This window comes from Martes martes (assembly GCF_963455335.1).
Source record: "Martes martes genome assembly, chromosome: 2".
Taxonomy (NCBI): Eukaryota; Metazoa; Chordata; class Mammalia; order Carnivora; family Mustelidae; genus Martes; species Martes martes.
The window spans coordinates 85182308-85470665 of NC_137889.1; the positions used below are offsets into that span (position 1 = coordinate 85182308).

Sequence of the window (288358 nt, forward strand, 5' to 3'; positions counted from 1 at the left end):
TCCACTGTTCTAAACACTGTTCACACATGTTCACACATCACACACCACTGTTCTAAACACTGTTCACACATGTTCACACATCACTTGTGACAGGCAGAAAAATGGCCCCCACACCAAATAAGTCTACATTCTACACACTGGAACCTGTAAAAACAGTTAGAAGGACTTTGAAGATGGGATAAATGAAGGACCTTGAAATGGGAGATGATCTGGGTGGGTCCAATCTAATCACATGGATCCCGAAATTAGGAGAATCTTTCCCAGTTAAGCTCATATAAGAGATGTGACAATGGAAGCAGTTACCAGAGAGATGCTACATTGCTGACTTTGAAGATGGAGAAAGGGGGCCATGAGCAGAGGACGTGGGTGGCCTCAAGAAGCTGGAGAGGTCAAGGGAGAAGGCCGATTCTCTCCTAGAGCCTCCACATGGGAATAAATACAGTGACACCAACATGCTTTTAGACCGGTGAGACTTGCGTTGGATTTCTGACCTACCACACTCTAAGATGATAAATTTGTGTTGTTTTAAGTAACTAAGTTTGTGGGAATTTATTTTTTAAAGACTTTATTTGACAGAGAGAGAGAGAGAGAGAGAGAGAAACAGTGGGAGAGGGAACACAAGCAGGGGGAGTGGGAGAGGGGAAAGTAGGCTTCCCGCTGAGCAGGGGGCCCGATGTGGGGCTCGATCCTAGAACCCCAGGGTCATGACCTGAGCTGAAGGGAGACGCTTAACCAACTGAGCTACCCAGGTGCCCCAAGTTTGTGGGAATTTTTAATGGCAGCAAGAGAAAACTAACATCTGATTTTTGTGCACATCTTTTACTATTTTTGTAGGAGTCGATTCCTAGAAGAGTCTTCAAGTTCCCTGATTGCCAACAATTTTATAATCACATCAGCAACATGAAACGTGTCTGCCTCACTTGCCCCCATCAACCCTCAGACTTCATTTCCTATGCATCCTGTTGTTTCATTGAAATTGACAATAGTAATTATACCAAATAATTGCAGCCAGCCAAGGGTTTACTATCTACACACTCATTTAATCCTCACAACTACTCTAGGAGGTATGTTACCACTGTCATCCCCATCTTACAGAAGAGGAAACTAAGGCATGGAGGAGCTAAGAATGTGGTGAAGCTGGAATTAGACCCCAGGAAGACTGGCCCCAAAGGGCCGGCTCTTTGGTGAATTCTCCATTCAAACTGAAGGTCCTGGAAGGCAGGGTCAGTCTTTCCCTCTACCTCCTTGATTACTCAAGTGATTATCAAGTCTTCCCCAGTGTTACTGTAATCCAGGGTGACAACGGTGGTCATGAAGAGCTCTTGGCATGGAGATTGATATCTCAAAGTTCACTCATATGTGAAGAATTGTGGTAACATTTTCTCCTCCGTTGGCTGCTTTGCTGGTGGCCCTCGCTTCTCTCTCAACCACAGAACTGGATTATTCTTTATTAATTAAGACTCACTCCAACTGCCAGATAATTGTAAGCCGTCTTCCCCCTATTCCTTTACACTCCCTACTATATACCAGATCCCATGACAGGTGCTAGAGACAACAGGGAACCAGACAAGTGGGGAAAGCTATGTTGGGTCTGATGCTATGACACAGACCCTAAGCTGAGTCAGGAGTCCAAGCCATGATGCCCATGGGAGAACAAAGGAAGAGAAAGCCACGCCCCTTCCATTAGGGGCACACCCGAGTTGGCCTCTCATGCTTGCACACATGTCACACAGCCATTGATTTTGGTCTTAGGGCTAAAGATAATCTTCCAGTCAAAGTGAAGACTTTTACTTTTTCCTCATATGGAGTGAAATAAAAGCTTTGGTTTCTCACATTTTCCTGATGGAGAATTGGGGGATGGATGAAAGTAGAAAAATAAAGTAGATCAGCAATCACACTGAACAGAACGTACTGCTAACATCTCCCACCCTCTCCTCTGACAGTTTTGAGTTTGATTCTGAAAATGCTTTGGGGCTTTTTCATCAACCTCAATTATTTTGTATGTAGGAAAATAAGACTTAATGCAAAACTTCCCATTTTAATCATTTTTAAGTGTGCAAGTCAGTGGCACGAAGGACATCCACACTGTCGTGCAACTGTCACCACCATCCATTCCAGAACGTTTTCATCTTCCCCAACGGAAAGTGTACACATGAAACAATAACCCCCTACCCCCTCCCTTCAGTCCCAGTGACCATCCTACTGTCTCTGTGAATCTGACCACCCTACGTACCTCATTCAAGAAGAATCAGATGGTAGCTGTCCTGTGACTGGCTTAGTTCACTGAGGGTCGAGTTTTCATGGTCCCTCCACGTTATGGCATGGATCAGAATTGTCTTCCTTTTTGAGGTTGAATATCCCATTCTGTGTATATATCATGTTTTGATTTTCCACCTGTCAATGGACAATTAGGTTGTTCTTACCTTTCAGCTATTGTAAACAATGTGGCTATGGACACGGGTATGCAAACATTTCTCTAAGTCCTTGCTTTCTATTCTTTTGGGTATATACCTAGAATCCAAATTATTTTAACATTATTCACCATTGGGGGTGGGAGGTCTGCTTTACCCAAATCAGGATTTGAACTTGGCCACCTGAGTCGTCTCTGGCAGCTGTGCATGCCGGGAAGCAGTCTCACGGAAGGGCAGTCCCAGGTCTGCAGTACGAGCGCCCTCCTTGTCCCAGCCCTCCCCCACCACGCCCCCCACCCTGCCCCCCAGCCCCGGCAGCCCTGGCCAAGAGAAATCCAAAGCCAGCATACCCAGCACTCTACTCGAAACACTCTCCTACTGAGTTTCCAATAAAGACGAGACAAAATGAAAGATCAGACGTTTTTATTAAAAGTTAAAAATGTTTCCAAAGTTTACACATGCACATAGACTCTTCCACCATCTTACGGATTTCTAAAATCACTGACAAGCAGATACACACTGGTCTGGCAAACCTGCTTTGGTTACCTAACTCTCCTAAGTTTTTGCATTTGGAGAAAGCCTGCTCACTCAGGGGGAAAGCAAACACTTACCAGAACGTGCCCGCTGCTGCTGTTGCCCCCACACCGGCAGGACGGAGGGGAGGGAACATTCTCGCTCAGCTGAACAGGCAGGGCAGTGCTTGGTTCTCTGCTTCGCCCAGCTGCCATGACCACTGGGCCTGGAAAGAGCCACCGTCCACCCAGAGCAGGGTCTGTCCAGGCAGTGGAGCAAGCTGTTCAGCGGGCGTCCCGACCCGGCTGCGTGTTGCAGTCCGTGGAGAACGTGAAGCCAAATCTGGATGGCTCGAGCCCTGGGTCAGTTCCATCAGAATCTCTGGGAATGTCACCAGATAAAGGTTATTTTGGAAGTTCCCCGGGAGTGGGGGTGGGGGGTGGGGGGAGGATTCTGATGCCCAAGGAGGGAGAACCATAGCAGCCCCTCCGTTCTCAACTCTTACCTTCTTAGAAGTCCCCCTTTTCCCAATTTAAAACATTTGGTATATCTGACACCCTTCTTGAGTTATGAAGAAATTATGACATATGGATGCTGAAGTTCCTACCAGTGATTTGTAATGGGTCAAAAAAAAAAAATAGAGGACCCAGATTTCATTAAAAAAATTTATTTTCATATAAAAGTGCCAAAATATCCACCAATGTCATAATCTATCTCAACAACCAGTTTACGCTAATAATCAAAACACAAGCCTCTTTATTCACATTGTTTAAAAATCAAATTCTTTTCACACATTCCCACAGTAGCTTGAGTCTCTAGACAATGGGAAGCTTGCATTCCTGTTTGCCGTGGTAGTCCATATGTCCAGGTTCATATAGGCACGAAACGGATTAAACCCTGGGTAGTATTCCTTGCACATGACAGCTTGGTTTTCCATGTGAGTCGAATGTTCCGTGGTGGGACTGATGGGGCAGCAACTTTCATATACGTCACTTTGTGGGGCCCAGATGGAACCAAAAAGTCCAGACATTGGAGACAAGCTTCGGGTGCTTGTGAGGTAGGGCTGAGGTGTACATGAGGAGGGGGAAAAAGAGAAATTTTTTAAGAAAGGCAACATCAAAGTTGGATACCACAGTGCTACCCATCCAAGTCACTGGGAAGTCATTAAACTATTCTCAACCCTCTGGGTTGCCTCAAAGCCATTTTTCTCAGAGTATTGTGAAATCTTCGTCTTCCTGGATAAACTTATTTTCAACCCAAGAAAGAACCCTTAGGTCAAATGCCCTTGATCCGTAAAACATGTCTTGAGTGGATGCCAGAGTGAGGAGGCAAGGGGCTCCTGGGTGCTGACAGGCAGGAAGCCCTCAGGACTCATGGGCCAGTGAGCGACCCTCTCTGAGCACAGAGGAAAATGTCAACACGACCACAGATACACAGCTGGGTCACAGGCTTCCCAGCCCGAATTCAATGTTATCGACCCATCACTGCTCCTCCGTGTCCTCTGGGTGGCCTTTCTCATTCACAGCGGCTAGACAACCCATGTCCGCGAGCCCCACCTGTCTGACTACACCTAAGGCTCTTTCAGAGGGTAGCTAGCCTGGCTTCTGAGATCTAAAGGACACAAGCCAGGCTTTGGCCAATCTGAACCTGACCCTGAAGTGAAGTGAGACCAGGATTAAAGAAGGACCAGAAAGAACTCGGAGCTGCCCCGGGTCACGGCACTGACCGGAGAATTGAGGAGACCCGCGTGTCCCCAGGCAGTCGGCATGTTGGGCGGGGGGCTCCAGGTAGATGGAGAGCTGTGATCCATAAAGTCTGTCTGAATTTCGGCAGGACAAGGGAAGCCATTGGGGTAATTCATGTTTTCTACAAAAAGTGGAAGATAACACAGGTAAACATTTTAACGGTGAGATCTGAATTCTCACTCTCAGACCAAAAGTTTTCAAGGCCTTCCCATACTTCTGAGGTAAAGACTGGTGTAGTTTACACTGTTATTCTTAAGGTTAAAACTATTTAGCAGATAAGATAGGCTACCTGGGAAGCCTTCAGGAAGGAAGGTCCTTCCTCTGGGCTTGATGTTCTGTATTTGACGATTTTGACGGGAGGCTTTCTAATAAAGACTCCTGCACACTGGACCCGTGTCAGGATTCTTACCAGCTCTTAACACTTGCTTTTATTACCTGTTGGGCCGTCCTCAGCTTCCTGCAACGTACACTGTACGGAGACACCAGAGCAATATGAAACCAGCACTTCTTAGCTAAGTAGGAAGGTACAGCTGTCCCTGCTTTAGCCACGGGAGATATGTTCCAGGACCCCCAGAGGATGCCTGAAGCCGAGGACCCTCCCGAACCCTATGTATGTTATGTTTTCTTCCTATACGTAAATACCTGGGGTAAAGTGCAATTTGTAAAGTAGGCACAGGAAGAGATTAACTAATAAAATATAAAATAACAACACACTGTAACAGAAGTTATGAGAATGTGCCTTCCTTTTCTTTCCCTCTCAGAGTATCCTGTACCACACCCACCCTTCTTGGGATGCTGAGAGATAGTAAACTGCCTACATGAGGAGGTGAGGGGAGGTGAAGGAAAGACCTTGTGATAGAGCATCAGGCTACTAGAGAGCTTCCGACAACACATGAGCAGGAGGCTCATCTGTTGTGGAAGGCAGCTGACTGCGGTAACCAAAACCAAAGAAAGCACAACCTGGGGTTAACGGGGCGCTGCTGTGATACACAGGAGCCTCCCAAGCCCGGGAAGGAAGTCACCACAGCATACCCCTGTGGTTAGCATGGAGCAAGGCAGGTATCAAACTCTAGTGAGGGCCATCTCCTCAGGCCACTTAGAGCTTCCCTGAACAGGTAACCCCACTATGAGAAACCGTGATCACTCTGTAATATATAAGAAGAACATTCTGCAGCTTATCAGGGAAATCTCATAGCTATTATTGTTTATCATTACTGATGCTTGAGCCCAAGTACCAGCCATTTCCCCCAGTTTCCCCTCCTGGCTCTCCACTCCATCCTTCTGCAGCACTACTCAGGGTCAGAAGAGTTGGACCCCGCTGAGGATCAAGCATGTGCTTGTTTCCACTTCACACAGGACTTGTATGCCTGGAAAGTATAGCAAACATCTAAAGCCTCAGCCTCCCGAAGGATAATTTACAATCTTAGGTCCATGGAAATCCAAGGGACCCAGGTCTACCAAATCTGAAGGACTGAATAGATCGGGGTTGCTTGCGGAAGCTCCAAGACAGCCAGGTTGAGAGGGCTTTTTGAGGCCATCTGAAATTACACATGGCAGGCCTGCACAACTGAACCCGCATGAAGCTATTCGGCAGCTTCCTGTAAGGTCATTCTCAAAGGTTCTCACTGTTAAAGGCGCATTCTTATTTTTTAAAAAAATTCAATGTAATTAACATACATTGTATAATTAGTTTCAGGGGTAGAATTTAGTGATTCACCAGCTGCACATAACACCCAGTGCTCATCACATCACCTGCCCTCCTTAATGCCCATCACCCATTCACCCCATCCCCCCCGCGACGTCCCCTCCAGCAGCCCTCAGTTGGTTTCCTAGAGTTAAGAGTCTTCATGGCTTGTCTCCCTCTCTGATTTCGTCTTATTTTTCCTTCTCTTCCCCTATGCTCATCTGTTTTGTTTTTAAAGGCACATTCCTAGCAGACATGTAACAACCAAAAACCAAGCTTATGAATATGGAGAATGGACTGGGTTCTCAGAGGCAGGGGTCAGGGGTGGAGGAGAGTGGGATGTATGCAAAATGGGCAAAGGTGCTCGAGCGGTACAAACTCCCCGTGATAAGATGAGTCAGGACTGGAGATATAATGTAAGGTCGTGGTGAGCAGAGTTATTAACGATATCCTCTCATGTATTTGTAAGATGCTCTAAGAGAGATCTTAAAAGTTTTCCTCACAAGAGAGAACATTTGCGACCATGTTCGAGGATGAGTGATGACTAGACTAGACTGCAGCCGTCACTTCCCAGTACGTACCAAAGGTCAATCATTGTGTTGTACACCTAAAACTAATACAATGTTCTGTGTCAATTACATCTAAGTCATTTTAAGAAAGTACGTTCTTCTACAGTTAATGCCTCAGGTCCATACGATTCCTGCTTTGACTTTTCTGAGAGTAAAATAATGGCATCAGATCATTCAAGTAGCTTTTACCTTCCGGAAAGGCATTATAGTCATTCAGTTCCAACGGACAGTACACGCTGGGGAACTGGCCTTCGCAGGCTGCGCTCCAGTCAATAAAACTGCTACAAAACACAAGAGGTCTCATTTCAGAAACAGGACATCAAAAGACCGTGTAAAGAAAGAGGAAAACGATTTTGTGGCCCAGTACCCTAACAACTGCTCATTCCTCAGTTTTGGAAGAGAAAAGATGTACATTCTTGAGTCATGGGATCAAAGACTTCCTGACCGACAAAACGCTCCCTACCAACGACTTGGCCTGGTAGGATGGACGGCTCAGGTGAGGAGCTTGCTTCCTTGGTCACCCGGGTGGGCTAACTCTAACCCGAGGCAGATCCAAGGCCGTGGCTTTTGGAGCACTCTGGGAGAGGACTGCACTACCCCGAGGCTCTTGGCCAACACCTGCAGGTACTACTCTAAAGTGCCCCACCCCCCAGCAGGGTCAGTGTTTGTCTGGGGGTTGGGGGGGTAGGACCACAACCATCAAGACTGATTCGCAACAGATACTTTGATCACAGTTACAAACCTGAGTCTCATGACAGATAGAAAAGAGTAAATACCACTGTAATAAAGGAACCAAAAAAGAAAACTTCAGATTCTGTGATGAGACAGAGATGCCAACATTTTCTCACGTTCTCACCGCTGAACGTCTTTGACATCCAACAGCGAATTAAAGAAACAGCTCAAGTGGAACGGCCTCTCAATACGCAAACTATCTGATCTTTCTTAATGTTTTAAATGTGTTCATGATGGATGCCATGGAAAAGTGGAAAGCACTGCTCCATCAGGTGGTAGGAATTGTGAGTGACTGTGTTTTCAAACCAGCCTCTATTAACAGACCATCTTTTCAGCCTGAGGAAAGTAATGCCGTGGTCAACAGCTCTGTTATTCTTCTTTCCTTTCATGTTTCTCTCCCTCCTGCTTTGTTGTTTTCTAAGACATCACAGTGCAACTCCAAGAGGCAGATGGAGACACCCAGCTGAGGTGCACTAGGGAAGGAAGCCTGGCCCCCAGTTTTGTAAGGCCCACATAACAGACTGAACTCCAATCCCTTCGGCAAGTCCTTGGGCTAAACGAGGCAATGGCCGGAGAAGGGAGTCCGTACCTATTATGCACGGGGGCCGGGCCCTGCATCACGCCAGGCACGCTGTTCTCCACAGCACAGCTGAAGCTGCTTGTCATGCACACGGGCTGCGTGGGCCACAGGTCTCCAGCTGGGTAAAGACCTGAGGAAGAGAACAAGTCCTCTCAATCTACCCTCTTCCCTCCTCAGCCCACATCCCATCCTTCCTACAACATTCCTTCTCTACTTCTAGAAAACACTTCCTGCAAGTCACCCACACATGCTGACCATTTCTGCCTTCCCTGATCCCTTTTGGGGTATACTTTCAGAATATACAGCAGGAAGAGGGGGTCTAAGGAGAATGCCACTGTTCCACTGACAATTCAACCATAGCAAGTCCAAAATGTATCCAAAGAACGGCACAGAAGCCCATGCTTTCAAAGTCGGCTCCAAGATGGATGGCAGTTTTCACATCTAGCAGAATTTATACATGCAAAAACAAGTGTATTAGAGCTCAATGAAGCCATCGGGAGTAAGCACCAAGCTTAACTTGCCACAATCCCTGACCTTAGCCATGCGGGAAGCAGGCACTAGAAGAGACAGGAGATGCAAGAGCCTTGCCTACAAGGCAGGGGCAGTGCAGTCAGAGGCCCCTGATGACACGGGTCCTGAGGGCCGGTGCACGGAAGGCCTTTAACATGGCTTGGACCAGAGGGCCCGGCCCCTGCCCCCAACCTGCTCGTATCCACAAGCTCCCTGTTCTGCCATGTGGAGGAACCCCTGGCTGGTGTCTGGAGTGAGAGTCTGCCCTACCTTTATCTTCTTCAACACCTGTAGGCCCAACAGGAAGGTTGGGACAGGGAGGTTCTGCGTACTGTGGCAGATCATTCATGTTTCTGTGGAGAAAGCCAGAAAATGAGGATCTACGATTTCTTCTGTAAAAGGATGTACCAACTCTATTCAACCATGTCTTGAGTTTTACAGGCATTCTTCCCTCAAGAAACATAAATGCTAGAGACACAAAGGTACATGGCCAGAAAAGGGTTAAGGTTACCAAACTTCCAAGACCCAGCAAAGCCTGTTCTTAATAAACAACAAAATCAGCGTAACTGAGGCCCACTGCAGGCTCCCGTCTGGCCAGCACCGGCCAGCAGCTGGCATCAATCCCTAGTTAGTGTAGGTTCCCTGCTCTCAGTCAGTCCACAGACAGCTTGCCTCGCCCCCTCTGCTGAACCTCCTTTTTCACACGTGCATCTATTTAATGGTAACAACAGCCCCCTGTCCTCTCACCACGTGACTGGAGCCCAGGGAAATGTGATCATGTTCTCCCTCGAAAACCCTCTGCTTACTGTGTCCCTTCCTCTTGTCCTGCTCAGTAAGAGCCACTTGTCTATTTTGTCTGATGGGGTAGCAACCATCACACAGTGGAGTCCTAACCACGTGAGTACCTGCTTGGTTCTTGTAAAACTCCCTGCACCTTCAGGACTCCATTTTATTTCAAGTCCCAGAGGAGGGGATGATGCCCATCCCTACAATAACTGCTGTTTCTCTTTCTGCTTTCAGGAATGAGATGGGTTCTTTTTTTTTTTTTTCTTTTTAAGATTTTATTTATTTGTATGAGAGAGAGCACAGGCACACAAGCTAGGGGAGGGGCAGAGGAAGAAGGACAAGCAGACTCCCCGCTGAGCCTGAGCTTGGAGCCCATTGGAGCCCCAATGTGGAACTCAATCCCAGGACCTTGAGATCATGACCTGAGCCGAAGGCAGATGCTTTACCAACTGTGCCACTCAGGCCCCCCAGAAAGGGGATGTGTTCTAATGTGGCTATATCACTGGCAGCAATGGGGCCCCCAGAGACATCTCCACAAAGAACGTATGTACCCAGAAGGATCCCACTTGCTAAATTATTAGCAAAATTGGAGGTTACTTTCTCTCATTCTTAAAAATCTTTCCTATTTCCACTGCAGAACCAACTACAAAGCAGCAGCACAATGAGAGAAAAAACAGTAAGTATATAAAACACACTGTCAAAGCAAGGGAGTAAGAAACTTACGTGGGATTGCAGATGTTATGAGAAAGATTCAAGGAGATGGAAGTTTCTGAAGAAAAGTCGTTTTGTGGAACACTGTCTCCTGTGTAAAAGCAAAAACAATTATCACAAGGTTTTACAAGTGTAATTCAACTGTACTATGTGTTGAAAGTGCACACTGTTAATATCACAAACCCCAAATGAGTGACTTATTTCTCACTTCTGACTGATTTTCATATTCAGTAATTTCATTTTTAAAAAAAAATCTCTATTATATTTCTCTTTTCATTGAAAACTTACTAAAAACTCAACATTTAAATCTATGAATTTCGGATCCACAGTGTTTTAATTGTGGAAAAAAGCTGAAACCATTAGTATTATGTAAGTTTCTCATAGGGATTTTTCTGATAAAAGAAATCTTGCTATATAAATTGACTCCTGCAGTTTGTAAGTGACACTGTAGGAAGTCTATGGAAGTAAACATAAGTTTAGAGAAGAAACATGGAAGTCATCTGCAATCATGCTGCCGTTCAGCATGAGGTATATTTTCTTACAAACTCTTTTATGTGTACACATGTGTGGAAAGCTGGGGTTCATGCTTCATACGTACTTTGTCTTTACGGTCTCTTACACCATAAATTATACTGGGGACATTTTCCCGATAGTGCATAACCTTCAGACAACTTACAAACTACATGTTAAGCCATTGTACAGCAACACTATCAATAATTATTATTATCATCTTGCTCCCGTTGGCCTTCCTCAAGCTAAAGCAGCACTTCTATTCTTTGTCACTATGGACTGATTTTTAAAAACCTTGAGTTATGCTTTGTCTGGCATCCTTTGTCTTCAGTGGTGGATGGAGCTGTGCTTGGTGTAGGCTGTGAAAACCAAGCTCCCTCAGGCCACATGCATCCCCGCTCTCACAGCACGTGGGCCTGCCCGCCTTCATCGGAGCCTGTGCGTGTCTCCATGTGGGAGACAGCAGCATTCCTCAGAGGGGGCAGGACTGCTGTGTTTCTTGGGCACCAATATCTTATTTTTTGTGCCTAAAGCACAGTACCCAGTAATAAACAGTGCATATCAGTGATATTAAAATTTTATGGAGGATCATTAAGAAAACAATGTCTCAAAGTCTCCTGGGGGGTGGGGAAGCTGATAATGAAACACAGCCTGAAGATACACGTGGGTTCCTAGGTTTTTATGGCTATTGTGCCCCAACTCTCAGATAAGACCTTCTTTTATTGGTCTCACCACTGGGAGGAGACAGAGAAGAGAGACAGCCCAGAGGCTGCTGAAGGGAGCTGCTGGTGGCCTGAAGCAGCCTATCTGGGAAGAGAAGACAGGGTTTGAGCCACAGACCCTGGGTGGTGAGCAAACTGGAGTGTGGAACAAGCCGCCAAGCTCTCTGAGCCCAGGGCCACTGGCTCTCCCTCTCAAGGCTGTGTGGGAGCCATGCCAGTGTAACCGGCAAATGAAGGCCTCACACTTGTGAGCTTCACAATCTCATCACCGTTTCCTCACACAAAGACTAAGTTTACTATTTTGAAAACAACAGTGAAAAGGAATGACCTCCATCTTCATATGGTCATGGAGCTTAAAAAATACCGAATGAAAGAAGCAAGACACAGAATGATATACTGAAGTACGATTTCCTTTATGTAAGTAACAAACGTTCTATACTCTGTTGATGGACGTATGCAGGTAAACAAAATATAGACTAAAAGAATACATGCCAAGTTCATGAGACTGGACAGTGATTCTCTTGAGGAGGCCAAAGTGGGACAGACTATAAGGATTAAATAAAAAACCTAATGAATGGGTATTATAGAAGACCAATGAATCACAGACCTGTACCCATGAAACAAATAATACATTCTAGGTTAATTAATTGAATTTAAATTTTAAAAAATAAAAAAAGAGGGTAAATATAACAAAAGTAAGTTAATTCTCTGAATTTTCCCAAATCTTCAAATTTCTCAAAAATAAGAGAGGACATCAATGTTCATAGCAGCATTGTTCAAAGAGTTAAAATGTGGAAACACCCCAAGTGGTTATCAACAGATGAATGGATAATTTAAATGCTGCATGTACCTGCAATGGAGTATTACTGGGCCTTGAAAAAAAGGACGGATGAACCTTGAAGAAATTACACTAAGTGAAATGAGCCAGATACAAAAGGACAACCACTGTGTGATTCTACTTAGACAGCAGAGTGATCACTGGAGATAGGAAGATAGGAGATAGGAAGTAGTGGAGAGGTTTCAGGGGCTGGGGGAGTGGGGATGGCCCTTGTTTAAAGGTGCGGAGTCTGTCTGGGCTGATGAGAAGATCCAGGAATGGATGGTGGTGATGGTTACACATCAGGAGTGCTCTTAACGCCACTGAATGGTACACTTAAAAATGGTAAATTCTGTTACAACTATTTTACCGTAATAAAAATGTGCAAGTACTAAAACAAATGCGGACGTTCTTTGAACCAGTTCAAAGACAGACATGAAGATGATGATGATGATGGGATGCAGAGGGGAGAAAAAGGAAGGAGGAAAAAACAAGAGAGTTAATCAAATCCACAGCTAAGTCAATACTCCAATCAGCGGTCCTGCGTGTGCTCCATGCTTGGAAGGCAGATCCAGGCCTGGTACGGGGCTCAGGGGCAGGGGGGGAGGCAGGCCAGTGGGGAGGTCTGCTCGGAGGGCCCGGGCAGCCCCTAGGACTCACCAGCTTGCAGGAAGTGCGGAGGGCCCACCGCAGGCTTCTTGTCCCCATCAGAGCTGCTGCTGCTCCAGCTGCCCCAGCTGCCCCGGCTGGCCCGCACACTGCCTGAGGAGCTGCCACAGTCTGAGCTAGAGTCAGAGCAAGGCTTCTCCACACACTTCTTCCCAGGCTTCGGGTAGTAGCCCTCTGTAGGAAGGCAGACAGACATCACGTTCATTTAAACAATTTTCCACTAGCTGCCATGTCTCCTCAAAGGAGAGAGGTGACGTTATGACAAAGGCCACATTCAGCTTCGGGGTTGGCTCCCTCTGCTCATCCAGGGAGAAGAAAGAAGTTACCTGAGACCAATGAGGGGACCTGAAGGGACGGTGGGTGATGAGCTCTGTGTACTCTGCCTATGGGATGGACACTCCCACCTGTCCGGGGCTCAGGCCATCCATACCAATGATAACCATGATTTAACGATGGTTCTGGAAATAAACACTCCGGGGAGGCAAACAGCTGCTCAACCAGACTGGAAATTTATAGCTAATATCCCCCTCGCTTTTATGAAGATTTCCACGAAGAGCTTCCGAGTATTATTTACGTGTGGGTAGAAAGAACTTCCAGTAAGACCAAAAAGGCACAGGTGTGTCAAGGGAATGAATGAGAGGACAGAGAGAGAAACTCACTAATTCTGTCAGCTTGTGTGTCTGCCAGCCTGCTCGCACTGACATGGACATGTGTCTGGAGACACAGGTGCTAGCCGGGAGGATGACAACTTCCCTACCACTTCCCCCACATGTACGGTCAGCTTCAATGGCCCTTGGACCTAGCTCAGGGGGCCTTCTACCTCCCACTCCCAGAGACACTGCCCAGCCGTTCTTGGGCAGGCCAGCAGCCTGGTCTATAGGAACCACCTGGCTCAGGTGTGTGAGAAGAAGACAGTTCTCTCCTGGTCAACCCCTGAGAGTAAGCAAGCACTGTGCCTTCAGCACTCTGCATGGGGAGAGTGGAGAATGGCCAGGTTTTAGGGGAAGGGGGAGGTAGGAGGGGGTAACACTCGAGGCTGTCCAGATTCAAAACAATCTCAGGTTTCCAGTCTCATCCTGACAGCAGTCCATTCGGGCTTCCATAAGCTAAGGTGCCTGTAAAGTGATAATCTCCTCAACACCCACGGCTTTACACGGGATACTTCCTGGAGGAACCGAACTTCTGACAGAAGCATTCACTGCTCACTGTAGTTACATACCTGCCTCTCCCTGTGTAGCCGGTAAGCTGCTTCCAATGCCAGCATCTGGCTTACAGACTTCCCCAGGATTTTCCTGTATACACCAGTTTCTGACATTGATGTCACCGCTCAGCTCAGACCTTTCAAATTCACTACACACAAGTTTTAATTCACTCTGCTCAGAAGGCCTACAAGAATCACAAAAAGATCACATCCGAATGTTAGCATCCAACGATCCTTGATATTCAGACTTATCAGAGCTGAAAATATGAACCTAGGACAACTCAAGACCTCTTTTCTTAGGGTTTTGGGGGAGAAGACACTGAGTTAGAGAGGGATTAAAAAAAGACTAAGATTTTGCTGTTTTATTATTTTTTTTAAAGATTTTATTGGAGCAGCTGACTGTTCTCCAGCAGCGCATACAACACGACAATGCCGAATCACTGGCTCTCAGCTCCAGGCTGCAGCCACCTTGGGGACCTAGGGACAGCCCCGTGAGCAGCACCATATGTGCTTCCCATGTGGTGGTCCTTGCCTCCACGTGGGCTGCGCTGCGGAGTCCCCTTCCCACCACAAGCGCGACTACAGCAAGGTGGGGCCCCTTCCACAGGAAGATTTGGAGCCACTAGAGAACAGTTGGGCAGAAACACATGCAAATACCTAGCTGAGCCTACAAGAAAGAAATCCCCAGATGACAGAACTCAAAAGGAGCAAAAGCCAGAGCAGTGAGGATGGAGGGACTACTCAGGAGGAAAGAGGCTTTCAAGCCCAGGGGCTAGGTTTTAATTCCCTGCTGAAGGACAGTCACACACAGGAGTCAGGGAGCCAGAATTGTTTTCCTAAATTAAACTATGGTCCTTGAAGGAGTCCTGTCAGTGCAAGAGACACCAGGAAAGCTCCATCCGTGGACTCAGGGAGGAAAAGCCAGGAGAAAGCATCTCTACTGGAGTCTCTCGACTTGGGCACATGTTGAGTGTTTAGAAGTCTAACCCAAGAAATCAAAATTCAGAGACTATACCCCCAGGTGGATTTGAAGTCAAAATGTGTGCACTACTGGGGCACCTGAGCTGAGCATCTGCCTTCAGCTCAGGTCATGATCTCAGGGCCCTGGGATGGAGCCTGGCACAGGGGCAGGGCTCCCTGATCAGCGGCGAGTCTGCTTCTTCCTTCTTCTGTGACTCCCCCCACTTCCCGGGCGCCATTTGTGCTAATAAGTAAATAAAATCTAAAAAAAAAATGTTGGTACTGCTGACCTGTTAAAAAAAAAAAAATACAGGGGATTCCCGCATAAACACTACCCAGGGCTTTCATTTTACTGATAAGCAAACAAAAGCTCAGGGAGATTGAGTGACCTAAGGAAGCAAGGTTTCCAAAGGAGAATACCAATTCCGGCTTGTCCCTTACCAAGTGTGTAAGAACCTAGCTTCTGCGGGACTGAACCTCAGGTTCTGGGAATGGTGACTCTTCTCTTTGACTACATGGGCGAGGGTAACGCAGGAAAGGGGAGGCCTGCTGGCACCCAGGTGATCTCACCCTCACCTGCCGCAGGAACGCTCCGGCCCTTCACGGGCCGGGTGAAAGCCAGGGCACAGAGGAGGCCTTGTGCTCTTTCTTTAAAACCTCCTATAGCTTTAAGCGTTTTTTAAGGTTAAAAACACAAAAAATCTATTCACTTTCAGGTAGTTAATAATATAAAGGAAAATACAACCAGAATACATATTAATTTTAATAACAGACTTTTTCGTCAATAATCTAGTCTCAGTATCCAACATCACCAAAATAAGACCAAAAGATAACAGCTAGGTGTAAAATTATAGAATAAAAAAAAACAGAGGAACATTTTAAAGGGACTGTAAAAATGAACACACCTCAAGACCTGAGCAGCACCCCGTTTCTTGTTTTTTCTACATGTTCGAGTTTTATTCCAACTTAAATTTTGTAAATTTCCTTCTTTTTTCTCCTGAAGCTTCTTCTTCCCATAAGGATCTTCTTGCTACAGAAAAAAAAGAAACCTTAAATAAAGGTTTAAACTGACTAAATGTACATTTAAAAAACTTTTTTTTTTTTTTAAACTTTTGAAGACCAACTCTATACAAATTCAGAATGTTCCAACACTGGTGAAAATGGAGACATACATTTCTCAATCTCCAGTCTGTTTTCATTCCCCTGCGTTCTCTACCTCTCTCCTTCTCGGCAAAAAGAAGAAACAATTGTTGCCTACAGAATTCCAAAGGGGCTAAAAAGGAAAAACATCTGTTAGCAATTTAGGGTCAGCTTGCTGTTAACTTCGGCAGCAATAAATTCTCCGACTTCACCTGTTAATTTGGTATGTGCAATTCACATGAGTTACTACCGAAGAAAAGTCATGTAAAAACTCAATGGAGGGATAATTCGTCCATTGCTGTTTTTATTTGTTTACGGAAAAACTTTCGGAGACAGCCGATATCCACTGAATGCGTCAAATAGTTTAAGCTTTTGTAAATAAGAATATGTTTGATGTTTTTTAAATGTGGTTTTGCAAATCTTAATTTAGCATGAAATACATATCTATCTATCCATTCTATATGTGTGTGTGTACACAAATTTTAAAAAATTACATATGTGTGTATATATTCATGCATATTTATACACACACACACACACACACTTAATTGTTTTTTTAATTTGGGCCTTTTCCTTTTATGTTAGGCACAATCTGTTAACTGGCCCAAGGGGAGAAGTCCCCTGCCCGAGAGCATTCTGAAGCAGCTCCTGCCTTCGAGTCCTCTTATACTCTCGTTTCCTTCCACCCCTCTGCCCCTTTAAAGCTCAGGTACTGTTGTCACGTGGGAGGTGGTACAGAGCTCACAAATGGAGACCCCGAGAAATGCATCCTCGGGGACCTCCCAGAAGTAAATCCCCCAACTCAGTGAGTATATTCCTATGGACCCTTAGGATTCACATTTCATAAAGAATAAAGCCCAGCTCATTTTACCTTCTCTTTTGAGAAGGTTGGTCCAAGAAACAGAGCTGGAAAATGCAGGATGTTCTAACATACACTTGCCTGACACACATGACTTGGAAGAAGAAAAATAAGAGGTTTCAAATGCCTACATGTTACAGATCTGAGGTACCCAAAGCCTCAGTTATCTATTAAAGCAGGAGGCTTACTACAATAAATACTAGACAGAAAATGAAATTATAACTGCACATGTGGCAGACGAATGGAATTTTCGTTTTTTTCTTAATACTCCTTTAGTTTCTCCCCCAGTATGTATTAACTTTTTTCTGATTCTGAAGGTATTCTAAAAACAAGACAGGTTAAACACACAAAGCCCTATCTTGGAGGAACTTAATGCTAACTGCTGAAGTTTGAGGCTCAACAAACACATTAATAACATATGATCAGACATTCTCCAAAGTTAAACATTGGCTATCTACCATATTTATTCATGTACTCGTCCTTGTATATTTCCAGATTTGGGAGAGAAAAGGATTCCCCTCTCCTGCAGCCAAGAAAGACTGTTCATCACAGAAGTCCTTGAGCTTTTCTGTCCCTCGAGAGTCACATACAAAGAAAGGACCTGTTTCTAAGAGGGGTCAGAGAAAGAGTGAACTGGTCAGCGGCCACTATGACACTTGCCTGCCTCTCTCCAATCAGTCTGGTGAAAGATGCCATTCTGTGCAAACTAGAGGGACTACAGAAACGTGGAACAGGGCGGTCCGAGGCATGGCTGCTGTCTCTGAATATGAGCCAGAGTGATTACCCCAAGAGTGCTCAGCATGCTGGACTCGGGTGTGTGGCATGACCGAGAAGCAACATCCATGAGCAAACAAACTGGGGCACAGAAAAAGAGTGTGGACAAAAGGGGGAAGAGACAGAGGACATATGGAAGAATGAAAAACGAATGAATGGCCTTTGTGTTTGTGTGCACATGTGCGTGTGGCAGGGGAAAGCAAGGGAAGGAAGAACAGCAGTGAGGAAGAAGGGCCCCGGTTGGGCTTGAGGTGAACAGGCCAGCCCTGGATGTAGCAGATGGTGGCGGGGGGGTGGGAGGTGGCAGGGGAGGACACCAGAGACCCAAAGCAACAGACCTGTCAAGAAATAAAAGGAGACTCTGGCTCTTTGCTTTTTGGTGGAGAGGGAGTCACACAGAGGGGGAGGCGGGCCCAACCAGGGGACGAGCCCAGGGAAAGTTGCAAGTAAGATTGCCGCTCTGAGGTCAAACAGCCTGGACTGAAGCTCACCCCACGCTTTTTACTGGCTGTGCCATCTTGAGCAAGTCACTCAGCTTCTCTCTGCCTCCATTTCCTGCATCTTCTTCAACAGGCTGTTGTGAGAAGCAAACAACCTGACACAGAGCCAGCACTTTATAGAAGATGTCCTATTCTCACGTTATTGAATTACTTGAACTCGTGAAGTTCTCGGAAATTCCTGCTAGAAGGAACAGTTTCATTGATTACGCAGTGGGCAAATAAAAAGATTTCCCGAAACTTCAATAAAAGCAAACAAAGAAATCAAAGGAGAGAAATCACTGACTCCACAAAACATTCTTCGAGCTGCTGTAGAGAAGTAACAGCAAATAAAAAATAAGAGGGAAGGGCAGAATAAGGAAAAAAACCACACACTCCTTCTGATAGGCAGAGTCAATACTGTGCCATATGTTCTGATGGAAAGTAAGAAAAACGGGCAACAGAAAAGTGGGCAAAGCACATGACATGCAAATTTGCAAAAGAAATATAAAAGGCTAAAAACCATGAAGACTCCATCCAAAATATTTAATAATAAAGTATGCTTTTAGGAAAGGAAAATTATAGATCAGTTTGTAGCTCATCTTTCCGTGCTGGTTTTAAAAAACACAAGTGTGTTGGGGCACCTGGGTGGCTCAGTGGGTTAAGCCTCTGCCTTTGGCTCGGGTCATGATCCCAGAGTCCTGGGATCGAGCCCCACATCGGGCTCTCTGCTCAGCAGGGAGCCTGCTTCTCCCTTCCTATCTGCCTGCCTCTCTGCCTACTTGTGATTTCTCTCTCTGTCAAATAAAAAATTAAATAATTTAAAAAACAAAACAAAACAAAACAAAAAAAACACAAGTGTGTTTATACAGCCTGTTTGTGTCTGCAGACACTAGGAGAGGGCTGGGGAGGGAGAGGACTAGGGAGCCAGGGCTCTTAACAGAGTCTGCCCCTGGGCAGCATAAGTGGAACTGAGTGAGACATTCACTTCCGAATTATAAAAAAGAAAGAAGGTAAGGAAGAAGGATGCGAGGGAGGGAGAGATTTCAGGGGTAGGATTTTGGATGGATGACTGTTTTACTTGTTTTTTTAGAATTTTGCAAAAAAAGGAAAGGAAGGAAAGCACTCACTTTTCCCTGGTAAGAGATGCAAATTGCAATGAAAATGAAAACTTTCTTCCATCACACTGACCAAGACTTTGCAAGGAACAATGCACAGTGCTGGTGGGAAGCCAGTGTTGTCCCACGGCACTGATATGAATGAGAATTGGGACCACCTTTCCAGAAAGCAATCTGGGGCATGCAGGAAGACACTCTTTAATTCTACTTCTAGAAATCTCTAACAAGGATTCTTCAGGTATTCAGGGAAGACTTAAGAACAATGTAAATCATCACAGTGCTATTTATGAAAATAAAAAGCTGTAAATAACTTTAATGTCTGACTGCAAGAGAATGGTTTAGGATTAGAGCATAGTTAAATGATGGAATGTTATATAACCACTGGAAACAAAGTTCCCCTTGTTCTGAACATGAGAAAGTATAGAATTATAACATTATTAACAAAGCTACCTATACATAATGATGGTCCTGAGTTTTTTAAAAAGTTGCATGAAAAATACAGAAAAATGTACAAAGTATTTCATTCTGTATAGACTTTTCTCACCCCCTTTTCCATGCTTTTGTAATAATCATGAGTTCCTTTTCTAAGAGAAAGAAAAATCTGCTTTAAAAAAATAAAACAGCAGGGTTAGGGTTAAAATTTAGTTTGTAGCTCTCAAATCTGGGCTTCAACCTTCTTTGCCAATAAATCTAGAGGAATGTTTCCACATACTATAGACAGATTTATATAATTTTCTAAGCTGCAAAGTTAGGCCCTAAGAATGTACAAGAAAAACAAACATTGAGTACTGCCCTTGGGAATGTGTTTATTGAGAACGATTTCTCCAAATGAACAATGAAATGGAAAGCATACTCGCAGGGTTTTAAAGAAGAGCTTTTAGCAAAACTGGGAGTCACGGAGACAGCCAAAAAAAAAAAAAAAAGATGGGGTCTACGGTCCCCCAGATCCTCCAACTTCCCACAGCTTTCCTGCAGGGCTGGCTGCCATCTTTAGATGTACGGGCTCCGGACCAGAAAAGAAAGGAGGAGCTTACCCAATCACTGGGACTGTGTACAAGCCGAGTCTGCGCTCCTGGGATAGAAAAAAGAGAAGGCCCATGACCCCAAAGGTCGAATGGTGACAACACCCAGAGAAGAAAACAACAGGAAGAAATTAAGAAATGTGCCATGAGTCAGGGCACAAGCGTAGAGGGCTGAGTCTGGCGTGGGGGTGGGGGTGGGAGGCGGTGTCAAGTCCAGGAATGGCGCCCACTCCTGGAAGCACCACAGGGCAGGGCTCCTCGGGGGCCCCATCCTCCTGAGGGCCCTCAGAAGGACCTGCGGACTTGGCGTGAGTTCTGCCTGCTCCATGCATGCAGGCTGTGCAGCCACCGCGTGGTCACACCTCAGGGCTGGTTTCCATCTCACAGCAGGGCCACATGGAAGTTTTGAAGCCCCTGGCAAGAGGCTGCTGAGGTTCACTTCTTTACTTCACCCATTCCCTCCTCCCCCAAATTCACAGACTTTCTTTCTGCTCCTGAGAGCATGGCCCTTCACAGTCTCAAGGGCCTCGCTTTCTGTACATCTGCTACACCTGCACCCTCGGGCCACCTGCAGCTTCACCACCACCGGGCATCATGGTCGGGCCCCGCTCTCCCTGTGCACACACACCGCAGAGAACTCAGTGCTGGCTCTCAGTTCTAACCTCCACAGCTCCCAAATCTCAAACTCTAGGCCCAAGTTTGCCATGTAAGACCTAGTTCTCTGGTTCCGTATCTCCCGCTGTCGGTCGCAATCACACAGTCACTCCCTTTGGACTGACCCCTTGTCAGCGCTTGGTACATGAGCTACTCCAAGCATTTATCTTGTTAACTCAGCTGTTCCTCCCAACTCTAGGAGGTAGGCATGCTCTTAGTACCCTCATGTGTCAGATAAGGAAACTGCAGCATTAAGTAACTCACCCAATGTTACAGAGCAAATAAATGATGACCAGGATTCAAACCCAACAAGTCTGGCTGCAAAGTCCATGCTCTTAACATGCAACACAACTTTGGTAAACAGAAAAATGAATTCGTTGTGTAAGTCAGAATTCCCCATCTTCTCATTAGCTGGACTTAAAACTTAGGAGTTATTTTTGCAAATAGTTATGTAAGAGAAGATAGTTCTTCTCCATATGCAATTAGGGACAGGGAAATCCTGTTAGTTTTTCTTCTAGACTCTTACCTACTCTTCCTGTCCTTCCCCCTTGCTCCTGCCCAAGCGCAGCCTTACGTCACACCTCCCAGTAGAGTAACAGCCTCCTTGTTAGAAGAGAGCTGGTGTCCATTCCTGCCCCCTCCAGCCCAGCCTCCAAAACGCTCACACTGATCCTCCAAAAATCCATTATTCACACATTCATTCAAGCATTTACAAAACTGCGCTGTATGATCTCTGTAATAGGCATTCTGCCCATCTTTGTAAACCTGAATTGAAAAACATTATTATGACCTTCAAGAAAATCTCAGCCTCAAGGCTGTTTTCCAATTTTTACCCACCCTCACTCCATCCACCCCCCAGTCCAGAAACCTTCCCTACTCCCTGTCCTTTGCACCAGAGTCCCCTAAACTGGCCACCCTGAAGCCAAATCTTCCAAAAAGATGTTCTGTTTGGACACATGTGCTTTTAAGACTCGGACTCTGAAGTTCCTTAGCAGACAAGCAACCATGCTCTGGTTCTCTACAGACATCGTCACTTCTGACTCCCGGGCTCGCCGAGTTCACTGTCTGCGCTTCAAGGTGAGAAGGAGCGGAGAAGGTCCAAACTTGAAATTGGTGAGCCAAGGCCTTTGCCATTTGGAATGACTCCCACTCTTCCCTCACATTACTCCCCATTCCTGACTGAGCCTCTTCCCAAAGATGATTTCCTACTCCTCCTGATTATGCCGTGGGGCTCAGTGGGGCCACTGCCCACCTTCCCTTCTCTGCCTGTCCACATTTCTCTCTCCTCTAGGAGCTTTCTGTGCCCGCTGCAGGCTCACCTGACTTTTCGCTCTCTGAAATTCCTTCCACTCTGTACTGATTGGGGCACTTAACTACTGGACATGTCTTGTCCTTAAAAGACTACAAATTCCCAGTTTGAGATGTCTAGGATATATTTATTTTGCATCATTTTCATGTTATTTAAATGAAAAATTGGTGTTTGTTATAAAGTTTAAGCAAAAATACAGAAATATAAAGAAGGAAAAAGATCACTGCAACACCACTACTCGGAATGACCACAGTCTGCCACTGATTTTTTGGCAGATCTTGTTTTTGCCATCTCTCTATGAACCTGCAGACACGTTTGGGTGGCAAGACAGATGATGGGAATAATTTATAATACTGGGACAACGTATTATTATTATTTTTAGTATATGTGCTGCTGAAGTGAACACGACAATGTATTATTTTTTTTGACAATGTATTATTTTTAAATAAAAGTTTAATGTTCAGTTTTATTTGAATTTAACATAAGAAACTGAAGTAGAATCCAGGGAACTGCCAACTTTCAAATAATTGTTTCTTCTCCACATGCTATATTAGTGCTTTAAGGATCTCTCTAAGGTTAGGCAAAAGACCATGAAAGACATTTTCCCAAGTTTTCACCCTGTTAAATATGTTCAGTTTTACACAGTATTGACTCTCTACCAAGAAAAATAGAATTAAAACTCATTGTCACCTACCATTCAATACCACCTCCTGTTTCTGCAGCTTATGTTACTTTTTTGCTTTATTAAAGTTGTAATATATGCAATCTGTTCTGCAATTATAATTGCCAACTGTTTCGTCTTAGATCTGGATATAAAATGGAGAGAAATCTCAACAACAGACCACTAACACAACTTCTGTAGTCCTGGGTCTTTATTTTTACATCTATCTTGGTCGGCTAAATTTCATTAACTTCATTTTTTAAGAAAGGCTCATGATGAGTTCACTTGTGTTTAAGGATGCCTCTTCCTTGCTGCCTTTGTACTTGAGTGTTTCCTTGGCTGCAATATTCCTGTTCACATTTTTATTCTCTGAATGGTATGGCTCCACTGTTCCCTGGATCAGATGTTTCCACGAAGTTGGAGTGAGCCTGAGTGGATGTTTCTCCATCTTCCTAACTTTGCACCATTGTTTATGTTTTAAGATCAGTAATTTAGCCTATATCCATTATTATATATCAATATTACATATCATATTACATATCAATTTTTCCTCTATTTACAGTGTGCCCTTCCATTCCATAAATTCAGTTCTGCCCTCCTACCAGGACAGTATTCTTCTACTACCTCTCTGAATACCTTCAGACCCATTTGTTGGGCCATTTACTGAAATACTCATTATTCTTACATTGGACTGCTTTGTCTTTCTTTGTCCCATATCTAAATGCTTCCAGCTCTTCAATTTTTTCCTTCACACTCACCCTGATGATCTCAAAGCCTTTCTCAGGGTCAGCAATACCATTTTTGGCAGCTGTCTGTAAAATGTCATTTGGGTCTTCATTTAGTTACTTAGCTTTATAATATCTCTTTTGATCTAGAATCTTAATTTGCCTTTTAAAAAAACTCTTATTTTACTGAGTACATTATCTAAAGTATGAAGTATTCTCAAAGTTAGGCTTTCTTCTAGATTAGGATCTTTCCCTGTCTTCCGTGTTCTACTCCTTTCATTCACTTTTACTCGGCGTGTGTGTGTGTGTGTGTGTGTGTGTAGTACACGGTAAGTATCAATACCAGCATAGTTAGAATGCTATTTTTTTTCACTGGGCTTATACTAATACATGAATACCTCTGTTCTGATGTAAACTAGATAAATTCTCCTAAATACCTTTCCCACCTTGATCGTGGACCTGTCTGTTTTCACCTTCGAGATACAGGGCTCAGTTCTGCTCTCCAGCACAGTGTGCAAAAATGTGTGCAACTTTGCGCTCTCTTCTGAGATTCTGTTGTACTAAGGCCCACTCACCTGAGCCAGACAGGCATTCCTCTCCTGTGCATTTGGCTTATGCTTCCAACTAAGCAAGAGCAGACCCTAAAATGGGTGTTGGGTGACAACTGGAGAGAAGAGACAGGTGATCTGCTTCTACTCTACCATTTTTGCCAGGAGATAACCCATTTGCTCAAGAACAGTTTCCTTTGAGAATAAAAGCTATCTGATGTTACTATAAATTATTTTAGTATCTCCTATATAATTAGAAGATAAATAAAACTTTCCAAGCACCTCAAACTCATAATTTATAAATGCAGATTCAAATGCATGATAACTAGCCCCATTTGAGAGGTATGAAATACACATGTACAATTACTAGACTGATAACTGCACTCTCAGCCCTAAATCTGGGTTTTGTTCTAAGAGGCAAGAGAAAAAGGAATACAGACCTCGACTGAAGTTACATCCTGTTTCTCAAAACAAATGTCTTCTTTTGATGCTTTGTGAATCTTCTTTTCTGAGGAAGACTTTGTGTCAGCCTTCTTTAAACTTTCACAGTTGTCTACTTCATTCTTGACAGGCACTTGCTGGTTATTCCCTTGAATAAATAAAAATGATTGAATCTCTGGCTAATTATTTCCATTCATGTTTCCACAATTAAATCTCTTTCCTACACCAAGCCATCTACCCTAATGAGATTTAGACTTGAGGACTGTTCCTGACATTCATGATGTTCTAGGTATGTTTACCAGTAAAAATGTGCTTACATGAAGAGTTCTACAGTCTTTAAAAGAGGTCAGGGAAAAAAGGTGAGGAGGTACCCCATTATTCACAGTACCATCATTCATAACAACCAAAAGGTAGAAACAACCCAAATGTCCATGGATGGATGGACAGAAGTATAGAAATGTGGTACACATAAAATGGAATACCACTCAGCCTTAAAGAGGAACAAATCAGTGCCGAACACCATGACTATACTTAACACTACTGAACTGGACACTCAAAAACGACAGAGATGGAAAAGACAAAGCAATGAGATTCTGAGACATGCCACAACATGGATGAACCCAGAAGACATTATGCTAAGTGAAATGAGCCAGTCTCCAAAAGACTAACATTGAATGTTTCCACTTGTTTGAGGGAGCTCGAGTCATCAGAGAGATGAAGAGTAGAATGGTGGTTACCAGAGGCTGGGGGGAGGAAATATAAATACTTACTGTTTAATGGGTACAGAGTTTCTTCTTGGGATGGCGAAAAGGTGCTGAAAATGGATGATGGTAATGGCTGTACAACACTGTGAATGTGCTTTAGGATTACAATGGCAAATTTTATGTTATGTCTATTTTATCACAATTTTTTTTTAAAGTTGGAGCGGGGAGAGGGATTAAGGACTTGCCTTCTAGTAATGACTACATGACTACATAGCTACAAATTAGTTTTCAAAGTAAATCTCAAGCTGCCTGAGCTGCTTCGGTTTCCTAATTTATAAAATGCAAATGCCACCTTCTCTGCCTACTCTGACTGTTACAAAGATGAAACCAGAGGACATATACACAGAAAAGTCCCCATCAAAAACAAAGGACTTATTTCCGGGCAGGCCCTCTTTCCAAAGTCTGTGCTCACCTGCCCCGGGTGACCAGTGCCTACAAGCTGACAATGACCAGCAGGCCAATCACATGGCAAAAGCTGGTGCAGGTAGAAATTTCACCTGAAAACAATGATTCTCCCGCTTTCCTTTCAAGTGACTTCACTCATCAGTGTATTTCTTCTTCAATCCCTTACTTCAAAATAAAGTCAGATAAACTTCAACCCCACCCCACAGTAACTGGCTTCAGGGTCCTAATAGGAAACAAAGTATTGCAACACCTGCTCCTTTTTTCTTTAACTGAGAATTCCCTTACCATACCTGTGCAGTCTGAGAAAGTTTAGATGACCACAGTACAAAGATTTCACAGCAAAGCAGGCTGCAGGCTCTGGTATGACCAGACCTTCCACAGAGGCTCCAATCTGGCCCTGCTTGGGGCCCTAGGGCGGGGAAGGTCTCTGCCCACAGAATGAAAGGAGCAGTCAAATCCCCTCCAATTCTGAAACTCCGAAGCCATCCTCACTCAAAGCAAGATCCATACATTTTGCCAGTAACACTGACAAGTAAGCATACTTTTATTTTGTTAATGGAAAATTGTGTAAGTATTATGTAACTATAAAAACACTGGGAAGCATTAATTCCTCTATGACACAAATTGGGTATTAAGACACCTACAGAGGAAAATATCCACCAGGATGAAGTGGTAAGGGAAAGAGCCGAGAGCCAAGGTGACAGGGTCCGAATCAGAAAAATAAATCATAACTAAGGACATCACTTTGGATTTTGGAAACCATACATATGAAACAGAACACATATATTCTCCCCAAAAAATGTGCCACTACATTTCCTAGAGTCTTAATTCATGAAAAAATGGATTTCCTTGAGCTCTTTTCAGGCCAAGAACAGCACTAAAAGTATTAGTCATTAAACTTTTTCAGGAAGGACCTGAACTTAATATCCAATACTGAACTACCCTTCAAAAGTGGTAAAACACAAACTCTAAGTAACACCTTCCATGGGGCTGGGAATCAGGACCAATAGTAAAAGGAATTCTAACAAGTTCTTCATTAAGTCTTTGACAAAGTCTAGCATGACAATATCTAAGAATTTAGAAATTTCTTGAGTACATCCTTTGTTTAATAAATGGAAGCCAAGCCATGTCGTCTTATTAAGCATGATTACTTATGGCGTTATCTTATCCAATTTTCTCACACCCATCTCACAGAGTCAGTGTTTGAGCCATAAAGATAAAAAAGGGAATAAAACAAATAACAAGTGAACTCACCAGAATCCTGCTTAAATTGCTATGGTATCAAATCCAATCAAGTTTATTTTGAGCAAACTGCTAATCTTCAAGTTATTAGTCTCTATAAGACAATGAGGCTATATTTTTTAATTTCTCAAATACTGGTATTTCAGAATTTGGAGGTATCTATCGAATGCAGTGAAATCTTTCATGTATTGTTAATTCCAAGACTCAGGGCATCATTAAATTTAAAAGTTTATTATCCTTCACATTAATATAAGCAGAAAGCAAGAAAATAATCTAACTATTCCTCTATTCCTCTTTTGTAATGCTGAGGCCAGCTGCTTATCTTTAGCCTTAATTCCAGAGCTAATTACTCTTTAATTATGTGATCAAAATAATACAGATCTAAAATTTTAACAATTAGAAATTTTTACAATTTTTACTAATTTTTTACTAATTTTACTAATTTCTAGTTTTTACAATTAGAAAATAGTAAGTATTTGAAAAGAGACATATTTAAATGATCATTTACATGACATATAAAGTTTAACTCTTGTCAGATGCTCAACAGACTCTGGAACACGTAATAAATGTTTGAAAAACTGAACTGTTGTTTGACAGGTGGATGCCAAAAACAAGTGTGTGAAAACAGAGCTCTGAAGCATCTGTCAACAGACTTCATTTCTATGGGAATTTTAATTTATGATTTATCACAGGCCTCTCAGAAGAAGGGCAGAGAAAGCACAGGAAAGGGATGAGCACATTTCTGTTATTCAGAAAATATTCTGTTTCTCAACAAAAAAAATGAGCAAGTAGCACCAGGCCCACTAATACATGCTTTGGAACGTTTTTTTCTCACATGATATATTACCCTCAGGAAAAATAAAAAAGACTCAGAATAGAAGACACAGTTCATCAGGTGCCTCAAGGACATCTGTCAGGTTAATAAAATAACTTCAGGCACTCTTAGGAAAGCGACCTCCCGCCCTCTTCCCCTTTTTCCAAAGGCAATCTTATCACTAGACTTGTTTCTATGGGAAGATTTGTGTCATTTAGGAGAAACAGCTAGGATGTGGCAAACACGCTGGCTGGTTTCCCCTGAGCAAAGTGAAGATCCACGTTCTGGTGAGGGACATGGAAAACAAAGTGCAGGAACTGAGGATTCCTGCCATCGGCTGGGACAAGTTCAGCTACTAAGACTGAATCTATTTTCTTCAGATTCTAGAATGATTTTAACATGGAAACACGTTTTTCACAAAGTAAAACACTTCTCAAAATAAAAAAAAGAACTAAAGCTCAAAGTTGGAAGCGAAAACTTGGAAAGTTCTCATGTATAAATGGTTTCCTCATCCTTGAGCATTCTTCACACATTATGGATTCCCTGCCGATTATATATGCCTGTTCACCATCTGCCAGTTTATGACAATGCTTTCCTTTAAAATGTGAAAAAAGAACCCCAGATCCTTGATGTTACTGAAAAAAAAAAAAAGAAAGAAAAAGAAAAAACTCCTCCACATCCTGCCTTCAAACTATTCCTCTATTCAGTCCTTTCTTATTTTTAACATTGCCAATTCTTTAAAATGTTTAAATTGTAAAATGATGGCAGGCAATATGTTTAGTTTTTTAAACTCTTTGATATTTCCTAGACTAGTGCTGTGAATGGAAAACAGAACAAAATGCATGTCAGTGAGCGGCTTTCCCTGTGAGGACTCTCCTGCCGACACTTTCATTCTGGAGAGAAACACAGCCCTGTGAATTAGCACCTTTGAATGCGTTGGCCTGAACCTGGTAGGAAGCCAAAGTTCTTTCAACGATTCTTATTTGATCTGATCAACAATCACTCTGACAGCACTTAACGTGCTACCGATATTTTAAAAGACTACCTATGGGGAGATACGTGTTTCCATTTAAAACACAAAGAGGCTAGTAATCTGTGCCGGAGGGGAAGATTCTGGGCAGAACCGCCATCTATGGTGATAAAAGCAAATCCTGTGTTTCTGGACTCCCATATTAAGTTTACTCACACTTGCGGAAGTGCTAATACATAGGGTCATCAAGGATCAACTCTGGGCATTAAATATCGGTGTTGGACGGGAAAGTCTCGAAGCACAAATTCAAACCCTCAGACCCACTGCGGGCCTCCAACTCAGGTCCACGCCTCTACATTTCAACCACTTCAGTGTACTACAACGCAGCAGAAGGTCCTTCTCCCGCAACTGTCCACAATGCCACGGCCATGGTGTTCAGAGGCACACTTATGCAGACAACTCAGGGATGCAATGGATCATAGGAGCACCCCAAACAACTATGATTTTAAATCTGTGTCAAGGCAGCTGAGGTCAGATTCCGTGGCAGAAAACAAGGAAAAACCCAGAAGGACTCGCCCGCTAATTTCACTCTTTCACAAAGGTTTTGTGGTCTGGGACCTACAGAAACAGAATGAGAGGCACCCTGTGTGCCCCACTGTGAAACATGCTTGGACAACGTATGCTAGGATGTCATTTGAATATCTCGTTCAAAGTATCACTCCGAGTGTCTCCTCCCACGCTGAGTGGAGAGAACACGGCGGGGGCGGGGGTGGAGGGGGCAGTTGACTCGCAGACGGGAGTCCTCCTCGAACATACACTGAGGCTGGGGAAATGGTGCAAGCCAGCTGGAACAAGAGGCACCAGGAATACAGGTGCAGCTGCCTAAACCATGTTCCACTGAGGGCACTCCAGCTTTCTTTCCAACAAGAGAGGTCCTCTTATGGAACACTTACAATTCAGTTTGGGTTTTTAGTTAAATGCCTAAAGCTCATCAGAATTGGCCCATCCATAACACTTTTGTACATTCTCTCCAATAACAGGGAGTATAAATACAAAGCTATTTATACTTAGATGTTTCAAATAAGAGCAAAGGTAACTGGCTTTTCCAGATTAAAAAGTGTCAAAAATCTGACTTTTAAAAAAAATATTTATTTGTCGGGGGGTGCAAAGGGACAGGGAGAGAGAGAATCCCAAGCAGATTCCCACTGAGCATGGAGTCCGACATAGGGCTTGATCCTAAGGCCCTGAGATCATGACTTGAGCCAAAATCAAGAGTCGGATGCTTAAATGACTGAGCTACCCAGGTATCCCCCAAATCTTTTAATGGGTGCAGAAGTGTGCCTATTAAAACGGTCAGAATGACCAAGAAAAATAAGCACCGGCTCTCATGCCAAAGGCCAAAGGGGTCAGTTACAGCTTAATGACGATTTTACATATGGGTGGTTTTCTGAGTCTTGTCCTGCTTATGCCTTCACTAACTGTATTTGTTGTGAGAGAACATCTGTCTTCTTTTAACCAAGGGACACAATCAGAGAAGCACCAGAGCCAGGAAACATGAGATGGTAGCAGCTGTTAAATATAGAAAGTTGGTAAGTTTTGTTCGGTCAGAAATATTTTATGGGCTGATTAATTTTCACCAAGAGTCTGCAAATCCATGATAGAAAATAATTAAAAACAGCGTCCATATCCTCCCAACAATAAAATACGACATTCACATCCCTCTCAACATATGTACTAAAAATAAAAAGTAAGCTTCTTTACCCACGACATTCTAAAACTGTGGTGCCTCGTCCTCAACTTCTCATTTTACAAACTGTATTTCAACATTTTTACCTTTGCTAAAACTTTGTGCATGAACTAAAAATGCAGCATTCGGGATTAAAATTGAAGTCACAGGTGAGATCAAATTCTGTAACAAACAGATGGAAGACAAACCGGAAAAAAAGAATCATCCAGGAGGATGAAAAGATTACCATTATTTTTCCTGGAAATCTCTGGCAAGTCTGACTGGTACTGAGGTGAATTTCTTGGCAAGTGATTTTCAGGTAGTTTCTTAGAGGTCTTCAGAGGACAGAGCTCTCGTTCCTTGAGCTCAGCTATGTTTTCTGAAATTTTAATGTCCGTTTCCTTAGGAAACATACATGTCTGTATTCCCTCCTTCATGTGACATTCTGAAGAAGTGTTATTGATAACAATTGTGTTTTTCAGTGTGTTTTCCTCTTTATTCAGTAAGTTTTTAGAAAGGGTTAAATTCTTTTGCAGGTCGACGCTGATGCTACTTGCATACTTGAGGCTGATCCAGTTCTCACCCATGACTTCAGTGCACACGTCCTCCTTCGGGGCAGACAGGGAGCTGCCCAGGGCTGGAGTCTGTTTCTCCTCAGTAGTAGCGTTGGCACTGCTGGTGACGGACGGGCTGGGTTTGTGTTTGCTGTAATAGACTGAGCACTTATGCTTCTTCTGAGAATGACCGTAGGTAGCTGGGCTCCTCTTTGGGGCGTTCTGGATCCTGCTTTGTGGAGTGTTCACTGGAAGGCAGCTTTTTCCTCTGCCTTTATCAGAGGTGCCGTAGGTATCGAGAAAGTTTTTACAGTTGCTTCTGAATTAAAAAGAAAGACATTTAACAGAAAGCCAAATGGAATCAAACCCTACCCTTCTGGTTCGAGACCCAGAAGAAAGAAGTATATTAAGGGGTCCAAGCTCTCCTTCTTCCAAAGGCCCATGAGTTTAACAAACTAAGTCCGTCTATGAAGTCTATCTTTTTTTTTTTTTAAGATGTTATTTATTTATTTATTTGACAGAGAGAGATTGCAAGTAGGCAGAGAGGCAGGCAGAGAAAGGCAGAGAGAGAGAGAGAGAGAGAAGCAGGCTCCCTGCTGAGCAGAGAGCCCGATGCGGGACTCAATCCCAGGACCCCTGAGATCATGACCTGAGCCGAAGGCAGGGGCCCAACCCACTGAGCCACCCAGGTGCCCTATGAAGTCTACCTTATTGTAAAAACGGTTATAGCTTAAAACAAAACAAAACAAAACAAAACATGGTTATAGCTGCCACACCATGACTTCAAGAAAATTTTATGAAGACAAACCTGCAATCAGAGTATTATTTATATTCTCTCAAAATCAGAACCGAGTAATATCAAAGGATGAACACACACACATACACACACAACAAGAATTCTTACTTGTGAGAATGGGAGCTAATTACATCCATCGGATTATTATTTTGCTGTGAAGATGAGCTAGCATTTTGCCTCTGTCTTGTTTTCATGAATTCCATAAGAATGTACTGTGCTTGTTGGAAGGCTATTAAAATTACACCCAACAGGGACAAACTGAGGAAGAAAGCAAGGAGATTCATTACTGCATGGTCCTGACCGACATTAAAAAGACCAGCTCTCTTACAGAGGAGCAATGAGTGGTTGATGCAAAAGATCTAAAAATAGAGCACTGAATTCCATAAAATGTATCACATCATAATTCTGATGTGACTTACAGATTTAAAAAGCTCCGAGTTCCTAAAAATGTGCACATTTATAAGTTTGACATTCCAATTCCATTTTCAAAGGCATTTTCATGATAAAATCACTCCAGAAAGGTCATCCTAGTCTTCCAATCTCAAATTGCCACTGCACCAAGCCAACAGCAGTAACATCCATATTTTCCACTGCAACTGCTAAGGGAAGTATAGGGAGCACAGTGATCTCTTACACTTCTAGGTCCTATGACTCTCCTACAGTAAGTTTACTATTGTCTTAAAGTTTATCAGTTACTACTCTACTTCACGTATGTTGAGGTTCACAAAGCTATGTAAATTCCACTCACTTCACAGGCTTTGAATATGCTGTTTGATGATTCATATGCTTTTTACACCCAAGCAAAATACATTTTCATGCGGCTCTCCTGAAGGTTGTAGCATACCTGACAAAGAAGACCGTAAGCCTCCAAAATGACTCCTCCCAGCTGGGTCCTGGAACCACATCTGCACACAAGGGCAACAGGTGATGAGGGAGGGTCACATTGAGAGTGAAGCGAAACTCAAGGTCTGCTGCCGTTACAAGCGTCAGCTCGCGGATGACCCAGGAAGAGGTAAAGTCTGGAGTAAACCTGGTAAGCAAAGATGCATCTTTATGAACTTAAATTGTTTTAATTTTAGGCACAAAACAAAATAATCGCAACAGCAGCCATATTCCTTACTTACAATAAACATTTATATAAAAACAACTTAACATGTCTTACCAATGTAAAAAAAGGTTTTCTTCCCCCACATTATTAAATGCACCACAAAACCTAAGTGAGGTTAAAACCCAATGCTTACACAATGCTGATATCCCGGGATGTGTTTGGGGCCAAGGAGAACTGATGACAATCTAGCACTTCGAATCCATAACCTTGGCAATTATACCCATTAATTTTCAGAGATGTCACAGTTATAGGAAGTGGTCCAATATTCTCAACTTTAAAGTTCTTTGTAATAGATAAAATTTGCTTGCTGTCTTTCAGTTCTAGTGAGGATAAAAAGTGATATTTAGGATGTATGAACTGCAAAATTTATTCAGAATAATTTACTGAATTAACATTTACTGAATCAATAAACTATGACCTATATTATTAAAATGTGAAAAAAAATTCAATGTAAGCTCAAAGTATGACTTCTATCTAATTTCTAGAACAGTCATAGATTCTCTTAACACTACCAGGATACAATAAAAACATTTAACAAGCTAAGATTTTTCTTAAGTTAAAAGACCTTCTTAGGTACCAAAAGTAATTAGAATTTCTTCTTTGTTCTTGTACTTATTAAAAGTTAAGGTTACAAGTTTATTCTTCTCAGAAGCCAAGTAATTGGGATACCCCTAGATACCATGCACACTTCACTCCTGGGATCTTCATACTGAACAGGGACCGGTTAAGGGCACGGGTCTGTGCTTCTAGAAACACAGTTCAAATACCCACTACATTCAGAGGGTAAGTCACTAAGTCCCTGCAAAAAAGTGAGACCATATTTTATATGGGAAGTTTAAAAAAAAAATTACCACAATTTTAAATTATTCCTATAAATTTATAACCTGCAATCTTTTCCATATAAAAACTAAAATTTTATCTAGTTCTGTAGTTTTTGTAATTTTCCTTAATATCATCTTTCAAGGTCAACTCTAAATTACTGAATGAATGAATAAAAAAGTAAATACTCTGAATTTTGAACGCAAAAGGTCAGTAAATCTTTTCAAACTCAATGCTCAATTAGCATAGTTTTCTTAAAAAAGAAATTCCCATCAGGCATTAGATAGTGCTACAAACTATCCAATACTTTCACCAACCAGCTTTCTCCATAGGATGCATGGTGTTACACTAAAATGTTTTCAGTGTGTTCCAGAAATTCAAGATAATACGAAAACAAGGAATTTACCAAAAACATTTTACATCTATTGTTTGATTTTTGTCTTGGTTCCTGAGGAAGTTCTTGAAACTAATATAAATAATTTAGAAGCATTTGATTTAAATACATGCACAATTTGGAAATTTCTAATGCAATGTTTAGGTAAGTTTCCAAATCTGCAATATCTAATACAGTAGCCACTAGATATACATGGCTAAAATTAAAATTAAGTAAATTTAACAGCTCACACCAGCTATATATTTTTATATGCTCATTAACCACATGTGTCTGCTGTTCTGGGTGACACAGATAAGGAAAATTTGCATTACTGCATAAATTCTACCAGTTAGCAGATCTTTACTCTTCTTGACATTCATCATTTTGGTGTGATTTTTTTTTTATGAAGATGTAGCTGATAAACTGACATTTCATGCTATTTATCTTAAATATCCATCACTATGCTGATAATTTAGCAATTATACTTCTTATATAGGTACCATTTAAGTTGGATTAAATATCTAAGGCTATTTTTCTAAGTAGTACTAGCCTATCATATATGCTCGAATGTTCGCCTGATTTAATTATCTGGATCAATGCCATGAATTTACTGTCAATTATGGAATCCTTTTGCCCTTGCCTTCAGCACCAAGCCTTCCCCATCGAAGGGCCACACGCATGAACTCACGTCGCCGGCAGTCCATCAGCGTGGACTCAGGCACCTTGAATCGGAGTGAACCTCCTGCACCTGGAAGCCTTCCACCCACTTTCAGTAACTCTCTGGCTCCGAACCCTTCCACAGCAATCATGTCAATAACCGTCAAGTTATTCCTATTAGGGCAACACATACAAACACAAAGGCATTACAACAGAATCACAAGACACAGTGCATTTGGACTTAAACATTCCTTGCTGACAAGAACAGTTGTAACATTGTGAAAGAGGAAATCAGTTTAAATAGCGTGGTACCTCTGGCTATCTCCTGGAATTAGAGGGTGTCCATAGGCAACAGAAGCTGCCTGAGCACAGGCAGGTTGAGGCTGCCCACAGCAAGCATGAGTGAATGCTCTTCATCACTCTCCTACCGTGTTTTTCTAATAATCAGCTACCAGGATGGTGATTGGACTTCCAAGAGGGAAAATAAAAAACCAAAAAACAAAAACAAAAACAAACGGGGGAAAAAAAAAACCTGAAAAATTGGAGACCTCTGAGAAATATTATGAAATTTAGAATAACTGACCAAAAGTGCTTACAAGAGTGAATGAAGGAGTTTACACTGTAATCGTGACTATAGGAAATTCTGCTTTTGGGATAATTCTAGAAATAGAATCCTACTGTTTCTATTGAACCAAAGATTTATAATGTCTCCCACAAATAACCTATATCTACTCGAGTTCTTAGTTATCAAACACAAATTCAGACTAGCTTTGCCTTCTCAGTAACTCAAAACATGATTGCTAGGACAAAAAAGTTAAATGGACAGATGTTTAAATGATGCAGACTAGAGTGAAAGCCAGTCCTCATTAACATAAATACTGTAGAAGCAAAGAAGGAATTCATGCCTAATTATGCAAAATACACCAATATCTGTGTATCTTTACCTAAAGAATTAAGAATCTTTCACCATTAAAAAGGTTTTAAGTTATGTTATGTTATTGTCCACAGAAAAATACTATCAATACAGAAACATCAAAAATAAATTAAGTACTCTAAATAATTTAGACTTTTCAAAGCCAGGATAGTTTAACCTGGGATGAGGTAAAGTTGATCTCTGCACTTCCCCAGACCTTAGTTTTTCAATGAAGAGTGGGTTTAAAATGAAAGACACTACAGGGCATGAGAAGTTAAAATGCTTAACAGAACACACTCCTTTAAAAACTTTAGTACATTTTCCTTTTTCAGGGCACTCACTTGTAGAAAAAACTCAGGTGCTATATTAAAGGAAGCTCAGAATAAGAAAGTCTTTGCCAGCTGATCTGATACTAGAAAAGCTTTAAAAAGAAACTAAAACGTCATTTATTAAAAATTAGACTTCTCACCAATGCAGAGAACATCAACATAGATCTGTATTTACTGTAAATTTTTGAAAGAAGACTCTCAATACAGACTACCTAAAGATAAAAAAGATTTAACAATGAAAAACATCAGGTGCTTAAATCAGTTAGCAACCTCCGTCATTTAAAAGAAAGAAAAAGAAGTTTAAAAAAGCCAATGGGCTCAATAATCCTTAGTCCATTGTCCTTTGGGGTTACAGAGAATTGCACAAGCAAGGCAGCTATGAGAGTGGAGTAAATCCAAACACTGTGGAATGAAAACGTACACAGCAGTGTTTCAATTACTTTTCCAAGCTAAGGTCAGAGACGTGTGTGTGTGTGTGTGTGTGTGTGTGTGTGTGTTCTGCCCTTGGAGATAGCAGCAGAGGAGATGGTAAACAAAATACATTGTGACTCTTGGGGAGAAGGGCATGCGGACTCCACCTTACAAGGCCAGAGGCCCCACGGAAGTAAGCACAGGCCTCAGGCAGCCTTTATTCTTCCTGCCTTGCAACATGGCCTCATCCCTACCCACCTGACTGAGACACTAATGTCAGCCCTTAACTAAAGAGACTACGTATTCTTGAGACAACGAGACTTGGATGGATGAAGGGATGGGAAAGAAACGGGCTCCGGGATGGGGAAACACCTACCGGATTAGTATGAGTGATGTAACTTTCCCATAGTCAGCTGGCATGAACACGACACCGACCCTTTTCATCTCCAGAGGCTGCAAATGTAAGTGGAGGATACCAGCCCTGGACTCCTCAGAATGCATGCCCTGCAAATTTAATATGTGCAAGTCAGTGAATCCTGTAAGACAAGCTTCTGTCTACGTGCATTTTGAGGATGACCATGACGGCTCTTCTTTTAATATCCAGATGACGACTACTCCCAATGACCTACTGAGCTTGTTTACCCTGACAGCTCACACCAATAAGCAGCTCCCGAAACCACAGCTGAGAAGTGTAGGTAGAGGCTGCAGGACAACTGGCCATGGATGTCAGAAAGGGGATTTGCTTCCTGGCTCGGAGGGGACTTGTGGCCAGAAGCAGCCTTCTCTGCCAAGATGCTCTGACTATAACACATCCCTCAGAAAACAGACCAAACAGCCTCTGCTTGAACGCTACGGGGAGAGGACCAGATACCTCTCTGCTGCTGGACACCCCTACATTTCTCTTTCATACTGAGCTTCAGTTTATCCAGAAACCATCTTTTATTACATTTGGTCTCTGCACTCAGGAGAAAGATCTCTCTTCACATCCTCCTTGACTTTCCCCAAGATTAACTCTGACTAGATCTTGTGTTCTGAATTTATTAGTATCCAAGATTGAGTTCTTCATTATTTTTCTTCTTTCCACTGCTTTCCCCAGCTCCTTCTCACTAAAAACAATTTATTAGTTTCTTAGGGCTACAATCATACAATCTGCACGGTAACAACGTATTCTTCCTTTTTCAATGTGTTTTATCCTGAAACTGTTGCTGGCATGTTCCCATGCTATCTGAGAGAAGAAATAGTGATGGTACTTGATTCGTGCCCATTAGAATTATAAACTTCATGAGGGGAGAAACCCGGCTTTACATAGATCTAATATAAATATTGAATAAAAAGCTGCTGATTTTTAGTATTAAAACTCTAATAAAAACATTCTTTATTAAATAGTTCTTATATGCTGGGCACGAGAATATGATAAGGTCTGTAAGATGCTGAACATTCCATAAACCTTACTGAATCTTCTAGCATTATTGTAAGCAAGAGAGAGGAGGCTATAGAGAGGTTAAGGAATCTGCTCAGGGCCACATAGCACGCCCATGTTATGACCCTGGGTACGGAATCCTGACTGTGCAATTCCCCCTGCTTTTCACTAAAGGCATTACATTTCTAAAAGCATACCAACATCATAAAAACATGTGCCTTTCTTTACATGACAGAGTTCTAATAAGAATTTTGAGTTAAACTTCTAAGTGTCTCAAAGGCATTCATATTATTCTTGATGGTAATAGAGTCCTTGATGGCAAAAGGTGTGCCTTTTGTTTCCTTGGGGAACCTTTGATTAGAGATGGAAAACGTTTTCCAAATGAGTTGCACCATTTGTTCAAATTTGAACAGAACATTTATATGTAAAAGGAATTTGGCATTATTTTTGGAATCCTAAATTATATATGGTTCAACCAGTGAGGCAAAAGATGTCTTAGTATTTTGGACAAATTTACCTCCCAATGGCTCTGGGAGACTGCTCGGTGCAAAGGAGAATGAGAGGGAATGAGCACCGGCAGGCTTGCTAACAAAAACAAGACCGTGCTGCCGCCTAGACCACTTACGAAGAGAAAGAACATTTGCTATAATGTATTTCCCATTTTAAGTCTCTGTTAAAAATCCACTTAAAACTTGCTTTGATGAGTTTTAACTCTGAGTTGGAGGTTATCTGTTTTCCCTCTTTCTGTTATCCAAGTTCACCTAGAGCAAGAGTGTATCTTCAGAGGGTTAAGTGCAGAGAAAGAAGCAAATACCCAAGGCATTTAAATATGTGTGTGTTAGAAATATAGTTGTGTGCCTGTGTGTGCTTGCATGTGCGTTTGTACTCATTTAACAGATGCTCTGTGTCTGACTTGATCTCACACATAAGATACTTGTAAGGAAAACACTCAGGTCCGTACAAAGAGCCACAGAACTACTGAGTGGAAACTAAGAAACAAGGCTGCCAAGTCCCCAGACAACATCCTCACCATGTGACATGTTTACTCCTCCTCCTAAGTACTTGTGCAAGACCTCATGAGTGCCCAGGGGCTTAAGTATTTCAGAGAAATCCTTTTTTACAGATGAGGTGAACATCACAGAAACTGGGTGACTTGCTCAAAACATGAAGCCAGTTTGGTGGGAGAAGATTTTTTTTAAGTGTATTTTTACCTTATGCGGCCCTAAAAAAAATTGTATGGGGAATCTAAAAGAACTGTAAATTCCCAGGTCTCAAGTTTTATGGTTTTCTACATAGACCTGATTCAACTGTTATTCCTTCAGTCACATGAATCCAAACTATCAAATTAAAATGATTTACAGGCTAACATGAGCCGTGCAGCTCCTGCTGCAGTCGTTAATTGGAAAAATCTGCTATGTATGCTTTATGTCTAGAATATAAAAATAAGAAAGCCACATATATTATTTAAAGACACTTGAAACACAAATCAGTAAAGCCCATACACTATGTGTATAGTTTGTTTAGCATTCCTTTTCTATTTAAAGAGGACATCCTACCCGGTAAGGGCAAGCTTTGGTGAGCTGGAATTCACCAGTTGTGAAATTAATCATCTGCATATCGGTGCCAAACCTATAAAGAGAAAAAAGGTTTGAAATAACATTCAGATTGCCAATAAAGAAAGACTAGGATGTGTGCACATACACCTATTATGTGAGCCCATCTATTTGCATACACAATTCACCCCGTCCTGGCACTACCATGTCCCACCCCCGAAATTGTACCTGGTGTACTGTGAGTGCTCAATAAATATTGTTGGATGAATGACTTTGGCAGCACAGAAAGTAAAGAAGCATGCGGTAAAAAAGTTCTAAATATGAAGCATTTTTTTTCTCCAAATGGTCCATTCGGAACCTGACAGGAAGTGACTCTCAACCAAGGACAATTTTATCTCCCGGGGGACGACTGGCAGTATCTAGAGACATTTTTGTTTACCACAGCTGGGGAGGTCCCACTGGCACCAATTGGGGAGAAGCCAGGGGAGCTCCTAAACATCCTCCGAAACACAGGACAACCCCTCCTCCCCCAAACAGAAAATCATCTTGTCCAAAATGTCAGTAGTGCTGAAATTGAGAAACCCTGGGATCAGAGTAGGTTCTACTAAGCCAAGGAGGGAAACATTCTAAGTGAAACTGTGATTGCTTCATAAAAATCACGTAGAACATGAATATCTAACATCTTTCAACCATGAATGAAAAGGATTATCATCTTTTCTTTTTTAACACTCAATTAAAATGTACTAACACGCCACCCCCATTTTCTTGAATTGCCCAGAGATCATTGTAATTTAGATTCTAAATTTTAGGAGTATATGTGGGAATATCACAGTTGTAAAGATTCCCTGGCCAAAGAAAATAGTATCTGCTCCGAACTAGCCTTGACATAGTAACAGTGAAGCTGCCACATGGTGTCACATGCTGACAAAGGGAAGTGGCCATTTCCATTGAGGCCTATGCCCCGAGGAGGTGGGGATCCAGGTACCGGGATTAATACTATTTACACCCACATACAGGTTCCAGGTGAAAAATGTGAAGGACTTGGAATAATCCTGAGTTGTAACAGCATTTCCCAAACCCTGTCAGAAAGTCTTCTACAGGGCACTTTACCATTTATGGAGCAGGCGCACTACAGCCTCAGGCTTAGGATACGAGGAGAGAGGCAGGAGCTGCATGGAGACTGGCCAAGAGGAAGGGTTCTTCACCACAAAGTACTTCACCTAGATATGGGGAAAGGCAAATCAAAACCCAGAGAAGGACATGGCATTGCCCCTGAAATAAGCCTGCAAAAAATTCATAACCTGAATCTGCTCATAAGGCACCATCATGTAAATCAAATCGAGGGACATTTTAGAAAATAAAGAGCCTGCCCACTTCAACCACGTTTCTGCTATGAAAGACAACAAAAGGTTCAGGAGGACGACAGGTGACAAAAAAGACACGATTACACAATTCAAGATCCTGAACTGGATCCTGAACTGGGGGAAAAAAACCAAAAAAACAAAAAACATACCATAAAGTATGTGAGTGGGATAACTGGGAAAATCTGAATATAGACTGCAGACCAGGTAACATTATGCTGATTGATGTCACATTTTCCAATTCTGATAATTACACTCTGGCATGTGGGAAGATGCTCCTGTCCTTAGGAAAATCCCATGGAAGTGGAGATAAGAGGGGCACAGCATCTGACACTCTCAAGTAGCTCACAAAAGTGCGTGTGGTATGTATGTGCAGAGAGAGAGAAGCAATGATAAAGCAAATGTGGCAAACATAGAAAACTGTGAATCCTGGTGAAGCATGATCGGGAGTTCTTGATACTATTCTGGAAACTTTTAAGTTGAAATGGTTTCAAAATGAACATCTTTTTGAGAGCCTTCAGATGCCACCCCTAAGAAACCCAGTGAGTGCCTCACAGCGTGGAAATTATCACCCAGACCACATGTGACGCATGCGGCTCTTTGGCAGTGAGACTGGGGACACACATGGAAGCCTGCTGCTGTCCCTTCATTGCCTGGGCCTTCCTCTGGGCCTCCCTAGCTCCTCAAGGGAGACACACACGAGGGAGGGAGTCGGCACACTAAGGACAGAGAGCAACATGATAGTGGAGAAATGACTTAAGAAAATAAAAAAAGGCACCTGGGTGGCTCAATCAGTTAAGCATCTGCCTTTGGCTTAGGTCATGATCCCAGGGTCCTGGGATCGAGCCCTGCATCAGGCTCTCTGCTCGGCAGGAAGCCTACTTCTCCCCCTGTCTGCTGCTCCCCCTGCTTGCACACTCTCTCTCCCTCTCTCTCTCTGACAAATAAATAAATAAAATCTTAAAAAAAAATTTTAAAATAAAAAAAAATAAAGTCTTAAAAAAAAGATTTATTCTGTTGTTCATAGTTGAACACTTTCTTGGCAGATAGATTTTGAATTGAAAACAAATTTCAGAAAGTGTATTTGTTTAATGCATTTTCAGCCTGTTTTGACTTTTACTCATTTTGTTCTTCTGGTATCTCCCTACTAAATGCACTAAACAGCTTACGTGTGCCACTTAAAATGAATTTAAATTATCTTTGGTTCTGGGACAGTATTCTCAAGGTGGAAAGACTGGTAACTCAAGAACCCAAGAGCTGAGGCGTCCCTGACAAGGAGACCCGCGACCCTCACCACGGTGCTCCTCAGGGCAGTTGCGCTGAAGTTTAACACCAGGCTGGGCTCTGCAATCAAACGAGGCAGAAGGAAAACAAAGGGTTCTGACTCCTTGGATTTCTTCAAGCGACCAAACCGAGTCATTCCTAAAACAGTCCTCCTGTGTAATTCATAAAGAAAGAAATTACTTTGAAAAATCATTTTGACATAGAAAAAAATGAAGTCACTAAATATCAATCCCACTAAAAGGATCAAGGGCTCTTGGGGGGAAAACAGGGCTTATTCTGAGTCTGGGGAAGAGAAAGTACAAAATGATCCTGAAACATCCTGTCTTACTGGAAAGCAAGGGAGTGCTCAAAGAATGAATGATAAGAATGTTTAAGGGACCCCAAGCTAGCCTGAAGGGGCTCTCATCCGCCAAATCTGGGACAACTTAGCAGCAGAAATAATAATGGTGGTAGATGGTGCTAATGAACAAAGAATCCACAGGGATGCTCAAAAAGAATGTAGAATGAACAAAATAATTAGAAACATCACCATTTTGCAGCCATCACTCTAACAACTAACGAATCCACACAAGAATTATCAGTGACATGCTCTTAGGGAATAGGAAATTTATTATTTTAAATTAGCATAGCATGTATTACTTATTTAATTACTTATTAAAGGAAAAATCCATCAATAACGCAGAGAGCTCTATCACACATACAATGGGGAGAGTCAAGTGATTCAACTTATCACCAACAGTGGGACAAATTGACATGTATGTCCTTTCCGAGGATATGCAAGGACAAGGACATAAGACCAACCAAGCAGTCAACAGTCTTCCCCAAAACTGTTTAATTTGAGTGTAAACTTGAAGAAACAATTCACAAAACCCACGGTGCTGAAGTTTCTATAAGACAACTGGCTAAGACTCTCTCTAAAGTATCAACATTATGAAACTGAAGAAGGGGGGGCAGTGATACATATCTAAAGAAAATTAAGAAAACATGACAACCAAATGCAATGCATGACCCTTGAATGGGTCCTGGATTTTAAAAAAGGAACAAGAAAAAGACAGCTATAATGGATATTTGTGGGTCAAACAGAGAAATCTGAATACAGACTGTGTAACTAGGTGATTTGACTGTATCACTGTTAAGTTTGTGGGGTATGTAATGGTAGTGTAGTTCTATGTAGGAGGATATTCTCCTGAGGAAATAAAATATTCCCTAATAAACTATTGAGGGTTGAAGTACGATATGTGCAGCTTACTTTCAAATGATTCAGCAAAAAGAAAACGTGTGTGTATACAAAGATATAGAGGTCAAGAGAGAAGTAAAACAAGAGTGGTAAAATGTGAACAATGGCTGAATCCAGATGAGGAATATTTGAGTATTCACAGCCCTACAGTTGCAACATTTCTGAGACTGGAAATTTGTCAAAATAAAAGCCTGAAGAGAAATACTAATTACTGAAAACTCAGTCATGCAATTTCAATAAAGTACTACGTAGCAGTGTCCTCCTCCCCAGGCCGGTGCTGAAGGAAAGGTGAACACAGAAGACATACTTGCAGCCGTCACCAGTTTTAAATTTCTTCCATCTTTCATACAATTTATTGGCAAGTTCCGAATCCACGTCCCAAGTAGACTGATCCAGAGAAAGACTCCCTTCCCAATTAGGATTTTCTACAAGTTAGATCAGATGTAACATTTAGATGTACAGAAAATGCAGTTCAGTTAGGAAAGAACACTGTCAAACTTCTCAAACTGAGAGGACTGCCAAGCAAATCAACACCCACCCCTTTCCTCTGACTGGTTTACTAGGAGTCCCTCTAACCCAATGGCAGATGATATATCAAATCAAACAAACATGTATAAAACAAAACTAAATTGAATTATGTAAAGGTAATAACATAAAAGACACATGGCTCATGAATACAGCCTGAAACAAGTTAAAATTACTCTTGGGACATTTTTAACAGCTTTCAGTCTAACAGGCTAAACTGCTTCCCTGTAAACAGAGCTGGTCATCACCCAACTGTTTCAGTTACTATGTTCAGTGCTGCTGGACCAATGGCGGTCCTCCTAAAGAAGGGCACAGACCAGGGGCTGGGCCTGGAGAAGGTGCGTGTTTATATTTACAATCTGGCCTCCCATTCACCTCGCTCTCTCTGCTTATCCGTTCTGTCTGATCTGTGCTAAAGATCGTACCAGGATGAACAAGTGGGAATCTCCCCAAAGACATCTTGTACTATACTATAACAGTCTCCTTACATTAAATATTTTAATCAACCAGAAGGCAGGAAAAGGCTTAGAAAGAGCTTCTATATCAACACTGTGCATTTCAGTCCCATACCACAACTAGCACTGCCCGTGAGATGTTTAGGCTCCTATAACTAAAGTCTTCAAACACAATTCCAACAGGTTATTTTTACTGACTTGTAGTCAGCCCTTTTATAAAAGAACCAGGACCTTCCATTTTTTCCTGGACACAAGGTTGCTGTGACCATCAAATTATGTGTATGGGAAAAAAATCCCTTACAAAAAATTCAAGCTCTTGAAGGGGACATTATTTACCCAAGTACCTTGGGGGATTTTTTGGAGGATTCTTAACAATTTCAAGTCATTCTGTGAATGATCGTGCTCTTTAAGAATAAAATATGATACAATTATGTTTACAGTATTGATTATTCCATCTACAAATGCTATTTTTCCTCACTACTTCCCACCCAGCCCCAAACTAGATTTCTACAGAAAGCCTAAGGGCAAAATACTTACCTGTTTTTGATTTTCCCATGAAATAATGCATGCCACAATGTGCTATCACTTCAAAACCCAGACTCCCTTCCTAGATTGAAAAGTAATATATGAATAACTTAAAACACAACACTAAACATAAAAATCCTAATGCACTCAAATGTGAAGCAGACAAGGGCCTCCACCTCGGCGAATTTCTCTTTAACTGGAAGCCAAACAACAAGAAAGTGAGTTCTTGGCTTCCCTTCTCCTTGAATGAGAGCGCTGAACTCCCTCTTATAGGAAGATCACAGCAGGGGATTCTGCACAGACATCAATGCCCCTAGTGTCAATCCTTGGGTCCCAAAAACATAAAGGTGCCTTCTGAAGTAGAGGTTAATTTCAGGACACTCCTGATAGGTTTTTCTGGGTTTTTTTGTTTTTGTTTTTGTTTTTTTAAACTGTAATTTTCTGAAAAGCAGTATACCAATCTATAGTAACTCCTAAGCCACTTGGGACATTTAAACTGATGTTTCACTTCCTACAGGTTGGGAAAACACAGACTTGCTACTTCCAAATATATGTGAAACCTGCCTCCTCCCTCCCACAAGTAGCTCTTCTTAAAATGCAACTCTTGATCAGAAAAAGGAAGTTTCTAAGAAATCTCCCCTGCTCGAAATACAGATGAATGGAATTAACCTCACATCTTGTGTAGTTTAATTTTAGAGGTCCTATCTTTAAGCCTGTAGCTAAGCATGAGGCATTTCTACCTATGAAACACCAATGCTAATAAGTGAGAAAAATCATAAAGATGGTTGCATGAATGTCTCATAGTGAAAAATTAGAACCCAGCGTTATACAGTAAGAGCTTGGATCAAAAAGAAGCAATAACAGTAACCAAATGAAAATAAATAAACATTAAGAAAAAAATGAGACATGTTTAAGATAAGATCTAAATTAAATACGGCTTACCCAGATTTTAGAAAGCGTTTAAATTGAGAACCCTTTCAGGTTTTAGGCTTGGCCCACTAAAGAAATGTAAGGATTATAAGCAACTGAGAGTCACTTACCAGAGGCCTAACTAAAGCATTTAACCATCTAGTTTGCTTGAATTCATTGCTGATATGCAATAAAAGCTCAACTGTGCCTTCTATACCAAGCATATATTCCTTGCTCTTCAAATTTTGGAAACAAATGGAAATGAGATTTATCTATTTGTATTATCTTATTTTATTCAAAAAACCTCAAATTACTTTATGAAAAATAGAAACTTTTTCCAAATAAAGAGTTCCCTATCTAAACAACTGACCATCTAAAAATGGCCTGGTACTACCCTTCAAATTTCTTAGACAGTCTTAGAGAACATAAGCTTAACTCTGCCAATAAAACCCAAGCACCGTAAGTTCACAGACAGTAATTATTACGAAAGTTATAACACACAGTGTTGTAAACGATACCTTGGTTGGGGCTGAGTAAATCTGTAGAGGTATTGCAAAAACAGCACCTATGTTTGTAGTCAAAAACACATTGGTGAATAGGTTTATGGCAATGTCTTTAACAGCAAGTTTCAAAGAAAATATATTCCAACAGCCTGGAGGTAGAAATAAAGGGCCAGTGAAATTCAGAATCTAAAAGGAAAAAAAAGTAAGAGAAATTACTTTTCCTAACACTAATTATGATTGAGACCCTTAGAAAGCATGATACTAAAGTTCTTCTGTACTTTTAAAAATATAATCTTACTCACTTATTTCCAGGTCAAAGACTGAAATTTCTTTTATACAAATGACATGTTTTAAATGTTTTATATGCTACTCTTTTTAAATTTTACGAAAGCGATCTTGAAATTTTCATGTGTGGTATTTTGAAAAAGTTTACTTTGTCATTAATTAGGCTTACTTTTAATAAATATCATCTTTTTAGTATAAGTTACATATTGTAATCTTTTTGAACAACGCTAAGAGCAAATATCATTCAGAATATATCTTGAACAACAGTTTAAAAAAATAAAGGAGATCCCAGAAGTAACTCTGAAAACATTAAAAGAAAAATACCTGCTTTAAAAATCAGAAGTAAAATGGTATTTTATAAATATTAATTCCACAGCATCTGACCTTATACAAAGCTTCAAATAGGCTAAAACCTGGATAAAAATACCATTCGTACCTTTACAACATGCTTGGTCTCCTTGGAAACAAACACATCCTTTAATACAACACTGCGGTCAAAATGGTTGAGGTACCACACTGACCAAACTCCCGAGGTATTCTCGTGAGCCTCTATGTGAAACTGGGTTGCAGAGGAGTCCATTCTAAAATACCTGTGAACACAGGACATGCATGCCATCAGCCCGGAGTGTGAGACGGCCGTCAGCATTCACCGTGCCTCTAAGTGCAGAAAGAAGAGCATCATAAAATGTCAGAGAATGAAGGTTAGGAGTGCTAGGAAACGAGCTTCGAGATGGCCTTCTTCAACCTTCATGCCCACAAGGGGAGCATCCGAAGGCCAGAGGATAAGGGAGCAGGCCAGGACCAGGCCAGCTCATGGAGGCCACCAGGGCAAAGCCAGGACCCAAAGGCACATCCTCTTCCTTTTCCCACACCTGGCTCCCTGGCCCAGAACCTGGGCCACAAACTGACCATTCATTTCCTCTCTCCCATTCTGCAGCCAGCTCCCCCACTGCTTGTTAGCAGGGTTAATACATGGAAGGCAAGTCCCGAGAGAGAGACTCATACACATCTTATGAGTTATATTTTCAAATTCCTGTGAGATGAAAGCAAATAAATGAACCTATGATTTGAGGGAAAGTGGAATCACCCTACCCTTGAACCACAGGAGAGGACAGACATGCTTTTAGTGTTGAAGTCTTTTTTATTTTCTTCATGTCTTCTTTAACTCCACTGTCACATGACGCAGCTGTTTCGAGACACAAAGAAATAAATGTGAAGCGTAACCCTCTTTTCTTTCCTTACCCTGAATGAAAACAACATCTATGTTTTATTTATAACTTCCTAATTACTCCACTTTTCAGCCTCCATTAAAACCGTGCATCAGATTATCAGTGGTAAAATCCTTTCTCAACACGCCTATCTTTTTCTCCACTGGCTGATTGCCAATCGTCTGGAACATGGTGTCTTCCACCCTCCCCCCACATCCACCCCTTTTTTTTTTTTTTTTTTTTTTTTTTTTAAGATTTTACTTATTTATTTGTCAGAGAGAGAGGGAGAGAGAGAGGGCGAGCACGCACAGGCAGACAGAGTGGCAGGCAGCAGGCAGAGGGAGAAGCAGGCTCCCTGCCAAGCAAGGAGCCCGATGTGGGACTCGATCCCAGGACGCTGGGATCATGACCTGAGCCGAAGGCAGCCGCTTAACCAACTGAGCCACCCAGGCGTCCCCATCCACCCCTTTTTTAAACCAACCTCTCATTTCTTCTTCTGGGGGAAAAAAGAGAGAGAGAGAGAGAGAGAAAGAGTGAACTTCTCTTTACAAAGATCTGAATTCTCCTTAAATATAGAAAAGTAGTGGCTTCTCTTTACAAAGATCTGCATTCACCTTAAATATAGGAAAGTAGTTCTGCCAGGATGACAAAAGTGAGAAATGACGCTCCACTGGGTGGGGTGAAGAGAAGCACGTGGAGACATGAGCAAGAAAGCAAGACAACCAAAATAGCAAGAAGGAGCTTCGCAGTGAAAGTAGGAACGAAGTCCAAAACATTGTGAATTATCAAAACACCATTTAAGCTTTCCATGAGCTAGGCTGTAATAGTAAGGCACTGGTACAGAATTCTTATAATACTCAAGTCTTTTATTTGAGAGAGACAAGAGAGACAGAGAGATGAAGCACGAGGGGGGAGAGGGGCAGAGGGAGAGGGATAGGCAGACTCCGTGCTGAGCAGGGAGCCCTACTTAGGGCTTGACCTGAGTTGAAAGCAGATGCTTACCCGACTGAGCCACCCGGGATTCCCTAGTCTTTTTTTTTTTTTTCTTTTCTTAAGTTACATACATGGCTCCAAAAAGTATTCAAACACTAACAAAAATGTGAAAGTAGAGTCTACCGTTCACCCCTGAGTCCCCAATCATCGTAAACAACTGCTAGCAGGTTCTTATGCATTCACCCAGTGTTCTGTGCACACACAAGTACACAGACACCCTTTAAACAACACCCAGTGTGCACACAATGCTTGCACGTGTGTCTCCTAAAAGCTGCGGAGCACACCCTCCCGGAGATGCATGACAATTTCACCAGCCCCCTACCGATGGATGGTGACAAAGCTCTGCTTCCCCGGCAGTGCCCATTTCTGCAGGTACAGTTGTGCATACGTGCATGAGTGTATCTGTAGATGGTTCCTTAATGGAGAAGGATCAAAGAGCATCTATGTGCATTTTAAAAGTTCACAGATTGTCAATTTTCCCTCCAAAAAAGCCTGTGTTGGTTTATACTCTTGTTAAAAATATCTGTTTTTTCCACTAATCACTACCAACACAGAATATTGACAATGTTTTTATCTTTATTGATCTAAGTAATAAATTATATTTCACTCGCTGCTTTAATTAACAGTTCTTGAAATATAAGTGAAGCAGGGCATGTTTTCATATGCTTAAAACCATCTGCATTTCTTTACAGAATTCTGCCATAAATAAATAAGAACTCAAAGCAAGGACTGGGTTTATGCTCACTAGATCTGTACTGCGTTCTACACCAAGAAACACAATGAGGGCAGCAGAACTCTCAATATGTGAAAGCAGCCCCTCCACCAAACACATGTACATCCGGCTCTCTCAAATCACCAACTCAGTTAACCTTTAAATGCAAAATCTTACACGTGTGGCAGAATAAAAGTTGAATCCATAATCATTTTTTCCATCATTCTCTCTCTTAGACCTCTGAAGGCTGCAGTATTTTAATCAAACCCATTGACTTTCTGAAAACCTCGCTTATTACTCTGTAGCTCTAAGTCATTTCCCAGAAAGAATGATCATAACTGGATAATGAAAATAAAAAAGACAATCTCTGATATTCTTAAAAACTGTACCTTTGCAAGTGAAAGAGGCAATTTTTGTAAAGTTGGTCGTAGAAGTAGGTAGGAGGACTGGTTCAAACTGCAGGGACAGAGCATCTCTCTGTGAGAAATGATGTACATCCTACAGGAAAAAAAAAATCCAAGTTACTATTCTCAGCTGGGTATTTATCCAATTTGAATCAAATCTGTTCAAAGAGCTAAGTAGCTCAGACTGGCGTAGGAGCAACTGCTCAGCATATGTGTCTATAAGAGTATGAAGAGGGTGCTGACAACCTTCATCCTAATATGGGGTCCAGCAAGGGAAAATGGGTGTAAATTAAAGCAAAGGAGAATTGAGACAAGTGTTCCTGTATCTCTTCCTGAAAAATTCTCACATTCTGCAATTAAACACACACTTCTCAGTTTAAAGTTTACTCTCTGTAAGCATTTACAATTACCTGTATCCAAATAAGGCTGTTTCCTGAATGTAGTATATACATATTTACTGCCGAATCATCTGTCCAAAAGAATCAGAGCAACGAGATTAAAACAAAGAGGCAACTCATTCTTGCACCTTAATATAGCAGTTAAAATACCATATTACACATTTCTATACAAAATAGGACTCGTTTTTCAACACTACAATTGAAACTGGGAGCTATTTTCTATTGGGTATCCTTATAAGTCACAAGAGAAAAAGATCCACACAAAAAGACTGACTTACCAATATAGGATCCCTCAATGATGAACTGCCAGTGGAGAAATGAGGTCATACTATTACTCCTGTAGATGAGACTAACTAATCGGATAGCTTTATAAAAGCTATATCCTCCTGTTGCTTAGACAGCCCCTCATTTCCTTATTTAGATGGTCACATTTGAGGAAAAGCAAAACCCTCAGATCCCAAAGCACAGTCTTCCTTTTCACCTTCTTCAAAAGTACTCCCCATGGGACAGGGGTCTTCTCTCCATTGTTGTCCACCTGGCCATTCTGAGAATCACCAAAACTATGAACCCAAGGACAGGGCAGCTTTCCTGCTGAACCATTACTACTATAACCAATTCTGAGGAATGGAAAGTAAATGAGGCTTGACCAACAATTAAGACTCCCAAATAAAAGCACACTTTGCTACCAATTCTTTCTCTGAATATGTATATGGTATGTGTTTATATGTGTGTGCATGTGTGTATGTATATATATATATATACAGACAAGTACATATATATACATATATACCAGCACAGCCTTGCTAACCAATGGATAATATAAATGTCAAGGACCATATAGTATGTGTTGCCTAACAAAGTTCTTAGAAATTTAAAGTGATGAACTAGGCAATTTCTGGTACACAGGACAAACATTTTCCAAGACAAAATTCACAGAAATTAACACAAAAATTCACACTATCCTAACTTGCCAGGCATCTAGGAACAACCAGCACCCAATCAACTATTAAAAGAATGAAACAGCGTGATTTAACTGAGCTTCTGCAAATCAGTAACAATGGAACGTGAGATGCGAGACTTAAAATACTCTGTGAATATTTATATTAGATTGTTGTGCCTGTTTAACTTATTCACAATCTCCAGAATGCCGAAAAAAGTTATTCCCAAGGAAATTCAGAATGGTTCCCGGTTGCCACTTAAGGTACTCCAAAATAATACAGCCTCACTAGCAGCTGCAGGTTGAGGATCACTTACTGTTTCAACCTCTTAAGAGTGAAAGCAAAGGCTCTTTGTTTTGCACTGCAATGATACAATCTTCAGGTAAATGATGATGCAGGCTAATCAAAATGTATCATAATAAAAATTTTAAAAGACTCCACCTTACCTGAGGTCTCAGATTTATCTGTAGCTACATAAATAATAGAAAGATGATCTAACAAATCTTGTGTGTTTTCTTCAAATTCTTTCGAGAAGTTTTCCATGGTGACAATTATGCTCATTTGTAGCCGTAGAACATCATCGGATTCCATATAACAACTCTGAGATTGGAGGGATGGGAAAAAAAGGAAGAACTCAAAAAAAAAAAAAAAAAATCATCCAAAGCTTTGTGATTTCAAATTTTAGAAAAAGAAAAGCACTATGGTAAGGACGTGTATTTCTGAAGAGAGGATGTGTCATTTTCTTTTTGGTTTCCAAATCAAAAGTTAGGAAAGGAAAGATAAAAACACTGAATTTTTTATTTTACCTTTAATTGCTGACACACTTTATTATGTAAACTGCATTCCAGCTGCACTTGCAAGAGGCTAGTATTAGTGGTTTCCGCCTAAAAGAAGAAGGTGGTTAAAAACTTAAAAGAGGCAAAAATGTTCAATCTCATATTCATAGTAAGCAATCTATCATTTATTCAGGAAATTCATTGATTCATTTAATAAATATTTGAGTATCTACTAAATGCTGGGTATTATCCTAGTAGCTGGAAATGAACATGAGTAAGACATAAAAATCTGTCACTGAGCTTACATTCTAATGGAAATCATAAGCTCTCCCTTGGGCAACATGAAAATTCCTATTATGGCAGTAAGGAGATAAATATGTTCTAAATATACACAGGAACACTGTAGTTTGGCATTTCATACACTTTTTGAACATTCTGTTTCAACATAGGAGTCTTTCATTTCAAAGTAGGTTCACCCAGTAACAGCCAATTAGCTGTTCTTATGCCTGCCTTCCATTAGTGGAATGACGTTACAAGTGGTAACAAGACACCAGAGGGGTCTAACATTCCACTGGCCATCATCATCCTTTTTAATATGTGAAAGAGCTACGGATGGAAGAGACCAAAGCAAAGGAAAAGAATGCAGAATTTCATCAAGCTCAGAGATCATAACAGCTGCTTGGGATGATAACGGGTGTATCTTTAAGAGGAGGGAATGCAAACCCCAATCCAGGAATACAGCCGTGTGGGTGGGAGTGAGGGGGCTGCAGACAGTGAAGGCACAGGGCAGTCAGGTAGTGAGGCATGTAAATCCAAATGGCCTAGGCTATGAGAGTTCCTGTTTTGCTCAGTCTGATGTGTTTGGCATAGTGATTATAAAATTTAAAAAGGCACTCGTCTTGGCAGCCACAGTCAGGACACCAGGAAATCTCAGTACAGTAAGAGGCATTCCCCAAATCCTTGGCTGACTTAATTGTGGGTAAGCATTTATTCACTCCAGGAAGATTCAGTATCAAGTAGAAGAACCACAGTGGTGTTTGACTTGTCAGATTTATTAAGAATTACCTAAGTTTATTACGTTAAAAAACACATTTTTAACAACTGCAATTGTCTTTCAGTGATTAAAGTAGCCAAACTGGAGTCAAATATAATGCATTTTAAAATGCAGTGAAGATAGTTAAGAAGTTTAACCAAGCTTATAAGTGGGACCAAATATTAACCAGAAGTTCTTTTAGAAAGTAATTGCTAGTACCTGCTAGACTTAAACAGAACAATACCATTTGTAAACGGAACCTAAAATCTTAAGGAAGAACTAGATTTCTGAATTTGTCTTTCTGTAAATGAGTCCCACCATCAAAGACATAAAAAGAAAAAGCCCACCACTTCTGAAACTGCTTTAGCCAGTTATAAAAGACCTCCTCACACACCAATCCAATAGACACTTTTCATTTTGCCCAACTCGTCTGCTAATTTAACCCCATTATCCACATCTCTTGGTTCTTCTTCTTCCTCTTTGAGGCTCTTCCCTCTCTCCTCTCAAGATGTTAGAGTTGTTCTGGATTCTGTCTTTCGCCCTCTTCACTCTCTCCCGCCAGGGAAGAGACACGGAAGCTGTCTGCACTTCTCTCTCCAGCTCGGCCCTCTCCGCATACCCATGTCCACTACTCCTCAATGCTCACACTTGCCAAGACAGCTACCCTTGCTGTGCGTGTTGTCCTGGCACCATTATTCATACAGTTATTTATGACAGAAACCTGAAAACCAACTTCGCTCTACCTCCTCACTTACCATTCTCAAACAAACCCATAACCAAGTTATACTGCCCCCACCTCCCTCAGTACCCTTGAATCCATTCACTTCTCTTCATTCCTAATACCCTGGAGATCAAGGGTTGGCAAACTATGCCCATGGGCCAAATCCAGCCTACTGCCTGTGTCTGTAAATAAAGCTTTATTGGAAGCCAGCTATGTTCATTCTTTTGTGGATTGTCTATGGCTGCTTTCATGCTACAACTGCAGAGATGACTACTTGGAACAGAAATCATATGGCCTGCAAAGCCAAAATTTACTCTCTAGGCCTTTACAGAAAAAAGTTTAGAGACACTTGTCCTCGTGGAAGGGAGGGGAGGGAGGGAGGAGACAGGTAGGCTAGTGTTCTCCCTGTGTCTACCTCTGTCCTCTCCATTCCAGTCTCCACACTGCATCAAGAGTGAGTTTATAAATATGCAAATCAGGTAACACCACTATCTGCTCAAAAGCCCATCAAAGACCAAATCCTTTACTGTAGCCTCAAAACTCAGGCACCTCCCCAGTCTCCACCACCTTATTTATGCTCCAGCCTCACTAGTCTACTTTCTGCTCTGTTTTGCCTTCAACCTCTGAATTTATCATTCTGCTGTGAACTCACATCCCCAAATCCAGCCTTCCTCTACCGAGCTAAACCTTCATGTCCAGCTTAAACATCCCCTTCACCAAGGTTGTCCCATAGCTGGTGTAACTGCCCATTACTTACACCCACCGCACCTTTCCCCTGACAACCTGCCCAAGGTCTGTCTTCCCCAGAAGACTGCAAGCACCTTTGTGATGCTTTTACCGTAGGGCCTACCACTAAATTCAATATGCAGTTAGTGAATAAAGAGAAGTGGGCACACGGCCACAGATGCTTGCTTGAAAAAGGTAAGCTTGAAATAGGCAAGAAACGAAAAATAATAAACGGCTACAAAATAAAAGAATATACCAAAACCTGTCTCTTGACATGTACTTCTGACCTAAAACTCCCCTCCACAAAAAAAGTTTAAAGAAAAACCCATATCAACACATTTTTAACATATGCATTTATAATAGTTGTGTGTTTTGAAAATTTACAGCAATTTAACTATAAGCCTTAACCTCACAAGGTAATTCTCTTACCTAAAATATTTCTTCAAATGTTGAAATATTATAAGTTCAGAATTAGGATTTTTGAACACGATGAAACAATCCAATTTGCAGGGTGATCTGATGTAATATAAAGCCCAGTATTTGGTCATTCTTGGTAAGTTTCTGGATGAATTTCTTATTTACCATTTTAAGTAAGATTTCTCTCTTAGTTGGAAGGGCAACAAAAATAAACCACCGTATTGTTTCATTTGTTGTAGAACATTTCAGAGTCCCACAAGGGGGAGTCCCAACACCTCCAAACTGTCCTTGAAGCAGGCCAATTTTTCTCAAAGAGCAACTTAAAGGCTCATGTCTTCATCAAAAGAACAAAACTAATGTAATCCTGATTTAAGAAAGTAAACTATAACCAAAACATGAGCCACCTGGGGCAAACACACACACACACACACACACACACACACACACATTAAATTCTCTCTGAAAGGACCCCAGCTGAGCACATGTGTTAAGATGGTAGGACATCCCCTTATTCAAGAGTGTGCCTGGGCAGATTATAAAAGGAAAAGAGAAACCTACTTCTTTACTTTTCAAACCCTCCAAAATCACTTTAACAAATTAGTTCATAAATTTCACAGCCAAAAAATAAAATAATTTCTTGGTTGTTTCATACAGTATATGGTATTATTCCCGGGGGGAAATGTGGTTTGGCAGGGTTAAATGACTTATCAAAGGTCCTAAGGTTAGCTAGTGGAAACCAGGAAAAAAAAAAATAGCAGGTCTTTAACACAGGTCAGTACTTTTTTCTAAGTAAATCAGAACAGACCAAGTATACTCCTAAATTTAAAAGTTGGAAAGTTCTTCACCATGGAAACATGTATTAGAAAACCCTACCAGGAGAAAATGCAACAGTCCAGAAAACGGCAGGGTTAAAAACTCCCTTTTGTAATGGCTTATATTCCCATGATTTTGTGTTATTACTCTAGCTGACTGGATCTGAGAGAGAACAAATCACCTAGTTCTCTTCTAGCTAAGAAACTGGTCTTAGGGCAGCAGGCCTGGGCAGAGTGTGATCTGGGGGTATCGTGTACAAGTAAAGAGGAAAGGAAATGATAGACTTCAAATCCGGCCCTCTTAGATGACTTCTACTAACAAGAATAAACCAATATCCTAGCAAAAATATGTGAGAATCTATAATACACTGATCCAGACAGAGTGATCAAGAGCCTTGAAATCAGGGCGTTCGCAGTAATGACCACACACAGAAACCTTGCATTTAAGGAATATTTGAGGAATATATAAAAGAATTATAGATAAATTCCAATATTAGGTCTCACTTTTCTCCCCTTCTACAACTTTTAATGCTAAATTTTAAAGGTTCTTTTCCAGGTAAATGTTTATCAGCAGGAACCCAGATTCTGTATAAGCCACGTGACCATTCCAGACAGCGGCCCCATCTACAGTGCTAGGTACAACACAATCTATACAGCAAGTGAGTTTGCATAAAACAGGCCCTTTCTTGGGTCCCTTCCACACAACAGCCATGCTCTGTAACCCAACTCCTAATTTAGTGTTTCCTGTACAACAGCCGGGCTCAGTGGAGTTATTAGTCAGCCCTGTAGGGTTGCTTTCTCCCCTCTCTAGCAACTGGGCTTCAGCCCTCCCCTTAACCACTGCCCTGCTAATCCTCAGATATTTAACCACTGAAACAAAATTCACCTACCTTGCCAGACCCCTTGCTAAAATATCTGTAAAAACCTAGGAAATGGCTGAAATTCGTTTTTGTTTTAAGGGAAGGGGATGAAAGCACATGTGCTGCATTTTCTCTTATCCACATCTTTTCCAGAAAAGGCTTTGCTGTTAACTCAGCTGGAGATGAAACCCCGGCCACAAAACCTTAGGGGTGGGGCACCTGCATGGCTCAGTGGGTTAAACCTCTGTCTTCGGCTCAGGTCATGATCTCAGGGTCCTGGGATGGAGCCCCGCATCAGGCTCTCTGCTCAGCGGGGAGCCTACTTCCCCCTCTCTGCCTGCCTCTCTGCCGACTCGTGACCTCTCTGTCAAACAAATAAATAAAATCTTAAACAAACAAACAAACAAAAAACCTTAGGGGCATCCTCTACCCTGCCTAAGACTCAGTTTCCTCTTCGATAAAACAGAGTTAGTGAGGTCACAGCCATGTTATGAGACCTAAATGAGACCCACAGGACACACAGAGAGCACACGGTAGACCTTCCAAAGGGAGTGTTGTTGTTTTCACTTGGTCATTCACAATTAATGCATTAAATGAGTAAAACTTCACAAAAAATAAATGCTTCTGGGAAGCGGTTTTTCCCACATCAAGGTTGTAAGAGGGGGAAACTCCTCTTCCACACTCTTTTGGCTTCTAAGAGAAGAGGATTGGTGGTGGTGGTGGTGTTGTTTCTGAAACACTTTGAGTTCTTTTTGTCTTATTTTACATTTGGTTTAGAACCCAAGAAAAGAGAAGAGCCATGTGTTGCCCACAAGCTTCCACCCTCCTGAAATGCGCCAGAAACCTTGAAAGCAAGTTAGCAAAAAGGAATGTGGAAAGCAAGTTAGCATTTAGATACTGAGACTTGTCATTGGACCAAGTGCCAGTGGCCTATATGGTGCAGTACTCCAGCTTTTGCACTCGGGGAGCTGGCTTTTCGCTGTTACAAGCTGGGTTGGCAGTTTCAGGAGAGCTTTGTGGGATTTTCACCTTGGTAGGTCATGTGGCATATGATGACTTGATCCAAAGGCAAGCAGCTATTTTTATACAATTGGATGCTGTGGGCCTTGAGCAAATGGCAAGCAGGTCCTGAAGGCCTGGCTCAGGCCTTGACCTTGGGCCCAGGTTCCGCAGAAGTTCGGGCTTTCATGATGCAGGCAGTGGAAGCTAGACCTTGAGCGATGTGGGTGTAGCTTTTACCTAAATAGGAGTAGCCATGGCAAAAATCAGCCATGGCTATGGAAGAAAGGATGACGCAGTGGTAAACAGTATAGTGGTTCCTCAAAAAAATCAAACATGGAATTACTGAGTGATCCAGTAATTCTATTTCTAGGTACATGCCCAAAAGTGATAGGAGGAACTCGAACAGATATCTGTACACCCAAGTCCATAGCTGCATTACATACAGTAGTCAGAAGTTGAAACAACCCAAAATCCATCCATGGATGAATGACTAAACAAAACATGGGGTATCCATACAATGGCATGTTACCCAGTCTTAAAAGAGAAGGAAGATCTGACACATATACTAGAACACGGATGGACCCTGAAAACATTATAACAGAGTGAAATAGGCCAGACACAAAAGGACAAATATTCTGTGATTCCACTTATATGAGGGGGCCTAGAATAGTCAAATTCATAGAGACAGAAAGCAGACTAATGGTCCTGGGGGGGACTGAGAAGAGAGGTTAATGGGGTGTTGCTATGTAGTGGGTGTAAGAGCTTCAGTTGGGGAAGATGAGAAAGTTCTAGAATGGATGATGGTGATGATCACATGACAGTGTGAAGTACTTCATCCCACTCAACTATACACTTAAAATGGTAGTTTATGGTGCATATACTTCACCACTAGAAAAGGAAAGGGAAGGGGAGAAGGGAAAAGGAAAAGGAAAAGTTGTCCTAGTCGGGACTCCTCTCCCAATAGAGAGAGCTTCCAGAGCTGGACCATCTGCTTTTATTGCCAGATCTTGAAGAAACTGTTGGGTCCAACTCCAGGCAGACAGTACAGACAGGCTGCTCCAAATTCTGTTCCTTTTTTATGCATTATCTTCATGGCTAAGAGCTGGAACTATGAAAGAGTTTAAATTCTCATTTAAATTCATGTGGGCCAGTCCACAGACTCAGAAGTTCCTCCCAATCACATTGGCTCCAGATTTATTAATCATCTAAATGTTAACCACTGTTTTAGATGCTCAAGATCCAAAATGACAGATACACAGATGGCAGATTTTATAAATAAAGAAGCAATAAGCTAATCAGATAGAAGGGATGCTCTCATCTTGGGTTGAGGTAGACAAGCAATTTGACAGAATTAGCTGCATGCACAAAGAAAGCAACCACTAAGGTTAGAACAATCTGGTTCACTCTGGACATCAGAGAAGTGCTGGAAGGTTAGGGACACATGATTTAGTTTTCCTATCAGAGCAAGATGAACGAAAAAGGCAGATGGAAGAAGAAGGAGGAAGAGAGAGCTCCCCTTAAGAGAAAGACTAACCTCTTAGAGAACAATTAGAACATGACTGAGAAAACGAGGCCTCAAAAGTCCAGCTCAACAGAATACAGAGAGATGGACATAGCCTGGTAGCTAACTGAAGTGAGGGAGAGAGACCTTTGTGCTCATTGGAGAATTTAAAAAATGGAATAGGGTGCCTGGGTGGCTCAGTTGGTTAAGCGTCTGCCTTCGGCTCGGGTCACGATCCTGGGGTCTCAGGATCGAGTCCCATATAAGGCTCCCTGCTCAGTGGGGAGCGTACTTCTCCCTCTGCTCTTCACCCTGCTTGCGATCGCTCTCACTTGTGCTCTCTCTCTCTCAAATAAATAAATCTTTAAAAAGAAAATTCTAAAAAATAATAATAAAAAAATAAAAAATAAAAAATAAATGTAATAAAAGGAGAAAAGCAGGGCCTTAGCAGATAGGAACTGCTCCCCTTGAAGGAACCAGGTTTCCATTACAGGAGGTATGGAGAAAGACACCTGTAAAGCCAGGTGCAGAATCCACAGTAAGAACAGCTAAGGACTGAGACAGCTATACCCAGGACGACTACATAAGACCTGGAGAGGTTCAGGGGTACAGGGGACAGGAGGTTCAGAGCAGAATGCTCAGAGAATACAAGGTGGAGACACAGTTACGGCCCATGCCCTGGGGGAACGTGTTTGCAAAGTTCATAGAAGTAGGACTCAGTCTAAGAGAAGGCACAGCAAGAAGATGAAACCCATTCAAAGGGAGCCAGGCAAGACTATGGAGACAGACTGACCCCCAGGCCTGATTTAGATGTTGGTATGATAGGAGCATCTCCGGAGGGAGACTCTCCAACACAGGGAAGAGAAGATTTGTTTGAACAGCAGATGCTTTTAGCAGACCCAGAACTCACTGATTTACTCTCTCTTCCTTTAGGAGAACTCACAAGAAAGCATCTAAAGAAACATCTAGAGGAAAAAAAAATATATATATATAATATATTCACACATGTACATGTATATGTATGTGTGTGTGTGTGTATATATATATATATACACACACACACACACACACATATATATATATATACACACACACATATATATATATACACACACACACACACATATATAATGTAGATCAAAAAGAACAAGAAAAAAAAAGGACTTAGCCAATTCTAAAGAAACATCTAGAGGAAAAAAAAAATATATATATAATATATTCACACATGTACATGTATATGTATGTGTGTGTGTATATATATATATACACACACACACATATATAATGTAGATCAAAAAGAACAAGAAAAAAAAAGGACTTAGCCAATTCCAGAAAACAGTAGCAGCCTTACAGATGTTCGAGAAAGAAAAAGACCAACAAAAGAAACTGGTTAAATAGCTAGAAACTCAACTGAGCCTTCCTGAGAGAAAGAGAGGCCAGGAGAAGCCAAGCACATCCTGGAGGAATAGCCCCGAATGGCAGAGAAAGGCGCAAGCTCACAACCTGGGGGAGACCGTGAGTGGCTCATGGCCAACACGCTATCCCCACCAGGCCCCAAGCTTCCTAAATGTCAGTAGCAGCTCCCCTCCAGGAATCTGGTGAGAACAATGCTCCACTGGAAACAGGTGGGGCTGAAAGGGAAAAGCCTTCTCTAAGAAGTAGGTTCCAGGGTGATGAACGGTGGGGAGGATGTGCTATGGTGAGCGCTGTGAATTGTGTAAGGCTGATGAATCACAGACCTGTACCCCTGAAACAAATAATACATTCTATGTTAATTAAAAACAAAAAAAAACTCACATTGTGAAGTCAAAACTGCCACGACTAACAAGTTAATGCTGGAATCCTACCATGTTATGACTGACTTGTTAAAAAAAAAAAAAGAAGAAGAAGAAGTAGGTTCCAGAAGCCTAAGTGAGTCTATTGTAAGAAGCTGTGGAAACCAGGGCGCCTGGGTAGCTCGGTGGCTTAAAGCCTCTGCCTTCAGCTCAGGTCATGATCCCAGGGTCCTGGGATCGAGCCCCGCATCGGGCTCTCTGCTCAGCAGGAAGCCTGCTTACTCCTCCCCTCTTTCTCTGCCTGCCTCTCTGCCTACTTGTGATCTCTGTCTGTCAAATAAATAAAATCTTTAACAAACAAACAAAAAAAGAAGCAGCTGTGGAAACCAGTGTGCACACAGATCCCAGTGCCCCTGCCCAGGCACTGTAGCCCTCCGTCCTCAACAAGGTGTCCCCACCTTTCATGGCAGAGGTTCCAGAAACAAGGGCTTCTTGCAGGAAGGAGAACAAAGACACACCTGTCACCACGCTGCCACCATTGCCAAGTGCTCACTCGGAGGGAAGACCAGAGTGCCTCTGGGGCTCCCTCCTGAGAGGAGCTGGTCTGTGAAAGCGGCACTTCCCCAAGCCCCTGAGGTCCCAAGGCAGCCTCCTGATGGGCAATCTCTCCTCACTGAGTTTAAATACAAAGGTCTTGGAATCAAAACAACTGGCATAAACTGAAGCCAAAACGAAGGTGATGCTCTCCATCCTCCATCCCTCTTTTTGGCAAAAAGAAGTGTTGGGAATCATTCTGCTTAGAATTAGTCCCTTGAGGGCTGACATGAGATGCATGTTTTCCAAATCTGGTGGATGGAAGGTTGATATCTGATATTCCTGTGTATCTTAAGAGTCTAGACTCAAGCAAGGCTCAAGAGAGACTTGATACATTTTGAGATTTTATTCTTTTTAATTTTTAAACAATCTCTACACCCAACATGGGCTTTGAACTCAAATCCTAAGATCAAGAGTCGCATGGTCTACCGACTGAGCCAGCCAGGAGCCCGGAGTGACTTAATATTAAGCCAGTATAACTTGGGGAAGACTCATGCGTTCTAACAAGAGGAGGCCTGGGCTCTAGCTGCTGAAGGCTCCCCAGCTCACACAGGCATGGAAAACCTCTCGGGCTAAGACCAAAAAAATAAGAAATTGGGGAGGGCTTCAAATTCTTTTGATGTTAACTCACAAGCCAAGATAATTTGATATGGGACTATAGACTTGAATTTTCACATCTTGCCAGAGGACTGAATCTCTGAATTTAAAAATTCTCCAAGAGTTTCATAACAGGAGAAGGTTTATAGTCAAAATTTCTTTTTTTTTTTTTAAGTTAAGTGATGAATGCAAATTTTAGTTAGGGTTCAGGTACTCGTTCTAAGCATTTTATAAGCATGAATTTAGTCAACAGCTACAGCAATCCTATGAAGTACTCTATTATTATTTATTTTAGATAAATTAAGACACAAAGAGGTTAGGTAACTTGGCCAAGGTCACTCAGAGGCGACCAAGATTTTTACCCAGGTGGTGTGGTTTTAGAATTCACCTTATTCAATACACTATAATCTCTATGATGGGACATACTTATATGGCTGGTATTTTTTTATTGGAGTATCTTAATTCTGTTATTTGATACCACTGCAAAAACTCTGATAAGCTGTATTCAATATCATACTTGAAAAGAATTCAGAATGGGAAACAGATGAGGACATGAACTTTCAACCTTGACTGCAGTGTGCCTTGGAACGGACTATTAGTGAATTATTCTAATCTGTCTCAGAGCTTTCAAGAGGCAAACTCAGCACTGCTCCCCAACAGTCTGAGGAGGATCAAAGAAATGGGGGTTTGGTTCCAGTGGGAGGAGGAACAGACTAAGGACAGTGGGAGCACAGTTGCCGGGAGTCTGCTGATCTCCTTGCCAGGGGAAAGGAGAACCCCATCTTGATAACAGGCAAGCCCAGTGGGTCACAGGTACAAAAACTGAGGAATGTTACAAGGAAAGGATTGTCTTTCCCTAAATTCACCTGTCCTGTTACCCCAACTCTTCCTCTTCCCTTGGAGGTAGAAGGGGCTGCCTGTCATGGGCAACAGAACATGATGCTGTGCTGAGGACAGTGCAGAGAAGGGTAGGGGCTCACAGAGGAGCTGGTTTCTTTCCTCTCTACTCTCAAGAAGACTGTCTGTCCTTCAGACTCAAAACCCCCTTCTGATGGGCCACCCTGTGATCTACCCAATGGAACAGAGAGTTGGTAACTTGCTCTCTGAGCTCAGCTGATACACAAGAATGTGGCTTATCAGCAATATGACAGTGGCATTTTGGTTCCCTGACTTCTCATTTTCTTTTTTTAAGTATTATCCATGCCTGGCATGAAGCCCAGTGTGTGGCTTGAACTCACAATCCTGCGATCAAGACCTGAACTAAGATCGCTTATCTTACTGAGCCACCCAGGGACCACCCCTAACTACATGTCCACTAGTTTAGAACTTGGTGAGGAATACAGGCGTTATTTGTTGGGCATCTTCAAATACCCCAACAAAAGTTTCTAGAATATTCTAACATAACGAATGTTTGAAAGAAGTCAAAAAAGATTCTTGTCTCTTAAGTTCATAAATAGCTGAAATTATAGTTTTTTCCTTTGAAGGTCATTTATTCACCGCGTGTTATATGGCCAGACTGCGCTAGGTAGTAAGAAAACAAATACTGGCTAAGACAGGATTCCTGCTCTTGAGGAGCTTATAATCTTGGTGAAGGAAAATACACATTTAAAAACAGAAACTTCTGAATACTGTATTTATTATGCTAGGAATCTCTCGGGTTTTCCGTAAGGCGCCAGCCAATTCTCCTGGGAGGCAGAAAAGAAACAAGGTAAGCACTGAGTTAAAGAATCGACCAGGTAACTGCTCTCCAAGAACACTGTTCGCTCCTGCCAATACAGCAGAGATTTTAGAGAAGCAACAGGGAGAAGACGGAGGGGAGGGACTCCCTGCTCTGTCGAACAGAAGGAAGAGATACCCACCCCCACACATCTAGGCATTTCTCCCTCCAGTCTTTCCCTTCCCTTCCCTTCCTTTCCCTCCCCTTCCTTCCACTCACCGGCCCCCTATTCTCCACTTCCCACAGTCCCATCCCCTTAAATCATCCTCACTGGGATGAGATGAAAAAAGTATAAAATTAAGCGATTCCTTGCTTTTTTCCCCCAATTCCCTTGCTTTTAAAAGCCATATTCATTCATGCAAATGTTCCTCACTTGCTCCCTAAATGTACTATTTTCTATAGCACTGTATTCATTATTGATATATTAGTACTCTTTTGTCCTTCTCTTAATGTCCAGTATCAATTTTAAAAATGCACACATCCCTTATAAAGATTCTTTTTCCAAAAAATAAAAACAAAATAAAAGCCATATTCAGAGGCAAGTATACAGACAAAAATTAAGTAATGGCATTTACCTAACACATAGTAATACTTTTGCAGAGACTGACACTGTATCGTATTACGTAAAAAAAAAAAAAAAAATCAAATAACTTTTATCACACAATATATTAAATACATTATTGATGACACATAGATTTGTAGGCATTCTCGGCTATCACATTCAGAAAATCTGTTTCTTCCATTTAACTAATTACAGAAGCCCATCAAGAAAACAGGGCCGCTAGAGAGGTTACATTTCCCCGTTCTCTATCTTCCATCTCCAAATCCTAGATCAGACTCTTGCAACTTAGTGAGAAATGTGCCCCCTTCTCTTTTGTGGAATTGTGACTGAAAAGACTTTCCTTTGGTCCCCTCCCCATGGTGATTTTGGATTCCTTTTCAGATTGCCACACTTAATTAACAGGGATCAGCATCTTGGAGGTGAGAAGCAGGAAAGCACCCCGGGGCACCCTCCCCCAGCCTGGCAGGCATGGGGCCCCAAGCAACACTTGCCTGACACCTGTCCCAGGCAGGCACAAGGGCCTGACATCACCACTCCAAAAGTGAGGGCTGTGTCCATCTGAAAAGGCTAGGAACTCTGGGTCTGAAGCGCATTAGGTATCACATTGCACACCCAGAGAGAAGCTCTCCTTCACACTGTCCAGCAACACTAGACTGTGGTGGGGAAGGGGAACCCTCATCACAGGCATGCACACTCAGAAAGCACACTGAGAGCAGATGATAAAACATTTGTCCTGGTTCTCATTGCCAAGGATAACCGTGGTCTTGGGTCTTACCTCTTAGTTTTCAGTCCTCTTGGTCCCCTCCACCTTATCTAATGATTACATTGTAATTGTTTGTAACCACAATCTCACTTTTAGATAATTTGGTAATATGATACCATGTTAGGACACACATACCCCTTTAATTGGTGAGACTGTGTGTCATGGGCTTTCTTCTCACTTCAAAACTTCTCTGGGTTTCCCAGTTTGACTTACCATTTTATTTTTAGCAACAAACATTATTTTACAACGATCCTAATAACAATAACTCAAGTCCTTGTAAATCTCGGAGACAAGCCTATTGCGACAGTGAGACTCTAGGCCAGATTCTGAGACAATGCCAGTTTCAAATATTCTTTGAATTATGCCCAAATAAACCACAGAAACACTCCTCAAATCTCAGTGGTTTAGAACCAAAATAGCACTGTAAAAAATTTTAAAAATATAAACTTTCACTTTTCACAAGCCTAACACAGCTCTATTTATGTATTCTATTCCACCTTCTATCTTACAAGTTACAATCATCAAGTAGAGCCTACCTTCTATTCTACTATTCACTTGTCAGATTAAGCACCATGATTATAACTTCGAAGAATCACTTAATAGTCTGCCATACTGATGTAATCAAACTCATCAAATCCTCCCTCTATTGTTGAGCCTTTAAGGTGTTTCTACGGTTTTATTACCATTATAAAAATGTGGCCCAAAACAACATTTCACTTGCTGTTTGTGTTTTGTGGACCATGAATTACAGACTCCATAGATATGAGAGTCATCACAATGCTTCCTACATCTGAGAAAATCCTACAGCAGACTGAGCTGTGCTATGGATCCCTATTCTGCTCTCAGCCTCCACCAAGTAACCTAAATTCTGAGTCTCTTCTACAGTTTCTAAAATAAGAATATTACCACCTGCCCTGGGAGTAAGTCTGGTGAAGGTCAGCGTGCCTGATGTGGTGAAAAGGTGAAGTCATACAAATCTTACAGGAACGACAGGTAGATACGTTATTTGGGGATCTCAAGTCAGATGCCCACTGACTCACCTACCTATTAAAAACTCTGGGGCCCTCAGTGCACTAAACACTACACTGATGGTGAGATTGTAAAAAGGAAAAGGAAACAGGCCCTGTCCCAGACAGGCTCATGGAAGAGCACGGGAGAGAGACGATAGAGGGCCAGGGCCCTAAATGTTCAAGCAAGGGCCTGGAAAAAGTGCCGTGGGGCCTGGAGCACGGGTTCACCTGGGACCCTGGGAAGCCTGCAGAGGGGGTGATACCCGAACTGAGTCTCAAAGGATGGAATGAGAAGGACCATGAGAGTTAGAGGGGGTGAGAGCTTATGAAGGGAAGACAGTATGTAAGAAGGGATGGCATATTCTGACAGTGAGCAGTTTTGGAGGCCAGCATGGAGGAGGAAAGTGGGGGACATCTGGGGCTGGCAAGGAAGCTGGAGCAGAGGCCAAGGGCCTCCTACGCCAAGCTCTGGGAGTCAGCTAGTACAGAGCCCAGGGAAGTGTTGAGCGACATTGCTTTGGAGAACGCTGGAGCAGTGGTGTGGCACATGCACTGGAGCAAAGAATGACCAGAAAAAGCCAAGGGCCAAATAATGACAAGACTGCAACAAAAGGAGAGGGACGTCAGACTCTTACTGGGACCCACTGTAACAGTGACTTCTCACCTGCTAGGAACCCTTACTTCCTAAAGGGCAAAATAAATGAAAAAGAAGGGCCAGATGAGAAAGTTTAAAAAGTTGAAAGCAATCTCAAGTCCTCATGTTCCACTACTTTCTTCCTAAGAGCAGACACACATGTGCAGCAGACTGACAGAAACATACACCCTCCTCTCCACAGAACTCGGCAGCCACTACAACACACCAGGCCAGTAAGAATCTAGAAAGAAGATGAATCACACACACACACTTCTGTTTCCAGAAGTGAGCGAGCCATTTCATCTGATTCAACTGAGCAGGACAAATGCAAAAGTCAGATACCAATAGGTGAAAGACACAAACAAAAAAGACCAAAATGAGCCCATATTGCAAAAAAAAATGAGGTAACAGTTGTTCACTTACACCCTAGTTGATTCCATGAGATAGACCCATTTTTTGTTATTCCAAGAAATAAACTGGTATCTTAAGCTTAGGATATTCATATTAGAAGGGCAGAAGCAGGGGTTCCCCAGGTGGCACTCTCAGTTAAGCACCCAACTCTTGGTTTCAGCTCAGTCATGATCTCAGGGTCATGGGATTGAGCCCCGCATCGGGCTCCACGCTCAATGGCGAGTCTGCTGGTGGATTCTCTCTCTCCCTATCCCTCTGCCCCTCCCCCACTGCACTGTCTTGCTCTCTCTAAAATAAATTAAATCTTCAAAAAAAAAAGAGGGCAGAAGCAAGTATGATCTATATGACAATACAAATATGAACACTGTTTTTCCCCTAATAGTAGACAGAAGATTAAATAAAATGGACAGTTTGACCAATTTTCCTAAACATATGCTCTTTTAGAAAAGGAGGATAAAATACCAAATAATGCCCTTTTCAGAGTACTTTAACAAAATTATACTCTGGAGGTTAAGCTCTGTCCTATATGCTTTACAGACACTCATTTAATGCTTCCAACAAAAGGTAGTGTGGCTCACTGGAAAGATCCAAGGCTTCTTGGAAACACACAGAGGTATAAGATTGGCTTTTTGATCTCATACAAGAAATTAATTTTTCCTCCAGCTTGTATCCCTAAAATAAATCCATAATTCTGGGGCATTACCTAAACCTGACTTTTGTCACAGCTATCTGAATCTTATTTGTTAATTTATTAATAAATAAATAAATGCTGGGCATGGAGCCTAATGTGGGGCTTGAACTCACGACCAAGAGACCTGAGCTGAAATCAAGAGCTGAACATTTAGGGGCACCTGGGTGGCTCAGTGGGTTAAAGCCTCTGCCTTCAGCTCAGGTCATGATCCCAGGGTCCTGGGATCGAGCCCCACATCGGGCTCTCTGCTCAGCGGGGAGCCTGCTTCCTCCTCTCTCTCTGTCTGCCTCTCTGCCTACTTGTGATCTCTGTCTCTGTCAAATAAATAAATAAAATCTTTAAAAAAAAAAAAAAAAGAGCTGAACATTTAATTAACTGAGCCACCCAGTTGCCCAAGCTACCTGAATCTTTCAATGGTTTTGGTGAGAGTAACACTGACTGCCGTCACAGTGTATTTGCATGAGGTAATCTGCAGCGAGTGGCAAGGATATGGGAGCAAAGGTGTTCTGATGCCATAAAATTTCTAGTTGCTACCCCAAGAAGCAATTTTAAGGAAGTGTGAGAAAAGAGCCATGACAACTGCCTGTATCTGAAAAACTCAGTATAGCTAGCAGATCCCCAGTGGAAAGAGCTCCCCTGTCTTCTATCAACATTCACTTCTTCATACGCATATACACAGTTTGTAAGAATGCAGAGAAAAGGGAGACTTAGTGCACCATTGGTGGTTGGTGGGAATGTAAACTGGGGCAGCCACTATGGAAACAATACAACCATTCTCTAAAATACTAAAAACAGAACTACCCTGTGATCCAGCAGTTCGACTTATGAGTATTTATCCAAAGGAAACGAAAACACCAACTGGGAAAAATATCTGTACTTTCATGTTCATTGTAGCATTTTCTTTTAAGTAGGCTCCATGCCCAGGGTGGGGCCCAACACATGGGGCTTGAACTCATGACTGTGAGACCAAGACCAGAGCTGAGATCAAGAGTTGGATGCTTAACCGACTGAGCCACCCGAGCATTTTTTTTTAAAATCATGGGTAAGACAGGGAAACCATCTAAGTGTCCGTCAATGAATGAATGGATAAGAAAATGTGATATGTATATACAATGGAATATTATTCAGTCAAAAAAAAGAAGGAAAGCCTGCCATTTGCAACAACATGGATGGACCCGGAGAGCATTATACTAAGTGAAATAAAACAGAGAAAAACAAATATGGTCTCACTTATATGTGGACTCTATGGGGAAAAAGAAAAAAACAAAAACAAAAACAAAAACAAAAACCACACACACACACGCAACTGAACTCAGAGAGAACAGATTCATGATTGCCCAAGGTGGGATATGTAGGGGGAGCAGAGTGGGTGACAGTGTTCAAAAGGTACAAACTCCTGATTATAAAAGGGATAAGTCCTGGAGATGTAATGCACAGCATGTTGGGAAAAATGGTTTATAATCATGCAATTTAACCCAAATGTTCCAGAAGCCTCCCTGTGTAGCCCTAGCTCTCCATTAATGACCTATTTAAATACTTTCTTTCTAACAATCTCCCTAAAGCCTCCTTGAAACTATGTACATTTTTGTACTCCATAATCTTATTTGGTAAGAATTTTCCTGTTTATCCCTGGATGTGTAAAAATGACTTTCACACAGTCATGCCGATGCCTGTTATTTGAGCACCTATGATGGGTTGGTAAAGCAATGGTCTCTGCCCTGTGGAGCTGAGGTTCTAAGTGAGGGACAGGCACGAACAGCTTTCACTATTCGTACTGAGCTCCCCATGCTCCTAGCCATCCTGGCACATGACCAAAACCTCATTCTGCTTCTTGACGTCTGAGTTACAGTGGAGGCACCTGCATCAGGTATATGAGGCCATACACATGTCACAGTGCTCTGCAACTGTACATAGCTGTCTCTTGATTACTTCCAACTTAATTTCTCACCATGGAACTGTGTTGGGTTTGCAGCCGCAAAACAGCTGATGCCTTCCGTGATCCTCCTGACAACTCAGAATGTCAACAACTCAAATTTCTTTCACATTTTGAAGCAACAGCTCATGGTCATGTTAAAAATGCCGTTTCATTTGTGTCTCCTCCACACAGCACCAGAAGCGCATTTGCTGAACAACGCTCCTAGCTTTGCAAAATACTCCTGCTGTTTTTCCTTCTCTGATCAGCAAGTCTATAGCTCAGCAGAACAAAGCAGCATCTGCTCATTTTGGAGCCTTCACCTTCTAGACACTTTATATTCAGGAATCCTTGGGTGAATCCTTCTGTGCATGTCTTTGTCTCCTGTTACCTATGTTTGAGCCAGGTAATTTTTTTTAATACGCAGTTAAACTGAAATCCAACTCTATTTAGGCTCAGATGTGACATGAACCGGAACGTATAAGCAGGTTGTACCTTTTATTCAAATAAAGAAATCAAAAGTTATTTGGCCCTCTTATTGTTTGAGTGAGAATTCTTTTAAATGGTTATTATCACCTTAGTCTCAGTTCTCTTAGGATTCAATGGACTCACATGAAGCAGTTGTATTTCTTTTCTCAACTTCAAATTTTATTCCTAAACACAATAAAGTTATTTCTTTTCATCTGGAGCGAAGGAGGTAAGTGAAAGCAAAGTTGAGCACATCTTAATTTCTGCCTAAGCCTTCTTACTCCCCAGCCTTCTAGCAGATCTACCTTCCAGCTCTAAACTGAGCCAGAGGTGATTTTATGAGTACCTTCTCATAAAAAGACCCTCTATTCCCTTTTGAAGGAAGCTGAACTCAACCACTACCCAGATGTTGGGTTCTCGACCAAAAAAACAGAATGAAGAAAACTTGAGACAGAGAGAATATCAAAATGAAGACATTTCTTTCTGAGGAAGGTTAGCTGGCAATTTTATGCCCACTTAAAACACAACACACAAATATATGTATGCAGTTTCCATGCAGAAATATCACAGTCAGAATTTTTTCTGAGGAATGCCATAGTGATTTCTTTAGTCTAATGTTGTAGGGTTTGTTTTTTTTTTTATATAGTAAGCCTTGAAAAATAGTTTCCTTTTTTCTGAATCACAATAAAAATAGAAGATTAAAATAGTTGCCTTTTAAGAGATATTTTTTGACATTCAGATCTTCAAAATACTGGTTTCTAACAAACGATCAGCCCCCCAAATTTGAGTTTTAGCTACAAACTCTTAAATGTAGTGCATTTTATCACATCCCATGTGTGGTCCAATTTGCATTTGGGGGACAGAGACTTTTGAAAAGGCCAGAGTAGACACTGGCAGGTCTGTTACAGGTCCATCAGAGTTGCCTGGGAGAGAGATGATGACAGCCTGGACCCAGGAAAGGGCAGTGGGCATCATGGCTAGCAGACAAGGTCTGCCAGGTACAGCGCCTAACGTGCAAGCTCTCTTCATAACAAACTCTCCAGCAGATCTCATGGAGAGGCCACTAGGGTCACTGCCTCTCTCCCTTACTTACCCCCTAGTCCTCCTTCAATTAACCCCTATTAACTAAGATATCTGAACACCTGTCTCTGTTTCAATACTTTTACTACCACTAATACGGAATCTGGCATTCAAAGCTTCCAGTCTTAGTAACCAGAGAAACCTGGCCATTCGCAGGGGGCCCCCTTTGCTGAAGGAGGGCCCTGAGATAAGGCTAAAAATGTTCAGCAGGAAAAACCTACCCTATCAGCATATGCAAGTAACATTTACTCCAGTCTTTCAACCCCTACAAAAATGCAAGTCAGATCATGCTATTCTTATGCTTGAAACCTTTCAATAGATCCCCACTGTTTTTAGGATTTAAACCAAATCCAAATTTGCAAACCTTAAGTAATTGTACTTAAAATCCTAGGAAGGGGTGTTATTCAATTTTATAAAAATAAAAATAATACTAAAAATCCCCAAGAATTATCTAAAATGATGACAAATCTCCCAGACATTCCAGGTAAATTAGTTTTGCTTGTCTTCCCACTGGGATGGAAGCTCCAGGAAGATGGAAATGCTAAAACAGTGCATGCCCATAGCAGAGGCTCAAGAAGACTACTGAATGAAGGAAAGCCCCAGGTACTACTGTGACCCACACAAAGTTCTAAGCAATGTTCTTTATTCACTAATCAGAAAAAAAAAAGGGTAGGTAAGGTGGAAAAGTTCATCCTACATTGGTTCAAGAGTTTTCTCCATTTCCGAAGTTATCGGTAGTCACCAGGAAATAAGTCAAGGGGGAAAACTGATCAAAATCTATACCCTATTAATGAAATGCATATTGAAAGAACATTATATTATCATTACACTTGACCCTTGAACAACAGAAGTTGAACTATATAGGTCCACTTACATGCAAATTCTTTTTTGATAGAGTACAGTACCGTAAATGGATTTTCTTTTATGATTTTAATAACATTTTCTCTAGCTTACTTTTTTGTAAGAATACAGTATATAACATCTACATCACAGAATACATGTTAGTCAACTATGTTATCTGTAGGGCTTCTCGTCAACAGTAGGCTATTAGTAGTTAAGTTTCTAGGGAGTCAAAAGTTATACACAGATTTTTGAACTGCATATGGGGTAGGCCCCCAGAACCCCTGCACTGTTCAAGGGTCGACTGGATACACATTCTAAAACATCAACAACGTTTCTTTCCACTAAGATCCACTCAGGAAAGACTGGAAGCAGGGAGAGGGGAAGACAGTAAGACATTCCTGAAAAAAATACCATTACTGGTGACCACAGAGGTTCTGTCTTCCTGAAAAGCAACCTGGCAAGATTTAACAAGCTCTATAAAATGGTTCATACTCTTTAACTATGGAATCTCTCCTTACAAAACATACCCCAAGGAAATAGGTAAGCCAAAAAGGAAATAAAGAAACTTATAAAACTTGTACATGGCCTAATGGTAATAATAATGAGAAACTGGAAACATTTCAAATGATCAAAAACAAGATTAAGCGAACTATGGGAAAGCAACACCATAGATTATACAGCCTTTCACAAGAAGTATGTGGATTCCACCGACACTTCACATATGTATATTATTTCTATATATATCAGGATTTTTTTTTCAAAAAAGCAAAATATAGTAAAATCCCAATTCTGCAACCTGGTGAGTTTAACATCTCTAACAATCCTATATAAAAAGGGCAGCAAAAGATACCTCAATTTAGAGGACTACAAAGTTTAGTGCATACCAGAATTTAAAATAAATCTATTAAAATTACCTGTGTCTGTGAAAGTCGAATGCTCTGGACCTGTGGAAGCAGAAAGTAAGCGTTTGGTAGCTGCTTTGCAGACCCTTCTGTAGAGACTCTTCGAGTGCCAATTCCAGATACCTTCAGAAAAAAAAAAAAAAAAGTTAATTACTCCCCTACTTATTCTGAAACATTTTTGCCATAATGTTAAAATACCTTTCGAAAGGAAATCTGTATCCACCACTGTGGCCTGTAAGACTCTATTAATCCAATTATTATATGTATTTTTGTTTACAAAAGAAAGCAACAAAAGTCGCTATATTTAAGCTGAATGTTCCTCACTGTAGCAAACCTTTGCAGAAATAAACAATTTTTCTGATATGGGGCCAAGTGTTTAATGGAAACCAGTAAGAACTAACCATAAAAATGATAGATCTTGGCTTGATGTCACATCCTATTAAAGATGTCAGATACCACTTAAGATAAATATTCCTAACTACTTCGTGAACAACAACAAAAAGATTCTTCACCCTCCATTCCTGGTGCCTCGATATGAGGCAAGCTCCCTGAGAACTGGCCCCCCCAAAACATGAAATCCATATCCCCTGATCAGAAATATTCCCGAGCCCAGGAGGGAAGGAGGCAGAAGCACTAGGGACTGCCTTTACAGCTCCTCCCTCTGGACTGTGCATGAGGTCAGGACAGAGCTCTGAAAGCCCACTCGATTTTATAATAAAAATATAATATGGTGGACTTCTTGGTTTTGTTCCAATGCCCTTCAAAGATCCTTAGTGGGAGTTACAGCTCTGTGCTCTGGGCCCAAGACAGCCAACTGTGTATAGCAGGGCAGGCAGAAGAAGCAGGAAAGCTGGTGAGTTTACATCACTAACAATCTTGTATTCTAATGACATAAACCAGGCAGCAATATTTACAAAAGTCTTTTATAAAATACCCAAACCCTCCCTGTTAAATCAACAACCAAATCAAGGGACGAGAGGGGAAAGTTACTTACGTGATAGGGAAGGACTCCATAGGAGGAGGTATTAATAAATAAAGAACTTTCAATGCTTCCTTCTTCAGTAGGTAAGAAAATAATTCTGAAGGATGTTTTCCCCATTGCTGGAATTACCTGAAAGGAAGGTACCAAATTAGCCATTTGGAATGAACCTCTGTAAAAAATGTCTTTTGGAGACTTCCTTTTTGATAATTTAACAGATGCCTATTCTGTACCCTTGATTCAGAAGTATCGTGAATCCCTGAGAATCACCAAATGGATCAAAATCCAACAATCAAAGAGAATGTTATCAAAGAACACACCACAGACTGACCACAGGGCAGCTGCCGAGTCCGTTCACTTCAGATTGGGAATCCTAAGCCCTCACCTTCTTCCTTTTCCTTCCTCTTCTGCACCCGTGTGTTCAACGGCCTTTACCAAACACGGTTCTAACTCCCCTTAAATAAAAGGAGCCACCAATGTACAAACTTGCCAATTCCTAATGAAAGTCAGGAGCTGCGTTTATCTGGACTATCATAAACAAAATACTGGGCTCCCTGCTGCACCATCTCCTTGGTCCCATATTTAAAAGGAAAAAAAGTGTATCGGGTAGACATAAGTAAGCTAAATAAACAAATAAAACCCACTAGCAACTGGGATCTTCACTCAAAGTTAAAGACCACTGAAATCTAAACAACCAGGAAGAACAGGGATTGGCAGCTCTCTGCTGCCTATTAACTTTATAAGGAGCCATTTACTCCTTCCTATTCCTACATTTAGAAAGGAGTCCTGTTCTAGTAGGTTCGCCAGGCAGAGATCACAACTCTAAAACTTGTAATGATTACTAAACGGTTCAGCATTTGCCATCATTTCAAGACCCATAATATTAAGTTTCTTTAACCATGAAAAAGTCCTATTAGATACACAACATTATACCTTGTTTAGACTCTAAACTTTTTTTTTTCCCATGGAGATATCAAGAGCCACCAAAATTATGGACAACTGAAAAAATAAATGCTAAAGCAAACACGCAGAAGGAAAGAGTGTGGGTAGCAGGAAAAGGGGAGACAGGGAGCAGAAAGTCAAAACTGCAGGCCAAAGAAAGCAAGAAAGCCTGGCAGCCTGCCACAGCATAGTTTCCAAGAGTATATCAACACTTACCCTGCAATGAACAGGAGGCACATGAAAATGTCTAGCAGCTGTAAACACTGAATTCACCACGACCTCCCTATCCCTACTAGGGTTATAAGCATAGAGAATCTTTGCTGCAGGGTGACCCAGGAACCTAGGAGGGGAACAAGGAGAAAAAAACCAATGGACTGTGTGGTCGTAAATACGGCCATCCACCCACCCCTCCACCCACGCAACATGTATATGCTTTCAACCCAGAAAGCTGTTGGTGTTCATTAAAGCTAAAAGCAGCAGTGATTAAATCAGGCTATTAATAAAACATTTATTTAATTCACAAGTCAAAGCCTTTTAAAAGAACCCTTTCTTTTACGAGACACTTATGCTGACCAATGGTAACACCTCCCCGACTTTGGTGTTGGAAGAATTCGACCCGCAGAGGCCGTTAAATGCTTGCAAATACGGAGTAGAAACTAGGTACTCACCTAATGGGGCTCTAATTCAAATGAAAACAGGTTTGGATAAGAAACTGTACTCATAGAAAAACCCAGGTTTTTTGAGAGTTTCTTTTCTCAGTGGTAAGTTTAAAGAGGCTTTTGGGGGGGAATGGATTTCTACTCACAAAGAGACTTTATCCTGTCTCATGAAAGGAAAACTTAACTGTTACTAAACACCATTCTTCTGAGAACCAAACTCAGCAGCACTTTCCAGTGCTTGCTCTTATCCGTTTGAATCATGAGTCTTCTAGAAAATTCTGATGAAAGCTCTGGCTCCTCCCTCCACAGACAAGCACATAGAAGTTTCAGACATAATTTCAAAACATTCATGTACTAAGGTAAGGATATATGCTTTCCAGCAAACACCCTCACTAATGAGGATGCTCACGCTGATTTTTTCCTTCCTCCTCTTTTCCACTCGCTGCAAGGAGAGCAAAGGAACTGCAAAGGAATGGAGCTATCACTGGCGCACCTGGGCCCTCCTCCCTGCCATGGTCCCTGGAATCCTTCCGCTCAGATTCCTACCAGTTAAGTCACATGGTCATACACAGAGAGCCACACACATTTCACTGAAGCCCCTTCTCCAGACTTAATGCCCTCAGAGGCAGAGACCCAAATATACCGCTCTCCTTAACATGGCCGAGAAATAAAACTATATTCTATATTAAAAATTCATCTACATTATACTTGTATTTCTCTGATTTTATTCTGATTTCTCTGATACTAAGAATTGTGTGTTTTAGAGAAAATGAAGTACATGTTGTCTTATGGACAATGGGATTTCCAAACTACCATATCCCACCATCAAATCCCTCATATTCCTCTTCCAGCTTTTCCTCTTCCTTTTTTTCCTCTTAAGTAAGCTTCATGCCCAGGACAGAGGCTAGTGCGGGGCTTGAATTCATGACCCTCAGATCAAGACCTGAGGCCGATATTAAGAGTTGGATGTTTAACCGATGGAGCCACTCAGGTACCCCACACTTCCTACTTATAATCACAAGTCTCTACTGAAGATCTAATACAACCAATGTGTATTTTAAAAAATAAGTCCTTTACATCCAGTTATAAATAAAATACACACTAATGTGATTCTTGATTTTTAAACTTTTTATTATTATTATTTTTTTAATGTTCTTACCTAATACAACTAAAATTTTTTATATTTCCGTAAAGGGTTACCTCTGAGAGCTCTGCTTTGGGAGTAGTGGGCTTACATTTGCCTTCTCCCTTCACTAAGTTAAGTTAAATAAACAAAGACTCCATCATTTAAGGTTTTACGTAAATAATAGACTCAATCAGCGAAGTTATTACTACTTATCCTCAAAGCTTTGTATCATTGGAATACAAGACGTTTAGTTTAAAAAAATACAGATGTTGCCCAAACAAAAACATTTTAGAAAATCAGACCCCAAACTGCAATTCTACAGAGCCCCATGACTGCATCCACCAGAAACCTCACCAGACCTAGCGCAGACCTAGTTACCACTGCGCTATTTTTATTCTATTTTTAATTCTATTTTTAAAAGTGTTATGAGGATAAGAATTTCAGCCACTAGTAACAACTGGAAGATACTCTACTAATTTAATACTACAAAAGAATGATTAAAATCTCTTATGAATGATTAGCACTTTTAATCTCTGGACCAGCGGAATATTAACCCTTATAATAAACCCTAAGAAGTGGGCAGAACGCAGGTGAGTAACAAGATCCTGATACTACATCCCAGAGGGAAACCGCAGTGATGAAAAGGGATGGGGTTTGCCCAAGGTCAATTTTGAAATAAACAATAGCAACAGCTGAACAAAGGCAGTGAAGAAATCAGGAGGAGAACTCTCTGGCTGAAGTTTGAATATAATGCCTATAAAATAGACCATTTGTAAAAAGTAAGGAAGAATTTAACTAATTTTAGAAATGTTCTGGGATGCCTGGGTGGCTCAGTCGGTTAAGCATCTGCCTTCAGCTCAGGTCAAGATCCCAGGACCTGACTGAGTCCCACATTGGGCTCTCTGCTCAGTGGGCAGCCGGCTTCTTCCTCTACCCTTCACCCCACTCATGTTCGCTCTTTTTCAAATAAATAAATAAAATCTTAAAAAAAAAAAGAAGAAGAAGAAGAAGCGTTCTAATTTAGGTTACCATTTGTTCTTACCGAGATTTTTAAAAAACTTCAGCAAAAATAATTTATTCCCATAATCATATCCTAGAGCTACCAAAAAAAACAAAAAAAGGGTATGTGCTGGCTTAGAAATCAGAAGACTTATTCTGTCACTTCTAGTGAAATGCCCTTGGGCAAAAAACATTACTGCTCAGCACCAAATTCATAAGCATCTGTAGTTTATGCTCAAGTACAATTTGAAAATGACACACACACAACTCTCTGCCTCTCTCTCTCTCAGATAATGCCTGCCCCCACTATTCCACTATCCTTCTAGGATTGATAGAAGACTCAGCTGACAAGAGATACAACTGTACTTTGAGAACTATAAAGTACTATACAAACAAAACTGAATCATCCAAAGGTGAGACCAGGCTAAAGTGTGATAACCTTTGTAAATAAAACATTTAAAACATTTGCTTTTCAACCTGCTTCCAGTTATCAGAGCCAAAAATGGATGCATATAGCCAGTTAACATTTGTAGCCAAGACATCCATCCATCCATGTGCACTGTTCTCAGGACTTTTATCTTACTGAGGAGGAAATATATCATAGCCAGCGTCCCATCAACTGGAGTTGTTACCCTCATCTAACTGTACTTACTACTATTCATTTTACTATGTCTACCAGACTGTTATAATTTTTTCTTTTTTCTCTTCCATATCTTTATTTAAATTTGTTAGTTAACATACAATGTAATAGACAATGTTGTATTTGTATGTAATAGACAACGTATATATTTGTAAAGTTAGGTCCTGCATTAAAATTCCCGTTTACAATAAAGACATTTCACCTAAGTAAAGCGATCTCTCAGAATCTCAAACCAGTGAAGTTTTATCATAAATTCAGCTTTGAACATTTCTTTACTGAACAGTAAAAATGTGCAAATTCAAACACAAAGAGGCAGACACCTAGAATATTGTAAAGACAGCCAGCACCCTTCCCACTTTCCTCTCTTCTTCCTTTTACAGAATCACCATTAAAAGCTCAACAAGGTACTTTTACATTTAATATTCCTTCTCCTTTACTGCAGCTCTAACCTTTTGCTGACCAGAAGGAAAGGGCAAGAAGGCAATCCAGATGAGTCAAGGAGGGCATCCCAGATGCACTCCCAGCACCATGCCTACTTCATTCACCTAACTCTTCTTGTAACTCAAAACAGCTCTTCATGAAATTAATGTCCCAGGCTGCTGAAGCAAGCGGGGCTCTGACACCTGAAACACCGTCACTTCCATACTTGAAACTCTACGAACGTGACGCAGTATCTCCTCAGAGCCAAGACATTCTACATCCAGGGTGTTTAACACCCGAGGTTTCCAACTTCAACCACTGTAAGCATTACAGCCTATAAGAGTCCTTAAGTTCTCCCTTCTGCTCAGCATCGCCCTTCTCCTAACTTCTCCAAGTTCCCAGATTCCTCCCTCTACCAACACTCAAGTCACGTTCCCTTTGTCTTCACGGTTCTGAATGTGATGAGGGCATCACCGAGGATGAGTAAGTAACTGCAGCTTATATGCTGTCTTTCCCACTTTGTTCCAGAGTCTTAAATGGAGCAACTAATGTCTGTCCGGTACATAACAAAGCATAACAAGCAGTAAAAACAAGCAAATGGATCTAAGGCAAAGAATTCCAAAACCATCAATATTTAGTGTTTTTTACTATAAAATAACTTGATTTGTTATAGAAAAACAATATTGACTTCTTATTAAATTCCAGTCGCTTAATATTGACTTCTTATTAAATTTCAATCCCTTCTTATTAAATTCCAATCACATTATAAGGAGTATTTATTAAAAACTGAAGAATCGGGGTGCCTAGGTGGCTCAGTGGGTTAAAGCCTCTGCCTTCGGCTCAGGTCATGATCTCAGGGTCCTGGGATTGAGCCCCACGTCAGGCTCTATGCTCAGCAGCAGGGAGCCTGCTTCCCTTCCTCTCTCTCTGACTGCCTCTTTGCCTACTTGTGATCTCTGTCTGTCAAATGAATAAATAAAATCTTAAAAAAAAACAAAACTGAAGAAATGGCTAAAACAATCTTACATTCTCCCTTCCACAAAAATATTCCTCTGAACAAGTCCCAGGATCAATATCCCTCATATTACTAATATACCTAAAATGTATTTAACATTTTATATATAGATATATAAATATGCTATATATAAGTACATCTTAAATATATTAATATATTTAAGTATATATAAATGATATCCTGAAAGCAAAAAATTGCAAATAAAATAAGTTATTAAGAATTATAAAGAAAAGATACTTACTGAATTCCAAAATCTAGAACTGACGGCTGAAAATGTAAGCCCTTTCCACTGAATAGTTTGTCTGAAAAGCTAAAAAAGAAAAGACAAGACAGATTAATTTTGTTGTAGTTTTGAGATTTAAATGCTGAGTTAAGAATATATACTTGGGCCAATGGTTCTCATGAGCTATAATTTTCCTTCCTTACAGATGAGTCTAAATTGGTTTTAAATGTAAAAACTGAGTTATGAGAAGTCTAATATAATTCTACAGCTGCAAAAATTTAAGATACTTTCAGATGATGGTTAATATAACTTCATATCAAATGTACAGATTTTATAAGCATTCAACAAAAAATGGGACTGCATATAAGTTTTAATAGGCTTCATTTCTGGATGAATTTGAATAACATGACTATTTTCATAAACTTTAAATCAAGACAAGACATACATGTAAGGTGGGTGGGGGTGAGGGGCTGGAGAGGGAAAGGGATTTGGTCTCTAAATTAGTAGACTATTTGTAGTAGGGAAAGGATGGGGGAGTGTAGACAGGGTCGCTCCTCAATGCTGAAACCATCACCAAATCTGTATTTGTAAGAATAATCATTACATAAAACCTCATATGGCAGGTCATATTCTTCTGCAGTTCTTAATCATTATGATGATTTTTCTTTAGAACCAAGACATAAATTAACATACCAAAAAACATATAAAGAAAACAAACAGAAGAAAAAACATACATATAACATAATAATACAATATACATACACATACACATACATAAATACACTTAATGACATAAAATTCAAAGCACGTGTATATGTATGTGTGTGTGGGTATGTGTGATATATACACCAAGAAACTATCAGTCATCATATGACATTTTCTTTTCTTTTTTTTTTTTAAAGATTTTATTCATTTATTTGACAGAGAGAGATCACAAGTAGGCAGAGAGGCAGGCAGAGAGAGAGAGGAGGAAGCAGGCTCCCTGCTGAGCAGAGAGCCCGATGTGGGGCTCGATCCCAGGACCCTGGGATCATGACCTGAGCCGAAGGCAGAGGCTTTAACCCACTGAGCCACCCAGGAGCCCCGACATTTTATTTTCTAAAAAATAGTTATTTCTTTGAGAGAGAGAGAGATAGAGCATGCACACATGGTGGGGGAGGGGGAGACACAGAGAGAGAATCTCAAGCAGACTCCATGCTGAGCACAGAGTCCAACTCAGGGCTCAATCTCATGACCCAGAGATAATGACCCGAACCAAAATCAAGAGTTAGACGCTTAGCCAACTGAGCCACCCAGGCACCTGGTTTATATGACCTTCTAAAAGCCATGTAATCCAAAAACATTTAACCGAAGAAGCCCCAAAATGTAACAAGTGTAGCTATTTTCAAAAACTCCAGCAAACTTTCCAAAATACAATCTTTCCACCTAGCGCTCCACCAAACATGGTCCCAAGACTGGGTCCAGGAGTGGACATCTGAGTTTCAGAGCCACTGGCCAATAGAAGCTTTGTGACCTTCAGCAAGCGGGTTTCCCATTTTCCCTTAAGGTGCAGACAACACAGAGACCAGAGAACCCCTCCCAAACCCTCATCTGACAGGGAGAATCCTGGCTGCAATCTTCCCTTCCTCCCTCCACTTCACTGCCCCTATCTAAATCAAGGTGACAGCTCAGTCTTCACCAGCCCAACTTCTGCCACTTCTCCACTTGTGCTGAACTTGAGCAGAGAAGAGGCATGCTGACTACTGGTCTCCCTCCAACCCCAAAAGGCCAGGACTCCCTCCATAACTTTCGTACAAAAAGGCCACTAACTCACCTAGTTGCCTCCAGAAATGTTTTGGAGAATCCCAGAAGTGACAGATGTAAAGAAATGTGAACATCAGATCGAGCTGGCCAGGGAAGAGCATCCCAGAAGAAAAAGAAAACAGGCAACTTCACATGCCAAAAACTGTCTTAGAAAAGTCAGGCTACTGCGTAAGTATTAAGCAAAATAACTATAGTCCCTTCTGTCCTGTGCACTGAAAGTGGACTTACACTGGATTTCACACCCAACTTCAGAATGAAGACGAGGTTTTAAGGATTTAAGCAATTCACTCAAGATCACATAGCTACTAAGAGAGCCAGAATTCCAATGCAGGTCTGTTGAGGTCAGAAACTTGAAGCTAGTATGTAGTTCAGGCTTATCCAAGTTCACAGGACCCACCCAAGGAACCAGGGCAGTCTAGTGGCTGGCTGAGGGTTTGGGCTTCAGAATGCAGACAAACTTAAATTCCAGGCCCAAGGTCACCACTCTCTGGTCCTGAGCAGGTCAATCACTTCTCACAAGTCCCAGCCTTACGATTTTAAAATGAAGATGGCAACAGTATCTACCATGTAATTATCCTGAGGTTAAAATGAGATAATAATGCCTTTGCTTCGTGCCTGGCACATAGTTAAAAGTGCAATAAATATTAGATCATGTTACTAAGAGGAAGACTGTCACCTGACAAGAAAAGTAATGAGAGCAGATGGAGAAGCCAATCGAGTTTGAGTCAGAGCTGACCTGGGGATTTAAAAGTCCCAAATGGGTAGCAGTAATTATCTCTGAATAGAACAAATGAAACATAAACCTGGGCCATCTCATAACAGAGATTTTTAAATCCCACAATCGGGAAGTTTTACAAACCCAACAGAAGTCAGCTATGTACAGTCCACCTTAAAGCAATAAACTACACATGGTCAGCATTTCCCTAACTTCAGAAAGCAAAAACCCTATTTTAATGTCATCATTGAGAAGTAAAATCATGTCACTATTTCTCTCTAAAACTCAGAACAGATTCATTTTTTCTCTTTGGTCAGTTTCAGCTCACTTGACTTTGACAATTTGGAAAGGAGATCAAGTTATAAGGAGCTTTAACATCACTGTCTTAAGTTAAAAAGTTACTTCTCAAAGATTAAACTGCTTTAGTGTAGATATTGCCCTGGACAATACCCGCTCATGCACACACACCCTGAAGTATTTGTTAAAGACTGAAGGGGGAAAAGACATAGCAAACTGCCAAAATTAAGCCAACTGTGGACATCAAAAACCATCCTCAAATATCACTGGTGGCAAAGAAATTATACTGTGTTTAAAGATGCCAAAGTTTTCATTTCCAACTCGATGACATCCAAGTAACTTAAGCCTTAGGAGTTACAGCAGTAAAAGACAAAATTCCCTCCTTTTTCTCCCTTACTCAAAAAGTCAGCATTAACCTTTTCATATGTGTGTCCTCAATAGCGTGAATGCTTCCTTTAAGCCACAGCTCACCTGCCCTCTTTCACTCTTAGGATTCCCCTCATCTGGCATAAAAGAAACTCAGATATCTTACAAAAACAAATGATAAATTCATGCCACATATTTCTAATGTTCACCCCAGTCCCACCAACAAGATAATTCTAAGGAAAGGCCCTTTATGAGAAGAGAAAAATAAACGAAGAGCCATTTTGCTTCCCTAACAGGAGCACAGGGAGAGGACGTTGAGGTGACGGTTATTTGAGGTGAGGGAGCTCTTGTTTATACGAACCCTGCCCCCCACACTCTCTTAGCCCTTCTGAGGACACCGGCTGTCCCCGGTGTTGACTCCTCCCTCAGCGGCAGGACATGTGGACAAGGAATTCTACACATGATATTTGGAAAGAGTATTGTCGCCTAAGATTATCTGAGTTTTTTCCTCTTTTATCTTCTTCTTTTTTCAGAAACTTCAGCTAACTCTTTTCTCTTTCTATAAAAAATAAACAACACAACAACAAAAATAGTTCCAAAAAGTGGGTAGAGTAAGAGAAAAGCAATTTCTGTGGAAAAGAGAAGACCTTGGTTCAGGTCCCAGGTCTGCTTTGAGTTTCCTCTTTGGCAAACTGCAGGAGCACGGCTCTGACACCCTTACAGGAGCACGCAGGTGCCCGGTACTCTGTACTCCTAGAAAAATTAAATCTATCTGCTGACATCAGACACACCCACTGAAACATTTCAGTCCAGTGACTTTGATAGGGAAATGGATTAACTATAGCCAACTGTTCTGGCCATCCAGAAATGCTATCTGACCAACAAACACATCGGGGCAAACGTAGTGCTCCACCTCTCTGGAATGAGAAACAGGGCCCAGCAGCTGCAGACCCGGCCTCGTGGCCTACACTCAGTATGGACTGGCTGCCCTGGGGCAGGGGCTTAGCTCGAGGAAGATTCTCCCCTCAAGCTTATGATCCAGGACGCCAGACAAGGCTTGTAGGCCAATAAGCCAAACTCAAAGATCAAGAAAATTCAAAGAGAAGAACAGAAATCTCTGAAATGGTCAGGAAAGTTCGGGGCTGGGGGTGGGAGGAGTCAGGGGCCTCAAAGAACAGTGACCTCGAATGGAGACTGAAGGGAGGCCACTTGAACAAAGCTAACAGCAGGAGGGAAGACACAGAGGCTAAGGACAGCACTGGCCACATCTGGAGCACACCATCCGAGCGAGGAAAACACACTAGACAGTTGGCCTGGCAGCTCTGAATGGTGGAGTGCTGAGCAGGAACAGTGAGGACAGGAGGGAGCAGAAAGGGGGGCAGCCAACGATGAGGTCTTGCTGGAGGACGAGAACGCTGGGTGGGAACACGAGCCTAACATGCGCCACGATGTGCCCTGAAAAGAGTCTCGTGCACTGTGGGTCTGTGCTGGGCCTTTACTCCTAAAGGGAACTGAAGGTTTAATCAGTTTCTGGAGAAGACAAATGTGTTTCCGAAAACAGCCCACACAGGCTGTTGTCATCCTTGCTGAACAGGTAAAAATCAACCTCTGGCAGGGATCTGAGAAACAATGGTGACCAGCTCCAGGGAGGATGGAACGGTCTGGTTTTCCACACTCCTAAATGGTCTGGTTTTCCTTAGTCTCCCAAAGCCCTAACAGCTACAGCTCTCTGCCTTTTCCATGCAAACTCTTTCAGTCCCTCGAGAGAGGCCATCACCAGGCTTTAGCTACTGGATGAGCACCAGGACAAGAGGACTGGCTTCCCACATGTTCTGCAAAACCCTCTCTGCCTCAGAAAGGTAACAAAGGAGACTGTAGCAAAATAACACTATTGTCTAGACTCTGAAACATTCAAGGAAAGACCTGTTATGCTACTGAGCTACCTCCTGGGCTGTTCTCCCTAGCCGGGAGAACTGGGAGTGCCCATCAGAGACCAGTGCTGCCAAAGCTGGAAAAGACCTACAGATTCGCAAAGGAAGGGATTCGTGCACTGTCAGTCTCCTTGGACCCTGAGCCAACAGCAGGTATTTTCAGGACTCAGCTGTTATTCCCATGAACCTGGAGGGATTTCAGTACTTTTCCGTTATACAGCAGAACTGGGAAGGACCCCTGCACAGACAGAAGCAGCTCCTGCCTAGGGCAGCCTTTACAGAAGCCTGCCAACACCAGCGCAAGACCTCCACAGGTCCCCACGGACAAGAAGCCCAGAAGCGGCCCTCCCTGATTCACTCCTGTGATTCAATGGTGCCCAGCTTTACAGGCCAAGGTGAAAAAGCCCAAACTGCATGATTTATGAAGTAAGTTCTAGAACTACATGAGTTATGAAATTCCACATCATAATATTAGTACTACAAACTGCTTTCAGCTCTTTTAACTTAAAAAATACTTCTCCCAGAAGTTTACAGAAGAAAAATATGAGAGACACACGCACATCTCCTAAGGTCAGAACTGCCATTCTTCCTGGCGAAGTAACTACTGGCGAAGAACCACCTGACAGTGAAGGCAGAAACCAGTATTTTCCCCCTGGAATTCCCAAGATGGGGGGAAAAATCATGTGGTTGGACGTGATTTTCCTAGCTTCTATTACAGAAAGCCTCAGACTTCAAGGTCAAAGTCAAGAGGAAAGTCCTTGGAGCAATAATACCAGCAGTGGTCTGTCAGAGACACTCTCACTGGTAATGGGATATCCGCGTGTTGATGGGCAGGCCTTCTCAAGGCTAGGACAAAAGTTGTGCACACCAATCTGTCCCTCGAGTTGCAAAGATGTTCTCCCAGTTCATACCACCCATGGATGAGGCAGGCAGGCATTCCTTCTCTCAAAGACTAAGGTTCTAAGGCACCTTTCTGGATGGAACCAGGTTTGATGACAGGTCCTTACCCACCCTGCCCTCTCCAGGATGTTCAGCGTCCCCTCCTGCTGTCCTCCTTCTCCACTTAGACACAGGAGAGACTCACGCTCCTGTCACTTGGGAAAACCCTTTGACCTTCATCCCTTTAGCTCTGGGCAAAGGTAACAACAGCAAGTACACTTATTAAGCACTCACAGTGTACCAGATACTAAGCCCAGCACTGTCCCACGTTAATCCTCAGAACCCTGTGTGGACACCATTATTATTGCATTTCCATACCCAAAGAAACCGACGTTTTGGGCGTTTAAACAACCAGCCAAAGCCCACTCCGCTGCCAGGTGGCTGACCGGGAAGAAGCCGCTGTGTTACACTGTCTCTCACCCATGTCTCTGGTGTCCTGACCCCTCACTCTCCCAGAAATGCTATGCTGAGGTCATCAGTGAGGACATGCCAGGAAGGCAAGTGCTGAGGTTACTCAATCTGCCTCGCTCTTCTCCTGAAGGGTCCCTCCTTGGTTTCTAGGAAATCTCACCCAGTCTTCCTCTTTCCTCTGTGCTGCTCCTTCTCAGCTCCCTGTCAAGCTCCTCTCCCCCACATGACTGTCCCCTCAGTGCTCCCTAAACTCTCCCTCTGGCCTGTCACACCCACCCCTCAAGTTTCAGCTATCACCAGCTAGGTGACGGTTTCCTATATGGACATCTGTCATCTCCTTGTGCAGCATCCAGGTTTCCTTACTTTAACCACAGACTTCCCAGTGTCACCCCTCCTGGATTCTGAAAGGGCCAGTTACTCACTTTTATAGCCCTGCTTGTAGTCAAGGTGCTGACATGTGACCAGGACTTGGCCAGATTCGCCTGCCAGAAGCAGGGCATCGGGAGCTGGGGTCACATGGAACGGAAGGAAGCAGAGAATCATTCTGGGAACGAGCTCGGCAGCCAGGCAGTGGGGCAGGAGTCAAGGACAGCAGTGTCCTCGGCATCTGCTTCCATGGCACAATCCTGGCTGTGCTTCTATCTGCTACAACCCGCTTCCTTGATTTCCTTTGTTTTCTGAGCCTGGTTCTTCAGTCTTCCTAGAGATTCTAAGAGCTGCCCAACATCTTTTCAATAAATTCCTTTTCTGCTTCAATCAGCCAGAACTGGTTTCTGTGGTTTGACTGATTCATTTCCCAAGACTGTGTATCTGTGGCCTAGACCCCTCTGCTGAGCTCCTGCCTTGGGTTTCCAAATGTACCAGACACCATCCCACAGACGGCCTCCAGCCCTGTCCCAATGGAATCCACGGCGGAGTTCAGCATCTGTCTCCGACTCCCGTCGGATCACACGGCACCGCCCACTAGTCTCCCCCAGGCCACGGTTGCCCTTGCTGTGGTTTCAGTCACCTGCCATCAACCCCAGTCCAGAAACAGATAATCATTCTTCTGATACACAGCCAGAAAGTTAATAGGAGCCTAAGGCTAAGTCACAAAGCCTATAGAGCTCACCTCCTTCATCTCACTAGGTCAGCATTTGACATCTCACATCATCACAAGAAGGGTGAGTGCAGTACAATAAGGTATTTTGAAAGAGATCACATTCATATAACTTTTATGTATACTGTCATAACTGTTCTATTTTATTACTATTGGTGTTAATCTGCTATTGTGCCTAATTCATAAATTAAACTTTATCATAGGTATGTATGATTAGGAATAAAAACAGCACAGCTGATCCCTGAACACAGGTTTGAAGTGCATGGGTCCACTTGTACACAAATTTTTTTCAATAAATACAATACTGTAAATGAATTTTCTCTTCCTTATGATTTTCTTAACATTTTCCCCTTCCAGCTTACTTTATGGTAAGAATACAGTATGCAATTCACAGAACCTACAAAATGTGTTAACAGCCTATTTAGGTTATCAATAAGGCTTCCAGTCAATCGTGGGCTATCTGTAGTGAAGATCTGGGAGAATCAAAAGTTATACATGGATTTTCAGCTGCACCAAGAGTAAGTACCTCCAGCCCCATTATGTTCAAGGGTCAACTGCACAGATAGGGCTCAGTACTACCTGCAGTTTCAGGCATCCACGGGGCTCTTAAAATTTATCCTCAGTGGATATAGGACTGTGGTATGCCCATCTTGGTGACTGATGGCCTACCTGCCCGCGGGGAGACTTGAGATTCTGACTCCTGTACTCTTCTTAACTCCCCATGCAATGGATGCTGAAGGCCCTACGGGGACCTGACACATTCACACCCCTCAGATCTGTCCCTGCCTTCTAGTGGCACTTACAGGACCTTATGTTCAAAAGGCATTTGCAATATTGTTGTTTGTCACTATTTATTTCTCATATATATTTGGTCTTTGTCCACAATTTATGGATCACAGCTCCCAAAACTCTTGGGATTTCCCAAGTGTTAAGGGTGATAAAGGAGTCTTCTGTTATGTTAATGAATGCTGGACCCCAACCAAGGTGGGGGGGTGCTGGTTGCCAGGGAAAACAACCTTGTGATCAGAGACTTGGAACCTTCTTTCTCTGCCCCAACCTCCTCTTGTAGGGGTGGGATACAGGACTGGAGATTGGTTCAGCTGATGGCCAATGACTTAGTCTATCTTTATTTTGGAGCACTGGGTGTGGTGCATAAACAATGAATTCTGATACACTGAAATTTAAAAAATAAAAAATTAAAAAAAAAAAGAAAGCCTCCACAAAAAACCAGAGACTACTTCCTAGGGCTTCTGGGTTGGTGAACTGGTAGGGAGGCAGAAAGAGTGGAAGGTGTGGAGAGGGCATGGAAGCTCAGCGCCCTTTCCCCAGACCCAGCCCTATGCATCTCTTCCTTTGGCTGTTGATTCATATCCTTTATCATATCCTTTAAAAAATTTATGAATCTGTTTCCCTGATTTCTGACAGCATTCTAGTAAATTAATCAAACCTAAGGAGAAGGTCATTGGAACCGCCAATCTGAACCTGTCAGTCAGAAGCACAAGTAACAGTCACAATGCCAACAGGCTTGTGACTGGCATCTGAAGAGGGGGCCAGCGGAAAGAGCTGTCTTGTAGGTCTGACCCCTTAATTTATGCGATCTCTGAGTCAGAACTGAGTTGAATTCTTGGACATCCTGCTGGTGTCCTAGAATTGCTTGGTGTTATATGTGGGGGAACACCCACACACATTGGAATTGGGTCTGGGAACCCTCAAAGAGCACTGTATTCTCATTTCAAATAGTTTTAAAATATATTATTGTATTTACATCACAATCCACATACCATAAAGAACTCCTTTAGCTAAGTGACTAAATTTGAAAAAAAAAAAAAAAAAAAGAAAGAAAGAAAAGAAAAGGCAAAATAAATATATAAATAAATGAAAGAGAAGGCCAGTAATTAAGCCCATGTTTCCTAACTCCTGTTCCAACTTAAGCCTTAGTGCAATTTATGGCTTCCCATCTACAGTTTAAAGATGTAATAACATATTTTCCTAGATTCTACTATATGTTAAAATAATTGTGACTTTTTTATCTGCAGAATACCAAATGCATTTTGCACTACCTTTCATTTCTAGGACACCAAGTTAGGATGAAAAAGGAATTCAGTCTCTAAGCAGCATAAGAGTTGGCCAGATGCTACAATCAGAAGTGGAAGCCAAGGCAGAAATTCACACGAACACTAAGGGAATGGGGAGACTCAGGATGAAGGACTTTTCCTTCTCAGTCACAGGTAGACAATCCAAGTTTCTGCAATACTGTGGCTATTTCTAAAATAGCCAAAATTTGAGCTAAATTTGAGCTACTGAAGTATCCATATAACTTTAGATATTAGTTCTCTGAACATAAGACCCAGCTATTTTTTAAAGCTCATCTACCACCCTTTCAGCAACTGGGTACCTATACTTATTCACATGATGAAAGCAGCAATGCCAAACCACACTGCCATTAATTTCTTCAGTTTCCCTGCATTAAGAGATTACAACAGCCAAAGCAGTTTGAATCAAAGGCTTATGGTCTTGCATATAAGACAAGGTGGAGCACAGTCCCTGACATGGAAAAACTGGGTGTGGAGTAGGTTAGGAAGTGTTCTGGAAGAGGCGGCACAGAGTAGGGCTTGGAAAGCTGGATGTGCTGTCTTCAGGTGAAATAAAGGAGGAATTCCAGACAAGGGGAGAAACAGAAATGAAGGCACACAGACCTCAAAAAGGCAAAGAAGGAAAAACACTGATATATGCAAAGCAATTTCTTAGTTTCTTGGTAGAATGAAAGAATAATACTATGTCATTTCACATCCCAGAGCAACACTTTAATTCAAACACAATGAACTCATTTTTTAAAAAAAAAATTTAAGTTTTATTTAAGTGATCTCTACATCCAGCACAGGTCTTGAACTCATGACCCCGAGATCAAGAGTCAGATGCTCTACCAACTGAGTCGGCTAGGTGCCCCAGTTTTTTTTTTTAATTCCCAATGTGAGCAATATATCAAAATCATCTTCAGGCAATTACAGAGACTATTAGTAATCCCGTTGGAAAACTCTAATGAAAAATGTCAGCGCTTTTTAACTGTTCCTCGTGGCCTTCTCGGCCAGAGCAAGTGAAGGACTCATGGCATCAGCTTACTGGCAAGGCAAGGCGATGGTTAGTCTTGCCCAATACTAACTTGTGTGTCCAGGCATTCCTGTTTCTCAGAATACCTGGACAAGTCACTCTCCAACAAGGTCAAGTCTTCTTTAAAAGCGAAACAAAAAGTGAAACTGCCCTCTGATTTTTTGGTTTGTTTTTTGTTGTTTTTGTTGTTGTTGTTGTTGTTAATGTAGCAGCAGCTCTTTTAACTGGCCTGTCAAGACGTCTACGAAACACTGTGGCACACCACACGCTTGCCCACAGAGCATCGCTTACGATTGCCAAGCTCACATCTTGTAGGATAGAATTCCACTGTCAGAATGGCTCAAGCACTGATTTTTCTCATGTGAAATCCAAGTAATACTGACACTGGAGAAACTAGACTAGAATGTTCCCAGAAAGACAAGTACGCCTTACTACAAATCAGAGGGGCTGGGTTATTCTTTTTCCCTAGGGACTGCAGCGGGTGAGTGGGTGAGGCTTAAAAATGTGTTGTTCAAAAACAATCTCCCCGGGGGCGCCTGGGTGGCTCAGTGGGTTAAAGCCTCTGCCTTCGGCTCAGGTCATGATCTCAGGGTCCTGGGATCGAGCCCCACATCGGGCTCTCTGCTCAGCAGGGAGCCTGCTTCCCCCTCTCTCTCTGCCTGCCTCTCTGCCTACTTGTGATCTCTCTCTCTGTCAAATAAATAAATAAAACCTTTAAAAAACAAAAAAAACAAAAAAAAACAAAAACAAAAAAATCTCCCCTGGAGAGATAATGGTAAAGGTTTCATGGTTTCTTTCCCAGGGTTCTGTGTGACAGGAATTTATTCTTTGGCCCTTACTATCTCTTCTCTCCCTCTTGCATATAATTTTTTGCTGGGCACCTTTCCCAGGCTCCCTTGCAGCTGGGTATGGCTATGGGACCAAGTTCCAACAAATGGGAGGTAAGCCGGAGTATTGTGCAGCAGCTTCCAGGAACCCTCTGGACCTCTCCTTCATTCCTTCCTCCTACCTGCTGTCATGGACACAAGTGTCTCCACCCTGCATCCTGAGAACCAGGCCCAGGACCCTAGGGAAGGCAATGCATGATCTGGAGGGAGCAGGGGTCCCTGAACACTTTCTGGCGCCAAAGGCTGTGGAAATCCAGACTCACATAGAAGAGACAAAAACCATCTCTCTTTTTTTTTTTTTTGCCTTATTTTTTAAAATTTATATAAAATCAATTAATCAATATATTGTGTATTATTAGTTTCAGAGGTAGAGTTTGTGATTCATCAGTTGTACACAACACCCAGTGCTCATCACATCAGCTGCTCTCCTTAATGCCCATCACCCAGTTACCCCATCCCAAACCCACCTCCCCTCCAGTAACTCTCAGTTTATTTCCTGGAGTTAAGAGTCTCTATTATTTGCCTCAGTCTCTGTTTTTATCTTATTTTATTTTTCCTTCCCTTCCCCTATGTTCATCTATTGTTTTTCAAATTCCACATATGAATGAAATCATATGGTATTTGTCTTTCCCCAACTGACTTATTTTGCTTAGCATAATACCCTCTAGTTCCATCTATGTTGTTGCAAATGGCAAGATTTCATTCCCTTTGATGGTTGAGTAATATTCCATTGTGTGTATAGATCTCACGTCTTCTCTATCCATTCATCTGTTGATGGACATCTGGGCTCTTTCCGTAGTTTGGCTATTGTGGACATTGCTGCTATAAATATTCGGGTGCACATGCCCCTTCAGGTCACTCTGTTTGTATTTCTGGGGTAAATACCCAGTAGTGCAATTGCTGGGTTGTAGGGTAGCTCTATTTTCAGCTTTTTGAGGAACCTCCATGCTGTTTTCCAGAATGGCTGCACCAGCTTTCATTTCCCACCAACAGTGTAGGAGGGTTCCCCTTTCTCTGGATCCTCGCCAACATCTCTTGTTTCCTAACTTGTTAATTTTAGCCATTCTGACTGGTATGAGGTGGTATCTAATTGTGGTTTTGATTTGTATTTCCCTGATGCCGAGTGATGTGGAGCATTTTTCATGTGTCTGTTAACCATCTGGATATCTTCTTAGCAGAAATGTCTGTTCATGTCCTCTGCCCATATCTTGATTGGATTACTTGGGTTTTGGGGGGTGTTGAGTCTGATAAGTTCTTCATAGATTTTTGATCTATCTTATTTTAAACCACTGGCATCTTAAAATTCTGTTACCTAAAAACTTAATTCTAACTAAAACAGCTTCTCAACCTTCTCAAACACCAGAAATGGCAGGAGCCACTGCTGAACAGAACTAATACCAGGTAACTTAGCGACCCTTCCAGCCTCTGCTGGCCCAGGGGGAGATAGGCTCCCAGTGCCGCCTCCCTTTCATGTGTTCCAGAACCACAGCTTCCTAATAAATCAGAAAGCTACATAGTTAAAGCAATAAAAGTAACCCAAATCTGATGGCAAAACAAAGAAACTTCTAAGTAAAGAAAGGATAGCTCCTGGCCGCCTTTTACTGGGAAAAGTCATTGACTGTGGTAGTAGCCTTCGGTAGCTTTGTTCACAAGCTGGTATAAAATGAGAAATGCTTGCGTATGAACCACTTTTAGGATTGGGCACACAGAAACTACCTTATAGTGTAGAACCTATCGTTCTGCTCCTAAGCACACACGAAGGGACAATCCCATGCAGGGACGTGGAAGGACCCGTATGATACACTTCAGGGAACCCAGGTTAGGAGGGCATTCCCTACTGATGTGACCACACCAGAAATATAAGATGTGCTAGAAGGAACACACAGGTGCTGTCCCCATCTGATCTGCTAGGAATAAGTCCTCGAAGGGGCCTTGCCAATAAGAGCCCAACACCACTTACATTGCCATGAAGGCAAGGAATAAAAACTAGCCTACTTTTCAAAGACTGCTTGAAACACACTCAATTATTGACATGCACTGCCTTCTTCCCTGGGGATGCATGTCGGGAGCCCCAGGTCAGAAAGCAATAACCCTCCTGCTGAACCCAAAGTCCTTCAACCCTGTGACAAACTGTGGAGCTCTTGCAAAGCCAGAAGAGGAAGAACTGAGATAATGGTGTCCTGCTTCCTACTCTGTCCTGGGAGGAAGGACTCCAAGGATCAAGAAGGTTTTAGCAATGAAAGAAGGTTGTATTCCCAAGGCCTACAGGTAGGTGACTGGATCTCCAACAGAAACCAACACACAAGAGCGGAATTAACTAGAAAGATGAGTATAAAGATCATCTACTGTTCTTGTGGCCAGAATTCAGTTTTCATTATTATAAAATTAAGATAGGTAGGTAGGTCCACTGCAAGGATTAAATGAAATTTACATGTAAAGAGCTTGCAAAGCACCCAGCAGAGTGTTTGCCTAGTGAGTAGAGAAGTGTCAGTTCTAAGGTCGGAAGAAAAGCAAAATAGTAAAGACTGATATTCTGATTTCCATAGACTCCAGAGAAACAAATCAGGACAAGGCTAAAAAAAAGTCTGTTTTAGAATTGAATTTATTGTGTCTGTGTGTGTGTGTGTGTGTGGGTGGACGGGTGGGTGGGGGGTTACGTGGCTGGGGGAGGCAGGCAGGCAGAATGCCTCCAACTTAATTCAAGAGAGCTGACAGCTCCAGGCTGCACTCCCCTGGAACAGCAGCAAAAGTAGCTGCAGCTACCCTTTCATTTCAGCCCAGGGAATTTAATTGTTCTTAATTATACAGGCGCCACTCACATGCAAATAGTGCATGAGGGGTTTTCCTTTTAAATTGTAATTTTTCTTTCAAACCTCTGAGGCACTCAAGTGTTATTGCTGAAGATGTCATGAAGAAAGAGCGGCCCTGTGGTCACTCAAGCCCAGGAGAGAGGCCCCTCTTCATGGGCCCTCCCTCCCTTTGTCTGGCCCTGCAGGCTTGTTACCCTCCCACTGGTCAGAACTGGCCCCATCATTGCAGCCTGGCTCCATCTCTAACATCTCCCCCTCTGCTTCAGGCATTCTCCACCCCTAGACAAAGCCCAGGATGAATCCAAAGCAGACTCCAGGGCCCAGCAGACTCCAGCAGAGAAGGGAGGGGAAAGCAGTGATAACCAGTGCCAACAGTTTGGCCCACTCCATCCTTTTATCAAGGTGCTCTCATCCCCAAAAGAGTGGAGTGCCCTAATCAAAACTGTGTTTTGCAGGTAATAATAGCACCACGAAAAAAATGCTGCCAACAAATAAAGAGAAACAAAACTGTCCCATGCACAATGATTACAACTAAAGAATGCACAGAGAGGGCACCTGGTTTGCTAAGTGAGTTAAGCCTCTGCCTTGGGCTCAGGTCATGATCTCAGGATCCTGGGACTGAGTACCCCCCAACCTCCCGCCACCGCCTGCCTACTTCTGATCTCTCTCTGCCAAATAAATAAACAAAATCTTAAAAAAAAAAAAAATACACAGAAGAACAGGAGAAGGCAGGACTAAAATTAAGGGCAATGTCAGGAACATCTCCCTCTCCCCCGATTCTCCAAAACCGTTAAGCGGCTTAACGTCTCTGAGAATAGTGAAGATTTTTCAGTTATGTGGTTTTAGGAAACTCAAGAGCAAAAGGAAGGCATTCTTTTTAAACATCACTTATGATCATTCTTTTGATCAATTCCAAGAACACATTTCCACATTTATAAGTTATTTAAAAGCTAACAGAAGCTTCAATTCCAGAACACTTGGTTGTTACTTTGTTCTACTTCCCTAAGTCACTGGTTAGATTCCACAATCCCCCAGGGACTCCTCTTCCTTCATTACTTCATCAAGACAGAGACCCCCAGGCTGAAAGCCTTCTCTCTCCCGCCTATGTGCCCTTACTGGCTGATCTGGTCCAATCTCAGGATCCAAACATCACCCCAAGCTTACATCTCCAGCCCAGCCCTCTCTCCAGTCCCAGCCCCTTGACTATGCACCCCCAGGTCAACTGGATGTCTACAAGACATTAAAAAAAAAAAAAAAAAAAAGTCTGAAACAAAACTCTTTACCCCACTGGCTCCGTCGATAGCCATCTCAGCTCCGTTGTTCGAGCCAATACTCTTGGAATCATCCTGGACTGTTCTCCGCCTCTCCCCCCACATCAGTCTGTTGGAAATCTTCTGAGTTCTGCTTTCAAAGCATATCCAGAGCCTCACCACCTTCACCACCTCCGGGATGGCCAGAGGATGCTCATCTCCCTGTCTTGATTCCTGGCTGCAAGGCCTCAACTGACCTCCAGGGCTCTCCCTGCTGTCGAGGCCCCACACCAGCCTTTACACATCTAACTCAGATCATCCCACTGGGTTCTGATCAGAATCCCCGCAAAGACTGCCCACTGCTAATGTCTCCCCTGAACCCTACACCACATCCTCCCCCACCTCATTGCCTTCAATTCCCTCCCCTCCTTGGTAGGTGGTCTCCTCTGTGAGCACTCCGGGGCCTAAGCTCCCACGGTCAAGAGCCTCTGGAGGGGCTCGTCTGTCAGCAAGTTCTTCCCTCACACAACTTCATGGCCAACCCCATGACCTCCTCCAAATCTGTATTAAAAAATCTCTCCCTCTGAAAAGCCTCCCCACTCTAATGACAGTCCCCACCCCACCCACGTCCGCATCTTCTCCCTTGCCTTTGCCCAACCTCCTCCATACCACGGAGGGTCTTCAAACACCCATTAGTTTCAGCTGTTTATTGTATTTAGGTTTGCTGCCTCCTTCCCATCCCCGATCTGAAGGCAAGTTCCACCAGGACAGGGATTTTGGTCTGTCTTGTGGGCCAACGTGTCCCAAGTGTTTAGAGAACAGCTGCTGGATAGGACTTGGTAAGTAAAAGAAAACCTTTTCAGCTGATGCCACGGATTTATAAAATCACAGTTCAGGCCTCAGAATACCTTTTTAATTATCCAGTATAAAGTCAGCCTCACCATAACACAGCAGAACCACAGGATCATTAAAAAAAATTTTTTTTTTCCAAATTTCAATTTAAACCTTTACTGAATTTCATTCTAAGGAAAAGAAAGAACAAATGAATGAACGATGTATACAACAGTCTTAGAAACCAGTTAAGTTGTATTAGAAATCAGTTAAGTTGTATTTTTTATTCATCTTAAAAAAAAAGTCAGGCCTTGTCATGTCAAGGGTATATAAAATGTCTAGATGTCAAGACAACTAAGAAATTTAATGTGCACCTGGATGGTTTAGTTGGTTGAGAGGTTGAGCATCTATCTGTCTGCCTTCCACTCAGGTCATGATCCTGGAGTCCTGGGATTGAGCCCTGCACTGGGTTCCCTGCTCAGTGGGGAGCCTACTTCTACCTCCCCCATTTGGCCCTTCCCCTACTCTTGTTCTCTCTCAAATAGATAAAATCATAAAAAGAAGACAACTAAGAAATTTTAAAAAACAGGATAGTGAACCTTTCGAGGAAAATAAGGCAGTGGATCACGCACAGAACATCTTGGAAGAGTAAAGCTAGTATCATAAGAGACCCGCTTTGTTCACCGGTGGCTGGGCAGAATCTTTTAGAAGGCAGCATCCAGGGCCTGGGCCTGCTTCAAATCCCTGACACCATCCGAATCAGCATCACTAATTACCACAGCATGCCTGAGATGGCTGTTATGTCCCGCTGCTTAAACGAGTAGATTCGTAATTCCAGAATGAAGAAATCAAAACCTACTGTATTTATAAATCCCGGGTACACAAAACCCAAGTCAAGCTGAGGTGAGCCCTAAAACCACACCCTCAGCTTCAGCCCTGGATCAGCACCAGTGGGGAATCCAGGTGCACCCCAGCCCCACACTAGTCCTCCATGAGGCTAACATGGAGGTAAAAGATCCAAGAGAAGGAGGGAGAATCCTGAAATTCACTTACTCCTTGGAGCCAACAACCCTCCTTCTTCCGGATTAAAAGGACTAACAAATTCCCTTAATGCTTAACCAAATGATTGGCGTCTGAGGCTGAAAAGGTCCCAACTAGTAGTTAGACAAATCCAGTAACTAAAATGTAACTCATGAGGTTGGGTCCAAAGTCAGAAAAGCAAGTAACCTTTGGAACATTAAAATCTATTTTATGACTATATATAAAAACACATGCTTTCTGAGAAACAGGCTGATTCTGCAGAGGGCCTAAGATCATCTGCATCCCCACGAAAGAAAAAACAACAACAACAACAACAAAAAAAAACAGAAAAAAAGTGTCTCTTAAAAAGTGCAAACTACCTTTTCTTTAAAAAAGAACCAATAGCTTCTTTTAAGAGGGACAGAAATGTTCTAAAATTAGATTGTGGTGACGGCTGCCCAGTCTTGCAGATAGACTAAAAACCGTGAATAGTGTACTTTAAATGGTTGAATCGTACTGTATATGAATTATGTCTCAATAAAGCTGTGCTTTTGTTAAGAACCTAAGCAACCGCACAGTGCCAGCCTCCTTGTTCAGTCATTCCATCAGGATTCAGGGTGGCAAGGGAAAGAGGAGGCCCCTTCCTCTTCCCCAACATACACCCACCCAAGCCCTCCAAGCTGATTTCCTTTCTGCGCACACAGATGCCTCTTATACATAATGAGAATGCCATATGCAGATGCATTTGATTAGCGCTCTCCACATTTCCCATCATTATGCAGCACTTGGTGAGCTGCAGTTAATTCCTGCCCATTATCCAAGTGCAAAATCATTCTGCCTAATTTCGAGCAGCCCGGCAGCTGCAGAGGAAAAGCAGTCTTGCCCATCCGTGGAGGCCCATTTGACATATAGCCCCCGCTGCTATGAGGACTCCAGTCTTCTAGGGCTAATCAATTTCAATCAAGTAGGCACTATTAGACTACAGAATAATGGTGACTTCCTTCTTCATCTGTTAGCGTGTACCTTCAAAAAGCCAGCATGAGAGGATGAAGGACAAGTGCAGAAATCAGGACTGGTGTTTTTTTTTTTTCCTGGGGGTGGGGGTGGGTGCCGGGTGAAGAAATCAAATAAGAACAGAACACTATTTACACCAAGAAAGGTCCTCTACCCGCCTGCTATCTCCATCCCCACGTGGACATGTGAGTCCTGATCCTTAAATCACCTGGTCTACAGAGCTCAGTGAACCCCGAAACCACTAAATTATTCCTAATTTGCCAGTTCTCCAAATAATCCTTTGACCTCTCTTCTGAGGAGGCACTTCTGCATTTTAAATAGCTTTCATTGTGATTTTCCTTTAACTATAAACAGAGATAAGAAAATGTACTAATAGTATTTTATATAAAGAAATGGTGGTATTACACTGTAAAATACCATAGTTATACAATAAATAAAATACGGAAACTTCACACTTAAATTGTTAACTCTTGCTAGAAACAACTCAATTTTTATCCTACATTCAGTAACACTTCAGAAATAAATTTCTTTCCTCTAGTAATAACAAAAGAAGGAAATCCTGTGCACTCCACTCTAGAAATACTACCACATTCTGGTGGTAGACACAGAATTAATCCTGTTAAACTCAAGAAAAGGTTAATCCTCAGCAGTGGAATCTTTAAAAACGTCTTAACTCCTAAACATTTCCTCCTTTTTAAAAAGGATCATGATGGGGTACATCGGTGGCTCAGTCAATTGAGCCTTGGACTCTGGGTTTCTGCTCAGGTCATGGTCTCAGGGTGGTGCGATCAGCCCCACCCACCTCAGTCTCCGAACTCAGCAGGAGTCAGCTTGAAGATTCTCTCTTGAAGATTCTCCCTCTACCCTACCCCTCTAGCACACAGCAGGCACAAGCAAACGTGCTCTCTCTCAAATAAATAAATAATTCTAAAAACAAAACAAAAAAAGGGATCATCATGAGCACAGCTCCCAGACTCAAGAAATTAGTCCACTGGTATCCAATTTATGCATCCTTCAGAGATAACCAGGAACAGCTTTTTTAAAAATATGGACTTCAGGACTCCATCACCTCTTCCTGGGTCAGAATCTCAGGAGATAGAGCCCGGAAATCCCCATTGTTAGAACTCCCTCTGGCAACTCCAGTCTTCTTGCCCCCATTAGGAAAGCAGAAGTAGCATGTGCATGACAGAACCACAGATCCGTTTACCCATCTCTCTGCTGCTCATTCTGGGATTCTTCCAGGGAAACGTCTGTTTCCAATGCAGCTCATTCATTCTCATCATAAAATTCTTCGGTCTCATTGAGAATCAGGAAATAAGCTAGCTATTTTAAGCAGAGAGAGATTTTCACATAGGGAATTAAATGCTTATGAGCTTGCTGGAACGTTCAAGGGAGCAGTCTCTCCACTGGGCCTCTAGAAGGGACTACCAGAACAAGAGGAAAGCGGCCCCAGGAAGAATATTGGTCACACTGGGGAGGTGTGCCACCTGTCACAATGGGGAGGTGTACCACTCCAGGAAGCAGTTCTAGGACTACCCAGTCAGGAACATCCCATCAGCTGGGACCACAGGACCTGAGAGCTATCTCTGCCACCACTGTTGGTCCTACACCACACAGCCACTAAGTCAAAGTAGGGAAGACTCATTCACTTTTTGCTACCTCCCAGACGCCAACTTCCATGAGCTAAACGTGCTTCTGATGCTACTGCAGTCAACAGTGATCACCAGAGCCGAGTCCACCATGCCAGCCTCGCCCTGAGCAGAGGACCTCAGCTCCGCAGCCAACTGAGAAGGCACTCCCCCACTCCACAGTCCTCAACACTCTCTGTCTCCCTCACCCACAGGACCTCCTCTGGCCTTTCTTCTCTCCATGTCCCCTTCCTCTGGGGATGACAGCTCACTCAGATCCCAGTACCGAACCTAATATCTTTCTTCTTTTCTGATTCCACTCATAATGCAGCCTTCTCTAGATATTTTATAGGGTCCTGATTTTTGTCATCCAATAAACTGGACTTTGACCCCAAATCCTGTCATTTACCAAATCAATGCCACTTAAACCAAGCAGATAGGATTAACAAAAAATACGCTACCACCACCTTCACAAGAAAACACTAGTAATCACATCATCAAGATCTGCCCAAATTAAACCAGTACTTTTCATGCAGTATTTTCTAAACCTTAAGCCCATCACAGCACGAGTGCTATGAATGGATAAAGGCCTCTGACCACGAGGAGCTGCTATCCTCGGAGGAGCAGCAGAGACCTAAGGAAAAAGAACAACACACACAGCAAGAATTTTAATGCTGGAACTAAAATATTTGACCCCAATATTAACTACAAACTACTCGGATTTGAAAGAAAAACGTTTGTTCTTTTCTTGAAGCATGTGTGAGGTCTCGTGGAATGAACATATGGTAACATCTTGTGTAACAGCCTACAGTGTCCATTTTTGCAATCAGATCTTACTTAATACAATACCACCGTGTGACTTCAAAACATGGGCATATGTCGAATAACGGAAAATCTCCCACAGTTATCTGGCCAGGGTGAGGAGTGAAGGGAGAGCTTTAAAGCAAATAAAATCATTCCTAACACAAGGAGTCAGGCCAGACAGCACACTATAGTGTAAGATGCACATGCATCCTTAATTTCTTAATTTATTTTCTCCTGTGAGCAAACTACTTGTACTCCTAGATTTAACTTGGTGTCATATTTGTGCTTACATGAAGATCCTCCCCCACCCCACCCCGCCCAAGGGTTTCAGTTTTCTCTTCTCATTGTCTTTTCACATCTTTTGGCCTACTGCCTTCCAAAGCAGCAGCACCGGTTTCTGAATAAGGAGTGCACATAAGTTATCTCACTGTACACATTCACTTTCAGTAAGTGGAAACATATACATAGAGTAAGTTTCTCTTCAAGTTATGCTCAAGGTAGAAGAGGCACAACCACGAAAACTTGCTAATTTGTTTTAAGTGGAAACTTTACTTCCATTTCTTTTGTAAAAGGATTCCATCTCATCCTCCACATTTTATAAGCATGCTGTATGCAATTTCCTTAAATAGAAAATTCAGAGTCATCAATCATTTCTTTTACTACTGCAAATACAACCAACTCAATACGGAAGAGAACAGTCCCTCTTTATTATTGTTGTTATTATTTTTTTTTTTTTCAGTTAGCCAACATATAGTACATTTCCACCTTCTGTAGATGAAAGTCAAAGTTCACGGGCACTGGATTAAATGTCATTCCTCATAAGCATCAAGGTACAATTAATTACAAACTACCCAGCAGATCACTAAAGATAATGGAACAGATGACTGATGAATGGTCTCAGAAGCCATCTGGACAGTGGGGTAAAAGCAATGGGAGGTTCTTCTTTACCTCACAGAACCCTACTTCCAGGCAATGTGATCCTCCCAGATCAGACTAAATGCAAAGCTGCCCTATAGAAAGGGAGCAACAATCCATACCTTGTGTGACCTATAGCATATATCATCAGATAAGGACTATGGCTGTCATTTCTCTTGAGTTTCTAACCTATCTCTAGGCCAGACTCTTTGAGGGAGGGGTCAGCTCCCCCAAGCCCAAACCAATTCCTTTTTCCCCATGCTACTTCCCTTAGTCTTGGAAACTCTAAAACTGAAGCGTGCATAATCAACTGCTTTGCTTGATACACAGCAACTTCAATACAAACATTTTATGAGACAGGTCCAGGAAGGGAACCAACAGAGACAAGACCAGTATTTTAAAGAAAGAACAAATAAGAGAAAACGGAAGCGACAGTTATTTCCTCCTTAAGTTCCAAAATAAGTCTTTTCCTTCTCTACCTGCTTTTAAGCTGACGCTTGTTCTCACCTTGTTTTTAACTGTCTTGTTGTTTTTAAACCTAGAGGTTTCCCCCTAAATTTCCATAGGTGGATGGGTTTATCTGCATTACTGCAACCAGACTGGACATTCCTTATTTTAAAACTGGTCCTCTTTTTTCAGTATTTTAAAACATGCCACATAGTTTCCTCCAGTCACTGGAAAAGGATACACTAAATTTAAAACTTATGTTTTCAACCCACACAAATCTACCAAGGCCAATTGCTAGGAGCTCAAATACAGCCTTACTCTCCATTCTGTTTTCATCTAGTAGATTCTCCCTATCAATACATTTCCATTTTTACAACTCAACAATATAGTTTTCAAAGAGGCAGGCTGCAATATATCTTATATTATCTAATGCCAAATTCTCGAAGTAAGCTGAGGCTACAATATTTCACTCCCAGTTCTACAGCTCCATCCGTAGCCACAATGCTCTCCATTTCACAGAGACAAGATAATCTCAATGAGTGAATGGATGTCACAGCCCTAGTATGCAATGTCTTTCAGCATGGCCAGGAAATTCAGAATAGACCACAGGAAAAAGCAGCTGCTCACACTAATGGTACGGCTAACACCCTAAAATAAACAAGATCAAAAATCAAAGCCTCTCAGATTATAAAAATGTGGTACCAAAAAGATGAAACTAGAAAGAAATAAATGTAAGGTGCTCCACTAAGGCAGGAAAAACTAACACAAGGGACGGTAAAAAGCCACCTGTCAAATACTTGGAGAGCCATGCTGTTTTAGCATGCTAAGTGTGTGTCACTACCCAAATACTGTTGTCTTCATCAGAAGAGCCACCCAATGAAGTTTCTTACCCAGAGACAATCCCTGCTTTACTTTCACAGCACATTCCTAGAAACCATAACATAAAGCCTACCATATCTTCCCATGGGAAGTGCAGTAAAATCGAAGGGTCACATCCTGGCCAAAGACACCAAATAAATCACAGTAATGACCATGTTGCACAAAATCTATGACACAACTCCAAACCCTCTAAATAATATAAAGTGATAAAATCAAGCTGTAGCATTGGAATTTGATGTTAAATTTCTCTAAATCTCTCCTTCTCTCGGCCAGTAAATGAAAACCCAAGTGACCGCTTGCCCAACATCAGAAATGTCGTTAGAAGCCAACTGAGAAACAAACCCGGGCCTCCTATTAACCAATCCTTGTACTACCACACAAGCTTACTTTCTTTACAAAATCCCTTAACATAGACAAGAAGCATACACTGTTATTAAGCTATCTCTAAAATAAGACAACGATAAAGCAAAAAAAGTATAACACCCACATAACACATTTTACCCGCAAACAATGCCAGCCATTAAAGATGCCATATCTGTGTGCTCGTTATTAACAACGATTTTTTTTGGGGGGGTGTTTTTAAAATTTACAAAGTATTGTGGGAGAATACTTAACTGCTAACCCAGAGGATCCATGACTTTTGGCCATTCCCTCCTTCCAGTTAGAGACCCAGTCTTCCCTGCCACAGGACTTGCATGTGATCCAATGCAGGTTCATCAGTGCCCTTCCCCAGACCACACGAACTGTAAGGGAGTCCTTGGCGTGCAAAGCTTTGAGAAGGGTTGAGAAGGGCACTCCTGTGCAGCCAGTGACCAAATTCCCCATTAGACTCTGTGCAGGAGGGACAGAAAAAGTCAAACAGAAGTGAAATCTGGGAAGGACAAAAGGACAGCCTTGCGTACCTAAAGTGAGAGGTGCAGGCAAGACAGTATTACTGAGCAGAGTGGGGCTGACAGAATGATTTCTATCCTTTTTGTTCTTTTCTGAATTACCTAAGCTTACTATCACAAACATGAATTTGGTAATGAGAAATATAATGGGAAAACTCTGTCAGGAAGGAAGGGCAGGGATGATATTCAACTAGAATGAATTCCCTTGCCTAAGACTTCTGAATAGAACCTTGGGTATCACCCTGAGCAAGGGGTAAAAAACAAATAAAACACTGCCTATAATCTAGGTGATAGCTTCATTTCTGGGTGTGGTCCTGATTTGGAGGTAAGTTTTAATTTTCTTTTAACACTAGCTAACTGTAGACATTTCCCACAATCCTATCAACAGTAATATGTTAAACAATGATCACCTGAGAACTCCACTACAAAACCTGAGGTGAGTTAGAAGCATACAGCCAACCTCCCTTTGACTGCTCTCCTCAGCACACCCTGCAAAACAGCCAACCAACTCTGCAAATGTCTGCCTCTGCATTTGTAAAGCCTCAATTCCTCTTCCTCAAACACTTCCGCCTCTCCTGGCCCCAAGTGTTACTTGCACGTGTGCATCAGATTTGGTTTCCTCCTACACAAGGCAATGATGTTTTCCTTCAAATTTTTAATTTTTTGTTTGTTATGCTTCTCTCTGCTGTCCATTTCATTTTTGAGACAACTATACCCCCTTCCCTAAGCTAAGGCAAAGCTCCTAACCTTGCATCTTACAGAAGGAATTCCATTCAAAGGACAGCAAAAGAGAGACAAACACAGAAAATACTTAAGGCTCAAAACTACTACTTAAAAAGCAACATAATTCTGGTACTTTTAATTAATAGGGTTTGCCAATGCCTGCCATAACATTTGGGAATTACACTCACAGGAGACTTCAGGTCTTATTTTGACATAGAACACTAAAGGCATGACAAATGTAAAAGGCAAAAATACAGGTCATCCTACAGTCACATGGTCTTTAAGCACTTTTCCAGACCAAAGAAAAGCACAGGACCATGGAAATATTACACGATGGTTAAGTTAATTAGACGACGCCACAAAAACCTACTCAATCCCTAAGTCCTGTCTAGTCCCAGTCTAACTACCAAGTATCACAGAGGGCTGAGGGAAAACCCAGGAGCTCTGCAGCCCTGAGGCAGAGGTGATGGGGATTTCCTCCGCCTTTTTTAAATCACTTAACTCACCAAAGGCAGGGCTCCTAGCAAAGTTGGTGCTGAAGGGGCGCAGTGGGGAAGCAGGGAGCCCTGGGAGACAGAAGGATTGTGGTGACAATCAAGACAGCAGAGCCCCATGTGAGACCCAGGAGCAGACACCTTCTGGGCAGGCTCTCCATTCACTGGAGGGAACACTCATGAAAGACCATCTCAGGCTCTGGCACCCAGCTAAGCACACCAGGGACACCAAAATAAGAAAGTAACAGGACTGTGCTCTTAAAGAACTCCATCTCACCACGTGGAGGCAAACTAAAGACTAGAGAACCAGGCAGGCAGAGCACCAGAAGTTCTGGCAGAAGGAGCAAGGCTCTGGGACTTCCTGGAAGTGACTGGGGGGCTGAGTCTCAGGGGACCCAGAGAGCACAGCCTCTCAGCACCGCATTTATCCTTCCTTCCATGCTGGATCTCTTCCCTTGCCGTGCTTGTTAGCACAGAGCTCTTCTCCCAACCCGCCCACCTTGGAGGGAAAAGATTGCTCTTCCGAGGAGGTCTCCTTCATATTTGCACATAATGAAAGCCAGGGCATCTATTTATTACAAACTGATGAACTTAGAAAGTTGAAATTAAAGGGCACAAACAGGAACTCAAAACCCACAAGCTGAAGCTTCAAAGATGAGAATGTCCCATTTCATAAAAGGTGGTTGCGGGTTCCCACCTCACCCCTCCACATTCTCCCCCACCACCCCCCTGTCACCACAGCTCGACAGACACTTAAACGCTTCATTTCTCATTGTCTTTCAAATTTACATTCAACAGCTTCCCTCACATCCAAAGAGGCCAGAGGCCCCAGCAGAGGCGGGATTTCACTCTAGACTGTTCTGCTTTAAGAGGCAGCCTTAGCAGAAGCACGTACTGAAACACAGCAAGACTTATGTCAGGTAGGAGAATCATGGAACGTTTTTCTTCTCTATACTGCTGAAAGACTGTAAAGTAAACGTGTATTTCTTCTGTAATAGCATAAGGAATAAAAGACAAGGAACAATCAGAACAAGGGACACATGCTACAACATGGATGAACCCTGAGGACATTATGCTAAGTGAAATAAATCTCCCCTTACATGTGGGGCTTAGAGTATCATCTATAATGACAGAAAGTGGCTGTCCGGGGCTGGGGGAGGGGGAATGATGAAGAGAGTCCTGTGGATAGCTGACGGTGCTGGTAGCCCAGTGATGTGGCTGGTTAATGGTGATTTTATAGTATATATACATATATTTTATCACAGTTAAATAATTTAAAAAAAAAAAAAACAATCTTCAGGGCACCTGGGAGCCTCAGTCAGTTAAGTGTCTGCCTTCAGCTCAGGTCATGATCCCAGGGTCCTGGGTTCGAGCCCTACATTGGGCTCTCAGCTCAGTGGAGAGCCTGCTTCTCCCTCTCCCTCTGCCCCTCCTCCCAACTTGTGTGTGCACTTGCTCTCTCTCTCTCAAATAAATTAATTAATTAAATATTGAAAAGAAAAACAGTCTTCAGAAATTTATTGTATCTAAACTAGGGCCCATCTATATTTAACAACACACATACCCTTTTTTGAATGGCACACAATGGAGGTGGCAATTATAATGGAAACTATCTAATTCCTAACTAGGACATCAAGAGTGCACACACATATTGAGAGAGTCCTGCCTGGAAGACAAGGGCCCAAAACTTTCCCTGGAGCAAGAGTCACCCTCAACCCTCCCAATGACATGAGCACTGTTATCCTCAACACAGACATCACCACCATTAGCTGAGTCCCTAACACATAGTTACTTACTAACCCGCTACCTCCAGCCTCCCTGTTACCCTAGAAAAGGAGGCATCATCCTCTTTCTACACATGAAGAAAAGAAGGCCCAAGATTACACACTTCCAAGTGGCTCAAGTCTATGCATCGCCCGCCTGGAGGCAGTGCTGCTCCCTCATAGGGACTCCCCACTACTGCCTTTCCCCCTAAAGTCATACACGCAAAGCACTGGCTTCCAAGTGTGGGTGGCAAGTCATTCCACCCACCCTGCACCCCACCTCCAGCACAGACACAGTGAACACCTGCTCTGTAACCGCAGGGCATTATTATAAACGCTGGATCCAAACTCCTCAGCTGAAAAAGCAGGAGGTATAGAGGCCGCTTTTAGGCAACAGGCTTGAGCACTGGAAAGCTGAGTAAGATAGGAGGACCCTCAGTGACCACCAGGTGAACACAAGCAGGCTCATTAGGCAAATGACCTCAAAATAGCCATAAGCCCTACATGACCAATGGGTGACTGACAACCAGGCACAGGTCCCAGAAAAGGAAAATTCCACAGGTTCCTAGAGCTCCTCACTCCACCCCTTAACAACAGCAGCCCCCCACCCCCACCCCGCCTCCTGGCAGACTGTCTATCCTCTCTGTCCTGCCTGCTGCTCTCTTGCAGTGTATTCAATGAATTTCTGTCTCCATGGTTCTGTTGTGGGTGAATCCTTTCACCACCAGGGCCCCTGGCCTCCACCTGATAGGGCCACACAGCAGAAGGTTCTACAGTGCTTCCCATCAACTCACTCTAAAGACAAAATACTTCAAGTAGTGCTGAATTCTTTGCATTTTTTAAGATTTTATTTATTTGTGGGTGCCTGGGTGGCTCAGTTGTTAAGCATCTGCCTTTGGCTCAGGTCATGATCCCAGAGTCCTGGGATCGGGCCCCACATTGGGCTCCCTACTTGGTGGGAAGCCTGCTTCTACCTCCCCCACTCCCCCTGCATGTGTTTCCTCTCTTGCTGTGTCTCTCTGTCAAATAAATAAATAAAATCTTTAAAAATTTTTTTCATTTATATGACAGAGAGGGAGAGAGAGCACACAAGCATGGGAGCTGCAGGCAAAGCGAGAGGGAAAAGCAGCCTTCCCCGCTGAGCAGGGAGACCTGAGCCGAAGGAAGACGCTTAACCGACTGAGCCACCCAGGTGCCCCTGAATTCTTTGCATTTAATAATGAATCCATCCAAGGACCCCAGCACAACAAAGTCCTCTATCACCCAACCAAAACCACTGCTCCCTAAACCCACTGAGTCATTGGGGAAAGGAGAGACTTCAGGAGCTGATCCTTCTCAATCTCTCATCAGCGCTTCTCAAACTTTCCCCACTAACCACCCCTGACAGTGGGGAATGAAATGCAACAGGGATCTAGGGTCTTCCCAGTTTCCCGCCTGATGTGTGACAAATATTTAAAGGCTAGTCGTCTATTTTTAAGATGGATGCAAACTGACCACTATACTCTGGACTTTTGGGTTTATTTTATTCTAAAAATCTTCCTTCTGAGTCTTAAGAAAAACTGGCAACAGAGAAAGATGAACCATGTATGTTCAAGGCCTCCAGAGACCCCAAAGCCCCTGAGTTAGCCCAGATGAGGAAATGGGCCCTGGTTGTCCCCACACATGAGTTCTCACTGTGGGCCCCCACGTAGTGTACGCCTGACAATACCTCCCCCTGAGCAAATGGCAGCTGTACCATTCGCTTGGCATTTACAGACTGGGCTTTACCCTGGTGGGTTTTTTTCACATGCATAAATGTGTAAACTCCCTGTGATCAAGGAAGGCCACACTTCCCTATCTGTCCACCACACTGAATCCTGTTTCTGACACATCACAGAGTCCCAGTACAGCAGGCTCTCCAAGGCCTTGTGTAAAAAAGTGTGTAAGGAGCCAACGGGCCATCTTCCTAGAGACTCACAGTGAATTTCTGTCTGAAAGCCTGATAAGCCCCTTACTTCTGACAGGAAGAACAGCCATTTACCCAATTGTTGGATGGAGCCCTTTTTCCTTTGTCCCTGCCAAAGGGAACTGGCCAAATTACGTGTGTACTAAATTCATGCATCTGTTTTAAAATTCCATGCACCTGTTGTTCCCCTCCTATGTAGAGCCAAGGATAAAAGTTTAAAATTACTCATTCTCCATAGTCTAAATGTGTTGGCTAATAAGAATTGGACAGGTACATATACTCAAACTCCTTCCATGGCAATTTAAAGTGTCTGCATAATCTTATCTCAGCTTTTCTCGTTCTACGGTATTAATGTAACCTGAAGTTTGAGGAAAACTTTACATTCCCTGTGTCAAGAATAAAAAGTGAGAGACCAGGGCGCCTGGGTGACTCAGTCAGTTAAGCATCTGCCTTTGGTTCAGGTCATAATCCCGGGGTCCTGGGATGGAGCCCCAGGTGAGGCTCCCTTCTCAGCAGGGAGTCTGCTTCTCCCTCTGCCTCTCCCCTCCGCTTGTGCTTCCTCTCTCTCTAATGTATAAATGAAATATTTTTTTTAAAAAGTGAGAGACCTAAGTATAGAGATTCAAGTTCAAAAATAAGTATGCAATGCCAGTAAATAATTTTCTATCTCGGCCTCTATCACTTCAGCAACTTTCACTGAAAGCTTGGCCCCAAGCAAGCAACTCAAAAAGACAATATTTACATATGACATCAGAACAACTGCTGTAGAAATCCCAGAGAACTTTCCCTACCAAAGCTTTCAACTGACGAGGAACAAAAGGTAGCCCACACAGCCACAACACCTCTCTGGCTCACCAGCACATGCTTCGTGTGTTCCTAAGACTGTCTGACCATAACACCAATTCAGCAAGTCCTTTACATATAGAATTCTCCCCCCAGGAGGGCAGGGACAAGAGTACTACACACGGAGGCTAAAAACTGATCACAGGAAATGTAAGAAAGGTGTTCAAAAGTTTCAACTATACCAAGTAAACCACAGGTTAAAGTCTCTTGAGATCTGTAATGGCCTTAACATTCAGGATTTCCAGGTGCCTGCCCTGCAAGGGAGCAAAAAAGAGAGAGGAGGCCCAATCGACTTGTAGCTAAGTACTGTCCCCTGGAGTCACAGCTTCCTTCTGAAAGCTGAAAACTACCACTGGTATATCCTAGGAATACTGAAAAGAGAGTCTGAACACCAAGTGAGGCTACTCATTTTTATAGTCAACATATGCCAACATATACCAAAGCCTGGTATGATTTTTTGAAACTGTCACACATGACTTTAATCATGAGGAAATTTCTTAATAATTTACCCGATTTTCCCTTACCATGTGTCACACTAGACTCTCGCTAGTCTACACCCTGACCCTCCAACGTCACACTTGTTACGTACATTTTTCTCCCCAGAAGGATCTAGTGCTGAAACAAAAACTAATTTATTCACCGTTTTCAAGCTCTTCTATTCCATTAACAGTTTCTCAGCTAATTGTGTCTGCTCCCTATTTTCACAGACTTTGACATAAGCTCAGCTTCTTCTGAGTCAGTTTTCTCTTTGGATCTGCTCTTGGACATCCAGCCTCGCTGCTGGCTGCCACAGTCTTCTCTTATACCCCAAACACTGTCTTTTGAAATACTCTGCAGAATCCACCACAGCTCTCTCCCCAGAGGTGTTCAGGAAAATGAGAGGAGGCATTCTAAAGTTTATGTGTTCAATCCTCCAGTCATAGGGTACAGCATGTTCTAGGGAACCCGTGAGATTTCAAACACCTGCTGACCAATCTCACTTCTAAAAGCGAACCAGACTGGAGTCCACAGAAAGCCCTGGGTGTTTGCCCCCAAGCTCCAGGTCTCAGGTCTCACTGAAAGCAAGTCAGAAATTTTCTGTTCAAGTTTACTGAATTTTTTTCACCCCATTAGTCAATACACACACATGGTTAGCTTAGGAAATGTGGAAAACTAGTAAAGTTAATCACATTGAAGCCCCATCACTCAAGTTGGGCAAATTTTCAAGACCTAAAAAATAGGGTTCTAAAAGATTCCTACTCTGTTTAAAGGCTTTAAAAGAGGTGAATCAGAGTGAGTTAAGATAGAGGCTATACGGACAATGAGTAATTTGACTGGGTTATCACAGGAAATCAGGAATGTACCAAAATAGATTTCTGACTTCTGGTTAACAAGGTTTGGGAACACATGATTGCATAAACACACATACCGCCCACAAAATTAATCTTAACTATTAAAAACCTTCAGAGCATATTTCTTTCACTGCTACCATATTTTTCATGACCCTACTAGGAACCAAGGCTCTCTGATGAACAAAAGTTCCTTTGCAAATACTAAAGAAGCTAATGAGCACTAAACTTCACGGATGCCATTCAACCCAACTTTGTATTGAACATGTAACATGTCCCAGGCAGGGAGATCCAGCTTTTATGGGGTTTTGAAAGTTACTGGAGGGACTCAAGGAAGAAAAAATATACAATATATCTCACTTCTGAAAATTTAATTAAAAAATGTTAACTGTGTGAACACCTTCATCCGATCCCTCCCAGGGCTTTGGGAAGGATGTGGGCAATTGAGAATAAGAGAGAGAGAAGGTATTTGGGTCTGTGCAGGTGGGGGAAGAGGTAGGAAAATTTCCTAGATCGGGGGGCCCAGCCAGAGAGCTATCTGGAAGAGGCACAGAAGGAAATCTCCAGGCTCAGGGAACAATGGTGGGAAACAAAGACTGCAACCAACTTCATTAATAAATACATGCAAATTTAAAGAAGTATGGAATACCCATTGGGGCCCTTAGACTCAAAATTAACAAAACTACTGATAGCGTTAGGTAGGTTGTGTGGAAACCAGCAGAGTATAAACTGGAACCCAATGTTCGTGGAGGGCACTTAGGGAATTTTTTTTTTCTTTTAAAGATTTTATTTATTTATTTGACAGTGAAAGACAAGGAGAGAGGGAACACAGCAGGGGGAGTGGGAGAGGGAGAAGCAGGCTCCCAACTGAGCAGAGAGTCTGATACGGGGCTCCATCTCAGGACCCTGGGATCATGACCTGAGCCGAAGGCAGCCCCTTAACCAACTGAGCCACCCAGGTGCCCCAGGGAATATTTTTCAAAGGCTTTAAAACCTGCCCACCTTTTGACTCAGCAATTCCAGTTCTAGTAAGGAAGGTATCCTAAAGAAATGACTGCATAAGTGCTCAAAGCTGGAGATGCAGTGTCATGGGTTTTTTTTTTTTTTTTCCTTTCAAATACATCCCATATATAAAGTATGTGACTTTAAATTATGGAACATTCATATAATGAACGACAAAGCAGTCATTACAAGTGACGTGATCAGATACAGACACGAAAAGATGGTCACAATATATTAAGGTTAAAATCAAGTTACACTAACTCAAAAAGATATTTGCACCCCCATGTTCCTAGTAGCACTACTTACAAGAGCCAAGACATAAAAACAACCTGAGTGTCCACTGATGGATAAAGAAGTTGTGACACACATAACACACACAAATGCAATAGGATTCAGCCTTAAACAAACAAACAAACCCCCAAGGAAATCCTGCCATTTGTGATAACATACATGGACCTTGAGGGCATTATGCTAAAGTGAAATAAGTGAGACAGAGAAAGACAAATGCTGTATGATCTCACTTATATGTGGAATCTAAAACAGGAAAACAAACCAAACTCACAGAAAAAGAGAGATCAGATTTGTGGTTACCAGAGGTGGGGGGAACTGGAGGAAGGTGTTTAAAAGATACAAACTTCTAGTTATAAGATAAATAACTAGGAGGCATGTAATATACAGTGTGATGACTATAGTCAACACTGCTGTACAGTAAGATATGGGAAAGTTGTTAAGATTGGAAATCCTAAAAGTTATTCTCATCACAAGGAAAAAAAATTTTGTTGTTCTTTTTTTTTTTTGCTTTTTCTTTTTATTTTATCTACATGAAATGATGGACACTAATTAGACCTACTGCAGTAATCACAACATACAGAAAGTCAAGCCATCATGCTGCACACCTTGAATTTGTATAAACAGTGGCATATGTCAGTTCCTTCTCAATACAACTGGAGAAAGAAAAAAAATTACAAAACTGTACATGTCAAATAATCCCATTTAAAAATATACAGTAAAAACAATACACACTACTAATGGAAAAAAAAGTTCTGGCAGGATACATTAAAACCTCACAATATATGGCTAACTCCTGAACAATGTGGGGCTTGTTCCCACACAATGAAAATCCACAGGTAATTTCTGACTACCCAAAAACTTAACTACTAACAGTCTATTGTTGACCTTACCGCTAACATAAACCGTTGATCAGGATGTATTTTATATGTTGTATATATTATACTATATTCTCACCAAAAAAGTAAGCTAGGGAAAAGAAAATGTTACTAAGAAAATCATAAGGAAAATATAGTTATGGTACTGAACTGGGTTTCCTGAAAAAATCCACACATCAGTGGGCCTGTGCATTTCAAATCCAAGTCATTCAAGGGTCAACTGTATAGCTAAACAATATACAATTAATCCAATTAAAAATGGGCAAAAGGTTTGAATAGATATTTCTCCAAAGAAAATAACACAAACGGGCCCTAGGCACATGAAAAGATGCTAAACATGACTTGTCCTTAAGGAAATGCAAAACCAAACCACAATGAGATGTCACTTCACAGCACATCTAGCAAGGCTAGAATCAAAATGTCCAGTAATTAAGTGCTGGTGAGGATGGGGAGACTGGAACCTCCCCGACCTTGCTGGTGGGAATGTAAAATGGTGCAGACACTTTGGCAAAGGGTTTAACACTTCCTCTAAATGTTACACAGAAACTTACACTGGAGCCAGCAAAGCTACTCTTAGATACATAGCCAACAGAATTGAAAACATACGTCCACACCAAAACCTATACACCAATCAATGTTCATAGCAGCATTATTCATAACGGCCAAAAAACTGGAAACATCCCAAATGCACAAAATCCGTACATCCAAACAATGACATATTAGTTCGTAATACAAAGGAACAAAGTACAGATATATGTCACAATGTGGGTAAACCTCAAAAATATGATGCTAAGTGAAACAGGCCTGTCACAGAAGACTGCCTATTGTACAATCCCATGCCTGTGAAATATTCAGAATAAGCAAATCCAGAGAGACAGAAAACAGAGTAGTGCTTGCCAGGGACTGCAGCGGAGGTAATGGGAAGTGGCTGGAGGTGGGTATGAGATTTCTTTCCGGGGCAATGAAATTGTTCTAAATTGAGATTGTGGCGATAGTTGCACAAGGGCCAATATGCTAAAACCACCGAACTGTATACCATAACAGGTACATTTACACAGGACTGTGTGAACTGTGAATTCTATCTAAATAAAGCTATTTTTTAAAACAGTGATCTCAGTACTCTATGGTGGCTTTAGTTTTCTTCTTTATGTAGTATTTCCTGAGAAAACTTTTTTAACACCAGGCATTACACTTGCCAGGTGGGCCTGAGGAAGTACTCCCTTTGACTTCCTAGTCTTAAATAGGGTTAGTGATGGGTACCCATCTCAATGGCATTTAACTCCCAGTTGTATTCGAAGAGTTATATGAGCTTCCATTTGTCGAGGGCTGTAAAGAGTATCCAGCACAAAGCAAGCACTCAAAAATTAGCCATTATAACCTTTAAAATAAAAACAACTACTGTATTTCCACTTTGAAAACAGAAACACGCCCTCCTACTTCCATTACTTCTCATTCCTGATTTGTTTCACATCATTAAGAAGCAATTCCCAGGGTGCCTGTGGGGCTCAGTCATTAAGCGTCTGCCTTCAGCTCAGGTCACGATCCAGCGGTCCTGGGATCAAGCCCTGCATTGGGCTCCCAGCTCAGCGGGGAGACTGCTTCTCCCTCTCCCACTTCCCCTTGCTTGTGTTCCCTCTGGCTATGTCTCTCTCTGTCAAATAAATAAATAAAATCTTAAAAAAAAAAAAAGAAGAAGAAGAAGCAGCAGCAATTCTTGCCACAGCTGAGACGAATGCCAAGCCCAAAGGGACGGAGATACCAAAGTAACATGGCCAGTACCTCATGGCAGCCTCTGGTCCCAGCATGGAGCCCTGGCTATCACATAGGCCCTCACTAAGCGCCTTACACGCATGCTGTTGGGAAACCTTCTCAACAACACTCTGAGAAAGCTACAGCTAGTCTCACTTTACAGAGTAGGAAATCAAAGCTTGCACAGATTTACTCGGCCAAGGCTCACCATGGGCAGGGGGTGAGCCAGGATTCAAACCAATGTACATGGTGCCAAAGCCTGTGTGGTGCTGTATTTGAGGGAAAATTAGTACCTGGGGGGAAAAAAAGCTACTCAAAGGAAGCCACTTAAAATCCACAACAGTATGAGAGAGAGAGAAGAGAATTATGAATTATTTGGGGCTTCACATCTTAAAAAACAAAACTAAGTTATGAAAATAAGCATTTTATATTTAACAACCGTTGTTATAATCCCAACTGTACCCTAAGTAAGTCTCAACAGGAACAAAGAATGAGTCAAGAGTTGAGAATTTCTAGCACAATTCTTGACAAAAACTAGTATGACAGGACACAGGAGTTACATTTGCTAAAACATTTAAGGGCCTTAGTAATTTTCATAATGGTATCTCCTAATGTTTTGATATTTAAACGGCTGTCTTTTGAAGCATCAAATAATCACTCTTTGTCAATGTTCTCGTCTTCAACTGCCAACACAAAGATATTAGCTACCTACCAGATGGGAAATCAGTGAACATAAGCTAATACTAAGTAGCAAGACATGTTTGAATGGAGACCAATTTTACAAGGGTTATATTATTAAATATTTTTATGTTACGACAGCTACTGAAACATCAGTACAGGAATTCAGAATAAATATAAGAAAACAAGATGATCTATACTGTTTCCCCAATACCCAATCTGCCCACAAAATATAAAAACCAAACCAAATCTGCCATATTTCAATCTTCAGTCTACTCATTCAATAAATATTTTCTGATTCTGTCTTTTTGAAACTGTCAACCCCAAAATGATAGAGTAGAGCTCCTCATCTATCCAGTGTGGAGACCTAGAACCAACAGAAATAAGCTTTTGTAGTTAAGTCTTTCAATTTTCCCTATTAAGTACACAAATGTGCTCTGGCCAAGGCAACAAGAAAGGCAAACACCGATTTCCCCCCCTTAGGCTAACAAGGCAGTCTGCAAAGTAACTATAAATTCAAGCAGATTGCTGACAACAGGGCCACAATTACACCACGGTATATCCGAATTCTTTCTCCAGGGGCTCCAGCTACTTCCTTTGGCATTCCCAATCTCTCTAGACTGTTTGATAACTGAAACCAGCAGATAAAAAATGGAAATTAGCAGAACAGGAAGACGTATCTGCATGTGACAAACTGGTAAGTTAAAACCCGTTAACTGATGGTTAACACTTGTGGTGAACATAGCATGACGGATACACTCGTGGAATCACTACGTCGTACACCTGAAACTCATAGTATAACATTGTGTGTCAGTGTTACAACCTCAAAAATAAATGTAAAAAAATGAAGTTTTTGTTTAGAAAAACAAAACAAAAGCCATTAACATCTACTGATAACACAAATGGCCTGCTTATCTAAATAAGGCCTCTAAAAGAGATTCATCTTATAGTAGGAGGAGGGCGGAAGACATGGAGATGTCAGGAATGGCCTAAAGACTCTGGGACTAAGAAGTTAAGGGATCTTAGAAAAGAGAGTGCATTTTTGGATGTCCTGTTTAGAATCTGGCAACTATCTTCTTTTGTTAAATTATTGCTGAGAAGCTTAAAAATGCACAGCCATATCCTCTTTCCAGGTATTTCAACCAAGGAAAAAAACAATAACCCTGTCTTCCTCATTACCGCTGCCCCCACAATAAGCCTGGCCAGGGTTCTTCGCATTTTTGTTTGCATAATCCCAAAAAGGTTTCTGAAAAACTATGTACTCTACACCATTTGAAGTTAACATTCAAAATTGCACGCTGAAACGGATGCAAAGAATATAATTTCTGGCATTTTGTAAATACTGAGTTTTAGATAAAACGATTACATCACTTTTAAATGTATCTATTCTAGTCTAAATTCCGTCAGCATTTTTCACATACCAACATTCATTTAAAAAAATAAATGAATAAACTCTTCAAAACTTGGAAATTGTGTATCATATCCCTTTCTCCTTGAGCTCATCTTTCCATTTTACTTTCCCTACAGTAGTCTTACCATATACTTTTATGCCTAAGTCTATCCTACCTCTCTGTAACAAAAATCTGTAAACAAACTGAGATTTGGGTATTTAACCATAAAATTCAACGTTAAAAGTTTCTTTTAAATTGAGTTTGATACAGTTACTATTGTAAGGACAAAAGTGACCAAAAAATAATACAATTATTCAATATAATTGAAAATAATTATTCAATATATAATCAATAATGTCTATCTTAATGACATGGATGGGACTTTCCCTCATATTAGTTCATTCTTTGTAGATTATTATTGGATCGAGACAAGATTCCACATGATATCTATTAGGTTTAGTTCTTACAGATGTAGGCATTGAGAAAAGGGGTTCAAATAAATAGGTAGATGGAGGTGGAAGATTTTTGTAGCAAAGAGTAATAATATGCATCCATGGGTGTGATATTTAATAACTTATCAGCTGAACACTCAATAAATCTTCTCTCAATTTTATGGACAGTAAAGAATAGGAAACTTATTTGCAAAAGGACCATTTTCTATTAGAGTCATTCCCTTTCTCAGCAGCCACACCAATATTCTCCTCATCCCTCTGCTTGGCACCTTGATGATTAGGGGAAGTGTGAAGTTGTCTTTCCTTTAAAGACAGGTAATTCTGAAAGGGGAGGTATGAAAGGAGAACCAGAAAACCACCTGGGCCAAGAGCATTTTTCTGAGGCAGGTCAGTTTTAGGACTGATTACTTTCAAGGTCTAAGAATCTGAAATGGATTCTCTTTCAATTACAGGTGCATGCATATTCGCTGGAAAAGGCTTCCAAGTATCCCCAGATGTGCATCATCTTGGATCTGAAGGCCACTGTTCTTAAGACTCCTACATGGATAGACCTCAAGGTCAAAGGCAGATGGGAATGACAGGGAAGCACAGGATAAAAATTAAGAAAAAATTATGCAAAGCCAGATTCTAATTTGGCTGTTCCATACACATACTTTTCGGAAAATGAGAATCAGGTATCAAAATCTTAATATCAAAAGGTATTGTCATACCTTTTCACATCATCAGATGTGTTTTCATTTTATTTATTTATTTATTTATTTAATTTATTTATTTGATAAAGAGAGAGAGATCACAAGTAGGCAGAGAGGCAGGCAGAGAGAGAGGGGGAAGCAGGCTCCCCGCCGAGCAGAGAGCCCGATGCAGGCCTCGATCCCAGGACCCTGAGATCATGACCCGAGCTGAAGGCAAAGGCCCAACCCACTGAGCCACCCAGGCGCCCCGTGTTTTTATTTTAAAATGAAAATTTGGGCTTCTTCAAAATGAACACTGTCATTCCTTTCCTGACAGATCATGTTCCAGTCAGCAAGATCAAAACAAGGGCACCATAGAAGCAGCTGTCAGTCTATTACAAAAGCAATCTGATGCAGCAATCTCAACTCTGGCTGTCCATATTCTGATTCGATCAATTTAGGCTAGCGCCAGTAACATCAGTATTAAAACAAACCAACCAACCAACAAACAAAAAACAAAAAACTGCCCAGATGATTCTATAGTATGATGAGGGTTGAGAACCACTGAACTAATTACTATCTAAATATTAAAATTAGTTTTTAATGTTTATTTCTGATCTATAGATTAACCCAAGGTTAACCTATTTTAATTTTTAAGATCTATTACTAATGATTTTTCTTCCCCCAAACCAAGACACTTTTATTAACATATAATGTATTATATGCCCCAGAGGTACAGGTCGGTGAATCGTCAGGCTTACACATTTCACAGCACTCACCATAGCACATACCCTCCTCAATGTCCATAACCCAACCACCCTCTCCCTGACCCCCTCCCCCCAGTTTGTTTTGTGAGATTAAGAGTCTCTTATGGTACGTCTCCCTCCCAATCCCGTCTTGTTTAATTTTTTCCTTCCCTACCCCCCAAACCCCCCACTTTGCCTCTCAAATTCCTCCTATCAGGGAGATCATATGATAATTGTCTTTCTCTGATTGACTTATTTCGCTCAGCATAATACCCTCTAGTTCCATCCACATCGTTGCAAATGGCAAGATTTCATTTCTTTTGATGGCTGCATAGTAGTATTCCATTGGGAAAAAAAAAATATATATATATATACACACCACTTCTTTATACATTCATCTGTTGATGGACATCTAGGTTCTTTCCATAGTTTGGCTATTGTGGACATTGCTGCTATAACATTTGGGTGCATGTACCCCTTCGGATCACTACATTTGTATCTTTAGGGTAAATACCCAGTAGTGCGATTGCTGGGTCATAGGGTGGCTCTATTTTCAACTTTTTGCGGAACCACCATGCTGTTATCCAGAGTGGCTGCACCAGCTTGCATTCCCACCAACAGTATTACCAATGGTTTAAAAAGCATTACAGGTGGTAGAGTTCTATGCAGATAAAATGCACCATCTTTTTGACTTATGAAAAGAGGCCTCTTCTCTCTCTTTTCTTTTTTTTTTTTTTTTTTGGTAGAGTTGACACACAGTATTACATTAGTTTCAGGTGTACAACTTCTTTGACAAAGTTTATGCACTAAGCTATGTTCATCACACTTCTCCCATTTCATCACTATTACAGTATCACCAACTATATTCTTTAGGCTGTACCTTTTATTCTTGTGACTTAATTCATTCCATACCTGGAAGCCTGTATCTCCCACTCCCCTTCAACCCATGTTCCTACCTCTTTGGCAACCATCAGTTTGTTCTCTGTATTTATAGGCCTGATTCTGCTTAAAAAGGCCATCTAAAGCAAACATTAAATAAATAACATTCCTCAATTCAAGGAAACCAATGAGATACACCATTAATCAATCTCCACTGGGAATCTGTTTAGTGGATGATATTATCTACAATGCAGATGTGAGAAGAAAACATTTAAGGACCCTAGCACACTGTGCTTTATAAGTTCTGAATGGAAGATTCAGATGGAACATGTATCTAATTTTCTAACTTTACATTTCTGGTCTTCATAGCCTTCCTTCATCTGACTTATTGTGACTTCTCCTATTAGAAAAAAATAGGTTCAAACACATGCACAATATACATACCAAAATTTGACATCTGAACACTACCATGTTTCTAATCTTCCTGGTTCAAAACTTAGAGCTTTTTTAAACCATAAAAATATTTTAAGCATATAATAAATACAGTACGGTAGGGTATAAATTGAAAAGTATGTCTGCCTATTATTTACACACACCCAATCATCTCTATGTCACACCCAAATCCATTCCCCAGAGGTAATGCTGAATGAGATCTGATTTTCCCCATCATTTCCTTATCCAAACCATTTTAATTGTGATTCATTCCTTCTTTTACACTCTTCTTAAATCCATTCTTATGGTCTACTAAGCCTATTCTAGTTCAGGCCTTCACTAGTTCCTACCTGGACTATGCAGTGGTCTTTTAACTGTTTCCCCAGCCTCTAGGATGTTTTCCACACAATCCGTTCTACACATGTGTTAAGTTCTTAGTTGCCAATTATAGAATCCATTCTGCATGTTTTATTTTTTTTTTTTTTAAAGATTTTCCTTATTTATCTGAGAGACAGGGCACAAAGGGGGAGGGAAAGAGGCAGAGGGAGAAGCAGGCTCCCTACTGACCAGCGAGCCCGACGTGAGGCTCGATCCCAGAACACCGGGATCACACCCTGAGCAGAAGGCAGACGTTTAACTGAGCCACCCAGGTGCCCCTCGAGTCTACAAGTTTTAAAGGCATTCACTGCAGCAGGATACTAAGTTACAGCCAGTCCTAGGATCAAGGCTGAATCATGTTTAGAACTGGTCTGGTAAGGGAGCGGCTACCATCACCAATGAGAAGAAATTCATCTTCTGAATGACTGCTTTGACAACTGTCTTCCTACTAAAGAAAAAGCAAGCATGGCAGACCTGGAGATGTGCTGCCCACATGGCTATGGGCAGAGAGCCTCTACCAGGCAGCTCCTTCAAGGTGTGGCTCGGCCACAGACCGCCACCCACCCAAAAACATGCCCTTCAAAGGGCAGTCCACACTGAATGACTGATGAAGACAAGGATATAAAAGCCCAACAATTTGCACCCAACACTGGACAGCCCTGACGGGCCATAAACACTCCGAAGCTCCCCATGGTACTGGACTCATGCAGACCTATACTGCAATTTGACCTCTCCATCCGCCCAACCCTGCCTCTGCCCCCTCCCTTCCCCAGGTGTTAATCCTTCATAAATACCCTGCACAACAAACTCTGTCTCAGCAATCGCTTCTAAGGAACACACACTGAGGCGGAAAACAAGTCAATTACAGTTACAGGGAAGGTTTTCATTCTCCCATCCCTGGCCCTTCCGAAGATTTTATTATTTATTTATTTATTTATTTTTTTAAAAAAGATTTTATTTATTTGAGAGGGAGAGAGAGAGAATGAGAGAGATCCTGAGAGGAGAGAGGTCAGTGGGAGAAGCAGACTCGCTGCAGAGCAGGGAGTCCAATGTGGAACTCGATCCTGGGACTCCAGGATCATGACTTGAGCTGAAGGCCGTCGCTTAACCAACTGAACCACCCAGGCGCCCCCTTCCAAAGATTTTAGTCTTAGGATCTGCAAACAAAACGTGAAATGCTGGGGCTCAGTCACCTTGCTGACGTTTCCCTAGTCGTTCTTGCTTAAATGAAGTCCATCCTCTAACAGATTCCTCAACAACGGCTCCAAAGTAGACTCTTCCCTGAGGTGATGTATGTGTAAAGCTGGTTTTCTAGCCTTGATACTTGAGGGACTGAGGGCCCGGCGGGCTGGATTTAACTGCGTGGTTATCAATTTCCATAAGCTCTTCTGAAAAGGCATCTCCACAGTGACCTCGCTTTGAAAGTCATTTTGAGGAAAGTGAGGGTGGTCAAATTTGTTTTGCCTTTGCATATTATTTAATCTTTTTGCAAGTAATCCTTGGGACTATTGTTTCCTTTTCTCTGAAGTCTAATGCTTTAATTAGACAGCATCTCCAAGCTGGTCATTTTGGGTTAATTTGCCCAAGTACTTCATGGGCATTCAAGTCTTCTTTTCTTTTCTGAACGTTTGTTGGATTTTAAATATTAGTACCACTGGGGTGCCTGAGTGGCACAGTTGGTTAAAGCGTCTGACTCTTGGTTTTAGCTCAGGTCGTGATCTCAGGGTCATGAGATCAAGCCCCATGTGGGGCTCCATGCTTAGAGCTAAGTCTGCTTAAGACTTTCCCTCTCCACTCCCCCATGTGTATGTTCTCTCTCTAAAAATGAATACAATCTATAAATAAATAAGAGTACCACCGCACAATTCTGTTTTTCTTCTTCACAGCTCAATCATAAATAAGTTCTTGTTACTTTGTTACCATCTTCTATTTCCAACACTTTCCCTCTGATCCTTTTTGCTTCCTGGAATAGTTTCATTCCCCAGGCAAGAATTCAAGCTATAGAAATCTGGTATGACCTCTCCAGGAGACTTATGTTTGAAACCACAAAATGTGCCCCATGCTCTCTGGCCAGGCACCATTCTCACCCCAAACTGGTTCCCTTCTTCTGAATTCTTATAATTTTACCACCAACTCATTTCAGGGATATAAGACATTTTAGCTGGGTGATAAAATTGTAGTACTATCCCACATCCACTAACAGGTCATGAGCTCAAAACTTATCCTCCAAACAGAACACGAGCTTGAATACTGACAAACAGGACATTTTTCTTTTTCCCTTCAGTACATAATATGCTTTCAAACACTAATTCAAATGATGCACCAACATGTTTTTACTCACACTGTAGTTTAAGACTGAAGTTATAGTGCTGGAGTTCATGACAGTCTAGCGTACTTTATTTGCAAATATCTATGAGCACAAATTATACCTAAGTTGTCTTTATCCTCCTACCAGGGTTCCTGACACTCGCCCTACATCCTTGTATCTTACACCTAGCCAACCTTGACCTCTCCTCCCACATGGCTGCCTGAACCCTAACCTCTCTTAGCTGGTCACTCTGGAAAAACTAGCTGAGATTCAAGGGAATGCATCCATCCTTGAAGTGGCATGTTGCCAGTGGTAAAGAGGCAAAAAGTCAAGGATTCTACTTCTCATATATGCTAAATTTCACTCATTCATTTAAAAAAAAAAAAAAAGCCTTTTTGTAGAGACAAATCTTATAACCCAGCTAAAAGAATCACAATATTTTGCTAGTTCTAGGGTATAAATGAAAAAAGTTATCATTAATAAGAAAGTTTATACTACACTAGCCAAGCAACACAATAATTATCATTGAAATAAGCCAATTTTTCTCTTGGGTAGGATAAAACACAAAGAACCAAAACATTTAGCCTTCGTTCTACATTTAAAAGCAAAGGCTTCAATATGTGTAGTGAAAACAATGTATTTTGAAAAGTAGTGAGTTTTCTGTTTTCTTATTAAAGATTTGCTTTTAGTCTCAGTTATGACTCTTTCATAACATAACCTTACTTTTATGACCCTTAATCATTTTCAAAGCACTTTACAACCAGTTTCTTATTACATTCTTGCAATGAGGCTGGCAGGACAGACATCAGCCTTATTTTGCTTCTTGTAATGAAATACTCAGAAGTCAAATGACATGCCCCAAACCACTTTACTAGTAACCTGCAGGACCCAGGTTCTCTAACCCCTGGTCCTGGCTCTGGCCACAAACCGAATTAAGGCACTGATTTCCTATATACTCAAAGTTTTTTTCTTACCTATTAATATTTCGGTGTATCCAATGAGACATCCTAACGGATTTTTCAAAGCTGTATCCTAGCAGTTGCATAATGTCTCAATTTGAAAAATGATAGTAACTCATAGAATTTACTCATTTTGTCTACATTTCAAATAGCTGCCCATTTGTGCCACCGAACCTTAATTCTTTCCTATTTAATTAGGTTAATTCCATCCTAGTTTATGTTTAAAAGCTAGGTTATGGGGCACCTGGGTGGCTGAATGGGTTGGGCCTCTGTCTTCGGCTCAGGTCATGGTCTCAGGGTCCTGGGATAGAGCCCCGCATCGGGCTCTTTGCTCGGCGAGGAGCCTGCTTCCCCCTCTTTCTCTGCCTGCCTCTCTGCCTACTTGTGATCTCTCTCTCTCTCTGTAAAATAAATAAATAAAATCTTTAAATAAATAAATACATACATACATCATACATACACAAAAATAAAAGCTAGGTTATGCTCCAAGGGTGGGAAGGAATAATAACCAGATCCCTGAAATGTGAGAATTCCCTTGCATTTTAAAAATGATTAATGGGAAAAAGTGAATTAAACAAGAAAAATTACAGCAATGGAAAACATCACATGAACATTTGCTAAGTGTGAAGCCTCTTGAAAAGTTTCCTAAGTGAGAAAGCATTCTCCAAGTTAAGTGTGAGAAGCTGAAATTATGTCTTTGTTTTAATGTACAATTTATAGAGTTTAAGACTAACCTTTAGGCATCTGAGTTGTTCCAACTAAAAATAAATCTCAAGTATTTGGGTCAATAGAAATAAACATGGTCAGAAAGATTAGGGGAAAAAAATCATCCAGCAAGATGAGACTTCACAATAACTGGCTTTCTAGAAATTTCATGTCTAGGAATAAGGTCACGGACCCCATAGCTATCCTCCAAACACAAGGGAATAATGTGAAAAATCTAAGATGTACATTTCCCAGGAGTGACGGCAGAGTTAGCACTCTCAGGGCAGAGAGATCAAGTAACAAGCTATGAACACCAAATGCTGCTAACAGTCAAAGCAATCTGCAGGAATTGCCTCCATACCAGAGGGGAATGTCTGACTATTACCAGCCGCACAAGATAGCGTTAGTGATTTCCAGTGTTTCCCTTATCTGCAGATCTTTTCAAAAGTAATGTTAAGCTTTTTCAGCAGGGTACGTTTAAAGGCACGTTAGCCATTTTAAAATCTTCTGCGGTTCAATGCCCAGTCTAACACATAATAATTCACAGGCCAACCAAAGTCAACGTTTCTGGGTTAATGGACCTTTGTGTTAAATCCCAAAGAGTTGGAGCAAATCTTATATTCCAGAAGTTGAGGTCCTAACATATTGGTAAGTAAAGGCTTGTTGTGACAAAGGGAATGGCTAGCTGCCAACATCAATAGTTGTCTTCCCTTCCTCCTTTTTTAAAAAATTACTTTTATTAACATATATTGTATTATTTGCCCCAGGGGTACAGGTCTGTGAGTCATCAGGCTTACACATTTCACAGCACTCACCATAGCACATACCCTCCCCAATGTCCATAACCCAACTACCCTCTCCCTACATTCTTAAACCAGGCACATGGTGGCAGAGTAGACTCCTTTTCCCAGCTGACCCTGCACCGAAGAGGCCATCATGTTGACTAAGTTCTGGAAATGAAATGTGTATTAGAATTCTGGGGCTATTTCCAGGAAGTGACCTTAAAGGGAAGTTGAAGGCCAAATGCCACTGAAGCTCCTTCCTCTTTCCTGGAAGCCACAGGAACAGGATCCTGCAGGTTGAGCAGTCATTTTGAAGTGGGAGACAGAAGGAGCCAAACCTTGACAACCATGGACCATGGAGCTTGACGACTTGATGAGTGGTCCAGAAGCAAACTCCTTTCCCATTCACTCCACTTCTACCTTGTTTATGCCACCAGGTTTTCTGTCTCATGAAGCTGATCCTAATCCTAAGTGATCCGCTTCTTCACCTTCGTAGTAGTAGCAGGTATGGTCAGGAGAGGCGTTAACACCTGCACACACATCCTGAGAGTTCCTACCATGTGCCAGAAAACAAACTACATACATTACTTACTTTAATATTGGCAACAACCTTGGGAGGTGGGAGTGCTAAGCCCCTATCCCCAGTCAAGCATCCAGTTCCCACTGTGGTGTCTTCATTAGCGAACTGCACCCTGCCAAACCCTGCCCACTCTCCCCCTAAAACCTTGGAGAATCTTCTCTTTATCCTGTCATGCTTGGTAGATCCCCTTATATTTCACATTGTATGTAGGCTTTTCTCTGGTTCCTCTGTCAGCTACCATCTTCACCCCTTTTTGATTCTCCAGAATTTTTTTCGACATTCCTTAACAACTTAAGAGCTCCTCTCCCAAACATTTATTCATTATGAGCTTTTCCTACCTTTTAAATTCCTGTCCTGTCATATCAGATGAGGTCTTGGGAGTGAGAGGAGACTAAGTCATGTGGTTAGTCTGGAATTGATTTCACAATGAGAAATAAAAGAGCGTGTGTGTGTGTGTGTGTGTGCATGTGTGTGTCTTCCTTTGGTCACAACAGGCTAAGGTAGGTCTGAATCAACAAAATGGAATCCTAACAAGACCAAATGTAAATACTTGAAGGCTTTTTTTTTTTTTTTGAGAAGACAATTAAATACTTAAGTCTGTGTTGAGAAAGAGAACCTAACAGTTCCTGATAAAAAGAAGAAAAAGAAAAAGAGAAAAAGAAAATCTTAAGGGGTTGTTTTGTTTTGGTTTTTGTTCTTGGTTTTGTCGGGCCAAAAAATCAACACAGACCCTGTGGGAAGAGACTGATACAAGTATTAATGAAATCTTAGTCCTCATTAAAATAAGCAGAGTCGAGACCCAAAAAAAGGAAGAAAAAAAGAATTCTTTGCATATGGCACCCTTTTGATCTCAACTGAATCATTTTATCCAGTATTGGCCAAACTTACACTAAAAAAAAAAATTCAGATCAAAATAACAGTACTGGGAAAAAAGTGAGGAATAATTTAGCCTGAAGTATCAAAATAATAATTGGATATAATCAACCTAGGATGAGATTTGATAATGGTCTCCAGATCTGTGTGGAACTGCCATCTGTCTGGTGGCAGAGCGAGTGGACTCATTCTGTGTTGCTGCAGAGGGCAGGCTGGAATCAACTGCTGGAAGGCCTCTGACGGCAAATGTGAAATCATAGTCGAACATCAGCTTAACAAAGCGACAGGCTCCAAAATGGAAAGTGAGTTTCCAAGGTGGTGAACTCCCCGTCACATGAAGTATTCAAGCTGAAGTTGAACCATCAATCAAGTGCGAAGGGTGTCATCAAAGGGCACCATTTCTTCACTGGCAGGGCTAGATGACTCCTGTCTAGACCGTTGCACCAGAGAACGATATGCCACAGCCTGGCCTAACCCTGCTGTCTCTGTGGGAAAGTCACTGCCCAGGACCAGGGCTCAGAAGATAAAACAATGAGTTCAGGTCTAACCCACCTCTCTAAATACTAAAGGAGGGAAAAAATGGGTTGTGTCTAGGATAAGTCAGGTAAAGGTTTCAGAAAATGAGAGGAAGCCTAAGTTCTCCACGTTAAGACTGCATTCAAAGCCAAAAAACAACCCAGTCCAGACTTACACACCACATACATGCTACCAATGCAGAATGAGCTATGCTGTGCAGTACGGTGAGCTTTCACTTAATTCCAGTGGGCATGAGAGGTTGGGAAAGCTCAAAGTGGACATAACTGCAAAGTCTGGAATAGACTCTCTCTTGCATATGTTGTATAAACTTCTAAACAGCAACTTCTCAATTTCCAGCTTCTAACTAGTTTCCAAAGGGACTGAAACAGAAAAAGAAGAGGCCCAGCTTTGCCCAGAAGGGCCAAGTGAGAAGACCCTGGGGATCCAGAGGGTCAAGGGATCCCAACTCTTCATTGTTCACCCTCGGCATAAGTGCTAAGGGAAAAAACATATTGTATCTTGTGAAGAGAGAGTTTAAAAGAACTGTCTTCACCCTCTACCTCCCTATCCACCTCCAAAAATACAATCTACATACACACACTCTGTCTCTGTCCCTTTCTCATACATACACACACACACACACTCACACAGTGCAATTATCCATGTATGGCATACTAAAGAATGCACAGCCTCTATTCTAGAACCCTGCAAAAACATTTTTATGAACCGATTCACTAAAACACATGTTCCAGGATTTCAAATTAAACAGCGAGCCGGAAATGAGTGGGAGAGCAGGGAAGGCTGGCCTCGGCCCTCCTCGGCTCTGTGGCTGTAATCTGCTTCTCTACCCAAAGTGGACTTTTAGGAAGAGTTCCCAGGAGGGGAGGGCCCCTCAGTCTCTTCATTCTCATGGGGAGCAGCAAAACCATATACAGGGCTGAAGGAAAGGGCCTGCTGCACAAGACTCCTCAAAACTCCTGGCTCCATCCACAACCCACTGAGCAATGTCTGTGAAGAAAGAAAGATGCTCATTTTCCATCCTCCTACACCTTCTCCCACCCGCCTCCTCAAACTCACAAAGCCACAGGGAACGGCAGGCAGGCTGAAAGGGAGCTGTGCCTTCAAGCTGACAAAATGAAAAGAGAAGGCAACATAACGTTTTTCTTTTTTTAGCCAAAAACTTCAAAATGCTCAGACATGGGCCCCTGCTCGTGAAAGCTCTAAGGATGTCAGGAGAAGCTGAATCCAGGAGATGTGTGTCTCGGTGCTCATTGCATAGTCTTTTCAAGTTCTCTTTATTTTTGAAATGTTTCATAAAAAAAAGAATGCACTTTTAAGTATTTCTGTATCTGTAAAAACAGAAAGAACAGTAAAGAGTGGAAAGAATACAGGTGCTCCTGGGTGGCTCAGTCTGTTAAGCATCTGCCTCCAGCTCAGGTCATGATCTCGGGGTGCTGGGATTGAGTCTTGCATCAGGGGAAAGACTGCTTCTCCCTCTCTCTGCTCCTCCCTATTCATACAGCCATGTTCTCTCCCTCTGTCTCTCCCTCTCTCTCAAATAAATAAATAAAATCTAACAAAAAAAAAAAAAAAAAAAGGAGTAGAAAGAATGCAGTCCATGACAAGAAGAGCCAGTTTTTCTGGGGAGCACGTTTATTGTCCATGCATGGTGTGTGCCTGTCTTCTGTGGGTATGCGTGTGTTGTGGGCTGTGTGTGCTGTGCTTGCTATGTACAGGTTGTGTGTGAGGTTTGCGTGGTTCGTTTGGTGGTTGTTCTGGTGAGGTATTTGTGTCATCATGCTATAACTTCAAATCTGTGTATTCAGCACACAAATAACTCTCTTTTCCAGAACAGGACAAAGCAGCTCCAACAGACCAGCAATTCAACTATAATATGGAAAATGCTTTACCTGAGATGAAGACTTTAAAAACATGTCTTTGAAAATATGAATAACAAAATGGGAGACCCAATTTAGTGAAATTAACTCTCTAGGTCAATGACTCCATGGAGCAAAAAGCTTTAAACTGGGTTAGACTCACAGTTTTCTCTCAAGGACATGACAGGGTGCCTAAGACACAGGAGTAACAGGATGTTTTCAGCTGCAGGCAGCATGAGGCCTAACTCAGAAGAAGGTAAATAAGAGGATGTCTCTCACATGACTCCCAGGACATGAAGTCCTAGACAGTTCAGGACAGGCAGGTCCAGCTGTGGAAATGTCCCACCTTGCCATCCACTCGGCAGCATACTCTCACTGGTGCTGAGGTGAGGAAAACCTTCCCTCAGGTCCTCAAATGACACTGCCTTCAAAACTGTCATTCATGGGGGCACCTGGGTGGCTCAGTGGGTTAAAGCCTCTGCCTTCGGCCTAGGTCATGATCCCAGGGTCCTGGGATCAAGCCCCATATCGGGCTCTCTGCTCAGCGGGGAGCCTGCTTCTCCCTCTCTCTGTCTGCTACTCTGCCTACTTGTGATTTCTCTCTGTCAAATAAATAAATAAAAATCTTAAAAAAAAAAAAAAAAAAAAAAAAAAAAAAAACTGTCATTCATAAACATCTAACCCAAATTATTTGCTGGCAAAATGGAGGGGACAACCATGACAACGTCATGGTCACACAAGACATACAACTATGCAAAAGGGGATGACTTAGACGGGAATACATCTCTGGGGCTGGGGGTAGGGTTAGTCCTCCCTGCCATGCATGGCCATTGCAGCTGAATAATAAGATGGGGGGGGGGGTTTCTTGGAAGGTAACCGTCCCTTTGGCTCAGTGGGTCTCCCCATCCCCACTGTAACAGAGTGGCCTAAATAAAGTGTTCAGTGATTTAAGAAGTGTTTCCTTTTTTGAAACTGTAGTTTAGACCAGTCTTCTGAAGTAATGCCTGGACAAGTACTGGTTGATCCTTTTTAAAGAACTTCTATCCATTAAATCTATAGCCCAATCTACTTTGATACCCTGACTCTGCACGGGATTCTCTTCCACCAACCACCTCTCCAGTTCTTAGGGACACCCCTTGCAGTGAGGCTGGCTTGGCACTCTAGGAATTCATCTTCAGACTTCTTTTCTGGCTTGGGCTGACATCCACTCCCTAAGCACCCGTCCAGACACCCTCATTAACATGCCGAGATGCTTTCCTACGTGTTTGCCAAGGAGCTACTTCTCCTCTCCTAGGACCCCCTCACACCTTGCCAGGATTGAGCAACTAATGGGTAAACAACTAGCAGAGCTCCACCCCCCTCACTGGCTCGCTCCCAGCACCCTGGCTCAGAGCTGGGTCTAGACTTTCGCCAGAATCCGCCCACAGCTGTCAGCCGGGTCACAGCTCCTCCCACAGCTCCACCTCCACCCTCCTCAATGCCTGCTATCGATGTAGGCCTTCCCAGGGTTCTCTTCTCCACCCCACAGTCACTCCTCATGTCCAAGAAGACGACTTCCCAGTCTTCAGGTCACACTACCTGAAGCAAGGACCTCCCATGGATAAACACCACCTTGGCGGAAAGGCTCTCCCTGGCTCCCAGCACTCAAGAGTATCAAGGATCACAAGTCATTATTTCTTTATCAGTTTCCTCTTTTTATTGTGAATTTCCCTTATTCAAGATGTCTTATTTTTTTTAGTAATGTACCTTATGGCAGAATAAGCAAAAATAAAAATAATCTTTTAGTCCCAAACAAAAACACGACCATTGCCCAGGGTGTCCTCGCAGACTGCCCGTGTGTCCTGTGGCATACCGGTCATTCTGAGTTCTGAGCTGCATCCCTGGGAGCCATTATGAGGAAAAGACAAAGCAGTATGTGGGGAACTCTATCACAGAACCTGGCCCAGGCTCGGTCAACATTAGTACCTTTTGTTACCCTTGCTTCGGGTAGAGTCACCTGAAGAGTGGGAAGTGGTCTTCTCGGACAAGAGTGACTATGGGTCTGGAGAAGGGAACCCTAGGAAGGGCTATGTCGTTAGCAGCCGTTCTGGAGGGTGGAGACGGAACTGTCGGAGGGGCCATGACAAGATTTCATTACGAGATTTTTTTTTTTATTGAGATAAAACTGACATATAGCATCAGTTTCGGGTGTACCATATAACGATTCAATATTTGTACACGCGGCAAAATGATCACCCCAGTAATCTGTCCATATTTTTCTGTCAAAAATTCAGTGTCATGAACATCTTTCTCCAATACTTTATTATAACGTTATCTACATGGATGTCCTTGGTATAACTGTTTCTACTTCTTTCCCAACATAAAATAGGTTGATTATATAAATAGGGGAAAATAAGTTTTTTATATATGGGGAAAATATATTTTTATATGTTTTTTATAAATAGGGGAAAATAAGTTTTTACCCATGTAAATATACATTTACATCTTTGTAAACATATCCTACTGTCTCCTCAAGAAACTCTTGAGAGCATAGTATCTTTATTTTTTTTTAAGGTTTTTTTTTTTTTTAATTTATTTGACACACACAGAGAGAGAGAGAGAGCACAAGTAGGCAGAGAGGCAGGCAGAGAGAGAGGGGGAAGCAGGCTCCCTGCTGAGCAGAGAGCCCGATGTGGGGCTTGATCCCAGGACCCTGAGATCATGACCCGAGCCGAAGGCAGAGGCTTAATCCACTGAGCCACCCAGGCGCCCAGAGCATAGTATCTTTAAAGCACACACACACTTTGATAGATGCTGCCAACGTACATGTAACCCCTTTAAAGAATTCTCACAATCTTGTGAGGTGGTGCTCGGTTTTACAGATGAGAGAACAGAGGCTCAAGAACACGCAGCTGGGAAGCTAGCTACTACAGAGATGGGGTCACACCCTGAGCCCAGGGCCTTCCCCACACTAGTTCCAGCTTTTCAAATGCAACAATTCCTGAAAAGAGCAGTCTCCCCTGGAAGCCAGGGAAGTGTGTGGGCCAGAGCCACCCACTGATGTTCCAGCACAGCCCCTGCCCACCAGGTGAGGGCCATCTCAGTCCCACCCCCAGCCGTGTAGGGTGGCTCTGTGCCCCCATCTGTCCTGAATGCCTTACGTATCTTTATTTAACTTTTAAAACAAACTCCGCCACCAGGTACTACTAAGAATATCCACATTTTAAAGAAGGGAAACTAAGGCACAGGGCATGTTGGCAACTTGCCAAAGGCAGCCAGCCGAGAAGTAGGATGTCTGATTCAGATCAAGGTGGTCTGGCCCCAAGCACATCATTTTGCACATCATTTGAGTGACTTCCTACCTTGAGGTTGGAAAAAATACCCGACCTCAGGTAAATATTACCATATCCGCCTATGTCTCACCATAGTATTTCACAGCCCTGCCCACGTGAACACTTCAGGTTCCTGACCTTGGCTCATTTCTTTAGCTTCCTGTGAAGTGGAGGTAGGAGGAAGACAGGGACTCCAGTCCAGCCATCTCCTCCTTACCTCTGCCTGCTGCTCATCTCCCATCCACCACTCTTCCACTCACCTATCCTCATCCCATTTTCTCTTCGGCTCTTTTCCACCTTGCCCCCAGCCCTCACCCAACATTATAGGTATAAAGCCCAAAAAAAGACAAGTAAAAAGAACTAAAAACTTTGCTCAAACATACATTAGTTCATGTGCCACCAAAATCATGTGTTCTTTCTCTTCAAACTATACATTCCTTGAGACTAGAGCCTGTGTTTTTAAGCTACTAGTTAACCAGTACGCTTCTGGGGGCTTTCTAGTAACCATGCAATTCCAGTTTCCTATTACGAGCATATTGCCTTTTAATCAGTAATTACAGCAAAACATTCATTTTCCCCAGTCTAATTTGGCAAGCTTGAGATATTTTATGCATAACCTTAAGACTCAGACCATGATTTAAGCAAAATTTTGTACATATTTATTATTTAATATAAATTCAAAATAGTCACTGAAGATCTGTCCAATTGAAGCATCATTAATTTGGAAAATGTAAATGATTTGGACAGAGGTGAGTAAAAAATTCAAATTTTCAACAAGGTCCCTCTATTTTTAATCCAGGGTGAACTCAAAAGAAAAATATTTTAGTATTAGGCATTTAACAATTAAGAATTATCTACAATCAAACCATCATGTTAATTACAGGTTACCATCATCATGGATGTTTTGATCAGCCCCCTTCAGCTAACTTATATACTTTTACTAAAAACTGTTCTTTTTTAGGGGCACCTGGGTAGCTCAGTAGGTTAAGTGTGCAACTCTTGATTTCGGCTCAGGTTGTGATCTCAGGGTTGTGAGATCCAGCCCCATGTCAGGGCTCCGTGCTCGGCTGGGAATTTGGAGTCTACTTGAGGATTCTCTCTCTCCCTCCCCGCCCCCACATCCTGCCTGGCTGGCACCTGCACTATCTCTCACATAAAAAAATCTCTTAGAAAAAAAAAATGTTCTTTTTAATAACCTTTAGGTCAAAGTTTCCATAACTCCATTCTGCCTTTTCCCCAGTTTACATGAATTAACATTTCAGTATATGTAATTAGATGGTACTATTCTATCTTGTTTTTTTTTCTACTCATCTCAGAATAGAGGGAAACTAAAGGAGGAAATGAGAGCAAGTGAGAATTTTCTAATCACTTCAACTAACATCACACCCATGAGTGTGAGAAATTCAAAGTCTGGTGGCTTGATCCCTGGACTCTGGTCTCAGCCCCAACACCTCTCATTTGTGGTGAGAACTGAAACCTTGAGAGGCATGAGACTCAAAAGTCAGGGTAAAATTGAAAGAAGGCTATTTTCTCCTGGGAGGTTCCTATGAATTAAATAAGCTAGTACTTACTTTAAAAAAAAAAAAAAAAGAAATGTTAAATGTTAGTAAATGTTTCTACACCCAGAATCTTGGTTTCATTATCCCCCTTTTCCAGATGAGATACGATCTACAAGCTTAGTCAGAGCACATGGCCATGTGCTTTAAACTAAAAAGTGTAGTATGTTAGTCTGCATAGAAAACCCAGTATGTGAAGGCATACTTAGTTTTAATAATTAACATTTTAACTTAATTTCTAAATGAATTGTTTAGGCTCCAAAAGAAACACATGCTTAGTATAATAAAACTGGAGCAGGCAGAGTTAAGTTTGGGACTGGCCCATATGGTGCTTTTGTACAAATGTGAGTAAGACACCCTCTCTGGGAGGATGTCACTCCAAGTGCAGCAGGCCAGTCTGACAACCCATGTACAGTGGCATAAAGCAAAATGCTCAAGTCAGCCTGTCCCTCCTAGCACCCCTCCCTGAAGGCCAGAACAGACTTAACATTCCAGGGCTTCAACGTCTATGAAAATTTTAGGATTCCGATTTCCATAAAAATTAAAAGCTAGCTATTTCTCATTTATTTGCTATAATCAGTATGCTAAAGTCTCTTAATCAGGTTTCTACTTTATGGTAGAAATACCATCTATTGAGTTCTGCCAAATATATCCAAAACTAGCCATTACAAGAAAAAATACTCCAAAAGTTATATTGGTATAGAAAACTAATATTGTAATAGCTTAAATAATTTTTTGGTATTAAAAGTCTTTACTCAGAAGACCAAAAGAAACCTTAAAAAAAAAAAAAAAGGTACTGAACTGATTGGGTTAGAGGGGGAAAAAAAGGTAAGATTTTAGGGCACCTGACTGGCCCACTTGGTAAAGCACATGACTCCTGATTTGGAGTTGTGAGTTTGAGCCCCACAGTGAGTGTAGATATCACTTAAAGAAACTTTTTAAAAAGCATTACTTTTCCTTGAAAGATTTTTATTATTTATTTATTTATTCATGAGATAAAGTGAGGCATAGGGAGAACTGGCCTCCCCATAGAACAAGGAGCCCAATGCAGGGCTCCATCTCAGGACCCTGGGATCATGACCTGATCACTCATGGGATCATGACCTGACCTCACTCAACCGACTGGGCCACACAGGGACCCCCAAAAAACATTATATTAAAAAAATAAATACACAAACCATACAAATTGGAATAAAATGACTAATGGAAAAAAATATTTATAAAGTTGTCCCTAAACAGATTTAGAGGAGTAAAAGTGATTTTTACTAATCACCTGAATGATTACAGAGGACAGAAAAATGACATGGACGACTGAGAAGATAACACATAACACTGGTGACTTAATTTCATAAGATTAACACTATAGTCACCATCTATCTGATCAAAATCCCTAACGAAGGGTGTAAACAAAAAACGCGATCAAAATCCCTAACGAAGGGTGTAAACAAAAAACGCCCGCAATCCAGACTCTCCTTTTCTTTAACCACTTTCCTGATGCACTTACTTCCTACCTACTCCCCCTTCTCTTTTATTAGTCACTATTACAGGTGCTCAGGTCTCCTGGAGCATCTCTCTCCTTCTCCAGTTTTCCCTTTTATCCCCAATTCAAAAGCAGGAATAAAAAGACATTGTAAAGAATGCATGTTAAGTGACAGACCTTGAACTCAGCAAGAAACTGATGTGTGTTACTTGGTATCTGTGTGTCCATAAACCCTAGTCCACGTGCCACGGATACACTACGGAACTCATGAGGACCATACCCACGTAAAATCTCTGAACTGGGGTTTGGTTTTGCTATGCTTGTTTTGTTTGCTTTTAGCCTCATTTCTTTTTTTAAACTAGAATTTTGGTTTCCAACAAAGAGAAGTATAACTTTAAGGGAACCTTACTGAATCCACGGTAACTTTAAGAAATGTAGGCAATTGGGGATAACCTTCCTCCCTTAATTATGGTCTAAATGTGGTGAGTAAATGAAACCCCTTCCCAACTACCTTAGCATACTTTCAAATTAAAACGAAGCCCACACTGACAACCCAGGTTAAATGGATTAAAAGATTAAGGCATGGGGAGCCAGTGCTTTCTCCCTCTCTCCCAGTGCCACCACAAACCACCCCAGCCCTCTAATGATGGGAGGAGTCACAGTGAAGGCGCCCAATTACCCATGAATTACACCAACCGTAACCAATTTCAAGATCACAGATCAGACTTTCCCAAAACACAAATCTGCTAATTAAGTTACATGAAAGCCAAACTCACAGGCAATTTGGATGTGCCACTCATCCACCTGAAAGTGAATGATAGAAGTGTCTAGGTTCACGATGACACAGCTACTCTTCAGGGTTACACTGTGAGACACCTAGCCACCTGCCATTAAAATATATAGAAGCAGAAAGGGACTCATCTTCAGGCACCTGCTTCCAGGAAACAGCAAAAGGATTCCCCCACCAAACCCTTAAACGGCTCCCGGGAATCTGCTTCGGCTTGTGAGGCAACCCACAGGCACTCCTCTGTGCTGAGCTGAAACCGATGAGGAAACAGTCGCAGGCAAGGCCACACACAGACCCAGCACAGCGTACACAGCCTGCCAGGGGTCTCAGAAACCACATGTTTCTGGATTCTCATCAAAGGAGTGCAGCTTGATTTCAAGGCTTTGCCCGTGAAGCTTCGGTACATACTGAAATGCTCATCAATCTTCCCACTTACTTCCCACAAGGCAAAAAAAAAAAAAAAAAAAAAAAAATCTATTAGAGAAGATACTTGTTCCTGACACTCGTGACTGCGTAAATAGCATACAGAATTCCCCTGGATAGGCTCTTGCAGATGTGCAAAAAAAAATAAAAGAAATAAAGTCCACTGGAACAAAAGGCCAGGTTCAATGAGCTGGGTCAGAAAACGCACGGGGCCTGCAGCTGCCCCTGGAGCTCTGGCAATCTCAAGCCCCCACGGGTCCGGAAGAGCAGCTCCAGGAAACCAAAAATCACCACCAATCAATTAGAGCACCAGCCCAACAACAGTTATTTCCCAGGAACCCCAGACTTGGGGGAGAGCAGAAAAGGAGATGAGGAGACCCTTACATGAGCCTACAAATGAGTGTGTGTTACAAGTGTACAACTCCCCCGTACTTAAGAACGTGACCTTATTTGAAAATAGGGCCTTGTAGACATAATTTGTTAAGAACAGGCCACTGTGGAGAAGAGGGGGCCCCTCCTTTAAGACAACTGCTGTCCCTCTAAACAGATGGCCACGAGAGTACATGGAGAGACATGGGGAGGATGTTGTGTGATGACAAAGGCAGAGACCAGAATGATGTATGCAAGCGGCAAGACAAGGAACACCGAAGGCTACCAGTAAATGAGCAGAAGCAGAGGCAAGGAAAATTCCCCTACAGGTTTCAGAGGGAACGCAGCCCTGCCAACACCTTACTTCCACACTCCTGGCCTCCAGAGCTGGGAGACAACAAGCCTCTGTTGTTTTGAGCCACCCAGTTTGTGGTACTTTGTTATGGCAGCCCCAGGAAAAGGAATACACTGCACCTGAACTTGGGTTTCCTTCTCTTGCCTTCCGCCATCCGCCCCTCAGCCGGCAAATCCTCCCATGGCACCATGAAAGGGCTGCAGGGAAACCCCAGTCTGTGGTTTGGTTAGGGAATCTCTCTTAAAGGGTCACAGGACAAGCGACGCTATCCTAGGCCCTCATCCAGACTTTATTCCTTCCCTCCAGCTCCCGCCATGTCCCTGGGGCGCCACCCTCTCCCGTCCAAGTGTCCGTGACCAGCGGTGGGGAAGTTCCCTTCCCTGTAGGCGGTGCCGGTTCTGCTTCCACCCACCACCGTTTCTCACAGAATTCTCAGCACAGTTCTTTCAGTTTTTACTTCAATAATATCCTTCCTCATGCCCCAACATCCCCCCTTCGGGCTTACGCACTCTCACTGTCTCACACACACAGCCACGTGCCCAGAGGGAGCAGGGCCAGGAGGCAGATCTGAGTACACACACCAGCCTGTACTGTGAGTGGCCACTCCCATCCAATAACTGAGACTTTCTGTTACAGGGCCAAGGTTTTCTGCCAGACTCACTTCCCTTATAATGAATGAATTATCCCTGAGAAAGTTCCTCCGTTCTCTCCTGGAAGCTGACCTGCAATGGCCTCACCCACCTGTTTACTAGGCGTGCCAGAGCACGGCAGACTCGAAGAGTGGAACCCCACCTTCTAGCCCCATACCCATGATAGAGCTCTTTTAGAAAAATTGGATCAACTGGCTGAAACTTGATACCATCTGAAAAGAATATGTATTCTAGGTTTGCTCAAATACTGGGCCAGTAACAGTAAGCCAGGCTGGAGAGGAAGAAAAAAAAAAAGTAACCTCTGTCTCCCAACTTCCACCCCACTGTTTTACCAACAAGACCGTTTCTGCTGCTCATTATTTAATCTTGAGCCAAAGTAGATTTTGGAATGTTCTTCCTCAGATGCCTTACACTGGACCAAGGATTCCCAAACTTGAACACGCAGTGTAATCATCTGGAGGGCTTGTTAAAACAAGATCACAGGCCCCTCCCCTGGAGCTTCTGATTCAGTAGGCCCGGGGGTAGGCTCTGGGAACTGGTCTAACAGGTTCCCAAGCTGAGCTGATTCTGCTGGTCCAGAACTCCTCTTTGAGAAACACTGCCTGTCACTCCTCCCTGACAAGCCCCAGGCTGGAGCCAGCCGGCACCTCCACGGGCCTTCACACCATCCACCCCCTTTTCCCACACAGGGACAGCCTCAGCAGGGTCAGTAAGCACCACTCCCTGGCGACTGTGTAAACCCTGCGGACCAGGTTGGGTAGTTCACGGCATAGTTCAAGGTGAGCATGGACCATTTTTTGACCTGTGAGATGAAAAGGGAGGTCAGCTGAGGGGCGCTCCTGAGAAAGAGGCACAGGATGAAGGTTCTTTGAACCTGCCTTTGGTGATTTCAGAGGAGGACTCGAGGCTGTGAGGCCTCAGCCCTCCGGCAACCTTGAAGGGAGCTGGGCAGCACCTTGAGCTAGCCACAGAACAGGGAGTTGGAAGAAGCCGGCTGCCTGGTGCTGACGCTCACCTGCTTAGTAAACCAGTCTAGACCCACCCAGCCTCTGGGCTTCTTGTTAGGTGACAAAACACATTCTTCATTGTTTGAGCTGGTTGAGTCAGGGTTTTCTGTTACTTGAAGCCGAAAATATCTAATCACAAAGCAATGCAAACAGGATAACATGCCCATCCAGAGGGCTAAAGATGTCTCTGCGCACATTGCAGTTGTATGTGTTCCACAGAGTAATTCTAAAATACCAGATTTATATTTTCCAATGATTTCAAAAGCCATGCCGCTGAAATGTCAGGGGATAAGCAGCACTTAGAACAGGACAGAAAATGGTGCGGCACCTCGATGGCCCTGACAGGTAAGCCTCCAGCTCTCGATGTCGGCTGAGGTCATGATCTCAGCATCATGGGATCAAGCCCAGCTTAGGGCTCCAAGCTCAGTAGGGTGTCTGCTTGAGATTCTCCCTCTCCCCCTCCCCCTGCTTCTATGCGTGTGTGTGCATGCATGCATGCACATGATCTTTCTCTCTCTCTCTCTCTCTCTCTAATAATTCTTTTAAAAAGAAGAACAGAAAATGAAAGAAACTCTCTAACACACAGTAAAGTGTTATTGTACTCGAGTCTCAATTCTGGGTCTCCTTTACAAGAGGTAGACTCATTTTTCTCAGCAGTTTGCTAGGAACCATATAATACCAGGGAATTTAGTTACTTAAAAAAAAAAAAATCAGTTGCTTCCACATATCAATCTTAGATTTGGTCTCCTTCTACAGAGAGCAGACTAATTGGGAAAATCATGTTCCAACCTGTAACAGTTTTGTTTTTTTTTTAAGATTTTATTTATTATTTATTTGGGAGAGCACACAAGGGAGGGCGAGGGTAGGGAAGGGGCAGAGGGAGAGGGACAAGCAGGTCTCCCCCCACCAAGGGGGAGGGGGAGAGGGAGCTGAAAACAGAGGCTTAACTGACTGAGCCACCCAGGCACCCCCTATATCACTTTAGATGAAGGTAAACAAGTGTTTCTTGAGAGAGGACACCTCAGATTATGTGCTTTTCTGCCACTTTGTAGCTCTGTAATCTTAAACTGATTTGCTTTTTTCAATCTGTTTCCTCGTCTATAAAATGGGACTTCCTAGTTAACTAAGGACAATGCATGTAAAAATACTTTGTGAACTATAAAGTATAATACAAGGGCAACCACTTATATCCAGGTTTTAATGGATTAACTGGATTAGTGAAACCTGGTTTTGGGCGAGATAGATCAGTCTTGATCCCAGAGGAATTACCTCACCAAAGCTTCACGCTACATACATCTGCCATAACTGTTCATTGGAACGATGGATTGTTATTCAAACTGGACTTCACCTGTTTCCAGTAATTTAGTGGCAGCTAAAGGAACCAACAGCCACAAGGTAGTACAACCCAAAAAGTTAACGATGTACAAGGCATTACATCAACATGAATTATTTACTATGTACGTCTGCACAATGGTCAACACGAGAGCCACACACAACGTCTGGTTTTTACTGAAGCTGTTCTCCGGGAACTACCTTCAAATGCAGCAGTGGCTTTCTTTGGACATTTCACAGGTGGCAAATCATCTTTCCTATAGAAAAAATTTAGTTTTGGGGTGGGGGGGTGAAGTTTTTCTGAAGTTTAAAAGAATTACTGAAGTATAGTTGACATATGCTGTATTAGTTTCAGGCGTACAACATAGTGACTCCACCATTCTATACGTTACTCAGTGCTCACCGCAATAAGTATAGTCCCCATCTGTCACCACACAACAGGATGACAATATTACTGACCATATTCCCTGTGCTATACTTTTCATCTCTGTGACTTATTTTATAACTGGAAGTTTTTACCTCTGAATCCCATTCACCTCTTCTACCCATCCCCCACCCGCTCCTCTCTAGCAACCACCCATTTTTGTTCTCTGTAATGAAGAGTCTGGTTTTCTCCTTATTCATTTGTTTTGTGTTTTAGAGTCCACATATTAGAGAACTCATATGGTATTCATCTTTCTCTATCTGAATTATTTCACTTAGGATAATACCTTCTAGGTCCTTCCATGTTGTCACATATGGGAAGATTTCATTCTTTTTTATGGCTGAATAATCTTCCATTTTATGTATATGTATATGTATATGTATATGTATATGTATATGTATATAAAACCTCCTTTTTATTCACTCATCTCTCAATGGAACACTTCCATATCCCAGCTATTGTAAATAACACTGCAACAAACATAGGGGTGAATATATCTTTTCAAATCAGTGTTTTCATTTTCTTGAGTAAATATCCAGTACCGGAATTACTGGATCATATGGTATTTCTAATTTTTTTTTTTATTTTTTTAAGATTTTATTTATTTATTTGACAGACAGAGATCACAATTAGGCAGAGAGGCAGGCAGAGAGAGGAAGGCTCTCCGAGCAGAGAGCCCGATGTGGGGCTCGATCCCAGGACCCTGGGAGCATGACCTGAGCTGAAGGCAGAGGCTTTAACCCAATGAGCCACCCAGGCGCCCCACTAATTTTAATTTTTTTGAGGAACCTTCATATTCTTTTCCACAGTAACTGTACCAGTTTGCATTCCCATGACCAGTACAATGGTTCCTTTTTGTCCACATCCCCACCAACATTGGTTATTGCTTGTGTTTTTGATTTTAGTCATTCTGACAAGTGTGAGGTAGATCTTATTGTGGTTTTGATTTGCATTTCCCTGGTAAGTGGTATAGAGCATCTTTCATGTGTCTGGATGTCTTCTCTGGAGAAATGTCTGTTCGTGTCTTCTGCCCGTTTTTGAATGGATTATTCATTTTTGGGGGTGTTGAGTTGTGTAAGTTCAGTATATATTTTGGATACTAATCCTTCATCAGATATGTCATTTGCAAATATCTCCTCCCATTCCACAGGTTGCCTTTTGTTTTGGTCATGGTTTCCTTTGCTGTGCAGAAGCTTTTTAGTTTGGTGTTGTCCCCACAGTTTATTAATAGGTAATGTTTAGGTTCAGCCCAAGAGCCACATGCCATCCAGAGCTATGTCTTCTGATTGAAATATTTGAACAAACTGGGTAAAAACAACAGGAATTGGCCATGAGGGAAGAAACATATATGGCACTAAAACCTTGTTTCTCCAACTGGGATATGTATGTGTGTAGCACAGAAAATTATCCCATGAGGTAAATACAGCAATCTTCCCGAAACATACATTTTACTGAAAGATTTTTGAAGGAAAAAAAAAAGAACAATCAGTGAGTAATTTTAGAATGACTTAAAATTCTCAATAAATTTAAAAAAATATATATATATATATATTTTTTAAAGATTTTATTTACTTATTTGACAGACAGAGATCACAAGTAGGCAGAGAGGCAGGCAGAGAGAGAGAGGAAGGGAAGCAGGCTCCGTGCTGAGCAGGGAGCCCGACGCGGGGCTCGATCCCAGGACCCTGGGATCATGACCTGAGCCGAAGGCAGAGGCTTCAACCCACTGAGCCACCCAGGCGCCCCCAAAAATATATATTTTTTTAATTTCAAAGAATTTTCATGTTCATAGCGGACTTTTTAAAACTACATCCCCACTACTTAGGAGAAAACATTGGGAAAGGCCACAATAAACAAGACTTTCCCTGTATCAGTCATAAATGAGTTTGCAAAGCAATTCAAAAACAATGGTTCCAGAAGCATCTTTACTGAGCACACCATCTGTGAAATACTGTCTAGACTACTGTAGTTAATTATTTGTGAAGTGGCAACATTCTTTTGTTACACCTACTGGAGTGGGGGTGGGAATCACTACTACTCCAGAGTCTTATTTCATATGTGGAAGACTGCAACAACAAAACAATTTGATGACAATTCATTTAAAACTAGAGTAACGAGCTCCCAGGAGACCCTCTTATTTTAATACTTATGTTCCTAGACAGAGAATACTGCCTTGGGAAATTATATTTCTCCTTTGAACCTTGAAATCCCAAGCTCTGTCACCCTCTTAAGCAATATGAAGTCTGGTGTCCCAGCATATCCAGAATGCCTCCACAGCATTGACCGATACTGCTGTCAGTATACTGGGATTCATCTGAAAAGTACTTTTATTTCTCATCACCGCATCGTGATGAGTAAAGACAAACCAAAGCACAATTCTCCCAGCATCAAAGAAACCTAAGACAACCAAAGTGTCAGCTCATCTCTAACTACACAGCTGTAAGCTTTCTTGAAGATGGAGGTTGGGTTTGAAATGGCAAAACATCCAAGTCTCTCTTTCACTCACAGTGGTACCTTCACTCTGGTCTGAAAGAAGCTCCTCACAAATCTTTTATGTACTTTTTAATACCCATGTTGTCATTTCCATGGGCAAGTCTTCCTGGGCTGTTGAATCTGCCTAGCTCTTACTTCAGGATGTACACCTCACTGAACAGACTTCAGAAGACACCTGACTGTGAAGTATTTGTGACAAGTAGCTGAGAGAGTTGTGAAGCGAGCTGAGAGTCAGACTTTGAGTGTTGGATTAAAACACTCCACCTAAAGGCAATTCCTAGTCTAAGGTAATGAATATCAAGTTTCTGGCACAAGTTATGCCACGTTTAGGGACCATACCCACGCTCTTGAGACTTCGACTCTACTTTATGGTTTCAGGATTGTGAACATTAATGAAATGTTTTGCTTAGTTTTAATCTAGAATAACCCTTTAAAATATACTTGGAATTATAAAAATGGGTTCAAATATCTTTTTCAATATAAAGATATAAATTAGCACAAGCTTAATCACTCCAAAGTCTGTAAAAAAATAAATCTAGAAGTAATAATTTTAATGAAAATCAGAATTAGGATACTGATCCTACTATACTATTTTTCTAATTAATTCTAATTGAGGGCTAAACAATTATACAAATAAGTCTCAAAAGCTTTGCTGAAAATTTCAAAACGTAAAAACAAAAAAACACAAAAAATGTATTTTGTGACTTGAAAACAGTTTTAATATATACCAAGAACCCTGTTGAAAAGTTTGAATTCTAAGAATATCTGTATTAGCAGCTCTCTTATAGTCAACGAAAATTTACTTTAGACTGTGAAGGCCATGCAGACCATGACTGAATGCATTCATTCTGCAACCTTCCCAGGGCCCACATGATTCTGTAGAAGGTACCATGGGGCACACAGCAATAGAGCTAATAATCCATTTTCTTTAAAAACACACCAAGTGCAATGACCTAATTTAAAAACCACAACCTCTAATACTAATACCACTGCTTTGATTTTGATGGCAAATATGGTTTGTGGGCTTGGATACAAAGAACATGTGAAACAATACAAATTATCAATTTAAAAGACTTAAATTTGTATCAGGAGCTTGCCTTCCTTCATTTAGCAGTTCTTCACCTAGATGTTAAGTACTAGGTTGGGTGCTAAGGAATTAGTGGAACAAGACTCAGGACAATGCCAAGAAAGGTGATTTTAAACAAAGATAGGCCCTGTATTAGAAGTGCAATGGTACTATATGGAGCTGGTCAGGTAAGGGGCTTAGCCAGAGAAGAGAAGAGAGAGAGCATGAGTCCATGTGAAAGAGGGAAGGGAGAAGCAGGGGCAGGAAGGCTGAAGAAGTGAGCAAGGCCGAGATCACAGAAGGCCTTCTATGCTATGTTCTAACGTCTACACTTGGTCACAAAGGGCAAGGTTGTGTGTAGAAATAAGGACAGGAAAGGAGGTATCACTGAGATAAATTACTCAGGTAGGAAGGTGGAGAACAGGTTTGGGTAGCTATAAAATGGAAGTAGCAGATCATCTGAAGATCCAGCCACCACCTGGTCATCCACTAGGGTGGGGAGCAGGAAGGAGTCAAGGGGGCATCCTGGTTTCTGGCTTACACAAATGAATGTACGGTGCATAACTGGGGGAGGGCTGAGAAGGAACTGAGCCCAAGAGCTCAGTAAGTCAGCAGCACCTGAAAACTAAAAGGAGCTCTCTGTGGGCAGCTGGACAGGTAAGACCCCTGGCTAGAAGGTACAATCCAAGTTCAAGTTCTTTCTATTTAGGTAAGGCCCCAAGAGAACAGGTGAGATCACCTCGGAGTAAACGACAGATGGGAAGAGAAGAATGTCCACGGTGGAACCCTGGGGAGGCATGCTCAGGTTAAAAAGCTAGGATCCTGTCAACAGGTAAGGAACTGGGGGGTTGTACTGAAAAAACAGCTTTCAACTTCTAAAGGAGAACAAAGAAAAGTGAAAAGCAGTTCCATTCCCTGTGGGGGCTCTGAAATCCCCTTCACTGCCAAAAGGAAGTTTCCCTAGCAATTAAGTCATTTTTGTCTGCAATTATATCTTTCATTATGTTGCTGAAAGGTTAACAAGACTTTCTTCATGTCCTGACTCTTAGGCTCAGCCTTTAACTGATGTAAAAACGGATTCAGGAGAATACAGTTTGCTGCTGTTAACTGATCATATAAAATCACATCAAAAAAACACAACACAATGACAGGTCCCACACTGTACTTGACCAGTCGGTATTTACAACTTTCATATCACCATTTTTAAACGCTGATACACTATACTGTTCACCTCGCCATTGCTCACGCTGTTCACATTCTAACAAATGTACGCCAGCAAGGCTTATGGGAGCTATGTACAGAGAGCCAGATGAGCTTCCCAGAGAGCATTCGATTCCCGCAAGAGCTGAAGTCCGCTCTCACTGGCTCTCATCGCTGAATCCCAAATGCAATCTCTCACTTTCAGCGAAGGAACAGATTACTGCTGGTATTTGAGAACACCCGGGAGGAAAACGTGGACTCAGAGGCAAGAGGGGAGAAAATCTTTCAGATATTGCTTTCCTGGCTTTCAACCAAATGCAATTACATAGCATTCACAGAAGATTAAGTCAAGTTAATACAAACAAAATCTTCACTGAGGCCAATTTCCCTGAAAGCTTTCCCAAAGTGTGTTTGAGATCATAGGGCGGCGACTCCAGAACAGTCCACCCCAAGAGTAATGGTGGTCTGCTTCGGGCCCCACCCTGGGCAAGCTGCAGACTGAGACACAGAGCCCTCTTCAGATCCAGATTCTCACCAGGGATAGATGTCAGTGCCACCTACACTTTTCTTGGGACATCTTAAAACTCTGTTTTATGGCCACAGCTATCTGGAGTCGCAGTGTGGTCCTCTAGATGGTGCTCTCGGAGACGAGGCATTTGTGGTGCAGAATTCCTGAGCATTGCCTCTACTGACTTCGAGTCTTATTTATCATTGAGAGTTAGCATGTGGGGTAATAATTAAAACCAAAAATCACAAAAAATCTTTAAAACCATGTGTAAAGAGGCAGTAATAACTTCCCAATAAGATTTAGGCAGGACATTAAACTAGCAGGGCAAATCTAATATCAGATTATAATCCAAAGCGTAAAATAAGTATGTCCATACTGATATAAATAAATGACTGAATGAATAAATGAGGGAAAATAAACATGTCTCCCACAGAGAAGAACTCCAAATAATTTGTGTAGGTGGAGTTTAACTCCATTCAGTGACTTGCCTCCAAAGAGTGTAGCATGAGAAGAGATGAAAAAGCCAGGTGATTAAGGTCAATATCAAAGCGATAAGCCATGTTGACAGCAGATATCCTTGATAAGTGATGACAATATCAATTTATAGCTGTGGTCTTCCTCCCCGAAACACATACCCCCAATCTAACCAGGAGAAAGAACATCAGGCAACCCCAAACGGAGGGACATTTTACAAAAGACCTGAGGCGGTATTCCTCAAAAGGGGCAAGGTTTCAAAAACAAGGAAAGTATGACAAACTGTCACAACCAAGAGGTCCTAAGGAGACATGACAACTAAAAGTAATGTGGCATCCTGGATGGGATCCTGGACAGAAAAATGACATCAGGGAAAAACAAGTCAAGTTCAAATAGTGCCGGAGTTTAGTTGACGGTAACGCACCAGTGTTGATTTCTTAGTTCTAATAAATGTGCTACCATAATGGAAGATGTTAGCAGTTGGGTAAAGTGTGTGAGGGCTCTATGAGAACTCTCTGTACCATCTTCACAGCTTCTCTATAAATCTAAATATATTCTAAAACAGAAGTTCTACTTTAACTATAGCAAGACATTATATGAGATTTGGAGGTATTTAAATTTTCATTTAAAAAATTTCTCAACAGTGCAGTAAAGGTAAATGAATACTAAGTACTAAGGTGATTCATTTATCTATCACAAGACATTACACTTACAGAGAGAATTCCTGAAAAGAGCTCCAGAACCTACATCTTCAGGAAACGGACACAAAGAAAATTCTCTAATAGTAGCATCCAACCCATGTCATGATCTAGTCTTTACATACGAGGAACAAATCCCAAGGTGGGAGGGGGGAAAAAAGCCAGAAGAAACAAAGAGGAAGAGGCTTGGAAGCCAAGTTAAAAGGAAAGCAACTAGCGATGATGTAAGAGCAAAATACTATAAAATAGTTAATATTGAGAAGATTGAAATATATAAATCAGGGCTGATCAAAATGGGATTCACGATTAAGAAATTTTAAAATCATCCCTGTAGAGGTAACCAGAATTTCTTTTTATATGAAATAAAATGAACTAGAAAAGGTCTGTGGATGGATGGTAGTGAGTGGTTGCACAGCTGTGTGGATGAGCTCGAAGCCACAGACCTGACGTTTAAAATGGTTTAAATGGGAACTGTTATATATATTTCATCACAATAAAAAAATGAAATAGAAAAGAGTATGACAGGGGCGCCTGGGGTGGCTCAGTGGGTTAAAGCCTCTGCCTTTGGCTCAGGTCATGATCTCAGGGTCCTGGGATTGAGCCCCACATTGGGTTCTCTGCTCAGCAGGGAGCCTGCTCCCCGCCCTCCTCCCCCTCCCCCACCTCCCTGCTTGCCTCTCTGCCTACTTGTGATCTCTGTCAAATAAATAAAATCTTTTAAAAAAAGAAAAAAGAGTATGACACAGGTAGTACAGGTAAGCACTTTTATAAATAAAGCATGCACACACATATTCATACATCCAGATATATGTGTATGGGCAGGTAGGTAAGCATGATGTAAAATATATCCCTTACTGTGAGTCACTGTCAGAAAGTTTGAAAGCCACTGTGCTGAATCACTGCCATTCTCCTACCCCATACACCTTCCCTAACAATCTGACACTAGGTAAAAAGACCCATGGAGATAACATCTACTGATACCTTCAAGTCTGACAGGAAACAGAGGAAAGTAACTAGTTCTGACTGATGAGAAAGAAGAGAGCACAGCAATCTACAGAAGGGAACAAAGGCTAAGGCACACAACCAGGCTGCCTACAGGCTGGATACACCCACCCCTGGAGGCCGCCCAGGGCTTCCTAGCTCGGGGCTCACAGTACCACTGCCTCAGGAACGTGTCAAATCAAGTTTGACATTCCTACGAGGCAACCAAACAAAGTTCCTGATTCCTCCCCTACTTCCTTTCCCATCTCAGTTGTCATCCCTCCAGATGCTCAAGCCAAATTCTAGAAGCACTCTGTGACGACTTCTCTTCCCCTCCTTCTCTACCACTGATTCAGCAACTGATGAATCTGTTCCACCCCCAAAATCCATCTCAGAACTTCCCAACTCCCACCAGCCTCGTCTGAACCACCACCATAATCCTCACCTCTTCTTGCTCCCTCCCCCTACACTCAGAGGACAGTGACAAATTCTGAATTTTGCCTTATATATTTATCCCACATTTAAAATTTTATATTATGAATTTAAATGGCTGCAAAGAATGTCATTTCTGCCATATTATAAATAACAGCTTTCTAAATAAAACTCACCATCACTTTTTTTTTTTTTTTATTAGATGGAGAGAGACCACAAGTAGACAGAGCAGTAGGCAGAGGGAGAGGGAGAAGCAGGCTCTCTGTTGAGCAGGGAGGCCGATGTGGGGCTCGATCCCAGGACCCTGGGATCATGACCTGAGCCAAAAGTAGCTGCTTAACGGACTGAGCCACCCAGGTGCCCCAACTCACCATCACTTCTAAAAATATATGCAATGGATGGGGCGCCTGGGTGGCTCAGTGGATTAAGCCTCTGCCTTTGGCTCAGGTCATGATCTCAGAGTCCTGGGATGGAGCCCCGCATCGGGCTCTCTGCTCAGCGGGGAGCCTGCTTCCCCCTCTCTCTCTGCCTGCCTCTCTGCCTGCTTGTGATCTCTCTCTCTGTCAAATAAATAAATAAAATATTTTTTAAAAATATATGTGCAATGGAATCTGAACACTACTCAATGAAATCTACCATCATTCATTTTTTTAAGTAATCTCTATACCCAGCATGGGGCTCCAAATCATGACCCCAAGATCAAGAGTCACCTGCTGTATCAACTGGGCCAGCCAGCTGTCCTATCATCGTCCATATTTTTAAACACACCAATAGGCATTCCTGTATGGCTGGATATTCCCTCCAAGGATTTTTTTATAATATTTTATTTATTTATTTGTCAGAGACACAGCAAGTGAATGAGTAAGCACAAGCAGGGGAAACAGCAGGCAGAGGGAAAGGGAGAAGCAGGCTCCCCACTAAGTAGGGAGCCCAATGCGGGACTCCAACCCAGGACCTGGGATCATGACCTGAACTGAGGCAGACGCTTAACCAACTAAGACACCCAGGAGCCCCTCCCTCCAAGGATTTTAACCTAACATGTACATCATTATGTTGAAAGACTTCTGAAGCAAAACTATGGGTTTCACCTGAAATGTTGGGCTTTTCAAAATATTTCCTGTGACTACTGGGCTTAAGTGTTAAATATTTTTTTCTTCTGAATTACCAGTGTAATTTTCGTTAGTATACAACCGATCAAACCAACAAATTTTATAAATCTTGATAGGTGATTAGACATAAGGAAACAAATTTACTGAAAATGCATTCCTTAAAGAAATGGATGAAAGTGTCTTACCCCCATCCTTGATTCATGTGACTATTATTTTTCTTGTCTATTTTTTTTTTAAATGTAAGCCCTGAAAAAGCTTGTTCACATAAATGGGTGTAAATGGAAGGAGAATTGTTACAGCACTGTCCTTATAGTCTCTAAACTCCCTCACTGTTTATCTAAAAAACACAGTGATCTATCATTAAAAATAACTTCTGATGATCTATCAATTGCTGATTTGACTGTGCCCTTCAATTTTGTGGACAGGTTTGAAAACCACCAGCGTTAGAAAAGAATTTGTTATCCAGTCAGAGTTAATCGCTTCTCCTAACCAATGTCAGTATTTCAAATCACGCCTCTGTTTGCCCAAGATGGAGCACATAGTAAGATGGGGGCTGGGGAAGAAGTCTGCCTTTCTCCTATAAAGTAGAAAAGAGAGATCACAAAAGAGGAGGTAGGAAAGGATAACTTATAACCTCAGACAGATCAGTTTCAGGAGACTATATGGATAATGAGATCTAGAAGCTGATTCTCTGGAAGTAATCCCTGTGCCCAGTCTCCATGTACCTCCAAGCGACCAGACATCCCGGTCTGACAAGTGACAGAGACTGCTCCACCACCCAAGTATTTTTTTTTTTTAATTTATCTGTTTGAGAAAGCGAGAGAGAGACAGAGAGTGAGCATGAGCAGGGGGGAGGGGCAAATGGAGAGGGACCCTGGAATCATGACAGAAGCTGAAGGCAAACTCTTAACCAACTGTCCCAAAGTATTCTCTTAAAAATCTAGTTTACACCTTTAGATTTACTAGCCCCTGCTTTAAATCCATTAACAAATCATACCAATCTTAAAAAAATAAAACCCAACCTCCTTACTGTGGTTTTTAAGGTCCTACCTTACCTTAGTATCCCACATACCACACTGGCCTTCTCCAAGTTCCTAGAATGCTACCAGCGCCTCCCACCTCGGGGCCTTTGCACCTGCCACTCCCTCTGCCCAGAGCACTCTCCCTTTGTTTGCTGCGTGGCTAGTCCTCCACATTCTCTAGCCTTCAGCTCAAATATCACCTACTAAGAGGGGCCCCACCTGATCTTCCTCATTATTCACTTATCACTGCAATCTGATTGTTGATAATGTAATCACAACCATTTTGTTTTGTTTACAGTAAGGTCTGACTCCACCACTACAGTCAACACAGGTTTGGGTCCTTATTTTACACACAGCACCCAGCACTGTGCCTGATGCTAAACAGGTATTTGTGGAAAGGGGGGCAGCATAAGTACGCCATGGAAAATGCAAGGCTGAATATCGGGGATGGGGGAGATATTTCTAACAGTTTTCTGTACAACTTTATTTTCAAACAAAGACATATTAATTATTAGAGACCACAGACACCCCAACGCCAAAGAGCAAGGTCTATCACTGACCTATCAAACATGTAAACATAAACGTACATATACCAAGACTTCAGATAGCATCCAAAGTGGGCAAAAATGTTCAGAATGCAGGTATTTGCTCCTGTTGTTTTTCTTACCTCTGTTCTTGAGAATGCTCCTCCATATTCTCTTCGGAATCACCCTATTGATAAAAACAAACAAAAAAACATGGTTTAACAGTTATTTCAAAAGAACGCAAAAATCTCCAAAAGAAACAATTCTTAAATTTCACATGCATGATGAACTTGTAACGAATGTCTAAAAACAGTGCCTAGGGGCACTTGGTTGGCTTAGCCGGTTAAGCATCCTCTTTTGATCTCAGCTCAGGTCATGATCTCAGGGTAGTGGGATCCAGCTCCACGTCCGGCTCCCTGTTCAGGATGGAGTCTGCTTGAGATTCTCTCTCTCCTTCTCCCTCTGCTCCTCCCCTTCTTCCCACTCCCTCTCAATAAATAAGTAAAATCTTGGAAAAAATTTAAAAAAATAAGTGAAATAAAAATAAAAATAGTGCCTGATACACAGCAGGTATTCAATGAATATTTATGGATATTGATAGCAGCAGGTATATTAACAAATATTGATTATTGAAAGAATGATACTCCTAAAAGCCATAAATTGCCATGTAATTCCTCAGATAGTGTAAATAAAGTTTCTCCCTGCTTAAAGTCATGACCTAAACATAATCTCAAAACTAGTTTGACATCTCTTCTCTCCAAGAGCCTTTTTTTAACATTTAACTTGAATTGCATAAAATAAAGTTTAATGATAATATAGAAAAGGTAGGGGTGCCTGCATGGCTCAGTGGGTTCAAGCCACTGCCTTCGGCTCAGGTCATGATCTCAGGGTCCTGGGATCAAGCCCCGCATTGGGCTCTCTGCTCAGCAGGGAGCCTGCTTCCCTTTCTCTCTCTCTGCCTGCCTCTCTGCCTACTTGTGATCTCTGTCTGTCAAATAAATAAATAAAATCTTTAAAAAAAAAAAAAATATATATATATATGTATATATGTAGAAAAGGGATTGGTTAGCTCAGAATCCCCTACATGGATACCTGATATATTTTGACATCAACATAAAAAGGCTAATCAATTTTATAAATGGCATAAACATCACACTCAAAAACACTTCCAAAATCCTCTCCCAGACTTACCAGGCCAAAATCTGACCACATGACATATACCAGGAGGGTAAAAAGAAAAGTCACTTGAAACAGAAACACAAGGGTAGATCCAATTAAATACTACGTGTATTTGCCTGGCAGACACAGTCTTGACCATTCTTTCCTGAAGCTCGTCACTGCTGGTTTCAGGAATACCGAGCCTTCCTGGCCCTCTGCTTCTTGCTCTTGGTACTTACTGACTCTCCGCCCCCTGCCTTCCTACTTGTCACTACCAGTCCTCCTGGGCCCAGACTCCCTTCACCAAGTCATTCACAATGTTGATGCAAGCTTATCACCGTGGGGCCCAAATCCCCACCGCTGGACCCAACTCCTCCTCAATCATAGATGTAGATGGTCAGGGAATACCTATCTTTCCCAAGAGCAAGACTTCTCCCGCTTTGGGGAGCCTGGCACCAGGCTGTGGCCAGCATGTGGCAAGTGCCCCACAACACAAATGCCTCTAGCACATATGCATTTTGTCTCCCCCTGAAACAGTAATGATCAACACTGACTTAGCAACATCCGGGGCCCCTGCCAAGTGGTTTCTGTTCTAACCGGTTTCCTTCTGTCAAGAATACCATTGCATTCCTTGACCTATGGACAAACCTTAGGGTCACCTTATACTGCTCTCCTTCCTTTACCTCCAGCCATAAAGACCTACTCACTCAACTGACTACGGTACAGACCTGTGCTTTCTTCTCCATCCTTTCTGCCAGCAAAGCAGCCCACACCATCAGTACCCCAGGCCTCCATGACCAGCACAGACAGGGCTCTTCACTCTGTTTAAGACCACTGGCTCCAGTCCACCCCTTGTGTCTCCGCAAGACGGATTTTCTGCAACATCACTTACGACTTTCCACCCACTTGGTATGGACCCAGCATCCTATATCAAGAGCCTACCACTGCTCCCTAGCTGTGAGTCAGATGTACTCTAAGCTCCTTAACCTGGAACTGGGCAACTGTCAAATGACCTTGACATACCCATCCCAATCTCTACAGCCACACTTCATCAGGAGCTTTGGACTCCCAGCTGAAGCATCAGCTTAAAAACAGTCAGTCCAGTAAGGATCTAGAGGAGGTCCCATTCACACCTCTGCTAATGCAGGCTTCTAAGCGGCCCTCCCAGCCCTAAGCAGGTAACAGACTCCTCCAAGATACACTGTTCCTCCTCCCTCCTCTCAGTTCCTACATTTCAGCACTTGAATGTTATCTCAGGGTAGTACCAGCCTTATCTCTCCACCACCACCACCACCAGGCTCTCAAAGGGCAGGAGCCAAATCTTATAATTTCGCTACCCCACCCCCTTGGCAGTGCCTCAGGGCCCTTGCACTAGCTATTCCAAATCTCTCACTGCTTTCCAGGTCTTCTCAAACGGACCTACTTCAACTTGTTAAATTAAAACTCCAGCTCCCATCACCTGAATCTTCCTCTGGTCTGCCACCATACAGCACTGACGCCTTTCTAACAGACTAAAGAACATACAATCTATTCTACTTCTTATTTACCATCTATATGCCTCCATTAGACTGCAAGCTCCATTAGGGCAGGGGTTTTGTTTTTCTTCACCGTGACATCTGCAGCCCCTAGACCAGTGCTTGGCCCACAGTACATGCTCAGTAAATGTCTGCAGAGCTAAGTACAGTCTAGCTGTTCCTTAAATACTAGTGGATATACACCTCACACCTGTTAGAATGGCTACTACCAAAAAGACAAGAAATAACAACCATGCACTGTTGGTGGGAAGGCAAACTGGTGCAGCTACTCTGGAAAACAGTATGGAGGGTCCTCAAAAAATTAAAAATTGATCTAACAATTCCACTTTGGGGCATTTAACTGAAGAAACTGAAAACACTGATTCAAAAAACTATCTGTACCCCCATGTTCATAGCAGCATTACTTACAACAGCCAAGGTACGTAAACAACCTAAGTGTACACTGAAAGATGAAGGGACAACGATGTGGTATGTATGTATGTGCATATATCTGTGTACATGCATATAAACATATATGTACATATACATATAATGAAATGCTATGCAGCCGTTAAAAAAATGAAATCTATTTGCAACAACATGGATGGACCCTTAGGGCATTACGCTAAGTGAGATAAGTCAAAGAGAAAGACAAATAAATACCTGTGGTTGCTCTCAGATACAGAATTTCAGAAACAAGAACAAAAACAGGGCCTCCTGGATGGCTCAATCAGTTGCGTCTCCAACCCTTGGTGGTTTCAGCTAAGGTCATGATCTAAGGTCGTGGGATGGAGCCCCGTGCTAGCATGGACTCTGCCAAAGATTCTCTCTCTCCCCCTCTGCCCACCCCCCCACCTGCCACTCATACTCTAAATAAATAAATAAATGAAATAATTTAAAAACAAAAACCAAAAACAAATACCAAGCTCACAGATGCAGAGAACAGACCAGTGATTGCTAGGAAACCAAGAAGGCTGGGGAGTGGTGGGGAAAATGGGTGAAGTTGGTCAAAAGGTACAAATTTCCGGTTATAAAATAAGTACAGAAGTCCTGGGAATGTAATGTATAGCATGCGACCGGTGAATAATACTATACCGCAAATTTGAAAGTTACTGAGAATAAATCTTTAAAGTTCTCATCTTAAATCAAAAAAAAGTTTTGTAACTATGTATGGTGACAGATGGTAACTAGACTTACTGTTATGTTGCACACCTGAAAGTAAAATAATGTTATATGTCAATTATGCCTCCATAAAAAAATTTTTAAACAAAAATTTCAAAAATACGAGTGGATATGACCATTTTTAAAAACTTCACGAAACAAATTTTTCTAATTCAAAACAAAACACAAAGGTATCTCCCTCAGACCCAGGAACTTTACCACCACAATACTTTCCTGTTCAGAATGCAAAAACTCACACAGTGACCTAGCAGCCAAGAGCATGGGCTTTGAAGCTCAGCGCCACCTCAGCGCCTCCTGGATTCAAATCATACCACTGGCCCGTTCCTTCAGCCTTGTGTTATTTTTCTAATGACTCTGTGCTCCAGTTTCCTCATCTGTAAAGTCAGGTCATAACACTTCACACTTTTAAGTATATTAATGTGAGTATTAGTAACTCATAAAGTGCTGAAACAATGCCAGTGACACTCAACTCATGTTAGGTATTATTTTTTATGTTGACAGTGGAAGTAGATTAAACCAAAAATAAATCTCTATGACAAAAAGATTTCCAAATACCAGTCAATGATTCACTGACTGGAGCAAGATGCGATTACATAATACAGTACCTGAGATAATAAAGAATTCAGATATTCAGTGTACTAGTCCCTGTCTCACTTTCTACCAGTTTCCGTTACCTATACCATCAGACTTAAGGGAGTAAGACATGAGATTTTTTTTTTAAAGATTTTTATTATTTATTCACTTGATAGACAGAGATCATGAGTAGGCAGAGAGGCAGGCAGAGAGAGAGAGGAGGAAGCAGGCTCCCCGCAGAGCAGAGAGCATGATGTGGGGCTCGATCCCAGGACACCGAGATCACGACCTGAGCCGAAGGCAGAGGCTTAATCCACTGAACCACCCAGATGCCCCAAGACATGAGATTTTTAAAGGCAGAGACTTTCTTATTTATAATTACTGTATCCCCGGGGCCTAACTGGGTTAGGCCCATGCTAAGTGTCTGCTAGATGAACAAACAAGGCCAGAAAAGCACTAAGTCTACCCACCCCAAACCAGACCAACACAATTCTGTATCAGGCAACAGCTGCTTGTACTCAGCAAAAATGTCAGTGTCCCAAATCTAACCGGAGGTGTAGGAGGCTTCTCATCTCAGCAAAGTCTGAATGGATTAGAAGAAAAAATTCTAGACTGCCATCTTGCTGCTAGCACTCATACCAAAACAAAAACAAAAACAAAGAACAACGGTAGGAAATCAACACTTAAGGCATGCCACCAGCCACCTTTGAAACTAACCTCATAAACAGGACAAGACACTGATAACTGACTCTCCTTGCCTGTGGCCACAATGGGACCACCAAGCTTAGAAGCCCAAACTCTCTTACAGGGAATCCAGTTAGGGCAAGAAGGTACAGGCAAGGCAAAGAAAAAATCCAGACACTCAAGAAACTCATAGAGAGAAATGACAACAGTGCCACTGCTGAGTTACAGGTCTGGAAGGACTGGCTCCAATGGGAACGGCAGGGCGATAGCATTTGTCCTTTCATTCAACAGATATATGTGGGGCCTGCTAGAGGGAGCATCCCAGAGCATCCCGGAGGACTGACTGGAACGACACACAAGGTCAGGAAGGGCCTGAGAGCCAGAGCAGGTCAAGGGGATCACAGAAGGGTTTGTACCTCGAAGGTGAATTGAGTACCTCAAAGGTGCATTTAGCACAATGCAGTGTCTCGCATACAGGCCATTACTTCCTGATAATAAGCTAATGAAAACATTTGTCTGGTTCCTAACCATCACCACTTTGTATTGAAGGATGGGGGAAGTAAAGTAAGAAGAGAGGAAAAATTCTGTAAATCTAAGAATAAAATTACGTTTTTTTCCTTCCTTCTCATTATTGTCATGCATAAAGTGTTTTATGTTCCTACACCAAATATTGACCACATAAAACAGCACATAACAAAAAAATACAAGTAACATAACATATCTATACACCTGTAGACATATGATAGTACCGAACTCTCGGCCCTGGAAAGCAGGAAAGCTGTCCCATGCCCTCCAGCAACCGAATCTAGGAGTCAGCTGAGAAATATACCAAAAGAATAGGTAACATACATGAAGTGCTTACTAAGTTCCAGATACCTCAGGCATTGCTGATCTTAAGGGAATTACCCCCATTTTGCGGATGAAGAAACTGAGAAAAGGGATGGTACCAGGAGTCAAATCCTGGAAGCCTATCCAGAGGGTCTTGAAGGTTATAACAATTTAATTATTATATTTGGTTTTACTAATGATGCATTTTTCTAGTCCTTGGTCACTTAAAGACCCATCAGAAAAAAAAAAAAAAGACCCAATCACCAGAAAACATTTCCAAAATAAAAAACTGTTCAAATAATTTATGGTGACAAATGTTAATATTCTATTTAATGCCACGTTCTCTGGTGCTCCCATTTCACCTATCACTGACAAATCTTAGCTTCTGCCTTGGAGTCTTCCTGACTGAAAGGAGCCCAACCTACAGATTAATTAAGCAGAAATGCTCAAATTTAAAAAACACCTATAAATACTCTTTTCAGCTGACTCCATGACACATAGGGGAGTTTTGGGGGGAAAAAAGTCAAAATACTTTGAAGAGAATCCTCTAAAAATAACTTTTTTCAGAACCCTCTGAAGTTTATACACATACGTGTACGTGTGTATACATGCAGCTTGGAGAGATCCATATGCATGTTTACACACAGTTTACATAGATAGATCCATATACATCCCCTCCCCCCACCCAGGTACACGCAGGGTAAAACAGTCTCTAAAAGACAGACATATAGACAGAGGCGAAGTATTTAGAAAATTATTGTGAATATCAGTTTCACTTTCATTATAGCTCTAATTAAAATAGCTTAGTTATAAATGCTTCTATAGTGAGTACGCCAGAAAGACAGCTTCTAAATTGTGTGCATTTTTTTTTACCAAAACAAACTGTGTTCTACATATAAACAAAACAAAACCACAAGTTATGAATTGTATAAAATAACTCTGAAAGCTATAAATAAAATCATTAATCACATCATAGGCCTTGACATTCCCATCTCTGAGCACAGAGACTCATCTTCAACTAATGCTACAACAAACGAGTGTCTATAATTTACTCTCCTTTCTGTCTGGGTTGGCTTCCAACACTAACCAGTAAGGAGCACAGGCCAGAATTGAGTAAAAAATGCAAATGCATATAGACATACACAAGTGCTTCTCAACCGGGGCAATTTTCCTCCCCAGGGACATCTGGCAATGTCTGGGGACATTTTTAGCTGTCACAAGGCGGGGTGGGGAGGGAGGAGAAAGTGCCACTGGCATCTAGTGGGTAGAGACAGAGATGCTTTAACAGCTGGGCATCTCATAGCCCCCAAGACACAGAATTCCACCCAGGACAGTCTCCACAAGACACAAGTCTCCAGCCCAGAATGTCACGGATGCTGCTTTTAAACAACTCTGACACACACAAATATAACTATATTTTTAAAAAGTAAAACTGTCAAGTTTTATACGTGGATCTCTCAGTAGAGTCATTAACGATTTCTATTTGGTTCTTTTTATCTTTCTGTATTTTCCAAACCTTCCACAATACACATCTGTTATTTATAATCAGGAAAAAAAATCCATTTGGGAATAAACTTTTAAGAGAAGGACCGACTATTTGCTCTCCATCCCGATGAGGTTTTTTTCTCAAAGGACTGGTCTCATTCAGCATGCTGGCCTTCAGGAAAGGTCCAGGAAAATTTTCCTCTAAAAATCACCTCTCTGCCTTGAAGCTGTTATTCATTAGTCCTGGTTAAAGTGAATATTCTGAATATCTCAAAACCAGCACTCTAATGCTTCACATAGGAGGGAGAAACTCAAATGTAAAACTGCACAGCCGTGGACTTACAGCTAGACATCCTGTTTTTCCAAAGAGCCACAAGAGACAACATAGAATTAAGTGCTGTCACCAATGTGGGAAGTAATGAACATTTTAAAAATTACCTCACACAAGCTGAATATTCCCTTATAATTCAACCCTCCCCTCTCCAAACAAAGAGTATTCAGGGGTCACTACTGTCGCTGCTGAAAAGCAGTTGACAATATTATATTTTAATGTGCACATTTGCAGTCAAACATTAGACGTTAAATCTTAACACAGCGCCTTGCAGAACTGTATCTACCGCAGCCCTAAATAAACCCTGTATGATGCCACGGATTCTCAATGAAATGCTAGTAATTATTTTTCTACATGCAATCCTTGTATTATATGGGGGGAGAACCCCCAAAACCTGAAATTCAAGCTGTTAAGAGGGTGTCTCTAACACGAATTAAAGGCACTTGGAAAAAATCCAAGACTACAACCTTTTAAAGTCCCATCTTCACCGCAAAGCTACTTCACGAGAATGGCAAGTGCCACTCACTAACACTTCTGCAATCAGTCTTCCTTGTTGTCCTGGAGCACAGGGCTCCGGCTCACTTAGGGACCAGGGCACACGCCCCTCGCGCACCCAGGCCCCCAGTCCGCCCTGGGGCCTGCCCTTCCCATGCACAAGGCTGCCCTGGCCGACCGCGGCCCTGCTGAGGTGGCCCGGGCTCCCACCTCCTGAACTTGGGGCGGGCGTGACTCACGCCCTGTCACATGGCACGGGAGGAGGCTGGGAAGGCCACCGTTGCCAGGTGTTCGGGCTTGGCCCGACCGTTTATTTGCCTTGCAAAGCGGCCCGAGCGCCGGGGCCGCTGGGGGGCCGACGGCCTCCCTCGCGGCCGCTCCTCCCTAGCACACCCACACCCGCCCTGTCACCTGGCCGTCCTCACCTGAGTGGGCAGTAGGAGTTCCCCTTCTTCTGCCTGCCACAGCTCCACCACGTTGGGCAAGGGCTCAATCGCTGCACGAACAACCAAAAAATACAGCGCGTTTTAATGCAAGGAAAAGAAACGCTTCCTGTTTCCCTGCCGTGCCCCCAAGCACCCGCCTCACCAAAACAAGTCACCCTCTCCTTAAAGCGCCGGCCCCCGGAGGAGCCAGCCGGGGACAAGAGCACAATGAACGGGGTGCAAGTCCGCGGCCCCCCTGTCCCGGGGTGCGTGCAAGGTCGGGGGTTCGCGTACTGGGGGTACGGAGACAGGGAAGCCGCCCCGCCGGCCACTCGGTGCTCCGCATCCCGCAGCATTTGGGGCGGGCGTCTGCGGGATGGGTCCCGGGCGGCCAGGCTCGTGGAACAAAGCTGCAGGAAGCCGGGCCGCGGCGGGGCCCCAGCGCGCGCCACACAAAGCGGGGGCTGCGCCCGGGGCGCCCGGGGCCCGCGCACAAAGGCTCCGGGGCGCGTGCGGCTAGCGGTCCGCGCCGCTGTCCCCAGGCTCCGCGACTGCCCAGCTTTCTGTTTGTCTGGGGGCAGGGGGCGCGGGAGAGGACGCTGCGGTCAGAAAATGTTATCAGCCGAGAATTGCAACCGCTTTCCTTCCTTCTCCTGCCCCTTTCCCCTTCCTCCCCTCGCCCTCTTATAGATTTCAGCAGTTCCCTAAAAGAAAGAGAAGGGGGGGCGGGGTGGAGAGGGCGAGCGAGCACAGGCGGCGCAAGGCTGACCTTGTCCCTGAGCCCCTCCCGGACGACAGCAGGGCAGGAGGACCTGGAAGACGCCCAGCAGGAGGTTCACGGCCGCGGCGGTGCGGCAGTAGCAGCCCGGCTGCGGGCGTCGGAGCCCCGCCATGCTGGTGCTCGCGCTCCTCTCGGGTGCTCGCCGCGCTCGCCGCTCGCTAGCTGGCGCCGGGGCTGCCGCGCCCCGGGCCCGCCCCCGCGCCGCCCCGCCCCGCCCCGCGCCGCCCCCGCCCCGCCCCCGCCCCCGCCGCCGCCGCCGCCGCCGCCGCCGCCGGCGCTCGGGCCCCGGGCGCGCCGCTCCCTCTGCGAGCGTGTGCGCCACAGATAGGGAGGGACGGAACGCGGCGGGGAGCGGGGGGACGTGGACAATGCGAACGCTACGGCCCAGGACGCCCCGCCCGGGCGCGGACCCCACGGCTGCGGGCCCGCCCCTCAGCGCCCGGCCGCGTCCTTCCCAGATCCGCGGTCCTCGGGCCCTGTTTGCGGCGGTGCCGGGGTCGCTGAAGAGCTGTCGAAGAGGCACTAGCAGGCCACTGTCGCCAAGTGCGATCTGAGGAACTTTCGGGTGGTTTCCTCTTTGTTTGGGCACGCGGGCACAGTCGGGTTATTACCCACGAGGGAGAGGGGCAGCGCTGGACAGTGGGAGCGGGGAGTCGCCCGGCCAGAGGCCTCAGACAGGATATTAGTGGAAATAATGCAGTGGTTGTCAGGAAACGCTAGTGCAGCCACATGGCTACTGCCAGTTATGCAGCGAGGATATCCGGTGGCTGCAAAGTCTGTAATTTAGAATAAAAAGAGCTCTCCCAAGACTCGAGAAGCTGACCTCAGCGAGGCCTGTTGGTGGTGTGCCCGCCAGCCTCCGTGGAGACGGTCCAGGTTGTGACAGGTGGGGAAGCCTCTTCCTAGGGCATTCATAGAGCTTCAAAGACCCTGCAGATACTCCCCGGAAGATTCATATTGTAAAATTCGGCTATCCTCTTCTGAAACGCGGTTGAGATCGAGGACGTGGTCAGTTGCCTGTTTCTAACATTAACTGGGTGAAACAAGGAACCCTTGAGAATGGATTTTCTAGCCCCAGTATTTTGATGCCTATAACCAAAAGTACGGCTAATGTCTGACATCTCTTTTAAGTTTAAGATCATGCCTTTGCGAACGATATCACAAAGGTTTATTCAGGAATCGCTTTGCATAACCTGGAAGTATTTGCAGTCTTAAGATTTTTTAACTAGATTGCTGCTTCCAGAGTGGTTTGTATGAAATGTAGAGAATATGAGCAGTGTGGAAGAAAGCGGGGAAGTGGCTGGGGCACACCTGTCTGCTTACACTGATTCTCTATTTAATTGTTTCTGGTGCCTTACAGTCCAGACAATGGGAAAGCAGTGGTCAAAGAGCAGGACAGATGCCGAAGAAGGACTAAATTAATCATGGGTCCTCTCTCTCCCAAGGAAAAAGTCACTTTGCATTATCCAACTTCAACACCTTCAGTGTTCACTCTGTTCCCTGCCTTTTCCATGTGTTCCTGCTGGCATCTTCCTTTCTGTGGCAAGGATCTTCAATCGCATTCTAATGTGTCCCTTTTTTTCTTCGTTTTACTTCTTAGGTTTGTATTTGCCCCTTGAGCTCTGAAGGTTTTCCCACTGTGTTAAGGGGTCCTCTTTTGACAAAAAAAAAAAAAAAAAAAAAAATTTGCATAGCCCAAGTAGACAGTAACTGCACCTTCCAAGTTTGTTTTTAAATGAAAGTTCTCTCATTGGCCTGTTTATTTAAATATGTATTTTTAATTCCTCTTAGGACTTAGAAAGGAAAGCAAGCAAACACTGATGACCTAACAGGTTTTATGAAACAGGTTTAATAAGCAGTCATGATACAAAACTTTTTTTACTTTTTTTTTTCTTTTTGACTGATTTTTAAACTATCTTTTTTTTTTTTTTCTTAAAGTCTTGCTCACACTAACCAATATCACAGAATCCATGAAAATGCCTTAAAAGATAGAGGAAAATTGCTGTGGACCATATATAAAAAGAACTTTATTTTGTTCTCCTTCTGAAATTTTTTGAAGGCCAGCTTCATTTTCAGGTTGTGGTCTTGTGTACTTTACAAAGTGGGTAATGCTCTTTGACTGTTGTTCAAAAAGCCAGCAGTATGTATCTACAGTGCCATGGGGCTGGAGAGGGATATGGGATTACACAGCTGTCTTCTTAGATAAATCTGACCTACTTAGCCTTCTCTGGAGGTAGTTTTCATGCTGACTCATGAACAACAGAAAAGTTATGGCCCATTAAGTAGCATCCATGTTTTGAAGTAAACTTGTTCTCCAAAGAAGACTCCTTTGTCATTTACTCCATTATTTGCCTGTAGGTAATAAATATTCAATTGTCACAGAATATTAGAGCTGGAAAAATTTGGGCCATGAAATAATAGCCCAACTGCCTAATTTTGTAGAAGGAGAAACTGAAGCCCAGTCAGGCTGAGAAATATCCAAGTTTTAGTGACAAAGTTGTGGAGAACTATATAGAAATAAGTTTAATTGAAAAAAATTATTATAAACATGAATTAACTCAATAAGCATGGAAGAGGCACTAAGGAGATAGCTTACTAGAGTTAATCAATTTTAAATTAGATCCACAAAAGTTAAATTAAAAAAATACTACAAATAACATGGAGGACATAGGGAGATGGAGAGGAGAAGGGAGTTGAGGGAAATTGGAAGGGGAGGTGAACCATGAGAGACTATGGACTCTGAAAAACAATCTGAGGGTTTTGAAGGCACGGGGGTGGGAGGTTGGGGGAGCCAGGTGGTGGGTATTAAGGAGGGCACGTATTGCATGGAGCACTGGGTGTGGTGCAAAAACAATGAATTCTGTTACGCTGAAAAGAAATAAAAAAAAGAAAAAAAAATACACCTAGGGGAATCTGGCTGGTTCAGTTGAAAGAGCACATGACTCTTGATCTTGGTGTTCTCAGTTGGAGCCCCACACTGGGTGTAGAGATTACTACAAAATTAAATAAACTTCTCTCTCTCTGTCTCTCTCTCCCAAAATAAATAAATAAAAATCTTAAAGGGAAAAAAAAAAAAAAGGAAGAAAGGGACACCTGGGTGGCTCAGTCAGTTAAGGGTCTCTCAGTTTGGGCTCAGGTGGTGACCTCAGGGTCATGAGATCAAGCCCCACCTTGGACTCAGCTCAGTATAGAGTCTGTTTGAAGATTCTCTCCCTCTGCCCCTCCCTCCATGCTCTCTCTCTCTCTCTCTCTCAAATAAATTAAAAAAAAAAAAAAACTTTGAAAAAAATTAAATAAATTAAAACACACACACACCTAAAACTGACTAAATCTACTCTTATTTTGAAATAATTAAGATATTGACATGCTTTTGACTTCATTCACCCTTGTTTGTTTTTTCTTAATGAGTATTAATGAAAACCAAGCAAGTCTATAAATGTGAGTTACATCTCAACGCATTCTACATAAAATTGACAGTGAAGTGTCAAGTCCAAATCATCTGTCTCTAGTCCAGAGAAGATTCAATACACCAGGTCACATGGTGGTTGTGAAGATTGAATGAGATACTATATGGTAAGCATGTAGTATAGGTGCTCAATAAATGCTAGTAATGATATCATGTATTCACATTGTGGGGACATGCCGACCTTTCCTTCATATGGTAAGGTTGATACTGATATTCAATTATTTGAATTATTTATTCATTATCACTGATCACTTATCACTTAGACATACTGGAAATGGGAATGCTTAGTGAAAAGGTACATAAACAACTATTTGCTATACATCCATTTTGGGCTTCATCCAATCATGACAATAAAACCAAGTGTTTCGTCAAACAACCACCACCTTCATTGCTGGGATCCTAACCTCATCTTCCCTGGGAGAAAAAGCCCAGAAGGGATGGCTCTTAGGAATACAGAAACCTAGTGGTTATGATCAAGTACTCTTAAGAGGCAAATTGTCCCCTTGACCTAAGGGGGACTAATCATTCACTAACTTTATTCCATTTCATCTCATCTCAGGAAACTTTGATTAGGTGCATTAATAAGGGTCCTCGCCTTTCTCAAATGACTCTGTTGTGTTAAGTAATGGTCCTTTTCCATCACGAAAACACCAACCAGCCGTATTCACAGTTAAAAACAGTCATTTTCTGATTTGTTTTCCAAACTTGTAAGACTGTACAATGAAAAGGATAAATTTTGTGCAAAAATTAAAGTTAAAAATAATAAAAGTTTTTAACTAAGAAATACATTTTAATTAAGAAATACATCAATTGGTTAAGTGTCTGCCTTTGGCTCAGGTCACAATCTCAGGCTCCTGGGATGGAGCCCCATATCAGGTTCCCTGCTCAGTGGGGAGTCTGCTTGTTCCTCTGCCCCTACCCCTGCTCATACTCTCTCTCCCCCCAATTCAAATGAATGAATGAATAAATAAATAAATAAATAATACATTTTTAAGAAATTAAAGACAAAAATTTTTAAAGGTAGATTAAAATGTGATTTATACAGGATACCCTGAATGTGGTCATGCTAAAGCCTTAAATATAATTAAATGAACGATGCATGAGTGAAAAACAAAGAAGTAATCAAAATAAAACATAACAAAAAAACACAAAAGTTGTCATCTTCCCAGTCTCCCTTGTAACGTGGCATGGCTGTTTGGCTTATTTCTGGTCAATGAGATATAAGCAGACCTCTACTGGCATGGCTTCAAAGAAAGCTCTTGTTTTCAAGATGAAAAGTGATAGGCTCAGCTTGGACAAGTCTTCTACTCTGTGTCCTTCCTGCTGGAATATAGATGTGATGCGCAGAGGTCTGCAGCCATCGGGCAAACTTGAGAAAGAAAGCTACACATTGAGGAATGGATTGGAATAATGGATTGGAAACCCAGAAGTCTGGAGCCTTGTTGGAATCATGGAATTGCTAGATCATCTGCTTTTAGATAACTTGTTTGGGCAAGCAGAAGTAACCCCTTCTCACTGTATTCAAGTTTTCTTTTATTAGTAGCTAAAAACAATCCCAAGTGAAAAAAAAAAAAAAAGTCAACCAAAACCAAAATGAAAGTAAGCAATCATCATTAACAATAGCCAGTTGCAAAGATATTAACGGAGTCCTCATATAACAAGGGGGAAAATAGCAAACTAGCATGTGGTTTATTTTACAAGAGCATTAAAATATGATGCATCATTTTATATCAGTTAAATTAGCAAAATAAATAAAAGCAAGAAAAGTAAAAAAAAAAAAGATTTGATGGCTCCAGAGAAATGATGCTTATCACTCAGCAAACTGGTTCATTCTCCAACAGACAGTGTCATCACCAGGTATGTCATGTTAGGTCATTGGGAATGGCCCTCGTGCTGTGTGCAACATACAGCTGTGAGTGCCCATCTATCCCTCTTCAGGTGGCTTTGCAGTCCCTTCTTTCAATGTTCAACCTCTAAAAGTAGGAATACCATCTAATGAGTCCCAAGTTATAATTTAGCCTTAACCTGAAGTCCACACTCATATTCCCAACTGCCTACTTTCCATCTCTACCGGAAGTTCTAATAAACATCTCAAACCTAATGTCCCAAACTCTTGCTTCTACCTAACCAGACCTGCACATCCCCCATCTTCCTAACTTCTAGCCCACTGCAGTACCATCTCCCCATTTTCTCAAGGCAAAATTCAAGAGGTCATCTTTAATCCTTCTTTCCTTTATACTCTTTAAATCTATCAAGTCCTAGGGTGCTCACCTCCAGAATATTCCCCATACTTAGCCTTTCTCAACCACTACCCTGATGTAAGAGTCGCTCATCCGTCAGGTAGACTTTGACAGTTGCCTTATACCTGTCTTTCTGCTTCCACTCTTGCCCCTTACATCTGGTGGCACAAGAGCCAAAATGATCTTTTTAAAGCAGAATTCATCGGGCAGCATTCCCTTTAGCAAATAGAGGAATACTCTCTCACACACACATACACACACACACAAACGCACATACACACACACACACACTCACACACAAATCAGAATTCAGATTATGTACAAAACACTCCAGTGGTTTCCTCTAAAATTAGACTAAAATCCCAACTCCTATCCCTGTCCCGCAGGGAAGTGAGATCTAGCTGCTCCTCAACATTCTGACCTCATCTTCTACCTGTCTTCCCCTTGGTAACTGTTCTTCAGCTCAGGAGCCTTGGTGTTCCCTAAGCTCACCAGGCTTGACCCCCTTCTCCAGGCCTTCACACTTGCTGTTTCCTCCACATGGGAAGCTCTTTGTCTGATTGGCACACCTCTGGCTCCTTCCCATCATCTACTTAGGGCTGCTGAGTAGGCTGTGTGTGAAGAATGTGAGGAGTAGGGCCTAACTTCAGCTCTCTAAGTCACCAAGACGGGCTCTGGCTCCAGGGTGCCTGGAGTAAGAAGAGCTGCCTTCTGATGCCACAAAAACACTGACTATGGCCAAACCACATGCCTGTGCTGTGTCCTCCCAGAGGGAGGGAGGGAGGAACATTTTCTAATAAAAATATTATTTCTTATGTCTAAGAAGAAGGGAGAACTAGCTATCACTGGACACTGATTTTACTTGCATGTCTAATGTAAAACCACAACAAGGATTAATCTTATTGTCACCATTTTACATGTTAGACACTGAGATTGAGAAAAGTACGTTGTTAATCCAGACTTAAAATCGGACTCTAATTCCAACGTACCACACTGTCTCTAAAGATGAAGAAGCGAGAACTTACTTGGAAACTTCCATTTCTTTCATGTTTTAATTCTACTTCTTACTTAAGGACGCTTTTAGGAAGGTTAGAACAATCTACAAAGGCCCAACTATAGTCATTAAGAATAAATTACTATTACTACATAGAGCTACAAAACATACCCACCTAGACAGCCTCGAGGTAATAAATTAAGGTCAATATGAAATCCAGTAAAACCTGTCATTTTTCTTTTGAGTCTCTACACTTTTGGAGATTCAGTTCTCATCCTTCTGACTTCTGTACATACTTCTACTCTATTTGGGAAAGTTATGTGTATAAACATCTAAAATAGTGGCTGCATTAACCTATTTGTTTACACTTATGAGGAAGATCTTCTACTAGGAAAGTCAAAATGCAGACCAATGAGTAGGATTGATTTTTCTCTTCTTTTCTGGCTTTTTTTCTTCCTTGTTTTTAAAAAGACAGAGAAGTAGATTTCAGAAGGTTGGCAGGAATCACAGTTCTGTAAATTGAGTCAATTTCTCCATGGATGATCTTGGGAAAATATTTTTTAAGGTCCCACTTATGCTATAAAAGCAGACCTAGCCTTAGTGTGGGAAGCAGAAATAGTGAGTACTTTTTCAGTTCCATTTCATGGTCCAGTGATTCCTTGTAACTCAACTTCCTTTTCTAGAAATAATAATATAGTGCTTATAGCATGCCAAGCCCTATCCTAAGTACTTTGTGTATAGTAAGTCATTTAGTCCTTCCAACAACCCTCGGAGGGAGGTATTATTATGATCCCTGTTTTACAGATGGAGAAATTGAGGCATAGATAGGTTAAGGTATAGCAGCCCAAGGTCACAAACCAGTAAACTGCAGAGCTAAAATTTTAAGCCCACACAGTCTGTCTCTGGAATCCATGCTCTTGACCACCAGAGCAACACCAGCTTTATAACTTCAAGTGATTGGGAGGTTAGCTATGAGCACTTTTGCACTATTGGTGATCATTAGAAATGTGTGTAGAATACACTGAAAATAAAGGCCTTTCTGGCAGCAAAAATCTAAAAAATTGTTAAAAGGACATCAATGCTGAATAATCAATTTCTAGTCATTGAATGTGCCATTGTTCCAGAAACAGTGGCATGCCCAGTAGTGGAAATGGGTCTGTCTAGGTGAGGTAACCTTGATAGATGAACTAAGCGATATGAACCCATGTTGGCTATAGGAGCTTCCCAAACTAATCCCATCTGCCGATTTCCATAACCAGATAGAACCTCAACAGTAGTATTTCAATAAAACTTACCTGACCCACCCACCTAAACAATCTAACTGCAATTTTAGAAAATATGCTCCATGACCTTAAACAAAGCACTTTACCTCCCTGCACTTGCTTTCTTATCGGTAAAATGAAGCCATAAAACAATATGATCTTTAAGGTTCTTTCCATGTCTAACATTATACGATTTTCTGTCCAGACCCGATAGCTTGAAAGCAAGAAGCTGGAACTTTTTTGGTCATTGTTTCTTATTACTTCAAAACCCACTGAGTAAAGCAACTTCACAGCTTCCTGAACTTGCATGCTTTCAGATCGCAATCATGTTAAGTTTGGCACTTGTAGTTCAAATAAAAAGTTGCCAGGTCAGCAGCAGGGAGCCAGATGTTATGGAGAAGAAGTAGGAAGGGGTGACCTACGCTTTCCTTAGGTGCACGCCTGTTTTGCCAGTGTAGGGCCACTTAGTGAAGTGTACTGTTGGTAGAATCTAGTGTTCTATCTATGGGGTCTTGGGCAAGTTACTTAACCTGTCTGTGCCTTACTTTCTCATTTATAAACTGGTGATGATAATCATCAACCTCACGAGCTGTGATAGGGAGACGAGTCTATAGAAGAGTGCCTGGCACCTAGTAAATGCTACAGAATGTTGTTTCGTTCCTGTTTCCTGTATTAAGAGAACCTTGATGAGAACCCAAAGAAGGCAAAGCCCAAGAGTTTATATGGCCATGCAAGAGAGAAGCTCACATGATGGCCTCTAGAAGGCTTCTACTGTATTACCTTGAATGCCAGGCCAACATGAAACTAGAGCCCTCATATTGTGAAAACGCCCCCACGTCAGTTCTTCCTTTAAGACACGTGGTTGGATTCCAGCTCCCGAGCCAATACAGGGCTGCCTTACTTTTCCCCCAATGGCAAAGCAAAGCAGACCACCAATTAAAAAAGGAATATCTGGAGTAAGTTCTGATCTGTTTGCTCCTGTATGATCTCCCTCCCTTTTCAAGAAACGATAATAGGCAAAAACCCTGACCCATGGGGTGCCTGGGTGGCTCAGTGGGTTAAGCCTTTGCCTTGGGTTCAGGTCACGATCCCGGGGTCCTGGGATCGAGCCCCACGTTGGGCTCTCTGCTCTGCGGGGAGCCTGCTTCCTCCTCTCTCTCTGCCTGCCTCTCTGCCTACTTGTGTTCTGTCCATCAAATAAATAAATACAATCTTAAAAAAAAAAAAGAGGGAGAAAGTTCAAAACTTATGAAAATACAAAAAAAAACCCTGACCTAGGCAGAAGTGAAGTAACTTCCCAAGGTCCCAGAGCTAGGTGGTGGGGACAGAATTCGAACCCAGGCTGTCTGGTTCCAGAGTGGGCCCCCATGGGCTAGTAACCATGGCATTTTGCTGCATCACAGACTATATTCAGTGTGCGTGTGTGTGTGTTTGAAGAAGAGAGCAATGTACACCCTAAAGGGCTTGAGAGGAACGCCTGCTGGATCATTGAAAAATATACTCGCATGGAGCACCAAACGTGACATCCGCCTGCATTGTACTGATTGTAGGCCCCTATGCACCTCCCTCCGGAAAGAAGCAACAGACCCCTGATCAGGGAGGGCCTCCACCAGCGGAGGGAGTCAGTTCCATGCAACTCACAAGCCCCCTGGCGTGCTGGCTGGTCATGGTGGCCACACAGGGCAGCAAGTCCCATGGCTCCGGAAGAGAAACCGGGCGGGGGTCAAACAGAAGGCATGGAACACAACCTGAAGCAAGTCAGCGGCCAACAATAGCTCAGAGATAACAGCAGGAACAGGCCAAACTGCAGTGCAGCTAGCATGCCCGAGGACTCTGGGCCGCAGGAGGCAAAGGGGCAGAATCACAAACAGCGGGTGTGTGAACCTCGAGCAGTGGCTGCCACTGCCACAGGCAGAAAGCTGTACAGACAGCCTCCGACCTCAGCCAGTAGCTCTTCAAGATACCTAGAGTCCCAGAAAAAAGTGACAGGGGCAAGATGGAGGCGAAAGGGCAATGTCTGGGACTCAGGAGACAGATGGTGCAGTCCTAGCTGGATCTGTGCCCTCATCCCCCTCCCTTATGTCCCCTGTAAGCAGCACATTAAACTGGAAGTTGTGGGTAAATAACTTGGTGAGTTGGAGGTTACTAAATTGGTTAAAAGACTTTGGCAATCATCTGTGTGTGAGGAAAGAAGTATCTAGACTATAGCTATTTTGCTAAATAACAATCAAGAGTTTCTCCTCCGCCAACATGCAGGCAAATGCCCAGCAGATATTTTTTTAAAAGATTTTATTTATTTATTTGAGTGAGAGAGGGAAAGGGAGCCTGAGTGAGGTTAGGGGCAGTGGGAGAGGGAGAAGTCGACTCCCTGCTGAGCAGAGAGCCTGACATGGGCCTTGATCCCGGGATCCTAGAATCATGATCTGAGCCAAAGGCAGACGCTTAACTGACTGAACCACCCAGGTGCCCCAAATGCCCAACAGATTTGAAGAAATGATCAATCCTACTCCCCTTGGAAATTGGTTTTGCTCTCTATTAAAAGTTATCTCAGTCCTGAAATTTTATACTGATAGATCAGCCTCACTTAAACATGCAAATAAAGATAATTGCAGTATCATTTTCTAATGATTACATTAACAACAATAACAACAAAAAACCCGAAATCATTATAAAACCCAGTTTGGGAAGGATTCAAAGAAATTAGCCGTTACAGTGCTAGGGATGGGATGAGTTGGGACTTCTTCCTAAAGAAAAGCTGAACACAGACTATGAGCCATGAAAATGACCATAATCTTTGACACACTAATATTCTTAAAATTTATTTTGAGAAAATAATTTTAAGTAAAAGCTGTTTTGCAAGATATTTACAGCAATGTTATTTAACAGCTCTAAACTGGAAACAGTCCAAATAAATCCATGAATGTGGAAATGGCAAAGATAACGATGATAGTTCTATCTATAGATAGGCTTTTTAAATGCTGTAAAGAGATAAAAGCACACATAATGCTGGAAAGAAGGGATTTCTAGGCAATGAGATTAGGATGCGGTGGAAGATTGTGTTGTACTTGGGCAGAATGTGGGGCCCACGAAAGGATAAGATAGACCCAGCTCCACTTGGAAGGGGTGTAAGTGTCAGGATCAAGGATGGGCTGGGTCAATTTAAACACAAACCAACAGCCCTTGGGAAGCCATGGGCATAAACAATTAAGTTTATGCCTTCTCCTATCAAATGATTTAAAATTTTCAATTTTGAGGCAAAGACTTGCACATGGTTTAATAGGACACTAACTGGAAGAGCACAGCACAGGTCTTTGGGCCAGTCAGTGCTGGTTACTTAAATGGGAAAGGGGAATCAATGACTGAGTTTTCCTCTGTTCTTTGAGTGAGCAGATAACTAAACATATCCCTAAAGCAGGAAGCTGGTACACAGGCCAGTGGCTCAAAAGGAACAGGGCTCTGGGCAGGAAATGGCTAAGACAGTCTTTCAGGTTGTCAGAGGAAGTTGATGTAATGAAGACAAGACTCTGGGAAAATGTTGCTCAAATAATAATACCAAATACTTCAGATCACCTCTGAAGAAGCCCAGATGTCATTTTAGAACAAAAAGGTAAGAGGCCAAGAAGATTCGTTGAAATAATGTGTACAGAAGTGCTTTGCCAACTGAGAAATGCTTTTTAAGTACTATAAAGCCTTGGAGACTGGGGCTTCACGCTAAAAAACAAAACAAAGCAAAACAGAAGACAAAAAAAGATTGCAAAATGAGCCATTGTGTTCTTTAACTATAGCTCTAAATCAATAGATGATTTTACAAATTCTTAGAGTCCTAATTTTGAAGAAGGGTTGGTAAAATCATTATCTTTTTTTCTACTCAAGCTATGATTTTATCTTGGCCATTTAACCATGTTGGCTCTTTTCAGATCTTTGGTAACCTATAAGTCAGCCCTAATTAAATGGATCCTGTTGTGAATTAGTGAATCAGTCTAAAAACACCAATTTGGTCATGATTGGCTCACGGATTTTTGTAGTCTTAACATTTTAAATAAAATGACCACTTCATTCATTCATTCATTCATTCAGGAAAGTTGCAAGAGAAGCTATGTGTCTATGTAGGTAGGGTGAACATAGTAGGTCAATAAAAAGGTACAGAACACTACAGATTTTAAGAAAAAAAAATATGAAAGTAGGGTTACAGTATATAAATTGTTCTTTCTGCTGATCTCTGTGAGCAAATTACTTACACCATTTCAAAGAACACCATTTGCTCTTTCTTGCCCAGTCTTAGCATTTGGCTTCGTAAAGCCTGCTAAATTGTGCTAGCTAAATGCTTGCTCTTACACGCACTTACATGTCTCTGTAATGTTTGGTTCACGCGGGCCAAGAGTCAGCGTCTACCTCAAGTCTCAGGGAGATCAGGTTTCAACTCCTGCCATTTGAATATAATATATCTCCCCTCATGTCTTATTAAAACGAACCCTTTCGATTTGATTTTCTTCTTGTGACTACTGGGCCCACAGTGGTTTTCTTTCTCCACTGTTGCTAACCATCTCCTGTATCATTAAGCCCAGATACGGAAAGGTATACACTTTATACACTTCTAGCTGAGAAAGGCAGTCATCTTCACTAGATACCAGTTTGTCGACACGATGAAAGTAGCATTTCATTTCTGATGGCCTTAATTTAGTATTTATCCTTGGGGCTGGGTTTTGTGTTGTCTTTATAAACACACACATACACACACACACACACAAAAAGAGCCTAGTTCTTTTTAGGCATTTCTCCAGCTGTGAGTTTAGCAAGGCTTCTTGCTAATGGGGAGACAGAATTACAGCTCCAAACATTCCCCTGCCACTGATCCAGAACATGTGTTATCATCTCACACACTGTAAATTGATTCCAAATCCCTGCCAACAGGGCACAGTCTGCATTCCAAATATCTAAGGCCCTGGGACAGGGAATCGTGAGTCAGGAATATGCCATACTTTCTCCTTTCATTTGGTGTAAACAAAGTTTGCTAAACATTTTTGATTCTTAGGACGATGTTTGGGGGTTTTCTGAAAACAGAGAACAGCCTACAAAATCTCTGTACCTTTGTAACAATAGATTTCATCTCGAAGATCCCCAGTTTCCTCGATGTCACTTCCAATCTCCTGGTAAAGGTTGGTTAACGGGAAATGAGGCAAGATGGAGGGGAGCTCACATTTAAGATAATAAAGTGACTCTCGTTCAACTGACGAGACACATAAACAGTCTGACTATGATGGTCTCATGGGAATAGAAGGCTAGGATTTCAAATGCTATATAAACAGTTGCAAATCTCTGCAATTACTCCAGAAATGGACTCCCAGCACACATGGCCATGTCAGGAATAAACATAGCTTCAGTTCTGCGCTATCCCCTATTGACAACTTGAATTCCTATTGACTTATTCCTTATTCGAAATAAGCACAGAGAACAATTCAAAATAAATGTTGTGAACAAACACGGCTAAAACTTGTCTTTATTTTTGTGACCGTTGGGGACTGGAGAGCAGTGGCCGGGAGAAGAGAAAGTAAGTGTCAGTAGCAGCCTGGCTTTGGGAACATCTTGAAGAGAAGCAGGAAAGTTGGTTAATCTCCTCAGAAGTCCTCAGCCCCAAAGTGTCTGGAGAGCCCCAGCTTGGTTACCATGGTGATACCAGCCATTCCATCATTTCACCTTACAAGGTCTCTATTATCTCTTCACTCTTGAACAGTAGCCCACCCCACTCTGCTTTGACCAAGGTCTTCCTCATTAGAGCCTAAGAAATAACCACATATGCACACATAGGGACAGTCAATTAATATTTTGTGACACGTGGGTTCATGCCAGAGGGTGAAATTGCCAATGCAAGTACTCAAGTACTTATAAGAAGAGGATTCTGCCCAGGTTCAAATCCTATTTCATCATGCACAGAAGGGTACTAGGGTGATGGTGGCATATGTGGATGAGTGTGTGCTAGCAAAATAAATAAATCAATAAATCTGGCAGGCTGCATAATTAGCCCAAATTATTTTTGAGCTGGTATGGGATAATGAAGATAGAACTCCTCTAGCTTTTAAGAGGGCTGGCCTCCACGGTGGGCTTTTGGTCAACCAGCTGAGTAAGCTCAGGCAAGCCTTTTCTCCTCCCAGGCCTGTGGGTTTCTTTTCTTTTCTTTTTTAAAGATTTCATCTATTTATTTAACAGAGAGAGAGAGAGAGATCACAAGTAGGCAGAGCAGCAGGCAGAGTGGAAGGGAAGCAGGCTCCCCGCCGAGCAGAGAGCCCGATGTGGGGCTCGATCCCAGGACCCGGAGACCACGACCCGAGCGAAGGCAGAGGCTTAACCCACTGAGCCACCCAGGCGCCCCAGGCCTGTGGGTTTCAACAACACAGTAGAGGTGCTGAAGATGGTCCCTACGTCTCAAATCCAGGGATTAGCTTTTTTATTGGTCTTTCCTTCTCTGAGATAAAAGATTTTACTGCACATTTCCAAGTTTATGTCTTTGATCTTGCTACTTTAAACCTTTAGGGAACGCAAACAATAATGTTTGAAATAGGAGTGTACATTATCAAAATAAAGGAAATTTAACCTTTTGTACTTTTTAAAAGATGAAATTATGTCTCCTTGGGAGAGACAATACATAAGATTATAATAGGAAAGAATGATTCAAATCTATTTAAGTATACTAGGTGTTTTCATTTCCTGAAAAACCAAACTATGAACAATGGGAATAAAAACTAGATTTGAATTCTATAACAATAAAAGTGGATCCTTCTCAAATATGAAGATGGAAGTCTACATATTAAAGGTCCCTCTTAAGGGGGCGCCGGGGTGGCTCAGTGGGTTAAAACCTCTGCCTTCAGCTCAGGTCATGATCTTGGGGTCCTGGGATCGAGCCTCACATCGGGTTCTCTGCTTCTCGGGGAGCCTGCTTCCCTTCCTCTCTCTCTCTGCCTGCCTCTCTGCCTACTTGTGATCTCTGTCCAATAAATAAAATCTTTAAAAAAAAAAAAGGTCCCTCTTGAGAAATGTTCTCCTAGGTTTATTTCTACTTATTCCAGTACAACAGATATCATGGTCAGCATTTTGCCGTAAATGCCACTGACTATAAGTGCTTGGCTTCGTTGACCTGAGTCCAAAGCCAGAATGTTGGAACTCTCTGGAAGGAAGGAGGTCGGTTCTAATTGGCTGTAAGATGAGAGAAGTCATGAACCAGTGGTAGCAGGGCTCCAGAAATTTCTCCTGCATAACTCGAGGAGAGGCAGGGGTTGTGGTACTATAAGACATGATTTTAAGTGGGGAGCTTAAGCTGTGCTTCGTTAAAAATAGGATGATTTGAGAGGAGTCAACCTTGCAGCCATCAAGGGGCAGAGCCTTCCAGGCAGAGCTCAGTCAAGACGCTGTGGCAGAGCTGTGCCTGCAAGAGGCCAGTGGGGCTGGAGAGGGAGAGAGTGCAAGAAGAGATCTGAGAGCAAAGAGCGGAGTGGGTGTCAGGCAGATTAGCCAGGACCTCTACGACCACCGTCCCTCTGCAACCACCCTCAGTGCTGCAAAGTATATTTCTACTTCCCAGAAAGAAGGAGAGTTGCAAAGGGTTTTAAGCACACTGACCTGATCTGACGTACGTTTCGGGGGGGGGATTCCTTTGCGTCCGTGTTGAGAATAGATTGCCTGAGAGTAAGAATGAGACAAACCAGTTTGGAGGCTAAGGTGGTAATCTGGTCTAAAAATGCTGGTGAATTGCATACGACATTGGCAAATGGAGGGGCTGAGAAATAGTCAAATTCCAGATAGGTTCTGAAAGTAGAGTTTTTTTTTTTTTTTTTTTTTAAAGATTTTATTTATTTATTTGACAGAGAGAGATCACAAGTAGGCAGAGAGGCAGGCAGAGAGAGAGGGGGAAACAGGCTCCCCGCTGAGCAGAGAGCCCGATGTGGGACTCGATCCCAGGACCCTGAGATCATGACCTGAGCCGAAGGCAGCGGCTTAACCCACTGAGCCACCCAGGCGCCCCTGAAAGTAGAGTTAATAAGACTTCCCAACAGAGATTGGATGTGGGATTCGCAGGGGGAAAAGGAGCCAAGAATGACTTCAAACTTCTTGGCCTGAGCAACCAGAAAAGTGGAGTTGTCGTCAACCAAGATGGCAATAAAATGAAATGGCCGGCTTACCCACAAATCCGTATTTTTTCTTTAGAAAAAAAAAGTTATCGAGCTCTTATTACTTGCCAGGCACTGTGCTAAGCATTTGATTTTATTTAAACATAGCAATGGTGCTGCAAGGTATATACTACTAGTATGAACTATCATTTGCAGATAGAGAAACTGATACTGGTATCATACTGGTATCTAGTACCCACTCATACTGGTATCTAGTACCACTGCTCTACCTGGTCAGGTCATACTCTGTTTACCTGCCAGTATTAATAGTATCCTCTTCTAAAGTACAGGAATACAGCACAGTTATCTGGGTAAGACACTGTGCAACATTTAGAACCCATCTTCACTTTGTGAAAGGTCAACCCAGGACCCATTATCTCAGCTAGGAGCAAGAGGACTCACATCAGGGAAATGCAAATGAAAAACCACAGTAAGGTATCACCTCACAGGGCACCTGGGTGGCTCAGGTGGCTAGGTGTCTGCCTTCGGCTTGGGTCGTGTTCTCCAGGTCCTGGGATCAAGTCCTCTGTCGGGTTCCTGGCTCAGTGGGGAGTCTGCTTCCTCCCTCTGCCTCTCCCCTTGCTTGTACTCTCTAAGTCTCTCCCTCAAATAAATAAATAAATCTTAAAAAAAAAATCACCTCAACCCTGTCAGCATGGCTATTATCAAAAAGACAATAAATAACAAGTGTTGGCGAGGACACAGAGAGAAGGGAACCCTTGTGCACTGTTGGTGAGAATGGAAACTGGTGCAGCCACTGTGGAAAACAGTATGGGGTTTCCTCAAAAAATTAAAAATAGAACTACCGTATGATCCAGTAATTCCACTTCTAGGTATTGATCTCAAGAAAATGAAAACATAGCCCCCATGTTCATAGCAATATTATTTCCAAGAGCCAGGATACAGAAACAACCTAAGTATTCATTTTTTAAAAAGGATTCTATTTTTTTTAAGATTTTATTTATTTTTGAAAGAGAGAGAGAGCAGGGGCAAGGGCAGAGGGAGAGGAAGAAACAGATTCCTCACTGAGCAAGGAACTGGATGTGGGGCTCGACTCCAGAACCCTGGGATCATGACCCAAGCTTAAGGCAGACACTTAACTGACAGAGCCACCTAGGCGCTCCAAGATTTTATTTTTTTTAACTAATTTCTACACTCAACGTTGGACTTAAACTTACAACCCTGAGATCAAGAAGTCTCATGCTCCGCTGACTGAACCAGCCAGGCATCCCCTAAGTGTTCACTGATAGATGAGTGGATAAAGAAGTTGTGTTACATGTGCGTACACACACACATACACACACACACACACACAGGAATAATATTCAGCTATGAAAAAGAATGAAATCTTGCTATTTGTAAAAACAGGAATAGACCTCAAGGACTTAGCATAATTGCTAAGTGAAATAAGTCAGACAAAGAAAGATGTATGATCTCCCTTATACCCAGATTCCAAAAACCAAAACATAACAAAACCCAGCTCATAGACAGAACAGACTATTGGTTGCCAGGGGCCTGGGTGGGGGGAGCACAAAATGGGGTCAAGAGATACAGCTCTCCAGTTATAAAATTAGTAAGCAATGCGGATGTGGCATACAGCAAGGAGACTAGTTAATAATACTGTATTGCATCTTTTAAAGTTGTTAAGAGAATAAATCTTTAAAATCTTCATCACAAGGAAAAACAATTTTGTAACTGTATGGTTATGAATGGTAATTTGACTTACCATGGTGATCATTTCACAATGTACGCAAATATCGAATCATTATGTTGTATACATGAAAATGATAGAATGTTAAATGTCAATTATACCGCAACTAAAAGAAAAGGAATAGAGGCCATCAATATGTGTAAATAAATTGGCACATTTGAGTTAGCCTCATCACCCCTTGATGTCAAGATAAGGTGGATATTGATCTTCAAGCCAGTATAAAGGAGATACATGGCATAGAATCCTCATCTCCACAAGACTATGGTTTCCCATGAAAGGGAGACTGCTTGGGGGAAGGCAATGTGTGTTGCCAGATTACTGGTCTAGAAAAGGTTTTCAGGACTCCTTTGGGGTAAGAAGAGAGTAAGCAGGACAGAGCTCATCATATATCATGTGATACGTTTGTAGACACTCAGTAATTATGAAATGAACTGAAAAATAGGCCATCCAATAGCTTTTTCTCAGAGATACCTTACCCCAAATAGGAAAAACTGAATAAACAAATACAAAAAGTAAACCAGTCATCAGGAAAGTTGCCCTGGATGTTGGGGTGACAGGTACGGGGGCAAAAAAATGAACAACTCTAACACCATATGTAACGTGAACCCCGAATGAAAGGTGGTGAGAAAGACACAAGGAGCAGAATTGCTTGGGATTTAAGGCAAAGTCCTGGAGTTCTTAATGAATTCTGTAGACTCATATCTCCGAGCAGTAAGAACTATGTTATCATGATGTTGAGAGGATCAAGGGGAATGGAAGGAGGAGGGTCTTTTTCTCTCATTTATTTCCAAGGGAGGAGGTGTTAGTCCCACTCCCAGAGGCTACATTTCTCAGAAAATGCGGAGCCAGAGAAGGGGAAGGTGAATACAGGCATAGATGTCACGCTGACCTTTTCATGACAGCCATACCAGCTTCACAGTAAGGGGATTTATTCAGAGTCTAAAGACATTATTGAGCCCGACTCAAGGGTACTCCCTCAGAGGCAGTAGGACTCTCAGGTACTCTCAGAGGCAGTAGGACTCTGAAGTCTGGGTTTCATCCTCATTCTTCCACTCTGCATGACTTTGGGTAAGCATCTTTTTAACATCTTTGTGTCTCAGTGTCTTCATCTGTAAAATGGGAATAATAATGGTTCTTATTATCATTGTGTTGTAGGGAAGATTAAATGAGATAATTCACTTACTAGTTTAGAACAGTGACAGATATATCAGAGGTACTATTAACAAATTAACAAATATTGTTAGTATTATTGCTTAGTAGTAGAATACAATCTTGGAAGTTGGTAAAACTTTTTAGGTAATTACTAGGAAAAACCTGGAAGGCTCTTGCTAGGATAGTTTCTTGAAACTTGTTATTTATGCCCCATAGAGAGGCAGGCCACCCTGCTGGGTCTTCCCTTACTTTCTACATATATCCCTTCTAGTTCACTTGAAATCCCTGAAAATCTACATCCTTTGGTCTTCTTGCTCCTTGTTCTTGCTGCTACCACTTACTATACACCTAGCAATAAAATAAAATAAAATTAAATTAAAAAAAAGTTAAAATAGCCACTGTGTCTCCCAATTACCATTCCAGTGTACACGCAAGCTTGTTCTTTTGTGCTCCCACCATCCTTCCTGCCTATAATAACCTCCCTCCCACCTTCTGCCCATTTGAATCTTGCCTGTCACTAAAGGGCTACTTCCAGTTCCACATTCTCCAGCAAACCTAACCTGACCATGTTCCCAGCCTAAAACTTCTGCTATATTGTCTTTAATGTGCTATCTGTAACACCTTTCTTTCTCCTTCTTTCCTTCCTTCCTTCCTTTCTCTCTCTCTTTCTCTCTCCTTCCTTCTGTTCTTCTTTCTTTCTTTCTTTCTTTCTTTCTTTCTTTCTTTCTTTCTTTCTCTTCCTTTCTTTTTTCTTTCACAAAGAGGGGGTGGGGAGCACACAAGCAGGGGAGGTGGCAGGTAGAGGGAAAGGCAGAGGGGGAAGCAGACTTCCTGGTGAGCAGGGAGTCCCAACTTGGGACTGGATCCCAGAATCCAGGGATCATGACCTGAGCCAAAGGCAGATGCTTAACTGACTGAGCCACCCAGATGTTCCATCATGACTTATTTTAATCAAATGATATTACTCATGGGATCACTGTTGAGTTTAATCCCCCAGTAACTATTTCTACTTACGTTCTTACATTCTTCAGCTTCTTTTTTCTAGGTTTTTTTTTTTTTTATTTCCTTAAGTGATTGCTACACCCAATGTGAGGCTCCAACCCACGACCCTAAGATCAAGAGCCACATGCTCTATCCACTGAGGCAGCCAGGCACCTCTTCACTTCACTTCCAGTTTTATTGCGCTATAATGGACATATGACATTTTAGTTTCAGGTGGATGACATAATGACTTGGGTAGATACTATGAAATGATGACCACAGCAAGTGTAGTTAATATCCATCATCACACAGTCATAGATTTTTTTTTCTTGTGATGAGAAATTTTAAGATCTACTTTCTCAGCAACTTCTGAATCTATAATGCAGTATGTTAACTAAACTCAACACGCAGTACATTATATTTCCACGACTTAGTCCTCTCATGACTGTGGGTCATCTCACCCACTCCCCCTGCCCCTTGTCTCTGGTCCCCACCCATCTGTTCTCTATATAATCTTCAACTTCTAATTTTTTTACTCATTTCCTTCACCAAGAACTCATGCAAAAATAGCTCCCCAGCCTGAATTACCACAGACTCTATCGCCGTCACGTTCCAGGCCTGCGTTGTGCCTGTGGTTCCCTCCCTTGGTCACTACCAGAAGTTGCTTCGACGGCTCATCATCACAGAACCTGCAGACATCTCAAGATAGTTAACAATAAGAGGCATTTTGAAAGCTCCATTGTTCTTTCGCTCTGACTCAAACTTTCCCCTCCGTTCTGGGCTGGCTCTTATACAGTGCTTTCATGTGCAGACAACTCAGGGACTGTGGGTCAACTCTGAATGAGCTGACTCCACGAAAATGCTTGCTTTACCTAAAACTACATAGCAGTCAACTCACAGGGTAGTAGTCCCACCTCTAAAAAGGCCAGCTCACCTCTTCCAGTGCCAGAAATTAGAAAACTTCTAAGGAAAAAAAAAAAAATCAGGGGCACCTGGGTGGCTCAGTGTGTTAAAGCCTCTGCCTTCGGCTCTGGTCATGATCCTGGAGTCCTGGGATTGAGCCCCACATTGGGCTCTCTGTTCTGCGGGAGCCTGCTTCCTCCTCTCTCTCTCTCTGCCTGCCTCTCTGCCTACTTATGATCTCTGTCTGTCAAATAAATAAATAGATAAATAAATCTTAAAAAAAAAAATCAGTGACATTTCCATTGACCTGGGTCTGTTGTTGGTTTTCAGATATGTTTATAACAGGAAGAAAGGCAATGAACCTTCAAAAGCAGGGAAGAATATCTCAGAACCACCCCCCACCCCCACCCCGGGCTTCATTGTTTCTCTTCTCTCTCCATGGGCTTGTTCTGGGTTTCTCATCCAATCAAATGGCTCCAAAGACCACACCCCAGACTCCATCTCTGGTCCCAGCTTCTCTTCTGGGTTTCACATTACTGAATGCATACAGAGTGACTCTCCCTGGAAATGCGTTGGCTCCTCAGACTCCAAATATTCCATGTGGAGTAAATAATCTCTCCTTCCACCTACCTCCTTCCTGTCTGATATTACCTGTCTTGCTTTCTTGCATAATGTTCCTACCAAACTAGAAGTTTGATGTTGGCTTTGACTCTTTCAACTCTCTCCACAGTAAAACACTGCTACTCTGAATGTTCTCTTCAGTGGCCGTTGCTCTCCTCCCCGCTGACAGGAGGGCTGATGGTTGCTACATCTAACCTCCCTTTCCTCCCTTTCATCCTGATGTTGCTGCTGGTGATTCTTCTGAAACCCAGATTTGATCTAATCATTTCCCTGCTGGAAAATGTTGGATGGGTTCCTACTGCCTACAGAATAAAGTCCAAATCCTAGCAGGGCCTACAGGGTGCTCCACACTTTGAATCTTGGCCACACTCCTGGCATTCCTTCTTCAACTCCTTTCCCCAAATCACCCCAAGCTCCAGAAATGAATGAATGGTGTTTCCTGAAAATCCCACTGAATTTCCCAATCCCGTTTTTGCTCTGCTCTTCTCTCTCCACATGTAATACTTAACCCTTTTCTTTCTTTTGCATTTCTATGTTTCTTCCACATCCATCAATTTATTCTTTCAAAAAGAATTATAGCAATGATCATGCTATGACAAGCAGTGCATGAAACTATCCTTATATCTGTAACAGACCAGCCCTGCCCTTAAGGAGTAGCGGAGTGGTGAAGCCAGATGTATAAACAGTAGATTTTATAATCATACAGGATGATAAACGCTGTGGGGCCCAGTCTCTTTTCCTTAATGAAGCGTTCTCCCACCTCCCTCAGATAGAGTCGGTGAATTGGTGACCTTCTTATCTATATCCCCCCAGGCTGAGTTGGTCACCACCTAGTCAGTGTTTGCCTCAAGTAGACTTGGTCATCCTTTCCTGAATCTTAGTGGTCTTTATGTCCCTAGCACATGGTGCATCTTACGTACTCAGTACATGTTTCCAAACCAGGGGCCACTCCTCAGGAATACTGAGCTTAGAGCCTCCCTGTGTTTCTCCACTGAACTCAGTGTACGTGGCTATGAGCACCAGGAATAGCAGTACCAGAGATCACCTCCTGGAGTCCTCATATAAATCTACAATAAACATTACTTCTCTAGTCAACTTTCTAAACGTGATTTTATTATGACTTTTCTCACTGCAGAAGCTGCCTTGGCTTCCCGTGGCTAACAACAAGAACATAACTAGGATACCAAGTTGCTGATTCCTCTATTTCTAGCCTGATGGTGTGGAGAGAAGAAGGAGGTTGCCCAGAATTGGCACAGAAAGGTATGGAATTATTCTGTCAGTTTTACTTGGTTAATAAGACTCTCTTTTGAAACACAAATGTCCTCTTGGGGATTGAAGCCTATCGGCCACTTGAACTTGGAGTACAGTATGTTAACTAAGTAATCTGAAGCGTGTATTGCCTACTAAGTCCTTGGTGACTGTGGCTTCCATATGCATATGACAGGGTCATCTGATGGCTTTCCAACTCTGAGAAATTGGAAACTTTACACGAAGTGCATTTTATTTCATTTTTTAAAAAGATTTTATTTATTTATTTGAGAGAGGAGGATTAGAGAGAGAGAAAGAGCATGAGAGAGGGGAGGGTCAGAGGGAGAAGCAGACTCTCCACTGAACAGGGAGCCTGATGTGGACTTGATCCTAGGATTGCAGGATTATGACCTGAGCCAAAGGCTGTCGCTTAACCAACTGAGCCACCTAGGCGCCCCATGAAGTGCGTTTTAAAAATGAATAATTTTAGGACAAAGTATAGTTTTAAGGACACAGCCTTTTTCTGGGTATGGCTATACCCATGTTTCATGGATTAAGAAGACACTGAACGATTAGGATTGTGCCCATGAGGGGTGACAAACATGCAAAAATGGCAGGTGAGAGCAGGCAAAGAGCTTGCTTGCTTGCTTTCTCTCATTTTCATTTAATTAATTACTTCATTGATTCCTGTCTAGGATTATGATGACATACCTTCTTTCCAAGCTATTTGTAAATCACTTGGGATTGTCACACCCTAGACGATATGGTCAAATTCAAACTCACTCAGGCTTTCATCTTCACTTGGCCCACGTCCTCACCTTAGATCAAATGTTACTCTCCCTCTGACTTACCCTACCCGCCCCTGCTTCCACGTCTGGGTTCCTTGGCTTACTAGGGACTAGAATGTCACCTTCTCTCAAACCTACCTATCCTTCATTCATTTATTTAGCCAACAACTATCCCCTAAGAACTCACATTCATAGGACCATGCTAGGAGGGGACACAAACACCAGTAAACACTGAGATATCACCAACCTTGCTCTTGTTTGGGTGACTTTTCCCCCATTAAGGTGTCATTCATAGTTTGGCCAACACTTTCTTTTCCTTTTTTTAAAAATTTAAATTCAATTAACCAACATATAGTTTCATCATTAGTATAGCCATCATTAGTTTCAGATGCAGTGTCCAGCAAGGCCAATACTTTCTAAACAAAAAACTAAATCAACCACCTGACATGAGATATGAAAACAACTCAGGAAAGTTTCAATCCAGTCACTCCAGAAAATGTAGTTTAACACTCCCATTTTCTGTACCCTATTGCCATATTGTTTCAACCATGAGGAATTAAGGAAAGAAGAGTTTTTCTTAGTCAGGATGGAGTTTTAAGATAAGACTGGATCTAAAGTGGCAGAGGGACAGACGGGCTGAGAAAGAGTGATCACAGGAAGAGAAAGGGTAAAACTCAACAGCCCTATTGGAACAGTAACTCCTTCTCGCACTAGTGATCCCAGTTCAGAAGCCTATTCTGGTAAACCCCTCAGTGAGTTTTGTTTGATTTTATTTTAAGTTGAGTTTATAGCTATTACTACTAGATTTCAAAACTTAAGTGATATAAATAACATTGGATAGGGTTCAGGGAAGAACCACTGTGAGAACCACCATGACTAAAGTGAGGGCAATGATACCTATTAATAGACAAAGAAATTGAAATCACTTAGCTTGAGGGAGAGCAAGTTTAAGATCAACCCAAGTGCTATCTTTAGTGGATCAAAGGTCAGAAGAGCAATGGACCAGTAAGAAAAAGACATACTCTTTTAGTCACTCCATTTTAGAATCTCTATTTTTAAAAGGCATGATAAACTACTCGTAATTTTGTTAAAGTGAAGTTGAGAAATAAAGGCTTTCTAAATACTATCCATAAGATTCGGCTTATATAAAAAGTATGTAGGAGCCTCTGCATGGAGAGCAGGGGAAGACTTTTTTTTTTTTTTTTGGATTTATTTATTTATTTACTTGACAGAGAGACACAGCAAGAGAGGGAACACAAGCAGTGGGAGAGGGAGAAGCCAGCTTCCCACTGAGCAGGGAGCCCAGTGCAGGGCTTGATCCCAGGACCCTAGGATCATGACCTAAGCAGAAGGCAGGCACTTAACGACTGAGCCACGCAGGCACCCCTAACTTTTAAAATAACTATTCAGAGTCCTTAATGCCACCGTTTCTACATCTAGAAATGGTCAAAATGGTCATAGATTTATATTACTATATTTTAACCACACACACAAAATCCGTGGAAGAAAGCTGGAGTTAACATGTTGCTAAATAATGTCATTTTTAGGAAAATTCATACTCACTTGCCTGCTTTTCTAAGAGTCAGATAATAGTCTCAGTTTTCCTGCAAAAACAAAGCATTCTTATAATGGAGAAATGGATGCTGTAAGGAGATAGACCTTGGCCTTGAATTCGGATGCAGAGTGATAGGATGTAATGGACAGTCCATGCCTTCTTGGCTGCTTCTATATGGAATTCCAGTTAAGTCTGGGGAGCAGCACAGCAGTAAAGTCGGTTGGGTGGGACAATGTTTCTTTATATCAGGCAATAATGTACCAAAGAACAGAGTCCTGAAATAGGAGTTCTTGGGGCTTCTTCATTCCCGGTTTTTCCCCCTCTAGGTCCTCTTTACTCTACTCCCAAAGTTAGATCTTCCTTCCAGCTTTATTCATGGAAGCATCAGTGGGCAACCAACTTGTGAACTGAAACTGCAGGGAGCCATACTGTTCCTTTCCTTGACTTTCCTAAAGAGGTAGATGAAGCACTGACTTGATTGTCCCACCTGAAAATAGACATCTTCACTTACTTTCAACTTTTAGAAAATAAATTTAGATTAAAGCAACTCATAATGACTTCTAAGAAACATGAAAAGATTCTCTTAAAAGAAAATATATCTAAAAAAAAAAATTTTTTTTTTAAAAGTGTTCTCCACGGTGAGCATGGAACCCAGCCTGGCTTGAACTCATGACCCTGAGATCAAGACCTGACCTGAGATCAGGAGTTAGCCGCTTAACTGGCTAAGCCACGCAGGCATCCCTACATTGAAAACCTTTAAAACTCTTTAAAGGCATAAAAAGGCATCTACCATTTCCTTCTGGTAGTTCTCTTGTGATATTTTCATGGAAATCGTTATCTGTGCATTGCCTTTAAGTAAATGTTCATATTTTCTTAGGATCTCACTCTGGGCATGGCTAGATGGGTCAATGGATTATTGATCGTTCCTAGTGCTGCCTAGGTACTGGTACTGTGTTTAACAACAGGAAGTTCAGAGCCTGATCTGTTTGGGAGATTATTTTCTCCGAAACGACCAGCCGGTCATTTCAAAATGCCAGGTGAGACTGATCCTGCCCTCCCATCAGCCATTATGTAGACACCCTGCAGTGAATTAAGGAAAAAGGACATTTTGCTTTTGGGGAATAAGGTCAAAAGTCACCCCTATGGCAATTTTAGAGCGGAAAAGGAGATTCTTATTTCAGTAAAGGGCATAGACTTTTGAAAATAAGGTTAGAGCTGAAAGGAGAAAGTTACTAATTTATTTAATCCACTTTATCTAAAGGCTGGAACCCCACTCAACACTTATCATAAAAGTGTCCAAAACTTGGATCCAGGTATGGTATTGCTGTATAAGGAATGTTAATCAAAAAGGTGGAAGCAGGCCTCTTCCTATTTTTGCCCCCATATATTCTACCCAGAAAACCATTATGGGGATGGAAGGCCAAGGAGAGGTAGAAGGGAAGAAATGCTCAAAGGGATTGAAGACTAGTTGAGTGCTCACTTTCATTCACTAATGGGGATAAAAAATCTGGATTTGGGCTCTTGTCTCTGAGATTAAAAAGAGCCCATCCCATGGGGTGCCTGGGTGGCTCAGTCAGTTAAATGGCTGCCTTTGGCTTGGGTCGTGATCCCGGAGTCCTGGGATTGAGCCCCAACATCAAGCCCCGCATTGGGCTCCCTACTCAGTGGGGAGCCTGCTTCTCCTTCTCCCTCCGCTTGCTGCTCCCCCTACATGTGTGCTCTGTCAAATAAATAAATAAAATCTTAAAAAAAAAAAAAAAACAAAAAAAACCCCATTCCAGAAACAAGAGGACCTTAATGAATGCCACCTTGAAATCTACCTCCAGTCTTCTTTTGCAAACCAATAAATACTATAAAAAATTTAGTCACAACTGTGGCAGGTTTTAAAAAGTGATACGGATATATACATTTTTTTTTCTTTTAGAAAGAGGAGATCCTTTGTATTCCCCTTAAGAAGGGTAGGTCCATTTGGGTTTATAAAGGAAGGAAATCCTGACACAGGCTACAACAAGGATGAATATTATACTATATCAAATACACCAGTCATGAAAGGACACTATGATTCTACTTTCATGTGGCACCTCGAAGAGCCAATTCATAGACACAGAGAGTGAGAGAGTGCAGTTGCCATGGGCTACCAGAGAGGCCATGGGAGTTATTGTTTAATACCTGATATAGAGAGTCTCAGTTTGGGATGATATAAAAAGAGTTCTGGAAATGGGTGGTGGTGAGGCTTGCACAACCACATGAGTGTACTCAATGCCAGAGGCTGTCCCCTTAAAAATGGCTCAAATGATAAATGTAATGTTACGTCTATTTCACAATTTAAAACATTAAAATTATTTAATGACAGTTCTGCATGCTGGCTCTTTTCTAGATGTCTCGACATAGTGCAATCTACATCTGCTTCCCAAAACATAGGGTGAGATTCATAAAGTTGGTTTAGCTCACAGTAAATATCTTCTGAATCACAATGGGGACCTTGACAGTAATGTCCCCAAGCGCACCTGTGGGTTGCAAGCTGCCTGCCGCATGATTTATTTTTACAATTAACCTGGAGCAAGAACTGAGTAAACGCTTGATAAAATAAATTCTTAGAAGACATTGCTTTCCTCCTACTTTCCTACCCTCATCCCTCCCTCATGAACACCACATAAAAAGCGACAGTTTGTAATCTTTTTTTCTTCTTTTTTAAGTGTTAGCATTAACATTGGATGGGAAGTTCCTTCTTCTTTGAATGCAAACAGGCTACATTCCACTCTGGGAACATCCCTCATTTCAACCTAGAAGGTACCCTATTATGGAGCTGGTATCTTATCCAGCCACAGAGTGAGAGACTAGGGTGCAAAGGGACATTTCCTGTCTATCTTTCCCCTAATATGGTTGCTTCTTTGTGGGGAGAGGAGTCAGGGAGTGCTCTGGGAAATACAGCCTTCTGGTCCCCAAGTTCCTCTTTCGTTTTCTATAATTTTCACTTCCTGTCCCATCAGAAATCCCCACGCAGTGGTGCTTTCTCCTCTCTCTCTCTCCCTTCCCTGTCATTTGCCTTTCATATCTCCCCTGACAGCACCTCTGGGTTTGTGCCCCACCCCCCTGCTACTGCAACCTTCTCTGTCTTCACATTTTGGGGTCCATTTCCCCCAAAGTACTGGCAGGCCATTTCTATACAAAATGTAATGCTCTGCTTTCAGTAACACCACTTATACTTGCAAGCCTGGCTGGCTCTTCTTGGTGCTTTTTCCCAGTACAAACATTGGCTAATGGGAGTCAGTGTCTGCCTTCTGGGTGCTTCCATTTTCTAGCTCCCGCCAGACATCTGGGCTGAGAGGGAAGATACCCACCCTCTGCACGTGAAATTGCCTGCTGCTCTCTGGCTAGTCAAAGAGGAATTTCATAGGGAAGGATTTACCTCCCACTCTTTCTCAGAGACACACATCCCCATTTCACATCAATGGTGTCTTCTGGAAAGATAGAAATGTGAGAGTTTTCATTGGGTAAGCCAGCCCTGAAACCTCAAGTGTCATCAGGCCCTTTGCTCCCTTTCAGAAATTCTAACCTATATAAATATCTAAGTCCTGTGTCAGCTGACCCTGTGTAAATGACTTGGACTTGGCACTGAGAATCCTTTCCATATAGTTCCATTTTGGAGTGCTGGCATGGTTAAGCCTCATTCATTCATGTCCTCCTATTCCAGAATGAGTACAATTACCTAGACATCCTAAACTGACGTGTCTTTCTGCACTTTATACCGAAAAGAAGTTGGCCCTTTGTAATGTTCCTAAATCTCAGCCCACAAACCCATTTTTGTAAGGAAAACATGTCGGTGTACTTTACTTTCTATATCAAATTGTTTCCCTTTTTAAGGTCCCATCCTGCAGGATGAGAGATTGAACCTGAGCCCCTTTTGAGGCTCTCTCCTTATTTCCCAAGATTTTGCCACAGCCCTGGGATCTTACATAGTATTAAGGGCTTGTGCCTCTGATCTTCTGTTCATAGATGTCACCTCCTGCAAAGAGGTCTGCTCAGATCCAAGGGTTCTTGGCAACTTCAGGGCCATATTTGGGATGTGGAATTCTTGCCCACCTATGTACTTCAGGGCCATATCTCTCTGGAGATTGCCTTGTCCTTAGCAGTGCAGCTAAGAAGCAGTGCTAAGGTCCCATGCATTTTTAGGACCCCCAACTTTCCCTCTCTTTCCTCTTCCACCTGGCCTGGAGTAATTTTTTTCTAATAGCAAGGAAATCTTCCCTTTGTGTTTTTGGCGGAGACATTTTGACTCTGCCCACTCATCATTGCTTCCTCTTGCCTTTAGACCAACAGTCTACCTACAAGCAGGAATCCACAACACTCTCTGGGGCTCGGCCTTTGAAAAAAAAATCCAGGATTTCTGCTTTCTGGGACTATCACTGAAATGGCAAGCACCCATCACACCTGCAAAGTAAGATAAAAAAGAACCCAACTCTAACTTCAGGTCCCATTTCCAGCAGCAGTTTTTGAACACAAACAATGATTGTGATAGTTACAAATGACTTTTAGATATCTGACTGATTAAAGAAAACCCTTGTCTCCCCAAAGTAGTTGTCAAGTCTTTATATAAACTTGTACCTGTAGAGTACAAAACTGCATGTCTCAAAATTAGTTCAAGAGTTATGCAAATTCTCTCTTGTGGAGAAAATTAGCAAGATATTTCTAAATTTATAGATAACATTTCCCCTTAGACGTTAGGATCACTGAACAGGCTCAGATGTGTGTCTTACTTACTAGGCTTTCTAACTAAGAGGGTGAAGCAGAAGTAATTACAAGCATTCGACAGGACATTTAAAAAACCATTTTTGCTCAGTATGCATGTAAGAGAAACATCTTGCTTTCTCCTATGTTCCAAACTCCAAGTTACTCAAACTCATTCCGAATTCAAAATCATTCAAGCAGACTTTTGATTATGGAACAGGACTGTGGGTCTGACAGCTTCTCACATTTCATTGATTGATTGATTGATTCAATTATTATGTAGGTTGCTACTCCAGGAGCATTTAAAAATGATTTTGTTTTAAAGATAGTAACACACATTCGTATATGAACTTAAGAGTTTCCATAACCCTATGTCCATTATCTTTTTAGATCCTCAGAATCACTCAAAGTGGCTGTGCCATTGAAAGGATTTTTTTTAACAGTAGTTGTAGCTGACATTTGCCTACAGATAAGTACTAAGCCCAAGGGCTCCCTTAATGAGGGGGTTCCCAGCCAGAGCTCCGGAGTTGTGCAAAAAGATGCCTGCTGCCCACGTATGGAATAACCATAACTCCTTCAACTTCTTTATTTTTGTAGACACCTGTGAATAGCATTATTTCTAGTGTACGTGTATGCTGAGAAAGTCTCAAGTGTTTCTGAAAATGTACTAAGAAGGAGTCATAAAATGGATCAGTGGGAAAAGGTTATAATTTATATGTATTTTATATATAATTTATATATACATATATATATCACAATCAAAATTGCAAGTAATAAAGGTATTCCTATAACTTTTACAACCTCGAATGTATTTAGTATCTGAGAGAGGAAGCAACAGAAAACTGGGGCCTTAGGAGTCTTGGCTTTCTATGGGAATTTCCTACCCTTAGAGAAAGAGAAGGCAAGAAGAGAAAATATGAGGGCTAGAGGTAATCCCTGTCACAAAAGGAAACCACAAACACACACGCAGACAGCTAAAATGACCGTAAGAGTTCTTCCTGTCTTTTTTTTTCCCCTCCAAAATTTAAATGGCAGAGTTTTTCACCAGGCTACATTTAAAGGGTAAATTGCCACTCTCATTTGAGAAGTTACTCAGACCAGAAACTGGGTGGCGCCTTTAACATTGTCTTCTTCCTCACCCGCACCCCCTCCTCTGTGCCATCTAACCACTCATCAAGTCTTCTCTATTCAACCTGTAAAATATGTTTAAAATCTGGGGCACCTGGGGCTCAGTGGGTTAAGGTCTCTGCCTTAGGCTCAGGTCGTGATCCCAGGATCCTGGGGTCGAGCCCCGAGTCGGTCTTTCTGCTGAGTGGAAAGCCTGCTTCCCTTCCTCTCTCTGCCTGCCTCTCTGCCTAATTGTGATCTCTGTCTGTTAAATAAATAAAATCTTAAAAAAAAAATGTTTAAAATCTGTCCACGTCTCACCTTCCTTGCCCTAACCCAGCTCCCACCACTTCTTACCTGGATTATCATGGTAACCATACAGGTATCCCCTCTCCCAGTCTTGCTATCCCTCCACATACCGCACCAGTATCTCCCAAAAGGGTCCTGCACCTACAGAGGGCATAGGATGAGCTATGGGGTCTGGAAAGAAAATCCTAGGACTTCGGGGGTGGGGGGTGCGCCTGGGTGGCTCAGTGGGTTGAGCCTCTGCCTTTAGCTCAGCTTATGATCTCAGGGTCCTGGGATGGAGCCCCGCATCAGCTCTCTGCTCAGCGGGGAGCCTGCTTCCCCCTCTCTTTGCCTCTCTCTCTGCCTACTTGTGATCTCTCTCTCTCTCTGTTAAATAAATAAATAAAATCTTTAAAAAAAATAAAGTGTAAATTGTGAGAATTTAAAAACAAAATCCTAGGACTTCTATTTATCTCATCCTTTAAAATGACTGTCTCTGCATTTTATAATAGACACAATATTATGTAATAAGAAACATCACCTCACAGAACCTCTGGCCTTTCTGCGTTCATCTGCCCCACTCCAGAATACCTTATCTTTAAGACTTGGCCCTGATTAACCATTTGTTTTCCTATCAGGACTTTTGAGATGCCCCTGGACAATTATTCTTTTACCCGGACTCCCCAGCACCCTCTGAAAAGCTTTGTTAAAGCGCTCAGTGTGTACCTATTTCTACCTATTTCCTTTTCTGTGCCAGGATTACCTTCAGGACTTGGACCTCGTCATTTTTCTTTGTCATAGGTGTGAAGGAGGCATTTGATAAGTGACTGGAGATCTCAGGTGTTCAGAGAACTTACTCTGTAGAAAAAAAGTTTCAGCTGGCTTCATTTCCTAATTCTCGAAAAGTTACAACTATCTCTTAGATCAAGGCAAACACTCTGGGTATCTCCACAACTTTTATCAAGACACATTTAATGTTTCTATCTTACTCATCTTGAGAACTGGCTTTGTTAAAGGGGTGGGAAGAGAACTAACGTTCTGCCTACTGCTGATTTTTTCTTCTCCCTCTTAGAGAAACTAAATTAAAAGAGAGGGTGAGTAACTCAGAGACTGAGAATAAACCTGGGATTGTAGTGAAGAGTACATGGAAATTGCTTTTGTACGTAGACATGAAGATCAAAGAAAGAAGAAAAAGGTAAGAAAAGACACACCTGATGCTCTTTGCGGATGGAAAAATAAGAGAGTTAGAAAAATGTTTTCTTGGGACTTAGGACAAGATGAATTCAAAACAGGACAAGGAATTGGTTTTTTGTTAGAATAGCAACCTCATAGAGATCATTTCTACTCATGCCTCTTCCTCCCCCAACGACTTTATCCCAAAGTCAGTTTAGTTGCTCCATACAGTATCTACCAGCTTCTACACACAGGGGATTCTTAATCTTAGTCCCTGGGCTGTTTAATTTGTAAGTTTGGATCCTAATAAGGGTTCAGCTTGCTCCCCTGAGTCCCATGAACTGCTCTGAGACAATTACCATACATGGGCTGAGAAGCCTCCCAGGAGGGAAAGGGGGAGGGAGCCCTTGCTTCAGCGTGGTGCTTATATAACCACAAGGGGAGCGCTGCAAAAGGAAAGGTTCTCTCTGCCTTCCTTTAAAATATTAAATTCTAAAAATGTCTGAGAGATACCTAACAAGCACATTTGAGTTGCTGGAGTTAGTAGATTAAATATAATTAAGACCCAGAATATCGATTCAATCTGATGGGTTTCTGTGGCTGCTGTTCTAAATAACATTAGATACTTGGTATCCTCAAGAAACAGTCATAGAAACATATGTGCGGTGGGTTTCAGTAATAGCAGAATAATGTCATTTCCTTTTTCATTGACAATGAGTTATGAATGTTGACCTACAGACAGTCCCCAAACAAGTTGCATTCCAATAGCTCATTTCTAAGTCAGTTGTTAGGCACGTGGAACATAGTTTCCCATAGAAACAATTTTAGATGGGGTGGTTTGGATTTCCAGATATGGCTAAAGAAGCCCATTTGCCCATAAGTAATTTTACTCAAGACCCTAACCACCACATATAACAATGCTTTTTTTTTTTTTTTTAAAGATTTTACTCATTCATTTGTCAGAGAGAGAGTATACACAAGCAGGCAGAGAGGCAGGCAGAGGCAGCGAGAGAAGCAGGCTCCCTGCTGAGCAAGGAGCCCGATGTGGGACTCGATCCCAGGACCCTGGGATCATGACCTGAGCCGAAGGCAGCGGCTTAACCAACTGAGCCACCCAGGCGTCCCAACAATGCTTTTTTATAAGAAAATGTTTTCTGGCTTCCTACTTGGGATTTCCTGTAACTCATCTTCCCTTGTCCTGGAAGGGGTGGGGAATGCCCTGAATGGAGAGCTGGTTGAGAGTTGGTGGTGGTGTGAAGTCAGGGAGGGAGAATGCCAGGAAACGTAGGCTTTTCCAGCAGCAATAGTAAGGACTCCAAGGAGAGAGTGAGGTCTGGTGGGGTCTGGGCACTGGAAGACAGTGCACCTGTGACAATGACCTCTGTCATTATATTTGTATTGAGGGGTATTTTATTTTCTCCTAGCAAGAACTTCCTAAATACTCAGAATGATATAAATACGTTTGATTGAACACAGTGTTGATTTCTGTGTCTACATTATTTCACACAATTCTCCAAACTCAACATCTATGAGGTCAGTTGTTTTTACCACATTTAAGAAAGAGGGCACAAAGGCTCAGGGACTTTAAATAACTTCCTAAATTCATCCAGTTGGAGCCAGCCCTTGAACCCAAGTTTGTCTGACTCCAAATCCACTATTTCGTACTCCAAGGATTTAGGGAATAATTTCAACAGCTTATCGTTTAGTTTTCCGTGTAACAGTTTAATTAAGGCTGTAGCTATACCCCTCAAGGAATTGACTGAGTTAATGGCTCAAAAAATATGAAGCGCTTTTTATGCAGAGGATGTTGCTAGACATCCAAACATGAATATTTAGATAACTTTGCATAACAACAGAAGACCAGTGCCACAAGAATGGACATACCTGAATTCGTTATATGGAGACTTATGAGAGGTCACCTGGAGCTGGCAGTCTCAGAAGACTCATGAAAGATGTTTGACTTGGGCTAGACCTTAGAGAAATGGGTTTAGATAGAGAGTATGCCTGATGAGGGGCTCAGCTGAGCAAAGCTGGCATACTAATGATTGAGACAAAACTAGCTAGATTTATCTCTTGCAACTAAGTGGAAAATAAGATTGAAAAAGTTGGGGCTAGACAGTGTGGAGACATCTAGGTTTTTTCTGTTATAATTTAACTTTTTGAACAAGCAATATATAGTTCAAATCTATAAAAAGGAACGGAGGAAAAATCTCTACCTCTCACAGAATTAACTGCAAGTATCCTGTGAATTCTTCCAGATATTTTTGTGCATATACAACCAATTATAAATATATATTATAAAAATATTATATATTATTATACATATAGTGTATCTACAATACATTATAGATATATCCTCACATAACACAGGAATGTGTATGTGTGTGTGTATATATTAAAAGGTAGCATACAACCTGTAAATTTTGATAAGCCATTGCATTATTTACATTGATATATTCTTATTATTTAATATGATTCTGTTTACTTATTAAAATATGCTATTTCCTGGTGTGGATTTATCAAACAAATATCAAGAACTGGGATCCAGAATAGGGACAGTGATATCCAGAGGTGGACTCAGAGTCAACTTTGTATCTATGGATCTAAATCCAAAAAGTGTGGGTTTAGGTAACACCATGTATACTCCTCTCCTTGGCTTTCTTCATAGCTTTATAATTGACTGTTTATGTGTTTACCTCACTCGATTAGAATTCTTTGAGGCAAATAAACTATAGGACTCATTTATCTTTATATGATCATTTAATACAATGCCTGGCAAATAAGAGTACTTAAAATAAATGTTCAAATGATTTAATGAGTGGAGAAAAGGTATGTTGGATGAATGTGAATAATATGTTCAAGGAACGCCTTGAACAACATAGCTAAATCCTAGGGCATCAGAATATAAGAAGGAACAGTAATACAGGAATACAGTTTGATGAAACTCTGGAGAGATGTGTTAGGAAAGATCAGCCAGTAGAGAAAAAGAGGGAATAGATTCATGGGAAGAGGAAGAGGGAAAATGAAGGTAGGTCTTTGAACCACCAGGAAGGAGCTGGATCATGGGCAACAGCAGAGACAATGGCTTACAAAGGAAGTACGGGTGTGAAAATAACCAGAGGTAGAATGGTCAGAGAGCTGAAATTATGCTTAAAGGGCTCAAATTTGGGGCACCTGGGTGGCTCAGTGGGTTAAGCCTCTGCGTTCGGCTCAGGTCATGATCCCAGGGTCCTGGGATCGAGCCCCACTTCGGGCTCTCTGCTCAGCAGGGAGCCTGCTTCCCCCTTCTCTCTGCCTGCCTCTCTGCCTACTTGTGATCTCTGTCAAACAAATAAATAAAATATTTTTTTAAAAAAGGGCTCAAATTTAAGTTTGTTCGTTCACTGATTGTTTTTAAATTTTATTTATTTATTTGAGAGAGAGAGAGAGAGTGAGAGAGCATGAGAGGGGAGAAGATCAGAGGGAGAAGCAGACTCCCCATGGAGCTGGGAGCCCAATGCGGGACTCGATGCTCATACTCCTGCATCATGACCTGAGCCGAAGGCAGTCCCTTAACCAACTGAGCCACTGAGGCACCCTGTTTTTGTTTTTGTTTTTTTAAATGGATAAAATTGAGTAAAGTGAGGTTGAACAGAGAGGCCGGGGTGGCAAATGTCTGAAATAGTTGTAGGGACTGAGAGGAAGGGCTGACTGAAAGCAACAGCTGCCTTCTGGAATAAGGCCAATTATAACTTTGAGTAAAAGCATTGATAAGCAATGCTCTGTGTCTATTTGGGGCAAGAGATGATGAAGTTGCAAGTCTTTTGTGTCAAATTCTGTGTGAGTGCTCTGGGCCTGTAGAAAGGAAAAATCAACATGCTATCTTGGAGCTTTTGTCTAGTACCAGAGAAGGTCATCCAATACTTCCAAATATATCTGGTTCCAACATTACACCTTACTCTTAAAATGATCTTATTATAACATTGCACTATAACGTGGCTGTCACTGCTGCTATTCTGTTCATACGTGAGAAAACTTAAGCAACTTCTTAGATACTTTCAGTTATGGTTATGCAAAATAATTTTTATATCCTGGTACTTTATTCCCTGAAATTGTGCTATTGTCAAATGCTGACACTGACACTGTTCTAAAAAAGAAGTTATCTTTCTGGATCCACGAATGGAATTGTTAGAGAGTACATTTTTATCTGTTAAAAACAAACAAATAAGCAAACAAACAGGCCATTTCAATCCCATAACAAACTGATTTTATTAGGGGACTTATGGCAAAATATTTGTTCCCCTTAACCTAAGAATCAAACCAAATCTGCTCAGATAGAAATTGCTAAGCAAGTTAAACTCAGGTGTGGGTCCCCAGAGCTCATATAACACAGGAAACACATGTGAGCAAGAAGTACATTTACTTAAGCATGGTAACAACCACAACTGGACAGAAAAAAAATTACACATCTGTTCAATTTAAATGTGTAAAAAGTTCCCATAGTGACTTTTCAAAATGTTATGAGAAACACGATGCCTTCCAAGTTCAGGCTTGCAAAATAACTCACCCTTTCTGCAGCAAATCCAGTCTCCAAATTGGTAAGTTGTATTTTAGAGATGTTGTTTAGAAGGCATTTAGGCTTTGCCTTTCGAAAGCCAATCTTTAACCTAAAGACATGTGAACAGTAATTACAAACTTTCTTTTTATTAATAGGTTCTAACAGATTTTACAAATCTGTTTTTGATAATAGATTCCCAGTTCATTTTATACAGATCTGTTTAATAAAAAATTACATAGAGTTCATTTCTAAAAACCCATGGAAAAAGCAGTTAAAAAAGTCCTCAAAGCTATTACCCTTCCTCTTCTTTTCTATAAAATTCAACTGTCTTATATTTTTTATTCTTTTTAGAGGATCAGTTCTTCATGAGTAGGGAGTTTTCTCTTCTTTCTTTCCTTTCCCCCCTCCCTTCCTTCCGTCCTCCCTCCCTCTCTCTCTTTCTTCCCAAGGGATTCATCCTCAAAACTCCCGCAAATGTGCAAATAGATATGTTTGGAAATGTTTTCTGAAAATATTGTTGGAAACAGCATGAAACAGAAAAATTGAGAAATGTATGTCAGTTTCAGAGTGTGTGTATATATATATATATATATATATATATATACACACATACATATATATATGTGTGTGTGTATATATATATATACACACATACATATATATATTTTAAGATTTTATTTATTTATTTGACACAGAGAAATAGAACAAGCAGGGGGAGTGGAAGGCAGAGGGAGAGGGAGAAACAGACTCCCCACTGAGCAAGGAGCCTAATATGGGACTTGATCCCAGGATCCTGAGACCTTGACTGAGCTGAAGGCAGACACTTAACTGACTGAGTCACCCAGGTGCCCCTCAATTTCAGTATAGCTTAATAAAGAAATACTACATAGCAAGTAAAACAAACTTTTTGAAAACAAACCTCACAAACTTTTAAATGAAAAACAAAATATTGTTGATCTATATGTACTGAATTGTCTAATTTTTGTTTTTGCTCATTTAAAATTTTAATTGAGTAAGGGCATCAGGGTGGCTCAGTTGTTGAGCATCTGACTCAGTTTTGGCTCAGGTCATAATCTCATGGGTTGTGGGATGGAGTCCTGCGTCAGGTTCCACACTCAGCGGGGAATCTTCCTGAAGATTCTCTCCCTCGACCTTCCCCCAACTCACATGCACATGCTCTCTAAAATAAATAAATAAATTTTTAAAAAAATTATAATTGACTATCTTTAGAGACCAGAGAGTCCCAACGTTACAAACATAAATTGTTTCAGAGCAAATAGAATGAAGGAAGACATCCACATCTTTTATCCAAATCTGTAAAGATAGCACATAAAGAAAAAATTAAAGATCAATCTCACATAAACAGTGATAAAAAAATTCTAAAGGAAATGTTAACAAATAGATTTTAACATCACATTAAGAAAATAGTTGAGCATAACCAAGTAGGTTTTATGCCAAGAGGGTTGAGCATTAGAAAATGTATTAATATCATTCACCTTATTAATAATCTTAAAGAGAAATATATGCTTACCTCTATAGATGGGGAAAAAGACTGACAAATTCAACAACCTTTCCTTTTACAAATATTTGAGAAAATAGGACTAGATGAATACTTAACATTATAAATTATATACTATAAAATTATAAAAAGCCAGCATTTTAATTAATATAGAAATACAAATGGCATTCCTGCTAAGGTCAAAAACAAACAAACAAAACAGATGTCGTCAATCTCCACCACAGTTTTATGAATGGTATTAGCCAATGCAATTAGATAAGAGAAAACAAGTAGAAGCCTAAGAAGCAGAAAAAAAGAATCAAAACTTATGTCTATTTGAACATGATGTGATAGGATACCTGGAAAACTTCAGAGAATTAATTATAAACAAATTCAAAAAAAGAAGACAGCAGGATGTAAATTACAGTTGACCTTTGGCAACACAGGTTTGAACTGCGCAGGTCCCCTTATATGTGGATGTTTTTCAACAAACACAGTATAATACTATAAATGTGTTTTCACTCCTTTATATATATTTTTAAAGATTTTATTTATTTATTTGACAGACAGATCACAAGTAGGCAGAGAGGCAGGCAGAGAGAGAGAGGAGGAAGCAGGCTCCTCACTGAGCAGAGAGCCCGATGTGGGGCTCGATCCCAGGACCCTGAGATCATGACCTGAGCCAAAGGCAGAGGCTTTAACCTACTGAGCTACCGAGGTGCCCCTCTTTATGATATTCTTAATAACATTTTCTTTTCTCCATCTTACTTTAATGTAAGGATGCAGTATATAATATGTATGGCATAGAAAATGTGTTAATTGACTATTTGTGTTATCAGTGTTTTCCAGGCAACAGGAAGCTATTAGTAGCTAAGTTTTTGTAGAGTCAAAAGTTGTATGTGGAGTTTTGACTGTGTGGGGGTTGGCACCTCTAACTTCTGTGTTGTTTAAGGACCAACTGTAATATGTGAAACCAATAGCCTTTGGATACATGATAACCAGTTAGAAAATAAGATGGAAGGGAAGACTCCATTTGCAATGACAACAAAAAGGAGAAAATACTTAGGAATATACTTAAAAACTTCAACAAAGAGATAGAAAATATCTTCAAAATCTAGTAAGAACTGAAAGAATACAATAACCGAAATGAAAAATATACTAGAGGAAATCAATAGCAGATTAGAAGATGCAGAATAGATCAGTGATCTGGAAGGCAGGGTACTAGAAAGCAACTAAGTTGAAGAGCAAAAAGAAAAAAAGAATAATACAAAATGAGAATATGTTAAGGGAACTCTCCAACATGATCAACCATAATAACATTTGCATGATAGGGATCCCAGAAGGAGAAAAGAGAGAGAAGGGGGCAGAAAATTTATCTGAAGAAATAATAGCTGAAAACTCCCCTTATCTGAGGAAGGAAACAGATATCTAGGAAGCGCAGAGAGAGCACAAGTTGAATTCAAGGACACAAGACACGTAATAATTAAAATGGCAAAAAGTAATGATAAAGAGAGTATCTCAAAAGCAGCAAGAAAAAAGAAAATAGTTACATACAAAGGAAATTCAAAAAAGCTATCAACTGATTTTTCAGCAAAAATTTCCGGGCAAAAGGGAATGGCACGATGTATTAAACTGCTGAAAGGAAAAAAATCTACAACCAAGTATACTCCACCTAGCAAGATTATCATACAGAATTCAAGGAGAGCTACTCTTACAGACAAACAAAATTTTAAGGAGTTTATTGCCACTAAACAAGCCTTATAAGAAACATTAAAGCAGGGAGACCCGGGTGGCTCAGTCGGTTAAGCATCCAACTCTTGATTTTGGCTCAGGTCATGGGCTCAGAGCCATGGGATCAAGCCCCAGGTAGAGCTCAGTGCTCAACAGGGAGTCTGCTTGAGATCCTTTCCCTCTGCCCCTACCTCTAGCTTTCACACATGCTCTCTCAAAATATATAAATAAATCTAAAAAAAAAGAAATGTTAAGGGGAATTCTTTAAGGGAAAAGAAAAGACAATAACTAGGAGAAAATTATGAAAAGAAAAAATTTTATAGTTAAAAGCAAATATATAGCAAAATAATAGATTTTATAAAGCCAGTATGGAGGTCAAAATATAAAAGTAGGAGAACATATTTACAAAAATTAGTCAAGGGATACACAAAATAAAAATATGTGAACTATGACAACATATACATAAAACACACAGGAAGGAGTAAAATTTTGGTACTTTTAGAATGTATTTGAACTTAAGTGACCATCAACTTAATATCGACTGCTATACATATAGGATATTATCTATGAATCTAATTGTAACTACAAATCAAAAACCTATAATACATACACACAAAATAAAGAGAGGAAACTAAGCATTACACTGAAGAAATCCATCACATCACAAGGGAAAGAGTAAGAGAAAAAAGGAACAGAGAAAAACTACAACAACCAGAAAACAATGAACAAAATGGCAGAGTACACACCTATCATTTAAATATAAATGGACTAAATGTTCTAATCAAAAGACATAGGGTGACTAAATGGATAAAAAAAGAAGACCCTCATATATGCTGCCTACAAGAGACTCCTTTCAGATCTAAATATATATACAGACTGAAAATGAAAGGATGGAAAGATATTCCCTGCAAGCAAAAGCAAAACAAAACCCAAAAAACAAAGAGCAAGGGTAGAAGTATTTTTATCAGACAAAATAGACTTTAAAATAAAGACTACAGAAAGAGATAAAGAAGGGAATTACATAATGACATAATGATCAATCCAACAAAAGGATATAACAATTTTAAATATCTATGGGTCCAACATAGGACCACCTAAATACATAAAGTAAATATTAACAGACATAAAGGGAAAAATTGACAGTATTACAATTGTAGGTGACTTTAACATCCAACTTACATCAATGACTAGATTATCTAACTGGAAATTCAACAAAGAAAAAATGGCTTTGAATGACAGGTAAGACCGCATGAACCTAACAAGTATATACAGAACATTTCACCCTAAAGAGCAGAATACACATTCTTTTCGAACGCACATGAAACATTCTCCAGGAGAGATCAGATCTTAGGCCATAAAACAAGTCTCAATAAATTTAAGAAGACTGAAATTACACCAAGCATTTTTTCTGAACACAACCGTATGGAACTAAAAATCAATTACAAGAAAAAGAAAGTAGAAAAAAAACCCACAAACACGTGGAGGTTAAACAATGCTACAGACAAGATAACCAATGGGTCAACAAAGAAATCAAAGAGACAATAAAAAATACATGGTGAGGGGCACCTGGGTGGCTCAGTGGGTTAAGCCTCTGCCTTCGGCTCAGGTCAAGATCTCAGAGTCCTGGGATCGAGCCCCGCATCAGGCTCTCTGCTCTGCAGGGAGCCTGCTTCCCCCCCTCTCTCTGCCTGCCTCTCTGCTCTAACAATATCTTTAAAATATATATATATATATATATATATATATATATATATATATATATGGTGACAAATGAAAACAAAACACAACAATACAAAATCTTTGAGACACAACTAAAGCAGTTCCAAAAGAGAAGTTTATAGTGATAGAGGCCTACCTCATGAAACAAGAAATATCTCAAGAAATCTAAACATACACCTAAAGGAATTAGAAAAAGAACAAAGTCCAAAATTAGTGGAATAAAGCAAAAAATAAAGATTGGAGCAGAAGCACATGAAACTTAAAATGAAAAAAAAAAAAAAAGAAAAGAAATCAAAGAAACTAAGAGCTGGTTCTTTGAAAACATAAACAAAATGGATAAGCCTTTAGCCAGACTCATCAAGAAAAAAAGAGGACTCAAACATAATCAGAAATGAAGAAGAAATAACAACTGGCACCAAGAAATATAAGAGAATATTATGAGAAATTATATGCCAACAAACTGGACAACCTAGAAGTAATGGATAAATTCCTAGAAACATATAATCTTCCAGAAATGAATCAAGAAGAAATAGACAATTTGAACAGACCAATTACTGGTAACAAAAATAAACTGGTAATCAAAAACTCCCAACAAACAAAAGTCCTGGACCAGATGGTTTCACAGATAATTTAAGGAAGAGTTAATACTATTCTCCTCAAACTATTCCAAAACAATAGAAGAGGAAGCAACACTTCCAAATTCATTCTACAAGGCCAGAATTACCCTGATACCAAAACCAGACAAAAGCAATACAGAACCCAAACCAAACCAAATCAAACCAAAACTGCAGGTCAATATCCCTGATGAACACATGTAAAAATCCTCAACAAAATATTAGCAATTAGCTAATTAACAAACCAAATTAAAACTATCTATTACCAAGATCAGGTGGGACTTATTTCTGGGATACAAAGGCAGTTCAATGTTTACAAATCAATCAATGTGATACCTCACATTAATAAGAGAAAGGATAAAAACCATGACAATCTCAATAGATGCAGAAAAAGCATTTGATAAAATAAAACATCCATTCATGATAAAACACTCTCAACAAAGTGGTTTTAGAAGGAACATATCTCAATAGAATAAAGGCCATAAAGGAAAAACCCACAATGGTGGAAAGAGAAAATCTTTTCCTCTAAAGTCAGGAATAAGATGAACATATCCACTGTCACCAATTTTATTCAACACAGTTTTGGAAGTCCTAGCTGCAGCAATCAGACAAGAGAAAGAAATAAAAGCCATCCAAAGATGAAGTACAACATTTACTATTTGCAGATGACATGATACTACATACAGAAAACACACACACACACACACACAAACTATAAGAATAAATGAATTCAGTAAAACTGCAAACTACAAAATTAATACACAGAAATCTGTTGCATTTCTATAAATAATGAAATAGCAGAAAAGAAATTAAGAAAAAAATCCTATTTATAATTGTACCAAAAAGAACAGAGTATTTAGGAATAAATTTAACCAAGGAGGTGAAAGGCTGAAAACTATAAAACATTGATAAAATAAAATGAGGGTGATACAAATAAATGGAAAAATACACCATGTTCATAGATTGGGAGAACCACACATTGTTAAAACATCCATAGTATCCAAAGCAATGTACAGATGCAATGTAATCCCTATCAAAATACCGATAGCATTTTTCACAGAACAAGAACAAATAATCCTAAAATTTGTATGGAACCACAAGAGGCCTTAACTGGCCAAAGCAATATTGAGAAAGAAAAAATCTGGAGGTATCGTAATCTCAGATTTCAAGATATACCACAAAGCTATGGTAATTAAAACAGTAAGGTACTGGCACAAAAATATAAACACATAGTTAAATGGAACAAGACAGGGAACTCAGAAATAAACCTTGTGTTGTATAGTCTATTAATCTATGACAAAGGAGGCAAGACTATACAACAGGGAAAAGACAGTCTCTTTAGTAAGTGGTATAGAGAAAAATGGACAGCTACAAGCAAAGGAGTGAAATTGACCACTTTCTTACAGCATATACAAAAAAACCCCAAAATGGATTAAAGGCCTAAATGTGAGACCTTAAACCATAAAACTCCTAAAAGAAAACATAGGCAGTAATCTCTTCAACATTAACTTTAGCAGCATATTTATGTATACCTATCCTCAAGCAAGAGATATAAAAGCAAAAATAAACTACTGGGAATACATCAAAATACAAAGCTTTAGCATGGTAAAGGAAACCATCAACAAAAAAGAAAAGCAAGGGGCACCTGGGTGGCTCAGTGGGTTAAAGCCTCTGCCTTCGGCTCAGGTCATGATCCCAGGGTCCTGGGATCGAGCCCCACATCGGGCTCTCTGCTCCGCAGGGAGCCTGCTCCCTCCTCTCTCTCTCTGCCTGCCTCTCTGCCTACTTGTGATCTCTGTCTGTCAAATAAATAAATAAAATCTTTAAAAAAAAAAAAAAAAAAAAGAAAAGCAAGCCACTGAATGGGAGAAGATATTTGCAAAAGATATATCTGATAAAGGGTTAATATTCAAAAATTAACCCTAAAAGGATTCATATCCAAAAGAACTTGTATGACTCAACACCAAAAAACCAAATACTCCAATTAACAGATGGGCAGAGGACCTGAACATTTTTCTAAAAAGAATATACACATGGCCAGCAGACACATGAAAAGATGCTCAACATCACTAACCATCAGGAGAAATGCAAACCAAAACCACAATTAAATATCATCTCACACCAATCAAAAGAGCTAGTATCAAAAAGATAAGAAATAAAAAATATTGGCAAGGATGTGGAGAATAGAGACCACTTGTGCACTGTTGATGGGAATGTAGATTGGCACAGCTACTGTAGAAAACAGTGTGGAGGGGCATCTGGGTGGCTCAGTGTGTTAAGCCTCTGCCTTCGGCTCAGGTCATGATCTCAGGGTCCTGGGATTGAGGCCCGCATCGGGCTCTCTGCTCAGCAGGGAGCCTGCTTCCCCCTCTCTTTTTGCCTACTTGTGATCTCTGTCAAATAAATAAATAGAATCTTTAAAATAAAGAAAAGAAAAGAAAACAGTGTGGAGGTTCCTCAGTCAGAAGAGCATGAAACCCCTCTTCTTCCATATTTTTTTAAGAGCATTCAACTCTAAGGGCACCTGGGTGGCTCAGTTGTTAAGCATCTGCCTTTGGCTCAGGTCATGATCCCAGGGTCCTGGGATCAAGACCCATCTTGGGCTCCCTGCTTGGCGGGAAGCCTGCTTCTCCCTCTCCCACTTCCCTTTGTTTGTGTCCCTCTCTCCCTGTCTCTCTCTCTCTGTCAAATAAATAAATAAAATCTTTAAAAAAAAAAAAAAGAGAGAGAGCGAGAGCATGCAACTCTTGATCTCAGGGTTGTGAGTTCAAGCTCCACGTTGGGTATAGAGATTACTTAAATAAATAAAACTCTAAAAAAAATAGAAATAGCACACGATCCAGGAATTCCATTACTGGATATTTACCCAAAAAGAATGAAACACTAATTTGAAAAGTTATAAGCTGTCCTGTTTTACTGCAGCATTACTTATAATAGCCAAAATATGGAAGCAACCCAATGTCCACTGATGAATGGATAAAGATGTATATAAACACACCATGAAATATTACTCAGCCACAAAAAAGAATGAAATCTTGCCATTTCCTATAACATGGATAGACCTAGAAGGCATTATTCCAAGGGAAGTAAGTTAGATAGTAAAAGGCAGAAACCATATGATTTCACTTATATGTGGAATTTCAAAAACAAAACAAATGAACAAACAAAAGAATAGGCTCCTAAATACAGACAGTAAACTGGTGATTGCCAGAACAATGGTGGGGGGGTGGTGGACAAAGTCAGTGAAAGGGATTAAGAGGTACAAACTTCTAGTTATAAAATATACAAGTCATGGAGATGAAAAGTACAGCATAAGGAATATAGTCAATAATATTGTAATAATGTTACACGGTGACAGATGATGACTTTCCTTATGCTCAACATCACTTATCAGCAGGGGAAATGCAAACTAAAACCACAATTAAATATCCTCACACCAATCAAAAAGGATAGTATCAAAAAGACAAAAAATTAAAAAATGTTGGCACTGAGCACTAATGTATAAAATCGCTGAATCTCTATGTTGTATACCTGAAACTAATATAACATTATTTGTCAACTCTATTTCAATTAAAAAAAAATAGGGGTGCCTGGGTGGCTCAGTTGGTTGGGTGTCTGACTTTAGCTCGGGTTGTGAACCCAAGGTCCTGGGATCAAGTCCCACATCGGGCTCCCTGCTCAGTGGGGAGTCTGCTTCTACTAGTCCCTCTGCCCCTCCTCCCACTCATGTTCTTTCTCTTTCTCTCAAAAAAAAAAAAAAAAAAAGAGGAAGAAGAAAAAAAAAGCTGGAAAACTGAAACTGGGGGAAAAAAGAATACACTTAAGAAATGTGAAAAGTCCTTGTGAAGAAAATTATGCAATCTTTAGAAAAACAAAGGTATGCTTGAGCAAGTGGAAAGGTATCACTTGCTCTTGGTTCTTGAATAGGATGCTTCATCATCATGAAGATATCAAATCTCTCTATGTTAATTTATAAACTAATACAATACAATTTTTAAAAATAGCACCAGGATTTTTGTTCTGCAGTTTGAAAAGTTGAAACTAAAGTTTGATCTCAGGTCAATTTGTCAAACTGATATAAAACTGTGACTTAAAGAAGCAAGCTGTGGGGCGCCTGGATGGCTCAGTCAGTTAAGCATCTGATTTTTTATTTCAGCTAACTCAGGTCATGATCTTAGGGTCCTGGATCCAGCCCTGCCTCAGGTTCCTTACTCAGTGGGGACTGTGCTTAAAATTCTCTCTCTTGGCCTCTGCCACTCCCCCTGCTTGTGTGTGCACATGCATGTGCTTTCTCTTTCTCTAATAAATAAAAAAGTCTTAATTTAAAAAATAAAAAAAAGCAAGCAAGTAAGCTATATGCTGGCATTCCTACAAGAAAAGAACTCATTACCATTGAGTTAGTCCTACTACCTCTAGTTGATTTGCTGCCATGTGTAACGAGGATTTAAGATTACTAAATCATCCAGTTTCCAAAAGAAGCTCAAAAATCTCAATTTGCATGTGACATTTTCCATGGGAATATGTTGGCAAGTAATTAAAGTTAAAAAATAAAATACAGTTTAGACAAAATAAAACATACCTTGCAGGTCACATGCAGCCCACAGGCTGTCAGTTTTTGACCTTTTGGATCAAATTTTTCTGTAAAGGGTCAGAGAGTTAATAATTTTAGGTTTTGCAGGACATAAACACCCTCTGTTGCATATTCCTGTCCATTTTTACATCATTAAAAAATGTAAAAGGACATCCTTAGCTCAAGGGCTGTAAAAATCAGGCCTTGGATTTGGCTCTAGGGGTTGTAAGTTGCCTATCTTGGTTAATAGAAATCATTGCCTTTGAGATTCAACAAATACTTCTAAAGGCAGCCATGTTATCTGACTTCCATCTCTCACAAATACATATATTTTTAATTAAGCTGAGATAAGTATATTTAAATTCAATGCTGTGGGACATTTCATAATGCAGTACATTTTTCTCTTGGTATATGGAAAATATTCAGAAAGCATATCCTGAAAATGAGTTTATGTGTGATTTTAAGATACAGTCCTACCATCTGTCACATTTTAAAGGCTCTTACAAATGATGCCATATTGGCTGAAAATGTTTCCTATTTTATTCCAATCATGTTCTCAAAAAAAAAAAAAACAGTTTTATCAGGTTTACAATTTAGACTTTTGTGTTCAAGAATTATAAGGGTGGTTTCTTATTTCTTGGCTGGCCAGCTGTATTCATTTCCTTTTTTAATCCCTTAAAAAGAAGCATGTTTGATAAAGTTGGATAATAGCATCTATTTCTGAGACAGGCCAAGAAATTTATAATCCCATTAGACTAATGATATGGCAAACATCAGAGGAAAAGTCATATCCAATTCATCCTTACAGATCGTTTTGGTCCTGGACCAACCTCAGAAGGGACATCAGTGATACGATCTGGCCCTGAACAACTATGAAACTTATTAGGAGACTATAAAATCTTTCTCCTAGTATTCTTTAAAAACAGGATAGTGAGATTTAAAAATAACTACATGTGAAGAAGACTAATTAGAGACGGATGTCAGCTCTCAAATACCTTTTAAACTTCACAATTCATTTGGAAAGATACTGGGAGTATCAGTTTTAGTATTATTTACCAAACCAAATTTGATCATGGATCTACTAGTAATTTGACTCTTGTTCTTCACATCAATAAAAAAACCAGCCTGGGATGAAGGATTTCCTAGAGATTGGCTGGGCCAATGCCCTGTGCTTCTTTATCACTATCTCTATTTCCAGGGAAGAGCAAGCTTAAAAGTAGCTCTTTTTTTTTTTCTTTAAAGATCTTATTTATTTATTTGACAGACAGAGATCACAAGTAGGCAGAGAGAGAGAGAGAGGAGGAAGCATGCTCCCTGCTAAGCAGAAAGCCCGATGCGGGGCTCGATCCCAGGACCCTGGGATCATGACCTGAGCCAAAGGCAGAGGCTTTAACCCACTGAGCCACCCAGGCGCCCCTTAAAAGCAGCTCTTAAAGATGAAGAACGATGATGTGCTAGGGTAGGCAAGCCAAGTGTTAAGCAGCAGTGAACTACCTGTTAAATAGTCATCACTAAAGATTAAATTACATGAACTATAATGAACCCTTATATATTAAAAACAATAATATTGAAGGTAATAACTCATCACTCCCTAATTATTTTACATTTTATCCTTCTTTGTATTCTTGACATTATTTGCATCTATTATATCTGTATGGTAGAAATATTTATACCACGCAGATGGATAAATAATATAAATCAGGCCCCATCTTACCTCCTATAGAGTTAGCTTAAACATTTAAAACCAAATTACTGTATGTTGGCTAACTGACCATAATAAATAAATAAATAACCCAGAAAGAAAGAAATAACCATATTCCTGGGGGGTGCCTAGGTGGCACAATTCATTAAGCATCCACAGTTTTGGCTCAGGTTGTGATCTCATGGTCATGGGATCGAGACCTGCACCCGGCTTTACACTCAGCATGATATGCTTGAGACTCTCTCCTACCCTGCTATGCCCTTCCCACCCCCACTAGTGCTTTCTCTTTCAAAAAAATAAATGAAATCTTAAGAAAAAAAAGCACATTACTAGGTTGGGAGGGTAGACCAGTCTCTGGTTGGCTCATATACAGACCCCATCTCAATCATTCTTGTTAGCCCCATAATATGGACTTAAAAGAAAAAAAAAAGGTGCCAAGCAGCAGAATACACATTTTTCTCAGATGTCATAGAGCATTCTCTAGAATAGATATGCTGGCCACAAAACAAGTCTCAGTAAGTTTAAAAAGCTTGAAATCTCTTCAATTCTTTTTTTTTTTTTTTAAGATTTTATTTATTTATTGGAGAGAGCGAGCCAGAGAGAAAGCACAAGCATGGGGAGCAGCAGAGGGAGAGAGAGAAGTAGGCTTCCCGCTGAGCAGGGAGCCCAATGTAGGGCTCGATCCCAGGACTATGGGATCATGACCTGAGCCAAAGGCAGATGCTTAACTAAGAGACCCAGGTGCCCCAGAAATTGCATCAATTTGGACCATAATGGTTTAAATCTAGAAATCAATTTTAAGAAGAAAACTGGAAAAACCACAAATATATGGAGATTAAACATGTTATTTAACAACCAAAGGACAACAAAGAAATCAAGAAATAACAAAACACATGGAGACAAATGAAAATGGAAATCAACATACTAAAATCTATGGGATACAGCAAAAGCAGCTCTAACAGGGAAGTTTATAACCATACAGGCCGACCTCCAGAAACAAGAACAATCGCAAATAAATATCTAACTTTACCTAAAGGAACTAGAAAAAGAATAAAGGCCAAAGGGGCACCTGGGTGGCTCTGATGGCTAAGCGTCTGCCTTCGGCTCGGGTCATGATCTCAGGGTCCTGAGATCAAGCCTCACATCGGGCTCCTTGCTCAGTGGGAAGCCTGGTTTCCCCCTCTCTCTGCCTGCCTCTCTGCCTACTTGTGATCTCTGTCAAATAAATAAATAAATAAATAAATAACGAATAAAGGCCAAAGTTAGTAGAAGGAAATAATATAGATCACAGCAAAAATAAATGAAATAGAGACTAGAAAATAAAATAGAAAAGATCAGTGAAACTAAGAGCTGGTTCTTTGAAAAGATGAAATTGATAAACCCTTAAGAGAGGGCTGGGACATCTGGCTGGCTCATTTGATAGAGCATGTGACTCTTGATATTGAGGTTGTAAGTTTGAGCCTCAGAGTGAATGTAGAGATTACTTAAAAATAAAATCTTTAAAAAAAAAATAAGAGAGGGCTCAGAAAATCAAAAATGAGAGAGGAGAAATTACTATTGATGCCACCAAAATACAAAGGATCATAAGAAACTATTACGAATAATTATATACCAACAAACTGGACAACTTAGAAGACCTGGAAAAATTCCTAGAAATATACAATCTTCAAAGATGGAATCAGGAAGAAATAAAAAATCTGAATAGACTGATTACTAGTAAGAACAGAGAATCAGTAGTAAAAAAAACTCCCAATGAACAAAAGCCCAGGACTAGACATCTTCACCAGTGAATACTACCAAACATTCAAAGAAGATTTGATACTTACCTTTTTCAAACTCTTCCAAAAAAACTGAAGAGAAGGAAATGCTCCTAAATTCATTTTATGAAGCCAGCATTACCCTGCTAACAAAACTAGAGAAGGACATCACACACACACACACACACATTACAGACCAAATCAGTGTAGATACACTACATTAACAAAATGAAGGATAAAAATCATATGATCATTTCAACAGATGTAAAAAAGGCATTTGACAAAATTCAACATCAATTTAGGATACGAACTCTTGACAAAGTGGATATAAACAGAACATAACGTATCATAATAAAGGCCATATGTGACAAGCCCATATCTAACATCACACTCAACAGCAAAAAAGTTGAAAGGTTTTCCTTTAAGATCAAGAGCAAGACAAAGATGCCCACTCTCACCACTTTTATTCAACACAGTACTGGAGTCCTAACAAGACCAATTAAGCAGGGAAAATAAATAAAAGGCACTTGAATTTAGAAAGGAAGAAGTAAAACTATCACTCTTTGTGGACATGATTTTATATATAGAAAGTTCTAAACACTCCACAAAAAAACATTATAATAAACAAATTCAGTGAAGCTGGAGGGTACAAAACTAATATACAAAAATCTTTTACATCTTTATAAACAGAAAAAGCCCAAATAGGCAAAGCAATCCTGAGAAAGAACAAAATTGAAGGTATTACATTTCCTAATTTCAAACTATATTAATCAAAACAGAATGGTAAATGGCATAAAAACAGACACATAAATCAATTGAACAGACAGAGAGCTCAGAAATAAACCCAAGTATATATGGTCAATCAGTTTATGACAACAGAGACAAGAATATACAATGGGGGTAAGGGAGGCTTTTTAATAAACGGTGATGGGAAAACTGGACAACCACATGCAAAAGAATGAAACTGGACCACTATCATACCATATATAAAAATTAACTCAAAATGGACTAAAGACGTGAATGTAAGATCAGAAACCATAAAAATCCTACAAAAAAAATACAGGCAGTGAGCCCTGTGACACTGCTCTTGGTGATATTTTTTTTTTTGGATTGGACTCCAAAGACAATGGCAACAAAACCAAAAATAAACAAATGGAACTACATCAAACTACAAACTTCTATACAGAAAAAAAAAAAGTTAACAAAATTAAAAAACAATCTACTGAATGGGAGAAGATATTTGCAAATCACATATTTAATAGAGGTTAGTATCCAAAATATAAAGAACTCATATGGCTCAATAACAATATAAAAATAATCCAATTAGAAAATGGACAGAGGATCTGAATATACATTTTTTTGAAGAAGACATACAGATGGCCAACAGACACATGAACAGATGCTCAACATCACTACCCATAATGAGATATCACATCACACCTGTCAGATTGGCTATTACCAAAAACAAAAAATATTAAGTGTTGGTGAAAATGTGGAGAAAAATGAATCCTCATGTACTGTTAATAGAAATGTAAATTTCTGCAGCCACCTGGAAAACAGTATGGGTTCTCTAAAAAAGGTAAAAATGAACCAAAATCCAGTAATTCCACTTCTGGATATTTATCCAAAGAAAATGAAAACACTAATTTGAAAAGATATGTGCAGCCCTATGCTCAATGTAGCATTACTGATAATAGTGAAGATATGGAAACAACCTAAGTATCCATCAACGGATGAATGGATAAAGATGTGGTATAAAATACTACTACTCAGCCATAAAAATGAATGAAATCTTGCCATTTGCAACAATATAGATGGACCTAGATGGTATTATGTTAAGTGAAATAAGTCCGACAGAAAGACAAATACATGGAATCTTGTATGTGGGGTCTAAAAAAATTAGCAAACAGAACAAAACCAAACTAAACTCATAGATACAGAGACTACACTGGTAGTTGCCAGAGGGGAGGCTGTGGGGAGTAGGCAAAATGTGCGATGGGGATCAAGGGGTACAAACTTCCAGTTATGTAAATAATAAGTCATGGAAATGTAATGTATGTAATGCACAGCATGGTGACTATAGCCAATAATATCAATGCAAATTTAAAAGTTGCCAAGAGTAAATTTTAAAAGTTTTGATCATAAGAAAAATTTTTTAATAATTTTATATGGTAACTAGACTTACTGTGGTGATCATTTTGCAAAGTACACAAATGTCCAATTGTTACCCTGTACATCTGAAACTAATATAATACTATATGCTAATTATACTTCATGTTTTATAAAGGTACCTAAAATCTTTTAAGGATCATTAGAAATGGCTTCCTTTTGGAACAGACATACACTCTCTTTAAACAAAGAAGTATATTTTCTAATAAATAGCAAACTGTGTCTGAGAAATTTTGGAATTTCCACAATTGGTGTTTTTGGGAAAGGCTTATGACTGGTTATTTTTATTTTTTATCCTTTTGTCTCTCACTTCAAATACTTTCTCCTGTGAAAAGAGCTGTTGCCCTAAGGCAACATAAAATAAGCCTTGAGAACAAAGAACAAAGATGGACCAATTTGCTCCCCCCAACCTCCAGGAAGTAATTAAGAAGGCCCAGAGCGACTCCATGCAATACAAAGGCCAGATTCACCAACAAATGGTTAGGATGGTGTTTGGTCATTTCAGACATATGGGGTATCTTATTCAAGTTACTTAAAAGAACATCAAAATTAGTATGAGACAAAATTAAGGCACGTGAGTAAAGAGCATTACACACATTAGTTTTTTTTTTTTTAAGTTTTTTCTTAGAGTGCCTGCCCATACTCTCAATACCCAAGCTGAATTGGAAAAAAAGTTATACACACAAAACAAATTATTTTTAATTTGCTTTTTAAAAATGTAGTTGAAAAAAAGAAAATCCCTGAACTCCAGTTGGTGATGTGTGGCAGGCTAATGCCACTGTATCTTATAAAAAGTACATAAATTGGGACAAAGGGTCACATGCTTGTTCTTTACAGTAAAAGGGCATCAAAAAGTCAAAAGAAGTTTTCATGACTGAGAAATTACTACCTAACTCTAAACTTGAGTACACCAACATTTTGTATTTTTTTCTATAGGAAATTCACAAACATGATGCAGTATAGTGAAAATCAACCACATACATTTTCCACTAAATAATGAAAAATAGTAGAGTATCCATTAAAGTTTTAAAGGTTTTTTCCAAGTATTTATGTGTGGGTATATGTCTGTAATAGGACCTTCAAAGGTACCCTTAATTCTCAATGTTTAATATTTGAGTGAAACTAAAAAAATGTTATCATGTCATGATGTCTGTGATCCCTAAAAAATTATTTGTAAATAGATGATTTTATTTGCATTATCTTACTTTGATGACCACCTGGGAATATGGTCATAATCCTGCTTTTGATAGATCAAAAAAAGTGAAAACCATGTCCACTTTGTACTTTATTTAAACTTAATTAAGTGATAAACACAATTATAGGTAAATGGCAATTCGGAACATTTGAATAACATTTTAAAAATTACATATTCACAAGTACATAGATCCTTTACCAACATCGAACATTTTAGTCTATGTAGTCAAAGTCTTCTGGAATTCCAAAGTTTTTATCAATTTTATTTTCTTCGAAACCAAATTTTCTTTTGGCCCAAGATTTTATTGCAAATATATTATCTATAAAGAAAATTGAGAAATATTTAATTAAAAACGAATCATAAAACATGTTAAATATAATATTCTTTTTTGTTACTTCTATTACCTTCAGAAGTGTCAACATAGGAAGTGTACTTTATTTTCAAAAGTAATAGCAATTCATTTCCGAAGAAAGAATATTCTTTAATTAGTATTTTGAGCAATGAGATTGCATATTTAAAAATGCAGCAGATTAGCTGCCATTAAAGAATACTCAATTTAGGAATAATCCAAAAACAAGGAAAGGATAACAATGGTGTTTCTTCCACCATTTCCACAGCAGAGGCTCAGGAATTAAATTGCTCCTGTTCCCAAAGGGTACACATTCTCTCTAGACTTTTTCCTTACCCCACAGATAATGATGGTTCCCAGATAATCAGGTCAATGTGAGGAGAAGGGGAGAGGAGAATAGAAGGTAGTTCTCCTATCTTAAGACTAAGATAGGAGCAGAGGTATCTTTCGTGTCCTCGGAGGGGAATTTAAAATGCATTTTGCTACAGAAGAGGTGTTGTATTTACCTACAAGGATTTATCCCAAGGAAACAAAATAAATTGTGTACAAAGATTTATGGTTAAATCTTTATTCCAATGTAATAAAAGAAAAAGTAAAAAGAATCTAAGTATCTAATCTCATCTATTGTACTTCACTTTATTGCACTTCAAAGATAGTGCGGTTTTTACATATTGAAGGTTTGTAGCAACCATGTATAGAGGAAGTCTATTAGCACCATTTTTCTAATAGCATTTGCTCACTTCATATATTTATGTCACATTTTGGTAATTTTCACATACTTGAAACTCTTTCATTAGTATTATTATATTTGTTCTGGTGATCTATGAGCATTGATCTTTGATGTCACTATTGTAATTGTTTTGGGGCACCACAAACTGCACCTATATAAGATAGCATACTTAATCAATAAATGTTTTGTGTGTCTGTCCCACCAACTGGTTGTTCTCCCATCTCTGTACCTCTCCTCAGGCCTCCCTATTTCCCGAGACACAACAATATTAAGATTAGGCCAACAAATAAATCCTACATTGGCCTCTAAGTGTTCAAGGGATAGGAAGCATTGCATATCCCTCACTTTAAATCAACAGCTAAAAATGATTAAGCTTGGTGAGGAAGGCATGTCAAAAGCCTGAAAGGCTGAAAACTAGGCCCCTAGTGCCAGGCAGTCAAGTTGTACATACAAAGAAAGAGTTCATGACAGAAATGACAAGTGCTACTCCAGTGAACACACAAATGATAAGAAAGTGAAGCAGCCTCATTGCTGATATGGAGAAATTGGAGTAGTCTGGATAGAAGATCAAACCAGCCATAACATTCCCTTAAACCAAAGCCTAATCCAGAGGAAGGCCCTAAGTCTCCTCAGTACTCTGAAGACTGAGAAGTAAGAGTTGGAGAAGTTGCAGAAAGAAGAGTTGGAAGCCAGCAGAGGCTGGGTCATGAGGTTTAAGGAAAGAAGCCATCTTCATAACATCAAAATGCAGGAAGAAGCAGCACGTGCTGATGGAGAAGCTGCCCCAAGTTCTCCAGAAGATCTAGCTAAGATCATACACTGAACAACAGATTTTCAATATAGATGAAACAGCTTTCTACGGAAAGATGACACCATCTAGGAGTTTCATAGCTAAAGAGGAGAAGTCAGTGCTGGGCTTCAAAGCTTCAAAGGACAGGCTGACTCTCTTGTTAGGGGCAAACACAGCTGGTGACTTTTACTTGAAACCAATGTTCAAATGCCGAAAATCCTAGAGACCTGAAGGACTCTGTTCAAATTAAGCCCTGAAGGATCTATTCTGCCTGTGCTCTCACACAACATCCATTCTGTGGCCCATGGATCAAAGAGTATTTTTGACTTTCAAATCTTCTTAAGAAATACACTGCATAGAGCTATAGTTGCCATAGACAGTGAGTGATTCCTCTGATGAATGTGAGCAAAGTAAATTAAAAACTTTCTGGAAAGCATTCACCATTCTAAATGCTATTAGGAACATTCATGATTTATGAGACGAGGTCTTAACAAGTGTGGTGGAAGTGGGTCCAACTCTCAAGGATGACTTTGAGAAGTGCAAGACTCCAGTGGAGGAAGTAACTGCAGATGTGGTAGGAACAACATGAGAACTAAAATTCGAGGTGGATCCTGAATGGGACTGAAATGCTGCAATCTCATGTTAAAATTTGAAGGTATAAGGAGGTGCTTCTCATGGATGAGCAAAGAAAGTGATTTCTTGAGATGAAATGTCCTCTTGGTGAAGATGCTGTGAAGATTGTTGAAATGACCAACAAAGAATTTACAGTGTTACATAAACTTAGTTGTTAAAGCAGGGACAGGGTTTGAGAGAACAGACTCCAATTTTGAAAGTTCTACTGTGGATAAAATGCTAACAAACAGCATCACATGCTACAGAGAAATTGTTTGTGAATGGAAGAGTAAATCAATGTGGCAAACTTTTTTGTTGTCTTATTTTAAGAAATCGCTACAGCCATCGGTGACCTTCAGCAGTCACCACCCTGGTCAGTCAGCAGCCATCAGCCTGGAAGCAAGACCCTCCACCAGCAAAAAGATTACAACTCACTGAAAGCTCAGATAGTTAATGCTTTCTGGCAATGAATTATTTTTAAATTAAGGTATGTGCCTTACTTATTTAGACATAATGTTATTATATACTTAATAGACTACAGTATAGTAAAAACATAACTTTTATCTGTACTGGAAGCAAAAAATTGATTTGATTCACTTTATTGCAATATTCACTTTACTGCAGTGGTCTGGAACTGAACCTGTAATATCTCTGAGCTATGTCTATATTTTGTTATGTTACCCTTAACAAATTAAGGGTAATTTGTTACCCTTAACAGATTAAAGTTTGATCACCTTTAAATATATCATTTTAGGAAATTTAATTCCAAGTACCAAATAATAATTACATGTTTGGGATGAAGTTTGTTTCTCAAGTGACTACTACTCCATCAAATAGAATGTTAACAAAACATCCCCAGTTTTTAAAATTAAACTGTAATGGAATATCAGCAAATGTTAAAAAATGAATCTTTATGTAACAATTTAAAGCAAATCTTTAGTTTTCCTGGGGACCTATGTGAAACCACTACTAACACAAGGCACTCCAGAATGATTTGTTTCATTTTCCTAGAGTCTACATAACCATACATTGTTGTCAGTCACAGTTAAATACTTACATGGGGCCCACTGCTGCGTGAGACGGGTATGAAGTTATTACAGGTACCTATAAGGTAGACAGCCTACACCCTCAAACTGACACAAGAGTTGAGAGAGAAACATTAACTTATTACTAGATAATTCCAAAGAGTTATGTATGTTAAAGAGAAAAGAGAAAGTATTATGCATATAGCCTCCAGAACAGGCTCCAAGTGCACAGAAAGACTGCCAGCAAATGAGAGAACAGATGCAACACTGTAGGAAGCATGAAGGAACGGACTTCAAACCTGGATTGGGAGAGAAAAAACTAAGTCAGCATAGTAAGGTTACAGGCTTAGCAGGAAGGAGTTGCTGGTTCACATGAATGCAAGGAACCATTTTATTATAAACATCCAAAGATTACACTTGATCTTTGCCAAAAGGCCGAGAAGCGATTGAATCTCCAAAGATTAAAACAAACAGAAGACCAAACAAAAGCCTATCCACAACAATGCTTCATGGACCAACTCAAAAAGACTGACTAAACCTGTCTCGGCCAGCTGGATGTCTGCCTTCAAGACTATGTTACCTGCGATCTTGATAATTTATTCCCTGTCAAGTAAAACTTTCCTATTATGTGGAAATTTTTATACATGGATAAAAAATAGTTTTTTTTTTTTCCTTTAAAGAAACAGCCTTAAGAGTAGTAGGATTTCTGTTTATTTCCATGGTGGCATCCCCAAGATATATGCGGAAATAAAGATAGGCAAAATCATAAACATGAATCTGTGTTTAGGACCTCACAACATCTACCCCCTCACTCATGGAGGTGCCTCTCACACAAAGTCATAAAAACTCCACTATCTTAATTATTATGCAAGATTTTATACAAGTTGTTAAATCACATTTAAGGTGTATTTAATGCCATAAATCATTTAGATGTGATATTTCCAGTTATATTTATACCCTAAGGTCATCTCTCATTTTATAAAAATGAAATAATGAATTACTGAACAGTAACTATCTTCCATTCTAAACACATTTTAAGAAACTTTTTAGATAAAAGAAAGCAAAACCTTAACTAATAAGTAGGTAACAATCTCTGATTACAAGTATTACCGATGTTTTCTTTTTGTTTTGAAGACAGGTTGGTTTTCTGAGATGTAATTTGTTTTAAACTCCATGCTTTTCGTAACACTTTTAAATTGGGAGGATCAAGTTGTAACTTCAAATGGAAATATGGCTCCCAACAGCTGTTTCTGCTGTGCTAAAAATATCTTCCTTCCTATATGATTTTAACAGTTTCAGGTTCTTTGTCAACTAATAACATAAGGGGAAAAAGTTCAAATTATTCCTTTTTTTCATAACTGGATGTTTATGATCAAGTGGAAAACACGAAAGGATTTTTTAAGAGAAGAATGGGAAAGGGGAGTATTTGTTTATCTATGTATCTAACATTGTGTGAAAGGGCTTACAAACTGTTTTATTTAATTCTCCCTAAACGTAAGGTAGATATAATCTACATGGAGGAAGCAGGTTCAGAGAAGTTCAGTAAGTGATACAGCAGCTAAAGCACACAATCCGCATTCCTTTCAAAGTGAAGTTCTTCTCACCATATACAAAGGCTGCTTGTTCCTACTGCTTACTGAGCTGCTTTGCCGAGAGCTATTGCGGGAAATCACTTTGTCTTATTTTTAACCTATGAGTCCACTTGTCTTCCTTTCTCAAAGTTTTGTATTTCTCAAATTTTCTATTGTTATCACTGTACTTATTATTTAATTATTGGACACACATCTAAATTTTCTTTTAGTCAATGTTAGATTGCTGTTTTTACCCTCGTCTGTTCTCATCACTAAAACATTACAATATTTATGAAATGTATTACTTTGTAATAAATAATATTGCAAAATTATCGGAACAAAAGGACAATTACATTTATTTTATCAACCTACTTAATTCTAAAATAGACAAGGACATGTGATTCATGAATGTTGTGTGACATACAGAAGCCTCGACACAGAGTCAGGAAACCTGGCTCAAACCTTTGTACATCCAGTGACTAATCACCTTTGACTCAAGGCATCACTTTAAATTTTCTGCATCTCTGTGTCAATACAATTTTACCCATACTCTCCCAGACAAACAGAACGATGATGAGTGGTACATGTGAAGGTATTACAGACTCTTAACAGGATGGTAAAAGTTCAATTACCATTACTTTAGAACACTAGAAAAATGTCAGTGTAATTTGTAGACATGTTTTAACAATACTGATCATACCTGTATATATTTGATAACAATTCTTATTAATTGTCATCTACGCTTTAAGACATAGGGGAAAATACCTTATTAATTCTCATTTCTTACAACATCTCGACCAGAGTGTATATCCATTGGCAAATGGATTAATGAAGTATTTATATGAAAGCAAGTATACAGAGAAGACAATATCATGTAGTGGTAAGAGCTTGGACACTGGGATCAGAAAAGCTGGATTCTAATTCCTGTTCATTGCCTAGCCCGTGTGTCGCCATGGGCTCCCAGTAGCCTCAGTTCCATCGCTAAAATTAGGGATGATAATCCTATTTAACTCCCAAGATTGTTGCAGAGATAAAATGAGAATGCACCACAGGTACTCTTTGTGATGCCTGACTTATAGTCCAGCCCTCAACAAATGTTAGCTATTATTATTATGAACAAAAAGACAAATTTTTAGGATTCATGAAATTCCTGAAGTTTTATCTTGTACTAAAATCATAAAACTTAAGTAATTAGCCCAAGTGACTTATCTAGGAAAAATTACGCAAAAGTTAAACTGTAAGCAGTCGTTGGTTTTACAAAAATACATTGTATTTTACATACAAAATGACTCACAGTACGATTTTTTAAAAAATAAACTTAAATAGGGGTGCCTGGGTGGCTCAGTGGGTTAAAGCCTCTGCCTTGGGCTCAGGTCATGATCTCAGGGTCCTGGGATCGAGCCCCACATCAGGCTCTCTGCTCAGCAGGGAGCCTGCTGCCTCCCTTCTCTCTCTGTGTCTTCCTCTCTGCCTCTTTGTGACCTGTCTGTCAAATAAATAAATAAAATCTTTAAAAAAAAAAAAAACTTAAGTAACTAAAATGATTTAATATAATGATTTCATAAAAACTCAATATAGGGATGCCTGAATGGTTCACTCAATTAAATGTATAACTCAATATTGGCTAAGGTCATGAACCCAGCATCAAGGGATTGAACCCTACATCAGGCTCAGTGCAGAGTCTGGTCGAGATTCTCTCTCTCTCCTTTTGTCCCTCCCCGTGTTCACACTTGTGTGCACTCTTTCTCTAAAAATAAACAAACAAAATCTTTATTTTTTTATTTTTCTAAAGATTTTATGTATTTATTTGACAGAGAGAGAGAGAGAAAGACAGCAAGAGAGGGAATATAAGCAGGGGGAGTGGGAGAAGGAGAAGCAGGCTTGTTGCTGAGCAGGACCCTGGGATCATGACCTGAGCCTAACACAGATGTTTAACTGACTGAGCCATCTAGGAGCCCCAACAAACAAAATCTTAAAAAAACAAAAAACAAAAAACAAAACTTAATACATACACTTCTGGAAAGGTCTTTTCTTGAACAGAACTAGGCACAATAGCTTCTGCATTTCATATCACAGTAAGTATGAAAAAAGCTTAACTATAGCTTATCAGTACCATTATAATACATACCAGTCCATCTGTTAGCAGCTTCTTTGGCTATTTTATTTGCTTGACCTGGAAAAAAAATTTTATAAATAGTCATATTCATCTATTTATAGATTTTTTAAAACATGTACAAAATGTTATACAAATAAGAGTTTATGTAAAAAGTTCAAATAGTGACATATTGCATCCAACAATCCTGCTTAACTTCTCAAATTTTAGTTTCAATTGTATTAGTCATGAATAGTCAATGTAAAGAATTTCCCTTAAATGTCCATTATTATTGTACTTGTTCCTTTAAAGGTAAGTGTGAGATGTGTTTCTCAAATAATTATAACATCAAGAGGATAAAATAATTTAAATTTAATGACAAGAGTTTTAGAGTATATTATGTATTAGATTATAATGAATCTGACTTTAAAAAAATTTATATTATACGTCTTGCTATTAAATTATCTATGTCTATGTCTCTCAAGTTAATCTACATAGCACATAACAGTGCCATGATCAACTGAACACAAATACTACTTATTATGATGGCATTTATTTATTGAAGGATAATTTATATACTACATAATTCACCATATTAAAGTGCATAATTTGGTGGGTTTTAGAACAGGGTTGTAAAACCATCACCACTACCTAATTCCAAAACATTCTCATCACCAAAAGAAAATCCCATACCCATGAGTAGTTATTCCACATTCTCTTTCCCCACAGCCCCTGGAGACCATTAATCTACTTCCCATCTCAATGAATTTCCCTACTCTGGACATTTCATATAAATGAAACAATACAATATGTGACTAGCCTCTTTTACTTAGCATCATGTCGTAGCATGTATCAATACTTCAATCCTTTTTATTGTCAAATAATATTCCATTGCATGGATATACCACATTTGTTTAGTCATTCATCAGGTGATGGACATTTGGGTTGTTTATTGCTAATATGAATAATTTAATTTTATGTGAACATGTTTTTAATTCTCTTGAATTAGATATATATATCTAGGAGTGGAATTGCTGGCCAAAATTGTAACTCTACTATAACATTTTGGGGGAATAGATAAATTGTCTTCCAAAGTGGCTTTATCATTTTAACAATACCACCAGCAAACTAAGAGTTCCAACTTCACCACATCCTCACCAACAATTATTTTTCATTATTTTTATTATAGCCATCCTATGCATTGTGAAATAGTTTCTCATTTTGGTTTTGATTTGCATTTCCCTAATAACTAATGATGCTGAGCATCTTTTCTTATACTTATTGACCATTTGTATATTTTCTTTGGAAAAATTAATAATTTGCCAATGTTTAAATTGGGTTTTTAAATATTGTTCAGCTTTAATTTTTAAAAATATACACATTTTGGATATTGGACACTTGTCAGGTACAGGATCTGTACATATTTTCTCCTATTCTGTGGGTTTTCTTTTCACTTTCTTGGTAAGGTAACTTGATACACAAAAGTTGTTAATATTGACGAAGTCAAATTGATCTGTTTTTTCCTTCGGTTGTTTGAGCTTTTGGTGTCCTAACCAAGAAACTGCTGCCTCATCCAAGGATACAGAGATTCTTCTTAACAATATTAAGTCTTTTAACATTATTTTAGTTTTTCTATAAATGCAGAATGTCTTTTTAATTAATTAATTAGTTAATTTTTTTTTGAGAGAGAGAGAGAGATTGAGAGAGAGAGAGCACATGAAAAGGGAGAAGTCAGAGTGAGAAGCAGGCTCCCTGAGGAGCAGGGAGCCCAATGTGTGACTTGATCCAGGGACTCCAGGATCATGACCTGAGGTGAAGGCAGTTGCTTAACCAACTGAGCCATGGAGGCACCCCACAGAAGGTCTTTCTGTCTGTTTATATGTCTTTAGTTTCATTCAGTGTTTTGTAGTTTTCCATATAAGTTTTGCACTTCCTTGACTAATTTTTTGTTCATGTGTAAATACATTTTTTCTTAATTTCATTTTCAGATTGGTCATTGTTAATATATAAGATACATGTGATATTTGTATATTGATTTTTGTACCCTACAACCTGCTGACCTCACTTACTGTTCAACTTGGATGACTTTTAGTTCTCTTTTTTGCCTAATTGCCCTGGCTTGAACTTCTAGTACAATGTTGAATAGAAGTGTTAGGGAGGCCAGACTTGAGGAAAGCATATAGCCTTTTACCATTCAATATGATATCAGCTTTAGGTTTATTATAGATGCCCTTTTAAAAATTGAAGAAGTTTGGGGCACCTGGGTGGCTCAGTGGGTTAAGCCTCTGTCTTGGGCTCAGGTCATGATCTCAGGGTCTTGGGATCCAGCCCTGCATCGGGCTTTCTGCTCAGCGGGGAGCCTGCTTCCCCCCTTCTCTCTGCCTGCCTCTCTGTCTACTTGTGATCTCTCTCTCTCTCTCTGTCAAATAAATAAATAAATAAATCTTTAAAAATAAAAAAAAACAAAACTCACTTTGAAAAAAAAATTGAGGAAATTCACTTCTTTTCCTAGTTTGTTGAGTGTTTGTATCATGAAAGGACATTGGATTTTGTCAAATATTTTTCTTTTGTCTAATGAGACAATCATGTTGTTAGTGTCACAAATTACTTTTTATACATTGCGTGTCCAACAAAATAGCTTATTATTGTTTTATGCAGCTGTATTTTAAATCAAATAGGAGAAACCTAAGGAGATAAAAATAAAAATACATATATACTGTCTTTTATATTTACCTATGAAGCAGACTTTATCAGTATGCTTTATTTTTTTGTGTCACTATCTAGTGTCCTTTTACTTCAATGAGAAAGACTCCCATATTTTTTTAGGGCAGGTCTGCTAGTGATAAACTCTCCCAGTTGTTGTTTACCTGGGACTATCTTACTTTGTCCTTCTCTTTTGCAGAAAAATATTTCTGGATATAGAAATCTTGGTAGACAGTTATTCTATCCCGCCTCACTTTGAATATGTCATCTCAATGCCCTTGGCCTCTATGGCTTCAAATAAGAAACAACTTGTTAATATGATTGAAAATTCCTTCTGTATGATGAGTCATCTCCTTGCTGCTTTCTAGAGTCTCTGTTTACCTTTTGACAAGTTGATTATGATGAGCCTATCTGTGGATCTTTTTAGGATTGTCCTAAATTAGAGTTTGTTAAGTTTTTTTGATGTATAGATTGTTTTTCATCAAATTTGAGAAGGGTTCAGCTCTTATTTATTTATTTTTTAAAAGCTATTTTTTCAGTCCCATTCTCTCCCCTCTCCTTCTGGGACTTCCTTTATGTATATGTGGGTACTCTTGATGGTGTGCCACAGGTCTCTCGAGACTCTGTCAATATTTCTTCATTCTTTTTTCTTTCTGTTCCTCAGATTCAATTACCTCTATTGAACTATCTCCAAGTTACTAATTCTTTCCTTTGCCTGCTTAAATTGGCTGTTAATCCTGAGTGAAATTTTCATTTCAGTTATTATGGTTTCAACTCCAGCATTTCATCTGATTTCTTTTTAATTTCTGTATCTTTGCTGATATTTTCTACCTGGTGAGTTTTCATTCTCAGACTTTCCTTCAGTTCTTCATACATGTTTTTCTTTAGCTCTTGTAATATACTTAAAATAGCTGACTGAAATTCTCGGTCTAGCAAGTCCAACATCATGCATTGTGCATGAACCATGCTTCCTTTGTACATCTCACAAATTTTTGTTGAAAGCTGGACATTTTAAATAATATAATGTGGCAACTCTGGAAATCAGATACTTCCCTCCCCCCTTCCCAGGGTTGTTGTTTTTGGTACTTGTTATTCTTGTTTGTTCAGTGATTTCTCTGAACTAATTCTGTAAAGTCTGTATTCTTTGTTATGTATGGCCACTAAAGTCTCTAATTTGCTTACCAGACAGCTAATAATTGAACAGAGGTTTCCTTAAACACCTGAATTAAACTCGAAGTGTTTGCTGAGAGGCTTTGTATGTGTGTTGGGGCAGGATTCAACACTCAGCTAGGCAATTTACAACTCTGCCTTGGCCTTTACTTCTTGTATGCAGAGTGCTACAGTCTGCTAGAGGTGGGAGTCTAGGAACTTCCCAGGACTTTCCTGAGAAGGTGCACAGCCCTATGGATGCATATGGCCTTCTATATTTCCAAAAACATGCTGCTTTTCAAGGCACATTTGAACATCTCTTCCAGCCTCTCCTTTTAAGCTCTTTGATTAGTCTAGTGTTTGGCTTAACTGTTAAGCCAGCTAAAATAGCTGTGAAGTTAAAACTCTCGCCTGTAATTGTTTTAGACTAATGCTCCCCAAAAAGAGGCTGTTAGCACTGGTCATACTACAAGCCAGATCAAATAAGGACAATCCTTCCTATTGGTGGCTTTCAGAAAACCACTGAACATGTCAAATAGTAACAATTTGGGGGAAATGAGGGTCTTAAAGTGCTCCAGTTCCATTTTACTCCCTCTGATACCAGGAATGCATGGCTGTTAATTTTTAAAGTTAGTGCTGAGCTAGAGAGTAGGGGATGACAATAGAACAAGTTAAAACACCATAAGGCTTATTATTCTTGCTGAGATACAGCCATTTTTTCTTGAATAGGCAAATCATTAGTGAATTTCTAGAATTCTGGAAAAGTTGTGACACTTTTTGCCAGCTTTCATGGAAGGAAAATTTTCAGAGGTCCTTACATCAATTTCACTGTCATCCTGGCATTTCTAAGAAAATTTTGTAAGTACTTCTAAGATTTACTTTCAAGTATTTTTGTAGGATTCAATTTTTACCACAACTTATTTTGACCTTAAATAATGGTCAAAGTAGTTAAAATTAAATTTCATTTTTTATATATTATTGCTTGACTTCTCATTTCTTAGATATTTGCAACCAATCTTGCTAAAACTTATTTAATGTAGATATCAATAAATCAACTTGTCTGATGAAATATAAATATTTCCTGCAAGAATTAGTGAGAAATAAGTAAAAGATTATACATAGCTATGTCTACATGAATATAAATGTTATAGTTCTTATCTGCAGAAAAACTGTTTCAAAATAAATCATGATAGATTTAGAGATTAGCCTGATTATTGTAACATGGGTGCTATAACCACACTATTAAGAAACAAATCTTATTAAAATCAATTTGTGAAACTCATAATCCTTTAATCCACTGTAATCTGTTCTGCAAGAACATGACAACCAAAATCCTATGAAACCCTTCATTATCAAAAAGCATGTTTTAAAAACAATGATCTCTTTGGGAAAAGGAAATAATCTCATTTGGGGGAATAGGGGTTAAAATCTAAAAAAATTCTCTAGCTTTAGTTAATAAGGAGGTTGTTGCCATTTACTACTTAAATGTTTAAATTTCTTGAATCTATGGGTTTGTAGTTTATATCAAATTTGAAAAAATAATGGTCTTTATTTCTTCTTTTTTTAAAGATTTTATTTATTTGACAGAGAGAGATCACAAGTAGGCAGAGAGGCAGGCAGAGAGAGAGGGAGAAGCAGGCTCCCCGCTGAGCAGAGAGCCCCATGTGGGGCTCGATCCCAGGACCCTGGGATCATGACCTGAGCTGAAGGCAGAGGCTTAACCCACTGAGCCACCCAGGCGCCCAGTCTTTATTTCTTCTGATAGTTATTTCTTCAGATATTTTTCAGGTCTGGATGCACACACACACATACACACTCCCAAGATACACACACACATATACACCCTCCCCACCCCCAGCATATACTCCTTTTGGGACTTTGATTACAAATATATTAGGTCACTTGAAGTTGTCCTACATGTCATGGATGCTATTTTCATTTAAAAATTTTATTTTTCCTCTCTGGTTTCATTTTGGTTAGTTTCTACTGCTATGTCTTCAAATACTCTAATCCTTTCTCCTGCAAAGTTTAATCTATTAAACCCAATCCAGTGTATTTTTCATTTCAGACACTGTACTGTTCAACTCCAGAAGTTTAACATGGATCTTTTTTATATCTTCCATGTTTCTACTTAACTTTTTGAACATATACATTTTTGTAAAGACTTACTCATCTATTTTAGAGATAGGGGAAGAACGTAAGCAGGAAGAAGGAGAAAGGGCAGAGGGAGAGACTCCCCAAGTAGAATACCCACTGAGCACAGAGCCCTGATGAAGGGCTCCATCTCATAACCCATGAGATCACAATCTGAGCCAAAACCAAGAATCAGGCGCCCAACTGACTGGGTCACCCAGGTGCCCCTTTATGGTACATTTAAAATAGTTCTTAATGTTGTTGTCTTCTAATTCTACTATCTGTGTCAGTTCTGATTGAAGAATTATTCTTTTCATTAAGGAACATATTTTCCTACCTCTTTGCATGCCTGGTAATCTTTCATTATATGCTAGACATTATGATTTTATTTTGTTGGGTGCTGGGTATATTTGTATTCCTATAAATATTCCTTAGTTTTATTCTGGGGTGCATTTAAGTTACTTTCCAATAGTTGGAATTTTTCAAGACTTGGCTGTTATGGTCTATGAGCTGAATGGAGAACAAAGCTCAGTCTAGGGGTAATTAATGCTTCCTAACGGTGGCAAGATGTTCTGGAGTGCTCCACCTAATGCCTTGTGAACTATAAATTTTTCCAATTTGCCTGGTGAGAATAGGCATTATTCTTGGTCCCATGTGAGTGTCAGGCACCTGTCCCCTCTAATTCTCTGAAATTGTTCTTTCCCCAGCTTTGGGTAGTTATTTCACTTGCATTCACCTCATACTTGAGGGGAACCCTCTGTGGATACCCAGGGATCTCTTTCTTTGAAACTTCTCTCTAGTATGCTGTCCTGTGAACTCTAGCCACACTGGTCTCCCTGATTCTCAGTACCCTTTGCAGGGCTCTGCCTAGGTTCTCCTTTCTTGTGCCACAGCCTAGAAATGCAATAAAACAAGCTGACCCAATTTTAAGACTTACTTTGTCTGCTTCCCTTTCTCTAAGAATCATTGTCTTTTATTGTCTGATATCACTTATCTTAAAAACCCATTTCATATATTTTATGTGTTGTTTTTCAGGTGGGCAGATAAATCTCATCGATTACTACTCTATTTTGTCTGGAAGTAGAAGTGTCACATTTGAATAAAATTTTATTTGTTAGCTGTTCTGAATTTTAAAACAGAGGAAATGGACATTTCTCTCTAAAAGTATGAACTGATGTTAGTCTAAAGTTAGGTGTACAGGTTCTGATAAGATTTTTTTTTCTTCTGATTATAGTTTGGTAGCTTTCCACAGGAAAAAATATCCTACCTTCACATCTAAAATATACTTAGGGAATAAGAAAATTATCTCACATAACTTCTATCTACTAAATAAGTTGAAATTTTCTATAATTAATGTATTTTATTAAAATAGATAAATTTTTAATGGAGTGAAATAAAAATAATACAAAGCCAGGAAGGACCCTTATTCTCTCACTCCCCTATAAAGATCGGACATGCACAATGTAAAAATGTCAAAAATTAATACACATGAATTCATCATTACAAAATTCTACAGGATCCAAATACAGACCCATCTTATGTGACTACATAATCAAACAGAAAAAGATAACCTAGGTCTGATGTTGATGAAAACTGATAAAGTTTCTTAACTCACTGTTATCCAGAAAACATTTTCTTCTCACTGACTTAGACCTCATAGCCTGCTTAATACTCATACACACTGACATGTTTTCCTTATGTTGAGAAATAAATTACCAACCACAGGGTTAAGATGGAGAATAGAGGTCAAGCAACCACAGCTGGAACTTCCTCCTCAACTATGCTATGCTACTCTCCACAAAATTCATCATCCTTTATATAACCCGAAACTTCTTCCATCAAATTTCATCAGCTCTCTAAGAGGTGAGGCAAATGCCAAAATTGCTGCTTGATTCAGAGATACGAGGAATGGCAACATCTGAAATCACATGCCTGAAATAAATATCTTCCCTCTCAGTGAATCAGTCTTGCACAGTTCTCTGCCCTTGCAGATTTCCTGCACCTCAAGACGATCCACTGGCTGAGGATCACCATCGGGACAGGTCAGAGGAGTTTTGTAAGACTAAGTAAGTTCTAACGATTTCTCAGGGATCAGAAGTAACCAAAGTTAAGAAAAGGACTATAAAAATAGGAGGTCATAAGGAGAGGTGATGTCAGTCATGGTCATGTGCCCAGGGAAAGAGCAATGGCAATATAATGGGGGCCACAAAGTAGAAAAGCAGAGCCTTGACTGGGTATGGCTGTGAGTTTAAAGTCCTTGAAAGAAAAGAGAATGAAACTGGGTAAGTAAAGAATTAGAATCATCAAGGAAAAAGTCCCCTAACTACACAACACTGAAATCACAAAGGAAGGCAGAACCAAGTTAGAGTAATATACATAAGATCAGATTTGATAACTGTGAAAACAGAATTTTCATGATGAACTGCTAGAGGGCACAGACACGCTGATCCTAAAACTAAATTACCTGAAGGCATTCAATCTGGGAAAGAAAACTGTTCTCAAAGTTTTCTTTCATGACACAGTTGATGTCCTCTTTAACAAGCAGTATGCATTTCCTTTTAAAGATGATTCAGGAGCAGGCCTAGCTTTCTCATAGTAAACTCCTAATTGCCTCTTGCTGCTTTGAAGTACTTGTGTTCGCGGAAGGTCATTTGATATTAATTAAAACTTCAAGACTGATTAAACTGGTTAATTTTGTAGCAGATTTGGTTAGCACCTTTTTCTGAAGGATGCTGATAAATGATAAATGAATTAATCTATGGGCAGCATGAAAGAGCTAACATGTCTCTCTCAATACTAAATACTTGATTTACAGAAAATGATTGGCTCAAGGGTGGAGAGGTTCTTCTGACTCTACCTCTCAGTTACCCTGGCTGAACCAGGGCCAATACATACCACATCTAGACTGGGGACTACATGTATGGGATTAATGCCTCATGGAGATGTGCAAACAGGTGACCTGTCTCTGAGTTTAACTTCAGATTACACGAACTAAACTGCTTAAATATTTTTTAATTGCAAAGACGACCATCAGGAACAACTTAATTGTAATCCAATTATTCTCAAGCTAATTTTAAAGTACCAAATATTTTAGATTTCTCTCAAAGCCTTCAATCACATACTATTAGTTTTTCTTTTATAAACATTTCACTAGGTAGAGTTCCCTAAATGAAAAGACAGGCTAAGACAGAAAAATGTGATGAAAGTTATACATATTTTCCTAAGCAATTAGATGAAGTATCCTTATAATGTACTCTTTTACTTTCTTAAATGTTCAAATTTATATCTTTACATAAATATATTAAAATCATTCAAAATAAAGCTTTGGAGATTGGTTTTAAAGTAGAGGAAAACATCACTGGTATGTTCAAAAGACAAGTCAATGCACAGACTGATTTTCTGTAACTTGCAACATCATATTTTTGGTATTATCTCGCCTAGAAGATAATGGTGGGTTTTGTTCTCGAGTCAATATACTTGGGGGCAACTTAACTCCTCTGACTTCTCAGTTTCCTAAACTTAGTTTTTGTTTTTATCCTCCTACCCTATCTACCGTTTTTCTTCTTAAAATGCTTATAATTTCAGAGTTATCACTATTCAATGCCTTAAGACTCTTTAATGGAAACACTAATGCAATATTAAAACTGTTCATGGCTTGATTTTCTCATATACATGGAGAATGGTTACCAAGTAACTAGAAGTACGAAGTCTCATTGACAAAGTCAAAAACTTTCAAGGTGTGAGTCTGCTTGAGATTCTCTTCGCTTCTCCCCTCAGGTGTGCGCTCTCAAAAAATAAATGAATAATATAAAATTAAATTAAATTAAATTTTTTAAAAAAGGGGAGTGCCTGGGTAGCTCAGTCATTTTGGCATTTGACTCTTGGTTTTGGCTTGGGTCATGATCTCAGGGTTGTGAGATCAAGCCCCCTGATTGGCTCCACACTGGGCATGGAGCCTGCTTGGGATTCTCCTTCTGCTCCTCCCCTCACTCTATAACTTAAAAAAAAAAATTTAAAAACCTTCTAGGTGTGATATAAACTTACGTATTTCTTCCACAACTTGTGGGTCACATTCCTTGTATTTTTCTACTTCTGCCTTTAGCTGTTCCCTTTGGTCTCGAAGTGAAGAAAGCTCTTTTGCTAGCATGGTTCGCTCTTCCTGCATTCAACATAGTTTTATGTAAATTAAGACAAGCAAAATGCCATATGTTGTAAGGTTATACACTTTATAAACATTTCATTTTATTTCTCATAACTAATGTGCACTAGGCTTTTGGACAGTATTATACAGACACATACCTATATTCACAGTATAAGAACAAACTCAACTCACATTTTTCTCTGATATCTCAAGCATCTTTCATATATTTTGACTGGTTGAATGGGAATTAAAATGTAGAATCGACCAGTCATAAATAGACGATTATCATATCACTGATTATCAAATGTTTGGAAAAGATACTGCCTCTTGGGTAGTTTCATAAGATTGTGTCAATATAAGTAATATTTTATGGCAACATCATCATTATGCAATTTTCCTTAAAAGTGGGACAGACAATTTTTCAACCTTTAAGGATGATTAGACTTTAAAAATATTTAAAGATATCAGAAATAAGAAATTATTGCTTGTGGCCTCCTATCACTTTCCTTTAAAGGTAAACCACAATAAAGCTTTTAAAACAACAGGATCCAATAAACACATTTGAAATTTCTAGCCATAGTTCTCACTAACAGGTGGAAGTCACCGTGCCACAGTTTTCAATTCATATGTGTGAACAGTTATGACACAGACTTATAGGATAAGCCTGAAGCAAAGCCAAGCAGAGTTCGAGCTGACTTGATGGGACTTATTTAAGGTTCCTTGCTAGCTTATATTTTGGTACTTGTATTTTTTGCCTTTTGACTTTAACTGTTCTCTTTTGTTCCAAAGTGAAGAAAGGCTCCTTTGCTAGCGTTTGTACAAGGGAATGCTGAGCATTGTACAGAGCAGCATGGGCTGAAGCAGCAGAGTCCAACAGAACTCTACAATGATAGAAATGTTCTAGATCTGTGTTCTCCAATGCAGGAAACATTAGCCACATGGACCTCCTGAGTACATGATATATGGCTACTGTTACTGAAAAACTGAATTTAATTGCATTTATTTCTAATTCAAATGTAAATAGCCACATATGAATACAGTGTATATTGTATTAACATAACTCAGAAGAGATTTAAAAATAATTACAATATAAGATGGCTATTTGCCATCCACACCCCAAATTATACATGCTCCACTATGAAAATTGAGAAAAGTAGCAAAATGGTGAAGAATCTGTGTGAAGGCAATAACTCTCCAGACACCCTGAACTGGGAGACCACCTCAGACTGTTACTAGCACTAAGATCTGTGCCACATTACTTTAATTTTTTGTGCCTTTAGTTACTTGAATTAAAAACGGAGATAGCAGGGCGCCTGGGTGGCTCAGTGGGTTAAAACCTCTGCCTTCGGCTCAGCTCATGATCCCAGCGTCCTGGGATCGAGCCCCGCATCGGGCTCTCTGCTCAGCAGGGAGCCTGCTTCCTCCTTTCTCTCTGCCTGCCTCCCTGCCTACTTGTGATCTCAGTCTGTCAAATAAATAAATAAAATCTTAAAAAAAAAATGGAGATAGTAATAGTGGGCACCTCCTTGCACCGTTGGCAGGATTCAATGAATATAAAACGTACTGGGATATACTTGCCTGGCTCACAGTAAGCAGATTATGTATGTTAGCTATTTCTCCTTCATTGTCAGCAGCATTATCGTGACCATGAATAATACCTAGTAAATGGGGGCGAGGTGTTTCTGAAAGATCCTGATTGGTGTGCTCAGGATGAACACGAGAGTTCATCTTTCTCAGGAGCCTTTCTAAACTGTTGTACTCCTCCAAGCACTGCACCATCCACAAGGATTTTTCCCAGGTGCAATGGAGCCAGGGGACTGGGTAACACTCAACAGACAACTTTTGGGCATGGATATTAGTTGAAGGTGCATCTATAATTTATTGCCAACGTTAAGGAAGAAAAAAAGGATCAAACAAAGAAAGGGTAATTGCTACAGTCCATTAAAGAAAGATGACAGCTTCAGGTTATGCCCAGAACTTACCTTTCCTTAAAAATTCTTCAAAAATTACCATTCTCTAATTCCTATCTGTGACTGCTGATCATTCACATAAAAGAAGGTATGTGAAATTATTTTGAAAAGCCACGATAAGCTTGTGGTGTATTCTTTTCTACATTGTGACTGTTTTTGAGTCTTTCACAATTAAGTGGTACAAATAGAGGCCTAGATAGAATGCTTAGTGGTGCATTTAGATCTTTAACATTTTTTCAGGTCATAAATCCATACTGGAGATTAATGAGCAAATTAGAATGTAAAGTGATTTTTAAAAATCCCTAACATAATACTTCAGAGAACATTATACTTTTTGAAATAAAATAATGTCAATATTCACTTAAATAATTTAGAAATGTTACAAAGCCCCAAAGATAATATATTGATAGTTTTCAATTTGTTCTACGCCAAAGACCTAAAAAGCATGACTCTTAAAATTTTACATAAACATTTATAAAGGGCTTACCTTGTGCCAGGTACTCTTCTGAGTGCTTTGCAAATATTTGCTAGTTTAATCCACACAGTAACCTAATGAGGTAGATTTTATCCCCTATTTTACAGCTGGGATAATTAAGAACAGAGAATTTAGGAGACTTTCAAACCCAGGCTGTCTAGCTCCAGGGTTTATGCTTCTATGCTATGCTGCCATACACAATATAGTACAATAATAAAAAATAAACCTAGATTACAATTAGTGAATCCTACCAGGTCCAATGTTCATGTCCTTTGCTGTACTCATCTCTCTTCTGGTAGGAATGGTACGCTCCTCACAAGAAGCTCTACATTCTTACTCTTCTTCTTCTTTTTTTTTTTTTTTAAGATTTTACTTACTTATTTGACAGAGAGAGAGAGATCACAAGTAGGCAGAGAGGCAGGCAGAGAGAGGGGGAAGCAGGCTCCCCGCTGAACAGAGAGCCCGATGTGGGACTTGATCCCAGGACCCCGAGATCATGACCTGAGCCGAAGGCAGAGGCTTAACCCACTGAGCCACCCAGGCGCCCATTACTCTTCTATTTAGAATTGACACTATTGAAGACTCTAAAGACAAACTTACTGTTTCACGTCGGCCAATTTTAGCTTTCTCAATGCTTTTCTGTAGATTTGTGTGCTTCTGGTTTCCCTCAGATACCTGGAAAATTAAAATAAAATGCCTTTCTAAAATAACCTTGCTTAACATGAAGTTTATGAGTCAAGAAGTCAAAATGAGATTTTGACTTTTTAGCCCAAGGCAGTGTAACAAAAGTCAAGACTACAATGGGAACTAACTTCTCTAATTTGAAGAAAACCAAGTACCATGAATCATTAGGGCAGAATGGAAAAAAAAAAGTTCAAAAACGTTTCCTCTCATCCCATCAGATTTATCTGTAATCTTTATTTATTTATCTGTAATCTTTATCAAGTCCCCTAATTCCATGCCAAGTAACTTGAGGTATATTATTTAGTTAGAAATTGAATTTGAAAACTCAAAAAAAATGTTTTATATGAATTTTTTCTTCAAATTTCATTTCACTTCTAAGTCTTTTGAAAACATCTTAGACTGTTTCTTATAGGCTTGTAGTATTATGGCCTGTTTCACTAACAAAGAGTTAAAAATAATGCATCACTTATTCTTAAATCAGGTACATTATGAGGAATTACATACTTGATACACTAAATTCTTAAAGAAGAAAAAAATCTATGAGCCTGTTGCTGATTTTAGGCATGTTTTACATACTTTAAAAGTGATCAGTTCAAGTACCGTACTAAGCCTAGAAAGTAGTAAATTGTATGTAGAAATGGATCAAATAAAACCCGCATAAAGAGACCATAAATATAGGATATTCATTAGCATGTGGCTGAGCCCACACCAAATATGACTGGTTAATTTCAGAACATCACTCCCCATGCTTCTCAATTTTATTAATCTCACCTGGGCCCATGACTAGATTAAATAACCACAGGATTTTCCCAGTATTAAATTCTCTACCACATCTTTTGCTAGTTGGAAATTTCAGACTCATATGATTGGGTAAGAGCCTCCTTAAAATATATTTTACTCCTTCCTCACTCTTGAGTTACAAACATTTGGAAAATAATAATTGGATGAATGACTTCTCTAAGTTGATTATAAGAAGCTGATCTTTTACAGTATGACCTAGTTATATGTATAGGGTAAATAATACTATGTGTCATAGATTAAAAAATCACAAACAATATCTTCAAAAAGTTAGCTTTACCCTGGCTTTAGGAAATCTTCCATTACTCAATATGCATAAAGGAAACGCTGTCAGCTTTCCTTTAATTGTTCTCTAGTCACTGATTCTAATCCATACCATGAACAAGATCCATCTGTGATGCCAAGAAGACAACACCAACAAACTAGTTATACCTCTTCAGAGGATAACTACCTTCCTAATAATTAACAAAAAAAAAATCTGCTATACATTTAGGAGTCAAAATAAAGCTTTAAAGTCCTAAATTTAACAAGGAGATCTGGTTCTTTAAAACAACAGTTCTCATTTATAAAATAACACCATGTTTAAAAAGTTAATAATCCGCCCTGCAGGATTCACCTGAAATAATTAATAAATTCATGTGACTTTTTTTTTAAGAGATGGAAGAATTTTTTTTTTTTAAGATTTTATTTATTTATTTGACAGAGATCACAAGTAGGCAGAGAGAGGCAGGCAGAGAGAGAGGGGGGCAAGCAGGTTCCCTGCTAAGCAGAGAGCCCATGTGAGGCTCGATCCCAGGACCCTGAGATCATGACCTTAGCCGAAAGCAAAGGCTTAACCCACTGAGCCACCCAGGCGCCACTTCATGTGACATTTAAATTCAGGAATAGAGAATCATCCAGTGAAAAAAATAAATTAACCTATTAGCATAACATATTTCCATTAAAAGTGTTCTTAAAATATCCTGATAGGTAGATGTTATCCTAGTAGTTAATAATTACAAAAATAAGCCAATAATTAATGGATGTATATCTTAGTTATATTAATGAAGTGTCTTCCAGGTACTGTATGTTTGCTTATAATTATTTATAACTCAAAAACATTTGAAAGAGAGCTAATTCAGTAATTCCTTAATCTGAAAATATTACCTGCTTTAAATGTGATCTCACGGTTTGTCATTTTAAGTATGTCAGTAATGGAGGAAAGATCAACTTAAATGATGTGATCAAATGAGAAGCTTCTGCTAACCCTCCTAAGTACTGAGCAACTCGGTTCAGCTCCATAGTGAAGGATTCTTGGTGTTCTGTTCTTAAAATCTCAGCTACCAGAAACAGTGAAACCAACTCTTGCAAGGTAGCCCTGGCTAACAGCTTTTCATCTACGCATCTCTTAGAAGCAATACCGCTAGAGTTCTTCCTTTTTTTTTTTTTAAATTTTACTTATTTATTTGAGAGGTAGAGAGCGACAATGAAAGAGAGAGAGCATGAGAAGAGAGAGGTCAGCGGGAGAAGCAGACTTCCTGCTGAGCAGGGAGCCCGATGTGGGACTCGAATCCAGGACTCCAGGATCATGACCTGAGCCGAAGGCAGTTGCTTAACCAACTGAGCCACCCAGGCGCCCCACCACTAGAGTTCTTAACAGGTACCTGGAATTCAACCAAACCCAGGCTTTCAAGGGATAAGCAATGAGATTTGTAGCCACTGTGCAGATATTATCAAAACCAGTCCTCAAACTTCAGCATATATCAGAATCACCTGAAGGGCTTGTTAAAACAGATTCCTGGGCTACACCTCCCAGTTTCTGAACAGTATTCTGGAGTAGAACCTAGTAATCCGCATTCTAATGTGCTCACAGATGATGGGTGATGCTGATGCTTTGCATTCGTGGGCACCACGATTTTGAGAACTACTGACCTTAACAAAAACCTGTTTTGTTACAATAACAAACCCAACTACAAATACACAAGATATTAATATATGGGAGAATATTTTCTAGTTCAGCAAAAATGAATTACTGCTAAGTACTGTAGCCTGAACTAGAAACAAACAAAATATCTTAGTAATTCTCCCACTAAAAGAAATACAAAAGTCTGCATTTACAAATAGAGAAAAACAAGTGATACTTGTTTTGTCCAGAAAGGTATTCACCATAAAATTCCTTTGAAGAACTCTCGATATACATTTTCATGAATAAAACAAGTGCCAACTATATACTGTACCAAACCCATTTCCAACCTTCACTAAAAAATTTGGTAAAACCCAGTGATTCAGAACAAACAACAATAGCAACAACAAAAATGACTTATAATTAGTAAGAAGAGGATTTCATCTTTAGATATGAGGATCTGATACAATGCCTCTCTTTAATGAATTCCAAACCACCTATACAGACACTCAGGGTTAAGAAACATAATGCCAATGTTTTCTAAAGGGCTAATTCACTGCCTGGAGGAACTGCCTGTTCATAAGAACAGAAAGACTGATTCAAGCTGTCTGCACTGGAATTCTCATTTGCTCCTTTTAAGAAATAAAAAAATTTCAAAGCATTGCAGAGGAATATAGAAGTTCTCATAGGTGGGAAAGAATGTCAGGCAACAGGGAATGTGGAAAAGAGGTAAGAGCAAGAGAAACCAGATGAGTCTACTGCTTTATCAAAATTCACATACAGTTATGTAGGGAAAAATAAGTTCTATGTCTTGTTCCTCCTTAAAAAAAAAAAGCAGTATCATTTATTTTGGTATTTTATATATTTAAAAAATCTTGTTAGAGTATCTACAACTTTAAAATTCACTTTTTAAGGTGATATTTCATTTAGGCATCAGTCATAAGGAAACTATGAACAGTAAAGACATTTATATATAATGAAAATTGCCTTTATATATATAAATATATGTATAGCCTTTATATATATAAAAATTGCCTCTCTATATATGTAAATTGCCTTTATATATATAAAGTTGCAATTGCCACAATAGAGAAATCTTAAATCAATATTTCATGTATGAATGTGTCACGATTATGTAGTTAAAGGAAATGTTTTGGAAGAATTTTTAATGACACTGTGAAATACAGAATAGAGTTTTTAAAAAGGTGGAAACAAAACCATCAATACATTTCAGAGTCTATGACAAAAAAAACTGCAATAAAATGCACAAAATTTTAAAAATGATTACCTCTGTATTGTGGAACATACTTCCAAACTTTCTATATAATAAGCAAACATCATTATTATTTAAAAAATTTTCCCATTATAAGCAATTTTTGAATATTCTCAAGAAATGAGTAATTTTTATTTTTTTATTTTTTAAAGATTTTATTTATTTATTTGACAGGCAGATCGCAAGTAGGCAGAGAGGCAGGCAATGAGAGAGAGAGAGAGAGAGAGAGAGAGAAGGAGGCAGGCTCCCTGCTGAGCAGAGAGCCCGACTCGGGGCTCGATCCCAGGACCCCGGGATCATGACCTGAGCCGGAGGCAGAGGCTTTAACCCACTGAGCCACCCAGGTGCTCCAGTAATTTTTATTTTAAAAGACTCAAACAGTGCAGAAGAATTTTTTTTTTTAAAGATTTTATTTATTTATTTGACAGATAGAGATCGCAAGTAGGCAGAGAGGCAGGCAGAGAGAGAGGGGGAAGCAGGCTCCCTGCTGAGCAGAGAGCCCGATGTGGGGCTCGATCCCAGGACTCTGGGATCATGACCTGAGCCGAAGGCAGAGGCTTTAACCCACTGAGCCACCCAGGTGCCCCGCAGAAGAATTTAAACAAAGTGTCTTTTTACTCTCACTTCTGCACCATTCCCAGAATCCCCTCTCTACAGATGACTCCTGTAAAGTCTAGAGGGCATCCTTCTTTTCCCATTCCTTTGCTTTATTTTCAGATACAGGTCAATATAAAGAGTATCTCAAACACATACAGGTTTATCTTTCGTTATGTTCTGTAACTTGCTATTTTTATCGAAACTTCCATGTCAACATACATACATAGGTCTACTTAATTTTTTAAAAATTTTATTTATTTATTTGAGAGAGAGAGTGAGAGCATGCACAAGCAGGGGGTGGAGGGTGGGTGGGACAGAGGGACAAGCAGAACCCCCACTGAGCACAGAGCCCAATGAGGGGCTCCATCCCAGGACCCCAAGATCATGACCCCTTCCAAAGTCAGATGCTTAACCAACTGAGCTGCCCAGGCACCCCTGGTTTTTTTTTTTTTTTTTTTTTTTTAAGGTTTATTTTAGAGACAGCGTGTGCACACAAGTGGCGGGGGCGGGGGTCGGCAGAGGGAGAAAGAGAGACTCTCAAACCAAGTACCCGCTGAATGTAGATCCTGACTCAGGGCCCAATCCTTCCACCCTAAGATCATGACCTGAGCTGAAATCCAGAGTCAAATGCTTAACTGACTGAGCCACCCTGGTGCCCCTAATTTTTTTTTAAATAGGTTTTATCAGAGTACTTCTAGGTGCTGGATGGAAGGCATAGAGTTTTCCAAGTAACCCCTGCCCCCACAGACACAAGTACCAGATTCATTTTCATTTTCAAATGAAACCCCCCATTTTCAACCCCCTCCCCCAGAGTGATTCACTGAACCTACATTGACACATCATTATCACCCAAAATCCATGTACATTAAGGTTCACTTTTTGTGTTGTACATGCTATGGTTGTGACAGATGCATAATGATACGTATTCATCAGTATGGTTCACACAGAGTATTTTCACTGCCCTTAACATCTTCTGTGCTCTGCCTATTTATCCCTGACTCCTGCCAACCTCTGGCAACCAATGATCCTTTTCACGTCTATATAGTTTTGTCTTTCCAGAATGCCATATAGTTGGATTCACACATTATGTAATCTTTTTAGACAGGCTTCTTTCATTCAGTATGAATTTAATTTAGTATGAATGCATAAATATGCACTTATGCTCCTCCATGTCTTTTCATGTCTTGATACCTTTCTTTAAATCACTGAATAATAGTCCATTGTCTGAATGTACCATAGCTTATTTATGCATTTACCTACTGAATGACACCGTGGTCACTTTTGAATTTAGGCAATTATGAATAAAGCTACTATAAACATTGACATGCACGTGAGTTTTCTACTCATTTGGGTTAATCTCAAGGAGTGCAACTGTTGGATCATAAGAGTCTGTTCAGTTTTATAAACAGCTGCCAAATTCTCCTCCAAAGTGGCTGTACCACTTTGCATTCCCAAGAGCCGTGAATGAGAATTCCTACTGCTCCACATCCTCACTAGTAGTTGGTGGTAGGTTCTTTCTTTTTCTAGTGTCTACATACTATTACTTTATTATTCTCTTGTCAATAACTATTTTATTAATGTCTCATTTTTCATTATGGCAAGGCTCCAACACTCCCACCATTTGACATAGATCTCTGTGCACACGTGCAAGTCTTTCTGTGAGGTATAGTATAAGCAAAATTGCTGGCTCAAGACACAAACATGTAACTTTCTGTTAGCACTTTTTATTGTGGAAAATTCACATTAAACTTAAACATCTTAACCATTTTAAGTGTATAATTCAGCAGTAGAAGTACATTTACAATGTTGAGCAATCATCACCATTACCCATGTTCAGAATTTTTCATCACCCCAAACAGAAACTTTATACCCAGTAAAGAATAACTCTCCATTCTCTTTTCCATGCAGCCCTTTGTAACCTCATTTTACCTTCTGCCTCTGTAAATTTGCCCTTTCTAAGTACATCATTTAAGTGGATCACGTAATTTTTGTCCTTTTGTGTCTGACTTATTTCACTTAGCAAAATGTATTCAAGTTTTATCCATGCTGTAACACATGTCAGAATCCCATTCCTTTTTAAGGCTGAATAATATTTCATTTTATGTATATTTCACATTTTGTTTATCCATTCATCTGTTGATGGACATTTGGATTATTTCCACCTTTTAGCTATTAAGAATAATGCTGCTATGGACACTGGCATACAAGTATCTGAGTCCCTTCCTTGCTTTCAGTTCTTTGGGGCATGTGCTTCAGAGCGGTATTGCTGGATTATATGGTAACTCCAAGCTTTAATTTTTGAGAAAATATTAGACTGTTTTCCGCAATAGCTTCATCATTTTACATTCCCACCAGCAGTGCACAAGGCTTCAGTTTCTTCAACATTTGTTATCTACAATTTTTTCTTACATAACATATGTGAAGTAAATGTTTCACTTTGAATTTGGTCATTTTGCCCTTCAGTGGTAGTATATAACAAGCTTACTCCCTGCAGTTTTCCCCAAAGTGGTTACTGGTAGTTTAAAAGATTGATAATCTGATGCCTGAAAATGACATTCCATTATTGTTTTAATAGCATGTCTCTGATTATCAAGATTTAGCATCTTTTCATCTATCTACTAATCATATGTATTTTTTCAATGACTTAATACCCTTTGATCATTATTTTATTACATTGTTTACCCTTTTTTTGGGGAAAGATTTTATTTATTTATTTGATAGAGGGTGAGAGAGAGAGAGCATAAGCAAGGGGAGTGGGAGAGGGAGAAGCAGGCTCCCTGCTGGGCCAGGAGACAGATACGGGGCTCAAACCCAGGACCCCGGGATCATGACCTGAGCCAAAGGCAGATGCTTAACTGATGGAGCCACCCAGGCACCCCAATTTATCCTTTGCTTAAATATTTTTAGAAACTGTGTGATAGATGGTAATCACTTGGTTATATATGTTTGACTTTTAATGTCTTTCAATGTATAAGTTTTAATTTTTTTTGGCAAATCATCTATCTTTTGGCTTCCAGATACTGTGTCTTGCACAGAAAAGCCTCTCAATCTAATACTGTACAAATAGTTTCCTTCTATTATTTGTATTCTTTTGATCTTTCACTTTGTAAAAGGCCTCTCGTTTATTTTGGAAATGATGTGAGTCAGGGCTCTAAATTCTATTCATTTCAATGGATATCCAACTGTCCCTATAACTCATTTACTAGTCTGTCCTTTCTCTACTGAATTGATAAAGATGTATAGAATCTTTGTCATAAAGTAAACAAGCATGCATAAGCCTGTTTACGGTTTCTCTTTACTACTCTACTTATGTTTGTCTATTCTAACACAAGTAGCAAGTTTTAATTACTATGGCAATATATTTGTTTTGATATCTAGTAGGGAGAATCCCACCTCATTGTTTTTTGTATTTTTTAAGATTATTTATTTACTTGTCAGAGAAAGAGAGAGAGAGCACAAGTAGAGGGAAGGGCAGAGGCAGAGGGAGAAGCAGACTTCCTGCTAAGCCAAGAGCCCGACGGGCTCTATCCCAGGACCATAGGATCATGACCTGAGCCGAAGGCAGACACTTAACTGACTGAGCCACCCAGGCATCCCTCACCTCACTGTTCTTTAATACTTTCTTGTTCCTTCCTACAATTTCTCTACCACATGAACTTGAGTATCATCCATAATAATCTAATGGGATTTTGATTACCACATTAGCTATATGGACATAAATTGACATTTTTATAGTTTTCTCATTTGGGAATTTATTGCTCCATTTTTCAAAGAGCTCTTTCACGTCCTTCAGTAGAGTTTTGTAGTTTTCTTCATGTATGTCTTGACCATTCCTTTTTAGATTTTAATATTGTTTTGGGTGCTACTGAGGGAAGCCAATCACCCCTTGCCTAAGTCTATCACTGTATGGAATGTTCTTTGTCACAGTAGTTGATCTCAAGTGTTACTGAATCTGAGTAAAGTCAGTCTTTTTTTAATGGTTATGGGAAAAAACTCTCTCCTGCCATCTGGATTGTAAACTCCAAGGCTACAAGGAAGCAAACAGCCCAGATCACTATTGGCAGCCATTTCACAACAGTCTAGAAAGCCAACTTTAGGACGTATCACACAAAAGGCAAAGCTAATATAAATGCAGAGAAACAGAGTCACAATCTTGATTAAACGATGCCTAAAGTATGTTCTACTTTTGAAAAAATTTAATTTAAATGAGTCATTAAGTGAATTCCACCTTTATCATTTATGCCAAGTAAATTTAAGTGTTCTGCCATTACCACGGTAAACATCTTAACTATTACAACAGATAAAGCTTTAATAATAGTCTATTTCATTTACTGCTGGCTAGCAATGAATGCTGTGAATTATTTTGGAAGATATCAGATTTAAAACATTCTTATTCCTCTATATTGGGTTATAGAAGTAAGTCTCAAAGAATAAGAGTGGGTGGAATGAAGTAACATATGCCAGGAAGGTTCTTCATTCAATAAGCTTTTATAAAGTGCCCACTACATACAGTTTTAATAATATTAGCTTGAATCTTTTCACTAAATTAATATAGTAACGAATAACTCAAGGCATGTAGTGAGCACTGACTGTTGAGTATTTTTGAATTGTTTTTCCTTATGCAATAAGATAGTTGTTCATTAAAAAAAAACAACACTTTGTGAAGCTAGCAAATCAGTACTCCACTTAACAGGGAGATCACATTTCCAGCAATCCAACCTGTGCAGCACACTAAAGAACCTGGAAATGAGAAAAGTATACCAGAAATCTTAAATAACGGACTTAGGAACTAACAGTGAGGATCCCATTAAGAAAGCAACACAGGGGCGCCTGGGTGGTTCAGTGGGTTAAAGCCTCTGCCTTTGGCTCAGGTCATGATCCCAGAGTCCTGGGATCAAGCCCTGCATCGGGTTCTCTGCTCAGCAGGGAGCCTGCTTCCTCCTCTTTCTCTGCCTGCCTCTCTGCCTACTCGTGATCTCTGTCTGTCAAATAAATAAATAAAATCTTAATTAAAAAAAAAAAGAAAGCAACACAAAGGGAAAATGAAGCCACTTGGTAAGCGCATACTTAAGAACCCAAAGAACTCAAGCTCTCACACATAATATACCTGCTGAAGATGAGATTACGATAATCAAAATTACAATGTGAAGAAATGAACTATGAGTCAGAGCAGTGCACAACAAACAGGAAATAAGCATTCTTTCAATTAGGAGTGTTAGGAGTATGTATGTTCAATAAGACTAAGTAATAAGAGGAGAAATGGAAAACTAAAGAAATTACAAGAAGGAAAAAGCAAGAAGATTTGGAAATGAACTACTTGAAGCTGAACTATCTGAAAATGGACGACTTTTTATTTCTAGGAAGTGATAAAAAATTAAAAAGTAGTTAAAAGATATGGAAGATAAAAACAAGTCCAAGAGAAGCCTTATATAGTGTAGTGAAAACAGACTTAGAAGTTGTAACTATAGTCAGAATCCAATTAAAAGTCCCTCAGATATTATGAAAGCCAAAAACATGAAAAATCCAACTGACGAAGTGAAGCAAGTTAGATACAAAATTACAGAGGATTAGACTCTTCAGATATGAGAACTGGGTTCTAATATGATAAACTCAGAAATAAGCAGTATGCAGCAGAGGTTACTGTCTACCAACATCCTCTCTTCCTTGTAAGAGGACCCCAGTGAATAGTGAAAATAAATGCAAATTAGTACGTCTGTCAGTGGGGTGAGCAAGAATATCTCCTAGATAGGAAACCTCTATAAAGAAACTCATCTGCTTGAGAAGGAAACCCAAAATCCACTTGGAAGGGCAAGCCTAAAATTATTTGGAATGACATACTTGTTCCTTCAATAGATGAATTTCTTTCTTTCTTTCTTTTTTTTTGATCAAGAGAGACTTAGAATTAGGTATAGAGATTTGGGGGTACCTGGGTGGCTCAGTCGTTAAGTGTTCACCTTCGGCTTGAGTCATGATCCCAGGGTCCTGTGTTCGAGCCCCACATCAGGCTCTCTGCTTGGTGGGAATCCTGCTTCTCCCTCTCCCACTCCCCCTGCTTGTGTTCCCTTTCTCACTGTCTCTCTCTCTCTCTCTCTCTGTCAAATGAATAAATCTTTAAAAAAATAATAAAGATGAGATTTGTATTAATATTTTTGTATTAAAAAAACCTCTATGCATATTTTGCACTGTACTTATGGGGTAAAGTCATAAAAGCAACTTAATTCTGCCCCCAAATGCCTTTTTAAAAACAGCTCAATGTGGGAAGTACTTCTCTGCCACTGGATGAGGAGGTGGGAGTCCATGACTTCCCTGATGACTATTAGTATCTACAGTGATTTTAAGTTGTGAAGCAAAGCCTTGAATCGGAAATTACACTAACAAAATAATACTTTCAATCTTGATTTAAAGGTAAGATTTCCCTTCTCAGCCACAGCTGGCTGCCAGTGGGTCTTTTGCTAGAAGAAGGACAATGTCCTCCTCTCTTTCCTGCACTAGAGTTTCTGTTCTCCCTCCAGTCCACTGCCTTGAGAAGGGGAAGGAAAATAGGTAAAGGGATAGAAATAGCATAGACTAGGTACTGTTGCTAAGATGTCTCAGTGCTCTCTGGGCTTGAGCCTGGGTGGCTCAGTCATTAAGTGTCCAACTTAAGCTAAACTCTTGCAAAGCTACACTCCTGGGGGTGCTTTGTAGGCTTCCCTTTTGTGTCCTCCTAATCATAATCCCCACAATGCAGAAGGTACATTCCTCTGAGGGCTACACAACAGTCCACTGGCTCACCGTCTCCCTTCTCCAGCTTGCCCCTCACTCCCTTCCAGTCTGCTTTTTCAGAAGTTCGTTCCACACAGACTTTATGCTAGGTTCTAGTGCTCTCTGGGTGGAATTGAACATAGCTCCAGTGCCTCTTGCTCTCTCACTTTTGACTATGGCTCACATGTTGCCCATGGAGACACTTATACCCAATACACTCCAGGATTGCTGACCAATTCCATACTTTCATGTATTAATTGACAGAATCAAACAATACATAGATGATAAAATCAGCAAAATTATTTTTACATAAGGAATTGGCTATTTTTGTACAGTCTTTCAAGAGCACTGGGAAACAATATGCCCAAATTTTACTCTCACCATTTCCGAATACTTACAAGAAGATTGACCACTATTAAATTTGTTAATAAAAATATTGCTGAAATGTTATTTAGAATGTTTTTGATCCAATAATTTACTAGTTTCTTTAAGTAATTTAGTTTCATTAGAAGCTACCAATCTAAAATACAACAAATTACTTGCTAAGAAGCATCAGTTAAAGAGTTTAAGCTCAAAGTACTATTTAATTTAAATACAGACTTTAAATGTAAAACTTCAAATTTCTATTAAGTCAGGTTAAAGATTTACTTTTTTTTTTAAACGATTTTATTTATTTATTTGACAGAGAGAGAGACAGTGAGAGAGGGAACACAAGCAGGGGGAGTGGGAGAGGGAGAAGCAGGATTCCTACCAAGCAGACAGCCTGATGCGGGGCTCTATCCCAGGACCCTGGGTTCATGACCTGGGCCAAAGGCAGATGCTTAACAGACTGAGCCACCCAGGTGCCCCAGTCATGTTATAATAAACTCCACATTAAATTTATAAAGCCAAAGAACAAGTCATAAAGAGACAACAGTGTTGAGAAAGTGATTAGAGGACCTGCTCATAAAAGGCTTTCAACTTTTTAAGAAAATAAAGTCCATTCTTCTTTTTCTACTTCTGCCTCTTATGGTAGAAAGATTCACAAGAACTTGGATTTCAAGGGATTAAAAAGGTAACCTAAAACCTTCTCTTCCATAGCCAAAATAGCCTTAGCAGAGTAAAGGGAGCAACCCAACACATTTGGATGGTAAACTAAAGAGTCAAGAACAGTCACCAAACTAAGATTTACAGCAAGTTTAAGTGTTAGAAATTATTGAAAGGTGAGATAGATAAGTTTTAAAAAATATAATAATTAGGGGAGCCTGGGTAGCTCAGTTGGTTGAGTGTCGAATTCTTGGTTTCAGCTGAGATCATGATTTCAGGGTCCTTGGATCGAGCCCCATGTCAGGTTCTGTGCTCAGTGTGGAGTCTGCTTGAGATTCTCTCCCACTGACCACCTCCATCCCCTGCTTTTGCACTCGCTCACTCTCTTTCTAATAAATAAATAAAATCTTTTAAAAAAAGGTAATAATTAACAAAATTTAAAATTGAGGTTGTTTGCATATAATCTAAACCAACACTTACAATAAATACAAATACTAGGGAGCGTGAACAAAGCCCTATATTTGAATCTGATGAAATATAGGCCTGGAAGTTTGAACCACACCCTTTAGTCAAGTAAGAAACATACTTAAACAAAAAACACCCAACTAACAGGGCCATTCTGGTGAAACTTCTAAATAGATAAAGCAGCCACAGACATTATAAATATTGAAACACTAAAATGTATAAAATACTGATGTTTTTATGGGTAAAGCAAGCCAAACTAATTGAAATTTTAGGGCTATCCCAAGAAATTAATACATATATATTCTTCTATCTTGACACTGCCACCACCTGGTGGCATGATATCAAAATTGTAGGCTCAGTTTTTTTGTGGAGTCAATCTCTTCCAGGTTGGCTGATTTGGGGAGAAGAGAGTTATGAATGAAGAATGGAGGTCACAAACCTGTAACTCACATGAAGCACAGAAGAGTACAGAGAATTCTATAGCTCTAGAGTCAGGCTTTTCAAACATCCAGCAACTAGCTCCAATAACAAAGGAAAATAATTCCTGAAGAAAAGTTTAAAAAGCCTAGTCCAAAGCTACCTACTATAAAAGAAAATATAAATAAATATATAAGAGAAATCATGAGTCTTTTTTTTAATATTTTATTTATTTTTATTTGACAGTTAGAGATCACAAGTAGGCAGAGAGAGAGAGAGGAGGAAGCAGGCTTCCTGCCGAGCAGAGAGCCCGATGTGGGGCTCGATCCCAGGACCTTGGGATCATGACCTGAGCTGAAGGCAGAGGCTCTAACCCACCGAGCCACCCAGGCGCCCTGAGAAATCATGAGTCTTATCAAAAATCTCTGAATTCTGCGGAAAAAGTCATGCAAGTTTCACAGCTATAATATTACCCATTGTAATTATTAGTTTAAATTCTTTACCAACAAAAATACTTAGTTTATATACTCCATCCACTCCGAATTTTTTAGTCACTCAATCTCATCAAACATATATTTATTCTTGATTATCTGAGACGAGGAGAATAAGAACATTCAATGTAAAAGACATGACTTCTAAGTGCATATAGATATAATTTTGCAGACCCTGTTAGTTGCCTCTTTTTTTTTTTTTTAAAGATTTTATTTATTTATTTGATACAGAGAGACAGTGAGAGAGGGAACACAAGCTGCAGGAGTGTGAGAGGGACAAGCAGGCTTCCCTCTGAGCAGGGAGCCCATTGTGGGACTGGATCCCAGGACCCTGGGATCGTGACCTGAGCCAAAGGCAGATGCTTAACTGAGCCGCCCAGGTGCCCCTGTTAGTTGCTTTTCTACAGCCTTTCTCTGTAAATAGAACTCCAGCTTTGTTCAGATTGGGGTACTAGTATGCTCAGAGAGAAATGCATCCTCTCCCAGTCCCAGAGGATGAATTATGATGGCTTACCCTTCCAGCGTGAGCATGTGACTCAAAGCTGACCAAGGAACATAAAGAAAAGCCTAGTTGGGAAAGGGGGCATTCTGGGATTTTTTTCCCGGAAAAAAAAGAGATGTACAAGAAGCAAATACATCTTTCTTCCTTCCAGCTTTGAACCCTGTCACAGAAGACATAGTAGCTGTAGTAGCTACCCGGATCCAAAAAGGGAAAGCCAAAAAATGGCAGAGAAGCCAGTCATCAATCCGCGGTTAGATTAACCAATCCTGACAGCCCACCTCCAAACTTCTTATATAAGAACCCCTACTATTTAACCCAATTTGGATCTACTTTTCTGTTATTTGTGGCTGAAAATATCCTGATTCATGTTTATAAAAACATCCATAATGTTGGGCAGCATTTCCCAATGGAACATTAATCCCTCATGACAATGGGTCAATTAAGGGGCGCCTGGGTGGCTCAGTCAGTTAAGCATGACTTTGGCTCAGATCATGATCTGAGGGTCCTGGAACTGAGCCCCATGTCAGGCTCCCTGCTTTGTGGGGAGTCGGCTTGTCCCTCTTCCTCGGCCTCTCCCCCTGCTCATGCTCTCTCTCTCAAATAACTAAACAATCTTTAAAAAAAAAATGGGTCAAGTAAGATTCACAATGCATATGCCAGCATATTATAGGATCTGAGAACTCAAATAAACTAGTTTATCTTTATTAATCCAGGATCCCCCAATACTTTTCATTATAGAACTTTCCTTTTAACTAACACCTATTATATATCCTTTCCACAGAATTACTTTGGGTAATGATGAGCTAGTGTCCCGCAAATCATAACTCAGGTAAAGTGGTAAAAAGAAAGTGTGGAGTTTAAAATTCATGCTTAATCATTCATATACATGATATTTCTGAGGCTAAATCTTCCCCATGATGAGATTACTATAATCATGACTACGTAGTGGAAATCATCTTTACTGCTATATGTTGTAGACTGAAAGACAAAGAAAACCTATAAGCCAAGAAGGAAGGCTCCTAGACCAAGAACACAGTATTAGGGACTGAAACTAAACAGAGCTGTATTGATTTACGTTTTCACTCAACATTTATTATGTCTCTTCCTGTCTCAATAATTGCATTCCATGCTAGGGAGAAAGCATGATTAAGATATCTCTGCCCTCAAAGAACGTCTGCTGTGGAAATAAGGCACATAAAGACTTCACTCTATAAAAGGAATATATATATAAGATGGTCAAAGCACAAAGAAGTTCTAAACTATTGAGGAGGAAGGGATAAAACTCAGAAAAGATTCTTAAGGTGGGTCCTAATGGATATATGTCTCTGGTTACTGCGCAGGTTGGAGTCTGTTAGTTGCACTAGTCAAAAAAAGCCAGCCAGGCACAGCATGTAAAAACACAAAGATATAAAATGAGTAGCACTTAGGAAGCTATAAACAATTCGGTATGACTGGTCTGTAGGGCTAGCAAAGGGGTAACAGCAGGCTATTAGGCTGGCTAGTGGCGGGAGCTAGATTACAGAGAGCTTTAAGCCAGTCTGAGGAATCTGGACTTTATTATTCAAGAGTGAGAAGATATCTAAAGGACGTTAAAGATAACAACTATAGCAGATAGGAGAAAGTGAAGACTGGAGACAGGGAGACTGGTGAAGAAAATAATTAAAAATTCTGGGCCAGAGATAATGAGAATCTAAGCCCAAACAGTGGCAATGGGGCTGGAGACATTTGAGAGATACCACTGTGCAGAATCAACTGAGGTTTTAGCATGAGCTGGATAACTACCAGGTTTGGGCAACTAAGAGGACAGTAGTTCCAGGGTCTAGGAGATACAGAAGCAGGTTTGGGTAATGAACTGAGCTGTGAACGTATGGCTGCGATTTGCCTGTCAGCCATTCAAGGAGAGAGGTCTAGTCGGTATCTGAACACACAAGTGTGGAGCTCAGAGCAGAGGTATAGGCAGGAGATAAAAACTGGGAAATAAGAGGTATGCGGGTGGCAATGGGAGTCACAGGAGTAGGTAAGATTTCCCAAGAATGCTCAGAGCAAGAAGGGAGAGGGACTGAGGAGAGAATGCTGTGGGCCAGCATAGGGATCCCTAGTTTGTCAAGAAGTTGCTTGAATTTGAGTTATTTTTCCCTATTTCAAAAATCTTCACAGAAAACCTGTATCCTAAGACAGAAGCCACCTAGGCTAAAGTCCCATGAATGGTAGTCTTAATTGATAGTTCTTCAAAAATGAGACTCGGGTAAAAAGAATATGCAAACTCTTCCTTACAATTAGGGAGACTGAAGTACTATTTTAAAGCTTAGATTTATAACAGCTAAATATGTTAGCTCTAGTTATTTCACATCAATTTCTAGAGCTCTTACTGGTGTCACTTAGATCTCTGGTTGAAAAAATGAAAAAAAAAATGGAATAGGAATGAAATAATAGTCATGAATCTAAAACAGAGCTTGATAATAATTTGGAAAACACCAGACTAAGATTATTACAGGAATGAAAACAGGGCAAGTACAAGAAACACTAAACTAACTAAAGGTAACTGACGATAATTGGTAATGGATTACATAAAATGTAAATAGAACCAAAATTAATCTTCCAATGTGAAGGCACCAGAATTATGGAAGTGACAGACGCCAGGATGATCTCCATTTTCCTGCCTTTTAAAAATTGAAGTTAAAAATTGAAGTCTGGAAAGAATATGAAGTTTCTTTTAGAGCTATAGATTTTTAAAAAAATGCTCAGTTAAAAATTGAAGTCTGGAAAGAATATGAAGTTTCTTTTAGAGCTACAGATTTTACTCAGATATTGGTTATACAGATTAAAACTGTAGTCTAAGGGAATAAGTGTGGAGGAGAAAACGTTCTTTAGAATCAATCTTGAAGGACATGAGAGCAAAGAGAAGAAAACAGCAATAAATGATAATAGAGTAGTACCCCCCGCTTATCTGCAGGGGATACGGTCCTAGACCCCTAGTGGCTGCCTGAAACTTCAGGTGGTACTGAACCCTACATATACTGTTTTTCCCTATACATAGATACCTGTGATAAAGCTTAATTAATACATTAGGCACAAGAAGAGATTAACAACAACAGCAATAATAAAACAATTACAATATGTTATAATAAAAGTTACGTGAATGTGATCGCTACCCCTCTCAAAATGTCTTATGGCACCAATACTCACTCTTCTTTTTGTGATGACGTGAGATGAGAAAACATCTGAGTGATGAGATGAAGTGAGGTGAAGGACACAGACACCGTGACATGGTGTTAGGCTGCTGTGGGCCCTGTGACCACACGTCAGAAGGAGATTCCTCAGATTCCGGACACCATGGAGAGCAAAACTGCTGACAAGTGGGGGGACCACCATGGAATGGCCAGAGAACTTTTAATTATCAGGAGTAAGGAACTCTACAAGGCAGTCAACCTTGTCAGAACTGGTAGAAGGAAGAAATTATGAAGAGAGAGCAAACCAGCAGAAAGGCACTGAAAGCATTAAGTACTGGCACCAGAAGCAGTGAAATCCAGGAGAAAAAACTGAGGCAGCAGCATAATGAATTAAGAGTTCGCTCCCTCTCCGCTACTATGGAATAGTACCTGATCATTTCTTTGGCTGAACATGTTAACATGCAATTCATTTATGGTCTAGTTTCCTTCTGAATCAAAATATGAATTTGCAAGGACATGGTTAGCATGGTGTTACAGGACCGAGCAAGAGCACCAACACTTTTTGAAGGACTGAATGGCTCCCCACTTCTTATGGTAAAGACTTTCCAACCGGGTGGATGGCTTTCCACTGTCTGGCCATCGTCCCCCTTTAACTCCCTAAGGTTCTATCAGTCCATTTCAGTCATTCTATTCTAGTCACACTGGCCTCTTTCATGTTTTGTAAATTTAATGTGTTCATAAGGTCTTTGCACCTGCTGTTTTCATTGTCTAGATAGGTCTCTCTCTCTGGATGTTCCTCCCCAAGATATCACAGGTTAACTCCCTCTCCTTCCAATTTTGCTTTCTCAGTAAGGTCTATTCTGACCACTTCATTTTTAAATCTGCATGCTGCCCCCCAACTCTAGCACTACTCTTTTTCTTTTTCATATACCCATCACTTATTCATATAATACACAGTCTGCATGTAATTATGATAACTATGTTTATTGTCTCCCTCTACTAGAAAATGAGCTCCACAAAGGCAGGAATCTTTATCTGTTTTACTCACTGACACATGTCCCAAGTGCCCAAAATAGTGCCTGGCCCAGAGCTGAAGCTCAATAAATACTTCTTGGATGAATGAACAGATGAATCATGGGGAGAGACAGAAAGTGAGTCTTCTGGAAGGTGTGGTGAAGCTTTTTCAGCACTGTCTTTGAGGATATGTCATATCCAGATATTGAAAAAGTTCAGCCCAGGAAGAGAAAGCTGGTAAGGAGGAAGCCAACAGAAAGCATACAGACTCACCATAGCTATGCTCGAGCACAGATGGCCTTGGTGAAGAAAGAAGGGATGTGATACATGAACAATAAACGAACATCTCCATGTGTGAAAGTTGGGGAAGTAAGACCTGATGCTCTCAATCTTCTCCATCAAGAAGAATGCAATTATCAAAGCTCCTGAAAGGGGCGCCTAGGTGACTCAGTTAGTTAAGCAACTGCTTTCGGCTCAGGTCATGATCCTGGAGTCCCAGGATTAAGTCCCATATCAGGCCCCCAGCGAGGTGGGGAATCTGCTTCTCCCTCTGATCCTCTCCCATCTCATGCTCTCTCATGCCCTCTCTTTCAAATAAATAAATAAAATCTTAAAACAAAACAAACTCCTGAAAGACTGAATTTTACTTAAGAACTACAAATGTTAAGTAGCTTTGTAATTTAGCTTACTAAAGAGGAGAAATAGTTGCCAACTATTTACCTTGTTGATATAATGTGACCTTAAAGAAACCAAATTCCACAAAAATCAAAGTCCCTTCTTACCTGAAAAAGATACTAAAAATGATAAATCAAGAATGAAATTATTATGGGCGCCTGGGTGGCTCAGTGGGTTAAAGCCTCTGCCTTCGGCTCAGGTCATGATCCCAGGGTCCTGGAATCGAGCCCCACATTGGGCTCTCTGCTCAGCAGGGAGCCTGCTTCTCCGTCTCCTTCTGCCTGCCTCTCTGCCTACTTGTGATCTCTGTCTGTCAAATAAATAAAATCTTAAAAAAAATGGAATTATTACAATTTCTCCAGCTGGACTTTATTCCTTATTGAACATCTTATGAACAGAAAATGATTAATACAATAAAGACAGAACTTCCACTGAGAAAAACCAGCTTGATTTTGATATATTACTTCTCAGGATTTTACTTCCTAAAAGAAGTCCATTTTGGAACATTAGTTAGGCATAATTATTGATGCTTATAAGGTGATTATGCCATTAGGTGACGATCTTCTGGCTTACAACAGGAAAAACAATGGCATTACTCTTCTTTCCTCATTAACAAAGCAGTAGAAGACTTTACAAGAGAGAGATAAATATAAATTTTATTGATAGAAAGCTGCACTGAATTCTACAAAACTAACATTTTAACAAACTGAACATAAGATGATAATACTAACGCAGCAAGTAATGTCATTCCAAGCAATTTTTATTTATTACTTTCTTTTGTCATTTTCTTTTTTCTTCCTTCATGTTATAAAAATAATGACAAGAGCAACAAATTACAAATACAATGAGCCATACAGTCTCCCTGTGCTTTCTGCTATCAGAAGAGTCATTAAATTGTTACACTAGGTATCAATGAGGGCCTCCAGCAAGTCAGGTCCTTTAAGGGACATAGTATACACATGATCTCACTGGAGATTTTAATATTGCCATTTTACGGATTAAGAAATGGAAATCCAGAGAGAGTAGGTAATTTTGACTAGGTAGTAAATGGCAATATTGCTAGCTGAACTGAGGTCACCTAGATATCAAAATCTACACTTTCCAAAGAGAATCCTGTCCCTCTGGGTATCATATGTTAAATCTGTCAACATTTTAAATACTAATAAACAATGTCCAGAACAGGGGTGCCTGGGTGTCTCGGTTGAGCATCTGCCTTTGGCTTGGGTCATCCCAGGGTCCTGGGATCGAGCCCCACATCCGGCTCCCTGCTCTGCAGGGAGACCACTTCTCCCTCTCCTCTGCTGTTCTCCCTGCTTGTGCTTTCTTTCTCTCTCAGTGAAATAAAAAAAAATCTTAAGAAAACAAAAAAACAAAAAACAAAACAATGTCCAGAACAATTTCAAATGAGCTATCTTCAAAAACAAACTATATTTTGAGCTATATAGCATATACTTAGCTAAGATTAATTTTTTGAAATAACATATTAAAATAAAATGGTATCTTTGGTCAAGAAGAACCTTTCAGGGGTGCCTGGGTGGCTCAGCTGGTTAAGTGTCTGCCTTCCGCTCAGGTCGTGATCCCAGGGTCCTGGGATCCAGTCCCACATCGGGCTCCCTGCTCAGCCAGGGGACTGCTAGGAGACTGCTTCTCCTTCTCCCTCTGCCTCTGCCCCTCCCCTGCTTGTGGCTTTCTCCCTCTCACTCTTTCAAATAAGTAAATAAAACTTAAAAAAAAAAAAAAGAAGAAGAACCACTTTTCAATGCAGCGGAAATCAAAATTATTCAATAAGTAAGAAACTCTGGCATTTAAAAAAGTAGAAAAACCTTGGGCAGACAATATTTGTAGAAATATACACATACCCCAATGAAAATGTATTTGTACAGCAAAACTAGCAAAAAAAAAAGATTATACAAGAAAATCGTCAAGTATTACCATATTTCAAGGAAGAATGAAAACACAATATTATTTGTTGATTAAAACAGTTTAGCCCAGCATCACTAGTGCACACCAAGGGGGGAAAAATCAAAGATAAAGCAGAGTGTTTTCTGTATAACTCAGGTATTCATAGAGAATGGACTACATTATCAGTAAACACTTTATTATCTGATCAATTATGCTATAGTTATAGAACTTTATATATATAGAACTATATAACTATAGTTATAGAACTTTATACTCCCATAAAATAATGTCCTGTTTATGTTACTATGCCTGAGGCCAACCCTTTTGGCTCACTGACTCATCTAATCTACCTCCAACCTCCTTCCTCCCGTACCCAGTTCCACTCCCAGTTTCCTCCAGAGCTAGAAGTGGCAGTGTGACAATACTTCAACATATAAAAATTAAGTAAAAGCCTATTAGAGAGCTTTTGGAAAAGCTTTTGTTTTCCTGCTAAGAGAGACAGCCATTCCAGCAACTTCCCTTTCCCCTCTTCCACACCATTCTTCAGATATGAAAAGAGGAACTGTGGCAGCCATGTCATGATCATGATGGAAAGGCCAAGGGGATCACAAAGATGCTGACTCTGATACCACTGCGTCACTGATCAAGACTAAGACATACCTACCTCTGGACTGTATGTGAGAAAAATAAGCTTCCATTTCAGCCGCCATTAGTCAGATACTCAATTACTTGCAGACAAAAGTAATCTTTATCAAACTTCCTAGAAAACTTTAAAGCTAATAAGAATGGAGTTTAGAAGCTGATCAGTTGTATGATGTGTTCCTTTATTTGTTCAAATTGTTAAATGCCTACTTTCTATCAGGCTTCATCTTAGGTTTGGGGGAGAGAAGTTGAAGATAAAAAAGTCTCTTAGTTTGAGCCACAACCTTAATATGAGAGAGAAAGGTGTAAATATGACAAGTGTGATAAATGCTCTAACAGAGCATGAACAGACTTCAATAATAGCAAAGGGGAACCATGAGATTTTTTTTTTTTCTTTTTGTTTTTGCAGAATTCAAAGTCTAGATGTAAATCAGAAAACTCTAAGACCAACCAGGACCAGTCCTGCTCTTCTGTCCCAAATGATCAACGAAAAGTAGGAAAGGAAGAAGGATTTCTGATAATCCTGACCTACCTACAGCTGTTATCCACACTATTAGGGCACAGGAGGTGCAAAGCAGCACTCTGGCCTGTGTCTTCAGGAGCACAGTGGGCCTCAAACTGCTCCATCTTATTTTTACAGACCCAGAGTGGTCTGGGAGACCTCGCTGGGAGAGAGGGTGCCCATGCCCAAGGAAGAGAAAGAATGCACTAACTCGAGTAGGAGACACAGCTGCAAGGCAGAGAACGAAGAAGGAACACTGGTATTTCAGGTGATGCCAGCCTGGGTAAATGTTAAGGACCAGACACTTCTTCCAAAATCATTCCTATGTAAGCCAGAATACAGATGTTTACCCCAAAGAGAAAGTGGGCTGCTGGGGAGGGAAGAATCTAAACTGGCTGAATTTACCTCAGTTTATTGAGAAATCCTTCAGGTGACTTCGTTTTTTACTACCAGGTGGAATAGGCTCAAATTTGAACTTAGGTTTAATTCTTGCCCATGTGAGTTTGTAAGTTGAGCATTTATATTGGCTATGTAAGGATCCTGTATATATTTTTACCCCAAAACATTATCATTGTCATCATTTATGCTACCTGAACCTTTCAGAGAATATAGAGAGACAGCCATGTGTTCTCCATCCACATACACAGACAAGCAGCAAAAGGGAAATCCACTCTTAGGTTAAAAATGCTGTTTTTTAAAAATCTGAGCTTTGTAGACTCAAAATGTACACTACTCATGACTATGGATTCTACTGCTAAACTTCTCCCCAGCCTATTTTCCTCCACCCTAGAGCCAGTGTTTTATTTCAGGACTTCATCATCTCTTAGCTGTACAATTTTACAGTGGACATTCCAACTTACCCTCTGTTCTGCCAACAGAAGCATCTTTCTAAAATAAGGCTCTGAGGGGCACCTGGGTGGCTCAGCTGGGTTAAGTGGCTGCCTTCGGTGCAGGTCATGATCTCAGGGTCCTGGGATCCTGCCCAGAGTTGGAGTCGGAGTTGGAGTCAGGGCTCCCCACTCAGCAGGGCTGTGCTTGTCCCTCTTCCTCGACCCCTCCCCTCAGCTCATGCTCTAATAAATAAATAAAACATTTAAAATAAAATAAGGCTCTGATTATCTCACGTCTCTACTCAAAATCCTTCAACTGAGAAAGAGTCCTTTATTATCTGCCTACCAGCTATATAGTTCATTCATCCCTTACACAAAATGGAGCAGTACAGAACAACACCTCATACATGAAGTGCCTGACTAGCTCAGTCACTAGAGCATGTGACTTTTAACCTCAGGGTTTTAAGTTCAAGCCCATGTTGGGTGTAGAGATGACTTAAAAATCTTAAAAAAAAAAAAAAAAGATTCTATCACACATTATCTAGTTCTATACACACCAGGTCTTTGCATAAAATAATAAAAGCTAAAGCATTACTATGTATTGGGGCACCTGGCTGGCTGAGTCTGTAGAGCATGTGACTCTTGATCTCAGGTGGTGAGTTCAAGCCTGACATTGGGTATAGAGTTTTACATTAAAAACAAAACAAAACAAAACACATTTCTATGTATTAGTCATTGCTGTAAGCAGCTATATATAACACATTTGATTGTCACAACTACCCTGTGAAGTAGGAAACATTAGGAACATTTTACATATGAGAAAAAAGAGGCAAAAGAGATCCCTAGTAAATGGAAGAAGTTGGATTGGAATCTAAAGAATCTTGGTCTGGAGTCTACTCTCTTAGGCCACTGCCTTAACATACTGGTCTCTGTTACCCACTATGCCCTTCACCCTCAAGACCCTTATGAGCTCCTGTAATTCTTTTCAGAACCAACTTAAATGTCTCCTTCCTTAACTGCAAAGGCTAGCCTCAGCAGAATTAACCTTCACCTCCTTTTGTACTACATCTTCTTCAGTATAACACATATCACACCACCGTGTAATGATTTGTGGACATGTGCATCTCCTCACTAGACTGTGAGGTTCTGGGGACAGGAACTACCTAATTTATCATTATGTCCTTCTCATCAGTTTCAATGCCTGCCGCAGCAAGCACTCATTAAACATTTACTGAACTGAATGAATTTCAATAGAAATAATGCCTATTTTTATTTAGTAACATTTCAAGGTTGTCCACATGGCCTATTAGTGCTCTTATTCTATTATTCACTCAGTTTTGGCAATAAATAATTCTATATACTCATTTCTAAAAACTAGTTTAAAAAAATAAATCTTTAAGTTACTATAAGATAATCTATTACAGTCTTCCAAATCACCACACTGTGTCTGAAATCCAGCTTAGCGTGGATTTCGAAATGTAATGCTTAACTTTCATAAAAAGTTTATTACTTGCCTTACCAAGTACAGAACATGAGACACAAATTTGAATATTTTTATATTGTCCAAAGAACTTAGCACACTGCACTGCATAACTGATGGCTTATTTGGCACCTTAGAAAATGTTAAAGAGAAACAGAAATTATAACCATGAGGCTTTCAGACTGTCTTTAATAATGATCAATGCATACAACCTAAAGGCAAGGAAGAAAAAAAAAATGTTTTTCTTGATTTAATTTTCGGATCTACTACAAGAATGTCCATTCTCAAGAGATGAATACATTCCTGTACATAATCACTGGCAGAAACAAAGCAGAACAGAATGATGAAAAAGAGAGCCAGAAAACAAGCAAGCAAGAAAGAAATGAAAGAAGGAAATTTAGAGTTCCTCCACTCTCTCTCTAATCTGGAAGTAATTAACAAGAAACTCAAAGGAAGCTAAACTTTCACTTTGGCAATATGCTAACTAAACTAATCCTTCAAGCGCAACCTTGAATTTGGAATCTGATTCACTGCCACACTAAGTGAGTACTTCCTATCCTATATAAATCCCAGCATCTCTTGCAGCACTTTTAATTACAACTCTGTTATACTTTTCACTCTTAATTTCACTCTTTCATGGGCATATATCTCATCTTTAGCACAGCTTACAAGTTCTTGTAAAGCATGAATGTTGACTTCTACTTCTACAAGCTACCTCCACTATTTGGTAAAATGTTTTGCATGTGGTAGACCCTCAAATATTTGTTCGGACTGAATAAACTTACAGTGTATACTCCTAGGAATAGGAGAATATAAAATATAGCTGAATCTTTGGCTACCACATACTGAGCACCATATCACTTAATCTATGTCACAACCCTTTTGAATATAATCTCTATTTTACAAACTGGGAAACTGAGGCTTTAAAGAGTCTAAGAAATTTTCTGGAAGATCCTACAACTAGTAAGAAGTGAGGTTGTGATTTCAATCCATGTCTCACTTTGAACTACTTCTCTTTCCATTAAGTCACATTGCTTCTTTAAAATAAGTGATCTTCTGAACCATGGTTGAGGGGCACCGTCTGATATTGACATGCCATCTCAAATTTTAGTGAAAGAATAAAGCGGGTTTAGGTCAGTGAAAGGGCACTGAGTTTTGTTTGTTTTTTAAATAACTATTTATAACAAATGTCAAGGGTTATCAACCTTTTACAAATGATTTATCAAAATCATGTTTTTCATTTACTTCTGGAGTGCTTAGAACAGAAGGTATAGAACAGAACAGACTACTGCCTAGGTGTTCTCTTCTGACTTGACCTGATTTCTGAGCATGTGTGTGAGATTAATCTTTGACCTCCAGCTTGTAAATGGGGGAGTGGAGAGAGAGGTGTATCACAAATACATCTGATGCCAACTCTCAGACCTGTAGGGAGAGGAGTATGTTAATAGTAACCAATTAGAACATCCTATTCCTCAAACATTCAGAGCAAACAGTGATAAAAAGTTCACTTTTTAAAAATAGATTCACTGGGGCGCCTGGGTGGCTCAGTGGGTTAAAGCCTCTGCCTTCAGCTCAGGTCATGATCCCAGGGTCCTGGGATTGGGCCCCGCATCGGGCTTTCTGCTAGGCGGGGAGCCTGCTTCCCCCTCTCTCTCTCTGCCTGCCTCTCTGCCTACTCGTGGTCTGTCTGTCAAATAAATAAAATCTTTAAAAACTAAAACAAAAACAAAACAGATTTACTGAACTAGAGATTCTAACTAGACCTCTTCCTTACTTCTACTAAGGTTTGCCAAGCTCCTCCCCTTTTAAGTAGACATCATGCAAAATCCAAAGGCAAAGAAATAAAAAATGTACATTAAGCCTTTTTTCCCCTGAAAGATAAAGAGTTTCTCTGGCTCAAGAAATCAACCAAGAAATATTTAATCAGCACTTGTTATGCCCAATTTTGGGCACAAATAATTACCTGGAAGAAGGTAATGAATTAATTACCTACTGATAAAGAAATAATTACCTGGAAGAAGAATAAAAAGAACAAAAGACTGGTAGAAAAAAGTTCAGAGAACAATTATCTAATAAAGGATTTGCATCCGGAATATATAAAGAATTGTCTAAACTCAAAAATAAAAACAAACCAAGTTTTAAAAAAGACCAAAAAAAGGGGCACCCGGGTGGCTCAGTTGGGTAAGCATTCAACTCTTGGTTTTGGCTCAGGTCATGATCTCAAGGTTGTGAGACTGAGCCCTGTGTTGGGCTCCATGCTCAATGTGGAGCCTGCTTAAGATTCTCCCTCTTCCTCAACCCCCCACCCCCAACTCACACATGTGCTCTATCTAAAAAAAAAAGAAAGAAAAAAGAAAAAAAAAATTTAACAGTAAGAGATCTGTATCAACACTTTATCAAAAGAAGACATATGGATGACAAATAAAGATGTGCAAAGATGCTCAACATTATTAGTTTTGGGGGAAATGAAAAAAAGGCATAATGAGATATCACTATATACTTATTAGAATGGGTTTCATACCAAGTAGTGACAAGGATGTGGGAGGACTGGAAGTCTCATACATTACTGGTGGGAACATAAAATGGCATAGAATTTTAGAAAACAGTTAAATATATACCTACCATATCATCCAGCCATTCCACTCCCAGGTATTAATCCAACATAAATAAAAATATATGTCCCTACAAAGACTTGTACACAAATATTTATAGCAGCATTACTTCTAATAGCTCAAAACTAAAACAAAAAACCCAAACACCTATCAAAAGGTAAACAGACTGTCGTATCTCCATACAATGGCATATCACTAAGCAATAAAAATGAATGAATAATACAGCAACATGGATACATCAAGATAATTATGCTGAGTAAAAGAAGCCAGGAAAAAAGAGTATATACTGTATAATTCTATTTATATAAAATTCTAAGATATATAAATCAATGTATAGGGACAGAAAGCAAATCAGTGCTCGCTTGGGGATAGGGGCAGAGAAAGCAGGGAAGGGAAGGTAAGAGAGAAAGATTAAAAAAGGGAATGAAGAAATTTTTAGGGATGAAGGATATGCTCATTATCTTGACTGTGGTAATGGTTTCATGGATGTATACATATGCCAAAACCTATCAATTTATAATCTTTAAATGTGAGCAGTTTTTGTATGTCAATTATTCCTCAATAAAGCTGTTAAAAACTAATCAAGAAGGTAAGACTTATACACGTGAACGGTTAAACAAAATTTAAAATCTGTGGTCTGTATCCTCTAAATGGCCCCAATTTTTCCTGCTCCTCGGTATTTATGCCCATCTACAATCTCTGTTTATGTGTGGGCTGTGTTTAATGACTGTTTCATTAAAATTGAATGTAGCAGATGTAAAGAGATGTCATTTCCAAGATTAAGTTGTCAACAAATCCAGTAACTTCTGTCTTGGACTCCCCTGTTTGCTCTGTGGGAAGGCAACTGCCATACCATGAGCTGCCCTATGAAGAAGCTCTTCATATAAGGAATGAGGGAGGACTCTATCTAAACTCAGTCCAACAGCATTCAGGGGGCTAAATCCAATAACCTGATTGAGTTTGGAAGCAAATCCTTTCCCAGATGAGCCTTCTGATGAGAATGCAGCCCTGCCCAACTGTTTGACTACAACCTGATGTGAGACTCTGAGCCAGAGGTACCTAAGCCATGCCTGGATCCACAGAAACTGTGAAATATCAATATTCGTTTCTTTAAGCCCCAAAGGTTTGGAGTACACACAGTTTGTTACAAAGTGATAAACAACTAATAAAAAATCTAAGTTACCTTTACGGAAAAGAAGTCTTCAAAGCAATTGTATCCATTTAGAATACCTTCTGATAAAATAACAGAATATTTGACTAAAACTGGATTAAGCAAAGGTTAATCAGTCCAAGGCTAGTGCATATCTCAAAATGCCACAAGAAACCCAAGCCCTTTTTATTCAGGCTCTAACATTCTTAAGGAACAGGCCTTCCTCCTAATGATTGTTATTGTAGGGTTACAATATAATCTCATGTACACATCATGAAAAGAAGGGGAAAAGATTTTGCCTTTATGAGGAAAGTAAACACTTTCCTACAAACCTCAAAGATAGTCTTCCACTTACATCTCACTCATGAGAACTGTTTTCCATTGCCACTCTTAGTTGAAAGGGAGTGTGGGAAGATGAGCCTTTTTTCCACAAGACACACTGCTGCCCCAACAAAGTGTTTTGTTAGCAAAGAAGAAAGGGGCAATGTTCATTACATAGAAAACCAGCAGTATGTGCTAAAGCAATGCATTGCATTATGGTAAAATAAAAAATATTATAGATTTAGAGAAGGCCCAAAACACTGTAAGCCATGGGAGCTTGAGATGGTTTCTGAGAAGAGAGATGGTTAGAAATTGGCTAGGTAGAAAAGAAAGGCAAGGGAATTCTCTAAGAGGATAAAACAACAAAAACCATGAAGGCAGGAAAATGCAATAAGGCCTAAAAGTAAATTACCCTGCATAAAGCATCTGATATTATGACTAACTTAAAAAAAAAAAAAACAGACTGCTGAGTGATGAATATGCATGTTGTTTCCTAGCAGAGAAAACAAATGCAGCATCATGTTTAAAAGATTAAAAAAAAGGGCAAAAGGATCTAAATAGACAGTTCTCCAAGGAACATCGCAAATGGCCAGTAAACAGATGAAAAGCTGCACAACATCATTCGTCATCAGGGAAATGGAAAGCAAAACCATAACGAGGTGCTACTTCACAACCACTAGGATGGCTCGAGTCAAAAAAGTCAGGTAATGATAAGTTTCAGTGAGGATGTGGTGAAACTGGAAGCTTTACACACTGCTGGTAAGAATGTAAAATGGTACAGCGAAATTAGAAAGAAGTCTGGAAGTTCTTTAAACAATTAATCATGTTATCATATGACCCAGCAATTCCCAATAGAAATGAAAACATATGTCCACACAAAAACTTGTGTGTGAGGTTTACAGCAGCATTGCATATAAGAGTCAAAAGGTAGAAACAACACAAGTGGATATCAAGTGGTGAATCGATAAATAAAATGTGGTATATTCATACAATGGAATACTATTTGGCCATAAAAAAGAATGACATACTGATACATACTACAACATGGACAAACCTTGAGCACATTACACTAAATGAAATAAGCCAGTCATGAAAGATACATATTATGTGATTCCATTCATTTGCAATGTCCAGAACAAGCAACATTTACAAGACATAGAAAGTATCTTACTGGGGGGCACCTGGATGGCTCAGTCAGTTGAGCATCTGGCTCTTGCTTTTGACTCAGGTCATGATCTCAGGGCCCTGAGACTGAGCCTCAAGTCAGGCTCCCCACTCAGCATTGAGGCTGCTTGATATTCTCTCCCTTCTCCTCTGCCCCTTCCCCTGCTCACATGTGCTCTAAAATAAATAAAATCTTTAAAAAAAAAGAAAAAGGAAAAAAAGAAGTAGCTTACTAGTTGCCTACAGCTAAGGAGGGGTAGGTGGGCTGTTACCACCTTGCTCCAAACTACCATTACTTCACAGCTGGTTTATTCCAATAACTTAATCTACCTGTTTCCCTGCTTCCATTCTTTGTCCACTAATGGATTTCAAGTGCCTAGAATAGTATCTGGTACACAGAAGACAGAAGGTATTCAGTAATTTTGTTGTTGTTATTCTGACTCCAAGTCCTGTGCTCTTTTCCAGTGTTTTCCCTTGATTTATTTTCAAATATCTATCCTGGTAGAAGAGAGAGTGCTACTCAGCATACAAAACCCTTTCCTATTTCCAGGAATTGCTGGGGCCAACAAGAGGGAGCTAGTGCCCATCACAGAAACTAGAAACCCCAATTATTTATTTTCCCAGCTCCCCTGACAACTAGAGTGTGGGCCTGTAACCCAGTTGGCCAATCACTCGTAATTCCCAAAACTGTGACTGGTAGCTAGGCCAGAAGTTTTTTTTTTTTTTTTTTTTTTTCTTTTTAAATTTTTGAGGTTTTTTGAGGGGGGGGGAGGGGCAGCAGCAACATCTGCTTCTTTAGCCAGGGTCAGGAGCACCAGTGGAATCATCTGAGGGCAGCAATGTCAATAGAGCTAGGTGCAGGGGTCATGACATGGTTCTGGGGCAGCAGAATCCTCACCACACAGGATTCATGGTGTAACTCTGGCTGTGGCCCGGCTGTACACCTTCCCTCAGTTCCTGCCTACTTCTAGAACTGGGTTTCTAGCATTCCCAGTGATTCTGTAAGCCCTTCTTGTATCTTCCAATAAATTCCTTTTCTGCTAAACCCAGCCAGACTTAGTTTGTGTTGCTTATAATTAAAAACACAGACTGACCGAGGGCTGCCTACAAACTTTGACCTTAAACCCAGGAGCAACACTGTAAAAAAGTGGTGTTTCAGAATTTTCCTGTGAAGAAATGTAATCCCATATTCTTTCCAGACAGAAAAAAATTCATCTCCTTTACTATTCTTGATTAACTTTTCCTATTCCTGTTATCTTCCAGAGAATCAGAATTCTTCCTATCTCATCCCCAAACAAGTCCATAGTCCATTTACCTAAAGTTCCAGTTTTTGCATACACTGTAAATGCCACATGATAATTCACCCCTTCAGCTGCATAAAAGAATAAAAAAATAAAATTCAAATGTAGAGGAATCTCGTAATGCAGACAGAATACACGTTCTTGGAAGCAACCAAGAATACAAAATACATGTTGCTTGGAAGCAACAAAACAAGTTTTGTTTATTCATAAACAAACTGCAGCACATCTATGCAATGGAATATTGTTCAGCAATAAAAAGAAATGAGCTACCAAGCCACCAAAAGACATGGAGGAAACTTAAATGTATATTACTAAGTGAAAGAAGCTAATCTGAAAAGGCTACAGACTGCATGATTCCAGCAATAGGACATTCCAAAAAAGGCAAAACTATAGAATAGTAAAAAATGCCAGTGGTTGCTAGGGATTAGGGGAGCGGGAAGGATGGATGAATACTGGAGCACAGATTTTTAGGGCAGTGAAACTACTCTGTATGATCCTGTAAGTGCGGATACATGACACTTATGCATTTGTCAAAATTCATATAACATACAGAATGTGAATCCTAATGTAAACTATGGGCTTTATTTAATGACAAGGTATCAGTGTTTGTTCATCAACTGTAACAAATGTACCACACTAAATGCAAAATGTAAATCACTTTTCAAAAGTTCATGTTATGCCATTTTACTTTTATGAAAGACCTATATTCGTACCTAATTTGCTAATTCAGAAAAATCTGAAGAGTATTTTTGCTTTTACAAAAAAAAGATAAAAGCAAAAATAATGTCTCAGTGTTCATTTTGTAGCAAACCAGTATAGAGGCAGCACATACTCAGATCACTGAGCGTAGCCCCACCAAGCTCCTTCCCTGGGAATGATACTCAGCATTCCAGTTTCAACCTCCACAGCTTTGAGCTGTATCTATGAGCATCTGCGCTTTATCTTGATTTATTTTGTGCATCTGTTAGCAAGATGGTTTCTTACAGGTATCACAAAAACCTAAGAGAGGCTACTTTTGGGGTCATGGACACTCAAATTTTTTCCATACAGATTAATGGTAATTGCTTTTTCTCTCTATGCCATTTTAGCTTACAAAAGGTTTCATAGGAATGCTCCACTTTTGGTTAGTGGAGAACTAAACAGTTGACCACGGAACAATGCAGAGGTGAGGAGTGACCCTCATGAAGTCAAAAATCAACATATAACCTTTGACTCCCCCCAAACTTAACTACTAATAACCCACTGTAGGCCAGAAGCCCTACCAATAACATAAACAGTTGTTTAACACATATTTTGTATGCTATGTGTATTATATACTGTATTCTTACAATAAAGGAAGCTAGGAAAAAGAAAATGTTAAGACAATCATAAGAAAGAAGATAGATTTACAATATTACATGTATCGAAAAAAAATCCATGTGGAAGTGGACTCATACAGTTCAAACCCATGTTGTTAAAGAATCAACTGTATTTGGGAACTCTCTGTAGCTTCCCATCTAATTTGTAACCCTAAAAGAAACTAAATTAGTATAAAATAATACCATGGCATATGGAAGGATGAAAGTTAAAACATTCTAAGCAGCCTGTACTGTTTAAGAGAAAGAGATCTTGATTATCCTTAGATTTTGACTCAAAAAATGCATGTTAAAAATTTAATGGAAACCACTAAATGAAAAGAAGATTAAATGAAACAAAATCTTTTTCTAAAAAGCAGATCTGTAATTTTTAATTGTGGTGGCTTACCTGAGATTCCAGAATCTCCAACTTGCGTTTCCTCGCATGAAGAGCTTTACTTGGAAAAGCCCAGTAATAATTAGATGTTCCAATCCTCTCACAGTCAACCATACCATCATCAACCAAGCTTTGAAGGACTTCTTTCACTGACATAGCAGCTAAAAGAGATCATTTTTAAAGATGCTATATTGACACATCCTAAATATAATGAAAAGGCTAAAAACTAAAGATAACACTTGCAACAAATACTACAGATCAATGATTAATAAATTAACAAATAAGGAGCTTTTAAAAATAACAACAAAAAAGGCAAAACACATTAACAGAAAAACAAAAGTATATCAATGGACATCTACAAAATACGCAGTCAATAAACAAAAATGTTCAACTCCATTAATAATTGAAGAAATGCAAGGTAAAGCAGTGAGATATGATTTCTTGACTACTAAATTAAATATATCTAAAAAATATAAAACATTCAGGGTAATGGGTACTCTCATTATGGGAAGAAAATTTGGCAATATGTATCTAAAACCTTAGATTTATTCATACCTTTTATTTAGAAATTCCACTGTTAAAAATTCAGCCAAAGAAAATAATGATGGACATGCACAGAGATGCTTGTCAAAGCACTGTTTTCCACAGAAAAAAATCCGGAAACCAGTCCAATAAATGGACTTTTCAAAGTATTTTATTGTGACAGGATACTATGTAACCATTAAATTTATGTTATAAAGTATTTAATGGCATGGATATATATATGCATTAAAAATGTACTTTGTAGAATTATAAAAAAATATAAAGTTAAAAGACAACAGGCACTAATTAGAGAGTGGTTATCTTTAAACTGTGGGTAAGAGACAGTTTTTATTTCCTTCTTTTTTGTTCATTTTTCTTAATTTTTTCCAAAAATGAACATGCATTGCCTATTTTTGCGAAGAAGAAAAAAAAAAAAAACTAAAAAAGAAAAAAAAACGTGTGAACTGAATGTTATGGGTAGGAGTAAGATAAAAAAATCAGAAGAGGGGCACCTGGGTGGTTCAGTTGTTAAGCGTCTGTCTTCAGCTCAGGTCATGATCCCAGGGTCCTGAGATCCAGCCCCACATCAGGCTCTCTGCTCAGTGGGAAGCCTGCTTCTTCCTCTCCCACTTGCCCTGCTTGTGTTACCTCTCTCACTGTCTCTCTCTCTCTGCCAAATAAATAAATAAAATCTTTTAAAAAATCAGAAAGCTTTTAAAAATAACATATAAAAATGTGAAGGCATTTCATAAATGTTTGAAATTCACAAACTATTCTTACTGTCTTCTTTTTTTTTTTTTAAATATTTATTTATTTATTTATTTGACAGAGAGAGAGATCACAAGTAGGCAGAGAGGCAGGCAGAGAGAGAGGAGGAAGCAGACTCCCCGCCAAGCAGAGAGCCCGATGCAGGGCTCGATCCCAGGACCCTGGGATCACGACCCGAGCTGAAGGCAGAGGCTCAACCCACTGAGCCACCCAGGTGCCCCGTATTCTTACTTTCTATTAAGTAAAACTGTACCAAGAAATTATTCATATTTTATTATTTTATTTACTTGTCAGAGAGAAGAGAGAGAGCACAAGCAGGGGGAGCAGCGGCAGAAGGAAAGCAGGCTCCCCACTGAGCAAGGAGTCTGATGTGGGACTCGATCCCAGGACCCCAGGATCATGACCTGAGCCAAAGGCAGACGCTTAACTAACTGAGCCACCCAGGCGTCCCCAAATTATCCATATTTTAACGTCCACTTCAATTTTTCCTATAGCAAATCCCCAAATACAACAAAATCTATTATAAAACTAAAGATCTAATAAATTAAAAAAAAATTGATACCAAATGTGCAAACCATCCAACCTCACTTGCAAAGAAGTACAAAGTGAAATGAAATATCAAGGATTCTAAAAATGAAAACACAGTTCTGAGAAATGAACGTTAATATAATTTGGTATAACCTTCCCTAAAGGCACTTTGAGAGTACGTATTAAAAGCCTAAAACTACACAAGGCCCTACTTTCTTTCTCTCTTTTTTTTTTCCCAAGTGTGAGACTTGAACTCATGACCCTGAGATCAAGACCTGAGCTGAGATCCAGAGTCAGATGCTTAATGACTGAGCCACCCAGGCACCCCAAGTCTCTATTTTCTATTCTATTTCTAGGAACATTTCCTAATGAAGTAATAGGAGATGTGGAAAAAAATTTAGGGGTGAGGAGGGAAAGGGATGAATAGATGGAGCAAAAAGGGTTTTTAGGGCAGTAAAAATACTCCGCATGATACCATAATGATGGATCTGTGTCATTAAACACTTATCCAGACCCACAGAATGTATGACAGCAAAAGTGAATCCCAATGTAAACCATGGACTTTGGGTGATTACATTGTGTCAACTGCAGTGCACCACTGATGAGTGATGCTGACAACAGGAGTAGCTATGCATGTGAAGAGGGGGAGCAGGAAGCATATGGGACCTCTCTGTACCTTCCTCTCAATTTTGCTGTGAACCTAAAACTGCTCTTTAAGAAAAAAAATTATAGATAGCATGGTACACATTAATTTTAGCAGCAAAATTTGGGAACCATCTAGATGTTCAATAATAGCAACAGGCTAAACAAATTATGGTACAGTAGGTGGTCACAGAATGAAACATTAGAGATGCAGATGTTGTAAATCTTTTTTGAAAAAGCAAATGACATAGGGAAATGTAGATGATATAATGTTACATGAAAAAATACATGAACACAAAACTGTATTTGCAGCATGATTCCCTCTGGGAAAAAAAAGGACAGATAAATGCATACAAAGACAGAGAGAACCTAAGAATAAGAAATCAAAATACACCAAAATGTTAATAGAGGTGATCCCAGAAAAGAGGGCTTATGGACAAATTTTACTTTGATTATATACTTTATAATTTTCAAATTTGTTAAAATAAAGATGTATAGTTTATACAAGGAAAACAAGGTTTAAAAAAATAAATATATCATACATAGTGGGTTTAACAGTGACCCTTCAAAAGATAACTCCCAAAGCCTGTGAATGTGACCTTACTTGGAGAAAGGGTACAATTAAGGATCATAGGATGAAATCATCCTAGACTTAGGGTGGGTCCCAAATTCAATGACATATGTCCTCATAAGAGACAGAAAGGGAGAAAACAAAGGGGGAAGTTTATGTGAAAACAGAGACAGAGATTAGAATGATGTGTCTATTATGCCAAGCACTACTGACAGCCACCAGAAGCTAGGAGAAGAGCATGAAATAGATTCTCCTTCAGAATCTCCAGAAGGAACCAACTCTACCAACACCTTGATTTTAGACTTCTGGCCTCCAGAATTATGAGAGAATACATTCTATTGTGTTAAGCCACCAAGTTGGGGTAATTTGTTAAACACCAATAGAAAACTAATACACCATGTAAAAATATGAAGTCACATTTAAGAAATACCAGAACATAAATGAACAGTTTTTACTTCTTTTGAAGTAAATTCTGCCTATAAATAAATGTGTATATTTGTGCATAGATGTGTGTGTAGGTATAAGTATGCATGCATACTCCATTTAAATTTTTCTAAAGCAGACACTTCATACATGAGAATCATGGCCATGGCCCAAGGACATCATGGAAGTGTTTTTACGGTCTTCATCCCTAGAAATTCATGTTTTCATAAAGGAAAGACCATTGCAGAAGAGATGATCAATATTTCCCAAAATGTCTCAGCATGTCTTTGATACTCACTAATGCCTTTCTCTTTGGGAGCAATCTTCTCCATGTCTTTTAATTGAAATACATCTTTCTGTTTAAAAAAGTTTAAAAAGAGATGAAAAACATGTATTTATCTTCTACCATATATTTGGTAATATATGCACCATCATATATTAATAAAACATTGTACTATAAAAGCTATGTCTGGTAATGAACAGTGCAACAGAAATCAAGCATTTTAGGGTTAGAAGAAACTGCAATTATCCTGTTGGATAGCTTCAACAGTACTTAAAAGGGACAGATTTTGCATGAACATACAATTCTTTAAAGTTACTGGAGAGCAGAATGTTAAGAACATCTTCCTAATGAAATATAAAAATTACTTATAATGAATTCTTTAACATGAGATAATCATCTTCTCTGACACTTTAAGACAGTGATTTGCTTAGCATATATCATATGTCACAGACTTAGCAGTTCTAAATAAAAACAAAACAGACAACTGTCAAGATTTGTTTCCATTTAAGGTTTTATGGAAGAGCTATACCTAAACAATAGGAAAATTATACAATTCATGGGTGCCTATCAATGATTCACCTATACAGGTGGCACGTGCACCACATGCAAAGCAAAACATTATGGGAAGAGAGGTGTCTGGGTGGCTCAGTGGGCTCAGGTCATGATCCCAGGATCCTGGGATGGAGCCCCACATCGGGCCGTTTGCTCAGCGGGATGCATGCATCTCTCTCTCTCTGCCTGCTGCTCTCCCTGCTTTTATGCGCTATTTCTGTCAAATAAATAAACAAAATCTTAAAAAAAAATTATGGGAAGATAAACATGTAGACTATTTAATCTTGCTTGTAGTTGGAAAAAATCTATGTAGAACACTCCTTTTTTTTTTTTTTAAGATTTTATTTATTTGTCAGAGAGAGAGAGAGTGTACCCACAAAAAGAGCAGCACTCTTCCTGTAGGGAGACGTACACTCCCCGCTGAACAGGGAGCCCAATACGGGGCTGGAGGCCAGGACTCCAGGATCATGACCTGAGCTGAAGGCAGATGCTTAAGTGAACGAGCCACCCAGGCATCCCGAACACTCTTTTATTCTTGTACTAAGCCTTGATTGAAGTGGTGAAAAGAGCTTAAATAACAAAAGTGAAATATTTGAAAAGACTCAAGTATTCAGTAATTATAACAGAATTACTGTGATTGCTTTAAATGGAAATGTAGGATCTATTTCTTCTAAAATAAACTTGAAAAGGTAACTTCAATAGGATAGAAAATAGACTTCATAAAGATTTAAAGTTCTACTCATGCAAGGGCGTGTTAAGAAACTGAAGACGGGGTGCCTGGGTGGCTCGGTGGATTAAGCCTCTGCCTTCCACTCGGGTCATGATCTTGGGGTCCTGGGATCAAGCCCTGCATCGGGCTCTCTGCTCAGCGGGGAGCCTGCTTCTCCCTCCTGCTCTGTCTGCCTCTCTGCCTACTCGTGATCTCTCTCTGTCAAACAAATGAATAAATAAAATCTTAAAAAAAAAAAAAGAAACTAAAGACAAATACTGACCAGAAGGCAATATTCATGAAACATACTTGACAAAAGACAGGTACCCAGCATGTATAAGGAACTCCTTTAAAGTGTATTCCCTCTCCTCCCCCTCAAAAATGAACATACCAATGAATAAAGGAGAGGACAGATGAATATATATGTGGTAAAGTAAGTAGAGTAAAATGTTAATGCTGGAATGTAGGTGTTGGGCATCCAGGAATTAACTGTAAAATTCTTTTGTCTTTCATAATAAAATATGGGAAGAAGTAACTTTATCTCACTACACTTAAGATTTAGTTAACTAAGAAAAACATTGTCATTGCTCTTACAGTGTGAAAACAATTTTTGCACATCTATAAATAAACCATTTAAAGAAAATACTTCAGGGTCTCAGAAAACATGCAATAAATTACTGCCTTCAGACCTCTAATGCATTTTTAAAAATCAATCAAATCTATTTGCAAACATTTAGATTTCCTGAAAAAAGAACGAACTCACTGAGACATCTGCCTATATGTGGTCCTCAAGGAAGAGCTCTGAACATACTGGCTGCCCCTGTGGGGTTGGCATGTAAATAAATGGGCTTACAGAGTACTAGCCTCAGAACTAAAATGTGGCCCCTTAAGTGAACAGAGAAAATGGTCTTAAGGAAATATTAGTTCTCCACAGTATTAAACAGAGTTAATAAAGGAGAGATGAACAGAAAGGGCTCTAGCTCTTTATATATATATATGTGTGTGTGTGTGCGTGCGTGTGTGCGTGTATGTGTGTGTGTATATTCACATACATAAACATTTCTATAATTTATAAAACTTATATATGTAAATAAATAAAAGCATGTGTAAGATACGATGGAAGGCACATAGTTTTAAAGCTAGATGATGTTTAATTAAGCACTTAAGACCTGGACATTGTGATGATTTACATGGATTATCTTATTTAACCCTCACACCAACACTGTGAGCTGGGTACAATTATTACCATCCTCTTTAATAAACAAGGAAGCTGAGACATAGGTCAAGTTCTTGGTTAAGTTCACAAAGCTATTCAGTAAAACAGATTTCAGGTGCAAGTGCTTTCTCATTTAGTTATATTGTTCTCGTGCCATTCTTCAGTTTTTCTATTACATTAGCAACTTCAAACACACGCACATACACATGAATGAATATATAAGAATAAATGAACTGAAACCAGTATCAATTTTTAGCTTTACATAAAAACTCAGTGACTACTGAACTTCTGGAAGCTGTAATACTCATCAGTATCATATTATTAATTGATAGCAGGGTTGAAAATTTTCAATCTGAAACAATTTTGATACTTGAGAAAATTAACAACATCATAAAGGACAAAATCATTCCCCCCACCACTATTCCCAGCTTTCCATTGCCTAGCAAGAATTAAGTCTACTTTTCTGAGATCATAGGAAAAATATTTGGACTCAGTAGAATAGTCATAATCTTCGCATGTAGAGTTCATCAATTTATCTTTCTAGTCATTATTCTTTTTTTAAAGATTCCATTTATTTATTTTAGAGAGAGAATGTGTGTGGGCAGGGGGAGGGGCAAAGGGAGAGGATCTAAAGCAGACTTGGAGCTGAGTGCAGAGCAATGTTGGGCTTGATCTCACAACCCTGAGATCATGATCTGGGCCGAAATCAAGAGTCAGAGACATTTAACTGATTGAGCCACCAGGCACCTCTTTCTAATCATCATTATTAATATGATACTCTGTTCTGAATTGCCAATGACTTTTGGTAAGTCATTCCAGGTGGTTAACATTAGTAAGATTACACTTAGAGGGTAGTTTTTAAAACAAAACTCCCCAGAATGTTTTGCTTGTTCTACTGATAATCTGCATTATCAAAATGAAAATGTCAAGTATTATCACTAATTATCTTATTAATTTCATATTCTACTTAGCCACTTTCTCCCAACTTCTTTACACCTGTATATAATGAAAGCAACCATAGGTTGGGGCCAGATTAGACTTTGAAGTTAGTATTATGCTAAGACACAGGAAGTTGAAGTTACTGTTTTTTGTAAGCCAAAGATTTAGACTTGAACCTGGGAGAAAGAAAAAAAAAAAAAGCAACATAAAGCAACATGGTAAAGAAAACAGCCTCTAGAGCCAGGTGCCTGAGTTTGATCCGGGCTTTGCCACTTAGGACCTAAAACTTCAAACCTATTTCCTGTTAGTGGCAGGCACAAATATCTGGAATAAATTAAGGGAGCCTACGTACCATGATATATATATATATTACACTACAGACAGATTTATCAATGTAAAGAGGCAGCATTTAGCACTGCCTCTAAAAATCAGATGGTCCTCCTGGGATTTGAATCCTAGTACTACCGCTTTTAATTTTTGAGATCCCATGGACTTGGGTGTGTCTCAGAGGTCCTCATCTATAGAATGAGGATCATAGAGTTAAGAAAGAAGGAATCAGATAACATACACCAAGTGGTCGGAACAATGACTGGCACCTAGGAAGCAATCAGTAGATGTCAACTATTATCATTTCCAGGCAGAAAGGGGACACAATCAAATATACGCTTCAGAAAGATCATTCTGGACAGAAGTGAACATTGGGGTAGGGTTCTTCCTTCCTCCACAGCTTCACAGAAACAAAAAATATTTGCAGAATTTTATCCATTTCTCAGGAAATTGATCAGCATTGATATTTAATGAAAAAGGTACAGTTTAACACTGACATACACTTAAGGAGAAAATTACATAAAATACTAAAAACCTTATAGAAAACAACTCACCGTTTCAAAAAATATTTCCATCATGCGGGCTCTCTTCTCCTCTGCACTTAGTCCTTTTTTCTTCGACTAAAGCCCAAAAGTAAAAAAGTAAACACTGCATTAAAAAAAAAAAAGACTGCATTTTAAAATAACTTGGTCCGAAACATTATCTGAAATGTTATGGTCTTGTCTGCCAATGGGTTTGATAACTCTAAAGACTCATTATAACTACTACATGCCAAGACTTGTGATTAGTGCTGCCTGTGTAGTAAGAAGAACTGGTTGAAATAGAGCCTGGGGGGCGCCAGGGTGGCTCAGTGGGTTAAAGCCTCTTCCTTCGGCTCAGGACATGATCCCAGGGTCCTGGGATGGAGCCCCACATCAGGCTCTCTGCCTGGCAGGGAGCCTCCTTCCTCCTCTCTCTCTGCATGCCTCTCAGCCTATTTGTGATCTCTTTCTGTCAAATAAATAAACAAAATCTTAAAAAAAAAGAAAGAAAGAAATAGAGCGTGGGTGGCTTAGTTGTTAAGCATCTGCCTTTGGTTCGGGTTGTGATCCCATGGTCCTAGGATCAAGCCCTGCATCGGACTTCCTGCTTGGCGGGGAGCCTGCTTCTCCCTCTCTCACTGTGTCTCTCTCTGTCAAGTAAATAAATAAAATATTTAAACAAACAAACAAACAAAAAGAACTGTGGTTAAGGTAGAGCCTGGCAGTTTACAGAAACTCAATATTTATCAAATGATCCAATGATATGTCACTGTATTTACCTTCAAAAGACTTACAACCTCACGGAGAAAATAGACATAACTAATAAATGATGAAAAGATCATTGCACAAATTGCTACAAGGACAGAATGAATTCTACCCTGGGGAAGGCTGAGGGCTCTCTAGAAAGGTTGGAGATGAAAAGGATTTTGGCAAGTTGAGAAATGGTGAGAAGGTGTCCTGGGCAGACCACACATAGGCACGATGTTATGGAAGTATGTGGAATGTTCCAGAAAGACAAGAACTCAGGGATGACTGCTGTGTGGTGCCTAGAGAGGAGTGGTAGGTAAGGGGAGAAAGGTTGGCTGGGGCCAGATCATGGGATGCTGACTGTCCAGCCCAAGGGAACGTATGTTATTCTAGATGGTGAGAAGCTATTGAGCAACCTCAAAAGCAGGAGAGTGACAAGATTACAGCTACATTTTAGTAAGATGACATTTTAGTAGCATTGTGGTGGGTAGGATGGAGAATGGAAAAACTATTCAAGTAGAAAATGGAAACCTACTGCAGTTTACTATTATTCTATAACTACAGTTTAGCCAAGTTAAAATTAAGGTAGTTAACACATAACTAAAATCCGTTGATAATGAATTTTACTATATATCGTATTCAGGATATATACACAAAGGTGAAATACAAAATTTTTTTAAAAAAGCCAAATTCTGGGGTGCCTGGGTGGCTCAATGGGTTAAAGCCTCTGCCTTCGGCTCAGGTCATGATCTCGGGGTCCTAGGATTGAGTCCCACATCAGGCTCTCTGCTCAGCAGGGAGCCTGCTTCCCCCTCTCTCTCTCTCTGCCTGCCTCTGCCTACTTATAATCTCTGTCTGTCAAGTAAATAAATAAAATCTTAAAAAAAAAAGCCAAATTCTCTCAAGGTAGAAGAACTCTCCTTCTCCTACATCTACTCCCCAAACCTGCTGTTCTAGATCCTGAACTCAGTTAGATACCACCTTGTTAGCCAAGCCAGAGGCCTGGCACTCATCCCAGGTTCCTTCACCCCTCTTACTCCATATTGGACCAGTCACCAAGTTCTGCCAATGTTAGTGCTGAACTATTTATCAAATCCACCCTGTCTGCTCCATCCCTACAACTCTGACCTCAGTTCAGGCCTTTATTCCGGGTTCTGCCTCCAGCAACATACTGGTAGGCAAGCCCTCTGGCCACACTTTGTCTCACCCTCTAAGTTCAAATTCCACCCTGCCAAGAACCAAATCTAACCAAGCCTCTCCCTTGCTTAAAAGCCTTCAGTGGCTCCGAACCATGCGGAAGTATACAATCACTCTGCAGTGATACACAAGGCTATTTCCCACCTGACCCCAATCTACCTGATACCACTCTCCACCTCAAATTTTACCATAACGTGGAGAGTTAAGCAACTTGAGCTGTCATACAAAAACTAGACAGTCCCTGACTTGCCATCATCTGACTTTTTCAACTTTGTGATGGTGTGAAAGCGACACACATTCTGTAGAAACCATACTTCGAATTTTGAATTTGAACCTTTTTCCTGGCTAGCAATAGGTGGTATGGTACCATCATGATGCTGGGCAGCCATGGGACCATAATGTAAACAACCCATACACTTACAGCCATTCTGTACCCACACAACCATTCTGCTTTTCAGTACAGCTTTCAACAAGTCACATGAGATATTCAATACTTTATTATAAAACAGGCTTTGTCTTAGATGTTTTTGCCCAGCTATAAGTTAATGTCTAAGTGTTCTGAGCATGGTTAAGGCAGGCTATGATGTTCCATACATTAAGTGTATTAAATGCATTTTTGATTTAATGATATTTTTGACTTACAATGGGTTTATCACCATGTAACTCCATTGTAGGCTAAGGAAGATCTGTACTTTTTTTTTTTTTTAAAGATTTTATGTATTTACTTGCCAGAGAGAGAGAGAGAAAGAGCATAAGCAGGGGGAGCGGCAGGCAGAGGAAGAAGGGTCCTCACTGAGCAAGAAGATCGATGCGGGGCTCAATCCCAGGACCCTAGGATCATGACCTGAGCCGAAGGCAGAAGCTTAACCGATTGAGCCACCCAGGCATCCCGAGGAAGATCTGTGCTTGTAATTCTCTACTCCCAGCATGCTCTTTCCCAACTTTGTGTTTTAAAAAAACTGTTCTGGGGCACCTGGGTGGCTCAGTGAGTTAAAGCCTCTGACTTCGTCTCGGGTCATGATCCCAGGGTCCTGGGATAGAGCCTCACATCAGGCTCTCTGCTCAGCAGGGAGCCTGCTTCCTCCTTTCTCTCTCTCTGCCTGCCTCTCTGCCTACTTGTGATCTCTATCTGTCAAATAAATAAATAAAATCTTAAAAAAAAAAAAAAAGAAAAAAACTGTCCTAAAACACTTGTTCCTCTTGCCTATTTAAAATTCCAAAAAGTCTCCCAAGGCTTAGTTCAACTATTCTGTAAAAGAGCTTCCGTGAGCTCACAGGACAGTCTGAGTGTCATTCCATGTGTTCCCAGAACATACCTTCATCAAATCAGTTGGTATACTTGTCTTTCTCAACCGACTCAGCCGACTGTAAATTTCTTCAGAACACACACTACCCATGCTTTCCTAGAGCTTGGTGTTAGATTAGAGCAGACACAAAGGCCACCCCTTGACTTCAAGGCCATGTATCTAAAGCCCTAACCATAAAATTTCAGACTGTTCAATCTCCCAAATCCCATAACACCCAGGGCACTCACATAAATACAATACAGGGTAAATTAATAACAAAAAATTCTGTGATAACCACTTGGTGCCTTTCTTGGAGAGATAAATCACAGAAATCTCAGGTAAGCATTCTCTAAGAAATCATACAGGCCTATTCACTAAATCAAGAGTCAAGAGCCAGCATTCAATCCTGCTTTAATTAGTACCCCTTCGCACTGGCCTCAGCAGCATCAGAATAACCAAGGATGAAATTCACACTCAGTTAAGAAGGCTCTTTTGGCTCATTTCTCTAATCTAGTGGGTTTCAAACTGCCATTAGAATCATCTCAGGAGCTTTTAAAAAGTACTGATGCCAAGGCACATGCTATATGAATTGAAAGAGAATCTCTGAGGCCAGGCCTGGGCCTGCAAGTTTTTAAGAGCCTCTCCAGGTGCTTTACCTGGCGCTGGGATTGAGAATACTGCTCTTCTCACCCCAGAATCTAGAGGTGAGTCAGGGTCACTGTGGGGCAGTGAGGATCCCTTTAGGGCTTTAGTCTGTGGCTACATCAGTGAAAAACAGATCCAAAGCTTAAGGAAAAGCTCCAGATATTTTGGTATTGTTAAACTGCTCCCCGGAGAGACTCACAGACTCCACAAGAATCTGCCACCAAGACACAGACCATGAGACAGTGTAGAGTCCTGGAAGCACACAGTTTTGCGAAAGCTCTTATCACTCAGTTCAGTAGCTACAATAGTTACTCAAGAAATATGGATGAGCTGTAACATCCATTTACATTGTTCTCAGGCTAATTTGTTAGCCTCTTTCATGAGTGGAAATAGTTTTTATAATTAACCACAGTAGGACAGTATCATGGCCAGAATTAAAATAACTAATGTAAAAAGGATGCCATGCTAATTCATATTTAGAAATTTCTCCAAAAAATCAACAGGGGCTCCTTTAATACTTAATATTAAAGAAAATATGCTGACAATGTAAGTTAGAGATGCGTTCAAATTAATAAGGCAGGGGACTCAAGAACTGACCTGAGAACAACAAAGCTTTGGGCTGACCAACATACAGCTATCCCCACTTTTCAGACCTACATTAGTACCTGTTTTCACTAATCAAAAGATATCATAAGGGTATTTTCACTGGTATGAAAAAAGACAAAAAGCGAAAATAGGAAAATAGTGTTGAGCGTTTGTTTTGCGAAGGGCCCGCCATGTTCCTTCCCTGGGAACTACATTCAGCACCTCAAGCATAAGCTACCACAGCTTTGAACTGTGTCGGTGAGAATCTGGGCTGTATCTCATTTTGTGCCCCTGTTAGCAAGTTCTGTCCTAAGGTATCCCAAAAGCCTGAGAGGGAAAAAAAGTTAATTTTTTTAAGCCTAAGAAGTTATTCTTTGGGGTCTAGGAATGCTCAAAAATTTTTTCCGTATAAATTAATAATTGCTTCCTCACCTCATGCCATTTCAGATTACAAAAGGCTTCATAGGAATGCTAGTTTCAAAGAGTGGGGGAAACCTGTATTTTTTTTTAAAGATTTAATTTATTTATTTGACAGAGATCATAAGTAGGCAGAGAGGCTGGCAGGCAGAAAGAGAGGGGGAAGCAGGCCCCCTACAGAGCAAAGAGCCCGATGTGGGGCTCGATCCCAGGACCCCGGGATCATGAGCTGAGCCAAAGGCAGAGGCTTTAACCCACTGAGCCACCCAGGTGCCCCGGAAACCTGTATTTTAAACCACTTAAAAAACCATACATTTAAGAAACCTCCAATTAGGAGTTACAGAATTCCTCAAATCAGCCCCGTTTCCCAATTACAATAAAATTTTGAAAAATTAAAATAGAGGATATCTGTTGCCCTCAAAACTGAGAGAGTACATTGCATTTCTCCGATTCCAAAAATATGCCTTGATTTATAACTGTTTATTCACGAAGCCTACCAAATCAAAACAAACAGCTACTAACTCACAATCAGGAAAGAGAACAAAGGTTTGTCTTGTCTCTGATCAAGGTAACACTAAACTTACTTCTTCAGCATACATAAAAAATAGGATGTCTCAAAATTTTATTCTAATTTATTTCATGTTTCTTCATTATCAGAGGTAATCATCTGAAAATAGTTAACAGCATATTACCATTTAGTATAGAAGGTGATTCAAATATAAAGGTAGATTAGGTAAAAGGATAAAGTTAATGCATTTGTGCTGCATAGTTCTGTCAGTTGTATTAGACCAGTAACTATGAGAAACATGCAATCACGCAGCACTGGCAACAGATTTAACTGTGGTCCTGTTGTTTCTGAGACCACTTTATGCGCAGGTGGCTGCGTTGTTAGTTTAACCACAAAGAAGCCGTTATCAGTTGTAATTGCATCTGGGCAAGTATCTTCAAATAAATACCGTACAACCTAGATCCGTGCCCAGCAAAATAACGGCCACTTAACTAAATTAAGATATTAAAATCTTAGATCCATTTAATTAGATGTTGATTCTCTGCCAACAGAAGCAGAAAAAAAAATGACACCAAACTGAAGGTTTATGAAAATGATTTGATGAGGTTTAAGACATTAAATTCACCAAGATAAAAGGTCGATCTGGAATCTTACCAGGACTTAACCTATCATGGTATGCAAGGAAGGCTTGCTTCTCTAGTGCTTCTCTAATAAAGGGACCAAACAACTAGCAATCCGAAGCACAAAAGGGAAACTGAACTTTAGGGAAAAAGCAGCAATCTTCAAAGAAATCTTACTGGCATAAAAGACTTGCTAGGTTACTGCTGAAATCGTGAGCCATTCAGAAACGTGCTCTAAGAACTACAATACATGGCACCCCTAAATTGTCAAAACACAAGAGCCATTAAGATCCAAGGCTTCGGTCCGTCCCGCTCACACCCTTCCCGGTTCTTCCTAAGAGGCTGCAGCTTGGGCGGCCAAACCCCGGGAGCCCGAGGCTCGGGTTCTGAAGCGACTCGTGCTCTGACTGGTCGCTAAGTTTGTGAGGCACACCGGGCCACGTTCGCCAACGCTTCTCGGGTGTGCTCCGAGGGCAGCGCCGGGGGTAGGGGGGCGGAGAGGCCCAGGGGCGCGGGGGTCGCAGGCCCTGGGCCCCAGCTATGTCGGCCCGGCGGCCCCAACAGAGCAGCCAAGCACCCCAACACCGCCGAGGCCCCAAGCTGCGTAGGGCCTCTGCGGCCCGGAGACTGGGGAGGCGCGGGACCAGGGAGTGCGACCTCAGTTCTTACCATGGCGCCGGCAGCGGGTCTTCCGGTGGCTGGGCCTGCGCGCGAGGCGAGGGGCGGGGCGGGCCCAGGCGGGTTTGATTTTGGCGCCGACGGTGCAGCGGGGCGGAGCTGCTACAAGGACAAGGTGGGAGGGAAGCTGACTTCCGACCCGCGGCCCCGGGGACCCCTGGTGGCGGTTCCGAGTGGCTGGCCCGAGAGGCGCGGAGCCTGCGTGGGAAGCCCGGCGGACTGGGGGTTCGGCGCGACTGGTCCCCGCGCTGTTCCCACCTCTTCTCCCTGTGTAGAACGTGCGTGACTCCTTTTCTCTCTCGGAGAAAGTCTTGAGCCGTCACTTCAGTGCGTGTTTTCTTCGCGCTGCAGAAGCCGGCCTAAGTTTGCTTTAAAAAAGAAAAAAAAAAAAAAAAAAAAAAAAGAGGCGGTTTGGGGCTCCTGGGCGGCTCAGTCGGTGAAGGGGCTGCCTTCAGCTCGGGTCATGATCCCAGGCTCCTGGAATCGAGCCCCGAGCCCCGCACGGGGGAGGGGGGGGTGGTTTCCTTCTCAGAGGGAAGCCTGTTTCTCCCTCTCCCTCTGCCTGCCGCTCTGCCTACTTCTCTCTCTGTTAAATAAATAAATAAAATCTTGAAAGAAAGAAAGAAAGAAAATCCCTTTGTATATTTGGCTTGTTTATATATAGTCTGTTGTTTTTTTAAATAACCAAGAGAATGAATTTCAAACGAAAGCTGTGGGAAACTCGCTCCTTCATGACCTGACAATAGATGGGGATTGGGTCTAAACCTTGGGCCCCTTCGCCTAAAGTCACTACAAAATTAACTCAGACTTGTCAATTGTTTTGAAAATTATTTTACGTTATTGGGGACCATTTAAAAGTATTCTAGTTTTACTGAAAGCATAAAGAGTGGCATCTAAAGTGGGAATTTGTATCTCCTATTGCTTCTTTAAGAAAAGGAAGTGAAGAAGGGATATATTGATTGTATAGAGTTCCATTACTTTAGTTTGTTATAGATTGCATTACAGTACTATCTGACCGACCGTACATCAGGTGATTTTAAATAGTAAATGGGTAGCCATTTAATACATGTTTTACTATGTACTAGAAAAAACATAAGCAACACATTATACTCTAGATTTCTCACACATTCCTCCAGATATGGATGAAACACACCTGTCCGAAAAAATGAAAGTGATATTTAAGAAAAATATTAACTGCCCTGGTGGTATCTAGATTTCACAAAAATCATAAAGGTGACGTTTGTGGGAAGGCTTGTCTTGGTTCTGAGACTGCCATACCTGTTCCTCCATCAGACGTGGTCCTTCTTCACTTGGCTTACTCTTACCCCCCTTCAGATATAACCTTCAGGAATCTTTCTGTTTCCCCACTCCCACGGCAGAGCCGATAGGGTCCCTTCTGTGGTATGCTACAGCACTCTGCAGTTTTATCATAGCACACCACATTCATTTTAGAGCTGTTTTTGGAGTACCAAACCTCAGAATGACTCCATCAAGGAAATACACCCTGAAGTAAAGAACCTTCTCTTAGTTCTTCCTTGAAATTCTGGAAAGTGCATCCTCGAGAGGAAACTTGTTAGGAAGCAGGAAAAGAAGGTAAAGCCATTTAAAAAGAGACAGGAAAATCTGTGAGGTAGGGAAACCAGTAGCAAAATGAAAAAACCAAGAGAGGAGAAACTTTCCAACAAGAAATAGTCAACACGATCACCTTTTTCAGTCACATGGCATCCCCTGAGTTAGAAATGGCAATGCTATTGTGTCATTCGCACAGAGCAGCCGTCCTGACAGGGACAATACCCAAACTGGTTCCTGGAGGATAAAAAAATGTCAGATGGTTTGTGGCCCTCCAAAGGACTATAATACCTAAACAGATACATGACATATTTCTGGTATTCAAATTTTATGGAGTAGGGGTGGGAGAAATTAGAAAAAAATGTCTATAAGAGCTCCTGAGAGGGATGACAATGGAAAAAATGTTGAGAAACACTGGTGTAGAATAAGTATATAATTTATCATCCAAACTGGATGAAAGGGACTGTATTTATCATTATGTGGGGACAACAAACATAAATCAGTATTGTCCCCATCAATCATGTGATAACTTGGAACTTCCATAGTGCTATATTAACACTTAATGGTTCTTACCTTAATTTGCTCTGTATCAGAGTTACTGATGCTCTTTTAATCTTTCTATCTGGGAGAACAGGCAGAGTAGGTAACTTCCTTTTCTTTGTAATCCTGTCTCATCTCTCATTTCTTCTTGGGCATTCTCTGGTCTCATAGCATTCAACTATCTGTTCTTCCCCAGACAACTCATGCTCTCTTGCCCTCTTTCAGCAAGCCTTGGTTCATCAGTGGTCCGGCTCCAACACCCCTCCTCTGTGTTCCTCTGGGGTGAGTTCTTAGCTACCCACTTCCTCAGCTCCATCCAGCGACTCCTGCCACCCTCCACTCCTGGCAGAGTACCTGGGTGTAAGCCCAGAAGAGTCTGAGTTGAGTCTGAGTGGGGCCCTAGGTGCCCATGAGGGTCTCTACTTACCTAGCAAGTATCCCTATGTCCAAGAGTGTGTGACATTTGATAGCAAATGAAAACCATCACCATAGGTCAAGAGGCCACAGGAAAAAGGGAAAAGACTTTTAGCATTCTTTTTGAAGAAGGGCTTCTGTGTTTCCACTTTGCACCAGTCCCCACAAATTGTTACGTATCCAACCATATATATATATTCATTTAAGTCTCACCCCAGTAGAATAAAGCTCCATGAGAACAGGGAGTTTTAGTTTGCTACTGTTCCCTAGTGGCTAACTAGACTCTATAAATATTTGCCAGTGAATACGTATAAAAGCAGCTCCTGGTATTATAATTGCCTGGCCTGGTTCACTAACCAAACTGTAAGCTCTTAGAGGTTATAGGATTTGGTTCATCCTTATATCCCTTACACCTACCCTAAAGCCTGGTGTATAGCAAGTGCTTAGACCTTTGTTCAGTGACAAAAGCAATGATAACAAAAGACATTAGGGCCGGGTAGAGGATAGAATGTCATCTGCCCTTCCTGCCTCTTTACTTAGGCAATAATAAACCACAACTTTAATGGAACTTGTCTGCTCTGGAAAAGGGTGCATCTGGCTTTATGTGAAGTGAGTCCTCAAAGGACAATTTGAAATATGCTTATATGTGGGGCAATTGGCCTATATCAAGAATGCCGTATCTCTGCTTCTGGAAACTTCTAAAGAGCCCACGATGGCAATGGTACCTGCTTGATTAAACGAAAAAAATAAATAGAAGAGTAGAAGCAGGATTCAAAAATACTAATATTCACAGTTACCAGTTGGTAGCATCCCATTTGGCTTTTTTCTCATTTCTGTTTCAGCTCTCCTTCCAAGACTGATTGAGGGTCCTCTTCTAGACTTATAAGCTATTATAGATTTTTTTAATCCTAAAAAAAAAAAAACCCAAGAAATTTTTAGTGTCTCTCCATTGTTCAGAAAGGACACTCAAAAGATAAATTTTAGTATTCATTCCATCACATAAAATATAAATCACAGACTTAATGAAAAACCAAAAAAGCCTATAAATACATCAGGAAAAAAAGCTTTATGCATAAATTCAAGGCTATGATTTGTTTACACAATGAAGAAGGGCAAAGGTCCTTTATAGAACAGAAGACCAAATATCAAATCGATACACCATTCAAGATTGAGAGCTTGTCTTTCCTCAAGTCTCATAGGGAACTTACTGGCATGTGCCTAAGGGGCATTAAAATGACAACTTTGACATTATAAATGGAGACCAATTTAAATTTTATTCGACTTAAGAAAGACAGAAATTAACCTCTTTGAAAAGCTAGGACGTAGTGATAAACCCATGACTTGTACAGCCAGCATCAGGTTCTTTTACAACAGAACCTCCAGAGGACTGTCCAACATATTTTTTAGATGCTGTGAATACTGTTGGAAATGCTTGGCCATCAGCTTGATGTTTATTATACTGAATTTTAATTAAACTCTCGACCCTAAAGATTGCAGTTACAGTGTGGTCCCTTTCTAGTTCTCACGCGCACTTATTCTCATGAGCTTTTTGCCGATCAATTTGGGCAGAAAGCTAACGAGAACTGGCTGAAAACCCTGGCGAACTCGCTTCCGGCGGCAGAAGCCACACATGTAACTACTGTCTCTAGGGGCCAAAGTTTCATTAAAATTTATTAGAAGAAGAAAAGCGCGCTGTGCACGCGTGCTTTCTGCCCAAATCCATATCGATTTGGGCAGAAAAGTCGTAAGAATTTGCCTACATTCTTCATTCTGCAGAAATTCGGACCACAGCGTGCTCTCATGAAGTTCCTGCCGCGACTGCGCTGGACCACCACGGAGGGGCCCAGGCGGCTCCCCTGAAGGCCCGTGTCTATGGAAGTGAGTTCACTAGAGGTTTCCAGCCAATTCTCACGAGCTTTCTGCCCAAATCGATATCGATTTGGAATATCTATATCGGAAATTCTATATCAGTGGAAACCTCATGAGAATTGGCCAGCATTCTGCAGCAATTCTGGCCGTGCAAGTGCGTGCCCAGCGTTTGGAGCGTATTCTCACGAGGTTCCGGCGTGACTGGACTGAACCACCGGCCGGGGAAGGCGGCGCCCGTGAGGGCCCTCGCTGCCAGAAGCGAGTTCGCTGAGTGTTTCTGACCAATTCTCAGGAGCTTTCTGCCCAAATTGATATGGGCAGAAAGCTCGTCAGAATGGGCTGGCATTCTTTGGCGATTTGGGCCTGGCAGGCGGTGTGTGTGTGTTGGGGGGGGGGGGGGCGTATGGAGCACTTTGTCCTGAGGTTCTTGTTGCAATGCCTTAGATCACAGTCTAGCCCCAGGCAGCTCCCCCGAGGGCCCCCGCCATGGGAAGCGAGTTTACAGGTGGCTTCCCGCCAATTCTCCCGAGCATTCTGCCCAAATCGATATCGATTTCGATTTGGGCAGAATGCTCGGGAGAATTGGCGGGAAACCATCCCCAAACTTGCTTCAAACAGCGGGTGACCCAGGGCAATCACGTGGGTTCACCGGTAACCCCCCGAAGTCTCCTCTGGAACCTTGCGAGAACTCATTCGCAACGTCGAATGCGCGCAGGCGGAATGGCGGGACAATGCAGGCCAAATTTCATGAATCTTTTATCCAAACCGCTATCAGTTTGGGTAGAAAACTCGTGAGAAATTCCGGGAAACCTCTGGCGAACTCTCGTCGGATGGCAGAGGGCCTCAAGGGAATCGCACAGCTAGGCACCTAATCCCGCGAGGTCTGGGCTGCACCCTCTAGAGAAGTCGTTGCAAACACCGAAGGCTCCTGACCCAAATCGCCAGATAACGTGGGTCGGCATTGATTTGGGTAGAAAGGTCGTGAGAATTGGCCAGAAACCTCTGACAAAATTGCTTCCAATGGCGGGGGTCCTCAGAGCTATCACGCAGGTTCCGCCGGAGAGGTCTTGGCCAGGACGTCGTGAGAACTCATTCCCAACACTAAGCAAGCA

The 288358-nt window shown here is 40.7% G+C and overlaps 2 protein-coding genes across 3 annotated transcripts; both read right to left on the reverse strand.

The window, feature by feature from the left end:
- Positions 1–3663: 3663 nt before the first annotated feature.
- Positions 3664–161347, reverse strand: TMEM131L (transmembrane 131 like). Its single transcript, XM_080797493.1, has 35 exons — positions 161178–161347; positions 160409–160479; positions 151877–151920; positions 80267–80335; positions 75383–75506; positions 74240–74356; positions 73258–73368; positions 52245–52322; positions 51885–52038; positions 50513–50571; positions 50088–50196; positions 47878–47971; positions 47222–47375; positions 46516–46686; positions 45101–45170; positions 43891–44008; positions 42357–42498; positions 40812–40921; positions 39705–39777; positions 37105–37232; positions 35107–35249; positions 33360–33546; positions 32963–33148; positions 32227–32376; positions 31016–31641; positions 24847–24995; positions 16026–16150; positions 14179–14345; positions 12951–13133; positions 10254–10332; positions 9015–9097; positions 8244–8364; positions 7112–7203; positions 4651–4790; positions 3664–3987 (listed from the first exon to the last, which is right to left on the reverse strand). The coding sequence occupies exons 1-35, from the start codon at positions 161299–161301 to the stop codon at positions 3712–3714; spliced, it is 4827 nt and encodes a 1608-aa protein (XP_080653619.1). The 5' UTR covers positions 161302–161347; the 3' UTR covers positions 3664–3711.
- A 53141-nt stretch (positions 161348–214488) lies between these two features.
- MND1 (meiotic nuclear divisions 1) lies at positions 214489–283203 on the reverse strand. 2 transcript variants are annotated; one of them, XM_080797628.1, is made up of 8 exons: positions 282846–283203; positions 276205–276270; positions 271923–271980; positions 268183–268331; positions 235398–235472; positions 232256–232370; positions 222263–222307; positions 214489–215376 (listed from the first exon to the last, which is right to left on the reverse strand). In XM_080797628.1, exons 1-8 carry the CDS (start codon positions 282846–282848, stop codon positions 215270–215272), a joined length of 618 nt encoding a protein of 205 aa, XP_080653754.1. In that variant the 5' UTR covers positions 282849–283203; the 3' UTR covers positions 214489–215269. The 2 variants fall into 2 exon arrangements, with proteins under 2 accessions (XP_080653754.1, XP_080653755.1); XM_080797629.1 differs by lacking the exon at positions 232256–232370 and having other exon boundaries at positions 282846–283120.
- Positions 283204–288358: the final 5155 nt, after the last annotated feature.

Excerpts from the sequence above, each read along its gene's own strand:
- TMEM131L (XM_080797493.1), bottom strand. The coding sequence starts at position 161,301 with ATGGCGGGGCTCCGACGCCCGCAGCCGGGCTGCTACTGCCGCACCGCC. Across the intron at positions 160,480-161,177 it reads GGGAGGGGCTCAGGGACAAG|CGATTGAGCCCTTGCCCAAC; the intron begins GTCAGCCTTGCG and ends TTGTTCGTGCAG. Across the intron at positions 47,972-50,087 it reads TGCCTCTTTCACTTGCAAAG|CTGCGTCATGTGACAGTGGA; the intron begins GTACAGTTTTTA and ends GTCTCGAAACAG.
- MND1 (XM_080797628.1), bottom strand. Across the intron at positions 235,473-268,182 it reads TGGAGATTCTGGAATCTCAG|GTATCTGAGGGAAACCAGAA; the intron begins GTAAGCCACCAC and ends TTAATTTTCCAG. Across the intron at positions 215,377-222,262 it reads AGCTGCTAACAGATGGACTG|ATAATATATTTGCAATAAAA; the intron begins GTATGTATTATA and ends TTTTCTTTATAG.